The sequence below is a fragment of the Lepidochelys kempii genome, chromosome 18, assembly GCF_965140265.1.
Source record: "Lepidochelys kempii isolate rLepKem1 chromosome 18, rLepKem1.hap2, whole genome shotgun sequence".
Classification (NCBI taxonomy): Eukaryota; Metazoa; Chordata; order Testudines; family Cheloniidae; genus Lepidochelys; species Lepidochelys kempii.
In genome coordinates, this window is record NC_133273.1 from 10,018,301 (window position 1) to 10,252,116 (window position 233,816).

Here is a 233,816-nt window from a genome sequence, read left to right on the forward strand (position 1 = left end):
CAATGAAAGCGTACTGCGGTTACTGCCCTTCAGAGCTTAGGCAGAAACTGCACAGTTCAAGCTGGTGACGCAACTCAATGGTAAAATCACGAGAATCAAACTTTGTTCTTCTCTAGCACCTTTCACCCATGGAGCGCGAAACATGTGGCAAACTGTCTCAATCCCCACCGGGGATATGCTCAGGATCATTCCTCCCCTTTTACATATGGGGAAACTGAGGTAAGGAGTTTGCACAATGTCCTGTGCAACATCTGACAACCAGCCAGTAGCAGAGTCATGATGAATGAACCCCGGTTTCTGCCCTCTAGTGCCTCCGAATGAAAGGCTGGTTCACAGATCTGAGATGTACAGACACAGGTGAATCAAGCCCAACTGTACATGTAAAACTCCAAACATACCCGGCCACATTTAAAATAAAACAAAACCCCCCAACAATGCAAAACAAATTAAACCTTTTAATTTCCTAGTGAGAATACCAAACAGGGAGTTCCCAAGATACTCTTTCAATGCCCATCAAGTCACGTGGTTCCCTAAGACTCATAAGGTACAGCAGCATTTCTCTATGAAGGTGACAGTTGTTCCCCAAAGAATAAAGGCCAGTGCCTCAGCTGGTGTGTATCAATCACTGAACTGAGGGGCGCTATGCTGATTTACAGCAGCTGAGCATCTGCCCCGGGGTCCTTTCCTCCACACATGGGAGAACCAATCGGCAGGAGCTCTGAAGGCTTTGATCCAATAACGCTCCTATGCTGTATGCCCGTTTCCATGTGGTCCTGAAAGCAGCAGGTGAAGTGTTCTCTTTGGTGTTCTGTTCCACGTGCAGGGCTCCAGTGTAGGGCGACAGCACCTTGTTAAAGCATCTCTACGCAGCATCAATGACATGGTCAGTACATTGGTATGTCAGTCTCTGTGTTAGTTTGTGCACAAAAGCGCTGAGGGGAAGGAAGGAGTGGGGAGCTCACCACTGACACCACAGTCCCACCAGCCAGCCATGAGCCACTCCTAGGGCAGCAGCAGAAGCTAGAGGGAGAAGGGAGAGAGCCCAATGTCTTGGGTCAAACTCCCACGGAGTCATGCATTTTTCATGGGTAGCAGGGCAGGAAACAGAACCAACCCGAGAGGCTGCAGGAATGGCTGTGAGATTTCAGCCCCACCTGTCACAGCAATCAATATTCCCCTCTGGAAAGCAGACTGCTGCTCCCCCATTAGAGCAAAGCAGCCTGGCTGACCATGTGCCTTTCCATACCAGCTCTAAACACTAGCTGCTGGCGTTTCCCATTATGTAGCATGAAGTGATGGGAAAACAGGAGGAAGCAGTGACCATGGCATCCCACCCCCATCCGCTGAGAAGCTCATCGGGTTGTACAGTCATGTGAGAGAGCCTTTAATCCTAGCAGAACATCCTCCCACCATAACACACTCAAAAGGATCCCTGATTTGTTCCCCATCAAGACATACAACTCTGGGTTATCTGATGGGTCTAGTGCCTCTCTAATCCAATAACACAGCAGCTATGGATGTTATTACCTTTGCTAACAACCGGTTTGTCACATCCATTTTCTGGAGTGTCCTATAGCCCCACAAGTCCTGGGATTCCCCTGGGATGAATGTTCTGTAGTAACTGCCCCTACAACTGACCAATGGCACCAGAGCTGTTTTGAGGGGAGGGGCTTGGTAGATGCCTTTCTGCACTCGAGTGCTAGACAGAGCGTGTGCTGTGGCCATGATGCAGCGACCAATGGAAGAGCCAGTAATTCATCCTGAGGCAGGGACTCAGTCCAGACCTTGGTGTGTTGCCTGGTTTTTGAGGTCATTAGTGTCTGGGCAGGGAAGGAAGGTTCCTCCCAGGACGTGAGCAGCAGAATCAGGGCAGGGCAGAGGGTTGGTTGGTAAAGGTTTTTCCAGCCCGGCTGGGTTCTCGTCTCTGCTGGCATCCAAAGCGCCTGGAAATTCAGAATCCTCAGGGTGTGCAAGATCCGAGTTCCTGTCACTAGAGTGCAGTCCTTCACTGGGTACAGGCTGCCAGGACCAGTGATCATGGCTGATGGAATCATCATCTCCCAAGGTGCTTTCCTCTTCCTGACTCTCACCGTCTGCAGTCGGCTCCCTTCTCTCACCCTGACTGGAGAAAGGGCTGGGATTCCCCTTCTCTTCCAGACGACCCTCCTTGGTTTTAATGCCCACAGCCTTCAGGATAGTGTCCATTTGCTTCATGTAGTCCAGGTGGCCATTCACCTGCAAAGGACAACATAGTCCAGTGAGTATGAAAAGTCCCATTAATGCCCAACTATGCCAGAGCAGCAGAGCGCTGCACACTGGGGCCAGCAGCTGCAAGGAGATTCAGCCTCGGCCTTGAAAGACTGGGAGAACTATGTCTGAAAAATTCAGTTCCCCAAGACTATTGGTGATTAACCATTGCCCCAGCCACATGCAGATTTCCACTGGCTGCTCCACTCCTGCATCACTCCACCCTCTTCATCACCTTTGCTCCATGAGCAATATTTATAGTGCATGTTTAAAGCCTTGGACACCTCTAGATTTTAAGAAAAAGTCTTGCATGTTGTCAGGCTAAGGGGGGCGTGTTCTGTAGTGGTTAGAGTTCAAGGCTGGGAGTCAGGAGGTTTGGGTTCAGTTTCTGGCTCTGCAACTGATTTGCTGTGGGCAAGTCCCCACCTCTCTGTGCCTTAGCTTCTCCACCTGTAAAATGCAGATAATTGTTTCTACATCACAGGTGTGTAGTGAGAATTAAGAAGTATTAAGAGTTTTAAGGTTGTTGGATGGAACCTGCGATAACACGTTACTGAAACACTGTTCTAGCCTTAAGAATGTTCTGGGCGAAGCCTGTGTCTGGAGTATAAATCAGGCAGGGCTCTCTTACATTGCGATCATATGGAATTACAAGATAACTACCTTCTGAGAGGCATATTAGATTCCTCCCTAAATCAGTGCAAGCAAGAGAGAGAATAGTCAAATTTCCCTCTGTTTAATTATAATAATTATGTTTAAGTATAATCAGTTTAAAAGGAACAAGGGAACATTAAGGATCCTAACCCGCCAGTCTGATGGCAGCCAGCTGCCTTTTCAGTCCAAGGTGCAGCATCTGCTGGGTGAGGCTTTGAAGCAGTACAGCTAAGATCCTCAATAGAAAAGACTTGTCTTTAAATATCCTTTTCTATTCTACTCAGCCAAATGTGCGGATTCATCTGCCAGCAGAAGAGAAACCGACTGGAATTACTAGTGGGTTTCTCCATTGAGATGAAAACGCCATTAGCCTGAGTCATGACTGCGTTCATGGCCCACAGTTCCGCTGGCACTAGAGATTTTAGCAGAGACTAAAGGTGTGTGATTTTGAATCCTAGGGGTCCTTGGTGTCTACAGCCAATCCTCTCTCCAATAGCTGGCTCATAATGCATTGTGACAGAAGTTCCTTCCTTACCCCAGCTGGTAATCAGCAACACCCTGAAGCATGAACACTAACAGCCTTGTTATTTGAATAAATATGTCTAACACTTGATTTTCATTTTTCTAAGATATTTACCTCACTAGAATAATGTCTGACCACCTAAGTCTATACAGAGCTGCAGGGGGTGGCATAAAACCATTGGGGAATTTCCTTAGGATGGGGAGATTCCCAGCTGCACCCTTAGTATACTTTTAAGTGCTGCAAAGGAGAGTTCGTTAGAATCAAAGATCTGGTCCACTTATTGGCAAAGTGAATAGTCTCTGGATACTAAACCAGTCCAGAATTATTTCATGTGAAGTCAAACTCAGACCTAGCCATTTGTATAAAGCAGCTTTTGAGTGGTAACATTTGGATGCACTTAGAACTTGGAGCGAATTGAAGGATTTAATCAGCACATTAATAATTCACTATGCAACTTTAATCAGCCCAGATGGCTCAACAGGCTTGTTATATTTTCAACAGATTAGTACTTTCATTAAAATAACCACTGAAGGCCTAATGGATTGACTGTTCAGATGTGCACACTGTTCTCAGAAGAAGTAGGAATCCTTTATTCATCAGCATGGGGTTTAGGAGGCAGTGAAATAAAGGACGTTAGTGGAGAGGTGGATTAAGTGGAGAGGAACAGGTACTGGATTTACTGCAAAATAAAATAGTTAAAGTCTGCTGTTTGGCTCCATTTCCACCCTGAGATGTGCTCCCTTTAAAGACAGCTGTTACATTTCCTCTAGTTGGGCAACACTGCTCAGTGAGACAACTCTTGAAACCATTCTTACTACAGGGCTGATTCCATATGGTACAGAGCCCAGAGTCCAAGAGCACATGAATTCTTACTGTTCCCCACCTACAGAACTTCCCAAATCCACTTTGAGAATTGCCCCACAGAGACATTCATAGGGGAGATACAGGTAAACACTATTGGCTCAGATAACGTGGTGATGAGGGGACTCACTCAAACCACTCCAGAAACATAGCCTCAAAAGCATTTCCTGAAAACCCCTACACGGTGAGGGGATTGCATGGACATTATTCCAGGAACTCGCCCCTTAAAGCAATGCAGAGAGATCTCCAAAAGCCACTCTGATGGGACACCTAGCTAGACAGTAATACAGTTTCCTGTAATCACTGTAGCACGTGACTGCCTCACAAACGTCCATGAATGTATCTACCTTCACAACACTGTGTGATGTAAGGGAAGATTATTGTCTCCCTTCTAGAGGCACAAAAGAGATCCAAATCACTGTGAGAAGATCCTAAAAGAACGCCAAAGAAATGTTGCCCATCCATTCATAGTAACCACCCCAAAACCTTCTATGGAGACATTGAAAACCACTCCACCTGATCTACCTGTGCTGATCTGTCCAGCTATGGTATTTCTTTGGTGCCTCTCACTGTGTTAGCCAATCACTAGTTAGTTAGAGAGAATTTGTTCTCTGAAGAGAGCTTAAGGTCCAGATTTTCAGATGTCCTCAGCACACAGCAGCTCCCATTGAGAACAAGGGAGAATTCCTCTTCCCCCACTATTGAGAACAATGGGAGAAGCTGGGCACTGAACACTTTTGAACATTTAGCTCCTTCATTCAGGTGCCTAAACAAAAAAAAAAAAACAATCTAATGTAGATCTCCCAAGTACCATCACAAACAATAGTCCCAAGCATCCAACTCCCTCCTCCCCAATCCAATGAGAAAACCCTAGGCTAACTTAAAAGGACACTCTAGACAACCTCAAAATGAATCACAAGAGAGATTTCAAAGTCCTTTGAAGATACACCTGAATCTATTCCAAGGGATGTCCTAGAAAGCTCTGTGGGAGAACACACTGAAAGCACACCCTGAACACCTATCTTAGATGACACCGCAAGTGTCTGTTCAGAGACCTAGTTTGCTCTATCTCCTTTCCCATGCCATTCAGAGACCAGGCTCGGTGAGATACTAAAGACACCCAAACTGATCAAAAACCTTAAACCACTGCATTGAGATGCCCCCGAAATATTCTAAAGACCACTCTGCGATGTCATCATCAAACCACATGAGCACACAAATTGAGATGGTCTTTTGATAATTTCAAGGATAAACCTCTAAACCATATTGAGAAGAACCCCCAAAATCATTGAGGAGACACACCAAACAGGTCTCTTGGGGAACTGCCCATTTCCCTGTGAGGAGACATTATCAAAATGGGTCTATTGGCCATGCTTGCTAAAAATGAGTGACTAATGCAGGTGTCTCTAGTCCCAAGACAGGAAGAGTTTGATGGGGTTTGACTGCGAGACGAAAGAGATAATCAGAAGGAAACTGGAGGCATTTCCAGTTTTTTATCACATTTCCTGCCTTGATAACACTGATGATATCAGAGTTCAATCCCCAGTGCAGGGGAATGGATGAGAAATGATCTTGCCAAGTAAAGTCCATAAAAAGTAATTCTATCAACAATTGATGTGCCTCCAAAATGTATTGGATACAAAAGCATTTTTCTCTCTTATCTCTTCAAATCAGCAGGCTATTGCAAATTATTTTGCTTTCGAAATAAGGGACTAAATTCATTCCTGGTATAACTCCACTGAAGCTAAATAGTGTTTACTTCAGGTATTAATTTACCCCAGTATCTTTTTGTGATGCCAACATCAATAATACAAGAAAAGCCAACAGGCTAAAATGAATTATGTCTTGTGCACACTCATTTCTGGGCAAGACAGAATTTCACTGCTAACACTTTATTTTAGTAGTGTCCAATTCCCTGCCACCATCACCAGGAGATGAAATGGACCTGTTAAACCTGTGCAGGTACACTTTTGGAGGGCTGCTGAAATTAACCTGTTCTATTTTGAGGGTGGAGTGCTGACTTTGCATTTCTTGTCTAGAGCGACAGAGATGGGACCATAACGTTAGTTCTTGGACTAACATTCAATTCATGAGGTCTTGGCTCATTCTGACTCCCACTGACTTCAGTAAAGCTTGAGGAGAAGCAGCGAATGATCACGGACAGCCAGATCGTGCCATTAATGAACCTCCTACAGCTTCCTATGCCACTGTGAGGAGACCACAGCACACACAACACACTGTGGCCAACAAGCTCTGCCTGCACCCTGCTTCGTTAGCAGGGGAGGGTGCAGAGACTGTATCTGTCCTCAGCCATGCCTGATGCAGAGACACAATCTGGCCCTGGGTAAAGTCTTGTGGATTAGGCGCTACGTGAGAAACATGGATTGAAAGAAAAAGTGTGCAAGGATAAACCCGATATAGTACGAGAGTCCATGAGACAGGGAACAAGGGCCTGTTCAACAGCCCAGTGAAGTCAATGAATGGACTTACATTGACTTCAGTGGGATGTGGATTGGGGCCTTAAGGAAAAGAGGTAGTCCCAAGGGACACATGCCCCCATGAAGTCTTATATGTCTGGTCCTTCACTTGCTCCGGGTCTTCGGCAGCACTTTGGTGTCGGGTCCTTCACTCGCTCTGGTCTTCGGCGGCATTTTGGTGGCGGGGGGGTCATTCCGTGCCTCCGAAGACCGGAGCGAGTGAAGGACCTGACGCCGAAGACCTGGAGTGCCGCTGGGTGAGTACAAGAGGGTGGCGCCTTTTTTAAATCTCCGCTCCCCGTGTTTTCTCCACCTGGCTACGCCACAGTATGGAACTGGAGATGATTGACCAGGAGTCTGCAAAGCCAGATAAATACAAGTGATGTACAGAGCTTAATGGTAGGCAGGACTCTTCCCCAAAAGTGCACTACATACAGTAGAGCTGAGCAAAGAATCACCCGCAAAAACTGTTAGCAAAATGGAAGAAACCAGGGTTTCAGGGAAATTCCTCTGCCATCAGGACTAGAAAGTGCAGCTGTTCTACGTCCTTGACAGCCTGCTTTTGAAATGCAATCCCTCATTCTGAAATCTCGGCGGCTGGACCTCAGCCGTTGCACAAGGAGAGCCTTAAAAACAGGGAAGGAGGGGGAATCTAAAGGGAGCTTTTCAAAAAGTGTTATAAGGCTTTAATGGAAGACTAGAGAGTGTAAAATGAAAACACCTATTTGATTATTCTCCGTGGCCAGCTGCAGTCAGAACTGTAAAAAGAAATGCAATTAAAGAAGTGCTTTTCTAGCCAAAGTTATTACTTTATAGCATGTGGCAGGAAAATAAAAATCATGGGCCAGATTCGCCGGTACGCACTGGTGGCCTTACCCCGTTACAGCGGGTTTTACAGTCGCTTGCATCACCAGAGTGGCACAGCGCTGCTGGACTGGACCACTACTTCTGCCCTAGTAGCACAGAACAAGGGTGCAGAAAGATGCAGGTGTAGCTACCGACTTCTCCTCTGAACTACAGTACAATTTAAAGGAGTCACCATCACAAACATTTTGGAAATGTTTTAAAATTCAGACCCGTCCAAAAGTGCCAGAAATGTCCTTGTACATTCTCAGCTGTGCCTAATAAATTCAGGCTGAATTATTTCTGCTCTGTGTAACACGTGCCTGGTGTTATGGTGTCATAAAGACGCAGTTCAATTTGCAGGAGCTTTTAAAATAAAACAAAACGTTGTCCTATGCTTGAAACCAAACCACTGAAGGTCTCTGCCTGGAGACAAGTGATGGGCCTTCTGCCCTGGATGCTGTTGACTGAATTAATGACAGCAATTCCAGTGGAGAGGAGAGGGGGATACACAACAGTGTCTGAAAAGTGATGACAATGGAATCAATTTGTAGTTATCACATGGCCTTCTGTTAGTCATAAGCTGTTGCTGGTCCTACAGCTCTGCTCAATTGACTGGGCTGTTTGAGAAGCTCTGAGAAGGAACAGATAAAGCAACAGCACATGTATAAGGGAGGATCCTTGCCCAAGGATCAGCCTCTGAGAACAGGGAAGGGATAATTACAATTTTAAGCATTTTTGGCTATATGACTGCAAAACGTGACCTTCAACTGCATACAACCTGGAGGCAACACTTGAGAGGGTGTATGGCGCGGTGGACAGGGAGTGACCTAGGAGGCAGGCGACCTCAGCTCTAATTTTGGCTTTGTCATTGACTCACTATGGGTATGAACCAGATTTCAATACCCTTAGTCAGGCTGCATCTCATTCATTAGTAGTAGCAGCTAGAGACCCTGCCTGCATCCCTGCTGTGCTAGTCGCTGTACACTGTAACACAAAGCAAGAGAAAGTCAGTGTCTGGAAGAGTTTGCAGTCCAAACAGACAAGACAGAACATGAGAGAGGAACCGGAGATGGGAAGTGAATCACTCAGCAGACCAGTGTCAGAGCCAGGAACCCAATTGTTGTATTAATTCAGATGGAAGAGATGGGCCCAGAAACTCAAAAGTGTTAACATAACCCAATCGCTGTTCATCATTAAACTCTGTTAAACAAAGGTTGGGGTTTAGTACCATGGCAATACGCCATTCAACGTCCTTTTAACCTTTCTGTAAAGATACAGAAAAAGAAGGAAAAACAGTGAAAGCCTTTAAAATGTAAAGTATCAAGTACGATTTTCATTTAACAACATTTTTTGTTCCCTTTCCCTTCAGCTGGAGAGAGTTTTTAGAAGGAGTTTTTCCCCAGGCCCCCACCATCTGACCATCTTTTAGATGGTAATAACTGTTCTTTTTGGAGAAATGAGAAACGTTAGTTGTGATGGGCTGGAGATTTTGAAGTCCAACCTTGTTTCCTAAAAGACAAAACCAAACACAGAAGAAGGGAAAGAAAAGATTGAACATGCAACTTCTGTCTCTGGTGCTGACTCTCATTTGCAACCTCACTGCTGGAGAAACACAAGCATGGCACTTGGTCTTCTTAGCCACGCCAAGACTTGGCTAATGCATACCAGCATTGGGCTATTCAGGGCATTGCTTTCCACTGCCTCCATGGTCACAGGCTTACAGTAGTGCTGGCATTTGGGGGTTAGCTATAGCTGGTGGAAGTGGTGAGGCCATCTGGGCTTCCTTTCTTTGGGCCAGTCTGATCAGAACAGCGCTCACGATTAGGATGACAAAGGCCCAGCGGTGTCAAAGTGGATCCCCAGGCCATGGTGGGGGTGGCTTCTTCCTGTTCTCCCACCTCCCAGTGAGCAGTTGTTGTCAGACAGCTTCTTCTGTTAATCCCCCCAAGCCTTGTCTTTTTGAGAACTCCAAAGGCAGTGAAGGGCGGCATAGCCCATCCCCTCATTATTTTGTTCACCAATTAGGTCTAATTTCTGATATACCAATTCACTGATTTCTCACCCCACGCCTCTCTTGTTTACCCAGCCTGATCTTAACACAGTTCTTGAGTTACATCAGGAGGTCTTTTTGTTTGGACTAATCCAGTCTGTCTCTCTTTTGCACCTTTTCCCATTGACATTTGATATTCTAGGTTATTGTGACATTTTATAAACGTTCACTCATTTTTTATAGTCGAGCTCACAGCTAGGGTAAATCATCACAACACAACCCATGGCTCCCGAGTTCCATTCCTGTGCTGTATTTACGAGACCTTACTCACCAAGAAATCCCTCTGCTATCACTGTGATTTCTCATGAAGTAAGGTGCTATTAAATGCGAACAAGGGCACCAGAACCAACCCCTAGGGGGAACTTGTGCCCTTTGATCCCACTGGACCTCAGCTTCTCCATCTGCCCAACAGGGATAATGCTGCCAACACACCTCTGTAAGCGCCTTTTAGATCTAGGCATGAAAAGTGCTATACAAGCGGCATTATTATTTGAAAGGAAAGGGCAACGATTTCTTATCACCATATAATGCAGCAAATCTCCTCTCTGGTGCACAGCCTCCAGGTAAAAAGACCTTTCACTGTGTTGATCGTTGACACCTTTGACATTGTTAATCAAACTGAAGCTGACCTGCTCTATGCACGATGACCTGTATTATACCATGGTGGGTGAGACAAGGACACATGCATCTGTCTATACAAGAAAACTTTCTACAAATCTATTAGAAGCAAGAGGAAGACCAAGAACAGGGTAGGCCCGTTACTCAATGAGGAAGGAAAGACAAAAGAAAATGTGGAAATGGCAGATGAGCTAAATGACTTTTTTGTTTCAGTTTTCACCAAAAAGGCTAGTAGTGATTGGACGTCTAAAACAATGAACGCCAGAAAAAAGGAGGTAGGATCTGAAGCTAAAATAGGGAAAGAACAAGTTACAAATTATTTAGACAAGTTAGATGTCTTCACATCGGCAGGGCCTGGTGAAATACATGGTCTGAGGGCCAGACAGATATAACCTGGAAAGTGCAGCTCTGGGTTTTAGAGGTTTATTCTGACCCCAGTACACCTACTTTACACTGGTGCCTTCCCAGTGACTTCAGCAGAGTTACTTCTGAGTCACACTGGTATAAAATCAGAATGAGACCCAAGATTTTTATCCATTTTCTCATTCTTAACGTCATGTACAGAAAGAGGGTTTTTTGTCAGAAAGTGGGGTTTTGTAAAGAACGATTTTCCCCCTCAAAATTTCTATTTAGCCATATTAAATATTGAAAGTGTTTCTTTCATTTTCAAAGCGTTACTTTCTCTCTGAGTGTGTTACTTCCAGAGAGCATACTAAGGCCTGGTCTATGCTGGTGGGGGGGGGGGGAGAGATCCCCTTTCTTTCTGGCCAGCTCTAAGTGTGAAATTATGCCACTGTAGCTTCTTTAACCCCCTCCCTAAAGACACACACATCTGTCACAATGTGTGGACACAGAGGCTGGGTCCCTCCGTGGCTTGGTAGAAATACTGATGGGCAAATCTCAAACCCATGGGAGCTTGGGTGGCCTCCTGTGAGTATTACAAGCAGAAAGAATCTGAAGAAATGGAATTCTCAGTCATTCTAGCAACCTGCATTCCTAGATTGGGCTGGACCCGGTCTTGATTCTGGGTCACCCCTTGGGAAGAACCAGCACCCAACCAATTTGGGAGAAAAACTGATTCAGCACTCTTAGGCCATGATGCAATACCTACTGAATTCAATGGAAATCTTTCCAGTGACTTCAGTGGGCTGTGGATCTAACCCTGAGATCATAGAATCATAGAATATCAGGGTTGGAAGGGACCTCAGGAGGTCATCTAGTCCGACCCCCTGCTCAAAGCAGGACCAAGTCCCAATTTTTGCCCCGATCCCTAAATGGCCCCCTCAAGGATTGAACTCACAACTCTGGGTTTAGCAGGCTAATCTCAAACCACTGAGCTAACCCTCCCCCCATGGTGAGAGAGAGAAAGGTAGATTGATTAGTGCTTCTCACAGAAATGGCAGTAAGGAGGGATATGAAGTGACTTTTCAACTGTAAAGAAGCAGCAGAGGGACCCAATGGAAAAGTTACCAGGACTTGTGGCTTTAGACCAGAGGAACAGGCCACTAAATGGAAAGGGGGAGTGGGTCTGTCAGGACTGAAGTGTATGTTAGGGCATGAAGTGACTTTCTGGAAAAGTTGCAAGTGAATCTCTTCAGTTCAGCAGCTGGAGTGAATCTTCGATGAGCATTTAAAAAAATGTAGATCTGGTATCTACATTTTTCCAGAGCCCTCTCACTTAAAAATGACTAGTTTTAACAGTTCAAATGTTCAGGAGAAGAGAATTTATTCAAAAGCTCATGTACAGGAAAGTTATAGGGTTAAAGTTGAAGTTATTAACATTATCCCTTGCTATTGTTTCTCTCCCTGACACAAAAGCTGATGGAGTGAAAAACAGGGGGTCAAATTAATCTGTAGTGTGACTCATCTGAAGTCAAAGGAGCTACATCAAAGATAACTTGTGCCCAGCGGGTCTATCTTCTTTTCTGAATTGTGCTCTCCCAGGGATATATTTCTTATGCATTAAATAAACCACTCAATCCCTGTTTTTTTTCTCCATTTCAAAGCAGGTTGAAATGAAGATAAAAGTGGCCCTTTAATTACCATGACATTTCTGGAGTAGGTGGAGATGGAGGGGCACATAATCATTATGTGCAATCATCTTTCTGACCCAAGCCTTACTGAGAAAGTCATTCTTAGGTAAGAGATGCTAACTGATGGATATTGTACCCAGATGCAGCTCAGGTCAATTTCACATGGATGGAATCTGAAGCACTTCTCCATAGAAACAGATAGAAAGGGCAACGGGCAACCCCGCCCCCATGCCTCAGAGGTTTGTACTTCTCATTTTAGTGTCCTCTCTGGCTGCTAATTAGGGGTTGATTTTGCAGATGGGCTGAGGCCAGCCCATGCTTTTTAGCAAGTGTTGTTTGCACCTGCAATTTGATGCCTGCGAAATTAATGGTGGGTGTGACTATTCAGATTTGCACCTGCAGTTCATTCTGTGGCCCACATTGCCCCCGCAGAAGACAGACTGGACATTTAAAAATACGGCTGCTGTTGCCAAAAACAATATTCATACACAGTGAAATTATTTGTCCCAGCTTTCTGCAAATTCTTTCATGCAAGCTGTGGGCCTCAGTTTCTTTCACTTGCACCAGTTGTATATGGTTGTAACTCAGTTGACTTAATGGATTTCAGTTAGTGTAAGTGAGAGGCTGATCCAGCCCAGAGATTGCTAGCTTTAATTCTAGCCACCCACCTGACATGCAACAGTGGAAACCACACGGAGATCTCACTTTAAACTGTTTGAGTGGGAATGCCCAAGGAAGGAGTTGGGTAACATTTGTGGCTGAATGTTTGTGCTCAAGAAAGAGCAAAAGAGTGATATACACGCTGCCCTTCATTCTGGGATCTTCCCAGACCCTAACTTGAGAGAACAGTCTTGGCTATGAAATGAGAGCTAGGGAAGAATTTTTCTGTCATATAGAGTTTTCTCACAGCAGGCGTCGTGGCAAAGGGCTAGTACAAGAAACACAGACTATCTAAACGTATGCATCCATACAGCAGGCTAAATTTAACCCCAGTGTAAATGGGTGTAATTCCCCTGAAATCAAGAGCATCATACCTGCTTACATCACATCTGAGCTTGGCTCAGCAATAGGTTCTCTGAATGCAATTTTCAGACCTAAAAATTAACAGCATAGAACTCCTTAGTTTGCTTTGATTAATTTTTTCCAACACCAGATCAAATTCACTCTCATTCCAGGAAGAGTCAAATCTTAAAGGCAAGTTGAGTGTTAATCAAACGCTACAATGATTCGCTCAGACGACTTGCCACCCTGGCTGTTTGGAAACGCCACATCACTTTGACAGCATAGGACTGCCAAATGCCAGACATAGATCTGAATGTGTCAGTTATCAGCCACTCCAACCAGAGCATCTGAGACATCTCAAAAGGGACCTTCTTACTAGACTTGGTTGGAATCTGGAACTTCCATTCTTTGGGAAATTCTGACATTTCGGCGGGGGGGGAGGCGGAGAAAACAACATATGACTTCTGAATTGAAAGACAAAGCCAGACATTTCTCATAAATGAATATTCAAAAAAATGTAACTGACAGCGTTGTCTAGATACATGTCATTTCAAATATCAAATAGAACATATTGTATATATAGTATTAAATATAAATATATCAACACTCATATTTTAATAGACTGTAAAAGTTGAAACTAAATGAATCAAAATAATGATGTTGAAATGAAATGTTTCAACTTTTTTCCATCAAAAGTGTCAAAATCAACATTCTGATTTCAACAAAACTGCATTTTTTTTGATGGCAAATTGTTCTGCTGAAAAATTTTGAGCTCTACTTCTCATCTTACATATACTGAATCTAAAGTGGCAGTACAATGGAGAGGAGAAGAGACGAAAAAAGACTGGAGACAGAATATGACAAAGAAAAAAATTAGAGGGATTAAGGGTGGGAAGAAAGATGACAGAGAAGAGAAGATGCATTGATAAACTACGGAGGTGAATTGGGGTAGAGCTCCTACACAGGAATGGCAGAATTGGATTTTTTTATACAATTTCAACAGATAACATCAATGTTTTAATTTCTTAAAATTTTCACTGATTTACATTTTCACAGCTGTGGAAAATTATGGAGGGCTACCAGCCAATGGGCTGCTTTGTAGCTGTCTGTGTCAGTTCCAGGATATTAGAGAGACAAGGTGAGTGAGGTGGTAATTTTATTCGACCAACTTCTGTTGGTGAGGGAGAGAAGCTTTCAAGAGAGACAGAGCTCTTCTTCAGGTCTAAGCAGAGCTTTGTTTAGCTCAAAAGCTTGTCTCTCCCATCAACAGAAGTTGGTCCATTAAAAGACATTCTCTCAGTCAATGAGGGCGGGGGGAGGAGGGGGGGTCAGACAATAATTACTGAATAGCAGCGGATGTTGATATTCAAAAAGTTAAAGCTTTATCACCCTTAAAATACATCCTTAAATCAAATTCTAAGAAGTTCTCAGTCAGCATTTTTCTTACTTTGCCCACCTGCACATTCTGATGACTATTGGTAAAATACTTTTTTGGTTTGTGCGTGTAGTGAAATCGACTTTTATCCACCTTTACTGTCAAAAATCTAACCTTTCAAGCCTACTGAGACATTCTGAAAGCTATGGGGAGGGACAAAGAAAAAAGGAAGGAACGCCACGCATAAAAATTGATCAGAGGGCTCCAGAGAGTCTTTTGAGGGGGAAGATGTTTTCCCTGATGCCCTTCTTGCAGTGCGTGCACTCTATGTACCAGGCAATCAGGCTGAAGTGAAGAGCTGCTTGTACAAATTTTTCAAGTATATGCAGAGCTGTTGTTGGCTATTTTTGCTGAGACTCTTAGCTGGTACCAGGAGCTGAAATCAGGCTTTTTTCTTTAGCCTTTAAGCTGGTATCATAGCACTCCAAATTTTTCCAGCTATACCCAGGTCACATTAGGTGCCATTTATTTCCAAGATTGCTATAATCAAATACTTGGCTCTGAATGCCAACCCAAATCTGTGTTCTTTAAATTAGATGGTGCAAAGAGTGTTTAAAAGACTCAGCAAAGGAGAATACATGATACTGGAGCATGCCCCACAGGGGTGCTGATGGAAAAAGAACCCCAAGTGTGAGCTTGGAGGGTCGGATTGGAGTATCTGGCCAGAGTTCTCTGGGAAATAATTTGGGAGAGCAGAACTTACTGGCATCAAAGATGACAGTGACCCACAAGTGACCCAAAACATCAGGTCTTTGCTTAACCCTTTTATTGGGTTGACTTGGGTCTGTGACAAAGCTTCTAACTGGATCCCCTCTTTTCAAAAGAGACAGATTGAAAAAGAGTTAAACCCAGATTTTCAAACTGCGCAGCACCCACCAATTCCCACTGAGACAGAGATAGAGACTTCGAGGTCAACTTTGCAAAAGAGCTCAGCACACAATCTTTTGCAAATCTGGCTCTTATTTAGGTGGCTGGATGGGAACTGAGCTCTTCTGAAAACCTAGCCCTGACTGTGTGTGCTGAGCACTTGAACATTTGTCCCAGAGTTCTTTTGAAAGCCTGTCCCATGGGATTGTAAGGCAGGATTTCTCTGCAGCACACTTTCTGGGAGCCTTCTGTAACCCTTGAGCATCACGGTGTACTCCTGAGAGCATCCTGCGCCACTGAATTAAAAAGTCTGCACAAAAAATTAAAAATTCTGCGCACAATATTTTAAAATTCTGCAAAAATCTGCAAATTTTATTTGTCAAAGAAATGTGGAGGCTCCAGCATGGTAGAGGGGAGCACAGGCCACTGGCTGCACAGAGGTGGGAGATCACTGCACAGCTCCTACCCGGGACATAGACTCAGCAGTGCGGCTGCACCTAACCCTGACACCGCGCAAAGACTGGGCCTGCCCCAGAAAAATCCCAGGGCCCTGCCCCTCCTTGCTAGGTGCACCAGGTGTGTGCAGGCAGGCTCAGCAAGGCAGGATCCAAGTGTGGTTTAGTGTGGGAAGATCCAGATGTGTGTTGAGAGGGTTCTGTGTGGGGCAATCTGGGTGTGGGTGGCTCAGTGCGGGATCTGGGTGTCAGGGGGTGGATGCACAGGGGCTTGCTGGAGGGTTCTGGGTGCAATAGTAATGGGACTCTGAAGGGGGGTCCAGGTGAAGGTGTTTGGGGCTCAGTGGGGTGTGTGTGTGTGTGCGTGTGTCAGGGGGTGCTCGGAAGGGGGTCTGGGTGTGAGAGGCTCAGTGTGGAGGTCTAGATGCTGGAGAAATAGGGCTCAGTGGGCTGGGGATCCAGGTGCTGGTGGCTCTTTGGGGTAGTCCAGGTGCAGGGGGAGTGAGACTCGTCGGTGTAAGGGTTCTGGGTGTGGGGCGGTGAGGCTTGGTGGGAGGGTCTGAATACATGGGGGTTGGGCAGATGGGGGAGCAGCTTCCTGTACAGTGATCCCTCCCCCTGCAGCTGAGGAGTGATGGGTGCAGGAAGTGTGTGTGTGTGAGCCTGTGGAGCATCCTACAGCTGGGGGAGAAATCTGGGGATGGGTCTGACTCAGCCCCAGATGCCATGCAGGGGAAGAGGAAGTTCCATCCTCCCCAGTCCAACCAGGACTAGCAGCTGAGCCTGACGCAGGGAAGGAGCCACCAGCCGGGTCTTCTCCAGTTTTGCCTCCTGCCCCACAATGATTTACCTCTCCGCCGGCTGCCCTGGACACCTGAAACATACTGCTGGGGAGGGTTGCATGACCGCTCTTGTGTCTTCCCTTTGCTTCCCCCATCAGAAAGTCATTTTTCTGCAGGGAAGCAAAGACATATGTGGGGGACATAAATTCTGCGCATGCGCAGTGCCGCAGAATTCCCCGAGGAGCAACTCCAACACATTTAACAACAGATCAGTGGCAACAATCCTACTCAGCAACTCTGTCACCTGAAAGGAGCTACCTCAGAGAAAGCCTCCTTCTTGGTCACCATGGAGGGGACTGATCACCCCTCTCATCCCATTCTTGATCAAGGAACACATATGCTCCTTCTTTCATTCTGTTGCTTATTCAGGAGTGTACAGGATTTGGCATCTGAATATCATTGGCTTAGGGCTCTCCGAGTCAGATCTTCTGCTGGTATAAGTCAGAATTGTCCTACTGACTTCCACTGAAGCCATGCCAATTTAAAACAGCTGAGGATCTGGCCCCATGGTGGAGAGAATACGTGAGCTTTCTCAGATTGTGATGTCAACCCATCCTTCCCCCACAATCTCCTAGAAATGTCTGTCTCTAGCACAGGCACCAGTTAATGCTCTGTTGACTCTGAGATCCTGCTAACTTTCCATAATCAAATCATGACTCAAACTCAAAGATGCCAGGAAAGAAGAGGAAATTGATAACTTCAGATGGGTCTATTTGAAGCAGCCTCCTTCAATCTCTTCATCTGCAGCTGGACCACAATAACCAACTTCACAGCCACTGCCACTCCACCAGCATCCGAAATTCCGCTCAAGAGGAGATTCATTAATTCTACTGTCACATCTGAACACCTTTTCATGGGCTCTAGATTGCATTTCCCTTGACTCCCCATGTGTCAAGGAAAATTATAAGACAGAAATGATTGCAGATGGTGATAAGAGGAAAGCAGATGGTGGTTGCCAGTCTGCCAGTGGCTCTTAGAAAAAGTTACTGGAGTTCCAGAAGATATACCTTCCCCTGGCAGGGTCACACATAAAAACCCCCTTCAGAACCATCACACATTCAGAATCCAAACTGCCCCATTTCCACTCCCCTCTTTACAGTAAGGAGCACTTCCAGGAGGAAGCAGTGTTATTTCAGCAGAACGTTCATGACACCAGATTTATAGTGTACTTGCTGTTTCTATGACCCTCTCCATTTACAGGGGTTTCTAACTCAGCTGCTTTAAACTTGCACCACGCTAAAATTTGGAAAGCAGATGGTCAGCCTGGATTCCACATAGTTTTTCTATAAGTAGCTCAAACAGTCAAGATCTTGAACAGTCAAAGAATGAATAGCTAGCGGTTTAAAAAAAAATCACCATGCATTAAAAACAGCTTCATTTCACTTCTGAAATGTTGGTATTTCGTCCTTTGTGTGAATTGCTGCTTTTTGCTAAGGCTGGTAACTGTGCTGCTGTAATTATTAGATAATGAGCTTGCCTTTCTCTAGTGCCTGTCATCCAAATGAATCCCTTCATGTGTTACAAATTTCGTACTGTGCGTACACGTTGCCCTCCACTGATATGCAGCCGCCTCTGGGGTGACAGGCAGCATAGCTAAATCTGCACACACCACTTGTGATTACAGCTACATGGAATCATAGAGTTTAAGGCTGGAAGGGATCACTAGATCATCGACTCTGACCTCCTGGATATCACAGCCCACCAACACTGCCCAGCACCCGCACACTAAACCCAACAATCAAAATTAGACCAAAGTATTAGAGCCCACCGGTGACTAGACTGTTATGTGCCACAGGAGAGAGAACAGAAAGGATTAACATGCACTAGTGCGGGAGTCCTCACAATGGCAGGGACAGAATTAAGATGAACCCAGATAATCCTGGCAAGTAACCTGTACCCACATGCTGTGGACGAAGATGAAACCTGCCTGAGTGTCACTGCCAATCTGACCTGGGGGAAAATTCCTTCCCTACCCCACATGCGGCGATCAGTTAGACCCTGACCATGAGAGCAGGATCAGCCAGCCACGGACCTGAATGAGAGAATTGCTTGGTGCCCTTGGCCACCCCACCCGATGTCCCATTGCTAGCCATGGCCACCCCTGACTCTTCAGAGGAAGGCCATAAAAGAAACAAATCAGAATACATGGTGGGTGGTGGTAGTGGGGTAGTGAATCCCTTCCTGATCCCAGCTGGTGGCTGGCTGAAATGCTGAAGCCTGAGTTTTCAGGAACATAAGACAGAAACCAGAACTGAGCCCCAAGGCGGCTGAACCCTGCCCTCTACCATCATAAACAACCCTGTCATACAATCCCACTCATAAATTTGTCCAGCTCCCTCTTGAAACTAATTAAGTTGTTTGTCCCCACAACTCCCACGAGGAAGCTGTTCCAAAATCTCACCCCGCCCATGGTTAGAAACAGTCTTCTAATTTCCAGCCTGAATTTATCCATGGCCAGTTTATATCCATTTGTTCATGTGTCTACAGATCAGTCCTTCTACCTCCTTGTTTTCTTCATCCATAGAGCCCTGTGCAGATACAAAATTTGTATCTGCATTCACACCGCAAAAAAGGTCTGCGGATATCTGTAGCCGTGGATTTGGCTATCTGTGGATATAAAGTGGATGGATACCTGCGGATTTCCAGGACTCTATTCATCCCCCTGTTTTAGATGGTAAGCTCTCAGGGGTAGAGACGGTCACTTACTAGAGGTCTGTACAATGGCTAGCATGATAAGGCTCAATACAGTGGAGTCCTCTAAGCCCTACCACAATATAAACTATAAATACAACAACTCTACACAATGGTTTAGGAGAAGAATTGAGGAATTCCATACAGAGTTGAAATTCCTGGGGGAATTGTAAGCAGACAGAATATAATTATCCAAGCTGGAATTTGACCAGGAGACCGTAAGCATCAGGCCCTCAGTTTTACATCTCACTTGAAAGATGGCACCTTCCAGCAACGCAGCACCCATAGGATTACTCTGGGGACAGCAACAGTGACTCAGAGAGAGGAGTACCGCTGCTGTTAGTCATCAATGCCATTACTGACTGCACAGGGATTTCCCTCAGCTTTTATCCTGACTGGGCTTGATTCTGCTTGGCTTGTAAACTCCGATGAGATTACCATTTGAGGTAACAGGAATTCAGAGGCTAACAGGAAGTGCTAACTTTTCCACGATTTTTCCTTTATCTACATTATGAGCGTCAATAACACGTTACGGTACAACTGTAAAATCTCAAACATGACTGGAAACTATGTGATGGGTGAAATACCTTGTAAACACGGCGTGTTTTCTACTTCATTAACACTTTTAATTGGCTTTAAAATCTGAATTTTCTTCTCAGATGTTGGCATAAGAAAACACAGTAGAAAGGAAATGAAACCCAAACAGAAATACTTTGTTGCAATACAGTTAATGTAAACACAAGACAAAAATATCCAGGCAACATACAACGTGCTCTGTCCTTAAAAGCACCTTGCTGTGACTCTGATGGGGCCTGATGCTGCTGTCCTTATTCAGGGAAGACTCCCATTGATTTCGCTGGGAGTTTTGCCCAAATGGACTCATAGACTTTCTGGTCAGAAGGGACCATCATGATCACAGACTTCATGATCTGGACAATTGTTTGTAACATTAATAACTGTGTGACAATCTTAGTGATTCCTATATACTGCGAGCCCAGTCAGGGACGGAGTCTGAGCCTTTGGGATCTACTAGGAGGGTTTGTCTCAAATGCAATGTTCTCTAACATTTAAAACATCTCCAATGGGTAACAAAGACGCTGCAAACTGTTGTGCTGTAGGGAAGAGAACCTGTGGTCCTGTAGCATATCAATACTGTTCCTGGTTACTTAACCAAGAACCTCAGATGGGAAACTGCATACTTTGGATTGTGTTGGTTATTTAAAATATGACACTGCCCCGCCCCTGCTTTCTCTCTTTCAAAATAATTTCCGCAGCGTTTTGTGGCTGGTGCTAAGCTGACCACCCTGGGACAGACCGTGGGAAACAGCAGCGTAAGCTTCCCTTAAATTCCAAGCCACGCCCTGCCCCTAACCAATGTGCCTGGTTCATGACCTGCATGGATCACCTCTAAGGGGAAAAAGGGTAATTAAGTCCACATTCTCATTAAACCTTTGGCATATCCACTGAGGATGCCAGCAAATTTGATGGAGTTTTTTGCTACACAAAATCTTATCCTTGAGGAGCAGGACAAACCAATTCACTCACATAGTTCACTGAACAGCTGTAGTTAAGGCTAGTCTGTTGTCAGTGCACAATTTGGGCTCTGTATGTCTATTAGTTATTCTAATTTCTTAACAAATCTATGGAAGGGAACAAGGATGCTTAAGCTGTTGGATTCTCCTTTGACATGTGGCTGTGGATCTCTCTCTAGTCTAACAAGTTCTGATGAAAAACTGCTCCCCTTTCCAGATGGCATTGGACAGACTCAGAAGATGCTTGGAAGTCTACAAATGAACCAACAATTATCTAATAAGGCCCCTGTAACTCGGATAACTCAGGCTTAGTGCATTACAGTATTGGCAGCAAGATACTGATAATTAACATGCCACAGCACTTTCTACAAGAGCAAGGGCGTTAATACCAGTGTCCTACCAAATACCGAGTCCAGTATTTACTTTACACCTCCCTAAATTGTCCTGGCATTTTCAAATGGATGCAGTAGTATCTTTCACTTTCTGACCTACACTGCTGTGAAATGCTTGTTAAACAGCTTCTACCTCTCATCCAGAGGTGGCTGCAGGCTAGTCGCAGGTGAAGTGCTTGAGGATCCTGTAGGTTCAGGGCTCCTAGTTATTAGCTTGACTGCTGTTGTACTAAAAAGCCTCTAAGGAAATGTGGCTGTAAAGTATTTCTCTATTCTGCAGATTGTCAAAGGGATGAAAGAATAAGTGGTGTGACGACTGATGGTAAAGAAGCGCCGTCATTTCCAAGAGCTTAATCAGGTGGAAAATTAGCTAGAGTGAGTTGTTCAACAGATAAAAAAGCTCAGACAGGCGAACTCCCTGCAGGCTTGAATCGAAGCTGTGATGCTAACAACCTTTGTTTACCAGTTAGTTGAGAGGCTGGCTCATTTTGCTCCTTCAGGCCTGGTTATCTGATGGCTTCAGCAGCTGGCCTCTGCCCTGGTAACTCTGGGGCCTGCCCTGAAGCAGTCAGTTGCAAGTGGTGGGACGGAACAGGGAAGAGTGATGAGAGAGGGTGGTTTTCTATATAAAATAGTCCGAAGAGGGCACATCTGCAGTTGGTATGAGAGAGCCTGTGTCTCTGCTTGTCTGTCCATAGAAGCTCCAGATTTTGACCATCTAGCAAGCACAGCTCACAATGAGGAATTTCAGGGTGGAAAATTGGTAGCTGTGTGGGAGGAAAGGGCCACCTGGGGGAGGAGAAGGCAAAAGAGGCAGTTTGCCCTGAGCCCCGGTTTGAGAGGACCCCGAAAAAGAGTGGCATTGTGACCTGACATGCAGGGTGTCAGCACCACTCAGGTTGAGCTCAGATGACCCTCTATGGGCCAAACCTGAGCTACGCTGAAACCCTGCATGCCAGGTTGCAACGCCAAGAGCAGGGAGCCAGGCAGAGCCCCACGGGACAGGAGCCATTACTGCCGGGTGACTGAGGGTGGGCTTGCTCTCCAACTCCTCTACCAGGGGCCTCCCCCTTCCTTTTTGGAAGGGGGGCTGCTCAGTTTCAGATTGTGCTCCAGATGCCCAAAAAACTCCGTGCAGCCCTGAGAGTGAGTGACTGGGGGGGAGGGGAGATAGGGCTGTTTAGACCTATTCCTGTGAAATGTAACCACAAGTCTATTCTCTTTTGAGAACCTGTGAGAGCTGGCACTTCCCTGAAACAGAACTGAAGCTGGACTCAAAGTTGACATTACAGGGACTTAATGAAATTTTCCTGGTGATGTTTTTTGCCCTGGTCCCTCCCCCTCCCACAACATCACCAAAGAAGTGGTGGTTTTAGCTTCTTTTCCTTACTGCAGTGTGATAGAATCTCTACAAGTTCCTATCCAGGGAAATGTTTAGCTTCTGATTGAATCAAGTTCCCTTTCTTGCTTTTCTTCTTTGGATTGTATTCATTCCTGTCACACCTGCCTAAGGCAGCATGGCTCATCTGAAACAAGTCATTCCACCTGGGAGCAACGAGACCCAGGCAACCCACTTCCATGCTCAGTCCCCAGGGTCCTTAATAAACCTGAATTTCAGCATTAGAATTCATTCTTTGCTGCAAGTTTTGGGCCCACGACAAGAACACCGTTTAATGCATCTTTGAGGAAAAGCCTGAATCACACAAGTGCCAAATCAATAGATTGTTAGAACACTGCCTTTTTTGTCTGTTTGCTGCATCCAAAGAGCCCACACAGGTGGTGAACCAGGCTGCCCTGGAACTACTCGAGACCCAGTAACAAGGCATCACTTCTAAGAAAGGTTTTGGAGGGCAAGAGCAGGAATTCCATTTTAATCATCACTGTCACAGATCTGGCATTTCACTGCTCAGTTTCAGCAGAGAAAAGAGCAAGTTAAAAAAGGTTTGTAATTATCTCAAGGGGAAAAGCCACAGCTATGGTGATGTCTGGTGCAGCATATTCCAAACAGAGCTCTTTTATTCAGCCTTTTCTTACTTCTCCAATTTTAGAGGAACATCGGAGTGTAAAACAGGTCACAAAATCTCATCACTACATCTTATTGCAAAGAAGGGTAAATCAGTGCTTTTAAAATGGTCTTAAATGACAGAGTAATAATAATTAGCTGGTCTGACATGCTTTCAGTCTTCAAAGCACAGTAATCATTGATGAATCTTTATGACCTTCCTTTGATGGCAGCATTATTATATCCATTTTACAGATGGGGAAACTGAGGCACACAAAGGGGAAGTGACTTGCTCAAGGCTGCAGTGGGAATTAGTCCCAGTACTGGGATTAGAACTCGGGAGTAGCTGGCTCCCAGTGTGGTGCTCAGACAACACCTCTTTCTATTTTGTTATTACAATGGTAATTAAGGCTACGATTCCGTCATGGAGAACATAGATTTCATGATTTTAAGAGGTATCTGTGAGCTCCCCTTTCAGCCCCAGGCAGTGGGCTCGAGTTTTGGCTTCAGCCCCGGGTGGTGGGGCTCGGGCTTTGGCGTCAGCTCTGGGCGGCAGGGCTCAGAGACAGAGTGCCACCTCTATTCCCCGACTCACCTCAGTGGGTCACTCAGCCTGTGGGTCAGCATCAAAGCCTCTGCGATACACAATATATTGCCAAGACCATACCCTGATTTTGTACATTTTTACCATGACTGTTCTGTGAATTTTGCCTAATTTTACTGTGACAAAATTATATCCATAATGATATTTAACAAACAGCAGTAGAGTCCACTGGGTAGCACACTGGACTGGGACTCAGGAGACTTGGGTTTTATTACTGGTTCTGCCACTGACCTGCTATATAACCATAGGCAAGTCACATCACCGCTCCTTGCCTCAGTTTCTCCTCACACCCTTAGTTTTGTCTTGTCTATCAACCCTTTAAAACTCTTCAGGGTAGAGACCGTCTCTTTTCCTGTGTATGTACAGTGGTTAGCACAATGGGGTCCTGATCTCAATTGGGCATTCTATGTGCTACCTTAAGAGAAATTAATAATAATCATCAATATCATCTAGGAAGGTGACATCTGAATGATAAAGAGTAGGACTAGGAGAATTCAGCTGCCATTTGCATGCATGGGAAAGCAGGGAATTTCAAGGTCAATGCAAGTCCTAATTGTGGCTAAAGGTCTTTAAACTTTATATAACAGATATTTTACAACTGGCCCAAAGTGGAAATTGGGGTTTGCTTATGTGGGTATGTAAAGCAGAAATTAAACTCTGTAGCCCTGGATAATCTGTGATTCTTTTATTGGGGTAGTATATGGAGAGAGATATGCATAGCCCTTCTCCCACTTTTGACAATATGGCAGTACTAACTTCCTGCATCTTTCATGAAGTTCATCACTAGACCTACAGACACAGACCTTCAGATCTACTTTCATGCCTGTAAATTCATCTCAGATTTTGGTTACATTAAAATTGCCTAAAGAAACCTAAGCGAATGCCTGTAACTTCCAAGCCCACACGAAAAGCATTTTGCCTACATTCAGACTCTTAACAACATTTCTTCGATATTCAGATGCTAATGTAAAATGTAATCTCCAACATCCCACTTGAACAAACAGCAATCAGCCTAATATGTTACAACTCAATTACTTCCTCAGTTTCAGTTACTGTCAAATAAATCCGCTGAACCAATCAGTTTCATTGTAAGCGCTCGGGAAGCTTTATAACTTCATTTGCTGAGTGGGAGGACATTTTGTTAGTTTCCTCACTGACAGATTTAGAGAAATGAGGCCTTAAAAGTTTGGAGGAGAATGAAAGGAGAGGGCCCTGGCATGACAAATGGAAACTATAAAGCAGACCATATTAATCAAAACAGACACAGGCTAAATACCTTGGGCCCTGATTCTCATTTACATGAAGGCCCTTTATATATCCCTTATATCCCACGCACTTTGAGACTCCTTTACATTGTCACAGCTGCAAGAATCAGGCCCCTTGGACTCCAGCATCCCACTCCCCCACCAGACTGAAAGGAAAACTCTAACCATTGTGCACAGTTCTGAAGTTTGAAAGGACCCACAGGCCCTCACCATGGATAAACTGTGAGATGGCTTGAACGTGAAGGGTGCTAGAACGAATTTTGCAAGAAGCACCTTCCTGAAGTCCATACTTTGCTCCTTGATAACCTCCCCTCCTTCTCTGTCCCATGGCCTTGTGTCACCATAACTAGAAATCTGTTCTGAACCCATCCAATGTTGGAACCTGCAGAAGTTGCTGCTGGCACGACACAGGGGACTCCTGCCCTCACCAGATGCAGAGCTTGCCACTGCAAAGCACTCCCAGCCTCCTCCAGAATTCTGTCATTTATATTTTCACATAGTTTCTCTGCAGGATCCTGAGATGCTTTGCAAGAGGGCAGGACAGAAATGTGAAATGACCAACGGCCTGAAGGGCTCGGTTCAGAGCCTGCTCGACGTGCTAGAAAGCAGGCAACAAGGGAGCCCATCGTTATTCTACTCTAAAGCAACGAGAGCTTAATATAAAAGCACAACCAGCTTCTTTGATGCTTAATATATGATGATGATGAGGATCAACTGTACTTTCTTATGCTCTCAGGACCCATCACAGTGGGCTCTGCAATCACCTCAGTGGGCCAAGTCCCTGCAAACACAGGCAAACACTCTGATTTGCTGTGCTGCATTAACGTAAGTGTTTTATTATTTCATGGTTTCTCTCAAACTGGTCTATTTATTTTCAATTACCTAGAGCTAAAATTGACTACCAGGGCAACTGTGGGGAGATAATGCTACAGCAAGTTGCAATAAGCAACCTGTTCCACTGAAACAGGCACCCACGTCGTTTTAAGAAACATCTAACACCTTGGTTTTAAGCTGCGTTGTCTGCATAAAAGGAATTGAAATTGTGGCTCAGTGTTTTCTGCTAGGGTAGACTGAATGTCCAGCATTAGATCACTTGCATTGTACTGGGCTAGCATAGAATCATAGAATATCAGGGTTAGAAGGGACCTCAGGAGGTCATCTAGTCCAACCCCCTGCTCAAAGCAGGACCAAGTCCCAATTTTTGCCCCAGATCCCTAAATGGCCCCCTCAGGGATTGAACTCACAACCCTGGGTTTAGCAGGCCAATGCTCAAACCACTGAGCTATCCCTTCCCGCATGATGTGACCTGCTGCTATTTCCATACCCATGGACCTTTATGAGAATGAGATGTGGAGATACCAGTCAGCCACGTTTCAAACAAAGCAACCGTCTAACTGACAGTGGCACTGAACTTTTTTCATGGATCCGAGTCAGGAAATCTTCAAGGAATCCAGCTAGTCCAAGATACTAGTTCACTAGTAGAATCATAGATTCTACTACTAATGAGTAGATTCTAGTACTAATGAGGCTCTTTAATACTTGTTCGAACATCCACACCTGCAGAAAGGGTGTTTTGATTTTGTATCTTATAAGAAAGAGCTGGATTTATTGCACTCGATTAAGTAAAAAGAAAGTAGTAAAGTGCCTTGTTAGCACTACACTTCTAGTATTCTGTTGAGAACACCTCTATATACCTTTATGCTACCCTATTCCATTGCATTTGCAGTGCAAACAACCTTTGCTTTCATGCCATTTGTTAAAGCATTGGTTTCTGAAGCTTTTCTTTGCAGGCCCCATATAACTCACTGTTTTCCTGTCTCCCAGACTCTGTTTTTTTTCAAGACTGCTCCTCTTTTCCATGCTTTCCAGTAAGGTTAGGCAAGGCTGGTCTATCATGGAAGCGGCAGGCCATGACAGCAGTGTTGGGATTCTCTACTGGATACACGCAGTGTGTACACAGGTGCCTAACGGTGGAAGGGTGATGACCCGGCGCTTGGGCCACCCATTTAGCCTAAATGTGCATACGGCTTCTTCAGCGAAAGCAGGCAGGCCACTGGGAGTCAGTCCCAGCGGTGTCTGCCGCTTTGGAAGTTTAGTAAGTATAAAACGAACAGATAAGGGCTCTTCAGGGAAAAGCAAGAGACAGCAAGGGATTAAGGGTATGGCTACTCTAGAAACGGTACAATGGCACAGCTGCAGCATTGTGGTGCTGTAGTGTGGACACTTACTACAGCGACAGAAGGGGTGCTTCCATCATTGCAGTAAATCCGCCTCTCTGAGAGGGGGGTCACTAAGGCAATGGGAAAATTCTTTTGCCGACCTTGCGGGGTCTACACCAGGGCTTATATCACCTTAACTATGTCACACAGGGGTTTATATGCTTCTAAGAGCCTCTGTTAACCCAGTCCCTTCTAGGCTGTCCACACTTTGCTCTGGGACATCTCTACTTTATCTACACCTCATCAGTCCTGCATTTTTCCAGCAATGGGATCAGCAATGTTCAGTCAGTATGAATTAAATGAGTGGGTAACAGCTAAATAGTTGCAGGCTTGATGTGTTTGCGCATCATAAAATGTGAAACTGATCACGTGCTTAAGACATTTTCTGGGGTTCCAGAGCAATGCTACGAGAGTAATCTGTGCCAGTTTGCAGGTGGTGCTCAGAAGAGGTCACAGTTTGAGAAGTGACAGAGGAAGCAGTCTGGATTACACAGTGTCTGTTATTAGATTTGTTTTCACAGATCTGCCAAGCATCCCAAAAGGCCAGGGGAGAAAAACAGCTCAGTCATAGTAGACTGTGATCCCAAGATTACTGTGAATGTGTGTGAAGAAGCTGTGTTCTTCCTGATTATCTGAAGCATGTTGGAGAAGGGTCAAAGAAGAGCCATGAGAATGATTAAAGGGTTGAAAACATGTCTTACAGTGATAGACTCAAGGAGCCTAAATCTATTTAGCTTAACAAAGGGAAGGTTAAGGGGTGACTTGATCACAGTCTATACGTACCTACTGTGGGGAATACACATTGGATAATGGGCTTGTAAATCTAGCAGAAAAAAGTGTAACAAAATCCAGTGGCTGGAAATTGAAGCTAGACAAATTCAGACTGGAAATAAGGTGTACATTTCTAACAGTGAGGGTAATTAACCATTGGAACAATTTAGCCAGGGTGGTGGTGGACACTCCATCACTGGCTATTTTTTAAGTCAAGACTGCATGTTTTTCTAAAAGATCTGCTCTTGTTTAACAGGAATTAATTTAGGGAAGTCCTATGGCCTGTGTTATACAGGAGGTCAGACTAGATGATCGCTGTGATCCTTTCTGACCTTATAATCTATGAATCCACAGAGGAGGTCACCCGGAGGGAAGGGAAGGCATCTATGTCATTAGATTGCTTCGGGCAACCGAGCTGAATAGTGCTGAAGATATTACACCCCTAACAGCAGCTTAGCATTAACAACACTAAACAGCTCTGGGGAATCTAATTTATGCCTGATCTACAGGACAGAACTCAGAAACCTGCTCTGTTCCCTGGAAACTCAGCATCCAACTACTAAGCCACAACTGTGACCTAGCCCTAGAAATTCAAGGCCATCAAACCAGCCACAAATATCGCTGAGCTCTGTAACTCCAAGCTCAGATCCGGCCGTACTAACCCCAGCTATAGCACTGCAACCGTGAACCTGACAAGCCAGCTGGATGAACCGAGGCACAAGGCCAAATGACTTGCTCAAGACCATGAAAAGCTCCAGCTAGATGAGACCGCAGGTTCTTCCTGGCCCCTATTCATAGCGGTGCTCGAATTACGGGACACAAAGTAGGGGGGCCCTGCAACTTTGCAGATGTTCCCTTCTTGGGCTAGGCTGCTGTGCCTGGTCCCCAAGAGTACTAATAGTTTGCAAGCAGTCTCTGACCATATTGGAAACTAAATAGCAAAAACTTAGTTAATGCAGAGTTAAGGACGCCCGGTGATAGTTCGCATCCTTCCAGAATGTCAGGTTCAGCAAAACTCAAACTTCTGTGAACCAGGAAATACCAAGTTAAGATAACCTGCTGTTGGCAATAGCTCCTGGGAATTATCTGCAGGCACTCCAACTGCGTTCACTGTGTTAGTGTAGCTGTGCTGAATAGTGGACGAATAAGCTGGAGCAGCTTGGAAGAGCTGTGATTATGAGATGAAGAGATCTGGGGATCCGTTTGAGGAGCCTCATAGAGATGTGATTGTGATATTAGGAGATCAGGATCTGAATCTCCCGTGTGTGTCATCAAAGCAAAGAGATGCTTATGTATGCTGAGTCTGCATCATTTCATTACAGAATGGTGCAGGTTGTGTAAGTAACAGGGTACTGGCGTCTTCATGCCATGGGGACTGTTAGTAGTGAGGTGGGATATGAAAGCAGTTATGGGTTTAATGGTGGGTAGGGGAAAGCAGATATTTTGGTGGTAACCTGTGCGCAAGTGCGAAGGGGCTGTATGAGAATATGAAGTGGTTGTTCAATTTTACAAGTGTGGTATTCTGTTGGGGAGTAGGCTCAGGCCATGTCTACACTACAGTGCTGGGGAGCTGTGCCTCTGACGCACCATACCGTAGCCACTTCCTACATTGACGGAAGGGGTTTTTCCATTGATATCGTTAATCGGGCTCTCTGAGAGGTGGTAGATAGGTTGAGGGAAGACTTCTTCCATTGACATAGCCATGTCTACGTTTGGGGTTACGTCAACGTAACTATGGCACTCAGTTTTTAAGCGTAGATCAAGTTTCAGCAGGGGTGCTGGAACAACTTTTATAGTGGGGGTGCTGATGATGGAAACCGTGTATTTGGTGTTTGTTATTACGACTTCAAGCCAGGGGTTGCGGCAGCACTCCCGGCACCTCTAGTTTCAGCACCACTGGGCCTCAGTGTTTGAGTTTAGGGCAAGTGTAGATAGCACACCAGGCCACACTGTCTTTCTGAAAGTGATGCCACTCCTGTAGGATCTGATGGGATAAAAACACTATTTTCTCCCATGCAGGATGTTACAGAATTTTTTAAAAAAGCAACAATAGAAACAAAATAGTCCCTACAACATTAAATAACATTCAGGTTCTAGCTTCCATTAGGTGTCGGTCCAGACTTAAGGCTTATCTGACATGGAGTTTATGGTAAAGTCATGGGGCCGCGAGGTTTGTGCACATATAGAGGGAAGAATAGAGACTACACAAAGTCATTCACTCTTCTTAGGCCTGATCTATACTTAAAAATAATATTGACCTAGCTACGTCACGCAGGGTTGTGAAAAATATTGTGCTTTAAGTGTCCCTGGTGTAGACATGGCTAGGTGGACGGAAGATGAGCACAAGGCTATCACCGGTAAGGACGGAGTGAAATACTAAGGAAATGAAGAGGGCTACTCACTACAGATGAAAGATCCATATTAACCATCCTTCTATCATCCAGGATGACTGGCTGAAGGCCTGCAACCTTGAGCTGAGCAGAGGAGGTCCGGTAGACAAAACTCAGCAGCCAGTCTCCCCTACGAGGAAAATGAAACAGAAGTATTAATAAGCCTTGCTGGAAGACTGATAAAATGCATGAAGACATTCAGGGAACATAGGAAAAGATAGAGATGACAGGACCAGGCAGATACCCAGACCAGACTGGAATATCATGCTGGATAAAATAATTGGGGTATAACTGTAAAAATTTTAGGAGTAATCCTGACTCACATGAGTAGCCTCACTGAGTTCACCAGGACTTACTCCCATGAGTAGAGGCTTCCGGATCAAGTCCTTTAAAATTATTTCAGATTCACAGGGAGACAGTGCTTAACTCAGCTATTGGACAATCTCCTTGCAATACGTTAACACGTAGAAGTTTGCCACCTGTAGCATCTGTAAACGTGTACAGCACAGGCACTGTGGCTGCTGACATATGTGCAACTTATAAAGTAATTTAGGATCTTTCTGGATTAAAGGTGCTGTAAAAATATAAGGTTTTAATAGCAGAAGTGGCAAGATCGTGCTTCCATTATTGGGTGGTTGGGTAGAGATGGCATGGTTAGTCTAAAGATTACATAAAATGACTACACGCTGTACCCTATGGCACTTGGGAAAGGTGAAATTCTCCCCAGTGCAGAGAACTGGCACAAAGCCTGTACATCACTTACATCCAGCTGAGCTCGATGATGAAGGCTTAAGTGGGACTGCAGTGGTGTACAAAACCTTGTGCTGGCCTTCTGCACAGGTGAATTTTACTCTAAGAGCTACCACTTCCAGCTGTTCCTGTTCACTCACCACTGTCCTTGACTATCAGATGTGAATAAAGCCCACATGGAGCTATGTGAAATGTGTGCAACACTCCCGAGGCCACATGAAATTCACTTGGTTTTGTATTTGTTGCTAACTCATTACTCAGATCAGATTGTCTGAAAGGTCTAGCCATGCAAACATGGCTTGACTTATGGTATTCCAGGGAGATCGCAGGACATTGGTAGTTTGGATGATATGAAATCCAATGTAGCAATTTCAACTGGCTTTCACTTCGAGATGTTGGGTTCATTCAAACGTCAATGTTGAGAGGTGCGAACTTCTATGAACTGAAACTCAAGTAAATGGGCCTGATTCTGATCTCATACCCGTTTTACACCAATGTAAGTTCACAAACTTCCGTGAAGTTACTCCCGATCCACCACCCTCTGGCTCAATATTTATGCAAACACCAAGGCAGGGAACCACCACATCTCCAGACCCATGTGAATGTTTTATCAGGAAATAACGTATTTTCCTGATTCATGTTTCAGATTCTCTCACCAAAATCCTCCCTATAGCTCTCCAATTAGCATCTCACATCACCCTTCATGTGGACCTGGTGCTCCTCACCTACAGCATCCCATGGGATTTTAGAGATTAAATGTACTAGGATATTTATCTGGAACCTCATCGCCTGCTCACTCCTGTTTGTGTGTCACTGAGCTGTAATTTATTAACCCTCTGTTTGCTGAACAGTCGAAATATGGGCTGCCAAAGTAAAGAGACTAACTTGAATTATATACATGTAGCCCGTTTTATTTCAGTAGCTCAGTCAAGCTCTGAAACGATAACAAGATTCTCTCTCTTACATTACAGGAAATGAATATACTATGCTTTCTGCACTGAAATAAGTAGAGGTTGTCTTGCAGTTCTGGAATGATCTATAGTCAGTATAGCAAATTCAGTTATACACGTAAATTGCTAATCATTAATGGTTTCCTGGAGGAAAACAGAAACATCCCCCAGAAACTACTCTACAGGAGACAGCAGTTGCTTTTTTACTATGTTACAGGAAGAAATGCAGTAATTTGCATAAACAGCCTGCATCTCTGAAACCTCAGCAATACAAAATTAACAAAAGCAGCATCTCTCAGCTCAGCCATACGGATGGGAGTAATGAAGATTTCTTGTTTTAATCTCAAGTGCCTGTGATTTTAATTTCTCTCTTCTGATTGTTTTACGGTATGTAAAATAATAGAATATATTTGATATTAACACACACCTCTCTCTCTGCATATACTTATTTGTAGATACATTTGCATCATCGTTAAGGTTTTGACAATTAGGTGCTTTAACATATGTTAAAAACAAGTAATTCCATGAATTAACTCTCAGGCCTGGTTGACACCTAAACATTAGATCGACCTAAGCTATATTGCTCAAGGCCGTTGATCCAACCACCACTGTAGATGCAGCTAGGCTGATGGACAAATTCTTCTGTTGACCTAGCTACTGCCTCTCGAGAGGGTGGATTACGTACAATCGATGGAAAAACCCCTTGTTGACATAAGAAGCATCTACACTGCAGTGCTGCTGTAGTGTAGACATACCCCCTGTGAATTTAAGAGCTGGATTCTCATTTACACCTTGGCACCACTCTGACAGTTTTAAGGGTGGATGTAAGTTACATTTACACCTTGTCTGAGGCCCCTCTACACTGCCAGAGTGTCGTAAAGCAGACTGAAATATAAATGAAATACAGTCCCCAAATACTAAGTCCTTAATATGCATAGGCTTCCAGTCTAAGATTCACCATAAATAGTAAATAGCTAATCAAAGCCCAAGACAGAACAGCCTTATGTTGCCTCCTGAAGACTTTCAAATCCAAGTAATGGACGCAATGACTTCTAAAGAAAATGGTTCTCTACTGAGAGCTCCTTAATACTTCAATCTTTGGGTCTGTCAAAATGTTCAAAAGCAATAAATAAAAGATCCACTAACAGTGACCCAGCCATAATGAGACGTTGGGGTTGTGTATGTACAGACCTGCAATAGCCATTTATGATCCTGCCCGACACCACCTTTGTGAAAGCTTTCCAGTACTTGGCTTCTCCTTCCACTGGAGCTCCCAGCAGGACCACATCCTCGATGATCCCCTCACAATCTATAAAGATGGGAACAGCCCCCCACAAGACAAAGGGTGTTACTTGGATTTGGAAGGCAGCTCAGAAAATGCATCTATGTACGATACAGACAAGTGAGAATTGCCCTCCGAGGGATGAGAGTGTATTTAGTGTAGTTCACTTACGCTGGAGAAATACTTTATTTCTGTTGATTCATTTGTCAAGATAAAGTAAAAAGATCTCGGGTCTGATCTGCAGAGGCATGGAGAATCCACAGTTCCAACTGAAGCCAATGGGAGCCCAGCATCTATCAAAATCAGGGTCCTGGCAATTGTGAAAGGTGTCAGGCTGACAGCAATGGGGAGTGAAGTTCTCTTGTCACAGAGCAGGTATCGTACAAGCAGCAGTGTGGAAGATTCCTCTCACACTGCCAATCAATAGAGTCAGTATGAGATTGGTATTGTTTCACAATATATGGAATGAAGGGCCAAGTGAGACAACTGAAACAAATGTATAATTAAGTTCAATAAACCTGAAAGTTGCTAATGCATTCGTCCATTGAATGCACAACAACAGACTCAACACCAGGACAACAGAATTCCTAGTGGTAATTCCCAATCAACAGCTCTGAAGCAGTTTAGCTCTTATTACTCTCTGGGTACAATCTGCTCAAAAGGTGTGTGGAGTCTGATCAAAATTAACGCTCCTCTTTTATTCTTAGTGGACAAACTGCACCTAACGAATTCCAGTAGTAGCAAGCGATGGAATGAGAAAGATGGGCAGCACTTCTGTGCTTTTCAATAAAAATGTTTTTAAAAAAAATACGTGCTATGATACATTCACTATTACCAGGACAGAGCTCCACAAGGCAGTCTCAGTCTGGGGATGGGACACAAAGATTCTGGTTTTTAGTTCACTTTCCAGAGCCCCCCAGGTTAGAGAAAGTTGAAATCAACTCCTAATAAGCAAACTAAAATCCGAACGTGTGTGCATGAGCGCATATTAGGTCTACGGAAACAATAGATATAAATGTTTGATTACATAGTATGTATCAAAAAAGAAGGTGCAATTTTAACAATTGACTTTCTGTTTATGTAGAGTTGTGAAAAAGGGACAGTAAAGTGCCTTCCAATATAGTAATTGTTGATATGACTGGGAATTCCATCTTTCAGCTGGAGTCCCATATATATTATTATTATTAATTTGTATTGTGGTAGCATTTAGGAGCCCCCCTCATGGACCAGGACCCTACGGTGCTAGGTGCTGTACAAACACAGAACAAAAAGACAGTCCCTGCTCTGAAGAGCTTATTCTGCCAAAACCAGAATCTTGACCTTTGGAAAGCGCAGCTCAGCATACGTAGGTTTTGGTCATTTTCAGGAGAGTGTACCTGGTTTGTAGAATAGGGGATTGGGATTATGAGGTAATAAATGTGAAAGCAATTAAAAACCACGTGAAATCATGGCCAAGGAGATGCTGCCTGGATAGCTTTTTAATCAATGCCATTGATTTCCTTTCTCTAACAGCAGTAATAACCCGGTGCTCCCTGCAGTGAAGCATTATTGTACACCGTTTTACTATGATGTAAATTCCAACCCCCGATGACAATCTGAAATGCGTTCTGTTGGTTTTATTTCTTAATTATGAAGCAAATTTCACACAAATAATAATAAAAAAAGAACAGTGATTCGATTTTGTCAGCTTAACTTGATAGGCAATGAGACTACTGCTTTCACAGTAAACGGGTAATGAAAAAAACAGAGCCATGTGGACAGGGCAATAATTCTAGCCAGGATAATAAAGTCCATGTCTCTAGCGTAAGGTCAATTGAAAGAGCAAGAATAAGCAGCTCATATATCAGGTTCCTGAAGACCGGAGCTAACCATTGGAAGGTTTGGTTTCTTTCCCTCCCTTGCACTATTCAGTTCCTGTTTGAAATGAAGATGCTCAATCTTGGCTGTGTATGCATTTCTTTTGAATGATTGTGGAGGAAGAGGGACGCTTAAGAATATAGATCACTGATCTGCATAGTTACTACAATGCCAGTTAATTATACCTATCCCGTGGGCTACAAATTGTTTATACTGATAAGGAATAATAAAGCCCATGTGCACAGGGAAAAGAAAAATTAACGATTCTAGATAATAGGAGAAAAGAAAAGATTCTACCTCAGTCAACCCCCCTTGGGAATAATACATTTCACAGCCTCCTTCTGCCTCTGACTCATGAACATCATTAATTCTGGCAGGATGTGTAAAAAGAAAAAAAGGCTTTTATTCCACTTGGCCAACTTCTTAGTAGATAAGACACAACTCTGTATTGGGATGCGATAGGAGAGTAATGGGGCAAGGATTGGCAATTTCCATTGCCTTTAGCTACTAAAAAGGGTTTTTGCAATGAAAGCAGCTGTATTTGCTTGTCGTGAGGCAATAACTGCCAACTGACAGGCAAATCATCTTGGAAAAGGCCCATGCGATGCACTCTGAGCCTTGGGCTCCGACCAGTCTCTGGAAGCCGGGAGAGATATTGCCACGTTCCCCGGTCTGGAAGTGTTAAACACACAGGGAACTAGTGTGCCGTTCTCGTGAAATCCACCCCTCTGTAGAGGGGAAAGTTCAAGACATACGCATCACTTAGGTGATGCTTAAAACTTCAGAACAGTGGACATGAGCTCAGGCTCTGAAGCCCACCCCCTCCCTAGGCTTCAGAGCTTGAGCTCCAGCCTGAACCACAACTTCAACGCGCTGGCTACACAGCTATTTTTAGAGCACTGCCATGAGCCCCGCTAGCCTGAGTCTCTTGACTGGGGCCAGGAGGCTCACCCCTGTGGGCTGTGTAGATGTACCCATTGACTTAGGTGGGATTTAAGCTCTCCAGTGGGATTTAAGTCAAAAACATAAATAAGTGCTGTCCTGCACTGAGGTCTAGATGAGCCAAACAGTGTCAGCACTGGATGTCTGACAGGTGATTTGGTTTCTGATGACATCTTAGAAGCCAAGGTCGTGTCTGCTCTCTGGTGCCTTAACAATCCCACGCACTTAAAGGTTTTGCCTTGACAGGGGTTCGTCCAGGTATCTTTGGGCAGTATTTCCCCTCCTCACACTGTTGGGAATGCTGGTTGGCTGCACTGCAGTGTTGCTGTAACTTAGAGTTTGTGAAGCTCATTGGGCTCCTCAGGATGATATACATGTGAGGAATTATTTACAAGTATTACTACTATTTTAAAAACTACTCATTTAATGCGAGCTGACAAACCTGCCTAGCAAAGTAATGTAATTAGTAAGCTGAAACAAAACGTTTGAAACGGCCACTCAAAAATATCATTTATTTTTAACTTGAGTCCCCAGAGAATGCACAGGTACCATTTTCCATCCCGGAGCACCACAGGCTTGCCATACCGGACCAGACCAGCAGCTCACACAGTTAGCTTACCCCCATCTCTGATAGCAGCTAGCATCAGAGCTTTCAGAGAAAGGCACAAAAGCCCCGTGATGGACAATTATGCAATAACCTGCCCAATGAATGAACTTCCTCCTAAACCCAAGCCATCTTGGCTTATGTTCTGAAGTACTAGGGCTGAGATACATCATCAATTTTTACCCTCCCTAGTTTAACTATGGATATACTTATTAATCATCTAGGAACATAGAACCGCCATACAAGATCAGACCCGTGGTCTTTTTAGTCCAGTATCCTGTCACTGATAGTGGCCAGTACCAGATGTACGTGCATAATCCTTCTTTTACTCCCATGAAGCTTCTGACTTCAAATATCAACCTGGGCAGTTCCACAAATTAATTAAGCATTCTGCTGCTAAGTATTTCCTTTATCAGTTTTTAATTGTTTGTCTTTTTGTTTCATTGGATAGCCCTTGATCTTGTTTTAAGAGAAAGGGTTATTAGGATCTCTGGACTGACCTTCTCTCTATGTCATTTTAATATACTTCCACCATGCCGCATCTCATTTACCCCCATTGTATGGTTGTCACAATCTTTTTAATGTCTCCTGATATGGATGTCTTTTTTGTCTATGAATTTTCATCACTGTCCTCTGAAGCTCTTTACAACCCTTCACACACATTCTATTCTTATATTGTCATGAAACTGCCACTAAGACTGTATAAAAAAAGGCCCGCAAGATTGGGCCTTGTACTTATTATGTATGCATCTTCAGAGTCCAGACCCAGATGTCCCAGGTGGCTGCTCCATTCCTTCTGTGGCTTGCTTGGAACTGGAAGGATGCATTGGCAATCTGCACTAAACACGTTGCTTTTAATCCCACAAACAGCTCAGCTTTCATAATTCAATTAAAGGACTGAAAATCAATGTGCCGTGGGGGGGCTGCCTCAAGATGTATTTATGATGCTCAGATTTCTTTAGAATGGCAAATAACCAGACAGCCCCTAACGATTCCCTTTCACCTGTTACTTAGCTATAGTGCTGTGCAGTCTCATTGAGAGAGACTGCAGGGCTATTAACGGCTAATGAAAGCCTCAAAACATTACAGCCTCGACATTTTCAGGCACTGAGGAGAAAAGAGTAAATCTGGGGCCAGATTCAGAACTCAGTTCTACCAGGGTAAATTCAGAGTGATTCTAATCAAGTCACTAGGATACAGTCTGGTGCTACAAAGACTAGAATTTGGCCTCTTGTATTTCAGGGGTACCTCACTCTATGTGGCTGTGCACCCTAAACCAGAAACACAGTCCTGGCACGCAGCTGTAAACGGAAAGGAAGCTGACCTCCGCCTCTCATGCTGGTTTAATCTGCTCCACCTGCCAACACCTACTAATGAATGTTTGCCAGTGTAAAGCTCCTTACTTATTAGCTACATTCTGTGAGGGCAAATGTTAATTAATAAAATTGGCTAGGTAGGGGGAGGGATAAGCAGCGCACACACTACTGACTCAACTCCAACATGCAATTTACATCAACTGATCAGAATGACTTGATTCCTTTTCTAAATTAAGAATAGAATCTATTAATAAACAAAACCACAACTGGTAACAAATTGACAGATGGTTTTATGCTTGACTTTAGGGAAAAATTACCATGAAAATAGCTGACGACAGTGGCATTTCAATGACTTAAATGGGAGGGACGACTCATGGGATCAGATACAGTAGCTACAGAGAGCTTCCAATAAAGGTGAAGCATCTTCTGCCAAGTTCACAGCGAAGCGTGGGCCGCTCACAGACTGATCCACCAGACAAATGTCACAGAACGTTAAGAGTGTTGTTTGCAGATGGAGGCCCAAATTCTGCTCTCAGTTACACTGGTGTAAATATGAAGTAACTACTTAAGTCAGTGGAGTTACTCCAGGTTTACACCGGAGACAGCAGAATTCAATTCTGAACATATTTCAGAACTGTTTTGTAGGTTTCTATTTAGGCTGCACCTCAGGAAGTAAATACCCTCAGCCACATACTGGCTTGGAATGCACATAATCCAAGTGCTGTGGCCAGGTGGGGATCAATGGGGTAGAAACTATCCATGCTGACTCAGGTTTCCCTCCAAACCCACAGAGATGCTGCTCCACAGACTCTCTGCAGCCAGAGCTGGGGAGGAGTATCCCAGGGCAGGATGCAAGGCCTGGAGGTGTGGTTCATACATTTCAGCATGTCTACATCCTTCCATGGGTCCACAGCCCCCTCACAGGTTATTTCTGCTACGGACCGGAGTAGTCTGTATTGTGAGGTTGTCCTAGAGGTTGTCCATCAGGGTCAGGCTGTGAAGCATGAAGGCAATGCCACGTGGCTGTGCTGTCCTTCTGTGGCTATTCTAGAGGACTTTGATCTCCAGAGCTGTTGGCACGATAATTTCTACCAGCACTAAATTCATAAAAAAAGGTGATGGAAAAAATAAATAAGAGAGTTAAATGTTTGAACTCTACCTTTTTCTTGAGCCATCTCCTTCAGGCAGAAGTAAATGACCCTTGCGCCCAGACTGAAGCCAATCAAAGTGACAGGTCGTTTGCCCTAGGGAACAAAGAGGCACAGGCACAAATGAGGATGGTACAGCTGTCAAACATTCTGCTAGACCTGGAAAGAAAGGGCTGGCCAGTGGAGGTGCCTAGGCTCTGATGCAGCAAATCATATAAGCATGTGCTGAATTTTAAGTATGTGAGCTGTCCCATTGACTTCAATGATATTACTGATGTTCTTAAAGTTAAACACAGTTACATTTAACTTAAATTAAGTCCTTTGCTGGATAAGGGTCCAAATGCACTCTTCGTGCTTTATTAATATCAAGTTTCTCACACATTGTCTAAGGAAGCTCCTTTTCATTGAATGGCCCATTTGCTATTCATTGCACCTTACCCCCACTATTTTAATTTTAAAGAAGGCAAAACCCCATATAACAACATGGAAATGAGTAACATTTTCAAGGCAGAAAATCGAGTCCAACCCCAAACAATTAATTTCAGGGCTATTATTATTAATGGTATTAAAAATACCATTAGAGCAACTGCTGCCATGTTCCTAGCAAGGAGAGAAACTTGTTTCCACCTTACAAAAGCATTCTTTCGGGGCTCCCAACCACCAAGAAATGAAATGTAATGACATCTTTGGCAGAGATGAAGATGAAAATGCAGTGCCATGCCTTTCTGATGCCTGCGGGGTTAATAGACCTGGCAGATGAAATAGGCTCCCATGGCTTGTAACACTGCCAGCCAGTCAATTTCCATGAAAAGGTAAATAGTGGGGTGTATGCATATATAGCCACCATTAACAGATGTTTTACCAGCACTAGCCAAGAGGAGATATGGATGCGAGCAAGTTGGTTTAAACTTAATCCAGATAAACCAGAGCTAATGCTGGTTTGATGGGGAACTGTTTAGAGGATTCAACTCCTACTGAGCATGTGTTGGACATTTGTTAATGAGGTTCCCAACTTTGGTCTTGGGGATTTGTGGTGGTCTGTGTGACAGATATGGCAATTTCCTGCAATATCATTGGGAGACCTTATTTAATTAAATTTAAGTGTCTCTGGGGGTCCATTGTATGAAATGAATGGTGTATTATTGTGCGCCAGGATTCTATGTAACCTCTTGAGGTGGGAGATGTGACAGATGTGAGTCCTGGGGGTTCAAAGGACTATTGTGAACAATGTGCCAGGCAAGAATGGTCTTTTGGAACAGAAAATGTTATGGGGGTTTTCCTGGGGAATATCTATCTCGGGAGAACTGAATGCAAATTCCCCACCTCCGGTTATGCAAAACCCCAGCCTTTTGAAGCTATGCCTTGGGGAACGAGTCACTGTCTGCTGTTCATGCGATACATGAGGCCAAGATCAAAGGCCCAAGATGCATAAAGGAAAGACTGAACTGGTGGTTCTGGTTCTGAATCTGAGATCGCTATGAACTTGTAGTCATGGAAAAAACCCATTTCTGGGTTTTGAAGGACTGACACGAACCAGAACCGAGGTTGGAGATGGGATGAACTTTGGTAAGCTTTTTAACATGCATGTATGCATATACTGTTTTCATATGTTTTCTCTGCAATGCTTTCACCTTAAGAATAAATGTGGTTGCTTATAAAGAACTGTGTGGTAACTTGTAACTGTGAGACATTATGCTATTCATAGCTTCTGGAGAGAGAACCAAGTGCAGAAGCTGGCTTGTTTAGGCACTGTGGCTTGCAGGCAACTGTGTACAGGCAGGCAACTATGCAGTGTGGAAAAACCTGGTCAGAAAGCAGGGTCTCTACCAAGAGAGATAACATCTGGGAGCCTGTTTTCACTTTCAGGTGACATTGTAAATAAGAAGCAGGCAGCATTATTTCCCGTAAATGTAAACAAACTTGTTTGTCTTAGTGATTGGTTGAACAAGAAGTAGGACTGAGTAGACTTGTAGGTGCTGAAGTTTTACACTGTTTTGTTTTTGAGTGAAGTTATGTAAAAAAATTCTACATTTTTCATGATACAGAGATTGCACTACAGTACTTGTATGAGGTGAATTGACAAACACTATTTCTTTTATCTTTTTTACAGTGCAAATATTTGTAATAAAATATTACTATAAAGTGAGCACTGAACACTTTGCATTCTGTGTTGTAATTGAAAACAATACATTTGAAAATACAGAAAAAAATTCCAAAATATTTATAATAAATTTAAATCACTATTATTAACAGTGTAATTAAAACTGCAATTAAACTATTTTTAATCTCGTGATTAATTGCAATTAATTTAATTGTTTAACAACCCTAATTTAAATTTTAAAAACCAAACTGTTTTTGAAAGTCACAAAATGAAATAAAAATTTCAAATGGAAACTGAACGAAAATTTTTCATTTTCGTTTGCTCTGAAATTTCCCATTGGAAAATTGCGTCAAAAGCAACATCTTCCTGCAAAATAATTGATGAAGCCATATTTTTTGGCAGAAATTTTTTTTGTCAAATATTATTTCAAGCAGCATTAGCTGGAAGGGCGGATGGCTGCTACTCTTGGGGTCATCATGAAAATGTGATGTGGGCATCCTACTTCAATGAGCAAGATTTTATCTTAAATACCTTTAATAGGATTTTCTATTAAATCAAGCAGAGAGGGATTTTAACAGTCAGAAGTGCCTTCTCCTTGGGCTAAATGCACACCAGGTATAATAGGGTTCAGAAACATCCTGTTAACTAGTTTTAGGTTCTCCAGCACAGCACGATTTTGTGCTTTAACCATAACTAAAGCTAAAAGACAATGTCACATGCCCTTGGGAAAATCTTTACTTCAGACCAGGCCTTTATTATTACCTTTTGGGCACTGTGCTTTTATTAGAAATCAACTTTGTTGGCTCACACTCCTGTTTCACAGAGTTATTTATGACATTCCGGTGTCTGGCTATGTCGCCCATTACCTCTCGGCCCTGAATAGCTCATCTACAATAGATACTGGACTAGTGTAGCTGTAAGAAAAACACAGAGATCAGCCTGCACTCATAGCAAATAATGGTAGGACCTGGGCAGAAGTTTAATTTCAAGTTTGTTAGCTGGGGATGAAGAAGACGACTTGGCAGGAAGGCTGGTTATACTGAGCTGTTTCTTTCAGTGCCAATCCATCCCATGTGTCTGTTTGGCTCCTTTTTCCTTTCCTTCTTGTTTATTCTAGTCTTAGGCATTTCTGTTTCTTTCCCTCTCTGCTCCCCATTTTATTCCCCTCTTTTCCCTTGACTTTTATTCCAGCAGGGCCCAGCAGGAGCAGACAATCACTCAACATAATTGTGCCTTGGCCCCTTCAAAGTACTTTCCTAGAGGAGACAACATCCTTCTGAATCTGACTAATACCCTGCCACCCCCAGCCAGTTCTATGCCACTGCCTCAGTGCCATGAGGAAGCAGGGATCATTGTGCGAGAACTTTTTGCTTGGGTGCCTAATAGAAATGGGGGCTAGTGGAGGAGAATTCAGGCTAATGGGATTTGTGCCCAATTTAATTCCTCTTGGCAGAAGGTGGCTGCCTCTAGAATAAGACAGTTCTTTACTTCCCCTCTCCCCTCCACGGTTGGTTTTACGAATAATTATTTTAGAATGAAGCCTGGTGAATTTCCAGGCTTGTGACAGTTTGGGATTAGTAAGGAAGTAAGACTCAGCGCCTTCACTGGAATGACTCCAGATTTATATTAACATAGCTCAGAGCAGAATTTGGTCCTTAGTGCAGGTAAGGGCTATGCACTCTTTCCTCGCCCCACTCCGCTGATGCCTCCTACTTCTTGATGGGTATTTCAGCTGTCTGCCTTTTCTCTTTCTTTCTCCCCCTCCTCATCCTCTGCTTTCACTCCCCCATTGTCAAGATTGGGCCAAGTGGTATGGTAATTTTGTGCAGTGGACAAATCATACCAATTTGCACTCCTGACTTGGGTTAGACCTGAATCCAGGTCTCTGGCAGTGAAAAGTAGATTTGTTATTACCCTCGCGTGTCACTAAATGGGTGCTTGACAAAATATAGGTGCCATAGTATGTCTCATGTTAAACTTCCCCAGCAATGATTTTGTCTGTTGCCCTTCAGTACTGGACTCTGCCTGTAAGACCTGTTTGCAAGTGTAACCCGCACACCTCCTAAGCGTGGTGCTCTGTCCCATCTGCTGGCACTGATACCACTTAAGAAAGCAATTAATGAGCCTGCTCTACAGCCCTAGCGAACCAGCAGGTGGCTTTTAGCTCATGCAGTAGAGGGTCGCGCACTAAGCTCCAGAGGTCCCCGGTTTGATCCCACCCGCCGACGACCGGAGTCTATCGGCGTTACACAAGGATTGGTGTAGAAGCATTTCAAATGACTGCTCCAATCTCTTTTGCTATCAGAGCTCTCTATTAGACTGATTGCTGCCTGACCTCTTCTGCATTTAGCAAAGGTTTGGGTTAAATTAAACCAACATTTGCAGGCAGCCTCTCATCAACCCATGTTCTCCTCCATTCCCTGCACGCTGGTCTCCCTCGTGCCTCAATTTTCCATTCTTCAGCTTGTAATTCATTTTCTTTCCCATGGACAAATACCACCTGCTGTTCCACTAGCATGCTGTAAAACGTCAGACCCCTGGAGCTTCCCCAAGATATCAGTCCCTTCCAGCTGTAATAACTGGAGCCATTTTTTGCACCCTCAGCCAATTACCTGCTGTCGACTGAGCAATATCTGTGCCAGATGTTTGCCCACTTCAGCTGATCGATTCAGGCACACTCCCCAAGGGTTGTCAATGACATTGGCAACAGTAAGAAGTGAAGTCGGCCATGTCAGGGCTGTCACTATGCCTGAGAGGTACAAAGCAAACAGGAAAATCAAAGTTACACATCTGGGCAGGTCTGGGACAATTTCAAAAGTCAGACAGTTTGGTGGAGTAAAAAACACTGCATCTTTGCCACTGTCACCTTGTCTTTCCTAAGACTGATTTAAGGTGGGTTTTGCAAAATTAAAAAGACGACAGAATCTGTTAAATGTCACGTGCACAGGAAGATACACTGCATTCAGGTGTAATGCATGGGTGTACTGGGCTCAAGCAGAACAGGAGAAACCTAATGCACTCAGCTGTAAATTGGCCATGTACAACATGGGGAATACAGTGCATGAGGTTATAATGCATTGATGTCATCTGCATAGGAATGTTGGATATGATGTGTCCAGGTATAGTGCATGGATGGTGCGTGGACATACAGAACACAGGGAATACAGTGCATTCAAGTATAATGCAAAGATACAATGTGCACAAGCAGAGCATGTGCACTTAATGCTTTGTAATGTAGGGACAGATGTAACGGAAGCAGGCAGGCATCCCGTATGGATGCAGTTTGCACACGTGGAAGCTGTGGATGAAGCATGCAATGCAATGCAATATGGATAGTCTTTTGTGCCAGTTGTATCCCAAAACTCCTTACAGAGTAAAATCGCGTAGATAAGAGTTACAATAATAAATAGCAGAGGGAAAGAAACGCTGAGGCATACGGGTAAGGGAGGAAAGACTTTTTCAGCTGAGATTTGAAATGCCATGACAAACTGATGATGTGGAATGATCCAGGAAGTCTGTTCCACATGATAGGAGCTTCTAAAAGAGCAGGCTCTCACACTAACGATGGTGAGATTGTTTGAAAGAAATGAGGGTTGCTCTGGAATACTATGCCTTCAATCCTGTTTATGGATGGGCTTCACTTTGCCCACGGGGAGTATTTCCTTTGAAGTCAACAGGACAACTCCAGAGCATAAAATGAAGCAGGTGCATAAATCTCTGCAGGATTAGGGTCAACACATGCAAGGTTTGCAAGTGACACTGCTTCTTGGATAATCGACAAATGAATATGAAAGATTCATCTATTTGGGGGAAGGCCTCTTTGAACAAACACAAATGCTGAAACCAGCAGATTCAGCACCCAATCAGCCTCGGTATAACTCAGAGTCTTACCTGACAATACAGTGAACTTCAGTGCTTCCTGAGCCATCATGTTCACAAACCCATTGAGCAGTGAATCCAGAGCGTTGCCCAACTCCATCAGGTACTTGGATTCCCAGGCCAGACAGTACTGCTCACTGGACTGCAACATGCTGCTCCATGGAGCTGTGAAACTGCCTAAGAAAGGATGGGAACACAAAGGATTCAGTTTCACAGGAGGAAAAGCAACTGTTGACTGGCCACAGGAGTCACAAGGAGTGAATGATAATATCAATTTGCAGAATACTTTAATCCGCTTAATTATTCAGGGATCATATTTTGAAATGCGATTAATGATGGACACATCTTCATAAGTCCTTCATTTCAACTGGATTTCTTGTTGTTAAAGGATGGATTGACAAAACTGGAGACTGAGAGCTTTTGTTTATCAAAAGAACAGATCAGCTACCTCCAATATGGAGGGACCACCTCCAGGTTCAGTTTCCGTGGCCCATTCACACCTTGATTGCTGCGGAATCTGCCAAAAAGGGATCAATTAGTGCTAATTATGATGGGAGTTAAGGACCTTCCTCCCATCACCAAAGATAAGACTAAATCCTATAGTTCACACCGTGTCCTCATTTAGGCCAAATTTGGATTGACCTCAAAGGGCGGGCAGCCCAAGGTAGTTGAAGGAACATGGCAGGATTTTGTTCATAGTGTTTTCAAATGCATTTGTTAGTCATTTCTGATGAGAAGGTGATGAGTGGAGACAGTTTCCCTGAGATTCCGATGAGAACAGAGGGTGCTCACTATCTTGCAGCAGGGCTAAGGATCTTGTCAGATCCCTTCCTATGCTCTTAATAAATTTTGTTGCAATTTTGGGGCTCTTTTCCTTTTCCGCCACTTTGCGGTGAATGTCCTAAATGCTACGCTACGGTAAATTGTCCTCCTGGTACTTGGGTTTTGCAGGCTTAGACTGAAATAATGGATCTGTCTGAAAGTGAGAATGAAGACCATTTAGAGACCCAAACTGTGTGTTTACTACCCCTTTTTCTTTGGCTAAGTTTTTCTTAGACGCAAATCAAGAGCAGTAGCAATTCCTGTCAGCACAATATTTTGCTGCCAGCTGAGGGGGAAAGTGTGGGCTAAGTGGTCAGAAGGGGACACCAGCAACTCTAATATAAGCCAGCTAAATTGTAAAGAGGAATAGTATAATTTAGCCTCCTAAAATACTACGGTCACCTACTCCTTGTTCCATTACTGAACAATGCATAGCATACTGAGGCAGCCACAGAATAAGTACAGCATTAGCAGAAGCCATGCAAACTTCCACCACAATATCCTACCAACGTGCCTCAATCTTGACTAGAAGGGACCACACCTAGATGTGACAGAGGTACATTAGAACCTCAGAGTTACGAACACCAGAGTTACGAACTGACCAGTCAACCACACACCTCATTTGCACCTGGAAGTACGCAATCAGGAAGCAGCAGAGACGAAAAAGACAAAAAAAAAAGGCAAATATAGTACAGTGCTGTGTTATATGTAAACTACTAAAAAAATAAAGGGAAAGTTTTTAAACATTTTTTTGACAAGGTGAGGAAACTGTTTCTGTGCTTGTTTCATTTAAATTAAGATGGTTAAAAGCAGCATTTTTCTTCTGCATAGTAACATTTCACAGCTGTATTAAGTCAATATTCAGCTGCAAACCTTTGAACGAACCACCATAATGTTTTTTTCAGAATTACGAACAACCTCCATTTCTGAGGTGTTTGTAACTCTGAGATTCAGTCTTAATGGCCCATTCACTCCTTGGCTTCTCTGCTGAAACAGCCATCAAAGGGCAAATAGTGTAAACTGAAATTGTTCTGTCATGTGGACGACAGTGACTTGGAAAGAGACCACCCAAAAGCTGTTAGACTGCGGGAGACTGAGTAGTTTAAATCCAATCACCATATAAAGTGTATGATGAGGTACTTTTTATACCATAAACCAAACTAACTCCTTGCTGCTGTGACTAACCGTGACTGAAAGCCGGTACAATACGTGCCAGCTGGCTCTGCTACACTCCTATAGTATATGATTTTACTGAGCTTGACTGGGAGGCTGCTTTACTGTCACATAATTGGAAACAATGGAGTCTGGCCTCTTGTACATGAGGAGGGGGACAGAAAGCTGGACTGAGGATGGGTCAATGGTTAGGGAGATTCAGGAGACCACGGCTCACTACTGTGCTCTGCCACAGACTTCCTGCGTGAGCTCGGACGAGTCTCTTAGGGTCAGTATTTGAAAGTATTTGGATGCCCAAAGATGTAGTTAGGTGCCTATGTGCTTTTGAAAAATCACACTAAGCACCTCTCTGCATGTTTAGGCATCTAAACATCTTTAAAAATCTGGCCCTTAATCTCTCTGTGCCTCAGTTGCCCAACCCTACAGTGGGGACAAAAGCACTTCCCTACCTCACGGGGGGTTGTGAGGATAAATATATTAAAAGACTGTGAGGTTCTCAGGCTTGGTCTACACTTAAAACTTACATTGACATAGCTATAAAACACTCCAGGGTATGAAAAATCCATACCCCTCAGCGCTGTAGCTATGCTGACCAACCCCTGCAGTGTAGATGTGGCTAGGTTGGTGAATCGCTCGGGGAGGTGGAGAAACGGAAAAAAACCCTTCATTGCTGTAGTCTGAGTCTACACTTTGGCTCTGTAGCCATGCAGCTGTCGTGTCTGTAGTGTAGAGAGGGCCTCAGATACTACGGTGATGGGGATCATATAAATACCTAAGACAGACAGATAAAACCATTACAGGAGACAACTGAAGGGTTGTTTTATTTCTGCTGTTTTAAACAGTGTATCGTGTTTCTAGGTATGGAAACTCCCTCCCCAATTCAGATCCTCTGTAACTCTCATTTTAAGGGCAAAGTGAGACCGAGAATGATTAAATAATCTACCGAAAGACACACAGTGACTTCGTAACAGCCCCCTGATAACGCTCCAATCCCAGAAAATTCTGAAACCTTGTGTGGTATCAACAAGAGAACAACATGACGGGAAAGCAGAGGTTTTAAAACCCCAGATTCTGATGGGATAATGGATTTAACAAGCAATGGCCAACAGAAAATGTCCTTATTGTATTAATGATATAGAATATTTATTATTATATTCCTCAATGGAATGCACTGGCAACTGTTCAATAGGGTTTCTGAACATATTAACAGCAGATGGCTGACATATTTTATATGACAAGTTACAACTGTGACTGTATTTGAAATGACGATATAACATTACAAGTTTTCAGAGGTTGCAGGCTATTAGCTCACCCCTTCGGCACTGTATGCAACATGGTTTACTTGACTGAGCCTTCTTGCCAATAAACCTCTTTAGCTGGCAGAGACCGGGAGAGAAAAAGAAACTGCATTCTATTAATTGCCGGTGGATAAATGTGAAGCACAAAAAAAGCTCCAATAATTGGCTAAAGCACTTTGTGCCAGGTACTAGGCAACATCCCCACAAGTCAGATCATCTCTAGCAAACACACAAGCAGGATCTATTAATAGAAACACCTCCCCTTTTTCTATAACTATCTCTGCTAGCAGTTTGCTGTGCTTTACCCTCTCTTTTTTCTGGATGAGGCTACAATCTGCATTTTAAAGGGGGTCGGGAACCCTCAGACTGCTTAAATCTCACCTCTGCCAGTAAGGGCACATGAGAACAGCTGGAAAGACACCGTAGCCCAGATAAACTACATGCACTGTGGTTTACAACTGTAAGGCTGATGGTCCTAGGAAAAGAGCTGAGGTAACGACCCTCCCCTACATTAAACACTGCTCCCCTTTCAGAATAGTCAACACTTGATGAAGAAAACCTTTTAACTGGTAACTAAACTCTGTTCTACTGCAGTTGAGGGAAGGAGGGCAGGGGAAGCTTTACCTGATAGTTCATAGCTGGTGTGCACTATCATTCACAGAAGGCACCAATTTGGGTTAAACCAGAACACTTGCAATAAAGGCCTACCCAGAGAGGGAGACTTGTATTTAACCTTAAATCTCTAGCAAATTCTTCTCTTCTGTCATTCTGTCCTGTTTCAGGTTCCAAAGAACGTCAGCTGCTATGGTAGTTTTTGTGATGTCAACACAGCTCCAGAGAAACTGGACTGAGGCCTTCACAGTCACGCACATTGTGCCGAACACATAACTTACATCAGGCTACCCAAGAGCCATTACAACTTTCGGTTGCTACCAACATTGGATGGACTTGACGTGATGACCAGAGGTGAGACTCCACAAATTCTACTCCAAACCTCCAGTGCCATCCAACGTTCCTTTTTACATTTTGAACCTATTCACGCTAGCCTAAGCAGATAGGGATTTAAAGTTCCAATAAATCAGCTTGGTCCTGCTATATTTCACGATTCATATATAAACACTGCTTCCCATCTTTGACAATACAAATGTGGCTTTCCAAAATTGTGTCTAGGATTTCTTGTCTTGCTTTTACCATATTTGCCGGTACACAACCAGCCAGTGATGGCTATGGTGATATGAAGTTGTTTCCCTTCAGTTAAAGAGAGGAATTCGAACTCTTCGATGGCTCCCACTCGTTTCTTCATCTTGTAGCCTGCATGTATAGAAATCACAGAGTAATGGTAGGGGCTGCCAACAGCAGAAATTAATAACAAATTCTTAGCGCTTTGCTTGGGTGATCAGATGGGATGGCAGCAGGAGGCATTATCTGCTATAATTAATAACTGTCCTCTATTACACCATAGTTCTTAATGCTAAAACTGAGGTGGTTTCCATTTACTGTGGTTAGCTACAATCCCAAAGGCAACTTGTCTGCATGAGAGTGTCTGTCTGCATTGTCTAACCCAGTTGCCATTAACCGAGGGAAATCTACTGCATTGTCATCAGGGTGCGGCACAACATCTAACTCAGGCTCGAGAAGAGGGCCAGCCCAGGGCTATGAAGATCAGCAGCCACTGAAGAACCAGAGGTTGAGTTCTGCTGGTGTACAAGTAGATTGTTTAGTCCACAATTCCCTTTGCAGACCTCACACTCTAGAGCTCAGCCATTAGTACCTGACTTTGCATACATTATTCCGTGGCTTGGTGGTTCAGAATCTAAATCTGTTATCTTACCGGTAAGGCCAGCTCCCGCTGCTCCAAAGAGTGATGCCAAGATAGCAATTCCCGCCGTTGACCCTAAAGCTGCTGCCCCAGCACTCCCAATGATAGTTGCAGCTCCAGCAGCAACGAGAGGGGCAGCAAGACCTCCCGTCAAACCTAAAGGTGCGGCAAGTGAGAATTTCAGTGCACGATGATGGTGGAAGACAAACAGATTTTCATATCTTTGTGCTGTGTCAGCAGAAGGGATAACTTCCTATTGTGAGAATAGCTAACACACACCAGGAAGTGAGCTAACCCACCACATCCCATGGAAGGACCTGAACCAGAAGCTGGAAGGGATCACCCTCCTCTCAGAAATCCAGTATAGTCTTCCCCACACTGCTCCATCAACTAACCCAACCCTGATTTTCAGAGACCCTCCCCACTCGCTGAGTCTCCAGCCTGGATTGTTTTCTCACTATCACCAGTATAAAAGAGGATTAACTCCACGGAAGTCAAAGGAGAAACACTGGTGTAAGTGAAAGTAAATTCCAGCCATCTCTTATTAGAAAATCCTGGGCCAATCCCACATTATCCTAATTTTGGAGAGTCTAGAGAAGATGTTGCATCTGACTCTCTCTAACACCAGGGTAAACGAGGAGAAATAAGTTTAAAGAGCCAGATCCTCAGCTGGTATGAGTCTGTGTAGCTCCATCAAACCCAAGGGAGCTACATTGATTTACATGAGCTGAGGAACTGGCCATATGTTTGTATACATCTGAATCACCAAACAATTCTGCCTAATAGACCAGCTGAGAGATTGAGCTCAAGTTTGTCTGGAAAATCACCTTCGGAAGGCTGAAAAGTACATTTACTCCCATCTTCTGCATCGTGTAAATCCACAGTAACTCCCCAGAAGTCACTGGAGTCACATTACCTTACTGCTGGCCTGAGAAGAAAAATGAGGGTTGACTGCCCCTAGCCCCATAGGCTTTGTTTTTGCAAAGCCCATAAGAATCTTCCTGGCTTTTGGAGTTTCCCTTGTTTCTGATTTGAACTACTACTACTACCTGGAACGTGACAACACTGCAAGCGATGAACATGTTAAAATTAGAACTAGGACAAAGATGGAAGCACAGCTGCTGTTGCTCAATGAATCATTTCAGAACTCCCACTCCGCGCTTGCCACCATCTGTGTAACCCAGTCAGGTCCCAGAAACTGCAGGGCAGCCTCACCTATCACTGTTCCGCCCCCTATTGTTGCCAAGCCAATCATCAAGTATCTCCTCAATTTTCTCTTCCTTTCTTTCTTTCTTCTTGATGCTTCTGCAGTTCTGGGTGGGAATAAAAATCGTGAGAGCCTGACAGATAACACCACAACACCCAGATCCGTTTGGGTTCTCCTGATTCACAGCACAGAATTTCACTACTGGGAACAGTAAACACGGTCATGCAGGTGTGCATTACGGCAACACACTTAGACATATGACCACAAAAATAAAGCCACAGATTTAAACTGAAACAAGGTAACTAATAACAAACCCCAACACAGGTGACTCACCGGGAAAATCCATCCTAACACAGGACCGCAGCTTGTACAATGAAAAAAGCAAGCATTTTAACATCCACATATTGCTTATGTACACGTAACAGTGATCAAACAAGATCTCTTAAAGTTTGCAGAATACGCAACCTCTTTTTTATAGTACTGTGCAGATCACACCATTCAAAAATGTCGCACTGAGCAGGATGGGGCCCTACAGATGAAACATGAGGGTGGATGGCTTAGGGATTGCTATTATGGGCTAAAAGAAAAGGAGGACTTGTGGCACCTTAGAGACTAACCAATTTATTAGAGCATAAGCTTTCGTGAGCTACAGCTCACTTCCTCAGATGCATATCGTGGAAACTGCAGCATCTGAGGAAGTGAGCTGTAGCTCACGAAAGCTTATGCTCTAATAAATTGGTTAGTCTCTAAGGTGCCACAAGTCCTCCTTTTCTTTTTGCGGATACAGACTAACACGGCTGTTACTCTGAAACCTGTTATTATGGGCTAGAGAGCCTTTCACTTCTAGGTCTTAGGTTTGAATCCAGCCCAGTTCGGATCGATTATCATTTGTCAGGTGTTGAGCAGCCTCTATGAAATAAGTAGGGTGGTGCAGCTCCAGTTCTCAGTAGACAAGTACCCACAATGGAGATTGTACTACTTGGCACCCTTTGGCGGTCTCTGCAGAGACACCAAGGACTGAACTGTTCTCATCCCTAGAGAGGACCTCTCCAGTTTAAGACTTGAAGGACAAGACTTGAAGGACATTTCCAAGTTGGGGGGATGCACATTCTGTGCATAAACAGTCTCGAGGGCTGAGAATCCTTCACTATTCAGAAGCACTCATTGCACTCCTTAGGGTATGTCTACATGGTAAAAAAATCAAACAAACCCTGTGTCAGTGAGTCTCAGATCCCAGATCTACAGATGCGGGCTTGCGCTAAGGTGCGAAAAACAGTGGTATAGATGGTCAGGCTCAGTCTGGAGCTCAGGCTCTGAAGCCCAGGAAGCGGGGAGGGTTTCACAGCCCAAGCCCCAGCCTGAGCCCAAATGTCTACACCACTGTTTTTAGTGTGTACCATACGAGCTCTGCAAGCCCAAGCCTGTAAACCCCAGCTGTGTGATTCACTGACATGGGGCTGGGTTTGCCTTAAGTGTACAGTATGGGCCTGATGCTGATCCCACTTCAGTCAATAGTAAATCTCCCCTTAATGTTAATGATACTGATTCAGACTATTACTTTTGGACCAGGCCTGTTAGATGCCGAGCAGAAAAGAATTAGGATTCCAGCAAATGTTGTGGCTCAGTGAATAAAGTTTTAAAGGCTATGTCTGGTGGTGAGGCTGGAATTGGACTTAACACCCCTCCCCCAAATAAAAAAACCAAGCAGGCTCCACATTTGTAATCTCATTTCCCTCTCTTTCTAGATACTGGCTACAAGTCAATCCTATTTAATAGCTGTTTTTATGAAAGCTACACTTAAAAGAAAAAAGTGCTACTTGCCTGCTAGGCCCTTCGAGCAACAAATCAAATCAAAGTAGAAAACTAGAGTCGCTGCGGGAAGTAAGCTGGAGCGTTGCCTTCCTGATGCTGTTTTGTGGCGGCTGGAGACTCCCCACTGGCTAACGGATACTGAGGTGCCAGGTGCCCACTGGGGCCGATTGTAATATGAGGGATAGAAAACGATATTGAAGAACCAATGATTGTGGAAAACAAATCATTTCCTTTCTCTGTGCTGCGGAAAAGTTGTTAGTAGAGGACTTAGCTTTCTATTCTTAGATCTGTTAAACAATCAAAATTCAGGCAGCGAGTGACCTCACCATACCTTACTGGAGAGAGCGGTTCCAAAGTGTTTCAGGCAACCGTACCAGCGTAGCTAAGTAAGACCTAGGCTGAGTCAGCCAGTGCCCACTGGCTCCTGTTTAATTGGGCCCACTCTAACCAGCAATGAATCACAGGCTGCTCTGAAGTCTGGTCTTGCCAGTTACAGGTTAGATGGCATGCAGTTTCTGGTAAGCTTATTAGCATTGTTTTAAAGATGTTTTCTCTGTAATCTTTTCACCTTAAGAATAAATGTGTTTGCTGTGACAGGGTCAGGCCAGATGGCTACAGGAGAGTGATATAAGGTAGATATATAAACCCCAGATTAAGCAGATCCCTTTTCCCTGAGTAAGATAATGGCCTGTTCCAGAACAATCAGGAAGTTGCTGGAACCAATTAAGGTGGCTAATTAGGACACCTGGAGCCAATTAAGAAGCTACCAGAATCAATTAGGACAGGCAGGCTAATCAGGGCACCTGGTTTTTAAAAGGACCTCACTTCAGTTAGTGAGGTGTGTGTGAGGAGCTGGGAGCAAGAGGTGTGCAAGAAGCTGAGAGTGAGTAGGCGTACTGCTGGATGACTGAGAAGTACAAGCGTTATCAGACATCAGGAGGAAGGTCCAGTGGTGAGGACAAAGAAGATGTTGGGAAGAGGCCATGGGGAAGTAGTCCAGGGAGTTGTAGCTGTCACGCAGCTGTTAAAGGAGACATTATAGAGAGCTGCAATCCACAGGGCCCTGGGCTGGAAGCCGGAGTAGAGGGTGGGCCCGGGTTACCCCCATTCTCCCAACTCCCTCTTTGATATAAGAGGAGTTGATCTGGACTGTGGGTCGCACCAGAGCGGGAGGTCTCTGGCCTTTCCCCCGACCCATTAGGTGAGCCAGCAGAGGCTGCGGGGACTGTTCTCCTCCTTTTCCCCATGCTGGCCAGTGATGAGGTTAGCCGAGTGAATGGCAGGTTTGTGCCACTAACAAAAGGAGCCAAACTGAGGACTGCCGTAAACTTCTGAAGCGAGCAAATCCGCCAGAAAGCGCGGGACCCACCAATACAGGCTTGGAACTTTGCCACATTGCTTAGAAAGAGCTGTGTGGTAACTTATTATGCTGTTCGTAGCCTTCGTAGAGTACGCAAAGCATAGACGCTGGCCAGGTTAGGCACTCTGGCTTGCTTGGAATAATACAGTGTAGGCAAGGAACTGTGCAGCCAGGAAAAATCCCTGTCAGGAGGGAGGGAGATTCAGGTCTCCGCCCAAGGGAGGTGACAGCTGAGGAGTCAGGAGACTGGAGTAGGTGCCCTTGGTGGACCACAAGAGGGAAATACAGGTGCAGTTGCCTTGAACTGTGACATATGTTATTATGAAAATACAGTCATTATTGCCCTTTATTGTAGGCATTTAAGCTGCAATATAGTAAGACCATAAACCAGTCATGAAACATAAGGAATCAATATCAGTTTTGTTAGTCAGTGTCAATCGGTTCACACCACAGCCCTTATTTGTCAGTCTTTGAAGAAATACTGAATGTTAAATAGGATCATAGGAAGTGCCAAACTAGTCCGCTCAGAACTTTGGAGCGGAGCCGAGAGCTGGAGCGTGGAGCAGCTCCGGAGCAGTGGAGCTGCAGGGTTTTGCCTGGAGCTGGAGCACAGATCCAAAGCCCTGGCTCCACTGACCTATTTCTGACAGTGGCCAATACCAGCTTCTTAGGATGAAGTTATATGTACAGAGGACAATTATGGAATGGCCTGAAGATGAGGACGTTTCTTCCTAACCCTCTCATTGTTTGGCTTAAGCCCTGAAACATGAGAATTTATATCCCTTCCAAACTTGGAATTTTTTAAAAATCCCAGCTAACATAACTGTTGATACTTTCATTATCCATACAATTGTCTAATCCTTTTGGAATCCTGCTAAGCACTCTCTATGTTTGATAAAGAAAACTTTAGAGCAAGTCCCAAACTTTTGTACTGTGCAGTTTTGCTAAATACGACAGGCAGAGAATGAAACAGTGGGTGAAATCCTGGCACCATTGAAGTCAATGGCAAAACTCTCTCCAACATCAAAGGGGTGAAGGTTTCCTCAGTAAATATATATATCCTTTTTAAAACATTACTTATTTTTACCTCATTTTGCATATTATGCAACAGAAAACCTCTAGAAGCTGAGAACATCTGTGCTGCCACTAAGGGCTACATCTTTAACATCTTACAATTTCCCAATGTCTGCGTGAAAAAGTGCATGTGGCACGATTCCATAGGCAAATGGATCTTTTGACACTTTGTCTATTATATGTGCAGTTATTTAATTATCCAGTTAACCCTCCCCACTTGCAGGGCCCTAGAGCTCGGGCTCCAGCCCGAGCCTGAATGTCTACACAGCAATTAAACAGCCCCTTAGCCTGAACCCCATGAGTCCAAGTCAGCTGGCATAGGCCAGCTGCGGGTTTTTAATTGCAGTGTAGACAAACCCACAATGGTTAATGTTGTAGTAGTGCCTATGAGCCCCAGGCATGGGCCAGGAGCCACTGTACTAGGCACTGTAAAAAACCCAGAATAAAAAGACAGTCCTTGCCCCAAAGAGTTTACAAGTTACAGAAGTGTCTTAAGAGGCTAGCATTATCACGGAATGATAAGACTCCTCCTTTGCACTTTGACAGTGTTAGTCACCTGAGGATCTCTTCGCACTTTACAAAGGCAAGTAGATTTTACCCCCATTTTATAGATGGGGAAGTGACTTGTGTAAGGTCAGAGTCAGGAGAGGAGCGCAGATCTCCCCCCGCCAGGTCACGGCCCTGAACACAAGACATTTAATATACCATTATTTTTGCTAACTAGCATCGACATTTCCTGAGAATATTCCTGTGCCCTATTCCAAGGTAACATTTGCTTATATTCTCCTGCGGTAGTGTACCTTCTCCTACAGGACTGGAACCTTCACTGCCTAATGGAACTCCTTCAGTCTTAGTGGTTCTAGATGGTATTTGCTCCCGTGTGGATGAATGAACATGCTAAGATTCTACTGGGGACAGATTGGGAAGCTGCTCAAGAGTTATAGCTGCCCTTTTCAATGCAGGACCTTAAATGGTCCATCATCACAGGTGTTTGTATGATCTTCTGCTTGCAAGGCTTTTGTCGTTGTCTGAAATTATCCATGCCACGCTTTATCATCAGAGGATGGAAAAGAGTAGAATTGTTGGTGGTACCAGCAGATCTTCTACAAAGCAGAGAGGCACATCTCCCTCTTGTTTCCCTAACCAGAAATTGAAAGACATCAAGAGAACAGGAACACAGCTGGCCAGCTCTCATGCCTGGTAATGAGGGCTTGAGGTATCTGGGTTCAGGGATAGTTGGCGGCTAAATCCTGTCTATAAATACAATATCATAAAACTATCATCAGCAGAACTTTAACCTTCATTGCAGCCTGGTTACAGCAGGCACCCACTGCCTTTGAAAGCTCCTACATTACTGGTATTTCACACTGCCTTTACAGTGGCTTGTACTTTATGGTTCATAGTTGGGTTATAAGGCTGTTGTTTCCACACGAGTAATTACCTGCCTATGTTTGGTTATTCTATGCCCTCAGTGACTTCAGATTTGCAACTACTTCTCCTGTACCATAAACTGTTTCAGCCAGATTTTATAAGTAGAATTATAGCTCATTCTCCAGTGATCATAGAATCATAGAATATTAGGGTTGGAAGGGACCTCAGGAGGTCATCTAGTCCAACCCCCTGCTCAAAGCAGGACCGATCCCCGACTAAATCATCCCAGCCAGGGCTTTGTCAAGCCTGACCTTGATGATGAAAGGATGTAAGTAGATTTTATTACGCAACTGATATATAACTTGTCACACTTTTCAGTTTCTTGTAAGACAATATTTAGTGCTCCATGCAACAACACAGAAGTTCACATCTGTCATGTCAGATACGGATAACAGTGATTTAAATATTTGGAACACTGCTATGTAGATGCTGTGACAGAATCTACCCCTTTATCCATTCCCTACACATTACTGAAATAATGTTTGTTCAAGATATGTCTTGTAAGGTGTCATTTGAAGACTCAATTTGCTAGTCAATACTGTCCTGATAAAATGTGTATGGCAACATTGTATGTGAAGTTATAAGATTTCCCTGTATGCTGTTATTAACATATGCTCCAAACTGAGGTTGACAAGCAGGTCTGTCAAAAGAACGTGTGCTCTGCTTAATGTGCATTTAAGCAGTAAACAGAGTCATCAAGCAGGAAGGGAGACAATGGGAGTTCAAACAGGTAGGAAAACCAGCAAGGAACAGACTTACCTATAGATACTCTGTCTCCTGAATCTCAGCTAGAAATGTTTTCCAAGAGGGGTACTGACACCATAAAAAGGAGGAATAAATGTCCCAAGGCATCTGCTCCTCTCTTTCTGTCCATCATTTCATGGCATGAGAAGGGACAAAGGAACATTAAACAGGAGAAGAGGTCCTTGCCTAAGAAGTTTGGCCAGTAAGACTGGTGAGAAAAACTCTGCTTTGATTTAACATAGTTTGTTAAGTTAGGCATTAGCTCAGTTTTATCTTTATTTTTCTTGTAGCCATTTCTGACTTTTATGCCTCATTACTTGTATTCACTTAAAACCTCTCTTTGTAGTTAATAAACTTGTTTTTCTGTTTTATCTAATCCAGTGTGTTTAAACTGAAGTGTCTGAAGAACTACTTGAATTAATAAGCTGTCATATTATCACCTTCAAGAAACACTGGACTTAACGTACTTGTATTGTCCAGGAGAAGGCTGGGCAGTACAGGACATACATATCTGGGGGGAAATCTAAGACTAGGAGTGTTCTGGGGTCACCCTGCAGTTTAACCCAGGCTGGTAAGAGCCAAGGTGTGGCTGGCTGCAGCACGCACACAGACATAGCTGGGAGTGACCTGCTGAAGGCTGTTGGTGAACAGTCCAGACCGGAGGCTACAGCAGCAAAGCAGTGTAAAGCGCACCCCAGGTAAGAGGGCGGGTTGACACAGCTACTCGTTACTCTAAACTGTGCCCTGGGTATGTCACAGATGCCCATATACTGAAAATCTAATTGTGCATGCACTGGGCCACATGCGAAAGTTTCTGCATCAGAAGATACAGGAGCAAATCTTTTGTGTTACAAGTACAGGGTAAAAATGCATATGGAGAGGCTGCCAATGTCTTGGCTGGCAAGGGCTGTCCTAGGGAACCCCTTTAAAAGGCAGAAGCAGTGCAACCTCATGCTGGACTCCTTTTCCTAGGAAACTCTGTGAGGCTAGAGTGGGGTATGATTTTGTATTTTCCACCCCTCACCTAGCCCTACTCACCACCACCATAGGGCCATCTTCTCCCTGCTAAGTTCCAATGTTGCGAAGAGCCCTCTGTGGGCACTGACGTAGTGGTAGCTGAACTCATGTACAGGGAGTGGGCGGGAAGAGACACCCATGTTTGGATCTCTGGGGGCAATCTGACTCGATGACAGGATCAGTGAATGGCAGCGTAAGAGCACAACAGAAATAACCATCATTATCATCATCACAAGACCAGGGCAGAGTGCTTAAAATACCATCAAAACAACTAGGCAGATAGTGGGTCAAAGGCCAAAGCGACTGCACCAGGACAGAGAGGAGGAAACCTGACATGGGGAAAAAAAAGACAGGGGTGAAGGAAAGACTATAAATATGGGGCTGACTGTGGAGATACCAAAGCACACTTTGGGAAGAAGACGACTTTGGCTGTTGAAAAGCATGAGGAATGGGCTAAGACTGACGCCAGTCAGAAGTAAGTTCCATATTGTAAGGCCCACTGCAGCCAAGGCGTGCCCTCCTGCTAACTCAGGCTAGAAGGAATCCTTGAAAGACCGGTGGTATATGAGCTGAGGTTGACCGAAAAGGATCCTTTGGAATATATCCAAATGAAGAGATGCACTGAACAGCTTCTCATTTCGATGCATAGCAAAGCGATGTACTCCTCTTCCTGAGTGTTAGCAAATATATTTTCTATTTATCGAAAGTCCAGGTAGGACACTCTAAATGCCATTTTCCTCACCCTGTCCCTTGCCAATATTCCTCAGCCCAGACCTGGAGGGACCATCTTTAGGAATGAATGTTGTGCTCAGTTTCCACATTCGTTTATTTAGTCTCTGGGGCCTCTCTGTTGAGACTGCCAACGAGGGGACCAATGGTAGTAATAGTTTTTGTTATCTGGACACCAGATTGTTTCACATAGACTGCTAGCCAAAAAGCTTCAAATAGTAACAACGTCTGATTCTGACTGACCATAGCTGAATTTGAACCAATGACTAAGAGGTGAACTCGAGAGACTCCATATCCCAATTTCCAATCTCTTAAGCCATCCGCTCCCCCACAAATAATGCTTAAGGCTCCTCTTCTTTATGATCTGGTTGTTAGCACCTAAAGGAAAGTTTTCAAAGCAAAGCTTCTAACGTATATAATGAAATTCTGCACACAACACTGGCCTAAGAAGTCATGCACACGTGCAACATCCATTGGGTTAGGTTGTGGTTCCTCTAAGGATCAGACCCCAGGAACTGAGCTCCAGTCTGAACAAAATATAATGACCCATTGTTGTAATACCATCTCGAAGGGTAAAGAACTTTGCAAACTAATCAAAAAATGTCACCCTCACTACGTGCATTCTCACACACTCCTGCCTGAGACTGAGTCCATTTCTACCAGCCACAGTACAAAAAAAATCCATCAACAGTGACCCTTGCTCCTGGATTCCAGTAAAACCCCATCCTGCTCAGCCATTCACAACCTTTGAGATTATTTGTACTATGCATTTTTACAATAAAGTCATTAACGAGAAGTTCGTGAGACAAGCTGTTCAGAAAACCCACGGTGACATCTGAACAACACGGGGTCACCGAGACTGATTAATGCGTTTATTAGCACTTGATTAGATTAAGCTAATAAACTTGTTGTGTTTACGCAGACCTCCTGCAAGTGAATTAAAACACACCATTCACCACACTGCTGAGCCTCCACCGGCTCCCTCTGCACGACAACTAAAGTACTGTCCACTCTATCCCCAAGCCAGCACAATCCAAGGGCGCTATTGCTTTGGCAGTTTCATAATGAAGATTCTTATTATGAGGGTGAAATGAATTATCTTAAATATTAAGACCAAAGGACCAGATTTACAAAGGTATTTGGGCACCTAAAGATGCAGATAGGTGTCTAGCAAGATTTACAGAAGTGCCTAAACTGATTAGCGCCTAACTCCCATTGAAGTCAAATCTCACCAGGCACCTATTTGCATTTGTAGGCACCTAAACACCTTTCTAAACCCAGTCCCAGATCCTTAGCTGGTGTAAACCAGAGTGGCTCCATTGAAGTCACCAGCTGAGGAACTGAAGCTAAAAGTTTGTAGTAATATCATAGTGGCAGAGGCATTTCTGAAGAGATGGGGATTAGCCTGGGATTGAACAATGATAATAATACATAGCACTTACTTTGGGGCCTCATTCTTCCACCTTTACTTATACTCATTAGGACCTTACTAGTCAGTATTCCAGTTGAAATAACCAAAACTGTCTATTGACCAGGGTGCTACACACTTTAAGTAAGGATGGCAGAGAGGTAAGGACCCAATCCAGGGAGGCGCTGGGTGGCCTTCAGCATCTTGCAGGGTTTGTCCTCAGTGCCCATATTTTCAGAGCGCTGAGCATTCACAGCTCCAACTCATGTCAACCGGACCTGTGAACACCTCTGAAAAAAATCAACCCATAATTGACTAGCTTAGGGTCACAGGAGGGAGTGTCAGAGAAGGAACTAAAATGCAGGCAATTCACGGTGAGCTTAAATGCTGGGAGAAGAGCCTGTTGTAAACCCATAGCTGACGCAAAGCTCTATTACAAACACTCTTACTCTGACGCTTCCTCCTTCTGCTCCTTCAGGCTCTCAAGTAGGGACTCCTCCAAGACTTCCAGTTCCTCTAAAGGGATTCTCAGCAGCCAAGTGACATGGCAGATCAGCACCCTCGCTCGGGCATCATAATAGCCTTAAATAGATGGAAACACAGGGAATCGATCAATTTTAATCAGATCAGATCAAATAGCAAATGTTGCACTCTGCTCTGGGTGGTGACTGTTTATACAGTACTGAGATAGCATTGTCTATCCTTTCAGTTCATGCCAGCATATCCACGGATTTGGGAGAAATGAGGTTTCACCAATTAGAACATGGTAAAGCACAGGACTGTGAATTCATTAGCTCCATTGAAGTCAATGGACCTGGGCTGATTTACAAGAGCTGAGGATCAGGACCTACGTGCCCACCTAGGTCATGTTATCGTGAAGCATTCCTTACCCACAAAATTCCTCACTGTCAGCAGAGATTCACTATAACAGGCGAGTGCCTACGTGATAAAGAATCTCCATCACAGCAGGAGTTGTTTAGGACCTCTCGTCACCCTCTCACAGTAAGGGAGCACTGGCAATTGTGGAGAGGTGGGTCATAACTTCATTCCCAGGAGGGAGAGGCTGCTGCAAGACCAGTGCCAAAAACAATATGAAATAGACTTGTGGGGAAAATGAGGCAGCTCCCAACATCTAAGTGACAACGCAAGATTTATTACCTTGTCTAAATGTCCCTCCAGATATAAGCTTTAAATTCGGTGCTTCTCATTTGTTATAACAGGGAGACTGGAGTTTAATAATAAAAACAGATCCAGCTACAAGCTAGCTTTGGTATATGTACATTGCTGACAGCTGTTTGCACTTATTCTTCACTGCATGAGCTGAAGGAATGGACAATGCAATCTGACAGCATTCAGTGGTAAAAAGAGTTACTCTGGGGCTAGGAAGCAGGAGCCCTAAAGAAAAAGATATTTTAAGCAGATTAGATTTTAAACATTTTGTGCCAGATCTACTCCTTGTCCTGTGCACATCTCCACAGCATTGTTCTCCTGTTTTCATAACGTATTCTGGGTGCACTTGGCATGAAAGATGGCATTGCATTTTAAGGATGTGCGTGTGAAGATACCAGCTTGAAACATCTAGCAAGTCTGTGAGAGACCGGATATGGAGATAGGTTAACCACTATCTGTGAAGTGCTATCTGTTTAGATTAGGTATTTATCTAACCCCAATCACTATAGGATCTGAGAATGTATTTAATGTATTTATTCTCACAATATCCTTGTATGGCAAGGAAGAATTAGTAGCCCCATTTCACAGATGGGAACCCGAGACACAGAAAGACTAAAGGCTGGATAATGTTATGAATAGGGCCCTACTAAATTCACAGTCCATTCTGGTCAATTTCATGGTCATAAGATTTTAAAAATAGTAAATTTCATGATTTCAGCTATTTAAATCTGAAATTTCACAGCGCTGTAATTGTAGGGGTCCTGACCCAAAAAGGAGTTGGGGTGGGGGGTCACAAGATTATTTTAGGGGGGTTGTGGTACTGCTACCATTACTTCTGCACTGCTGCTTGCAGGGTGCTGCCTTCAGAGCTGGGCGCCTGGCCAACAGCCGCCACTCTCCAGCCGCCCAGCTCTGAAGGCAGCGCAGAAGTAAAAGTAGCAATACCACAATCCCCCCTACAATAACCCTGTGACCCCCTGCAACTCCCTTTTGGGTCAGGACCCTCAATTTGAGAAACTTTGGTCTCCCCCGTGAAACTGGTATAGTATAGGGTAAAAGCACACAAAAGACCAGATTTCGTGTGGGGAGATCAGATTTCACAGTCCGTGAAGCATTTTTCATGGCTGTGAATTTGGTAGTGCCCGAGTTATGAGCAATGACCGCGTCTGTAGTTACACTGGCTCAGCTGCCTGACCCGGGATTCACTGGGATGAGATACCTAACATTTTTGAGGATCTGGGCCTAAGTGACTTGCTGAGGTTACACAAGAAGTCTGTAGCAGAGCAGAGAATTGAACCCAAGTCTCAGGCTAGTGCCAGAATCATGGCGCCATCCTGCCTCTCTGCTAACTCACAGCTTGGTTTCTGCTTTTCCAGCACAGGGATAAATAAACTTGCGAGGCAAAGCCATGAAAATACTACTTTGTATTATTTCAGATGGATGTAGAAACCTTTATTGTAATAGCTGCCTAACGTTCCAGTTTTCCATTAAAAATAAACTGAGAAAGCCAATGAAAAAAAGCCACTTTCTCCTGAGGTGGATGAGGTTTAACAACAATAAATTAACTTCAGTCCTGTGCAAAGGTGAATTGAAAACACAGTTGCAAAGTGCAGCCATTGATCTGAAATGAAGACTTTGCTACAGTTAGGCATTCTTTATATCTTTCCAGTAATTTAATCCACCTCCTGGATTAAAACAAAACATTCGCTTGTGAAAGAAAACAAAAATATTATCATTTGTTCAAAATAGGCTTCACAGGAGATCAAGAATTTATTCCCTGAAAAGGTCACCAGTACTTGAAGTAACTTGCAGAACAAATAGTTTAGCTGGAGACTTTCAAAATGGCCTGATTGACTTTCAGTGGGAGTTGGGTACCTAAATTTCACAAGCCTCTTTGAAAAATAAATCATTTAAATTATTTAGCATCAGAACTTTTCTGACACAGGACACATTTGCATGTTAAAACATGATGGAAAGAGGCTTGTAGGTTAGAGTGAGATAAGGAGATCATCAAGCAGGACAGATTCATTAACTGTAGGTTACTATTAAACATTTATATTACAGAACAAAAATTGGTCTTCTTGAAGTTAAAGCAAGGAAACAGCGTGCTGCTGACATTAAAAGAATGGAAACAACATTATAATAGTTGAGATGGTATAGTCACCTTTGGAATAAGATTTTGTTATACAGTACGTGATGTCAATAAGTCTATATTATAAAAGCTCGTTAAAAACAAATTAGAACACTCACCATCCTTAAGAGAGAAGGACACAAGATCCTAAAACAAAATATGAAACAAGTTAAATTTTGATGGCATTTTACCCAAAAATCTTAAATAAAATAATGAATTAGACATACACTATAACTGAGTGATTGCAGCATATCCGTATATGAATATGAGAAGCCATGGTGGATCATTTCAGTAAAACAATATATATCGAAGCCAGATGCTTTAAACACAAAGGTATGCATACCCTGCTATATGTAATTGGGCAGAAACAGTCACCCGTAAATGGTAGAACAATTCAGTTATGTATAAAGGAACAGTGTGTAAATTTATCACAGATGATCATATCACCATCAGATTGCACCAACCAATTATACAGGGCTTGTGAATCTGGAGATGTGGGTTCCGTCTCTGCCACAGACATGTTGTGTGACTTTGGTCAACTTACTTAGGTCCAGATTTTCAACAGAGGTCTCCAAGTTTTGGGTGCCTAAATTGGAGCACATTAGGCCTGGTTTTCAGAAGTCCTGAGCTTCCACAGGTCTAGCTGAAGTCAATGGTAGCTAAGGGTGCTCAGCTTCTCTGAAAAACCAGGTCTCTCAGGGTAGGTTTACACAGCAGTTAAAAACACATGGCTGTTTAATTGTGGTGTAGACTTTTGGGCTTGGGCTCCAGAACTCGGGCTCCAGCCTGAGCCCGAACATCTACAACACAATCAAACAGTCCCTTAGCCTGAGCCCTGTGATCCTGAGTCAGTTGACACGGTCCAGTGGCGGCTGTTTAATTGCAGTGTAGACATACCCTCAGGCTGAGTACCAGAATTAATGGTCACTTTTAAAGATGTTTGAATTTAATTTATCTGGGCCTCAGTTTTCCCATCTGGAAAATGGACAGAGTAATAGAGGCCTTTCACATATAGGCTGTGAGGATTAATTATGAGCTTAGATGGAGGTGCTAACGAAGGACAAAGTGCTGTTGTTATTACTGTGTTCTTCTTTTGTTTCATCACTCACAATGTTTAAGGTTGTGTGCACACAACATACAGTACTGATTCAGTTGACATGCCTCTCTCTCGCCTACCAGGAAGACGTTGTGAAGAAAAGCCAGACGTGCATTTTTATAGGGAAAATCCTGGAATCTCTTTGGAAATGAGGAGCACAGCTGAAGAACCAGGATGCTGCCAGGGAGTTTATGATTATTAGTCCCACTGTGCCTAAGCATAATTTGCGTTCTAGAAACTCTTCCAACCCCCTTTCCACCCCCGAGTATAGGAAATCTGAAATGGTGAGTAAGCTGCTCTTAGCCAATTGCTAATGCAAGAGTAGGAAAATATAGATACTCCCAAACCCAATGTAACTCCCTGGACTCTAATATTATTCCCAGTTGGAGAAGGTTCTGCTGTATAATTCAGATGTGCAAATCAGTTACATGAATACAGATGGGGGAAGGAGCTTCTTGCAAATAGGGAGGGCTGAGGGATAAGAAGGGAGTGACGGGAGGTACTGAGATTTGGTGGAGGGGCAGGGCAGCTGGCTCTAGGCTGGGAAGGAGGATCCCCAGTGTTCATACCTGTTTTTGAGATGTACCAGACCCACAAGGTCCTGCTCCCTGCTCCCCAGCCTAATCCTGGACCCCAAAGTGGCCACTCTAACCCCTCTGGGTCATGCTCTCACCTCCCCCCTACCCCAGACACGCATGAGTTTATGCAGGAGTGGAGCCACCCCAGTGTTTCTCTGTTCTGCCACCCCTGCAGGAATAAACAGACTGGGGGAAAGTCTTTCACAGAAGAACAGGCAAACAAGTGTCAATTTACTTTAAAATCTTTACACATAATTTAAGTGAATGATGGACATTGTTCCCAGCCATCACTTCTAAGTGGATGTTACCTGCTGACCCAGAAAAGAGAAGGACTTGGGCAGCAAACCCTTGGGGTGATTGTTGCAAGAGAACAATTCTTGATAGGTTTGACCTAGATGGGAAGCACATTCAATTGGCAAAAGTGGCTTCAATGGGAGTTGTAGGAGGCTCAGCGTTTTTTAAACTAAGGCCACTTATTTAGGTGGCTAAATATAGAGCTTAACTCCCGGCACTCATTTTTGAAACGGTCGGCCTGTCAGTTTAGTGGATCGAAGCAGGTCTCAAAAGCTGAAAGGTGGGTGCAGATATTCCGACTGACTGAGTGACAAACTGAGGCTAATGCTTATATCAGATGCTATAGGTGTGCCCACCTGTTTCTATTTGTCTCAGACTTTGAACTACACTTGTGTGTGCTGTCAACTGGAACAAAACAAGTATTGATTAGTTTAACTCAAAAATAATAGTCTGTTCTTTCTCTCCCCTTCTCAGCAGAAGTTGTGTTAAGATGATCTACAAAAGAAAATGAAATTGGCTTTGTGCCCTTGTTTGCTTCTTTATCATGTATGAAGTTGGCATAAGGGGCTCTTTTAAACAGTCTTCCAACTGCTTGTTTTTTACATTTGAAATTCACATCCTGCTTCTTCTGTAAAACTCTATGGACCACTAAAGCAGTGGTTCTCAACCTTTTTAGACTACTGTACCCATTGCAGGAGTCTGATTTGTCTTGCGTGCCCGCAAATTTCATCTCACTTAAAAACTACTTGCTTACAATATCAGACATAAAAGTACAAAAGTGTCATAGCACACTATTATTGAAAAATTCCTTACTTTCTTATTTTTACCATATAATTATTAAATAGATCAATTGGAATATAAATATTGTACTTACATTTCAGTGTACAGTATATAGAGCAGTATAAACAAGTCATTGGCTGTATGAAATCTTCGTTTATACAGACTTCGCTAGTGCTTTTTATGTAGCTTGTTGTAAAACTAGGCAAATATCTAGATGAGTTGATGTACCCCCTTGGAAGATCTCTGCATACCCCCCGGGGTACATGTACCCCTGCTTGAGAGCCACTGAACTAGAGAACTAGTAGTTTTGTGACATCACAGAATCCAAACTTGTGAAAAACCCAATGGAGAAAGGGAAGTGATTTTTATTCAGACTCTTTGGATTTTGTATATTTTTGTTAATACTTATTTAACCCAAAAACCCAACAAACAGCAGGAAGAGAAGTTGTTTTGTTCAAGAGTCAACACTCTTTCCCCAACAACAGAGAGCTTCTAATCCACATTTCAGGGTCACCCAAGGGAGGTCCCTTGAAGAAAAACAGTGTAAACCAGATATTTTAGATATTTCTAAGTCAAGTCAAGCAGGAGTAACAAGCTTTCAGCTCTTCTTTACATACCAAAAAGAAATAAAAAAGGGCACAAGCTCAATTTTGCCCTTTCTTCAGGTCACTTTTAATAACTCTCTCTCTAAAAAGTTTACTAGCAACTTTAAGTTCCTTACAACAAAAAGATTATTTGAACACATTCCAAGAGAGAGTTTACTAGTTTTCATTGAAGGTTTATTTTTACCGAGCTGCTTTATGTGTGCAAAGTAATCTCCATTCATAGTATCACTACTGTCTTTCTTGCCAGAGCTAACTGTCCTTAAAAGATTCAGCATACCAACACTCAACTGTATTAGTCACCCAAAATGAACATAAATAATACCCATAATCCTCAAGATTTCACTCAATCGACAGATTCTGTTTAAAATACGCTGTGAAGATGGGGAAGAATGCTAACGACAGTGATAAAAATTGGCCTTTCTCCTCACAGATTCAAGGAATGGGGACAGACATCAGAGGGTTGGGAATTTAAGAGCAGAAGTGTAAGAAAATTACAACGGGGAGAAAAATACAGCATTCAGAACAGACAGCGGAAGATGGCCTTTAATCTGTAATATCCACAAGAATGTGTCTTTACAAATGTCAAGATATGACTTATGTTCAGTCCTCCCTGCCACTTTACAACAAAGAAAAGAAAATCTCAGCCCTGGGCAGACTGTGCCCAATGTGCAACAGAAGGTAAAAAGAAGTACTTCTGTACATCCCCATAGACTACTCAGCCACCTGCCTTCATGCATCATCCCTTTGGCATCATTGCACAACAATTATCAAGCAACAATCCTAAAAAAGCACACTCCATAGCACTAACAGGAACTTGTCACTGAATTCCAGAAATCTATGGTTATCAGAACTCAATCAAATAAATCACAAAAGTAAAGTGAAAAGAAAAGGAGTACTTGTAGCACCTTAGCGACTAAGGTGCCACTAGTACTCCTTTTCCTTTTGTGGATACAGACTAACACGGCTGCTACTCTGACAAGTGAAGTGAGTACATGCAGGATACAGAGTCAACAGGAAAGCACAGAATGGCTGGATAAAAGCAGTCAAAGGTCTGTCTCTTAGGTTGTTTACCTTCGAGTCACAAGAAAACGCTGATCTCAGTTTGAATATGTGGCGGTTCCCACCCACCAAAGTGTTTTGCCAGTTACGTCAGAAAAAGTCTTGGGGACATCAACATATAGTGACCTTTTCCCTATATAATTCCTCATGTGAGCTATTTCAAGAAGTTCAGCTGTTCTTCCAGTGAGAAATACAACTACTCTAAACCTCGTCTCAGAATCACCGAGAGAATCAGTTGCTAAGACTCCTATATTCTACTGTTCTCTTCGAACCAAAGACACAAAGCCCCTGGACATTCAAGAAGAGTCTCTGTTGTACACCCCCGAGCGATATAAGTTACGCTGACACTGGCTGTAGTGTGGACATAGCCTTAAAGTAGGTATGTACGTTTACTTTAAGACCCTTTACACTGCCTGAGCTGAGTAAAGGGGACTCACTGTAAATGAGAATCAGGCCCATCATGTCTCAGGCCAGGTCTACACTACAAACTTGCATCGGTATAACTATGTTGCAGAGGTGGATTAACTATGCCAATGGGAGAAGCTCTCCTGGCGGCAAAGTTGCATCTTCACTAACATGCAAGCACAGCTGCAGCTTTTTAAGCGTAGACCTGCCTTAAGTGTTCCACTGATTTCAGTCAAATGCAAATGGGGAGGAGGAGAACAGAGCAGCAGTAGAATGGGAGCAGTGAAAGGGTTAATAGTTCTCCCATTAGAAGGAAGGGCTTTATGCACTGGGTGGTGTACATCAAAGACTCTAGGCATCACTTATTCAGTGGAATCTAGCCAGGTCAGATGTCTAGGACTCACACACTATAGGAATGGATGGATGGATGAATGAATAGAAGAGTGGAAAGTCAGTCACTCTATCTCCCCGTCCCTTTTTTTTAAACAGAAGGTAACCTGATGTTTTAAATACATATAGAATTAGGATTTACTATGCCCAATACTACAGAAAGAGAATTTCAACAACAGACAGGCAGCTCTGACAAGGCCTTTATCTACAAGCCAAATGGAAGAGGGGAAGGGATGAACTTACTTGTGTAATGATGACTGGATTATTTGACAAGACAGGATCCTTCAGTAAAATCTGAGCAAAGGTTTCTGCGCCCTCGCCACCCAAACCACTGGTGAACGCAGTCATGGCAGGCAAGACGGCGTCTGACAGCTCCAGCCATTTCACCAAGTCTTCAATGAACTCCATCCTAAAGGAGCTGCATGACAACACAAGCAATACGAGTCAAACGTTCATCATTTCCTCTTTCCTAAGTCACCTTCATTTTAGATGCTAGGTAGGAGTTCAAACACTGATTAAAAGGCATTCAAGAACAGCCTCAGCCTTCAGCTTCTCCGCTTCAGTTTATTAAAGAAAGACGGTGAAAACAAAGAAAAAAAAATTTTAGGGGTATAAAAAACGTCCTGAGCTGTCAAGCGAGTGTTTTACGTTGCTATTTAAAGGTGACAGTGTGGTCTGTATATTACAGTGCAGGACTACAAGTTACACTAGCATTGTAATCCTGGCTCTTTTGTCACCTAGGACAAGTCACTTAACCTGTCTGTGCCCCTCTCTGTTTCAGGGGATCATAACACTTGGATTCTTCACAAAGGTGGTGCAAGATATAATGTAATGCGTGTAAAGCACTTTAGAGATCTTGACTGGTTTTTCTTGGCCTTTCACCAGGCCTTACTTTCAATTTCTAAAGATCTCTAGTTGTTCACACAAAAATCAAACCACCAATGAAAAGTCAGCAGAATATCTGAACATGATCAGCCTGTTGTGTAGGCAAGGAGGCAGTCTGGAGTGGACAGTACCATTACCCTTTGTAGGCCTGGGGCTTGGCATGAGCAGTGTTAAGAGACTCACTCTGCCGTGAAACACAAGGAAATTTTAGATGTAAAGGAAAGTAAATATGGTCGAGAAAATAACCAAGAACACCTCTAATATCAGTCTTAGGCCATATATCTCTCCTTACTGTTCCAATGCGCTATGGAAGCACAAACTTATATGAATAATACTGTTACATTTCAGAGGCTCTGACTCTAGGAATTACAGAGAAAATGCGTTTAAAACAGCTGAAAACATAAATCAAGCCCCTAATTTTCTTCCCTGCCAGAAATGAACATTGTCTAGGCATCAAATGTAGAAATGCTTCTGACTTGTGTAAGCTCTATACTGACGTTCTGGGAGATAAGGGTGTGTGTGAGATATATATATATATATGCTTGCAGGAAAGAAAGAATAGTTAACCTCTGTCTCTGTACCACCAGAATGCAATGCCCCCTGTCCTGACCCAGGATCTGACGACACAACTGAGGCAGCCTGATAGTCCAGGAGATTAAGGGAAAATTTGTTTCCATGTTTTATTCACAGTTGTACGGTATATTTGACACTGTAAGGAGAAAAGGTTAAATTCTCAAAAGTGCCAACGTGACTTGTGCCTTTGTCCCATTTTCAAAAGAGATTTAGGAGCCTAAGTCTCATTAAATGCCTTAGGGCTTGTCTATGTGGGGAAATGTACAGGCATAACTATAGTGCTGTAGTTCTACAGGTATACCGCCCCATGCTTATAATAAGAGTGTCCACACTACGTGTTACACCTATAATTACAGCAGTATAACCATAGTAGCATAGTTATGACAGTACATTTTCTAGTGCAGACAAGCCTTGAGATTTAAGAGCCCAAGTCACTTGGGCACTTCCAAAAATTCTACCCAAAATCTCTTTCATGGATGCCCAGCTGATGCACATTTTCTTCATTTTGAGAAGATCTATAGGCCTTTTGCAGGGTCCAGGTAAATGCAACCTCTTTGATCAGAAAAAATACAGGCCCCTGTTATCTTGGACATGACAAACTTCTGCATGCTTTCTTGTGAGCTTTCCCAAGTGAAAGCTTTTTTCTGTAAGCTCAGGCCCTTCCTAAATCAGGGATGTACCTTCAGAAACAAAGGATCTGATCCTGAGTGGAACCTCAATTCCCATAAACTTCAGCACCTCAAAGGATCTGGTCTAAACCCTCTGATTAAACCAGCCTGCCCCTATGGCATGCTTCAGAGTCCTCTTCCTTGACCTCTGGAAGGACAGCCTCATGCAGCCACTAGTGCCAGTTTGGCGCTCTTTTTCTATATAATCTAATCTATCCCACGCACTTGATTGGCTTGTTATCAGAATCTGCCTCAGCTACTGCACAAAATCTGCTTTGTGCACCATCCTACCTTTGCTCCTTTTCAGGAAACAAGCAAGCCAGAGATATCCCACAGAGAGCTGCGTATGCAAACCTTCCTGGTTCACCCAGCTGTTTGCCCACAAGCTCACATGGCTCCTTTGCATCCGTCTCTTCAGCCATCCTGAGTCGTCTCCAAGCCCACCTGCTCCACTTCTGTTCCTCAGCCATTCTCACCTGCCATTTCAAAATAACGAAAAAACAACGGTATTTGAAAGCAGTGAGGAAAGTGACTGATAGATTTTCCTTTCCAGTGATTGCACTTCCTGGCTCTGTCTTTCATTGAGTTTGCCAAGGACAGCCTTGTGTGTTTACCCAATGGTGTGATACTGTACAAAATACACTCCTGGTGGCTTCAGGCTTCACCTTGTCTTCACCTTCAACAATTATCAAGTGTTTCCACAATACAGTTAATTATTTACACTTACACAACAGATCAGAAATCCACTTCAAGCTGCAAAGGATTTGGGCTCACTGAATACTAATGAAGCATATGCCTCACACATGCAAACCACTAAATTAACATTAGTATAAAAGCACTGCCACTTATCACAATGACTAATTTATTGCAGTCTGGGAATTTATACACCCACGCCACCCCAAAACCAAATCACCCCTCTGTTCATTATGCTGGAAGCATTTTATTCAGGGAAGAAAGTTCAGCTCAGAAGCAGCCTAATTAAAGGGAAAACTTTTGCTTTCTAACGGACTTTCCTGTTGCGATTACTGGATTTTCTACATCCCATCCTGCTTCCTATACTATGCTCAAGGCTCCCTCTCCACTGCTCACTTTGCATCCTTTGTCCACAGCCAACTCAAGTCTGCTTGGTTCAACTTCCCAGTACATTTCCTCAAAATAGGACCTAAGTGCTGCACAGTCTTGTGCTGGCCCTCTGCACAGGGATAAATTTCCTCCTATATTCTCCTTGCTCCTCTTTCAAATCCCCCATCTATTACCCCCAATTCTCCCACCCACCTGTTCCACAATGCCTATGTTTGTTGATTATACAACCCCATTGTGTGCTATATATGTTAATCATAACATATCTATTTTTGCTTTTAAGATCCAATCCCGCACCCAATTAAGTTGATCGGGGTTCTGCTACCAATTTCATCAGCAGTGATTTCAGGATCAGCGTTTGTAAGATTTGTGGTAGCAGGAACTTTTGTTCTGTTTTGATATATGCAACTTTGCTACCGTAATGCTTTAGGCACATCTATGCTGCTAGAGAAAAGAGGCTAATAATTTTGGTAGTAACCAGAACAAAGGAAATCAGAGTGGTGAAGATTTTCAAGCATTTAGGGCATTTCACAATGGTAAAAGGGTGGGTTCATATAGGCAAATAGGCTTTTAAACCACCAAACAAGGCATTAGGGCCCTGATTTGGCAAGAAAGTTGTATTCCTGCCTGGGACTGCTCACATGGTTAAAGTTAGGCATGTGCTTAAATTGCTAGCCGGGTGCTACCTGCGGCTAGGTGTGCCCATCAAGGTGTGAAAAATGTTACCTCTAGGTGTGCATCACATTGTGTGTGCTGGGCAAGGCATGAAAGGCCTGATTCGAAGTTCACTGGAGTCAACGGAGAGACTCCCATTGACTTTATCAGGCATTAGGTGAGGATCTAAGTGGGCCAGAGCAAGCTTTAAGGCAGGCTGCTGTGGCTGGCATTAATCAGACCAGGAATTTCAGAGGGGGCAGATGTGCACAGACAGCATCCATATGACAATTTCTCATAAAGGAGTGCAGAACGGGACCGATCACAACGGGTGGGTTAGGAAGAAATTTTCCCCCAGGGCAGGGACTGTGGGGGTCATGTGCTAGGACCATATCGGTACATCTCACCTAATTGATTCTCTGCCACCGCAGGGACCTCAGGTAATGGTGCACCTCGGTTCATCCTATTCTCTGCCTGTGGCACACCACAGCTTAGTCTCTTGAGGGCTGTAGTACTTTGGTCTTATTCCAGATGTTGGGTTTAGAGTGTGGGTGGCTGGGTAGTATTAGAGGCCTGTGATAGACTGGTCTGACTAGATGATCTGATGGTCCCTTCGGACCTTAAACTCTCTGTTTAAAAATAATCATTCATCAATCAGTATCCCAAGGCAGCCTGGGTTTGTCTGCAAAGGGGGAAGAGGGCTCCTCCTGATTCAGAATTGCCTTGAAGTTATTTTAGAAATATGCAAGTTCAAGTCCTATCCTATGCAATTGCTACTGTTTAAATTCCATGAAAATCCATCGCTCTCTTAAGAGCTGGTAATCGGCATGACTCATGCACCCGTCTTTCTGGGAACAGAGGCCCCTCACATATGCATCTCCCGGTTCTGTGACTTGACCATGCAGGTCTGAGGTATCTCAGTGTGTTCCCATGAAAACAACACAACTCGGGAACCCAAAGTCCATGAAAGAACAAAATAATAAAACTGCCCTAATTCGCTGTATGAACCGAGAAGGGCAGGTGCTGAACCATGCTTCCCAAGGGATTGAGCGGACTCCTCAGCTCCATTGCTGGCCTTGGGTGAAGTTCCATCTTGGACATGTGACGTTTGGGTTGGCAACGAGTCAGCACTTGCTAGGTTAAGCTGTAACTCTAAAGAAGGGAGCTAGACCTTCCCTGCTCGCTAACAGTTTTCTATGACATCTCAAATGACAAAAGAGTCCCTATTTGTCTCACTGACTCACGTCCTTTTCCTCGTATGCTGCTGATGTATCAGTTCAGACAGCTTGTCGTCTGTACGACAGGCCACATGTTTGGCCATGTCTTTCAAATGTGGACATGTGACCTGCAGATCTCCACTGCACTCACGCCATTTAGTGCAAGGCTTAGCAAAATCTGCACACTTCATATCTTGTGGCTAATCACAAAGCTCTACTTTTGGGTAAAGAAATCTATTTTAGAGTCTGATCCCCCTAAAGTGTCATCCTGACTCCAACTTACTGAATAAATTGTTGCCATGAAATCTCGTATTTCAAGTGCCAGCAGTTCTTGCAAACCATAGCTTGGCACTTCTGTTATCAGCCCTACAGACTTGCAGATGTGAGCATATTATTATAACAGACACATGACTGAAAAAATCCACTTGCTCCCAGCGAGAGAGAAGATTTCCTTGGCCAGCAAAAGGACCCAAACTAGCAACTTCTGGAGAATTTAAAACAGATCTAACTGTCCTGAGCGGCTCTTAGGATACTATGATGCTTGGTATTGCAGGAAACCCTAAGAATGACAGATTCCAGGGGGAGGAGATAGCATCCAGGTGTCTCTGAAGAGACAAAATGCTCCTTCTCTCTACCAGCCACTAGAAGGGTGTGGGGAGTAACATTTATAGGGTACCTACCATTCATAGGCTGACACCAAAAATGGAACAGCTGAGCAGGGTCTAGAGCAGAGATGGGCAAACTATGGCCCATGGGCCACATCCGGCCCGCGGGACCCTCCTGCCCAGCCCCTGAGCTCCTGGCCCGGGAGGCTAGCTCCCAGCCCCTCCCTTGCTGTCCCCTCTCCCCCACAGCCTCAGCTCACTGCCGTCAGGGGGAGAGAAGCAGTGGGGGTCGGCTAGGGGGCGGGGGCCGAGCCACGCCTGGTTGTTTGTGGAGGCACAGCCTCCCCTAACCGGCCCTCCATATAATTTCGGAATCCCGATGTGGGCCTCAGGCCCGCCCCTGGCCTAGAGACAGCATCCTGGAAGAAATGCCATCTTCAGAAACTGGGATTGCCCAGTAGGTGTTTTCACCTTTACATTTAATTCCAGATATACTGTGTCTGCTAATTTTTTGACTGAATATACATTCCAGGGACATGAATGCTCCCATTCTGAACAAAGTTCCGTGTACTCCCTCAATTACTAGAAGTCATTCTCCCCTCCTTCACATGGGGAGCCCCTGTTAGTCCAGGAAGTTTCTGCACATTGTTTTCAATCTTTTTATGACCTACCTCATTCTTGACTCTAGTGTGTAGTACAGTCACCTGCACAATCTAATCTTTATTTCCTGCTAGTGTAACCAATACAACCAACTGTAGAAATGACACAACAATAGCTTCTTTGTCTGTAACCTTATTCCATAAAACTCAACAAACAGATCCTTAAAAAAAAAGTTGGGAGTTTCCGGAAAAGTTATTAAGGTTCTAAGAAGCCCTATTCTTTGTGTTCTCCCATCCACAAATCAGAGCTTTGAGGTGATATTATGGGCAATAACTTTCGAACTTGGGTCCCTACAGTTAGGTATCTAAGTATGTACAGGTATCTAGAAACAGCTGGATTTTCTGAAGTGCAGTGTCAGGAATAACAACATCTGGTTTAGTCAAATTCAACATATTGTCCTACCTGATAAACAGTCACATCCTGCTGCTATTGAAATCAACGGGTAGAGCCCTGCAAATCTGTAGATATCCGTAGACCATGTTTGCAGATCACAGATCGGATGTGGATACAAATTTTGTATCCACGCAGGGCTCTATCAATGGGAACTGCAGGAGCGCAACACCTCTGAAAATCAGGCCACTTAATTTGGTGCTAAGTTTGAAAATTTTGGCCTGGGTATTATGCCACTGACTCCAACAAGAGTAAATTGGTCCCATAGCCAGGCTCAGATCCTGAGGATTATATTCAGCTTGTTTCACTGAAGTAGGTGTCCCTGTTTCAAGCAAGGTAATCCAGCAGTCCAAAGCATTTCCATAATCTGAGCTGTCACTTGAAAGAAATTTTTATCACCAGCTTTTCACATAAAGTGCCCTTTGTTGTCTTGAACGGTGCTGTATTTTATATAATGACTTCAGCAATCTTATTTAAAAAGTAAAATAATAATCCTACATTAAAGATCCACAGCTGTAAAATACTTGAGTGTTCCCTACCGGTGGAAAAGCAAACATAGGCATACTAGCTTCACATTTGCGCCTATGCTAAAATATAGATACTTGGAACTGCCAACCAGCAGAATGGGTTAAATCCTTGGAACCCTCAAATGCACCTGAGTCATCTCATTGACACAGTGGGGTTGCATTGGTGCAAAGGAAGACACAAATTAACTTTTAGTTTCTGAGTCTCATTCCCCAAGGACAAAAAGAGCAGGAATGATTAGAAGGTAAGATGCAGGACTTCAGGTGCTGGAGGGATGGACTGTCTTGCATCACACAACAATACCTGAGTAGCATTGAGGGGCTCTGTATTATCTCTCACAGAGTTATTTGTTAAAAGCTGACAGCACGTTCAGAGCTGTATAGATCACGGAGGAAATTCCAACCAGTTTGCATATAAAGCTCAAGGCTTGCAACTGGGTTGGCCTGGGCAGACTTTCTGACCACGTGGAGACTCACTGAAATCAGTGTGGTCTATGTGGCAGGAAAGATCTGCCCATATGGATCCAATTGCAAGATTAGGATATAATAGACATACACTAAACAATATTAGACACACAGAGCGAAATGTGACCATATGATGGATTCAATGCAAAGCAGGAGAGCAGATTATTTAACATACAAAATTACAACCCGATAATATATTCTTCTTCATGACCATTAAATAATACTTCCAGATTGCCTAGCATTGGGCTTGATTCTGCAAAACCTTATTCATGTAAGTTATCTGTAATCACATGGGCCCCAATCCAGAAAAGCACTTTAGCATGCGTGAAAGCCTCTTTCTATTTAGGAAACTATTTAAGTACATTTGTAACTTTAAGATGGTGTAAACTTCAATGGTATTGAGCACTTTCTTAAATTGGGATGCTGTCCTGAAACGTGGCCATAAGAGAGCTCTGCTGATGTCAATAGAATGAGGGAGATTTTATTTAGGTTTCCCTGATCTAGTCTTTAGGAAGAAAGGCACTATAAGGTTAATGGATGTCTTTGATCAGAGAATAATTATGCCTTTTCCAATGATAAAACAAAAGCACTACTGTCGATTTCTATCGCTCGGCTATTATCCGGATATGTGGAAATGCAAAGACTGACACACTGTATAAGACCAACAGACCTTTTAGTCCTCTATCCTCTTTCCAGCAGTCCTGGATGCTTCAGAGGAAAGTGAAAAAACCTCAGAAATGGGCAATTATAGAATAAACTGCCATTAAGGGAAATGTCTTTGTAACCTCAGGCAGTTAGTGATTGGCTTTATCCTTTCAAGCATGCAGGTTGTATCCCTTATATTTTTTAATCCTATCTAATGTAACTCTGGATGTTTTTATAATTCACACAAATGCCTTATTATTCCTGTAAATGCCGTTTGGGCAAATTAATTAAAGGAACTTCAAATGGGTATTTTGGAAACTCTAATTTATACAGCTTTTAAAATAGCAATCACAAGAGTTATTTCAGATGCTGACAGAAAAATGCAATGCAACATTAAAAACACCTTATCCAGAGGAAGATTGTCATTTGCTATACCACCACCTAACTCTTATATTTCATCAGTAGATCTCAAAGTTCCTCACAACCTTTTTAATGTATTTGTTATCCTCACAACACCCCTACATGGTAGGGAAGTGTCATGATCTTCATCTGTAAACTGAGGTAGAGAGAGGCTAAGTGATTTGCCCAAGGTCTCACAGGAAGCCTGTGGCAGAACAGGGAATTGAACCTGGATCTCGCAAGTCAGTGCCTTAACCACTAGACCATCCTTCCTCTCTAAAAGCCAGTTAAGGCCATAATCTTGAAAACATTTATGAACATAATCAGCTTTATGCACGAGTTCTCTCATTAACTTCCACTGGATTACTCGTATAAGTAAAGTCACACATCGTTTATGTGCCTGCAGAATCTAGGTCCACCTACGCACAATCACACAACAAACATATTTACTTTTCAGAATGGATTATACATTGATATAAAACATACAAATATAATGTAGAATTCCACTGCAGAGCTGTATACTTAATGTAAACCACACAGTACTGGAATCAGGACAGTACCTGGAAAATCTCAGCTTTCTTTAAAAAAAAAAAAAAGTTTTTGCTAGCACTCATGGTTGCGGAGAAAAGCTTAAAAACACAAAGCAACCTAAAGACCTGACAGTGATTACGCCCCTCCACTGCCTTCCCCAACAAGTCACCTTCAAGGCTCTGTACAACTCAGCTCCTGTTGTCTCCGTTCACATCTCATTGTACTCCCCCTTCACTCTGCCCACACCTAAGAAGCCCTAAAGGTTCGAAAAACCAAGAGGCAAATAAAAACAATCCAAAGTATATTTTATTAAAAAACTCATAATTTTAAAGACAAACTCATGATTTTTGCAGCCTGACTCACAAAATCTTACCACTTGGGGTTGACAGTATTGGCATTATTTTATTGGGACCTAATCCAAAGCTCACTGATCTCTAGATCAGGCCTTTTTTTGCATTTGGAGTGCACAAAGGGCCAGCAAAAGGCCAATGAACACTTACATCTAATTTAAACCCTCAGAATAGGCATCAAGTGGAATTTACATGGTGCATAGACCTTACATAGATTTTAAGGTCAGAAAGGACCATTATGATCATCTAGTCTGACCTCATGCATAGCTCAGACCAGAGTACTTCACCCACTGAACTCTGTTTCAAGCCTATAACTGACTATTCAAGCTAGATCAAGTTTTTAGAAAGATGGCTAATCTTGATTTAAAAATTTCAATGATGGAAAATCTACTATACAGAATCATAGAACATCAGGGATGGAAGGGACCTCAGGAGGTCATCTAGTCCAACCCCCTGCTCAAAGCAGGACCGATCCCCAATTAAATCATCCCAGCCAGGGCTTTGTCAAGCCTGACCTTAAAAACTTCTAAGGAAGGAGATTCCACCACCTCCCTAGGTAACGCATCCCATGGTAAATTGTTCCAATAATTAATTACCCTCTCTGTTAAAGATGTATGCCTTATTCCAAGTCTGAATTTATCTATCTTCAGCTTTGTGCTGCTCCTCTGCGCAGGAGTGAATTTCACTTTCAGGGATCAACCAGAGAGGATAGGGGACCCATATGCGATCCTAAATTGGATATAAATTAATCCATGAATATGTGATAGTGTTTCCTGTGTGGTTCTGTGAGAGCTTTTTATTTGAGTAAAATAAGTGGAACTATTGTTTTCCATAAGATGTTAGAAAATAAAGAAAAATATTCAAAAACAAAACAAAACACACAGCACTTCCCTTGGGAGGAAATTGACATGAAGGAAACCTACTTTGCTGAGGGAGGTAAAAAGGAGTAGATGCCTGCCACAGGAGGCCAGGGAGGGAAGCACTAACAGATGAATAGAAAGGGAGAGCTTAAGTATGAGGCACGGGCAGAAGGAACGGAGAGTAGGATCAGATGGGAGCAGAGACCAAGCTCTGCACAGTTCTGCTCTAAGGTGTCAATGGGAAGGTAGCAAAGGGAGCCAGACAGAGTGACGGGCAGCGGCAGTGTTTCAGTAGACTCTAGGGGAGAAAGCACTTCTTAGTAAACCATGAAGATGGTTAAACGTCGAGCCGTACCGTGGGATATAGTAAAGCAGATGGTGGATCTCTGAGTGGGTACAGACATCAGCCCGGGAGGAATGCATCCGTGCAAATACAATTATTATGGCTAGAATCCGAAACACCCAGATGGACAAGACTGCTTAAACACAGGATTAGATCCAGAAACCAGATCCACCCAGGGCGTAGGAAGAAAAGGAGGACTTGTGGCACCTTAGAGACTAACCAATTTATTTGAGCATAAGCTTTGGTGAGCTACAGCTCACTTCATCGGATGCATGCAGTGGAAAATACAGTGAGGAGATTTACATACACACAGAACATGAAAAAATGGGTGTGTGCGTGTGACCTATTCTCACCCCCTGAACGGGTGCAAGGCTGGGGGTGAGAGTTGCCCTCTCCCGCCCCACCCCCACCCGCGGGGCTCAGGTTCGGACAGGGTTTCGCTGCCCCCCCCCGGCCCGCTGCCGCCCCCCGGCCCTCTCCAAAAACGTTTTACACTCCCCGTCCAGGCTCCTGCAGCTCTGCTCCCGACGGCGGCAGCTCCCCTGTCGCCCCCTGGGGTGACTATCGGGGGGGGGGCAGCAGAGTGCACGGCTCCCCAAAGGGCTCAGACGCGGGGGGCGGGCTCCAGCATCCCCACTCCTCCAAGGGGGTGAGTCGGGGCCGGGGGGGCAGCGAAACCCTGTCCGACCCTGAGCCCCGCGGGTGGGGGTGGGAGAGGGCAACTCCCCGCCCTGATCCGCTTCCCCCGGGAGGGGAGCCCCCAAGCTGGGACCCCAGTGCGGGGGGCTCCCCCTGGGCCCCGGTCTGGGGGGGACCCCTCAACACATGTCCAGGCAGAAACAACCCGTCCCTTGTCCTACCGTGCGTCTCCGCCCGCAAACCGTCAGGGAGGAAGGGGGGCGGCACCGTGCTAAGATGCCGTCGCCGCCCTGCTCTCCCGTCTCCTCAGGCGGGCCCGGTGCTCAATCCCACCCCGAGGCTCAGGGACGCCGAGAGGGCCCGAGTTACGCAGCTCGCGTAGGGGGAGCTATGGCCAAACGGCGAATGCGGCGGCTGCCTCACGTAGCCAGCGCGGGGGAGCGGAAGGGCTACGCAAAGTGCGTGACGGGAGAGGGGAGCGCCGGCTGGACTCTGAGCTGCCGCTCGGCCGTGTGGCCGGGCCGCCGTCGGGGCCGCTCGCTCCAGGCAGGGCCGGGCCCATTAAACACCGTCGTAGTAGCCTGAGATCACAACACAACGCTCCATCGCTGCAGAGCCTAGAACAGGGGGCTCCGAGCCGGACCCTCCGTTTCAGGTACATGCGGAGCCAGAAACCTCAGTGCCCCCCCCCCCCAGCGGTAACGTAGCGGGGCCAGGATCCTCCCGGCCAGCCTGGGCTGCTCTCCGGAAGCAGGCCAAACCTGGCCTTTGCTGAGCACATTTCACGCAGCTTCAGGTGTCCCCGGCCCTACGGGTCCTCTGTAGACTTGCGTGTCAAAGGCTGATCGCGCAAGCACAGTAGAAGGGTCCTAAATCACTTTCAGGAGCTCTGGAGCAGAACCACTGACAACGAGTGCCCCAGAGAAAGGTACTGGCCTGCCGCAACTTTGCCTTTTGGCTGCCCTACCAGAGCCATTGCCCCAGGGCTATGGGAAAGGCCAGGGTTGTTTTGCGAGAGTGGGGGGCAGCGGCAGAGAGATCGGGCGGAGGAAGCAGTGAAATGAAATCTGCTCTGGCATGTAAATAGAACAGATACAGTCCTAGGGCAGCAAAATATTATGAACAGTAAATTTAATAACAGTTTACTGTGAGAGAGATTTTGAGGCTACAAGGGGCATACGCTTTCTAATTTTAGATGAATAGATTTCAAGACCAGAAGGGACAATAGTGATCCTGCATAACACAGGTCAGTAGTAATTTCTAAAAAAGAAAAGGAGGACTTGTGGCACCTTAGAGACTAACCAATTTATTTGAGCCTGAGCTTTCGTGAGCTACAGCTCACTTCATCGGATGCATACTGTGGAAACTGCAGAAGACATTATATACACACAGAGACCATGAAACAATACCTCCTCCCACCCCACTATCCTGCTGGTAATAGCTTATCTAAAGTGATCATCAAGTTGGGCCATTTCCAGCACAAATCCAGGTTTTCTCACCCTCCGCCCCCCCCCCCCCCACCAACTCACTCTCCTGCTGGTAATAGCCCATCCAAAGAGACCACTCTCTTCACAATGTGTATGATAATCAAGGTGGGCCATTTCCTGCACAAATCCAGGTTCTCTCACCCCCTCCCCCCCCCTCCCAAAAACTACACACACAAACTCACTCTCCTGCTGGTAATAGCTTATCCAAAGTGACCACTCTCCCTACAATGTGCATGATAATCAAGGTGGGCCATTTCCAGCACAAATCCAGGTTTTCCTTTTCTTTTTGCGAATACAGACTAACACGGCTGTTACTCTGAAACCTAGTAATTTCTAGTAACCGAGTAATTTTTGCATCAAAACCGTAGCTTCGCTGAGCTAGAGCATCTCTTTTAAAAAGATATTCAGTCTTGATTTAAAGATTTCAAGTGATGGAGAATCTACTACATCCCTAGGTAAGTTGTTCTAATGAGTAATTGCCTTCACTTAAAAATATGCACGCAATTTTGAGTCTGAATATTTCTAGTTTCAGCTTTCAACCATTATATCTCATGGTGCATTTTTCTGCTAGATTAAAGAGCCAGCTACTTTCAGAAATCTCTTCCCCCTGTAGACTCTTGTAGATAGAACGGGCCAACTCAGGGGCTTTGGTTCACAAGACGTTTTGACATTTTTGCAATCTCTGTTTGTTCTTTACTCAGAATGAAAGTAAATGTATTGAAATTTCTCAGCAAACTGGAAATTCCCCCCTAAAATTTCATTTCAGAATGAGGGAAATGTGTTCCCAAAAGGAAATATGTGAAATTGACATTTCCACCACTGCTATTCAGCTGGAGCTCCCAGCCTTGAGTGGCTCTCTCTGCTGTAGACTGCATACCCTGTTTCAAGAAAAGTTTTGTTGAATCTGTAATAGAGTCGATGAATTAGTGTGCCTCAGTGAATTGGTAGTTTTGCTGGAAAATTTCTGATAAGCGGTACTTGATCATGATCAAATCATTCCTTAATCTTCATTTGGATAAATTAAATAGTTACAGCTTCTTAAGTCTTTCATTGCAGGGCATTTTTTCCAGACCACAAAAAATTCTTGTAGCTCTTGTCCGAACCCTTTATAATTTTTCAACCTTCTTTTTGGTGTGTGGACACGAGAACTGGACTCAGTATTCCAATAGTAGTCTTACTAATGCAATATTCACAGATTATCCCTCCTCCCCACTCCTACTTGGCATCATAGTGGGAGCTCATGTTCAGCTGGTTATCTACCATAATCCCCAAGTCTTTTTCAGTGTCACTGCATTCCAGGGTACAGTTCCCCATCATCTTTGATCCTAGATGTAAGATCTTGCATTTGGCTTTATTAAAACTCATGTTGTTCAATGAACCCACCCAACCAAGTGGTCTTGACTGGTCCTGGTTGGTCACTATTGCCCTACTTGGCCATATGCCAAAGGTATGTGTGATGCATCCCAAAGGTATAACTGCCTATTGACCAGAGTTCAGTACTAGAATCTGAGTATTCTCTTGACCTACTTCTTCCTGTGACACTGACTCATTTTGTGGTTTATGGAAGGCAATTTTAACTTCACTTCCTCAATTTCCTGCCGGTAAAGTCAGGGATGATCATATTTATTTGTCTATCTCATGGGTACGTTGTAAGGATTACTCAGGGTTTGTAAGCGCTGAATATGAAAAGTGCTATATAAATGCCCATGCCTCCTGGTATCTATCACCTTTCCCTTCCTTTTCAGAGGCTGGACACCACTACTAATCATTCTGCTTTTACCACACTTTTTTCAGTGTTCAATTATTTGCACTTTCTTCTCCATGTCAGCAGTCTTCTCAAGGACTGAAGAGACATCTAAGCTGAACTACCCCTTATCCCATAGATCTCTAGGCCCTTCAAGTCAGGCTTGAAGTATACTGACACAAGGCAGTGGGAGGGAAACCTATACTGCCTCTGCCTGTGATTATGTTCTGTGGATCCATAAAGAACAACATTCTCCAGGGTTGTCAGTCTCTTACTATCCAACCCTCTTTCTAACCTTCAAAGCATAAGAAAGGTTTCTATTTCTATTCCCACTAAATGGATTTTTAGCATCTATGGAAATAGTTAACACTCGGGACACAAATCTGCAGCTGTGTTTCTTAGTCTCAGTGGACACCACCATTCTTTTTGGGATTATTAATATTACAGTAGTGCCCAAATATAGCGGAAGACCCAGAGATCTTATGCTCATCAAAGAGTTTAAGCCAGAAGAAAGATTTCTGTCTTATCCCAGAGAAGACTAGTACTGCCAAGGCTGATGCCTTTCGAAGGGCATCATCTATTTTAGTCAGTTTGTCTCTCTAATCTGTCTGTCCATCAGTCAGACATTCGCAGCGAGAGTACTGCAGTTTCCCTTCATAGTGTTTTGACCTGAACAAATATTAATAGTTACCAGAGGCCTGATCCAAAGCCCACTGACATCAGTGGAAGTCTTCCCAAAAATATAACTGGTTAGTGAAAACTTTAGTTCCCCCAGTTTAATACTGACCATTGATTTTAGTTAGGTTATACGGTCTTTTCTTCATATCAACTCAATTACTGTTTGCACCGCACCAATAGAGGTAGCCCATAATCTCTCATCTTTAATTGCTGATTCTTATTTCACTACATTTCTTAGGTGCTTTATCAGCTCTAGTTCTCTTCAGGAAGAGAGCTCTGAAGTGTTCTGACAGCGAATTTATGTGTGAAACCTCCTGAGACACAGAAGTCAAAGAGCAATTAATGTTATTAAACTTTAATGGACACATTGCATACAGAAATACCACAAGGTGTGTTTTAGTGATTAACAAGTTCCTTCTCTTTGATCCCGGCATAAGGAACCACACATCTCAGAGTATGATGTCATACTCTAGGCCAGTGGTTCTCAAAGCTGGTCCGCCGCTTGTTTAGGGAAAGCCCCTGGCAGGCCAGACTGGTTTGTTTACCTGCCACGTCCGCAGGTTCGGCCGATTGCAGCTCCCACTGGCCACGGTTCGCCGCTCCAGGCCAATAGGGGCTGTGGGAAGCGGCGTAAGCCAAGGGACATGCTGGCTGCCCTTTCTGCAGCCCCCATTGGCCTGGAGTGGCGAACCGCGGCCAGTGGGAGCCACGATTGGCCGAACCTGTGGACACGGGAGGTAAACAAACTGGTCCGGCCCCCCAGGGGCTTTCCCTGAACAAGCAGCGTACCGGCTTTGAGAACCAGTGCTCTCGGCTTTATGTGAAGAGGACAAGAGGAGAGGTGGGGCAGGTATGAGACTGAACAGTGAGAAATTCATATTCAGGTTAGTGTTCTTTGTTCAAGTAAGTGGAACCATTTGCTTGGTAAAGAACACAGGAGAGTCTCCATTAAGGCTATTGAGAAATTCTACATACCAGAAACCCTACTTAAAAAACAGACTCAATGTGCCCACCGAGAGCATTGTCTTTATGGTTGTTTTTAACTTTATCCCAGGACTTTCTACCAAGAACAAATATACACAAGCTAAGAAGAGTATCTACAAACACACTGGCAGATGTTATACTGGTCTTCCCAGGAAGCCACCTGATAAGCATTTCATATAATAAACATTCTGCAGTACAAGTCAAAATGCAATACGCCAGAACAAACAAAACCCAAACAAGGAAAATCCTTATTAATTGTATCTCCCATATCAAAAATATTAAATACAAATGTTTCACTAGGTCAGATAATAAAATTAAGCAATATTGTGTGTTGTGGCTACTCCTTACTGGGATACTTTAAGGATGTGTTTTGAATTTATTCTAAGAACAGTGGTTGCTAAAGATCTACATTGTAATGACCAGCCATGGTTTCCCATTTGGCAACTTACAAAGAACTCCAGTCTGCTGTCTCTATAATACCCACCAGTCTTTTCAGGCAATGGCTATGACATCGCTCTCTTTCTTGTGGATTGAGGGAACTGAAATCCCCAAAGAGCTGCAATTGAAATTAGGGTTGCAGCAAAGCACCAAAGACATGATCAACCCCAACATAAGCACAAGACAGAGGACCCATTTAATCAGTCCAGTGTACACAAATGGGAGGACGACGATGATTAGGATCACCATAAGCAGCAAGAGCAACACAAGTCTTTGGACAGCTGTTTGACTGATACTGGGAATGTCCTGGTTTTCAAAGATAGTGGCACAGCTGGATTGAGTACCACCGGTGTCATGTAGCCATTCAGGAGAGACGTGTATCTCAGCATTTGGACAAGGGCTTTCCAAACAGCCTATGATATCTTCTTTATCAAGAAGGGTGCGGATAAGCCCTCCAAACACAACAGTGGGTTTTCTGCACAGAGGGCAGGTGATCATCCAGGTATTGTCCTCGTTCTGAAGGATGAGCTTGAGGCAGACTTCACAGAAGGCATGTTGGCAAGCCAGGAGCTTAGGACTCCTGTAGATGTTGTACCTGTTGAAGCAGATTAGGCAGTCCATATCTGCAATTAATGCTTTGGATGAACGTTGGTGGTCCATTTCTGAAACTAATACTTTACAGGAGTCTGGAGAGTCCATTACTGTTTCTGGAGGCTTAATTGAGTTTGGACAGTTCATTTCTGAAGCTGTTCGTTTAGCGGCATCTGGATTGTTCAGTTCTGTGGCTGATGGTGAAGAGGAGCCTGGACAATCCTTGTCTGCAGCTTCTTCCTTATTGGACCCCAGTCTGTCTGTGTCTGCAGCTTCTTTTGTGGACCCCAGTCTGTCCATCTCTGCAGCTGATGGTCCAGGAGAACTTGATTCATTTTCAATGTGTAGCTTGTCAATTGATCCCTCCATGGAGCGAGATCTTGGTGCAGTTTTGCTTTGCTCAGTTAAAGTGTTTGCTGATTCTGTGGCTCTCTTTATACAGTGTTTTATTCCTGTTACGTGTGTTTGAATAGTGACTCTCTGACAGTGACGTTTTTATAAGGCAGGAATCTGTGTTAATCAGTAACTTAACGGCTAAGATATTTTATAATGCCTGATAACATCACTAAGCAATTCGTCTCCAAGAAGCAGACCTTGTGGCATTAGTAAAATTGAAATGACAAACCAGTCCTGCTGTGGTGGTCAGACTATGGCAATAGAACAACTATAATCATAAAAGCAGTACTTGTTTTTTTTAAAAGCAATTTCAATGAGTTCTCAAATGCCACTTTGTTGGACTGAGACAGAGTTGGTCGAATTGTGTTATTAGCTTGATGGCATTATTAGTGATATTATGTAGTGCAGTCTTGTGGATAGTCCATGGGCCTGGAAGTCAGGAGAAGCAGGTTCTACTTCCACATCTTATACTGACTTGCTGGGTGGTCTTGGTTAGTTGCTTCAGTTCTCTATGCCTGAGTTTCTCCATGTATAAAACTGGGATAAAGAACATGTACTAGACATGCCTCCCAGAAACTCTTTGTCTAGATCCTCAGATGAAAGGTACTATAGAAATGAAAAGCATGACTATTCAGAATATGTTATCACCTTGAGTATATTTATAGAAAGCGAATACATGGAAAGATGAATGTTTGCCAAGCCCCCTTCTGTCCTCATCTAAACACTGAATTTGCATGACATTTGATTGTATCCTAACCCGTTGTGAGCTCTCTGGCAGGGACTACTCTTTTTTTGGCACTGCTCATCTAGTGTAAAGCCCTGGGTATGCCTATGACACAATACAAAGAATGAGATAGGAAAACACCAACAGCAGTGAGGCTCAATAATCAATCTAAATCAAAAGGGGTCACAGTATTGCCACCCTTACTTCTGTGCTGCGTGGCTGGAGAGCAGCAGCTGCTTGCCAGGCACCCAGCTCTGAAGGCAGCACCCCGCCAGCAGAAGCACAGAAGTAAGGGTGGCAATACCATACCATGCCACCCTTACGTCTGCACTGCTGCCTTCAGAACTGGACGGTCGGAGAGTGAAGGCTTCAGGTCAAGGGCCCAGCTCCGAAGGTAGCAGCACAGAAGTAAAGGTGGCAATACCGCGACCCCCCTACAATAACCTTGTGACACCCTCCCACCCCATTTTTGGGTCAGGACCCCTACAGTTACAACACCATGACATTTCAAATTTAAATATCTGAAATCATGAAATTTACAATTTTTAAAATCCTGTGACCATGAAACTGACCAAAATGGACTGTGAATTTGGTAGGGCCCTATTCATAGTCCCCTGAGCTGCTTCTACTGTTCAGGATACATTTCAGATGTTCTAACATCGGGATAGGGGAATGATCACACCTTTCCTCAGGCCTAACATGGTCCCCAGATCTTGGAAACAGATATGTTCTGAAAAAAGATTTTTTTTCGAGTGAAGAGAGTAAATAGCAGTGGTGTTGATTCCTCAATATGCCCCACCATTTATTTTCTGCCTTAGGCAGCAGCCTTAGTGTAAAATGGCTACCAGGAGCACGTAAGCACCTTCCATCTGCCAACCCGGAAATGCTGATCAAAAGTCAGTTTGTAAAGTCAGTTCAGATGCAGAGAGTCTTGACGTGTTGCCTGTCACCCAAAGTAATTATGAATAAAGCAGCAAGCTTCAGTGAATATAAAGTCACCTTCAGACTTTTAATGCAACATACAATGTAGAACACAGGAAAAAAGAGGAAAGAAAGATCTTTATAGACAGAGACATTAGAACTGATTCTCTTTTCCTATACACCAATTTTACACTGGTGTAACTCTACTGACTTCGATGGAGTTACTCCTGATTTTCAGCAGAGTAAGTGAGAAGAAAGTACAGCACAATTCTTTTCTTCTTTCTCCTAGGCTACTGGAGATACCATCATGATTTGTGGGATCCCAAACAATAATAATCTCACAAAGCCTCCAGAAGCATGGGACAGACCCCTTTGATCCTATTGGTGGAGAGCTGGGAGTGGTGAAACTAGGCCATGCGTTACTGAGGCTATGGTGAGACACCCCATGTATTGGATCCCAGACAGTCCCAGGTCTTGTTTGTTGTTATGGCTGGACCTTTAGGCTACCCTTAAAAGCCAAGGAATCTGTTACACTCACAAAGAAAAAGAGGGTAGTGATGATGGAGATCAGCATAGAAATAAAACCACACTCTATCAGACTCATTCAACTTGCTAGACAAGGCCTGAAAATCCACATAGACACAGTGTTGCAGGGCTTCTCCCTAGTTTCCAAACACTTGCTATCATGCCCTGTCTTCTTTAAAAAGGTTTAGTCTCTTAACACAGGCAAATAAAGTAACAGAAACCAGTTTTTTAACTCACTCCTTTTCACTCAGGCTTCAAGGTCACCCCTCGCAGGGGTTTCTGGTGCCCTTGTTCCTGGCAGCTTCCCACTTCTAGTATTTCCTGCCCTCTGGCAGTCCTTTATAGGCACAGGTGTAGCCCAGGCCCCTTTAACTGGCTGGATTTGGCTCATTTTCTCTGACACAGGGGAGCTAGGCCCAGTTTTACTCACAGGGACCAGTTACCCTGTGACACACAGTTACTAGTGGCAACCTTAGCTTGTCCCGTCAGTCCTGCTCTGGGGCAGGAATACATGGCTGAGCTTATGCAGCACATTTGTAATGCTCATTCCAAGGGAATTGACTCACTTTTTCTGCCTCAATGTCTTTTTTTACCATTCTGAGCGTTTCCTGGGGGTCCATCACACAATGTCACTTCAATCAACTTCGCAGACAAAGGGAACTAGAAATTAATCAGCTGTCAATTCATCTGGAATGCAGCAGTCCTGAAAATATCAGGCAAATCCTGCTAAGGTCATCATAGTTCTAATAAGAAAACAGGGCAATAAATAAAGTGCAGAGTCCAGGGGTGATAAATAAATTGAACATGAGTTATTGATGTAGGGACAGCACATGATTGCACTAGTAGTGTATGGCCAGATGTTCTTTGAACCAGCTGTCACAGACAAGGTGGGAAGCATATTTTATGGTCGGAGTGCAGTGGGAGTGCTGTTTGCTCTTAGCAGAGTGAAAGACGTCCTGATCACTCTATTTCACGATGGTAAACAGATAACAGATGAGGGGTCCCTCCTGCCTTTCATACTTCACATCACCCAGCCCATTATTTTGTCTTACCTGTGGCCAAAAGATCATGCTTTCAAGTACCATACCAGGAGTTGAACTCACCACTTACATCACACTATTGTACAATAATAGCCCTAGACCTTGCAATATCATGGATATCATGTAAATTGTATTGGGGCTATTTCTGCAGAATGCCATCATACTTTCCTGTAAAGTAATGCTTGCTGAGCTGGGTCAGTACCCAGGGCTGTAGGGAGCTAGAGTACAGGGTCAGAAGTTCTGTCGATTGGATGAGAATGGAGGCAATATTTTTTCAACCAAGCATAAAGAAATCAAGCTCCCCAAACCTGGCGGCCATTTATCTCTGAGATAGAGTGAGCAAAAAGGGGTTGAGAAAGGAATGGAGAGAAGCGGGAGAAGGGGACAGAGCTGTGTGAATAAATGATTGTTTGGTTCACAGCCAATTCTGAAAAATAAATACTATTGTTCAGTTCAAACCCAACCCATTCTTTGGTGGGGGTGTGTATGTAATTTTCACTGAATCAAATCAGTCAGAAAAATTTTGGTTTGGGCATTTTTAATAAAAGCAAAGGAAATGAGAAACCACATTCACAACAACCAGAGAAGAAGGAAAACAAGGTGGTGGGGTCCTTCTAAGGTTTCCCATGTCCCTGGCGAGTACCGTATTCCCTAGGCTAGAGGTTACCAGGAGCATCTCCATCTCCTGTGTTTTTGTGATTGATGCCAAATTCCCTTGTGAATCTAGCTCAAAAAAATGTTTAATTTGATAATGTTGACATGGTTCTTTTGACATTTCTGATTTTTTTTCTCATTTCAACACAAATTTGTGAAATGTTTTGGTTGACCGGAATCTGCGTTTTTCTGCAAAAGTTTTGTCTGAAAAATTTTGCCCACTTCTAGAAGAGAGTTGGGAGAGGAGAATGAAGGAGGGCTTTGTGGGCTTGATCCAAAGCCCAGTGAAGTCAATGGGAGTCCTCTTGACTTCAGTGAGCTCCAGATAAGGCCCCCGGAGACTGGCAAAGTGGAGCATTATCTGAGGGGTGGAAGCATGGTTAAAGGGACAGAAACAAAGGAGAGGAGTGGAAAGAGAAGGAGAGGGAATTAGACAAAGAAAGGAAAGGAAGCAAGAAAGAGAAGAGAGGAGCTGGAGAGCTTGATGTAAATGAATATTCATCAGGAACTAAATAGAATAAAAGAGTAAGAAGTTTCTCTCTGGCCTCCTAAGCAGGAGAATCTTCAGGATTGAGCTGTGGCTTGGCCTCCTCCTTTTGTCCTTGTGTTTTTATCATCTCCTTGACCTTTTCTACAGCATTCAAGGCTGCACAGCAGCCATCAATACTGCCTGGGGAACTCCACTGAGAATGTTACAGCATGATAAGGGAAATTGTCTATCAAAAATCATGCCTTTGTTGCCCACAGTTCGTAACAGGGATTGTAAAAGCTCTAGAGATGCATAAAAAGCCTCTGCTTTCATATACTGTACTCTGTTTGAATTTTGTGGTGCAGTTCAAGATGATCCATGGAGAGTTAGATGTCAAACTACAGAAGGCTTTCTTTATCAAACCCTCTTCCAGAATAGACAGCTAGTTTTCTAGCTGAGGAAGCTTCTTGTAGTTATAGCTTTCTAGGGAAACAGAGAAATCCACCCTCTGTGACCTTCAGGATTCTGGCAAGAGACACAATCATTGTTCTCATATTTCTGGCTAATTTTGGGAGGAAGTTTTAGAGCATGGGTAAGGCTTATAAGAATGATCTCTCAGGCAAGGATCATAATGGACAATGACCATGAGTTAATAAAATCCAGCCTCCCATCTTTCACTCAAAGGACTTTTGCTGCTGAACCTCCCCTCTTGAGCCTCCCTGAAGGGGGAACACTTGCATAGGTTTCTGTGGATCTGTGAGGAATAAGACATCTAAGGGTCCAGGCAGACAACAGCGACCCACATAGCACATTGGGGAGCAGCAAGGCTTCACAAATGGGCAGAATAATAGGGTGCTTGTCACTAGAGGTCTATGGTGTCAGCTGCTAGTATGGGGAGCAGATCTATGGAAGCTAAAGGTTGGTGAGATCACAAGAATGCAGGTTTGTTTGCTGGGAGGACATTGGCTCAGAGCAGGGCCCTCCAAAGTGTATGCGTGGGGTGGAAATTGATAACAAAACAAAAAACTCTTAGGGGGAGGCCTCATTAGTAGGACAGGAGGCTGCACTTTGTTGATATTCTGATAACTGGGCCTACACATTTATCCTAACTGTAAGCTCAACTAGTGAAAAATGGGTAAAGGGTCATGAATTGTCACAATGATTTGTTATAGAAAACTGTTTAAGAAAAGGTGGAAGCAGAAAGACTGAATTAATTTAAACAGAAAGGGTCAAATTATACCACTCAAGGACTGTGTTAAGATGATGACTGGTAAACAAGAGGCACAGAGGAGGATTGGAAATCAAGGAACCAAACTGGTGTGTTGGAAAATAGGTCTATTTGCTGGAAAAAATAAAGTGAGAATGGATTATTCCACCCATCACCTGTTTGGCCCTTTAAAAGAGACTCTGGGGGAGAACACAACAAGAACTCTTACCATCAGCATGGCTGTGGTGGAAAGATTGTTGCCGTGACACCAGACCTTGGATGGGGACACTTGATCTTCATCACTGCATCAGTGACGACCCCCACATGATACCTGTGAGATCCTTCTCTCTCTTGCCCTCCCTCAAGTGCTCCTTTCTGCCCTCCATTTTCCTACTGTCCTGTCTCTCTCTTTCTCTCAAGTTTTCACCTGATCTTGAAATCAACTGTAATGCATGGCACCAGCATTGTGAGATGAGATGGGCCATCCAGGTCTGCCCAGCCTGAGAAGGATCAGCGAATGAGAGGGACCTGACCAGACCAACAAGATGATGTCCCTGACCAGGGAGGTGAGTCGGAGTCCAAATTAAGAGCTGTCATGCCAACTGCCAGCCCAAAGCATCCATCCATGACTGATCAGCTGCTTTGTATCCTGAGAACATCACAAAAGCAATATTTTCCCCATCTTTACTATCCTATCGCTTCTCTCCCTTTTGTGTCTGTCTTTTTTGTCTAAAGCACAAAAGTGACTATTATTTTCAATTCAGAATTGAACAACAGAATTAATCCTTCCTCCTGCACCAAGAAGGACTGTTTGATAGAATAAGAGACTTTAACCAATATCCACTATTTCCAAAAAGGACTTGGATAGGTTTTGATTAAGTTTGTTTTGCACAATCAATTTCAGCATCAGTGCTCTTTACCTTGTGTTGATTCTTTTCCTTTTGTGTGTTTCAATCAATAAATTCATAGTGTTTGGTCTGAATTTTATACTATGTTTCCACTGTATTAAGCAGGTGGGGGTCTCTGTAGCTCAGACTCTGGACCTTGTTTAACACCTTTGGCTCATATATTATATCTAAATTAATACAACAGTGAGTATCTGCTTATTCACTAGGAAAGGGAAGAAGGATGCTTTCCTGCCATAGCTGTGCTTCCCCAGGCTCAGCTGTGCAGATAAAACAAAAAAAACTAACTAGAAAAAAATCATTAATACCAACTGGCTCATGGACACAGGAAAATGTTGAATTGGACTGTTAGGTTTCCAAGTCAGTGGCCTCATACTCTAGTATGCACTCTGGGTATTGCAACTAAATTGCACATGAGAGTTCCAGCTAGATTTTTTTAATGTTGACTGGGCAATGTATATCAAAATGAATGCCACCAAAATGATGCTAACTCTGTGTGCTTAATAAATACTCATGCCCTATAGGTACTGTGAAGTTTAGTTAATATTTGTAAAACATATAAGAAGGGATTTTCAAGGTACAATTTCATACTTAGCCAACTTGTGCACATGTTTTGGGAGTTGTTCAGGTGTAAAATAGCTACCTGAAAAAGCTGGTCCTAAAATGCGGTGTTCTATTGTTATTAACTAAAGCTGCTGCTGCTGCTGCATTAAGGGCCTGATTCACAGCCCATTGAAACAAGCTGCTCATTGAGCATGATGATGATAAACAGCATTTTACTGGTAGAAATGAAATTCTTAATGTGGGACTTTGTATTTACCTCCATACCAACTCCGCTAATCCACAACTCTCATCTCACACCCTGGATCTAACTCTTAACAGCCCTATGTTCCCAGCACCAGTATCATGGGATCACACCACAAACTGTGTTATTCTGCTGCCATCTCATGGACAGTTTGCATTCAAGTCTCTCTCTCACATGGATTTCATTAATCTGTTATTCTACCAAACTATGCTTTGTGGCAATATTTTAGGGATGAAGTAGAGGCTGATAGCCAGGTCTCCAAAGTGGTTCATGCTATATGATCATAGCTGCAAAAGGAGATCAGGAAGGGAAGAACTCCAACACCCACCTGAGAAAAGGTATCAAAGCAGGTAGCAACTATGGATATCTAGAGCAGCAAAGGGAGGTGCAGTGGACAAAGGCTTGCATCAAGAGCCCTTATCTACAGTCTGGCCAGGCAGATGGACTCCTGTGAAAAGAGGCCCAGTAGCGTCTAAGAGTGAAAGAAGCGAGTGGATTTGAAATTCTTTCCTTCAAGAAGATAAAGGATTAATGAATAATGATATTAAATTATTTTGATTTCCATTCCCCTTCCCACCCACCCCAATCAGGCTCAGCATCCCCCACCCCTTCCTCTCTGCACAATTTCTTCCTTCCACTCTTGTCACACCAATCAGGCTCAGTCTCCCCTTCTCCCCAGACCCAGGCTCACATTTCCCTTCCTCCTTTCCCAAGTTCAGCCCTCCTCTCCCACTTCTCTCCCCACATTCCCCCAGGCTCAGCTTCTGCGCCTCCTACCCCCAAGGCTCAGGCCCCCCTTGATCTCTGAGGCTTAGCATCCCTTTCCCTAGTTTCCCCCCTCCACTCCTCCGCACCAGGCTCAGCCTCTTCCTTTCCCCCAAACTCAGCCTCCTGTCCTCTCTCCCGGGTCAGCCTCCTGAAGATGGCGGACCCCATTGACCACGGTTGAGTAGGAGCCGCTCTGGCCCGTCTTGGGCACGCTCTATGGCCCTAGCGGTAGAAAGGCCGTCACGTGACAGAGGCGGGACGAAGCCGGCCAGGGAGGCGGGGTTCCGGCGCAGGCCGCACAGCAGCCGGTGTAGCGTTGGGGGCTTGGGGCAGCAGCCGGGTCATGTCCCGCAGGCAGGCGGCCAAGGCGCGGCCCGGCGGCGGGGGCAAGAAGGCGGAGACGGAGCGGAAGCGGGACGAGCGGGCGGCCCGCCGGGCGCTGGCCAAGGAGCGCAGGAACCGGGCCCCCCCGGAGGGCGGCGGCGGCGGCGCGGCCCAGGAGTTCGTTAGCTTCGGCAACCAGCTGCAGGCGCTGGGCCTCAAGCTGCGCGAGGTGCCGGGCGACGGGTGAGCGCGCGGAGGCGAGGCCACGCCCCCCTGCCGGGCCCCCTCGCGCACTACGCCCCCCCCCGTGCCCTCCGCTGCGCCACGCCCCCTGCCCGGGCACCCAGCTGTGCCCGCCTGCGCTGGGCACGCTGCCCTGGGGTGCAGCCCAGGCCGCCGGCTCCTGCTGTCCTGGGCACACGGCCCTTGACCCAGGTACCAGCCCCCTCACCCACCCCTGGCAGCCTGACCCCACCCTCCAGCTCCTCTGCACCACACGCGCTGGCTTCCCTGATCCAGGTTCACAGCACTCGCGCCGCCCATGTGCCTCAGCACGGACCTAGGTTTCAGAGGGGTCGCCCTGTTAGTCCGTATCAGCAAAAACAACGAGGAGACCGTGTGGCACCTTAGGGACTAACAGATTTATTTGGGCATAAGTTTGCATCTGATTAAGTTGGTTTTAGCCCACGACAGCTTATGCCCAAATAAATGTGTTAGTCTCTAAGGTGCCACAAGGACGCTGCCTTGTTTTAACATGAACCTAGTGGTTCCTGTACTCTCCAAAAACAATACTGAAAATTACTTGGACTTGCTTCAATTCTGCAGCTTTGTAGGAAGTGTTAATGCAGCACATATAGGGGCTGAGGACTAAGTGAGGGTGCGTGTAGGTTGCCTTGTAGAACTAGAGGTAGTAGTCTATCCACTTGATGACAAGAGGAGAGGACAGTATTGCAACTGTGAAACTGATAAGATTCTTGCCAGTTTTTTGAGTTTTTTTTTAGAAAGCTTTGAGCTGCAGCAGAGGCAAGGAATGGAGTTGATCGAAAGGGGAGAGACCCCCCAGAATCCAAGCTGAGGCAGAGGTACAAGTGTGGAGACACCTCAAAAATCAGAAGCACAGGGGTAGAGGTTGGGAGAGCGTGCGTTCCTTCTAGTGTCTACAGGAGTCCTTTGTCTGGGGAGGGCAGCCTATCAAATTTATCAAATTATTTTTATTGGCTAAAGGCAGATCTGGAAGATGGAGGCCCCTGAACCAGGGTCCCAGGACATCACAGTGTTGGGAATCTCAGTCCCATTTTCTGTTCCAGCAGCTGGACATTAGGCTCTCAATGGTGGACTGACCCTCATATTTTACATTGGCCTGTGCCTGTTAGGTGTGTCATTAACTTTTTAATCTCTGATATGTTCCCATCAGTCTTGTTACCTGTATTTTGAATAGCAGTTGAATGCTCTCTCACCTGATAAATAATCCAGTTTTTGTAACTTATACATATATATGCTAAAGACACAATGTCACTATATATACTTGATTGAGGAGGGCAGGTTGAATGACTCAACCCCTTGAAGAGATTATCATGTTAGAGAACATCCCAATTCTTTAAAATATACCTATAGTTAACCCTTCGGGTAGGGGGTGACTACTGCATTAAGGGATAACAGAATAGTTGACTGTGTGGAAAGTGTCGCTATTCAATAACTTGCTCTTTGTAGCATCCCATCCTTTGTCTTGGCTGGGATTTTTGAAGCGATTTAAAGGAATTAGGTGCCCAAATCCCCCTGATTTCAAGGACAGTTGTTGGCCCATGAGTCAGTGGTTTTCTATCTTGTTCTTAGCGGATAGGTGACTAATTCAGTAAAAGCAGTACACTCTTGCTGCTAGTAGGTAAACACTTACAGTTTCAGTAGAGATGCTGAGTGAACATGGAGGTTGTGCTCATCTCACTACAGGCATGACGTGCAGGGAAGCTTACTTTCCTGCTGCCATGACTGCACTGTTCCTATATGTAAATCACAGATTTCAGCATTAATCAGATACCTTTCACCAATGTTAAATACATGGCAAACAGACTATTCTGAAGTGTTGTCTTTCTACAGCAACTGTTTGTTCCGGGCCCTTGGTGACCAGCTTGAGGGGCACTCCAGAAACCACCTCAAATACCGCCAGGAAACAGTGGATTACATGATAAAGCAGAGGGAAGATTTTGAACCTTTTGTGGAGGATGATGTTCCCTTTGAGAGACATGGTATGGAAACTGTAGGATCCTGGCAGAAGGAGTTATTGTGTAATTAATCCCTTAGCTAAACCTCTCGCCCTTCCATTTTCCCAACCCAAAGCTACCTTAGAGTAGCTATTCATTCTTCAGATGCAATTTGTAGACACAAGAGTTTTCCACCAACAAGGCTTTAGGGGAGGGTGGGAGGCTAGCCAGGAAGGCGAGCTGCTAATTGGTCTTGGTATGTGGACAAATACGGGAGCAGTTTGGAGAGGCAAAGAAGCCTAAGGGTATATCTACACTGTAGCACTGAGGTATAATTCCCAGGTTGGGTAGATGTATGTGTGGCTGCAGTGGCCTGGGTGGTGGCTTAGGTTAGCTGCCCACATATGTACCTAGGATCTTGGACTGGGTTGTACTCAGGCAGCTAGCCCAAGCCGCTGCTTGTGCTTTCATCGCCACACTGCTATTTTTAAGGTGCTTGCTTGATCAGAGCTAGCACACCTATGTCTACCCGAGTTGGGAATTTCGCCATGCAGCTGCAATGTAGACCCACTGTAAGTGAGTTAGGTACCCAACTCCCATTGAATTTCAGTGAGTGAGTGCCCAACTCTTTGGGTTCCTTTGAAAATCTCACCCTAAACTGCTTGGTTTTAGTAGGACTTCAGATTAAGTGGAAGCCTTGCTGTATAACATTATATAATGCTAACTCTACGTAAGAGCAAAAACAGAGCCTTATTTAGACTTTGCTATACGAGCCTGGAGAAACCCTTAAGTAAGGGCTTGCCTACACTACTGCTTGGGGCCGATCTAAGATACACAACCTCAGCTATGTGAATAGCGTAGCTGAAGTCGACGTACTTAGATCTACGTACCACGGTGTCTTCGCAGCTGACGCTCTCCTGTCGACTGCACTTGTGCATCTCATTCTGGTGGAGTACCGGAGTCTATGGGAGAGTGCACAGTGGTTGATTTACCACGTCTAAATCGACCCCTGCTGGATCGAACGCTGCCCGCTGATCCAGCGAGTTGTGTAGACAGGCCCTAACACACAGGTGATACAGGAAACTGTTTTAGTGACTCGTTACATGGCATGCTTCTTTCTGAGTTACTGCTGAGCTGACAACCTCACATGTGTTAGGGAAGACTGTTGTGGTAGAAGCATTTTCTATGGTGATTAAAGACCCTCCTGATCTTTGTTATGGCCAAATTCCAACATAAATAATCACATTTGTCTGTCAGGCTTGTTGCTGAGGTGTGGTTCTCTTTCACCACCAGTGTTTCTGTAGATGTGAAATTCAAATCTCTAACCTTTTCTGCATCCATTTTGAATTTTTTTTTTTTTAGTTGCCAATTTGGCGAAGCCTGGTACATTTGCTGGCAATGATGCTATTGTGGCATTTGCAAGGAACAATCAAATGAATGTGGTTATTCATCAGCTCAATGCCCCTCTGTGGCAGGTAAGAATCAACGCTGAACTTTCTTACCTTGGCCTGGCTTCATGCTGACTAATACAGATGGTGTTAAATTTGCTGATGTCTGATGTTTCTTTTTCAAATTACTCTTGGCTGGGTTTTGGAATGATGCTGAGTGGCTCTTTGCTTCCCTCCTCCCTCCTGCAAAGTTTCTCCCAAAATGTAAGCAAGGAGGAGCGGGATAAGACACTCTAATTTTGGCTAATAAATAGCGATTGAACATCTGAAACTTAAGCATGTCAGGCCAGATCGTCTTGTGTAAACTGACATCTCCATTGAGTGAGACTTACATCACCTGAGGATTAGGCGTATGTGTAGAATGTGTTTTGATATTAGATTGAGTTAAGGTTGGGGAAGGTTCTTGGTGCTGACATGCTTTAGGAGTTAGAAAATAAGTGTGGTAAGGCTGTCATCCTAATGTAGGAGTTGGTGTGGCAGGGCCCTTTGATGCCTGTTGTGTGTGAAGCTCCATTAGTTGGTGTTTTGGAGAAGTGCAGACTGAGTTAGTGTTTTTGTGGGTGACATGGAGTGGATAGAACCATAAACTTCTTGCAGTAACTCTGCAGGACAAATTAGCACTGGCCAAAGCAGTATTGGTTTAGCTACATGGATGTAGAACTTCTGGGATGTGCAGAAATCAGTTGGGTTGATCCCCTGTGTGAATTCTCTATGTATTTCCTAAGATTTGTGTCCTACTGAACTGCTTTGAAAGCTACTGCTGCTTTACATTGCTGTTTTACTGAAATCAGTGAATTGTTAGGATCTACCATGTACTGTGTGTTTGCTAGTGGTATTTTGAATGACATTCAGGTAAATGTCACCAGCATAAGAACGTGGACTATGCAGGGACTGAGATGTTTGAGAGAGCTCTTTGTTAGCTTGCCTCAATCCTCTGTAATGCAACAGCAAGCATATCTGTTAAACAGTTCCCTTGGGAGGTTGGCAAAGTCTGAGATGACAGAAGAATGAGCTATCTGTATGGATTCTCATAGTGAATGAATCCATACTGAACCTTCCCCCTCTGTATTCAGAGGAGCAGCATGTGAGTGTGGATCTTCAGTCCTGGATCATTCATCTGTATGTCTGTGCTTTAGTGAGGTGGAGGTAAAGGAGTAGCCCTCCTTTACAAATAGTACAACAAAATGCATAGATTAGGTCTACTGCAGAGTCAGAGAAGTTATAAATTGGAAGGTCTAATTGGCATTTTAAATGCACTCCAGCATGCTGTAAAGTAAACTGTTGGATGGATTTCAGAAGTAGAAAGGTGCATTTAGAGAGTTTCGATGACAGTTAGGTAGCTAACCCACATATACTAAAGAAAAAGCATTCTACTATTATGCTAAATTAGCTAGTTACGAATCCAGCAAGAATAATGCTCAGCTGTGGTAGAACCTCAGAGTTATGAGCTGACCAGTCAACCATACCCCTCATTTGTAACCGGAAGTACACAGTCATGCAGCAGGAGAGACCACATAAAACAAACAAACACGGTACAGTGCTGTGTTAAATGTAAAATACTTAAAAAAAAAAAAAAAAAAAAAAAAAGCAGCATTGTTCTTCTGCATAATAAAGTCTTAAAGCTGTGTTAAGTCAATATTCAGTTGTAAACTTTTGAAAGAACCATAATGTTTTGTTCAGAGTTAGGAACAACCTCTGTTCCCGAGATGTTTGTAACTCTGAGGTTCTATTGTACTTGGCTTCTCAGAGCATGTAGAGGCAACCACTATGCAGGAGCTCATGGAGAGGTTACTCAGGTTATTGTTTTGAGCTGGTTGTGCAAGTTGATATGCTCACTCTTATCAGTACATCATGTATCACCTCAACAATTACTGCCTGAGTGTTCCCTCATTCAATGACCATTTTCAGTGCCCTCACTACAGGGGTTATGATGAGATTCCTTGTCTTGTGTGACTGAATGTAGTGCTGATGAAAGGTGCTAGTTGACAGCCCCAGTGATGGAAGTCCCCTACCACAGAACAAGTATATTGGGGCAGCTGTGTAGATCTCTCCCTACAACGGCCATTGTGCCTCAGAGAGATGTCTTTAGGGGAGTTTATTTTATATGCTTCACTTGAGCCCTTGGTCTCAGCAATAGAACAGATGGGGGTTGACTTGTAAGAGAGACATCTTAAGCACAAAGCAACCAACCTGAGAAAATCCTGGTAGAGAAAGTATTCAACGCGTCCCACTCTACTTATTTCTCAATCATTTTTGGTCTGCTCTAAAGCCTAGTGAAGTCACTGGACATCTTTCCATTGACACCGTTGGGGTTTGGATCAGCCCTCTTGATTTATTTGGAAAAAATGCTTTTTGAGATGCATATTACACATGGAGTTACAGGGTTTGCTTTGTGCCTAATGATGCCATTGCCATTCTCCTTTGGTTTAAGGTGCTCTCCCTAACAAGGTCTATTTCCAGTACAAATTAGCACCTTAACCGCCATAAACGTCTCCCCCTTACTCTCACAGATATTATGGAGCACACAGCAAGCAGCAATAACAATGGAAATGTTGGTTGCGCTGAGGTCTGACCTACTCAGCAAACAGCGCCAGTGAGCTTTTAAATGTCCAAATGCACATTCTACCACCATTCTGCACTTGCTCAGCCTATAGTTGAACTGCTCCTTACTACTGTCCAGGCTTCATGAGCCATGGGAGCAAGGGGTAGGCGTGACCGCACGGTGCTACCAGCTGGGAGAGCAGGCTGAGGCAGAAGCCTCCAGCTCACATGATATTCCAGGCAGGACTGAGTCTCCATGAGATGAAACTTAAAGAAGAGAATGACCTGGAGTATCTGGCTCCCATTCGGTGCTCTAAGAGGAGGATAGCCATGTCTGTCCAGGTGCCCCTGCTCGACCTCACCAAGGTCTGTACGTCTCCTGGGTGCTCCTGGCAATGTTGTCGGTCCTACTACACTGTCTGTCGCGAAGGCAAGGAGTTGCTGCTGTGTAGCAATGCAGTACCGTGTCTGCCAGCAGCACCCAGGGGACGTACAGTGAGCTGAGCAGGCTCCATGCTTGCTGTGGTATGGCGTCTGCATGGGTAACCCAGGAAAAAAGGCGTGAAACGATTGTCTGCCATTGCCCTCACAGAGGGAGGATGGGAGGGGGGCCTGACGACATGTACCCAAAACTACCCGCGATAATGTTTTTGCCCCATCAGGCATTGGGAGCTTAACCCAGAATTCCAATGGGTGGTGGAGACTGCGAGAACTGTGGGATAGCTACCCACAGTGCACTGCTCTGTAAGTTGATGCCAGCCGCTGTAGTGAGGATGCACTTCGCCGACTTAATGCGCTTAGTGTGGACATACGCAATTGACTGTATAATCTGTTTCTAAAAATCGACTTCTCTAAAATCGACATTTTTGTAGTGTAGACATACCCTTAGTTGCTTTCAGAAACATGGAGGAGCGAGCGTTCTTTGTGCTGCTTTGGGTATTGGTCATCTGATTTGGCAAGTAAGTAAAGGAGGAGCTGACTTATAAATATTTGGTTATGAAAATGGATTTAATTCTCTGCATTCCATTTCAGAGTTGGGATCTTAAACCTCTTATGTAAAAAAGTTTAAGTAACTTAAAATATCAGGGTGCCTTCCTATATTTAGAGCTTGAGTTATTCTAGCAGCTGTTACATCCCTAGAAGCAGCTAATTCCCAGGCTAGGTGTCTTTTCTACAGATATTGCTAAGCTTTGGCTGGCACAAATGAGAACTTTCGTTTTCTTTAATTTCTAGGCCTGCTGTAGTAGTAAAGAGCAAAAATTGACCAGCACTGCATTTCTAAAGTCGTAAGAATCAAGCAGCTGATATGGCTTCCTAGTACTAGAGCTTGCATATTATAGATATTATTTTAAGTACATCTGGACTACTGCCTAAATGTTCCTTAGTTAAAGGTCTTAGCTATCTAGGTAGTTTCCTAGGTCAATGTTTTGTATTGGTCTTGAGCACTGCTTGATTAAAAGAAAAAAAAAAAAATCAAATGCTCTTCAGAATGTAAAGTTGATTCAAATTCAAGGCCTCTTTGGGAATCTCTCCATGTTCCTCAGATTCGAGGCACGGATAAAAGCAACGCAAGGGAACTGCACATCGCCTATCGGTATGGCGAGCACTACGATAGCGTGCGGAGAATAAATGACAACTCTGAAGCCCCCACACATCTTCAAACAGAGGTCGGTGATGACAGAACAATCTCCTCTGGTCTGGTGTGGGCATCAAACTAGAGTCTGGGTCTCCGGGATCTGCCTGCTCGATTTGATTGACTGTGTCAGAAGTGATGGTCTTCGATGGTGTGTGCGCGTGCATGCGGCACCCTCTCATTGACGGTGTTGGCGTTGAGCATTGGGGTGTAAAAAATGTCCCCCAGTTGTTATAGCTGGTGATGTCCACTTAGCAGGCTGTTGGAGAAAGTTTCTACATTTACAGGACTAGGATGCTACTGAATTCTAGTCCTGGCTCTGATCAGTGCAGAGTGCCCAAATGTCCTTGAATCATGTAAACACGTGATGTGCGTGCACCTCCAATGTAAAAAACCGGGGGGGGAGATGAAGGTGAAACAGCCTTACCCTAGAGCCATCTCTGTCCCTCATTAACTATGGAGGGTTAGAGTGTGTTGTCCCGGAGTCACTGTGCATTCAGTTTTACAAGATGCACCTTCTAAGTGAGGGTAAGTACTTGAAGTCTGCTTGCTATACATAATCCTACAGCATCAGAAGCTTTTCACCGTATAATGCAAGACTCGGGCAACAGTGGAAATGACAATGGAAAATTATCCAGTTTGTGGGGTGTGTGTTTGTTTGTTTTTAATAAAGGACATTCCAGGCAAAGGCATTTAATTCTCTAGCCAAGTTCAGTGGTTAGCACTAGATTTCCTTTTGTCATGTCTTGAAATGACCGTATCTTCATATGCTAGGGGACCCTGATTTGACCCGTGCTGGTACTTTTCATGGTTTCCTTGTCATTGCAGATGCTGTGTAAAAATGAATCTAATAAGAGGGAGAAAATCAGGCCACAGAAGGCTGAATCTGAAGAGGAGTTAGAGGATGAAGTGGAAGATGCTGTACAAAAAGTCTGTAATGCAACTGGGTGTTCGGTCAGTATTTTGTCTAATCTTCATTTCTGAGTGATGCACTCAATGGAGGGCGCCTCTTATTACATCAAAGTTGACCTGCAAATGGGTCATGGGCTGGTGCTGCTGAGCAGTTTCAGCACCAGAGCTGCAAATCGCTGGTCAGGACTTTCAAGGGACACGCGTCATGCTACCCATATATTAGCTACAGGTGAAGTATTTCAGGAATGACCGGATTTTTTTTTTTTGGGTGTTCAGCTTGAGGCCCCTTGAAGGTGCCAGATTTTCAGAGAGTGCCGAGAACCCATTCGCTGAAATTCAGGCCCTTTAAGGTATTGTAAAGTGGGCACCCAAAATCCCTAGTCACTTTGGCCATCGTTGTTAAATAGCTGTAATTAGTAGCCATACTGTCCCTGTAGATTATTATCTGTATTGTAGTAGCTCCTAGGGGCAGACCAAGAATTGGGCTCCATAGTGCTGGGGTACATACAGACAGAACAGGGATTCTCCAGTACTCTGAAGTGCTTAGATCATGCGGGCTATACCTTAGCACATCAGCACTCGTCTGCTTGACTGTGCAGTCAGAGTTTTTGGATTCGGCTGCTGAGTTTAAATCAGATTTGTCACTTACTCTGCCCTACTGAAAACTAGAACGGTGTAAATTTATAAGAATTTCCCAACCAAGATTTGCTTTTAGCTAGAACATGTAGATAATTGTTTAACAGGTCTGAGGGGTTCAAATCTATCCCACATATTAATATCTCTATTTGCGGCTAGGATGTTGATTTAATCGTCCAGATTCTGGAAGTGAAGAACTATGATATTGACTCTGCAATATTTGGCATTCTCCAAGTGAATGAAGTGAAAAGAATCTGTAAGTAAATGGAGGATTTTTTAAATACTCTTGTGTTTCTGAGAAATGCTGGCAGGAGGGCACTGGAGACAAAGGTTTTCTCCTTATCCACATGACATGCGTAGCACTGGCAGTAGCAGTGCAAGCTTCTCCTCGCATGTCCCACCAGGGTGCCTCAGCCCCAGCTTGAAAGGATCACCTGTGAGGGGATAAGATTAAATTTCTACTCTGATCAATGCTTGGTGACTCAGCTGAGGCTTCCAGGGTGGGGCCATCTATGAAGCTGGTTTCAGTGACTATGCTAGAAACTTGAGTGAGCCCACCAACTGATTTCATCCAGGACACTGAGCAGCTAGTCCCAACCAACCTGCGCTGGGTTTGTGCTGATGACATAACAGTCATAAGGCTCCACTTCAGATTACTGATGCTATTCAGTCCCTCAGATAAATGGATTTTCAGTGTTTACTAATTGATCGCATTGATTCTAATCTATTCTAAACCTGCTATTGCACTCAGGCCTCTGGTGTCCCTCCACCTGAGACTTTTAGGTATATTTGAGGATATTTTCACCACAAAGTTAATAAAAGCATGCTACTAAAAGGCAACAAGGATCAAGTACATTCTTGTGTGTATATATATATGGTCCTCTTTTGAACCATGCAACGGGTGTGAAATTTGAGGGTTCCCAAAAAAAAAAAGTGTGGGCTCCATAAATTGGTTACCATGAGCAGCCCCATAACTAGCTAAGTGGTTTAAGCAGTATATGCCACTTTCTTAAATTAAAGCCTTGCAGAAAGCCCACTGGGAACCCAGTGACATTCTGTAACCAAGAGATGGATTGTATAGTGTCTGAGTGAAATCTATTCCCTTGATAGATTCTGAAGAGGAATGTGAGACCCAGGCCAAAGGTCAGAAGTCACAGAGCTCAGCCTTGTGGAAGGAGAATGGAAGTGGCACCAGAATATTTGGAAATCAGGGGTTGCATCAGGATGGAACAAAAAACAACAAGACACAGGCTAGTCCAGATGAAGAGAATCAAACCAACAAAAAACATTTCCCAAAGGTATCTATTTGGAGGGCTGGGAGCAGGTCAGCTGCAGGTTCAGTGGAACTGTGACATTCTGGTGAACTTGATTAAGGTTTAATCCTGGAAACATTTTGCCCATGTATACAAACTTACTGTATCGCTGCAAGAAATGCACTCCCTGAACTTGCTAGCTGTACTGCTGGGATCTGATCTGTGTCAGGCCATGCTCTTCTGACGAAGGGGAACAAGAATGTTACACTAACATGTGGCCTCTTGTTTCTCAAATGAGAAGATGCTAAAGTCCTGGGAGAGTGCCTATGTGTGTACATTCAGGCCTCTGGTTTGTAGCCTTGTGCTTTAATACCATCCTGTTTTCCTCCCTGTGCTATAGAACAGCATATTCCTCTGTCTTGAGTAGGGCGTATGGGTAGGATCCTACCAAATTCACAGCCATGAAAAACGCATCACGGACCATGAAATCTGGTCTCCCTCCATGAAATCCGATCTTGTGTGCTTTTACCCTATACTATGCAGATTGCATGGGGGAGACCAGTGTTTCTCAAATCGGGGGTCCTGACCCAAAGGGGAGTTGCAGGTGGGGGGTGTCACAAGGTTATTTTAGGGGAGGTGCAATATTGCCACCCTTCTGCACTGCCTTCGGAGCTGGGCAGCCAGAGAGCGGCGGCTGCTGGCCGGGAACCCGGCTCTGAAGGCAGAGCCATTGCCAGCAGCAGCACAGAGTAAGGGTGGCCTGGTCTGATGTTGCCACCCTGACTTCTGCACTGCTGCCTGCAGAGCTGGGCGGCTGGAGAGCGGCGGCTGCTGGCTCAGGGCCCAGCTCTGCAGGCGGCAGCGCAGAAGTCAGGGTCGTAATACCACAACCCCCTCTACAATAGCCTTGTGACCTCCCCCACAACTCCTTTTTGGGTCAGGACCCCTACAACTACAACACTGTGACATTTCAGATGTAAATAGCTGAAATCATGACATTTATGATTTTAAAAATCCTATGTCTGTGAAATTGACCAAAATGGACTATGAATTTGGTAGGGCCCTACCTATGGGTGTTTGAAAGTGTATTTATTGTTGGACTCTTCCCTTTTAAGGTATCCAATAAACAAAGGAAGGAGCAGCAGCGGCTAGAGAAGAAGAGGAGGCAGGAAGAAAGGCACCGGCAGAAAGTCCTGGCCAACAGGAGTAACAATGCAGACAACAACAGGAGTGAGACGGACTCGGATACGCAAGTCACCCTGGTGAAGACCCTTGCAGCTCTGAACATATGACTGATAGTATTGTGGGTTCTTTGATGGAATATGTGAATGGCAAATAAGACTGATAGAAAGGGCACTGAGCTTTCAGACAAAACCATCTTCAAAGCAGATTCCCCAACACCCTTCTATTTTTAAACAATGTTTCCGTGGGGTTCTCTTTGGTTCTCCAGCTGTGGGAAGAACAACTCTTCAGTAACACTAAAGAGCATCAGCCAAGCTTGTGAGAGCTGGGCAATCAAGGTTAAGCAAAGTGAAAATGCCGACACTTGTTTTTACTATTCCTGAAACGGAGTCTATTCAACCTTGATCCATCACCCAACACACCTTGTGTGAATTTTGCTTGGAGATCTCACAATATTACTTAAGTTAACTCTGACTACATTTTACAAAGCTCAAGCATGGAAGAGCTGTTATTTTAAATTACTGTGCAGGAACATTTTAACTGCTCCCAACTCAGGAACTTTTCTTTCTCTATTTAAATTAAAATAGATTAGGACAAAATTCCCAAATCCCTTTCAAAGCTAAATCAGCCAAATGCTATACCAGACATGTTAGATATCTTTCCCTCTCCACTTGTAACTTGATAGCAAGTTATAGTCCAGATAGAGCTGCTCTTGCTTTTTTTGCACTAAGCCAGATGCTAAATGCTGCTAACTATTAGAGGAGATGGGAAAATGCAGGGAGATGGGGATGGTTGGGTCTATGCTTGTGTTTTTTGCACAGAGAGGGTGAACTCTTAAGTCTGGAGATGCTCTGATCTGCTGGCAACTGAGTTCCCCTTCTGACAATGCTGCTCCAATAATAGCAGGGGGATGCCAATGTATTCCCTACGTTGCCGAGTGGATTCACCCAATCTGGTGAGGTTTAAGAAGATAATCTTTTACCATAAGCAGGTGTAAGATTGCTATTGTATAGTAACAAAGATGTGCTGGTGTTTGGACCATCCTCGACCTTGCTCCTGAGCATTCAGCACTAGAGTCCAAAATAGGGCCAAACTCCATAGTTCTTAATTTGATGGGTTGGAGCATTGGACATCACTTAAGTGTTTGGACCTGCATCAAGAGTTAAGTTTAAAAAGTGAAGGATGGGGGGGGAAGCCCCTTACTCAGAATAAAGTCTAAGCAGAATGTTTGAGTTTGAAAAGTGATCCTAGATGTCTTAATCATCCTACATGTATAGACGTGAAAGATACACATGTCCTTTTAGCTTAATTGGCAAATCTCTTAAGTGGTTCTTCGTTTCCTCTTACTGTATATTAGTAACATTTGAAGCACTAGAAGAAATGGTGCTCTATTTGGCATGCCAGCAATATTAAAGGTTGCAGTAGAAAAGTAAAACTGTGAACTCTGACCTTAGAGTTTAAAAAGCCACTTGGTGGTAGTAAATATAATGAAAAGTAGCCCTTCTGCTTAGAGAGATGTGACGCTGCATCTAACCGGTCAGGAGGTACATTACTGGCAGATCAGTCCAAGTTTTGGAAGTCATTGTTCCAACTAGGCTACAGACTCCAGAAGTGATTACTAACACCTAGCAACTTTGCACTTTGCTGCTCTGATTGCTAGTGAGGTTGGGGGGGAGCTAAAAAGTGAATCTGACAAAGGGCATGTCACTTAACCAGCAGCAAATAAAAGGTATTTACAGCAGTGGGGAAAATGCTTTAGCAAGGTTGTATCTACAGGTCACTAAGAGGTTGCCTCCTTGCTTAGCCCCACTATGTTTTGATATAGGGAGGAGAGCCTGCTTCTGTAAGTGACTAGACAAATGTCTGAGCTGAAGTGACAATGCTGGTTCGTCAGCTGTATAACTAGGATTTGGATTCTTGATATTCTTTGTGAATCATGTAGCTTTTTCTTGAGTCAGAGCTGATTAGAGGATTGTTTGTCCATCCGATTCTGGATGAGGAGTAGGGAGGAAGTGGTTCGGAAAGAAAATATAGCTTCTACCATAAGCACAGAAGCTTCCTCCATCATTGACCCTGCAATTCCAACCTTGTTCTTGAAGAGATTCACTGGGCTGGCTTTTTCATGCAGTGCTATCAGATCTTTAGTGGGAGGGGAAGAGTGATCATACATTCAGATACTTAACTATGGTACCTGAAACGGAATATGCAATAGAAAATGCTTTCATTTGTAAGTGTAAATGAATTAAACAAGCTGCACTGGGCTGATTGTCTTGTTAAAGCACTCAACTTCACTCCAGCAAGCTGTGCCAAGAAATCCAGCCTGTAGTAGTTGAGGGTCCCAAACTCTCCTGCCCTCTGTGGTACAGACTCTCTGGTCTGGCTGATGGAAATTCTCCTCCCTTTAAAATCTAGAACATCTCTGACAGAGGGAGTTCCCTGTACTTTGTTCCTCCAGGAACTTCCTTTTGTGCCTGTTGGCTAAACGAGATTTGGCAGTTGTCCTCTAAGTGGCAGGCTGTGAATAGCCTTTACAGGGAGAAGATCATCAGGAAAATGAGCAGAGAATGAGTCCAATTCATTCCCTTACAGCTTTTATTGTCGAGCTCTTTGGTATGGAGCTAACTGTGCTACATGGCATTGGGTGTCTTTGCAGTGGGGTGATGAGCTCAGCAATTTTTTCCCTTGCCATTTTACATTAGGGTCAGTTCCCACCCATGTAGCAGACACTTTCTCCATCCCAAGAAGCCTGCAGCTTGAGAATCCTCTGGTTTTATCAAGGTGGCTACTTAGTACAAAACTCATTGGGCTTAATGCTAGAATGGGACTTAAATAGCTCAGGATAGGCAGTGGTATATGGAGACTTCAAACTCTAGATCTCTCTGGATGCAGATACAGCTTTACCAATGGTAGTTTAGTGGCTTAGGTGAAATGAATACGTTTGAGTCCTGCTAGAAAGATGCTATCATCATGGGCACTTTGAGGCCTGAGACTGAATGAATATTGATTCCTTTGAAGTCTGAGAGGTGCTCCTTCAAGAGAAGTTTAGCAAACGTTGTCAGAAGCTTTTACTGCCGCTGCTCCTTGTGATATACCTATTTGAATAGAGGGTTAGCTCAGCAGGTGGAAACTTGCATAACTCCACTGACTTTAATGGAGTTAAATTGGTAATGTAAACCAAGCCTATGTCTGTATAACTGTTGCTAGTTATACTGACCTAACCCCCACTGTAGACCATGCTATGGGCTTCTCCCATCAACATAGCTACTGCCTCTTGGGGAAGTGGAGTACCTATGCCAATGGGGAAACTCTCCTATCTTCATTATGCACTACAGCACTAAGTGTAGACAAGCAATTATTGCCAAACTATGCCGGTTGAGCATGTGGTCAATTGTTCTTTAATGCTACCAGTCCAATACCTTCCTCCAGTAAACGTAAAGAGAAAATACCCCCATAGCAGTTAAATGGCATTGAAAGTAAACACTTGGCTGGAGGTTGCACATGGTAACAAAAGCAGGCTTGGGTCTGAGTAAGTGGCAGGGAGGCTTCCCCTATCTTTAACTGTGCACTAATTCTAGTTCCTTTCTGGTGATACCTTAACCCTCCCTGGAGGGCATTCAATCCATCTGTTGACTTACCAATGGTCTTACCTCATCTGCAGTGCCTGACTATTAGAAGAGTCACATGACCTGTAGCATTTGCATCCATAGTAATGCTCCAGATGTCCCTAATTTCCCTTGGATTCTGTTGAAACTGAGTAGGGATCTTCTCTTCTCTCCCTTCCTACTTCAGAGTGCTCTGTGGGGCTCCTGCCCTGTCAAACCAAATGTCTGTCTCTTTTAATTTAATACTTGGTGCAATAGAAGCTGCAAAGACGTGCCATGAACTAGGAGAATGGATTTTTGTATATTGCTCGTACAGATTAAAGGCAACATTTTCAGATTACTAAAAACTGGCTTACTTCGTTTTGTTGAGTAAGAATGTACTAGCCAACACACCCAAGCAATCTGGTTCTTATCTGGTCCCCATTACTGTAGTGTGGGAGTGTTTCAGTGTTCAATGTATTTATCCTCAACACCCAGTGTGGTAGGGCAATGGAATCTCCATTTTATAGAGGAGGAACAGCGGCCCAGACATGCTAAGTGACCCACCCAATGTGAGGCAAGCATGAACTGTGCAGCATCAACTCTATTCAGAGCTGGTTAGCTCCATTTTGCCACCCCTTTACACAATGGTATTGTGCTGTGAAGAGGGCCAAATTAACAACCCTTCAGCAGAAAAGCTAAAGCAGGGCACTGATTGTGTACACTTTCCCATAGTGACTTAGTTCTAGGGTTACCACCTTTGTGGCTTAAACTACCCACTAAAATCTAGGTGGTTTGAAAATTCTAAGCATTTCTAGGTGCTAACCTTAAACCAAGTTACTCTTACACTGTAGATCCAGGAAATTATCTGTGGTAAACATCCAAGATCTTCCTACATCCGCACCAGACCTGCTCAAAGACTACCACTAACGATCATGGTTTACAAGCCAATCCATGAGTTACGTTACTTCATTCAGTGAAGACACCACTAACCAATTACAAGTGATTGTAGGCAGGCCTGCCTTAAGACAGCTAGCTGAAGCTCAAAATGACTCTTCCCTGATATTAATAATTTTGAAGGTGCATAAGAAGCAGGGAAGTGCACCAGGCAAGACCCAGCTCCTCTGAGCAGTAGTGAGATTGATGGACCCTGAGTTATCCCCAATTTCCAAGATGATGTGTATGGGGAAGTGGTTTATGCCCTGTAGATGAGTCCCAGCTGCTAAAAGTATTGTCACCTTGAAATCTGGGCATAGAATATCAGGGTTGGAAGGGACCTCAGGAGGTCATCTAGTCCAACCCCCTGCTCAAAGCAGGACCCATCCCCAATTAAATCATCCCAGCCAGGGCTTTGTCAAGCCTGAACCTTAAAAACGTCTAAGGAAGGAGATTCTACCACCTCCCTAGGTAATGCATTCCAGTGTTTCACCACCCTCCTAGTGAAGAAGTTTTTCCTAATATCCAACCTAAACCTCCCCCACTGCAACTTGAGACCATTACTCCTTGTCCTGTCCTCTTCTACCACTGAGAATAGTCTAGAACCATCCTCTCTGGAACCACCTCTCAGGTAGTTGAAAGCAGCTATCAAATCCCCTCTCATTCTTCTCTTCTGCAGACTAAACAATCCCAGTTCCCTCAGCCTCTCCTCATAAGTCATGTGTTCCAGACCCCTAATCATTTTTGTTGCCCTTCGCTGGACTCTCTCCAATTTATCCACATCCTTCTTGTAGTGTGGGGCCCAAAACTGGACACACTACTCCAGATGAGGCCTCACCAATGTCGAATAGAGGGGAACGATCACGTCCCTCGATCTGCTGGCTATGCCCCTACTTGTACATCCCAAAATGCCATTGGCCTTCTTGGCAACAAGGGCACACTGCTGACTCATACCCAGCTTCTTGTCCACTGTCACCCCTAGGTCCTTTTCCGCAGAACTGCTGCCTAGCCATTCGGTCCCTAGTCTGTAGCTGTGCATTGGGTTCTTCCATCCTAAGTGCAGGACCCTGCACTTATCCTTATTGAACCTCATCCGATTCAAAGGAGTTTAATGGAGTGTGCTTGACCTGATTTCTGTAGTACTCTGGTGGGTTTTTTTAAATCGTGAGCCTTTTTAAAATGTGTTTTGTCTGTTGCTGTGCCAAAACCTACAACCAGGTGAAGCTGCCTGGATACAAAGCACTGCCAAACATACAGGGAAATGATAAACCACCTCTTTCTAATCTGTCTTTTCAACTCATTTGTTACTATAAGCAGCTAAAAACTTTACCTTGGTGGAGGTAAGGGGACTCTAGTATATACTTAGCTGCAGCATGTGTGTAATCCCATCTCTTTTAAGTACTCTGCTGAATCTGGGCCATAAATCCAGCTTGTTTGACTTGCTTTCATTTATCTGTTCATTTATCCTCTCTTGTTTTGCTGTGCTGGTGCCTAAACTAAAAGAAGTGGAGCCTTCCATCACGTATGCAACACTAGAAGGCAGTTCAGGATGAATCTGCTCTAGCAATTGAGCCATCTAATCTTTCTCTGTGACAATTGTTTGCAATTCCCATTAAGATGAAATTTAAGTACTCACTATAATGGGAGGAGCCCCTGTCCCTAAATTACAAGGGAAAGCGAAAGCCCTTCAGTGGCTCTAGAAGAGTCTGGAGTGTTCATTAGAAGGAGAAGTGAACAAATGGTTTAAGGGTAAGTCAACATGTTCAATTGAAGGGTAAGTTTGAGGGGAAGGTCGGTCGGAGATATATTAGTAGGTGGGAAGGTCTCTTTATGCTAACTAGAGGGGAGAGAGGACTGTACTTGCTTGGCTGGTGCACTTGCAGCTTCATGTTTATTTAAGTCCTCAGCATGGATATTGGCAAAGTCTGGTCTGCTCTGTACGACTGTGGCCAGGCTTAACAACATTATTAGCCTCTAGTGCACACGGCTCCTCCACTCACGTTTACTGTAACCACCCCAAATGCACCTCCGTACCACTTGTTGGCCTTCCTGTGCGCAACTCGGAGCATGTGGCCCTAGCCTATGTTCTCTTACTGATGCAGTGCTGGTGTAGAGGAGAGGTGCTTGCAAAGGCCGTGTGTGTCCTCCCAGTGCCACCCCTTGTTGTGCCTGATCGCTGCTGGTGCCAGAATGCTGTCAAGCTGCCCACAGCACAGAATCAGGTAGGCCTACAATCAGCTAGGCTTGTTCCCAGCCCCCCAACCAGTGGTAAAGAACACAGCAATCATGCAAGATACAACCCTGTGGAAACAACAGATTGGAATAGGTGTTCAGAGCAGGGATCTGCCTGGGAAGGGCCCAGAGGGCTGTTATCCTGCTAGGCAACACCAGAGGAGCCGTAAGATTAGGCACAAAACAAGAATAGAACTATCAGCAATAATATTAACTACCTCTGCCCCCCATACACACCTGATAGAACAACTTCTCAAACTCAGCTGCAATTATTTAATACGACTAGGAGAAGGGCAGTAAGTACAAGCCACTCCCTTCCATAAGGCCCTTTCCCCTTGACCTCAGGGCAGTCGCTTCCTACCAGGTCTATTGAGCAGCTTCCTTTTGGCAGTCTGAGCTGCCCCTTGCCGTCTGTAGGGGTGGAGTAACCACGCTGCCACAGTTCTTATCTCCTGTTCAGATTTTAACATGTTCTGGATCTCGGAACGGTTCAGTAATACAAATAGCTCCTCGCTACTGCACTTGGCGGATCAAAGGAATCCCGCATAGCTACAGACAAGATGCCACGTCCAAATCCCTTTGAAGCATCACTCCTTTCCTGGAGTGGGTTCTACGCCAGCCACACTTACTGCTTCTACTCAGCTGGATGCTCCAGATCTGGCTCCAGATCTCCCACCCAGCTGCAGCGTGGTCCCTGCAGTTCAGCATGATACACTCAGTGCGGAGATTGCATCAGGGGAACTCATGAGGCAAAAAATGGTGACCATATTCAGCAGGGATAGTATGCCAATGTTTGGAGGCCTGGGTACAAGACCCCTGTAGCTGCTATTTGTATTACAATAGTGGCTGGATGTCCTACTGAGATCAGGGTCCCATTGTACAGCTCCTAACACAAACATAGTGAGAGATCATTCCTGTTCAGAAGAGCTCACAGTCTGAACAGACAAGGCAAAGAATAGGTGGGAGGGGAAATGGAGGCCCCAGATCATCCCAGGTTATTTAGGTTCTCAACTTCAGTGGAAGTTAGGAACCTAAATACCTGTGAGCATTGGGGCAGGAGAGCTAGAATGATTTGGCAGCAGATCCAGGTACAGAACTCAGATCTCTTTACACCCCAGTTCAGCACCCTACCCACTGGACCGCACTGTCTCTGGTCTTGGAACCTATCCGGATGTCCAGTCTGATTCACAATCACTGGGAATTCAGATTTCATGTTTGCTCCAATTTAACTAATATTTAAGCATGAACCTTGTGTCGTCATCTACACCAGTGCAAAGTAGGTATAAAATGCAACCAAATGGAATTAGCGGCTTTTAATGCCCACTTCACGCTGGTGTAAATGACATGAAGACATGCAGGGCAATGGAGAATCCAGTCCCATACGTCTTTTCACCTCTCTTCATAAGACAGTCCCTCCAACCCCTTCATGACTCTTAATTCCCTTCAGTCTTTCTATGTCTCTAGGTGCTCAGAAGTGAATGCAGTTTTCTAGGCGGTGTTTAATCAGGGTCATTCAGAGAGGGCTCCTCACTGGTACAATACTAATCATGAGAATCCAAGAAAACAAAAAACAAAAACTCTTTCCTTGCAAGAATGCATCCCTTGGTGGTATTGTTTGGCAAGGAAGCGTACTCTACTCAGGACAAGAAAGAATGGAAGTTAATCACTTAAGTGGATGTCACTCCCTGATTCTAAATGTTTGATAGTATCTTAATGCTTACTTGGGGTCAGAGTGAGCTTACGCTTTTGATGACAGATTTCCAGTGTACACTAGAACCTCACTACTCCCTGCTGCACTCCTTACACAGCTCGTAATTCACCTTCCCAAAACAGTGGTCTCTCCTTGCCTCTCAAAGATTCAACAGCAGCGTGTTGCTATTGAATCTCATTCCCCACTACATTTCTAACACACTAACTCTGCTGCGTTCAGGTACCGAGGCCTAGATCCTCAAAGGTATGAGGCTCCCAACTTTCACTGAAATGAATTGAAGTAAGGAGCTTAGATATCTTTGAAGATCTGGGCCCATGTTACTAAGACCTTGTTGTTTCAGTACGTACCACGTTACGTTCACCAGGACGTTATGAAGTATCAGCGAGACTACTTGTGTGCAAAGTTACTGACATGTGCATGTATTTGCAGGACTGGGCCTTCAATCAATAATATGGCCATGAAACTCAACAAAAAAAAGCCCGGTTTAGGGATTTGAACATACCCCTAACATGCAGTGTTAGGATCCCAAATGTTATAGCAATTGTACTAAGGCAGGAAGATCTGAAAGCGGCATTGATTCAGTTTTGCTGTCTGTCCTGAGTAAAATGTACAAAAGTCACACACAACTTAAAGGGGTGAGAATTAATCTGCATGACACCCGCCCTGGGTCAGCCCCCCCAAAAGAAAGGAGTACAGTATAAAACCCTAGATAGAGTTACCCAAATGAATGTGACTGTTCCCCATTATGAATTCAGTGATTTTACTGCAAAGCTCCCCATGCTTAAGAAACCGCAGAGGTGATTTCTCAAGTGTCCCATTCATCCATCCGTGCTCCTGCTCTTACAAGCTTTGTTAGCTGCAGCAAGAACTGTAACATACCCCTTGCTAATAAAAATGTTTGTAATTCAGCTGTTCTGTCAGATCACTAACTCACGACCAAACAGCATTTTCACAACCTATTTCCACATTTTACATTCCAGCTCAACGGTGTTAACCGGGGGCCTAAGAGGTTAGGCAACATGTCAAAATAAATAATGCAATTATTCTATATGTCTTTCCATAGAGGAGCCATGAACAACTGCGAGCTGATGTTATCCAGCCAATCCTTTGATTATTTAAAGGAGTCCCTCAGGGAAGTTGAAGAGAAAGTAAGTTTCTAGTTCTCATGGTTGTAGAGAAAAGCCTGTGGAAACATGAACCCTAAAAGCTGAAAAACCACAAGGGCAACAAAAAGGCCCCCCATTTTATTATTTTTAAAATCTCTTGATTGTGATGTTTATCTCATGATTGTGGGGGCCTGACTCCCTATATCCGAGTGCTTGGGAATAATGCTGGTGATGCTGGATGGGTCTGTCTGGACCCTGAAGAAGGGTGCTTTTAAAATTGAGTTAGTTCAATGGAGTTAGCCTTGTGGGGCAGCCACACAGCCAGCTGACACAGTTGTAAAGGTGTTAAATTGTGTCCACATGGGTGCGAAAGGAGATTTCCAATCATGTTAAGGTAACTCCGTTAAGCTAACTCAATTTTAAAGAGCACTTTTTTCTTTTGTGGGGACGGGGCCAAGGAGGTTGTTGTAACTGAGCTACCGGAATGTCATTTAAGTCTTTGCACAAAATATTTTCGAACATGAAATCAACACGTCGAAGGGTTGACTCACCTCTGGCGTGCCTCCTTGTGGCTGGGTGTGGAGGAGGAGACTCTTCCTCTCCGGCACCCTCTGCTGACAGTTGTTTCTGGATCTGTGGTGGCCTGCCTCTTTTTGCGACTCAGCACTCTAGCCAGGGCCCGTTTTAGTTCCACGCCCCTTTCAGGGTACTCCACTCAAGTTCCAGTTTCTTCAACCCCTTTCCTGGGGTTAACGAAGACCCACAGGGTCCTCGCCTGGGATCTTCTACGTAGATCGCTCAAAGAAAGCTCAAGTACTTCTAGTCCCACTCAACTAACTCCCAGGACTTAATCAACCCCTGTTTCGGGCTCACCATGGGGAAAAAACGCTCATTTTTTGGACTCCCTCGGTCTGTCAACACTGTACTAAACTCTCTTTCAGGCCTACCACCGTGAAACTCACCATCTCCTGTTGCCCTGTCTCTAGGGGCCTTCCCTGACACCCTCAGCTTCTCAGGCTTCCTTTCCCAGTCCCATGCCCTCCTTCCTCAAAGCTTCTTGCTGGGCCTCAGCCTAATGCCTGCAAAGTTCTTTCTTGCTCTTATTTCAGAGCATGGCCTCCCAGACTGCCTCCAGGCTCAGCCATCTCTAGTTCTGGCTCCAGGCCTCCCAGGCTTCTCTCGACCTTTAGCCCATGAGAGGAAACTACCAGCTGGTCTCCTGCCTGGACTTCTTTTCTCCCTGCGCTCCTTCTTTTATAAAGACCCCACTCTCCACCAGCTGGGTTTGATCACCGGTTTTGCCTAACACCCCTCCAGGTGCTGCCCAAGGGCCTAATTGGGCTCAGGCTTTTGTTAGCCCAGGCGAAACTACTGTGGGGTTGATGCATCCAATCACACTCCAGCACATAGTTAATCTCCCCAGCACCGCTTTAGGCCCGTTCATTTTGGGCCCAATCCAAAGCCCAGGGAAGCCTGATTTAGATGCCCTTTGGCTCAGGACCTCGAGGCAGAGTCCAGTATTCCAGTTCTGCAGCTTTTCCCACTTTTACAGTTGCAAACCCATATAGCCACCCGCTCTGTCTCTGGATAATCTTTCTCCAGCTGGTCTTAAATAAGAGTTGGCGCTAAAACCAAGCCTCCCTGCAGCTGCCCGGCAGAGCTGACTGGTTAACGTCTCCATTGGAGAAGGGGGACAGAGAGAGCTCAGCTTGGTATAACAAGACACAAGAGGACGATAGCTATGATAAGGTTTATTTCAAATATTCCATCAGCAGTTAAATCATACAAAATGGCCCAAGCTTGTAGGCAGAGCTGCTGGAATTTCACACTGATTCTTAGAAGCTGAAAACACTGGTTGCCCTTTAGAAGCTGTCTTTTATTTTTACTAGTAGGGGCAGGTATTGCTTGTACCTAAGGGCCTGGTCCAAAATCCATTGAAGTCAATGGAAAGGCTCCCGTTGACTTCCCTGCTGTGTTGCTCAGAACCCTGCCGAGGAATGCTGCTAGAACTTGTAATATCTTGCCGAAAAAGGAACAGCACCTAGCGCTGGAAAGAAGTGGGGCTGGCACTGCAGAGCACTGAGACTCGTGCAGCTATGGGCCTAGCATGGGAGAGAGGGTCCCTTGCAGAGCATTTGTGAGAAATAGAGATATTTTCCATGGTAGATACAGCCCGTCTTTTGGAAACAAACGGTCGCAGCCTCGTTACATTCACAGATCAGCTTCTGGCAGAGGGTTTTCTCACCTGAAAAATAAACCAGCAGGGACTCATGAGAACAGTACAGTAGAGCTCAGGGCAATTACCTTGAATCAACTGCTGTAGCATATGCAGATCCTCTCAGCGCATGCCTGAGTACTGCAGCCAAGCCACTGCATGTGTGGGAAAGTCACTTGGGGCCAATCCAAAGCCCATTGTAGTCCATGGGAACCTTTCTATGGACTGCAGTGGGTTTTGGCTCGGCCCCTTGCCTACCAGTCCTACTGCTGCTTTACAGAGGTTTCTGTGATAACAACCTAGATGGTGCATAGAGCCTCTTCCCAAACAGGAAGCTCACGAATCCATAACTAGGTGCAGGGGGCCTGCGGTGAACGTTTCTCTCTGGTTTATGTTTATTTGGAAAATGCCGCTGTTGAGAAGATTGGAACGATACGAGCCGGTCTCGAGCACCCCACTTTGTGCTGGCTGCAAAGCAGCTGGGCACACGCCATGTTGAGGAACGTGCTCAGTTCCTTTCTTGCACAGAGGATGAAATTCACCCTGGTGCAGAAGGCTGGCACATATCCTACGCATCAGCTAAGTCTCATGCAAGACCTTAAAATAGCTTAAGCAGTACCTAGCCCTCATACTGGAGCCCTGCACAGAGGGGAATTTCACCCCAGCACACTTGGAGCACAAGGTTGGCATTTAGATTCTGCTCCCTGTCCCGGATTCCTATGCACCCAGTGACGACTGAATTTCCTGGGTGAGTGCCTCCTGGCAATAGACAATAGCCAGAAATCATGCGGCATGTGACACAGCTAGGGAGAGTGCAGACTCCCTGTTTGCCAACTTCTCCAAATTGCTCTAGAAAATATATTCCCTTTGGTGCAGCAGGGCCCTGGGACTGTACTCAGCTCAGGGTGAAATTCACCCCAGGGCATGGGGTCATCAAAACGCCTTTGCTCCTCTTCAGTTTTTAAAATAAGGCATAAGCGGGGCTGAAATCGTGTGGAGGCCCTTGTCCTGACCCCTCTCTGTGGGGTGAGTTTCACCCATAGGGAAGCTTGTCTTGCTTAACCAGTCACCTGAATAATAATCGCAACCAGGATTTGTACAGCCTGCTCCCTATTTCAAGCACATTCCACTTGTTAACCAGTTAAATAGCATTTTCCAGCCTGCTAGTCTACAGGAGGAGTGGGGCCCAGAGACCGCCTGTCTCTACGGAGAGCAAACCCATTCCATTCATGCCTTGGTCTCTACATTCTCACTTACCGCAGCCTATGTTGCCCCACGAGTAAGAATAGAATTCCAATTTGGGATCACAGCCACGTACCAACAACTTCTTCTAGCAGCATAACAGCACCTGGTGTGAACAGAGTCAGCATTAGTCCAGCGCTGGGGGGATGGCAGGAAAAACATGATTAGTTGTTATTTGAATTACAGTAGCACACCGGGTCCCTGAATGAGATCAGAGCGCCTGGGGAGGGAGTAGAAACACAGCAAGACCAAAGCTTGCCCCAAAGGGCTCACAATCTACAGTACATCTTCCTAGCAGAATATCGTAGCTGTTTTCATTCAGGGCCCCCAGGGAAAGTGGAGTGAAACACATGCCCTTACCATTCCCCTTCTGCAGAGCTACAACAAAGGGGATGATTAAATGCAGCTCATTGTTTGCCTCCCAACAATGCAGCATTTGCTTTGATCGATTTCCTGTTTCTCTGCTGTAACTAAGGTCTCCTGGCTGAGTCATTGCTCAGTGTTCTCAGGAGAGATTTGATCTCTAGTTGGAGGCCTATGCATTGTTAGGCATGCTGGCCTGATCAGTGCAGACAGCAGATCAGGTAGTGTTGCAAGAGCTCATGGGCATGCTGGAGTGGGGGGCCTCCTTGAGCAATCCGCATCACCTTGAGCATCCGCAACTGTAGTTGTGAAAAAGCCCAATAGAGACTTGAGGATGTGCGTTGACTACAGGTGCCTTAACTCACAGACAGTTCAAACTAGCTAGCAGCTTCCTCTCAGATCAGATACACTCAAATGAATAAAATGTCAGGAGTAAAATACGTGAGTAGTTTTGATTTGGCATCTGGATACCATTAGATTAAAGTGGCAGCTGAGGACTGAGAACAAACTGCCTTTGTGACATGCTTTGGGTTGTTTCAATTCTTCAGAACGCCCTTCGGACTCATGAATGCACCAGGGGCATTTCAGAGGCTGGTGACTGGCCTTATCCAAGCTTTGAGAGCTGAAGACATCCTCCCATACTTAGATGACTTCATTTGGTCCCACAAAACATGGGTGGGACATCTGGTAGGCGTGGGATGGGTCTTAGAGCTTCTTACGGAGCCAGGGTTTAAATTTGTACTAAACAAGTATCAGTTAGTGAGGAGTCACATCACCTTGCTTGGGCATAGTCAGCGGAGACCAACAAGACTGGGCTACGAAGACACCTTTTGTTGTCTTTGCATATAACACCTGCTGGCATTCAACTATCCATTACTCGCCTTATGAGATTATTTTTGGACTCCACAAACCTATGCTTCCCTCAGACTTGATATTCACCTACATAGCTCAGAGACAAGGTGGAGTCTTATATCAATGACAGCATTCCTGAAGGTGGACGAACAAGTGAGCCAGAAGCAGGTTTTGGAGCCAATCACCCCTTGTGGTTCCTTGATTCCCTTGAAATGCCCCTTTTCTCTGAGTTCCTAGCATGCCACTGGGCTTTGAAGGTAAATGCCAGTAGTTAAACAATGCACACTGACAGAATAGTTACTCCTCAGGGTGGAGGGGTCAGCCCACTCTGACTGATTGCTACTGAACTAAATCATCATCATCATCATCATGATCTTTTGTGGGTATCTACCAAGCATCTTAAAGCTCTTCATAATAGTGGACATGCAGTTACCTCATTTTACCTGTGGACAGATTGAAGGACTGAAAGGTTAAGTGACACAATTCCTTGGTAATAGAACCCAGCTCTCCTCATTCCCAGTCCTGTGCTCTGACCACTTGTCCAGGTTGCTGCCCTCAGTAACAAATCAAGGGCCATGCTGATGATTCCAGTTCTGGAGGGGAGGAGGGCAGCATGGGCACTGAACAATGGTAGCACTTCCCAGTGCCCTTACCAGTCGATCTCCTTTATTGACTCTAGGGATACTCCCTGTCCACAGTAGCATCCCTAACCACGGTAATACAGAATGGTGTTTTGCCCAGTCGCCCACCAAGTCTCGTCTTCAAGTGGAGTCAGGTTACTGCATGCCGAGGAAAGGACTGTAACCAAAGAGCTGGGGATAATTAAACTGTGTCTAAAGGGACATCGGGGAAACACACCCCCTGCCTCTCATGTTAGTTCTACTGCATCCCACTCCTGGCTCTCTGATCATTCTGTAGGCAGGGCCTGAATTACCTAACGAGCGTGGGGAGCTCTATCCCCTCAGAACGCAGGGCTGTAATCAGGAATCTCACCCACAGCTCCCCCATACCCCTCCTATGGACTGCTGGGTCCTTGCATCATCGACTCAGGGTAGTACCCACTCGCCCCCTCCTTTCCACACCAGCTAGTCCAGCAACGCCGTGTCCTCCGCAGAATGCAGGGAGTGCCAGAGATGAGAACCATTTCCTAACCTGGTGCAGATAAAGTTAATTGTGCCTAAAACTGGTGCCCCGGTTGTGTTGCACTCTGTACGTACACAGCATCTTCCCTGGACAGCTCCCAAGCTCAGGAGACAGGACAGACACAGGGGGAACCAGAGGCACAGACGGTCCGTGGCAGAGTCAGCCATAGAACCCAGTTCTCTGGGGTTCCAGCCCAGGGCCCCGTCCACTAGACCAGCCGTGTGCATACTTTCCCAGCCACGCCCGCCCCTTACCATTCGTGGCACTCGCCCACCCGATACTTGTAATCTGACGTAAACCCTTACTTCTGTGCTGCTGCTGGAGAGCGGCAGCTGCCGGCCGGGGCGTTCTTGTTATTTGCAGGGCGGGAGGACTATGGTTTTTCAATCTCACTCCTGTCCCGCCATGCAATACCCAATCTATTTTTATCCCACTCCTGCTATTATGGCAGCAGGTCCTGCAGCACGCACAGGATCCAGTTTCTTTGCACCCCCCCCCCCACGAACCTCTTGCACCCCCCATCCCCCTCCAGTTTGCACACCATTTCACTAGATTACTTTCTCTCAAGCAAACCATTAGGCTTTTTATGACAGCAGCTTCTAGGCAATGTCAGAGTTTACAGGAATATCAGGAGAGTTAAAACCATGCCCCAGGCTTGGGTATTTACTTACAGCACAGGAAAAGTAAAGTGATGCTAGGCAAATGCTTCATTTCAATTGGGAGAGGTTAGAGAAGAAAATAACCGTCCAGCCAGGGAAAGCGGTAAACATTAAAGAGAGCCTAGCATGCAGTGCCAAGTACTAACCGTACCTTTATTGCTGTTGGTTACATGGCCATTCCATAGCTCCACTCCTCCTTATTAAACTAAAGAAAGAAAGGAGGTACAAATATTTACAATTCTCACCAATATGTATTTGTTAGGCAGCAGTGTGTCTGGGATTCCCGGACACTGTTGCCATAGGGGTTTGGGCCCAGATCCACAAAGGTAGTTTGGCACCTAACTCGCATAGAAGCCCTTTGAGGAGTTGAGCCTTCGTGTTTTTGCCGTGGGTCTAATGGGGCGTGAGAGCTGCATTGTGAAATGCAAAACTACCCCACAGTCAAAGTTTTCCCCACATTTTGAGTCTCAACAATGGGCCTGTTTTTTCACAGAACGTTTTGCAAAATAGGTTTCATTGTCTTTCTAGGGTGTGTGTGTGACTTTGTGACTAAAAATAAGTTCCCATGGATCCGATTTTCAAACCTCAGTGCCTGAGTTTTGCATGCAAAATATTCCTGTGCCAAAGCATAAGGCAGCATGCCAAAGCATGCACTGAGGTACCCAAAATAGGCATTAATGCCTCCAGCATGCGTCCTTATGAACACAAACACAGGAACCTTTCGCATTTCCCAGCCCCCTGTTCTGTACATGCAATTCCACCTTTGCAGGAGTATGTGTCGCTTTGCTGTAGCTAGAGATACTGCTGATGGGAAGGCAGAAAGGACACAGGAGCTTTTGTTCCCAGAACGTTTTTCTGCTGGTTTGGGGGAAATATTCAGCAGTATCTTCTCTTTGTACCTGCCCTAGGTAAAAACTGAGTCATGCTTTGTGTGTGGCCTCACCCATCCTTGCCTGAGGCACTTCCACAGAAGAGGGCTGATGCCAGGTATAGAAATCAGTCAGCCCTATGCTTTCCACTCCAGAGGTCTCTTGGCTCCAGTGGTTCCTGACAATGCTTGCAACTGAGGGTAAGAGTGGGCCAGGTCATGGCCCGGCGGGCTGCTTTGTGATTAGTATTGCACTAGTCTTCACAGCAACACCCAACCAGAGCAGTGCCCCATTGTGCTGCACAAACCCTGCTCTAAAAAAAACCTTTGGGGGGGGAATTGGTTCAACAGACTGTCCTGTGCTGCAGAATAAGGTGTTCTGCTCACTTTTATTTAGAAGCAAAGGAAAGGGAACAGCATGGTAACTAAAGTGAAGGAAATGAATCTGTAACCAGAATATTAAACAATGGGGAGCTTATGCCAGCAATCCTAGGAGAATCCCAGTTCAACCAAATGGTCCGTAGTCACCATGTTTAGTACTGTAGTATTATATATATCCCAGTAGCACTTCTGGGACAAACTGAGATCAAAGCCCTATCATGCTAGGTGCTGTACAAACACATAGGAAGAGACAGTCCCTTACACTCTACAGACACAGGCAAAGAAAGGACTATTATCCTCATGTTACAGAGGGGCAAACTGAGGCATAGAGCAATTATAGCCCAGATTCATAAAGGTACTTAGGCACCTAAGTCCCATGGGTTCCAATGGGAGTTAGGTGCCTAAGTGCCTTTTAAAATCTGCACTTGGCCAAGGTCACACAGGAAGTCAGTGCCAGAGCCAGGAATTGAACCCAACCCAGTATCTCAACCATCCTTCTTATATTGGCGACCAGCCATCTGACGTGGTTCTCTTCCGGTCTGGTCTGCTCTAGTGACCCACTTTAAGGTAGAGCTGCTGGACTATTTAAAAGCAGTTCCCTGGAATTTCTCTTGTCCTCTGTAGCAAAGCACTCAGAGGTCACAGTCCATTCTACAGTCCCGCTCCTGGCTCACTGGTCCTGGGGAAACAGCATGTGCAAACTCTTGTCAGCTGGGCAGTCAGTAAAATAATGGGCTGGGGACAGGGTGGCCCCTAGCACCTGGGTGTGAATCCTGTGCACTTGCTGTCTCGGTAGCGAACGTAGCGGCTGTTGAACGTCTTCAGGTTCCTTTCCAGGCAGAGAGTCGTGCTCTTGTCACAGTCACAGACCTGTTCTTCGCACCAGCTCCCCAAAGCTGCCAAGACAGAGAGAGAGACGCGCACGGTTTTCATGGGACAATCGCAGCGACGAGGAGGACGGGGACTAATTCTCAGGGCCTGACTTCCCACTGGCCCTGTGGAGTCACTTACACTCGGGCAGTGTGAGTGCAAAGTGGGTATGAAGCACTGCTACAGGCATCCTCACTCACACTGGTGGTAGGTTACATTGGATTGGATGAGATCTTAAAAAGTGAGCTCCTCACACCCCCTTACAGTCAACTGCATGGACCCCAATTTACCTCCATCAGCTGGATGAGGGGCCAAAGTCACTGGGTCAGAAGCTGAACCAGGGCTTTCAAAGAATCAAGGTGTTGCAACTCCAATACTTATGGGCCATTAATGCACTTCTTTGGTCCATGACACAAGGAGAGACAGCCAGGGTCCTTCCACGGACCCTGGTGCTACCCTCCCCTTCGAACCCTTCTCTTCTGGATCAATGATAAGGCCAAGGAGGAGGCCGAGCGAGAAAGGCAAAGAGCCAAACCAGTGTGCTGATTAGAGAGTAGAAGCAAAGCACATCCCAACCTGACCACGGAGAGAGAACTCACCACACAGGATGTCTCCGTCTTTGTAGGTGTAACTATATCGCTGTCTGTTCCCATAACATCCATTAGCTTTTAGCCTTTCGTAACAGCAGTGATGAGCTCGGCAGCACCTCCGGGGAGAAGGAAGAGCAGAGGCACACGTCAAAGGTCTGCTTACAATGAAAGAGTCTATCATCCAGTATAGACGATCTTGTCTATGCAAGCATTTTTCACTAGGAGGGTGAAGCACTGGAATGGGTTACCTAGGGAGGTGGTTGAATCTCCTTCCCGAGAGGTTTTTAAGGTCAGGATTGACAAAGCCCTGGCTGGGATGATTTAGTTGGGGATTGGTCCTGCTTTGAGCAGGGAGTTGGACTAGATGACCTCCTGAGGCCCCTTCCAACCCTGATATTCTATGGCCATTGCCTAAGCATTTGTTGGATTTACTGTACATATCCAGGACATTCCCACTAATGCATGTATTTGTTCATGTCTGAATCAGGGCCATATCTAACCATAACTAAGGATCAGAAATGCTGTGGTAGAAATTGAGCTTTCTGCAGAAGGCAGTGAGCATCTTAAGAGACTTTCCATCCAGTTGATCTCCTGCAAAGGACCCTTGATAGTAAACTCTGCTGCACTTTATAGGGATATTTAAGCATTTGACCAGTCCCATGGGAATTACAGTGCTGCTTGAGGAATGATATATTTAAAAAAAAAAAATCTAGTGGCAATTTACCAATCTGTCGCATCCTTCGGTTCCCCTCTGCCATCAGACCCGCAGTAGCAGCCGTACCCATAATAACTGAGGATGGCACTTTTTCTCGTGGCTTGATTAATCATCTTTCGAAACTCCAGAAGACTCCCCTGTGCCCCAGACAGACCTGCAAACCAGCAAGAGCACTAGGAAGGCTGGTTTCCTCTAAAGGAAAGATCACTCCCCCATCTCCTGTTGTTAATGCACATGGGGAGCACGCTGCATTGATGAAAGAACATGGAGCTGAATCCTTGGGGTTAGCATGTGGCTTTAATGCCACAGCCCTGTGGTAGGGGGCGCTGTGGTGGTGCACTGCTCTACACGGGGCACCAGACAGCTTGTGCCCTCTACTGGTGTGTTCCTTGCGAAGGGGATGCACAACGCTCATTCCAGCCTTTAGACCGGCATAGACGCTTCCCACAGTTGTACTGCTCTTGCTCTGGGGACCGGCACAGGAGGACGCAGGGCCAGGACACCAACTCCTCCCTGCCCCCTTTCTCCAGCTCATTCTCCTGTGGGAGAGAAGGAATGCACAGCCCTTCCCCGGAGCACAGGGACTTGTATTGCAAGAGGCCCCTGTGCAGCAATGCTAGGGGCAAGGGGAACACCTTACCTGCTCCCCTGCGGTTACACAGCTGTGTGGGGCCATGCACAAGCTGGGGCCTGAGGCTTTAATATGCCTCACTTGGGTAAAGCTCTCAGTGACCTCAGTGCGGGCCTCGCCCAGTTAAGGGCTGAGTAAACCCGACATCCAGACCCCATGCTGCGGCCGGGTGCACAAAGCACTGAGCCCCACTTGCACTGCCCTGAGGCTGGGGATTCTGCTCTGAGGGGGGCCTGCTGGATACAGAGCAGAGGCAATCGCATAATTAGCGTCGACTAGGGAGTCACTAGTTTGCTGTACTCACTGCAGGCGATCAGCAAGATGACTGCAAAGAGATTCCTCATCTTTGTGCAGGACCTGGGAGAGGAAACACCCGGATCTTTCACTCAGGCAAACGACTCAGTAGTATCGATCTCTGGATCTGCTCCAGTCAGCAGGCAGGCTTCGGATAGCTGGCTGCTGCTGAGAGGATAGAGGGGCAAGTCCGAACTTCTGAAGCACGAACCCACTCATCGCAATGAGTCAAAGCCCTGTACAGGATTGCTACTGTTTGTAGTGATCTAGCTCAATCCGTGTATCTACCTGAGCTGGAAATTATACCTCCAGCTGCAATGTAGACATGCTTTAGTGAACCCCGAGGTCCCAAAGCCAGTCTCAGCTGCAGTGAAGGGTGGGAAGTCTGTCCCCAGTACAGAGAACTATGGTTACCAGTTAGAAGGAATAACCCACAATGACACACAAGCAGAAGCTGCAACTTGTCAGAATGGGCATCAGCTGCTTGATCCCATAATGCAAGAAAAAGATCAGTAAATAATATCTATCTCACCAATCACCATAATACCTAACCACTTCCCAGGTAAATGAATTAGTGTAGCAAGGTCCCTACTAGAGGGCAGTCTCTTTTGTAAAGCACTCACCTCCTCTGGGCTTGGGAAAAGCTTGGCAGCTGGAGTAACACCTGATGTGTGCTAGCCACTGGTTGCCCTTATATTCTCCACTCTGTCCCTCCCACTGCTACCCCAGCTAGGTGGATCTTGTTCTCCAAGGTCCATTATCCAGGATGATCCAGATGAGTGGTGAGGTCTGTAATAGAAGGCGTCGCCCATTTCCCTCTTTCCTCTGGGTCTGAAGGACTCTTCCATTGTATTTAAGCCAGGATGAGCGATCATGCTGAAGACCCCCAGTAGAGAGTCCAGTCTCTGTCTGGTGATTTCACATTGCTCCTTTCTGAACACTTCCACTGTGCTAGGAACTCACAGGCTGGAGTTTCACACCTGTTTGGCAGAGTCTCTGCATTCTGATGCCAGTTTGGCAAGAAACTATTCCCTCCCGCCCCCACCCCGAACAATGAAGAATGATCACGGCCCCACTGAAGTTACCGGGAGTTTTGCCATTGACGTCAGTGGGGTCAAGATTTCACCCCGTGTCTTTAAGAGTGAGATCATGCTGGATTGTCCGAGGGAACAACACCTGAAAAGGACCAGAATCATGGCTACCCAATGGAAGTTTGGCCTGCGTGAGGACTGCAGGTTTATGTTTAACCACAGCTAAATGGTGGTGGTGGTGCTACAACCATAGGCCAAGATGTGAAGGGGATTAACACAGCAAAAATACCCTCCCACTGCAGTTTGTACAGCACCAAGCGCAGGACGGTCCTGGGCCTAGCACCTCCGAGGTATTTAGGTTCCTAACTCTCATTGATTTCAGTGGGAGGTAGGTGTTGAAATACTTTAAGGCGCCGAGCCTCAATCCATGACTAGTGCTCTTAGGTGTTACAATAATCCAGAACTAACTACTCATACGAGATTCTTCACATTGACATGGAGTTATTGTCAACCTTTTCATGCCCAAATTCGGAAAGGGTTTTCATCATCCGTTCCCACGGCTATTCCAACTGCTGATTTGTTCTGCTGAGTGCGCTAAATCAAGGGGCACACAGCAATGGAGCCCCACAGGCCGGGGTGGAAATTCCTATCTTAATTGACAATAGGCAGCCCAGGTGCACAGACAGTAAAGAGCATGCAGACAACCTGTGGTCAGAGGAATTGAGACAGTCACAATAGTTCAAGTCAGTATGTAGGTGCCAACAGCTGTAAGATCCAGAACAACCACCTGTCTCCTGTCCCTTATGTCCTGATTTATCTCCATTACACTTCAGGGGAGCTGTGAGGGATTAGCAGCGCCTTCATATTGAGTTCCACAGGTCGCTCAGCTCCAGCGAGTCTCAACAATGCTTGTAACTTGAGGCTAAGGATGGATTTCAAGCTGGGGTTGTTGTAGTAACTGGATGGAAATAATCTACTTTTAATGCACTTTGGGACAAATTCACCTGCTAAAATCCCATTGATGGCAGTGAGACCTGGATCTGGGTTCATGGACTGGGCAGAACTGTCTGGCTGAAGGTTCCTGGAGGAGTGGAGGTTGTAGATGATTTGAGCTGTTTGGATCAGATCCAGATTTTTCTGCATCAGCTATCGAGCAGATATCATTTAAAAAAAACAACAAAACACTGCTTAACCTTTAGTCCTGCACTATATGTACTGTGTGTGTGAGCTGCATTGTCTACTATATAATATAAGTTCCGTGAAACAGATATGACGTCGGCCTTTACGTCTGTGCACTGCGGAGCACGCTGGTGGCTTTCAATAATTAAATGATAATAAGGGCATAAGCATGTGTCACCCTCCTGCAGGATATGTTGCCGGGGGAGAACCCAGTCACTCCTATCCTTTCTGTCCCACTGGGCTCTTTGCTTCAGTGCTTGAGAACAATGCTTGGGTTTGAAGGTAAAACTAGATGAGGTCCAAGTGTTCGCACTTTCATTGCACCAAGAGGGGGAGCACTTCTCTTGCCTCCACCAGGCACGCTGAACATGGAAACTATGGAGGAAGGGCCTCCAAGGAAGAGAACCTGGTTAAGGTGAAATGACAGAGTGCCCAGGACTTCTCTTGTGATGGTTAAAGGGTAAAAAGAGAGTGGTGCCTTTTGGAATGGGATGTGATCATTTGAGAGCATCCCCTTAGCAGCCTCTTCCCAACATGGGTCCTATGGTGCCCCTGGTGTTATCTAAAGCTGTCCTTCCAGCATGAACACCCAGGTGGGGACAGGACAGGCAGTCATACCAGCTACTCTCCCTGTGGGTGAAGCCTTCCTGAGATCCAGGAAGGGTGCAATGTACACCTCTCTTGTGCCAGAACTCACTGAACTCCTTTAAGACAGGAGGGTGATGGAACCCAGGGAAAACTAGACAATCATTTCCAGCCAATCGACCATGGGAAGTGTACCTACCTGCATCCCCCTTACAGGGCTGGTTGCTGGGAGATGGGGGCAGCGTTATGGTTTGCAGTTGAACCTCCGGTGAAAAGGGAGACCCCTGTTCAAATCCTCTCTCCCCTGCTGGTGGAGAGGGAGAGACATTGAACCTGGGTCTCCCCCATCCCAAGTAAGAGCATTAACCACGGGACAGAGGCACCAACATCTCCTTCTGCAACCAGATTTTGAGCGGGCCTCAAGCTGGTAGGTGACCTCTGAGCTTGCCTACTAGATTGGGCCCTGCATGCAACTTAGGTGGAGAAATGCCTGTTTTCCAGGTATGAATGGCTCTGACGCTTAGGTGGAAGATAGATGCCTGGATGCCTAGGGGGGTTAGGCACCCAAATGCCTCTGTGGATTGGGGCCTTAGCCTCTTTGTGTCTGCTTCTCATCTGTGAAATAGGGAAAGTGGCTTTAAGCTCACAAGGGGTATTGTGAGGATGAATCCATTAAAGACGATGAGGCGCTCAGATACTATGATGCTGGGCCCAGAGATGTACCTAAACTAAGCCGGCAGCATGGAGCTCTGTTCATATTGACTTGCAGGTTCTGGGCTTTAGCCAGTAGCCGTGGTGTGATTTTTTTCACCTTAAACAAAGAGAAGTGATAGAAATGGGTCTAAACCAAAGACCTAGATCTGACCCACCCCAGCTGTGGGATCTGAATCAGAACGCTACAGCAAACCCCATTACCTAAAGTGGACTGAACCACACTCCTGGATCACGAATTTTGGGAGTGAAATTTGACTCAGGATCTGAACATTGTGGCTCAGAACCATCAGGGGACTTATGAATATTTTAACTTGCAACCACGCTAAAGGGGTAGCTCCTTCCAGCTTTCTCACTCATGCCAAAGGGTGAATCGTTCGGTTCGGTCGAACGCCCCTGAGTCACAACCCGGAGAAGAACATGGTTATACTCTTCCGTTTTATTCAGAAGCAGCCCAAAGCAAATCTGCACTGAAGCAAGAGCAAAGGAAATGGACTTTTCTCTATGTTCATTTATGCACTTAGGTCCTGATCCAAAGACTATTGAAGAGAATGGAGAGACTCCTCCTAGCACCCATCATAACTTAACCATGGCAGAGGACATGTGCCAGTTCTCTCTAGTATTTTTTATCAAAAACGGGACACGTGTTGCTTTCTCCCTCTAAAGAATTTCTCTTCTGACCCTGTGTATCGTGAAGCAGTTAAGGCAGATCGGGTCTCTTATTTTATTTTACTTTATTGTTAGTTAAGAGCAGTTCCTTGGATTCTGCCTCACAGTAGCCTAGGGAGGGAGCTGTCAAGAACCACTGGATAGGAAGCAATTCCCAATCCAAGGTCAAGCACTTGATTGCTTAACAGTGAGGAAATGCTGAATGCATGACATTGTAACCACAGCATTGTGACCACGGAGCAACTCCAGCATCACCTCACAGCAGGGTGGTAAAGTAACCGGGCAGGGAGGGGTACCTCCCAAGCCAGTTGTTCACACAAAATCAGCTCCAAGCAGTTAGCATTGTACAACCCAGGAGAAAAGACAAACGACGGGCCATTCAGGCTAACGGGAAAACATTAAGACATCCCTGTCTAGAATTTCCATACCTAAATAACCATGAGGCACCGTGCCAGGAGAAAGAAAGGGGAAAAAAACTGGGGGGGAAATGCCTTTTAAAGAGGAGGCTTGAAACTGCAGTTTTCATCCAGAAACTGAGGGCCAACCTCTAACGGGAAGCCCTCCGTGAAATGCTGGATCCCCTCTATAAAAGGAGGCGCACTGGGAGACCATTCGGAGGCAATAGGTAACTTAGATTAGAAAAGTTTCAGAGTAACAGCCGTGTTAGTCTGTATTCACAAAAAGAAAAGGAGTACTTGTGGCACCTTAGAGACTAACCAATTTATTTGAGCATTAGATTAGAAAAGGGACTTAGACTCAGACTACCAGAGTTGGAAGGGACCTCAGGAGATCATCTAGTCCAACCCCCTGCTCAAAGCAGGGCCAATCCCCAATTTTTTTTTGCCCCAGATCCCTAAATGGCCCCCTCAAGGATTGAACTCACAACCCTGGGTTTAGCAGGCCAATGCTCAAACCACTGAGCTATCCCTCCCCACCTTAATCTGCTCTAGAAGTGCAACACCTGAAGTTGTGTCTGCAGATTTATTTTCTGTGTAATGTTTGGTGTTGCTTTTCATCACGAGCTCATCTTCAAAGCTGTGATTTTTTTTCTATTAAATAAACTTTTTGTTTTCATTTTGTACCCCAAGCAGGTCTCTGGGGGTGCAAACTATGTGGAGCATAGGCACCAAAATGAGCTTGAGAGGGCTGTTGTGGCACCTTCGGGGGTGATGAACCAGAAGGGAAGGGTCCAACCAAGCGTCTGGTAGTTACAGAACTCGGGGGGGGGGGGATGGATTTGGGGAGAGTTGGGGTAGTAAGGGCTGTTGGAGTCACTGTGCAAGGAGTAACTAGGTGAGTGGAAGCCAGGGTGAGACCCTTTACGCTTGTCAGCTGGCTATTGGTGTCAGGGCTCTGAGCCCTAGCCGCACGGCATTCAGGCACCCAAGTTACAAGGCAGGTGGTGACAGAACCTCTAACTGGTGTGGGGGATCCCCAAAACACCACATCCCAATCCTAAACAGCAGCAAAGGAGAGCGTGGCATGGAGCTGGACTGGGGGTGCATGCAACAGAAGATGTAGACACCTTCATAGCCCACCCTGTCCTTGGCTAGCTGCAAACAAGGATGCTCCCCCCGCTGCTCTAACAAGGGTCTGTAATGGATGGTCAGGAGGCTGGAAGCATGCCCCCCCCTTGGGCAATACCCCCTATATGAGCACCTGGCAAGGGAATGCCACCGGATCCGCAACACTAGCTCTATGCCACCAGAGGAGTCTCTAACTGTGTGGCAATCCTCACCTAGCTGGCTGCACCAGCAACGCAAGGCACCACAGAATCCGACCCTCAGGTTCTACTCTCACCCTAGTGCTATCCCGGGACAACTGCCCTGACTTCAATGGAGTTACATGGCATCTCCTCCAGTGTTAACGAGATCAGAATCAGGCCCAGGATAATTAGCACGTGTTAGAGGGTTTGCAAAATTACGGCACTTACTGCAGGAGAACAGCACAGCCAATGCCAAGAGAAGCCTCATCTTCCTCTAGTCAGGACCTGGAAGAAAAAACAAATCCACCCTGATCGTCTGTTCAAGGGGTTTTCTCGCAGGCTTTAGAAAACAGGCTACTCCATATGGCCCAGTGGAATGCTTTGTGAGGCATACGGCCCAATGCTGGAACGCTTTGTCCGGCAAACTCCCACAGCTGAATGGGCCTTTTAGTGGAGTAAGGGACTTGTTGTTAACAAGAGAAAGAGAAGCAAGTATAAGCAGGGTCTGAATGAACTCTCCCCTGACAGCTAGCTGGGAGGGGGAGACACATCAGGAGCAAACTGTATTTACATGAACACACCTACTCTGCTTAGCTATCTAGCAGATAGAATGGTGTTGCTCAAAGTGATCAACTTTGGCTGGTGTTGGGTCACAAATCACTTTAGTGCTGAATGCAGGGGTAGTGAAATGCTGTTATCAATGTCATTGTCTTTATTCTATGAATAAAGGGGAGCAGAACTGTGCTTAACCTATACCAAATGAGGGGGTCACCCTTAGCTGAAAGGACCTTATTAAGCCAGGGGCTCCAATGCCAGACCCCTGTAAAAGTAAGAGGGGAGGGGACAGGTGTCCCAGCCAGAAGGTGTGGACTCTCCCTAAGGGTCCCCGGCCTGGTTTAACCTGTTTCTCTCCACTGTTGTTCAAAGATAGCGCTAAACAGGCTCGATTAGAAGCCTTTGTTATTTTAAGTAGCAAAAGAGTCCTGTGGCACCTTGTAGACTAACAGACTCCAACAAAGTGGGTATTCACCCATGAAAGCTTATGCTCCAATATGTCTGTTAGTCTATAAGGTGTCACAGGACTCTTTGCCGATTTTACAGATCCAGACTAACACAGCTACCCCTCTGATACTTTTGTTATTTTAAGTACTTTAATGAGAACTGAAATCACTTGTGGTGGGACAGTGTTTCTGCTGAAAATAACAGACTGACATGCAGACCTCACAGCAGAGAGACAGGTGGCCGCAGAAGGTAACTGACAGTCGGCGAGCAGGAGTGGCCAGTGGAGAGGAACCATTGCTGGCAGGGCGGCCAACCAGAGCAAGTGCTCAGATGGCGGAAGAAGCAAGGTGCATTCTTCCCCAGGTGGGAGGTGAACTCACACAGCTGTACCTCTGAACCCTGGGTCCTCACTGCCAAAGGACAACATCTGTGAGTGGGGTGTGATGAGGGAGCAGCGGGGGGCACGGAAAAGGAACTCTTGGTTGTAGAACTCAAGAACATGAGGCAGAAGACTCTGCCCCACGCACTCTGGGGTGGGCGTCCTGTTCACAGTTTTATGATTATGAATCCTGTTTGTGGCATTTTCCCTAATTAATGTCAGGCGACTTCCCTCCTTTCATTAAAAGTTTCTTTTCTACACTCAGACTCTGTGTTTGCAGGAGGGGAAGGATTGCCTCTCAGAGGCACCCCGGGGCGGTGTGTAATTTTCCCAGGTTACTGGGTCAGGGCTCAAGCCAGTTCTGTGTTGTATTGTTGAAGAGGAACCCCTAGATATTGAACTCAGCCCTGGCAGAAGGGTTACACAGGTTTTACCAATGGTTCCACTGCTGGGCACGAGACCCCTTGTTAACACGGGTGGAGGCCCTTTGAAAACAGATACTATATAAAATACACAAGGACTAAGCAACTGTAATTAGCCAGGTTTCAGAGTAACAGCCGTGTTAGTCTGTATTCGCAAAAAGAAAAGGAGTACTTGTGGCACCTTAGAGACTAACCAATTTATTTGAGCATGAGCTTTCGTGAGCTACAGCTCACGAAAGCTCATGCTCAAATAAATTGGTTAGTCTCTAAGGTGCCACAAGTACTCCTTTTCTTTTTGTAATTAGCCAGTTACCCATACTGCGTTTCTCATGAATTTGCATGGTTAAAGTGTGGTCTCAGGAACTGTTGTAAGTTTATACATTAATCCAAAGAGAGCGTACAGTGAAATCAGTACTTACTGAGAGTAAAATATACATGGTCATATGATAGAGGTCACATGGCCTTTATAGAGTTCAAATGAATGAATTTAATACAGGGGGCCATATCCTTAGCTGGTGTATATCAGTGCAACTCCACTGAAGTCAATGGAGCAATGCTGATTGAGGATCTGGCTCCGGGTGTTAAAATATAACAACAAGACATCAAACCACAATAAATCTAGGATGAAACTTGTTAGTGACACACAACTACACATAATGGACCAAGGCCCAGATCCTCACCCCATTGAAATCAGTGGCAAAATTTCCCTCGAGTTCAACAGAATCAAGACATGCCATAGGTGCTGGAACTCGGGGTGCGGTCACACCCTGTGGCTTGAAGTGGTTTCCATCATATAGAGGGTTTACAGTTTGGTTCAATGGCTCTCAGCATCCCCACTATACAAATTGTTCCAGCCCCCCTGCATGGCACCATATAACTAAGTTATTTACAAACTTTGTAACTCACACATTTAACTTAGACTACGCAAATGGCCACTTGGCTGAAAAGAAATGTCCGTATAAAAGTTCTTGTTACTTGTCAAATGGAGGTACTGTAGGTGAACTCTCCAGGTCATCAGTGGCCTGTTTTAATGTGAGGTAGTATTCACAGATTTTAACACAAGAAGGGACCACTAGGATAATCTAGTTTGACCTCCTTCCCACTGAAGACCAGTGGACCTCAGCCAGTAGTATTATAAGACTTGTTCTACTAACACTGCTGTCTTTAAAATACTATTAACTCTGCCTTTTATCTATGATAAGTCTTAGTTTGTTACCTGTACAGACAGTCCTCAGCAGCCAGCCTATGGATCCAGGGTATTGCTCCAAGACTTGTTGGCTATGGGGAAGCAGACTGATGATTAGGCTTATTTATTCCATTCTAATGGGGCGGGGGGTCCATGTTTGGCCATACTCTCTGGACTGTAATTTGATTGGTCAACATTGGTTTTTTGAAAATGGGACCAATCAGAGTAAGAGGTAGTGCTGCCTTTGCACATTCCAATCAGAGAAAACAGGGTCTTGCATTGACAATTCCACAGTTGTAATTGCACACGGTTACTGTCGTTTTAGTACCAGAGCTGATAGATGTCTCAAGACTCTTACACTTAAAGCCTAAGTTCTGCTTTCAAAATTTCAAGGGTTTAGGTAACTGATGTCCACCTACCCCAAACTCCCTTGTTTTGCCATACATGGCTCTGTGGGCTTTAAAAAGATTTCAGGGTGAAGTAACCTCTTTGATTAACTTTGCACAACCCCAAGTTCCTTCTCAGGTTGAAGTTTCCCGGTCAACAGCTTTATTGCCTTTCAGTAACATCCATTTGAAGTTCTCTGGTCTTAAAGGATCTCTCCTCATCCTCTGACCTGTTTCATGAGGGTCTTTAGTTCCAGAACATCTCTATATGATGCTGTGTTAAACAGCTCACCTTAGCTCTTCCCAACAATAACATTTCACTGCTCTGGTTAAATCACATCTCTCAGAAGGGAATCTCTTCTTTCACAAATTCCCCAGCAGTTCTTTTGCTTCACCCTATATTTCCCTAAAACTCTTTGTTTTGACCCCTCCAGCCTTGGTCTCCCATACTGATTTCACATCCTCCCTCCCCGCCTCCCACCGCTACTCCATCAACCTGTTTTTCTGTTGGCCTAATATGCAAATGGAGTTTCCTTTGTGTTGGTTTTATAGTGCTTAATCTGCATAAGAGACAGGGCAGATAGGGGACTCCGTATCTCATTGTCTGGCGAAACTCCAGGACACAGATTCGAAACAGGATTCTAAACAGATTTTTGGTACATACATTCAACTTCTTGCATGACACCTATACATACACTGAACGCTGCTGCTGAGGACCAGCATGACAAACTTTTAGTTGATCCCTTACATGACATTCTTCATAGATAAATACTATGACAGCAACGTGTCAGGTGTAGTAAGTTTGTCAGGCCTGCTGACACAGAGTAGTGAACCACAGTGGCACAGAGAGAAATATAGAGGGAAGCAGAAAGAAGGGGCCCTGGCATAGCCATCCATGAGAAGACAGCGTGGGAAGGAGTCCACTGGCTGGGGAATACACTGCGTGTAGGAGATGGGAGTTCCTATTCCCTCTCCCCCAGTCCCGTAATGCACGTTTGCCGTCGCTCACCATCCATCTCCATGCTCCTCTCTCCACGCGTGGTGGCCTTTGCATTCAGTGTGCAATGGGGTGTGCTGTATCTATCTGAGCCAATAAATGCAGGTGTTAATTTGCTCCTGCTCAGTTAGCCTGAAGCACGGATGGAGCTGCCGCGCCTGTGTGAGTGAGAGTCTGGCCCTTCTGAAAATGCAAGATGAGTGGCCATGGCCTTGACTAGACCCCCCACCTCCCAAGGTCCGTCAGGCCTTTTGTGGTCACTGACAACCTCTTTTGCACTAAAGGATCCCATCCCAAACCTTTCTATCCACCTGAACTGCCAATTACTCCCATGCAGGCATCTGAAAAATACTGGCCATAATCCGTGCCTCAGTTTCCCCTTCTTTAATTGGGGATAATGCTACTGAAAGGTGTTTTGAGATCTCGGTCTGGAAAGAGCTAGAGCAGTGCCAAGTTCTTTAATACCTAATTAAATGAATAGTTACTGCAGTGCAAGAGGTAATTTCTACCAGTTCCCCCGGTCTTCTCTCCTGGGACAGTGGATGACTGTGGGTCTTCTCTCCTGAGTCAGTGGATGACTCAGTGCCAGTCTCACTGGGGTGTAGGCCACAGATCCCAGGAGCCTGATTCTCCTTTCGCTTACTGCCGTTTGATAGCAGGGTAACTGCACCAGCACTGACCCCCCCAACAGCCCTGCAGTTTGTGGCCACTGAATCTAACCACCAGAATTCTCCTCTTTTCCAATGATCTGGCAGAAAACCCAGTCTCTCCTCAGGTGAGTTGTTATGCTACTCTTCCATCTCACATGCTTTTTAATACTAAGCAACCTTCCCCCACCTCACCTAACCCACATACTCTAAATCTTTCAAGACCTGGCTAATACAAAGCTGCCTGGTGGGGCACATATGCCTCTCTGGAGAAGTTTGTGAATTGTATTGAAACGAGGCATGAAACCACATGGCATCAGAGCAGCTGAGATTGGAAGTTTCAACTAGGAGGATGACACTGTCCAGCATTGCAAAAGGTGAACATATATGTAAATAAAGAAAGCAACTAACTAAGGGACCTAATTTTACTGTTTTTACTGCAGTGGGATAAATTCTCCTACCATTTACATGTATGTAAATACAAAATACTTCATCTCATTTACTCCAGATTTACCCTGGTGTAACAGAGGACAATTTGTATCTCCACTGACTTCCAGGGAGTTACTCCTGATTTATAACATAATTAAACCAGAGCAGAATCAGGCTCATTAAGTCCCTAATTCATGACATGGTTGAAGGTGGATCATGCTGGCTATTCACAAACAGTTCTTGAGATTTCTACTCTGTCAAAAGCAGTAACGAAGTTGTGAAATCATTCCATTCACCAATCCAGGTCAGGCACATGACGGCTTTGTTTTTTTATTTCAATTTAAAAAAAAAATACAACAAAAAATATTGCTACATATAAATGGGATCAAAGTTATAAAATGATCCAAGCACAAACATTACGAAAATACATTAAGCAGTCCATGCAAAATTTTATATCTATAAATGTGTATATGTAATAAACAGACATTATAATAAAACAATCACATTTTGTTGCTTTTACCTTGTGCAAATAAAGAGTATATTGATATGGCAGGTAAAGAATCTGTGCAACTTTTTAACATGTGGGCTTCTCATCCGCACAGTGCCTCTTTCTATAGAAGCGATAACCCTTCTTGTAGCTGCTTAAGTGTTTCTTCAAGCAGAGCACAAAGTCACCGTCACACTGGCAGCTCTCTCTTTTGCACTGGCTCCCCATGCCTGCCGACAAACAGTAACAGGATGGGTGTTTGAGAGGAGAAGAAGAGAGGCTACCAACGGTGATGGGGCCATATAAGAGTATGTCTACACTGTAATCCCAGTATGTGACATACCCAAACAAGCTTTAATCTAGCTATTGGGATCCTGAAGAAGTGAAACCATAGCAGTGTCATTTCAGCATGGGCCAACCCAAGAACCCTAATGACTTGCAGGGCAGCCTGTACTGAAGCGGACACTGCTGTGACTTCACTGTTATCACTACCAGAGCTAGCGAGATAACTGTTAGCTCAGGTATGTCTACATGAGCTGCAATCTCACCCTGTGATTGCAGTGTAGTCATACCCCAAGATAGCACATGCTGACACCTAGGAGCTGGTCTACAATGTGAAACGCCATCGTGTTATAACTTGGCCCTGTGGCAGGATGGTAATGGATGCAGCGATGGCAAAGTACTCACCATAGACAGGGACCATCGGCTTTAACCTCATGTCAATTACCTTGATTCCACAGGGGTGCACTCTAACGTAATGGAATTTCCCAGTTAGACAAGTCCCTAGGGAGTAGAACCTCAGCCCAGCATCCAGCTTCCTAGTTTAGTAGATTGAGTCGCATGCACAGGGATGTGACTGATAAAGCAGCAAACTATCATGACACGCAGACGTAGCTCCACTTCCAGAACACAGGCAAGACAGCTGTGTTCAAACCTTCAACCAGCCGGTTTCCTCCACATTGTGAAAACCAAGTTCTGTCTCTAAATTGCCTGGCCTCTGGTTGTTACCCATTTTATTATTGTGTGTTTGTATTATGGTAACAGGACTCTCCTTTGATCCCATATTCTGTTCTGGGGGTTAAGAAAGTGCCTAGCCCCACAGCCTACTTGCCCATTCCACATAAAGGAAGCCCATTAGAATGTCAGTGTTCTCTCAAACTCAACCTGTATGGCAAAGAAAACCCATGGCAGCAAGCCTTGGAGCCTGGATCTACAGCCTTGGGCTTGTGAGGCTTGTACTATGCACTAAAAGTAGCCGTGTAGATATTCAGGCTCAGGCTGGAGCTTGGTCCCTGAAGCCTGGAATTGGGGTGGGTTTCAGAACCCAAGCCCAAACACTTATTTTTAGCATTGTAGCACGGGCCCAAGTCTGTAGCCTTGGGCTCTGAGGCTCGCTGCAGCAGGCTTTATAACGCAGCGCAGACACACCCAAAGGGAGTAGCATCTCTTGTAGTCAGTAATCCCTTGTGCAAGTTCCCATCTCTGATAGTGATTCAGTAAAATTACTGAGTCAGATTCAGGTGAGTGTGTAAGTTACATGTTAGTAAGTGGGCATGAATCTAAACGAGTGTCAGGGAATTCCAGATGGCATAACACACATTGAAAGGCCTTGAAGATCTAAATTACACTAGCTTATGCTTCTTATAGAAGAAGCGGGGCATGATTCACTGCTGCATCACTCCAATTAGACTCTGCTCTGAATTCGTCCCATTGATTTCTCCTCTCTCCACCCTTTTCGTAGTGGGAAGCAAATGAATTTTCTATTGGTTTTCCCCCTCTTCTGCCTCTTTCCTGTTGTTGGGATTCTGAGCTTGGGGTCTGGCTGGGCTTTCACTCTCAACCTTGCCCACTGGTTTTGAGAACTCCTAGCTGAGAGCAGAGGCTAAGATGACACATCTCCTTGTAATCAGTGCAGCCTATGGTCAGGGGGGAAAAAATCGCTATTCAGGATAGCTTATAAGCATGTTTAGGTGTTTGCTTGATTCGGGGCCTGCATCCCCAGGTTCAGCCAGCCAGCGACTCTGGTTCTCTTGTCCTGTTCCTTATGTATAAGAACAAAAGCTCTGGTGGACTGGGCTCGGGATACAAATTTTAAAAGTCAAGTAGCAAAGCAATTTTCTGATTTAGGAGAAGAAACAAAACCGAATCCCCATCTTTCTGTCCAGGAGCCAACTCACCGCAGTAGATCTTTCCATTCAGGTAGACGTAGCTGTACGAATTAAATTTGGCATTACAGCCATGATCATTGAGCCTCTCATAGCAGCAGTCATGCAAGTAACAGCACCTTGGGGAGAAGGAAGAACTCAGCAAAGAGACACGTACACATAGGTTTAAAACACGAGCAAAAAAAAAAATACCCATTGACACTTTTCCAGTGCACGTAAAAGAGAGACATGTTTTGACACTATGGGCCAGACTGTCTTCTTACACTGGTGTAAATCAGGAGTAATACTACTGAAGTTAAAAGGTTTAGACTCTCAGTTTGTTTCCCATCTATATATGTTACACGTTGGGTGGAGGGGCACGGGTTATTACACGAAGCACCCTGGAGAAAGCACAGATATCAAGTTTCCTTTCTTTATTGTTCTTCAGACAGGCCACTGAGCAGATTTCAAGCTTCTTCTCTGATCTCCTACACAGGATGCTCTTGCGTTAGGAAGGTCTGGCAGGAACAGCCAGTGGTCAGCTCAAGGGACTCTGACCTCAGCATGTAAAATAACTTTCACAGAGACAAGGGGGCAGTCATAGCCTGATTTCCCCTAAAGCTCATGGCCTTTTCTTAATTCTTTATTCCATGGTGGGGGATGAAAACGGTGCCCCATGCTCTGCTCTCCCTAAATCCACCGAGGGTGGAAGCCCCATTGCTTGAGATATTTAAAACTACACGGGATGGTGTGCAAATAAATGTAAAAGAGGGAACAGCTATGCACGGGGCCTTAGAGTGTACCTATGTGATCTAATAGGCCTTTTCCATCGGTACACTTCTTAGGGGCTTTATTGTGCCATTCATCCTTAAACATAAATATCTGAAACCAATGAGGAGCGCCTCTTAAAAAACCCAGTGGCATGGTATGGTTCTGATTTCTTATTTCTTTGATCCCAGAGGGGAAATAATGCTCTTGCATTTAAGCCCAAAGGAAGGTGGTAGCCTTCCTCCTAACTCCAACACATTGGAGCACCCCATTCTAGGAAATATGGGCAGGTAGATTCAGCTATCTTCCTTGGTAGCTGGTGGAAGAACCTCTCTTTATAGGGTGACCAGACAGCAAATGTGAAAAATCAGGACAGGGGGTGGAGGGTAATAGGAGCCTTTATAAGAAAAAGACCCCAAAATCAGGACTGTCCCTATAAAATCAGGACATCTGGTCACCCTCTCTCTTTATGAATCCTGACTCCTTAACTCAAATCCACCTTTCTTTTGAAAAAGGATTGGGTGTTTACTGACATACTTCCAGCAACTTCAAGAGAGCCATGCCAGTTTACACAAGCTGAGTATCTGGCTAATTGGCCTTACTTGATGGAGAGCATCTTGGGTAAATACAGACTTGGGGTAAAATTTTCAGATGTGCTTAAGTGACTCAGGAGCCTATGTTCTATTTTCAAAAGTGAGTTCGGCCCCGAGGGCCAGATTTTCTAAAGTATTTAGGTGCCTAAAGAAGGAGATAGGCACTTCTGAAAATCCCACTAGATACGCATGTGCTTAAATCCTATTGATTTCAATGGAAGTTAGGGACCAAGGCGCTTTTGAAAATTCCACTAGGTGTGCATCTGCAGGAACATAAATGCCTTTGAAAATCTGGCCTTTAGGCCCTTTTGCAAGTGTTATCCCAACTGATGTTCCTGGCAGGCTTTTTAAGACAGCAACTTACTGATCAGTGCCATCCTTTGGCGTCCCTTTACCGCCCAATCCGCAGTGGCAGCCGTAGTTGTAATAATTCCAAAAGGCAGATTTCGTAGTGACTTGCTTAATCATCTTTTGAAGCTCCCAGAAACTCCCTTGTGTCATAACTGCACCTGGAAAACAGCCAAAGGGTATCCAGCACTGGGAGAGGAGGTATTCCCAAAAAGAAATGACACTTATTCCTGTGCCTTTATTAAGCTGCTGTGTGAGATCATCAGGTAGGGTGACCGGATGCCCCAATTTTATAGGACAGTCCCGATGTTCGGGGCTTTGTCTTATAAAGGTGCCTATTACCCCCTACCCCTATCCCAATTTTTCTGGTCCCCAGTGCATCAGTCCTGATTCTCCTCACATCTAAAACTGGTTTTAGATTCATATTACACAACTGGGCCCCACCCCATCTCTTCCAGTGTAAATGTGGAGGCGCTCCATTGTCTTCAATGGTCTGTACTGCACAAACCGTTTCAGCATCGTGGGAAAGTCTGGACTGGCAGAGCGGCCGCAATCCACATGCTTGGGTCTCAGTTGGAGACTAATCAGATGGTCAGTGGGCTCCTGACACTATAACTCAAATTCCATTCTCTACTTTACAGCTACTCGCGATCATCCCAGAGACTAGCGCAGCATTAGGATAGTTCTGCAGAGGCAGGCAGACCCCTGGGCCCTGGGAGTAGTATGTTGGTAACAACTGTGTCACAAGCAGGGCGGGCTCCCAGCACCAGCGTTCCAGGTAGGTGCTTGGGGCAGCAGTTAGAACGGGGGTGGCGGCAATTCGGCAGCAGCTCATCGGTCCCACCAGTGGCAATTCGGCGGCAGCTTCTCCCTTTTGCCATCTACTGTGGCAGCTTTTTTCCCCCACCGCTTGGGGTGGCAAAAACCGTAGCGCCGGCCCTGGTAATCAGAACAGGACACGTGCAGAAGAGCCTTGCAGGAACAATTCAGATCCTCAGGCTTGTCCTGGAAATCCTAGCTGCATAAGGTCTTGCATATCATGCCATTGAGTCAGTAGAAGGCAAAAAGCACGTTAGTTGGCAGGGGGCACATCTAGGAACACCCATGGAAGGGATGGACCCTGTGTTGGGGAAGATACTGATGGTAGCACGGCTACTCACATGGCAGTACCATGAATAAGGGGGTGTGGTGCATGGGAAGGTGCAGCGAACGTTCTCAGGCCTCTCCTATGTACAGATGCTCTCTGAGTGGTTAGGCAGCTACTGGCGGGGCCATATTACAGCTGGTTTTAAGAAGTGGGGGTGGGGGAATCAAATGTCCTCCCTTTTCATTTTTAAAAAAAAATTGGACTTTTGGCGTTTTCCCAAACTTCAGAATGGTTCCGGCTTTTAAAACATTCCAACCAGTGCTATAGGTGGTTTAAAAACACCCCTCCCCCACCACGGGTGACAATAATGCAGAAGTTTCACTACTATTTTCCCCAATTTGGCCTCAAATTTAAAAATTTGAAATGTTTCGGCCAACTCTGCTTTCTCGCTCATCCTCCTGACGTGCAGGTTTTTGCTGACACAGAGTTAATCCTGCTCACGGCAGCCCCAACTTGTGATCTATTTTCTGCAGTAACTTATATTAGGGAGCCCTAGGACTTTTGCACTGACTTCTCCCACAACTGGTTGAGGCCACACCCCCATTTACGGACTTTGTAGGTCTCTTGTGGATCTTCTCCATGGACCCAGTTGAGTGTTCCCTTGCTTGACATGGCAGCCAGACTCACGGATTTTAGCTTGTGGTCAAATTCTCCCTGCATTTACACGGGTGCCACCCAATTGATTTTAAATGGCCTTGTACTGATGCAATGGGAAAGAGAAGTAGATCCAGATGTGCAGAATTTGGAGACTGGTTTTGTAGCAAGTTTTCAGCCCACGGGCCAAGCCACTATTCCCCTCCTCTCCCTCCCCCCAAAATTAATTGGAAAAAGTTAGCGAATTAGTGGGCCTGGTTATGAATTAGTGATTCATTGGTTTAATGCTGCTATAATCCTATTGACATCAGTAGATTTACACCTGTAAGTGAGATCAGTGAATGTATTCCACTTACCATAAGCAAGTAGCATAGCAAATACTAAGAGATTCTTCATCTTCATGCAGAGCCTGGAAGAAGAAACCCAAAACACCCTGATTTTCCATTCAGGCAAAGAACTCAAGGACACATATTAACATCCAGGTATGGGCAGCCTGCATAGGTCATTGCCTAGAAAGCAGCTGAGAAGAGAACAGAAGCAAAGGGTTTCAACTGTTTGAATTACTGGAGCATGAGACCCCTGGTCACAAAGAGCAGAGATTATACTGGGAAGTGGAGATTTAGCTTCAAAGCATAAATGAGGATGGGTGAAATCCAACCATATGGAGCAGGACCCCCGGGGTATGCCTACGTTGCAGCTGGGAGTGATCCTTCCAGCCTGCGTAGACAGGCTTGTGCCAGCATGCTAACAAGATCAGTGCGGATGTTGCATTTTGGGCTCAGGCCCACCCAGCCACCTGGCCCTGAGCTCGGGTGGTTATCCCAAGTCTCCACCAGAGCCTCATCATCCACACTGCGAGTTTTAAGCGTGCGAACTTGAGTCCTGCTCGTGCGAGTCTACCTGTGCCGGTGGCAGGCTTGGCCCTAGTGACAGTGTAGACACATTGCAGGAAGCCAATACATCACTGAAGTCCTCCCTGGTCTTAAGCGGTGCATGGACATCTTGTAGGCTCTCTGCACGGGGCTGAATTTCATCCAGTGATTCTAATATTGTGAAGACTTTCTATATTCTCCCCGTTCCGGTCACTGTGCATGGTTGTATTGGCCGGTAGGAAGCCAACACCGGAGCAAAGAGACTGATGCCCCTTTAGGATGCTGACACAATTCACCCTGCTTCACGCACACTGGGACTAGTGACTCCAGTGGGATTTCACTTGCGGCATGAGCGAGGACATTCATTTACTTCCCTCGGTGGAGGGATCCTATTTACTGCCGGTGCCTTTTCTCTTCCTTTCTCCCGCATGCAGCTTTTGTTTCATCCTGGGGCACAAAACACTTCACAGATCCAAGGACTAGGAGAGCGAAGGCTCAATCAGTCACAGGCTGCAAATGTTCACAACAGACCCTGCCAGCGTAAAAGCATTGTCAGCTCCTCTACAGACGAAAGATCCCCAGCCACACCGTATTGGTTTGTGGATTGAATGGGAGAAATTGAAAAGGAACAGGGAGGGCAGGAAAGCAAGGGACAGAGGGCACTGAAAGAAAAGGCAGGTGTGGGTCACTATCATCTGGATCTCATTCACTAAATCAATTCCTTGCCCTGCAGGAGCCTGGGCCATTGGTGCATTTCAGTCCCTCCTGCTATCTGCCTGTGACACATAATAGTTTAGTCTCCTAAGAGCTGTTTTACTTTTGTCCAGTTCTAGTTGTTGGGCGTGGTGTGGGGGAAGCTGGGTGGGGTTTAGTGGCCTCTGCTGCACATGACCTGGTAGTTCTCTTCTGGCCTGAAGCTCTATGAGAGAAGTCGCTGCCATCCCACAATGACCTGGCACCTTGTACCCAGCTTTGCTTAAAGAACAGTGTGGCACCGTGCCAGATGGCTTGCTACAGTTCAGAAACCCTTACCTGCAAACAAGAGGCTAGGAACTACTGCTCAGGAACAATAGGGGATCATCAGGGACATCTCTCTCTTCTGCTCTGCCTTTGCGCAGGAAAAGGGCAATGTTCATACCTCACTTTCGCACCTTCTCCACTCTGTTGTTTACAGCCAGGACCAGGGCTGTAACCACGGAAGGGGGGAAGCCAGTGTGCAAAGCCAGGGGGGCAGAAAAATGGGGCAGCATGCATCCCCCCACAGATTTCTGCCTTCCATTTAGCACAGAGGTTTTTGAACTGTGGGGCACATCCTCCTAAGAGAGGGTGCACCCGATGATCTGAAAACCATCGCCTTCTGCCAGGAGCTGGTGGATTGGAAGCTGGTAGGAGCTTCCCGGCTCACTCGGGCTCCTGGTTCTCCACACTATGGGAACCGGGCTGCTGTCTGTCTGTCTGTCTGGCAGTCCTCCCTGCCCTGCTCCCCAAGCCGGGCTGCCTCTGCACAGCTCTGAGCTGTGCCCTGATGCGCTCTTGCCTCTCCCCTGAAGGAGCCCGGCACCAGCCAGCGAGGATCCCTGGAGCCGGCTTCTGCCCTCGGAGCCCAGCTGCCAGGAGAGACTCCCTGAGGTGTTCACTCACCACTGCCCTGATGCTCCTGGCTCTGCCGCTGCTCCTCAGCCCAGAGGAGACGTGGGACTTAGTTACGTGCCCCCTGACAACCTGGTAGTAATGCTCACTGTGGATCCCAAGGGGAGTTTCCAGGTACACACTCAGCAAGTGCATTCACTGGAATGGGAGCCCTGCTAACCAATTAATCCCACACTTTTGTCCATTTCCACATGCTGGATACATCAGATCAGATGCATTCCTAGTGTAATCCCCACTGAACTTCAGCAGGGCTGCATCAGGGATGGATCTGGCTCTGTGCCAATCTCCAACACAGCCTCTTGGACGTTTTAATTGTTGGACACAGTAACAATTAAAATATCGGTGATCGGTCTCTACTCACTGTTTCTGGGCTTGGGAAAGTCTCTGTAGCTCAGGGTGACTCCTGATCTCGGATAGTGACAGATTTACCTTATATAGACGGTCTGTCCCTCCCTTTTGGGAACTCAGTGACCACATCTATGCTGACCTCATTATCTAATATTGAAGCTTCAAAAAACTTCTGTTGTGTGGCTTCTCTGTCCAACAAGGTTTCTAGTCTTCTCCATTTCAAGGCACAAAGGGTGTTTCCCATGCAGGGCTAGGTCACTGCGGAGGCCGTGCTGCAAACAGATTGTAGATAATGAGTAATCAGACATCATGGATGATCACATACATAATTCTGAGTTCATCTAAAGCCTAAACCAACACCAACTGATGTCAGAGTCTGGCCATTGGCTTGAAAGGCAGTTGTACCAGACCCCTGAAGGGTAGATAACAAATAACCATCTTGCTAGTAACGTTAGACTCCTCTTGCTGCCCCAGTTCCCTTACCCATCCCTAAATCATGTGACACTTGTGCAGTGTGATACAGTGTTTTCAGAAAGGAGAGTGGTATAATTCCTTCCTGATTCTTGTTTTTATCAGTTTATGCCCTGAAGCATGAAGTTAGATTTCTCTCTTATCCCCTTGGCTTGCTAGAGGTAGTGACCATGCAATCATCTAGCGTACCTGTATATTTCACAGCCAACATCTGTTGACTTTGACAGAAGGTTGTTAAGCTGTTCCCCACTGCATTGGCAATCTGATGGATAAACAGTAAGACACGGAAGAGTCTAAAGACCCTCCGAGGCATGAACAGGCCAGGTATTTTAAGTGAGTACAAGTAATGAGGCATAAAGGTCAAAACTGGTTAGAAGAAAAATAAAGATAAAGTGCTCACTAATATCTACCTAAGAAGCTATCTTAGTTGCAAAGCAAACTGTTTCATGACATACTCCAGCAAATCGCCGACCAACCTCTTAGGTCAGGAACCCTCCCCCAGAGTCTAACACCCGTTTCCCTTTGTCTTCTCAGGTGCAGAGGATGATGTGGGCAGGAGGAGACAGACAGACAGAGGGGCCTTGGGTGTTTCTCCCTCCTTTCCAAAGTTTCAGTTTCCTTTTTGAAAACCATTTCTAGCTCAGACCCAGGAGACAACAAGCCTATGGGAAAGGAAATTCCCTGCTGGCTTTTTTTCACCCATTTGAACTTCCTTTGTTTTCCTTCTCTGCTGGATGACTACATTTACTGCTTAAATGCAAATTTAGGCAAGCCCACATTCCTTCCTTTGTCTAGGACAGACCCGTCTGCTGCCTGGGCAGGGCTGTGGGCTTTGGAACATGTGTTCATAACATCACACCGCGGAATCTTATAACTTCATATACAATGTGGCCAGTGCCAGGCATATTTTGCTGGTCATTGTCATCTGGTAAATTAGGAGTTTTCAAATGATACCTCCTGAGGCATAGGTTGTACACAGGTGAGTATGACTGTGTGTAGGGTGTGAATACAGAGGTGGAGTCTGTCACAGTAGCCTCTCTCGTGTTCTCCCTAGGATCTGCAGCCTGAAATTTGAGCTTCAGAAGAATTCACTTTGTGCAGCAACTAGTAACAAGCCCCCCTCCATCTGTGTCCACTGCGGAAACCTTCTCAGCTTTCTCCCTCTCTCGCCAAAGCATCTAGTCCTCCATCTGCTGCTAACAAACACCTCAATATCACGTTCCCTTCCTGATGGAAATGATGAGGCACCCCAATCAGTGGAGAAACCCTTCTTTCTCTATATACTTATTATTCATCATCCCTAGCAACTCGAAGCCCCAGTTGAGATCAGTGCCCAGCACCAGGCCTGCCGACAGAAGTTCCAGGCCCCAGGGCAGAACAGTCAACAGGCCCCCTAGAAAGCATGGAACAGGCCCAGAGGAGGTAGTTAGCCTCTTCTATACCAGGATGAGGGCTTGTCCCTTCACACAGGCCCACTGCCAGCTGCTGGGTTAAACTCTCAATGGCTGGTGGCAGAGCATCCTCCTTTGGGGCCTGGGCTTCTGGCACTCTGACAGGGTTTTGGTGGTATACTGAGAAAACAAGTTCCTTATGTTGCTGGAGACAGCTATATTTAATCCCCATCTCAAGGTCACAGATATAAATCAGGAGTGACTCCACCTAAATCCATTGAGTTACACTGATATGAATGAGATCAGAATTAGGCCCATTGTGGCAGATTCTCCACCCTTCCTGAGCTCCACTTGTATGAAGTGTAGAAAGGGGGTTCCAGGCAGCTGGTACAGCTGTCTGACCCTCAGCCACCTAGCCTTAGCACAAGCTAGAGCTGCACAGGAGCAGTTCTAATTTATAGCAGAAAATGGCGTGTAACAGAGCTAAACTCTTCCATGCCGCCTCTGCTCCCTTTTCCACCCACCCCACTCCCATAACATGCACCCCTCCTGCCCTTTCACCCGTGTGAGCGGGATACCTCTACAGGAGACAGCAGAGCCACCTCCGGCAGAGAGTTCTCCACTGGCCACGTCTGGTGGCTTTAAAGCCACTTTATGCCACTTACACGGAGCAAAGTGGCCTTAGTGGACTGGAGAATCTGGCCCAGTGAGTTTAATTTATAGTGACATTGCACCAACATGGCCAGTTGGCAATCAGAAGGAAATGCCAGAAAATGATTTTTGTTTGAGTGAGTTGAACACCAGGAAGGGGGCTGCGATAGGGCACATGCAAGAAAAGTACCTAAGTATCCAGCGAACGTTTTCAGCAGGGAGATGCAAACGCACTGGATGACTGACATAGTTCACCTTCAGCGCCATGGGAGCCAGCCTAAAAATAAGGTGAATGCGTTATTTCAATACTAGTGCACCTGTTAAAAGGACAGCAACTCTGCACCACCCGAACGTTGGGAACTTTGGATCTGATTCAACAAATCTCTACTCTTGTTTAACGTCGTTAGCCCTCCTTTCCCTTCCATCCTGTATGAGTGCATCACTGTATCAAGTGAGCTGTAGCTCACGAAAGCTTATGCTCAAATAAATTGGTTAGTCTCTAAGGTGCCACAAGTCCTCCTTTTCTTTTTGCGAATACAGACTAACGCGGCTGTTACTCTGAAACCTTTAGATTCTCTGATCATCAGCCCAAATCTCCACTATTTTGGAGAGGGATAGTCTCCCATTTGCTACTACATTAGGAGTCTGGATTGTCCTCTTGCTTGCATCGATTTTACAGGTCTGAAACTCCATTGACTTTGACGGATTTACTCATTTTCAATGCCAACAGCAGTAAGAGAAGAATCAGGCCCTACATCGCACCATATGCTGCTTCTCCCAATCGTTCAGTATGTGGCAGGACTGAGTGAACTGACACCGTCTTACAATGGCAAATGCTTTTCTAAACTAGTTCATAATCTAATCAAATCACCAGGTTTAAATGAAACACGTCCACGGCTGCTTTATCTAAAAGAAAACATACCTTTGTAAATAAGGGGGCGTTTTGCTCAGTACAGTACAAATTAGCAAGTGGGTCACTGGTGCCCAGCAAGCAGCCGGCTGTGCTGCTGGACGCAGTCTTCCAGCATGGCCAGGGCTCCCACATGCCCGCCCGCTGCCTTCGCCACTGCCAGTACCACCCCGCGTGCACCTAGGAGCCCTGCAGCCTGCCCCGGCAATTTAAAAGGGACCGGGCCCCTGGGCAATTGCCCCCTTGGTCCCCCTCTGTTGGCGGTCCTGCCTAGCAAAAAGGCCTAAACAGACAGTAATGGACAGTCCTTGCCCCCAAAAGCTTATAGTCTAAACCCGCAGGGATTAAGTGAGGCTTATATAGGTCACTTGCTTTGTGGTGATGCTATGCATTCACCTCCCGTGACTAAATACTTGTTTTTATGTATCCCTGTACAGGTAAGAGCTGCTCTCTGTAGACCTTTAGGCTGAAATCTTTACTCATCAGACACAGGAACTATCAGCGGAAGCCTTCTGCTCAGATAAGTCACACACAGCTGTAGTCTTGGATAACGGGACTCAAACGGCTGAGCAGGCAAAGGCGTGTGATTTGTGGTATTGTCTGGCCAGGAAAAGACTTCCCATTCTCTGTGTGGTTCCAGCCAGGCAGGGCGGTTCCCAGATTTACCGAAATCGTTGCTAGAACTCCGTAGCAGGTATGCTGGGCTTCAGGAGTTCCCCTTGCCCTAATCAGAAGTGCAGACTTCCCTTTTACTGTACTGGACGGGAAACTAAAGGCAGACAAAATTAAATAGTGGAAAGCACCCTACGCCCTAGAGCAATGTAGTTATACTGATGAAAGTTTGTGGTGTGGACATGGCCACAGTATGAATCCCAGAATATCAGGGTTGGAAGGGACTTCAGGAGGTCATCTAGTCCAACCCCCTGCTCAAAGCAGGACCAATCCCCAACTAAATCATCCCAGCCAGGGCTTTGTCAAGCCTGACCTTAAAAACCTCTCAGGAAGGAGATTCCACCACCTCCCAAGGCAACGCATTCCAGTGTTTCACCACCCTCCTAGTGAAAAAGTTTTTCCTACTATCCAACCTAAACCTCCCCCACTGCAACTTGAGACCATTACTCCTTGTTCTGTCATCTGCTACCACTGAGAACAGTCTAGATCCATCCTCTTTGGAACCCCCTTTCAGGTAGTTGAAAACAGCTATCAAATCCCACCTCATTCTTTTCTTCCGTAGACTAAACAATCCCTGTTCCCCCAGTTTCTCCTTATAAGTCATGTGTTCCCATCCCCTAACCATTTTTGTTGCCCTCCGCTGGACGTTTTCCAATTTTTCCACATCCTTCTTGTAGTGTGGGGCCCAAAACTGGACACAGTACCCAGATGAGGCCTCACCAATGTCCAATAGAAGGGAACGATCACGTTCCTCGATCTGCTGGCAATGCCCCTACTTATACATCCCAAAATGCCATTGGCCTTCTTGGCAACAAGGGCACACTGTTGACTCATATCCAGCTTCTCGTCCACTATAACTCCTAGGTCTTTTTTCTGCTGAGCCATTCGGTCCCTAGTCTGTAGCGGTGCATGGGATTCTTCCGTCCTAAGTGCAGGACTCTGCACTTGTCCTTGTTGAATCTCATCAGATTTCTTTTGGCCCAATCCTCTAATTTCTCTAGGGCCCTCTGTATCCTATCCCTACCCTCCAGCATATCTACCTCTCCCTCCAGTTTAGTGTCATCTGCAAACTTGCTGAGGGTGCAATCCACACCATCCTCCATATCATTTATGAAGATACTGAACAAAACCGGCCTGAGGACCGACCCTTGGGGCACTCCACTTGATACCGGCTGCCAACTGGACATGGAGCCATTCATCACTACCGTTGAGCCTGACAATCTAGCCAACTTTCTATCCACCCTATAGTCCATTCATCCAGCCCATTCTTCTTTAACTTGCTGGCAAGAATACTGTGGGAGACTGTGTCAAAAGCTCTGCTAAAGTCAAGGAACAACACGTCCACTGCTTTCCTCTCATCCACAGAGCCAGTTATCTCGTCATAGAAGGCAATTAGATTAGTCAGGCATGACTTGCCCTTGGTGAATCCATGCTGACTGTTCCTGATCACTTTCCTCTCCTTTAAGTGCTTCAGAATTGATTCCTTGAGGACCTGCTCCATGATTTTTCCAGGGACTGAGGTGAGGCTGACTGGCCTGTAGTTCCCAGGATCCTCCTCCTTCCCTTTTTTAAAGATGGGCACTACATTAGCCTTTTTCCAGTCGTCCGGGACTTCCCCAGATCGCCATGAGTTTTCAAAGATAATGGCTAATGGCTCTGCAATCCCATCCGCCAACTGCTTTAGCCCTCTTGGATGCAGCGCATCTGGCCCCATGGACTTGTGCTCGTCCAGCTTTTCTAAATAGTGCCGGACCACTTCTTTCTCCACAGAGGGCTGGTCACCTCCTCCCCATGCTGTGCTGCCCAGTGCAGCAGTCTGGGAGCTGACCTTGTTCGTGAAGACAGAGGCAAAAAAAGCATTGAGTACATTAACTTTTTCCACATCCTCTGTCACTAGGTTGCCTCCCTCATTCAGTAAGGGGCCCACACTTTCCTTGACTTTCTTCTTGTTGCTAACATATCTGAAGAAACCCTTCTTGTTACTCTTAACATCTCTTGCTAGCTGCAACTCCAGGTGTGATTTGGCCTTCCTGATTTCACTCCTGCATGCCCAAGCAATATTTATATACTCTTCCCTGGTCATTTGTCCAGTCTTCCACTTCTTGTAAGCTTCTTTTTTGTGTTTAAGATCAGCAAGGATTTCACTGTGAAGCCAAGCTGGTCGCCTGCCATATTTACTATTCTTTCTACACATCGGGATGGTTTGTCCCTGTAACCTCAATAAGGATTCTTTAAAATACAGCCAGCTCTCCTGGACTCCTTTCCCCCTCATGTTATTCTCCCAGGGGATCCTGCCCATCAGTTCCCTGAGGGAGTCAAAGTCTGCTTTTCTGAAGTCCAGGGTCTGTATTCTGCTGCTCTCTGTTCTTCCCTGTGTCAGGATCCTGAACTCTACCATATCGTGGTCACTGCCTCCCAGGTTCCCACCCACTTTTGCTTCCCCTACTAATTCTTCCCGGTTTGTGAGCAGCAGGTCAAGAAAAGCTCTGCCCCTAGTTGGTTCCTCCAGCACTTGCAGCAGGAAATTGTCCCCTACACTTTCCAAAAACTTCCTGGATTGTCTGTGCACCGCTGTATTGTTCTCCCAGCAGATATCAGGGTGATTGAAGTCTCCCATGAGAACTAGGGCCTGTGATCTAGTAACTTCCGTGAGTTGCCGGAAGAAAGCGTCGTCCACCTCATCCCCCTGGTCCAGTGGTCTATAGCAGACTCCCACCACGACATCACCCTTGTTGCTCACACTTCTAAACTTAATCCAGAGACTTTCAGGTTTTTCTGCAGTTTCATATCGGAGCTCTGAGCAGTCAGACTGCTCCCTTACATACAGTGCAACTCCCCCACCTTTTCTGCACTGCCTGTCCTTCCTGAACAGTTTATATCCATCCATGACAGTACTCCAGTCATGTGAGTTATCCCACCAAGTCTCTGTTATTCCAATCACATCATAATTCCTTGACTGTGCCAGGACTTCCAGTTCTCCCTGCTTGTTTCCCAGGCTTCTTGCATTTGTGTATAGGCACTTGAGATAACTTGCTGATCGTCCCTCTTTCTCAGTATGAGGCAGGAGCCCTCCCCTCTCGCGTGCTCCTGCTCCCTCCTGGTATCCCACTTCCCCACTTACCTCAGGGCTTTGGTCTCCTTCCTCCGGTGAACTTAGTTAAAAGCCCTCCTCACTAGGTTAGCCAGCCTGCTTGCGAAGATGCTCTTCCTTCTCTTCGTTAGATGGAGCCCGTCTCTGCCTAGCACTCCTCCTTGGAACACCATCCCATGGTCAAAGAATCCAAAGCCTTCTCACCGACACCACCTGCGTAGCCATTTGTTGACTTCCACGATTCGACGGTCTCTACCCAGGCCTTTTCCTTCCATGGGGAGGATGGACGAGAAAACCACTTGCACCTCAAACTCCTTTATCCTTCTTCCCAGAGCCACGTAGTCTGCAGTGATCCGCTCAAGGTCATTCTTGGCAGTATCACGGGTGCCCATGTGGAGAAGCAGGAAGGGGTAGTGGTCCGAGGGCTTGATGAGTCTCGGCAGTCTCTCCATCACATCGTGAATCCTACCTCCTGAGGTTTTATGCCCCCCACCCATACCTCTAGGGGTGGCAGAGGGTGGAGCCAGAGTACACAGCACCCTGGTCTATCCCAGCTAGCTCAGGGATCCCTTGGGTCCTGTGGGCTAGATCTCTGTTGGGTGAAATTCACCCCATGCAGATTCCATGAATGCCAGGGCAGGTTTTTTTTAAAGCTGGTATTGCTAGGACTCTCTTTCTCCCCAAGGGAGATCACCTGAAGGCTTTCAGCTGTACCATTATTAATGTGTTTATTGTCATATCAGGCTTTGACACAGCTGAACACTCCTGAGCAGCCAATCAAGCCTGCCAGGAGAAAATCTTCCCCTCAGTGCTTTCACAGCAGGGATCCCACACAATGACACTCTTTTTCCAAGAGTTACTTATCTGCAGAAGCCTCGGGGTATCAGTCACCTACTACAGTACAGGCCCAACAAAGAAAATAACAGAACGCCACTAGCCGTCACCTTCAGCCCCCAACTAAAACCCCTCCAATGCATTATCAAGGATCTACAACCTATCCTGAAGGACGACCCAACACTCTCACAAATCTTGGGAGACAGGCCAGTCCTTGCCTACAGACAGCCCCCCAACCTGAAGCGAATACTCACCAGCAACCACATACCATACAACAGAACCACTAACCCAGGAACCTATCCTTGCAACAAAGCCCGTTGCCAACTCTGCCCACATATCTATTCAGGGGACACCATCATAGGGCCTAATCACATCAGCCACACTATCAGAGGCTCGTTCTCCTGCACATCTACCAATGTGATATATGCCATCATGTGCCAGCAATGCCCCTCTGCCATGTACATTGGGCAAACTGGACAGTCTCTACGTAAAAGAATAAATGGACACAAATCAGATGTCAAGAATTATAACATTCATAAACCAGTCGGAGAACACTTCAATCTCTCCGGTCACTCGATTTCTGATCTCAAAGTGACTATCCTTCAACAAAAAAACTTCGAAAACAGACTCCAACGAGAGACTGCTGAATTGGAATTCATTTGCAAATTGGATACAATTAACTTAGGCTTGAATAGAGACTGGGAATGGTTGATTCATTATAAAAAGTAACTTATTTCCCCTTGTTTATTCCTCCCCCCCCCCCCCCACTGTTCCCCAGACGTTCTTGTTAAACCCTGGATTTGTGCTGGAAATGGCCCACCTTGATTATCATACACATTGTAAGGAGAGTGCTCACTTTAGATGAGCTATTACCAACAGGAGAGTGGCTTGGGTGGGGGAGGAAGAAAACCTGGATTTGTGCTGGAAATGGCCCACCTTGTTTATCATACACATTGTAAGGAGAGTGATCAGTTTAGATAAGCTATTACCAGCAGGAGAGTGGGGTGGGGAGAGAGAAAACCTTTTGTAGTGATAAACGCCCATTTTTTCATGGTCTGTGTGTATAAAAACATCTGTATTTTCCACAGTATGCATCCGATGAAGTGAGCTGTAGCTCACGAAAGCTTATGCTCAAATAAATTGGTTAGTCTCTAAGGTGCCACTCGTCCTTTTCTTTTTGCGAATCCCCACTGAATGACTTTGCACAGAGAGGCTGTTTCAGAGAGCCATGGGTCCCAGCAGAGGGGGCTTCTTCCTGCTCCTTGCAAGACCGGTTTCAGAAAGTCAGTGGTTTTAAAGACACAGCTTTTCATCTTACACATGGGCCCAGCTTCTGTGCTGCACTGAGCTTTCAGTTGCTTTTCAGGCTTTTTTCATGCCAGGCTAGCAGGGAAGTGGTTACAGCTTCCTCTAAGGGCAAATCTGCACTGCCTTGAGCCCTGGAGTAGGCTAGGCCAGTGGCTCTTAACCTTTCCAGACTATTGTACCCCTTACAGGAGTCTGATTTGTCCTGTGTACCCCCAAGTTTCACTCCACTTAAAAACAACTTGCTTACAAAATCAGACATAAAAATACAAAAGTGTCACAGCGCTGTCACTGAAAAATTGCTGACTTTCTCATTTTTACCATATAATTAAAACAAATCAATTGGAATATAAACATTGCACTTACATTTCAGTGTATAGTAATATAGAGCAGTATAAACAAGTCATTGTCTGTTTTAAATTTTAATTTGGACTGACTTCACGAGTGCTATTTATGTAGCCTGTTGTAAAACTAGGCAAATAGCTAGATGAGCTGTTGTTATGCTGGCAGACCTCTACGTACCCCTGATTGAGAATCACTGGGCTAGAGCAGCTGGGGCCAATTTCAAGAAAGCCCTAGTTGCACACCAACAAAACGAGCCAAGCCTATTGGAGAATGCTACGCAGATCCCCGGCTGTGTTCCATAGGCCCTGATGCTGTGTGCTTCAGTGTAACATCTCAAATCTACTCCTTTCCCAACATCTCCACTGTTCAGCCTGCCACACCCTTGATACCATAAACGCAGCTTCCTTTATTTCAAATTTACCCTGGTGTAATGGCCTCGTAAAAAACTAATGTTTTGCAAGTGCAGGCCTGAAATGTTAAGTACATTGGGGGCCAGAGCCTCAGCTGGTTTAAATTGGCGGAGCTCCACTGAAGCTTTATTCTTCCCATCCCTCCTCTCCCTTTCCTCTGGGCACACAGTCAGGAAGCCCTGGAGCCTGAAGGATTTCCTGTGGCCCATTTGTGGAAAAGCCAAATCCTGCAGGCGACTCATCCACAGAGTGCCAACTTGATCTTAGTCAAGCAAAAACTAGCATCTCACTCAGAGACATGAATAAATAGGGTCCCATGATTACATGTGTATCTTGATGGCCATTTCTGACACCATCCCTTGGCCATTGCCCTGCAGTTGAAGGAGAATTCCCTGCAGCATGCCAAAGCACCTGGAGAGCATGTTCGTTGAAGGTCAACCTTTAATTGAACCAGATTTCGAACTAGAAGTGCCTGAAATTCATACAGCTGGCTAATGGCCTCTAAACTCACTTTCCATTTCTACTTCTTTATGTTCTCTCTTTGGCTCACATGCCTATGCAGGTTACGATTATACCAGCAGATACATGTAGATTCATAGATTTTAAAGGTCAGAAGCAACCGTTATAACCTTACCTCCTGCATTACACAGGCCACAGAACCTCACTCAGTACCTCCTGCATTGAGCCCAATCACTTGGGGTCAAGCATGTTTTAGAAAGACGTGCTAGGTCCCAATCCAACTTCCAATAAAGTCAAAGGAGAGACTCCCAATAGGAGCTGGATTGGACACTTTGCTATAGAACCAGGAGTGCTTTGCCCAGCCTCAAGCAGAAGGATTCCATCATCTCCCGGGGTTGGGACTTTCCCACAGTGAAGGTTTAGGTTCTCCCGTGTTGGCTTTCTCCTGCTGTTCACTCCAAAGCAGCATTATTCCCGTTTCTCTGCGAAATTCCAGCCCTGGACATGTGAATGTAGACTTTTCCTGAATTAAACACCCTGAGCCTGGGTTTATCTGAGGACACAGAACAAAAGACAGTGCTTCTGAAGACTTGCGTTACTCACAGGAGAATGATTCACAGGATGGATTAGATATCAGGAAATGGACTAAAATAACAAAATTCTCTGACCCAGGCTCACATTCTCAGCCCTCATTTTTGTTTTACATCAGGCCAACTGGACATTAGAACTATACGAATATGTCTACACAGCAAAGAAAAACCTGCCACCGGTCCATGCCAGCCGACTTGGGTTTGCAGGGCTCGGACTGGAGGCCTGTTTCATTGCTGTTTAGACTTCCAGGCAAAGCAGACTTGACTGAATAATCTATAGCTGCTGCCAGGTATCATTCCTAAATCCCTAGTGGTTTATATTCTCTCATTCTGCCTTGAGTCTTTCAAGTAGCTTATGAACACCTTTCTAATAATTCCCCACTTCCTGGACATTTTTACTAAACAACATAACTTTTGTTACCTTAAGACATTTGAATTATTCCTCAGAAAGCTTTTCCATTTCTTTATCCAAGCCCTTACATACCCATAAAAGGCAACTGATTGCTTCTTCGATTGCTTACAGAGCTCACCTAGGCCTTTTGTGTGTCTACTTATTCTAAAAAGATTTTTGTTTAAGCAGCAAACTGTCAGTTCTCTAAACAAAGTCACTTCACTTTTCCCTATCAGGCCCAGAAGTATGTTGCTATCGTCAACTCTAGGGCACAATTAAAAAAGAAAAAGAAACACTTCCCCCCCCCCCACCCCTTCTTCCTCTTCCTTTTTGGGAATCCAAAGTTTGTCATCATTCCTCTTTTAGATTTTTCTATATTAGGCTTTTGAATTCCTGTTTACTCACGATATTTCTATGTCAATGTCTTCATTTCTTACAACATTTTAGCTGCTTTGTCCATCATTTTGTTCCCTGATATCCCAGTATGCACTGGGGTCCAAGTTAATGCTACATATATCCCCAGCTGTACTAACTCTGTTCTAAGAAATATAATTTCATTGATTAAATCACTTCTGCATACTAACAGGTTTCAGAGTAGCAGCCGTGTTAGTCTGTATTCACAAAAAGAAGAGGAGTACTTGTGGCACCTTAGAGACTAACCAATTTATTTGAGCATAAGCTTTCGTGAGCTACAGCTCACTTCATCGGATGCATCCGATGAAGTGAGCTGTAGTTCACGAAAGCTTATCCGATGAAGTGAGCTGTAGCTCACGAAAGCTTATGCTCAAATAAATTGGTTAGTCTCTAAGGTGCCACTTGTCCTCCTTTTCTTTCTGCATACTAAGACACCCTTTTTTATTGCCACAGGGCCTGAGACTGAGGTTGGTTTGTTTTTTTAAAATGACCACTGCTATTGGGTGTACATCCCAGATCCAATTTAATGCCTGCATTATTGCAGCTAGTTAGGCTGCCATAACAGCTATAAAATCTGATATTATTTTAGATGATCTAATTCCCAGTGTTGGTGTATAAAATGTGTCACTTCCGTTTTCTCTCTTTTGGATCCATCTCTCTGTATTTGACAAAACCGACTCCACTTGTCATCTATATACTGGCACACTTCAGTTTTAATTTCTACAGTCTTTTTTTTTTTTTATCCCTTAGGTTTATAAAATAAATCTGTATCCACCTTTGGGCATGCAGCTTTCCATCCCTAACTGATGTTCCCATGACTAAAAGTTTTGACTTCATTTAGCCTTTCCCTATCTTTCAACTTCTGCATGCATATTAACTCTAATGACAAGTGAAGTTCTAACATTGCGTGCTATAATTCACCTATCAAATTCCCAACAATATATTTGTTTGGCACTTTCATCATTGTAATTCCCATTAACTTTGGCCCAGAAAGTTAGGTCCAGTAGTTTCATTCATAATATAACTTGCATTTCCCTAGAAGTCATCTGTAGTGCATTGATAGGTATTGCAATAAATACACACACACAATTTATAGTGCCTGGGCTTGTATTAAATCTAATTTAAGTTCTGATTTTGACGCTGACCTAAAAGCTTGGCAGCCACAAAAACTAATTCCCCCTGCTGATACTCACACCTTCTTGTCAACTGTTTGAAATGGGCCACCTTGATTACACTGGCCTCATTAGCACTACAAAAGTGATTTCCACCCCTTCTTGTCAACTGTTGAGAATAGCCCACTTCCACCTTAATTGAATTGGCTCGTTAGCACTGACCCCTCACTTGGTAAGGCAACTCCCATCTTTTCATGTGCTGTGTATTTATACCTCCCTACTGTATTTTCCACTCCATGCATCTGATGAAGTGGGTTTTAGCCGATGAAAGCTTATGTCCAAATAAATGTGTTCGTCTCTAAGGTGCCACAAGGACTCCACGTTGTTTTTGCTGATACAGTCTAACACGGCTGCTCCTCTGAAACCTTGATCTGACCATTGCTGATTGCATACAGAGCCTTATTTTCTTATTCCACCCCCCCCCCCCCCCGGTAGCCCCAGCAAGACTTTTAAGCAGGTTAATCCTTCCTGTACATTTATCTTTAACTTAGTCTATATGATCTTCCTCAACTAATTTAGAATCAAATGTCCCCTAGGAATTCAAACCTTTTAACGAGGTCTATTTGTTCTCCATACAGATGCAGTTTACATTCCTTTGTAACTTTCCTTTTGGTAAAGACCGATCCTTTGGCTTTAGCAATGGAGAGCCTGAAGTCCCATGCAGTCAGAGGTTTCTTATAACACTGCTGATTCTCTTTTCTGTCACTTCAATATTCCCACTCCGAACTGACAGAGCACAGTCATCTGCAAATAGAGCAACACCTACCTCACTACTTATTTGTTTGGGGAGATCGTTTGTCATAGTATTAAATAAGGCCAGGCTGATAATTGTTGCCTGTGTACAGTTTTTAACATTATATATATTTGACATAACTTTCCCACCGCCAACCAGCATGGTCCCACCCATTCTTCCTCTTATCCCGAGTGCATCTACTTTATAGAACAAGCCTTCCCCCCAACAGCATATCAGACATCGTCTCAATAGCTAGAAAGACCGCTATCACAAAACCTTTGTGCCTCATACTCGTTTGTATTTCAGTTTCTAATTTAACAACATGATCCAGATTTCCTGCTTTTATAGCAACCGCCCAGCTCCTCTCCCAATTGGGGCTAGCCAACCCCTCCAGGTGCAGTCAGGTGGGTTAATTGGAGTCTCAGACCCACATTAACCCTTTTCAAGCCAGGTAGTATATACCCCATCACACTATCTATGGTGAGAATTGCATTTGGGTTACGCCTGGAATTAATTTGGCCCAATAGCTTCACTCACAAAATCTAATTGGCAGGGAAAAAGATTACTATGAGGGCATTGTGTAATAATGACTCTGAAACTAGTTCCCAATGCTGCAGAGAAGACAGCTCAGAGCTCTGTTTTGTTGGTGTGAAGAGAGATTATGCTGAAAACCCAAATGCTGTAAAGTTCTTTAATGCCATAGAAGATCCTGTTAAAAGAATGATGGAAAGACCACAAGGCCTTTTGGATGTTCAACCCCTGGATGGTTTAACAGGGCTGGATTATGCAACCCGCTCTTATGCCAGGCCTCAGTACAACTCCCACTGAAATGGCTGGAAAGATCATCATGGACTTCAATGGGGGCTGGATCAGGTGTTTGAGTCCTTATTCACGTGAGGAAATGCTCAACACCATGAGTAAGGGCTGCACATCTAGCCCTTTGATAGCCATGGCACACAGCTACAAAATCAGAGATTGACCCAGTTAGGGGAGGCTGAGACATTTCCTAATTCTCTCCCCTCACACAAGCTATTTAAAAAAAAAACAACCCTTTCTATCCCACCTTCTCCAGTCCAGTTACACCAGGACTATGGCAGCAATGCTGATGGCTCTGGTACCTTTAACGTGAACTGCAAAGCTAAATCAATTGGTTGTCCCTTTATTGCTCCTTTAGGCCCTGATCATGCAAGTGCTTAACTTTATGAGCTGTTTCATTAATTTCAATGGGACGCCTCATTTTAGTAGTAAAGCACATATAAGTGTTTGCAGAACTGGAGCCTTAAGATACCTATAGGCAGCCCCAAAAAGTTTATCCAGGGGTAGTTGGTTTTTTACACAAGAAATAGCAGGTGATTACTTATTTTTCCCTGGAGGACTATGCCAATCTGGTGAGGATCTGAAATATGGCATCACAGCTGGAAGCTGACACCTGACTTTGCAGCCCTCTCAACCCCAATTTGAGTGGGGAGGAGAAACTTAATCCTAGGTTGACTCTAGATACAACGTCCCATTTCAGGGCCTCCAGTGATCCCCAAGGTCCTCCAGCTAAATCAGGCCCTGGAATTTCTGATGAAATAGGAAAAAAAAGAAAAGAAAAAAAACAGAAGAAATTCTCTGACCCTCCACAGTTGCTAGAGGAGAAGAAAAAAGCAAAGACAAAATAGTCTTTTTTTTTTTTTTTTGACTTGCTATTTCAGCCTTCAAGAGACTCACTACCGCTGCAGAACACCAAGTATTCATGCATCCTGGTGACATTTATGGCGAAATAAGCCATTCCGCCCCCACAAGGAGAAGGAGGAAGCTATGGAGTGGGGAATCTGTGGGAGAATGAGCAGGCTGACTCAGAAGCAGGTTGAGTAGACGGGGTTCTTTTGTAGAATATCAGGGCTGGAAGGGACCTCAGGAGGTCATCTAGTCCAACCCCCTGCTCAAAGCAGGACCAATCTCCAATTTTTGCCCCAGATCCCTAAATGGCCCCCTCAAGGATTGAACTCACAATCCTGGGTTTAGCAGGCCAATGCTCAAAACCACTGAGCTATCCCTCCCCCAGTGCTTGTTCCCCTCGACCCAATTGCCAAGGAAGCACTGAATTAGTTACAGCACACTCCTTTTATTTAAGTTAGTATGTACCTGCCCGTTTACAGCGCGACGCATATTATACAAACTTTTACCTTGAAAAATACATTTCTTTGCAGTAATTGTAGCCAGAAATTCCTGTAATCAGCAGTGCACAGGGGAGGGAGGAAGGAACGTAACCTTCGGACCTGATCCAAAGGACGTAACCAAAACGTGATCCCCTGACCTGCTGTGGCAAGATGAGCAAAACTGCCCAGCTGCTCTTTCACTTTAATGCACCGTTGTTTTATACCTCTGAAAAGTGAGCTTTAACAAACCAGGAAAAAGGGTGGCTGGCGAGAAGCCCTGAGATGGGATCATCCTCCCTTCATGTGACTGGGGAATTACCTTATTTGAGAAATCATCCAGAGAATGCCGATATGGTCTGAGTGATCTACCAGCCAAGCACAAGGCACATCTCAGCCATAGCTCCTGGCTCCCTCAAAGGGAAGTTCCCCACCTCTTAGCAGCAGCTGCCCCATAACTCCAGCCTCTGTAGCTGCCACAGTTGTCCTCTTGGGCTCTTCTGCCTGATTTCTCCAGCCAGGAGGCATTTGCCAGCAGGTAAGATCTCTTGCTGTAAACTTGGCATTCCCAGATGGTATTTTTGCTCTCTCTCTCCTTTTTTAAAAAAATATGTAAAACCATTAGAAAGGCAGATTTCTCCAGCTTTGCTCCATACATGAATTCTTTGGCATCCTGCTCAGAAGACCTTTTATTATTCATTGGTATTTGACTTCTAACTGCAAAGTGCCAATCAAAGTCCTGGATCCGATAAATACATTCACCAATGTATTTATATTGGGGCAACAGAACGGACCAAGAAAAACAGCTAATTACGGCCAGCATCAAGATTAAACAAACCCACCCAAACAACTTTACCCTTGAAATCAAGTCCCGATTGGAGTCTTTCCATTGACTTGAATGGGCTTTGGATCAGGTCCTAAATGCCTGAGAAAACATGGAACGAAATGCTGGCTGCACAGATGTTAATGAAGCAACAGTCCATCTGTAGGCTCTGCAGCGTGTCCAGGTTTGCAAGCCTCTACTCATGTTAGAGCAAACCATCGTGTGTGTGTGTGAGTGTGTCTCTCTCTCCCACACACACACGGTGCGGGTGGCTATTGGAATGATGGGGTTCAGAATGGAACAGGAACAAGAGGTTTTGGAATGGTGAGGGAAATAATGGAGACAAGGAAAGCTGGAATGAAGTGGGAACAACAGCTGGAGACATGGATAGAGAATTATAGGCACGACTGTAATAAGGGAATGAGGCATGCGGGGTGTCATGACGAGGGAGTACTGGAAAGGAGGGGAAATCGAGCCCTGCAGCGCTTAGGAATGGAGATGGGACTGGGAGCTGGAATGTTTACTGTGACACTTCATCATTGAGGTAATGGATGGCATGGGAGATCCAGCTTCATTGCCACCCTGAGCTGTTGTTTTGGGGTTACGGGGTAAGAACACAGGCGTTCTCGTACTGGATCAGACTGTGTTGGCCTAGTGTTAGGCTGTCGCCCTCCCAATAAAAGGTGATTCTCCCCCTCAAAGGATTATTATGGCCAGTTGTGCTATGTTGTACATTGCTATATTATCCTGAGCCCTGACAGAGACCACTGTACACCCTAAAACATGATCGTTACCCTTAGCTTTCTTAGTTGCAGGTGTTAACTATGGTCATAAAGTTACCCAGACCTTTTAAAAATCCATTCTCAGCAGATCTCCAGGAGCAGCAAGTTCCACACGTAGACCTTTTGCTGTGCGAACACTCCAAGCGTCACAGTCACAGTGAATTCCAAGGGGGGGTGGGGGGGAGAACTAATGAACTCCAAGGATGCTCTGAATTATCCCAGTTACACCCAGCTGATGCATCAGCTAAGGATCCACTTACGTCAGGCAGCTTTCTGGCTGAGGCAGGGGCTATGGGAGATTCATCCCTAAGGCATCAGGTCTGTATAAAGGAAAGGACAACACCACTGGGTAACTAGAAGCACACGCATGCTCCATTTGTTACGGGGTGCGTTTGAGGCCTTGGTCTGGAATTATTCCAGGAACTCATGCAGTCCCTTTGGTTTGCAGCCAGTGGGTTGTTCTGGAGCTGCCATTGAACGTTTGGCTGTAGCTATGACATGACTATAGCTGAGTGAATAACTGATTTCCCCCCCACCCCATTTGGGCTAATGAATGGGGACGGGAGAAGTCATTTTGGGTCAAATAAAAAAATATTTTGTTTGACCCAAAACAAGGGTTTTGTTTTTTTTTTGTAAAAACACAAAAATATTTAGTCAATACAGCTACATTTCCAAAAATTCTAGCCCCCCTTTTCCCTCAATTTTTTGTTCAATCAAAACTTCTCTAAATTTGCAAACAGTTTGTGACCCCTAATGGTATTTTTATTTTTATTTTATCTTTTTTAAAATAAGCTCCTCATCTGAAACATTTCGCTTGGCTCCAGACATGATCCCAGAATCTATTTCTTCCTCAGGTTCTGCACAGACATGTGGAAACTCTTCCCAATGGCAATACTGGCAGCCAGCAGTGAGTACTGGAAACCCCACACCCCCAGCCCCTGAGGGCAGGCCAAGTGGCATCCATCAGCAAAGTGACCGCCATCTTGCCAAGCAGCTACAGAGCGGCTCAAGCCATATTTTGGAGGCCCCAAAGTTCAGTCCTGGGTTGGGCCCATGAGTGAACTCTAGCTCTGCAGTAGGCTTTCAAACCTGCTCACAATTCAGGGCTGTTCAGAACAAAGGTTCTGGCCCATCTTTATAAAGAATTGCATAAGAAACAACACTGCTGAACCCCTCCACTGGGGTTAAGGGTCAGTTCCACCTTGCAGGACGTGGTCTAACATTACGCTTTCCTCCACCCCCTCTGCACTGGTGCCCATCACTATAGATTCTCCTTTCTGCTAGGAGACGGTCACATCCTCATCAGATGCCTTGGAACTCCGTCGGGGCGGATGGGGGACTAGCTTGTTTGTACTGCGTACAGCAGAGGGCATCGCAGCCCCTCAAAACAAGCCCATCTGTTCACAGCTCAGACCCCATATACCTGGGGGCATCAGTTTGAGTCACAGCTGCTGTTAGCTTCTAAGCTGCCCCTGACTGTCTGGTCGAGATCATGAGACTATTTCAGTGACAGGCAGAAAACAGTGCCAGGGCAGATGAGCTACTTATATAGCCCCTATTACCCTGGCATCCAAGTGCCTCCCAGCACCCACGTGAGGAAGGAAAGAGCTATGGCCACCCTAATACAGAAAGGGAACTGATGCAGAGAGATTAAGGCCTGAATGCATGAGAGGCATTAGATACCTGGGAGAAATCACTGCGATACACAAAGCCTGAGTTAGATACCTACGCTCCTCTGCAATAGCGGGGAGAGATGGGTGCCTGTGACCCCGAACCACAAACCCAGCATGATCGGCAGGGAGCTGCCTAAGGTAGGCGATGGGCAGTGCCGACCAGGGTGTGTGTGCTAAGCCCCACCCCACTCACAGGGATAAGGGCATTCCCCCAGGATGTGGGCGACCCAGGCCCCCTGTTCCATTGACCCTAGTTATCCACAGTGCAACAGATTCAACAGGAGAGATTGAGGGATTTCCTCACATCAGAATACGCCATAGTCCAATGGTTAGAGAACTCCCTGTTCAAATCCCTTCTCCCCTTCAGGTGGAGGGGGACTTGAACACAGGTTTCCCACATCCAAGGTGAGCACCCTAATCACTGGGCTAAAAGTTCAAGGCATAGTGTTGTCATCCTGCGCCCTGCCCCCTCCCCTATTCTGTATGAACTTGCCTGAGGGGCCTGATCTGTGAAGAGACCTCTGAGCATCCCTACCGGATGAGGCCCCATGTGCAAATCAGGTGGCTGAATGCCCCTGGTTTGTGAATCACTCTGGGGCTTAGGTGGGAGATAAACATCTGGACCCCCCCGCCCCCCCTGGAGAAGCAGCAGTGCACATGCTCAGAGACAAAACACAGGCGCTGAGGGAACTTGTACTGCAAAAATAAGAAAACCTCCAAACCAAGGGGCGAGAGGGGGAGGGAGGAAAAAAAAAAAAAAAGAAGAAAGAACAGATAGACATTTAGGCACCTACAGGATTTCAGCAGGACTTTTGTGCATCACATGGTCGTGGAACCGGGGTTTGGGCGCCTAACTCCTTTTGCACATTCAGCCCTAAGTGACTTGCTCAAGGTCACACACTGAATCTGTAGCAGAACAGGAATTGAACCTATATCTCCTGAGTCCCTGGCAGTAGTTTGACCGGTAGACTACCCTTCCTCCCTGTGCTAGGTTATAGCTAACATGAAAGCAGAAGCAGTACAAGCCTCCCCTTAGTCACTAAATACTTAGTGATTTTGACCTCCCTCTGTACGTCAGGTGAGGGACCAGGGAAATGATTCTCCTTGAAGGCAAAACATCTCCTTGGAAAAGTCCTGAAAAGCGCTTTCTGCTCTTTCACAGTTTTGACCATGATCCACAGCAGCCTCCTCAATTTCAAATTCATGATCCGGAGAATTACTAGGAAAAGTGCCTTAATTTCCTATAATGGGTATGGATGCCACTGTGGACTCGGTGGGAGAGGGCAGCCTCTGGATAAGACAGACTGGTAAGTTTTGGTTCAGGTCAGTGCTGCTGGTATCAATACTAATTTTTGCAATGCACTGATTTAGTTAGCTGGGCACCTAAATCCTAGGGTTGTAACTGCACTAAGCTCTTTAGCATCTGGGGCAGAGCGCCTCAACTCTCCAGAGTATATGAGAATGGAAACTCCTTTGTAGTCAAGGCACGCTGGGGTGATTCATCCCCAGAATCTTAAAAGGGCCAGTAGAACCCTGTGATTAGTGGTAGTATTTATTTGTATTATACCACACTGGGGTCCTGGTTTCGGATAGGCTCCTTCGTGCTAGGTGCTGTACATACACAGAACAAAGACAGGCTCTGCCCCAGGGAGTTTTCAATCTAATGGATTTTTTTGGTTCAGTCTCCCTCTCCCCCCCAAAAAAACCCAACCCCCCCCCCCAATCATTTCAATCAACCCCCCACCCCAGCTCCTGAACAAACTTTAACGTTTTGGCAGATCAGAAAGTTGTTTTAGGTTGAACTAAATGTTTTGTTTAGATTTGATTTTTGGCTTGTTAGGGTTTTTTTAAATTAAAATTGAAGGACATTTTAAAACAGCTATGAATCAAAAAAATCAGAACAGTCCATTTTGAAGTTTTTTCAATTTTTTCCTAAATAGTTTTGAAGGCTCCACCCTCAACCAAAACTATTCAGCAAATTCAACACCAATTCACAAAATGTTCCAGTCAACCCACATCTGCATTTTTTGCTGAAAAAAAGATTTTGTTCAAAAAGTTTCACCCAGCTTTGGACAGGAGCTGGATTTGAGACACAGAGCTAAGACCGTCACTTGGGATAAACATCTGGGCTGCTAGGGGCTTTTCCCAACCAAGACCAAACTCTGTTCCTTGGGAGGCTTGCTCACACTCTCCCCTCTAGTAGTGGTGATGTTGGCCATTACTTCACCTGGTCAGATTCTCCACCCCACTCCTGTGTTTCCGTCTCCCTGAAGGTGCTGTCATGCCCATGACTGCTGCTATAAGGAGTTAACCAACCAGAGCTGTCACCCATTTTTCGATCATTATCGATACTCCATCATCCACAAAGATGTTATGTGCTGTGAGTAGCATTTTCTGCATGGCTAAAATGGCCACGGATACCGTGGTGATCTACCTGAGACCTTGTTCTCTTGCTTTAACCTTTTACAATGACATTGGAACAAAGGTGGTTTTTTTTTTTTGTTTTTTTGTAGGAGTGGTGGGTGAAATTCTGTGGCCTGCGTTGTGCAGGAGATCAGACTAGATGATCATAATGGTCCCTTCTGACCTAAATATCTATGAATCTATGAATCTAGGTGTCCTAAAGAGAAACAGTCAGTCAGAGGGGCTTTTGGGAAGAAGTAAAGCACTTACAGGATAGCTAGAGGTTGGGGAGGGAGGAAGTGGAAGTACTTCTGGTCCTTCTGGTTCCTCCCCACAACCTCCAAGGCAATTAGGGGGGCATCTTACAGAGCAAGTGGACAGGACAACCGTTAAGGACCTCTGAGCTGTGACTGACCGAATGCCAGTTCCAGGGCAGGCAGCTGTGGTGGATCGCAGGGCCTTTACGTTCCAGTGCTGCAGTGCCAGAGCCACTGGGCCTCATTGGTCACTGTATTTACACCTGTGAAGATGGGTGTAAAATGTTGCCAGTCTGATTTTCCAGCATTTTATACCCACAATGCCCAAGTGGACGTGACTGACTGCAATGGTCAGAGCCGCCATCTTGGCCAACACACTGGGAACTGAGCCGGGGACCTCCGGAGTGAAATGCATGAGCTGCTACAGCTCTGTAGCTGGGGCAGTCACACCACATAGCCTCTGGGGATTGGTACGGAGCAGGGGCCTGTAGCTCACACTCGCCAGCGGGCTACACGAGGCAGGGGAGAATCGGCTGCACTCTGCTGGTTTGGAAAGGCACCTAAGCTGGCGATGGGGCCGTGAATCCAGCGCTGATGGCACCCCTGCTATTGGCATGGCAGCAGCTGGGAACTCTGCAGTGTTGCAACATTCCCGGCAGCGTTACAGCAACAGGGCTGCCTCGTTCCTCTTTCGCTAAACCTCATCCATGCATCTGGAGCGCTGAAGGTCAGGGAAGGAACAAGCTGCTCAGCGCTTGGCCTCTGAGTGGGTCCCTGGCCTTTTAGTTACCGCACAAGGGTTCTGGAGTGAGAAATGCTTTTGTTCCTGCAGGGAACACAAATAATGCCACCTGTGCAAAGCGAGCATGTGAATGTGACCGGCCAGCGGTCCTGTGTTTCAGAAAGGAAGCAAGCAGCTATCACAAAGGATACCGCTATTACTTCAATTTCTTCTGCAAAGGATCTACCCCCCGTTGCTAAATAAAGTTTTACTCGCCATCTGGCTACACAACAGATTGCAAAGCACAGATGTTTCCTCTTTCCAAAGTACTCCTAGCCCCTTCCTCAAAGAGACCATCAACCTACCAAGTGAACCAATCTCTTCCCTGGGGACAGCTAAAGCAATAGAAGGTGCTGGCTTGTACGTACCCTGTCTGTGGAGGGATCAGTAGCGAGGGACATGAAGTTGCTCAGGTAGGATATTAGCGAGCTGTACAGTTTGTCGCCATTCACCCAGTTAAACCCTATGAGGAACAGTACCAAGAGGACTAACTCTGCTGGTGCTGTACCTCTTGGGCTCTCAAAAAGGGAGAGACAGACTGACAGACACACCCGCCACCAAGCTAAGTTTAAATTGTAGGCCAGATCCTCAACTGCAGTAAATCAGCATTTACTCCTCCTTCCTACCATGCACAGACACAAAGCCTAAAATCACAGGCTAGTCCTTACGTTGCATTAGCACCTACACCAGATTAGCACAAAGGGGAGGTAAGTGCTCTGCTTCAGGGGTGGACAAACTTTTTGGCCCAAGGGCCACATCTAGGAATAGAAATTGTATGGCGGGCCATGAATACTCACAAAATTGGGGTTGGGGTGTGGGAGGAGGGGAGGGCTCTGGTTGGGGATGCAGGATCCAGGGTGGGGCCAGAAATGTGGAGTTCAGGGTGTGGGAGGGGACTCCGGGCTGGGGCAGGGTGTGGGCTCCGTCTGGGGGTGCAGGCTCTGGAGTGGGGCTGGGGGATGAGGGGCTCGGGGTGCAGGAGGGTGCTTTGGGCTGGGACCGAGGGGTTCAGAGGGCAGGAAAGGGATCAGAGCTGTGGCAGGGGTTTGGGGCATGGGGGTGGGTGAGGGCTCCAGCTGGGGTTGCGGGCTGGGGATGAGAGGTTTGGGGTGCAGGAGGGTGCTCAAGGCTGGGAATGAGGGGTTTGGAGGGTGGGAGGGGGATCAGGGGGTTGGGGGGGAGGCTAAGGGGCACAGGCTTCAGGAAGTGCTTACCTCAAGTGCCTCCCAGAAGCAGTGGCATGTCCCTTCTCCGGCTCCCACGCAGAGGTGCAGATGTCCCACCCACAGGCACTGCCCCTTCAGGTCCCATTGGCCACGGTTCCCGGCCAATGGGAGATGTCGGGGCGGCACTTCGGGCAGGGGCAGCATGCAGAGTGGAGCCTCTTGGCTTCCCCTACGCGTAGGAGCTGGAGGGGGGCCATGCCGCTGCTTCCAGGATCTGTGTGGAGAGGCCCCCAACCATGCTCCCCAGCTGGAGCGCCGGAACAGGGCTAGCCCCAGACTGCCCTTCCCAGCAGGAGCTCAAGGGCTGGATTAAAATGGCTAGTGGGCCAGATCCGGCCTGCAGGACATAGTTTACCCAACCTTGCTCTACTTGTTATTTGTGTACACGTGCAGAACTCAAAAAAAGGCTGATGGATGCTTGAAATTGACCGCTCAGTGGAGAACAAGCATGGAAAGTACCAGGCCCTTAAAGGGGTTTCAGAAATTCACCTCCAGTGAGAGTTCAAGCATGGAAATTTCAGCCCTAAAGGAAGGTATCTGAGGAAGCTCTGAGCGACTGATAAATGAGGTAGAGGGAGGCTACAATGGAAGGTGGATTTTGACCTTATCCTACTATCATAAGGTACCGGTGGCATGGAATAGAGATTAGCGTCTTGAGTTTGGGATGACTACAGAAGCCAGCAGAACAGCTGCAAAAAGCAGGTCATCCAGGGACCCATAGACACTGAAAACACATTCTTCAGTTTTTAACAGATTTTCTCTCTGTGCACAATTGGCTGTTTATCCGAACCTCCTCCCACCCCAGTCTCTTCACCTGAGCCTCATTCCACACCTCCCTTTTCTCCCCAGCTTCACCCTACTCTCCTGGTTCCTAACTTTCCAGTTAACAATCCCCTCCCAACGAAAGCTCACCACCAGAAAGGAAAAAAACAAACAAACAAAAAAAACCACCCCACCCCACCACCTTGGAGCTAACATGACACGTGCCACCACCGCATGGCTTCCCTGCTGTAAGCTATTGCCCTCACTGACACAGCAGCTCCAGGCCTCAGGAGAGGGCATGGCCAGGTCCTTGGTTATAGCACTCCCTACTGATTGCTGTTTTAATTCTACTCCAGTCAGTATCTTTCATGTCCCAGCCCTCCCGCCAGGTCCCCTTTCAGCACAGTCCCCTTCTGTGGTAACTAAAAGAAGTTCAAACAAAAACCCAGAGACCTAGTGACCATCTAGCAGGCCTTCAGCCCCCCTTTGTAGCCTTTCCCATAGCTTATGTCCTCTCCCATGGGGTGGGGGGCAGGGCAGGGGAGTGTAGGAGAATGCTTTCCTCTGGGTTCTTATCCAGGATTCTTCTGAGAAGCAGCTAGGGTCTATTTCTTATGAATCCTCACCAGCTCCCTGGACTATGTCCCACCTTCACCTGCTTGCAGGCGTCTGTCATGGAGCTGTATTCACCAGCCCCCTCTCCCTGCAGTATCATCTCTCTACACAGTTTGTCTCAGTCTGTGCTAAGAAACTTTCTCTGGGTAACTCCTAGCTTCTCTGGCAGCTACCTAGACCCCCTTCTCCTTTCAGGGCCTGTCACAGGGTATAAGCTCCCTACTAGGGCCTCACCCGTTGGCCCCTGCAGGCCTTCCCTTATAGGCCCACCCAGTCTGGTTCTCCCCAGCTGGGTCTAATCCTTAATTAGCTGTTTCTCTTCCAGGTGCCACTGAATAGGCTAGTTGCACCCCCAGACTCCATTGTAACCCTTTATTTGCCAGTGTGGGGCATATGCCCCATCACACCTACCCTGGATCTACCTTGTCTATTTAGAGCCTAGATCCACAAAGGTAATGGAAGTTAGGAGCCTACATAATGTCAATGAAAATCATTGGAAGTTTGTTGATCCATTCTTGGTTGGTCCCTATGACTGATAATAATACATTACTTATACTCATTGCACTCTGTTTTCTTGTAATAATTAAACTCTTTGTAATTTTTAAACAGTTACAAGCATATCCAATTAACCACGGCCATTATACCTGTGGATTGCTGCATACCCAATATGGAGGGGCAATGCTTTGACTGCCTAATGGTGAACAGAGCGTGCTCAGTAGCCATGAATGTGCTTTCCTGCTGCCTGGCTCTGCAAGAATAACTTGTAAGATGAGAGGAAGACTAGTCCACACACTGGTTAGGACCCTAGCTCAAGCCCTGGATTCAATTCCCTGCTCTGCCACAGACCTCCTGTGCAAGCTTGGACCTGTCACTTAGGGCTGGGTGTTTAGGTGCCTAACTCCCATTGATTTTAATAGGAGGTGCCTAAATACCTTTAAAAATCTGGCCCTTAGTCTTTCTGTGCCTCAGCTCCCATCTGTAAAACAGGGATAATCGTACAGGGATGTTGTCAGGATAAATATATTGAAGAGTGTGAGATACTCTTATGTTACAGTTGTGGAGACCACATAAGTACATAGATAGGGACCTGGCAGACTTAAAACAGCTGGGCTAACATGGAAGAGTCTGTCACAGTTTACAGTGGCTATTCAATAGTGCTGAATTGTAAGGCCAGGCGATTCCAATGATGTGCTCCAGGTTCTTTTTTAGATGATCAGCATGTTTCCTTATCATCCATCAGTGCCAGTGTGGGAGTCTTCACCCCAGCAGTGTGACTGTGGGCCCATGTCCATTTCTGTACCTCCTGGCAGGATGACTATCTGTGTGTGGGAGTGCCTACTGGCAGGGTCCTGGCCGAATTCCCTTTGGAAAGATACATATGGCCTAGCTATCCCCCCATCAAGTTTAAAATAAAGTCTTCTGCCCAGAACTGCCATGCAATGTTTGTGTGGGTTTTAAATAGCTGCTGTGTTCCACCCCAGAGATAGATGCATCAGCCCTGTGGCTTACTCTTATCATTACTTTTTGTAGAGTAAATAAGCCCCCCATGCATCCTGAGTGCTCCAATTCCTGTGTCTGGGCCTCCACATTATCCCCTCACTCTTGATTCCCCCCTCTTCTCAGGCCATAATAAAGCGGGCGAGGAGGCTGTTGTATTTTACCATTGACAAAAATCCCTGGAAACACTGCAGATCCTTTCCGGTGCAATTTATTCCATTCTTTTTACTGTGACATGAAGCCAAGATGCTACAGAAATGCCAGAAAGAGAAAAAAGCAAAAGTTGGCACCTCCCAAGGTGGCTCTGGGGTCTAGAAGATTGCTAACAAAGTGATCTCCTTGTACACACACCTATGATCTCACACTAGTGGATGTGCTACCCTCGCCGTCTGAATATTGATACATGATCCCTGGGTAAGACTTTGGGACGCAGCTGAGAGGATGACTCCAAAGGCTCAGGGTTCTGCATCAGGCATTTCTTGTTTGATTTCTCCCTTAAAAATGAGCACAGCCAATCAACAACTGCAAACCTCCAGGGCGGGGCAGCCCTGCTTAACAGCTGGCTTTGCTTCCATTGCAAGGCCTGTTTGAATAGACCCAGTAGGATATATTGTAAGTAACCAGGATCCTCTGGAAGCAGAGGGCTGTGCTCCTGTGGCATAAACAGGCCTCTCTCCTGCACTGGCTCTGGTTACTGCCTAGAGGGGACACATAGATAATGACCTTTAGAGACTTTTCCAATATTGCCATTGTTATCTTTGCTAATGTACAATTTTGTGATCAGTACTGGGCTTCCAGCTACAGGCTGGCAAATATTCCCAATGAGAGTTCAGACCTAGGGATAGGGGATGCCCCCTTATCTCAGCAGCCCCAAATATACCTTATGATGGACATCTAGAGGGCCACAAAGGCATCTCAGTAAGAAGGCGCTCCAGTCCCTGTAGGGTGACCTAGGAACTTGTAACTGTTCCTCTCTGACCACTGGCATATCACACAGTGAGTGGCCTGGAACTGTGAATGGAAAACACCTACAGCCTTGTACAAGGGGGCAGAAGGTTCTGCTAAATGAGATTGATAAATGTGGAGCAAATCTGACATCTAGTGGATTATTTGCATGACACAGTACTATTTCAGAGTAACAGCCGTGTTAGTCTGTATTCGCAAAAAGAAAAGGAGTACTTGGGGCACTTTAGAGACTAACCAATTTATCTGAGCATAAGCTTTCGTGAGCTACAGCTCACTTCATCAGATGCATCCGACGAAGTGAGCTGTAGCTCACGAAAGCTTATGCTCAAATAAATTGGTTAGTCTCTAAGGTGCCACAAGTACTCCTTTTCTTTTGACAGTACTATTTGCAGATGGAAGGCAGACATTCTGATCTACTCTTATCTAGGTAGCTCTCTGTCATATAGAGTTGGAACTATCATGTAAGATGTCACTTTACTAAGCAGCATATGTCTTTCTTCTTTTTGAATAAATTCCCATCGACAGCCCATTGCTGCCTTTGCTCGTCTTTTGCATACATCATTTATGTCCCATGTAAAGATATTTCTCCTCCACTCCCCGACTGCCCCCATGTGCAGTTCCTGGCTTCTTGTGTTTAGGATTGTTATTCAAGAGAAGATGTGCTGCATCCACCTCTGCTCTAATTTTAACTGTATGAGATAGTGAATAGCTAGGGGAGTTAGTTGGTCAGGACTCCTGGGGTCTGATTCTCCAATAGCCTGCACCTTGAATCCTTATTCACCCCAGAGTAGAGTAAGTGCAATGACTGCTCAAGGCTCAGGGCAATGGAGAATCTGACCCCTGGTTCTGCCACTGACTTGCTCTGTGACCTTGGCCAAGTCACTTGGCTGTCAAGTCTGTACTTCGATAAATCCAGCTGTATTAATGATCACGTATTAGTATTAGCTACATACACACTTCTGTAGTGCATGGAGGGGGAAGAGTTGCCATGACACTGAATTCGTTAATGTTCGGAAAGGAATTTGAGATCTTTAGATCAGGAGGACAAAGTATTATCACTAATCTCTTTTCTAATTAATACAAGCTTTTGCCTCCAAATTATATATTCAGAGCGTCCTTATCACCCTGATTCCCTTTTCTGTGTCGTCACTATTCTCCCTGTACTATTTTATGGATAATTTATGTAGGTTTTGGATTTCAGTGTGGGTACCTCTGCTAGGCTGAAGCTCATCACTGTGCTGATACAAGGGCTAAGACAGGGCTCAGAGGGGGAGGTGCCCTGTGCCTTGCCAATTTCAAGGCTGCTGAGGCCAGTTTGACCCCTGGCACTAAGATGAACCCCAGCGGCAATGGCCCCTATGAGCCAGAATCACTAGGGCATAAGAACCCCATGTCCTATTTCCCCTCCCACCCTGAATGCCCCCTGCACAAGTGTCCCCTGTGGGTGTGCAGGGGGGCCAGTAGCACCTGCAGGGGCCCAGAGGGTATTCACTGGAGGACAGCATTTCTTGGCACGTTGACTAAAACAAGGTAAGCACACATCAATGGTCAGTATCACTGACACACTGGAAATTGACAACCTTTCCTCCCACTTCCACTGAAACATGCCTGAGGAAACAGCTGATCTTTGCAAATACCTGAAAGGTCATGAAACGCAGACTCTGCCGCATAAAGGGGATGGGTGCATGGGTGGATGAGTTCCAGGGTCACCACGAACACCGTACTGCCAGCCTGCTGACATGCAAATCTATGCCCCGTCAGCTCAAGCATCCCAGCTGATCTTGACCCTCAAGCACAAGGGGCCCCAAATAACACACAGCTCTCCTTGCGGAGTCTAACAGTGCACAAAGCCATCTACCAAAGGGAATACAGGAATCAATTTTGACCTCATTGTGGGTTTGCACCAATGTGAGAGGAGAATGAGACCACAGATTAGTCTTATATTCACAAAGTGAAGAGAAGTAGGGTTGAAGTGGAGTCTTTACCCAAGCACTTTGATTTGTAGCTACACTACAAGATTTGACAGTGTCAGCCTCTGTAATGTGCAGCATGGTGGACATGCTGAAGGTTTTTACGTTGCTGTTTCACTGCGTACATTCCTTATCTCTAGCTCTGCTGGTTACTTAGGCAGCCACCACAGGGTGGAATTTCTTGCTTGCCACTCAGCACAGCAGGTGGGGTTTCAGTTGAAGGCCTTGTGTATGAGCCACCAAAAAGATAACATAGCTATACACGTTTGATCACTCAGAGCTGGAATTCTTAGAAAGATTAAAAGAAAAACAATGGAGTATTCAGGAGGTTACATTCTAGAAAAGTTTAACAAGCACACTTCTGTACCTGCTTTAATGAGCTGATTTAGTTAGTGGGTGGAGATGATGCTGAAGGCTGAGAGGAGATATTCTTACTATGTATTTGTACAAACAGTATTGAAAATTTCAGAGTAGCAGCCGTGTTAGTCTGTATTTGCAAAATAGTCTCTAAGGTGCCACAAGTACTCCTTTTCTTTTTTTAGTATTGAAAATAACAGTCAATGGGCCAACTACATTCTGCAAATCTGCAGTAGTCAATGGAGTTATCATAGGGATGAATCTGGTCCTTTGTATGCTATTTTCCACTATTATTATTATGTTATTCCCCCACAATCATGTGTGTGTGTGAGTATGTATTACCACATATATGTTTCAGTCTGCCTATCACTTAATATTGCATAGAACTTATCTATCTAGACCAAGCTACTTACAGTATGTGACCAAGCTTACAAAGAAGAGAAAAAACAGCTTTCTATGTGGGGATACTTCTGTAAAAACATCCCAGCATGCAATACAGCCAAATACAAGCTATCAAGAGAGGGATATTATCTTAAACTTGGGAAGGAATTTATATTCTTGAGCTTACTACACAGTTTTTGGGCAAAGGGGTGACCCTCTGGCATTACTGCATGCTGGGATGTTTTTGTTGTAGCATCACCACAGAGAGCTGTCATTTCTTTCTACCCTTGGTCACTTGCTGTTTGTAGCTACATTAGACCAGCCCTTTGAACAATTTTCACTATTTTGGCTTTTCCAGGCCCCCTCTAACATTAATCCAAAGATAAAATGGAGACAGATTTCAGAGAAACAAAGAAACTGCAATGCAATTTGTCTATTTGCAGCAGAAAAGTACTCACTGAAGATTTTTCCATCGCTGATGCTGAACTTCTATTTAGTCAGTACAGGCTTAAATTTCTTTTCTCTTGGTTTGCCTTAACAGCAGTCAGGGATATAGCAGCACCTTGAGGGAGAAACATACAAAAATCAGGCCTGTGTCACAAAGTTTCAAAATTTTCTCTACACTGTATTATATATGAGAATTGGGATATTTTACTCTTTTCATCTCACACCTTCTCCCTCAACACTAAACTGGAGTAAAAAGATATGCAAGCCTTATAGGGAAAAGGTCACCACCAGATAAGGCAAAATTAATGCCCAAGACAACCACAATTCACATGCCCTACCACCCAAACCCCACTATACCCAAATACAGTTATAGACTCGTCATCTGCACAATAAACCCTCTTTCAGTGCCAGCATACAAGTACCCATGATGCACACATCCAGTCCCTCCGTTACATTTAGACACTTTGCCCTCTTACCCCCCACCTTTTTGGGTAGACTTTTAAAGTGACAGCACGCCTCCCAATACAGTATCTTAAATTTCCTAAGGTCAGAGTTAAGCTTGCACCCTTGAATGTGATTGTGAAGAACAGAGGCTTCAGACAGTGGCCAGTACCAGATATTTCAGAGGAAGGTGCAAAAAACCCATACGGGACAATTACAAAATAACCTGCCCGTAGGGGAAATTTCTTCCTGACCCCAGACAGATAGTAGCTGGCTCTTACCCTGAAAAGTGTTTTCTGTAGGTAGACAGAATTATGCTGCTCCTTTCAGTAACATCTAGTGCAGTTTCCTTTCCACCTAATCCACAGTAACATCTATAACAGGGCACATTTCCCAGTAGCGGCTTTAATCATTCTGTTAAACTCCAAAGCACTCCCATGTGCCATGCCAACATCTGTAAAAGAACAAAGGGAAACATTAAATTCACTGGAAGGGAGGGAAATGTCCCCTCTATAGGACTAGGACCAATGTTCAAAACGATTAAGCAGAAGAGATATAGGCAAATTGCAAAGCTTAACAAAAATAGTTTAAAATCCCAGAGCAATAGCAAAATGTATGTTTAATCTGGGAAATTATCTACAAATACAAGCTCAAATGGAATATTTGTAAATCAGTTTCCTATTTACTTACCTGCTAGGATCTGCGTTCAGGATTCTACATTGGCACTGGTGTTTCAGATGTTGATGGCATATAAAATAACAGCTCTTTGATCTTGTGATATTAGCAACTGTTGCAGTGAAAACACAGAACCCTAGACATAGGAACTGGCAGTGAAATGGAATTTACTGCTTTCCCTTTAAAATTAACTGTACCAATCTTTAGGTTCTTCATAAAGCTTTTAGCAAAAGCTTTGCAGTCCTTTGAGAAAGGCATAACGCAGAGATCTGTGCACAGGATGGAGACCCAGGAACTCAGATCCTGACTCCTCCAGCGACCTTGGCAAGTCACATGGGGCCAGATTTAAAGAGGTGTTAAGCACCCACAGCTCCCATGGAATTTAAAAGGTGACAGAGGATGTTGAAAAAGCTAATGTACTCAATGTTTTTTTTTGCCTCTGTCTTTGTTAGGATATAGATACTCAGGCCTGTCTGTAACGGCGTGTACTCTAAGAATTTAGGTGTATTCTTATCACTTGGCTAATTATAGAGGTATAAAAGAAAGAATCAAAATCACTGTCTGCCAGTGTAAGGTCCTTCTCTTACTGTGACAGTCTGAGGCCCTGTGCTTAGGCTAAGGCCGTTGGCTAAGCAGCAGAGGCAGCCATAAGCTGGGAAGCGACGGGTCACATCCTCACATTCCAAACTAGTCACATTGAAATAAGGTGCTATTGGGCTGTTAGGAATACAATCCTGTCCTGATAATGCCTATCACCTCCAGAGAAAGGGAAGTGCCTAGAAGATGTAAAAGGAAACTTAGTCTGATAGCATCCTGTCTGGCAAGAACTCACTTATCAATAGCTGGGATGTGAAATCCTAATTTCTGTGTTTGTTCTATCACTGTAGTCCCCATTTCCCCATTGTTTGTCTGTATAATCTCTGTCTTGTTCTGTGATTGTTTCTGTCTGCTGTATAATTAATTTTGCTGGGTGTAAACTAATTAAGGTGTTAGGATATAATTGGTTACATAATCATGTTACAATATGTTAGGATTGGTTAGTTAAAATGATTGGTTAAGGTATAGCTAAGCTGAACTCAAGTTTTGTCTGTAGTCAATCAGGAAGTGAGTGAGTGGGTGGGGATGGGAAAGGGAACAGGGGTGGGAAAATTGGAATCATGTTTAGCTAAAGGGGGAAATGGGAACAGGGACACAGGAAAGCCTCTGTGGTGTCAGAGCTGGGAAGGGGGACACCAAGGAAGGAAACTAGAGTCATGCTTGCTCCAATAAACATTGAATTGTTTGCACCTTTGGACTTCAGGTATTGTTGCTCTCTGTTCATGAGAGAAGGACCAGGGAAGTAAGTGGGTGAACGAATAAGTCCCCTAACAGTCTTCACGAACAAGGTCAGCTCCCAGACTACTGCACTGGGCAGCACAGTATGGGGAGGAGGTGACTAGCCCTCTGTGGAGAAAGAAGTGGTTCAGGGCTATTTAGAAAACCTGGACGAGCACAAGTCCATGGGGCTGGATGCGTTGCATCCGAGGGTCTAAAGGAGTTGGCAGATGTGACTGCAGAGCCATTGGCCATTATGTTTGAAAACTCATGGTGATCGGGGGAGGTCCCGGATGACTGGAAAAAGAATAATGTAGTGCCCATCTTTAAAAAAGGGAAGGAGAAGGATCTGGGGAACTACAAGGCAGTCAGCCTCACTTCAGTCCCTGAAAAAATCCTGGAAAAATCAGGTCCTCAAGGAATCAATTTTAAAACACTTAGAGGAGAGGAAAGTGATCAGGAACAGTCAGCATGGATTCACCAAGGGCAAGTCATGCCTGACTAACCTAACTGCTTTCTATGATGAGATAACTGTGGATGAGGGGAAAGCAGTGGACGTGTTATTCCTTGACTTTAGCAAAGCTTTTGACATGGTCTCCCACAGTATTCTTGCCAGCAAGTATGGGCTGGATGAATGGACTACAAGGTGGATAGAAAGCTGGCTAGATCATCAGGCTCAACGGGTAGTGATCAATGGCTCCATGTCTAGTTGGCAGCCGGTATCAAGTGGAGTGCCCCAAGGGTCGGTTTTGTTCAATATCTTCATTAATGATCTGGAGGATGGCATGGACTGCACCCTCAGCAAGTTTGCAGATGATACTAAACTGGGAGGAGTGGTAGATAAGCTGGAGGGTAGGGATAGGATACAGACGGACCTAGACAAATTAGAGGATTGGGCCAAAAGAAATCTGATGAGGTTCAACAAGGACAAGTGTACCAAGTGCACTTAGGACGGAAGAATCCCATGCACTGCTACAGACTAGGGACCGAGTGGCTAGGCAGCAGTTCTGCAGAAAAGGACCTAGGGGCTACAGTGGACGAGAAGATGGATATGAGTTCACAGTTTGCCGTTGTTGACAAGAAGGCTAATGGCATTTTGGGCTGCTTTCCCTTTAGGAAAGTAGGAGCACTGCCAGCAGATCAAGGGACATGATCATTCTCCTCTATTCGGCACTGGTGAGGCCTCATCTGGAGTTCTGTGTCCAGTTTTGGGCCTCATACTACAAGTGTTGGATCATATTAAAGAAGTTCTGTATTAAAATCACAAATGAGTTTGATTCCCCAGAGTTTAAATTCCAGGGTATTACTAATTAAGAGGTCTCTTGGTTTTTGGTACTGTTTCTCTCCCTCTATGTGTGAAACTTGCAAGCTGCTAATTGTGTTAGTACATACTAAGACGGAGTCTGTTCTCAAAGCAATTCACAGAGAGAGAGACTCAAAGCAATACTCTAACAACAGAAACAGCACCCAGAGACTCCCTGCCCTTTTGTTGTATTAACAATTGTGATTAAAATAGAGATAGAGGATGTATATGGATGGATGCTTGGTGTGGATAATAACTGAATGATCAGGGAGGTGCCAGCCTAAGAATCCAGGTTTCAGAGTAACAGCCGTGTTAGTCTGTATTCGCAAAAAGAAAAGGAGTACTTGTGGCACCTTAGAGACTAACCAATTTATTAGTTTATTATTATTATTTATTAGCTTATGCTCTAATAAATTGGTTAGTCTCTAAGGTGCCACAAGTACTCCTTTTCTTCTTCCTAAGAATCCAGTGTCCATTGGCTGAAGAAGGCGTCAAGTGGAAATAACCAGAGGGCCCCCGGAGGGCAGACTGGAATCCACCCAACAGCCTCAAGAATGGGAGAACCAAAGAACAAGATAACATTTTGGAGTCGTCAGGAATGTGCTATCTGCTGATTGATTCAGCAACAGCATGATGAAGCAATTCCCATAGACTGCCATAGGAAGAAATTCCTATAAAAATAGACTCTAAAAAGTGAGAACTTTGGGGTCTGATTCTGCAAACCAACTTCTAGGAGCATCAGATGAGCATCTGACAAGGCCCTGCTCCCTCCTCATGTCCAGGCCACCTGGCCAGTGGCTTGGCATGAGCAACTCTAAGGCTGGTAACTATGATAACAGCCTTGCAGAACCTGTGTGTGTGTGTGTTTGTATGAATGAATGTGTGAATAAACATGAGATTGAATGGAATGTTATAACTAACTGCTTACTATGATTCTTTCTGTATTCACAATAAATGTGGTATTTTGCCTTTTCCTCTTTAATAAGATCCTGCTGGTTTTTATTTTATTGGTATAACACAAGAAGGATGTGAAAAAATTTGGAAAGAGTCCAGCAGAGGGCAACAAAAATGATTAGGGGGCTGATTTATGAGAAGAGGCTGAGGGAACTGGGATTATTTAGTCTGCAGAAGAGAAGAGCGAGGGGGGATTTGATAGCTGCTTTCAACTATCTGAAAGGGGGTTCCAAAGAGGATGGATCTAGACTGTTCTCAGTGGTAGCAGATGACAGAACAAGGAGTAATGGTCTCAAGTTGCAGTGGGGGAGGTTTAGGTTGGATATTAGGAAAAACTTTTTCACTAGGAGGGTGGTGAAGCACTGGAATGTGTTACCTAGGGAGGTGGTGGAATCTCCTTCCTGAGAGGTTTTTAAGGTCAGGCTTGACAAAGCCCTGGCTGGGATGATTTAGTTGGGGTTGGTCCTGCTTTGAGCAGGGGGTTGGACTAGATGACCTCCTGAGGTCCCTTCCAACCCTGATATTCTATGATTCAGCACTTGTTTAAATTAAGCCCTTAACCTTTGCTTCGGTATCCTCATCCATAAAAATGGCAGTAATAACACCTACTTCCCAAGGTATAGAGAAGACTATAGCACTAAGTATTAAGAAGAATAATGATTAGTTCATCTTAAGAAGAAAACCCAATATGAATTTTGAAGCCCGGGGACTACAGGTATCTGGGAGCTCATAAATTACCTCAATGTACGTTCCAGTTTGAAAGACTTTCTTATATTCACAGCAGGCAACAAAGACAGCAAATATCAACAGGCTATTCATCTCTATGATGGACCTGAAAATAGAGAGCAAACAAAATCAAACCTTCTCTTCAAAGGTGTATCTGCGCTGAATCATTAGCCCAGAGTTTAAATAATATTTGGGGCAGTTTATTATTCCATTGACAACAGATGAAAGATCCTTTTAACACAGCAAGCAAACAGTGGTGTTAAACGTAAACATCTGTGTGCCGGAGATGTCAAAGTGAAGATGCCTGCCGAAGGATGATCAGTAAATTTGAATATGACAAGCATTCTGAGATGCTTTGATCCGACACATTATTGTAATCTGTTTGTTGTTAAGCAGTATTTCCTCATTTATGTTTAGTGTGCCAATACGCCTTGAACTTCTGACACTGGTTGGGTAGATGTCCCAGTTTATCCGTGTTTCTTTTCTCTTTAGTTATTTATGACCTATTTGTTGCTCCTTACTAGGAGACCCAGTCGTCTGTTAATTCAGAGATGTATGTTTGTTAATGGGTAAAGCATTTGGTTAACATGAAACATTTACAAAGGAAAAAGAAAATACAGAGATATCAAAATGTCAATAATATCGAACAGGTGCTTCTTTGTGCAGTGCAGCTGTAAAACATATTGAGTCAGGTATCATTTGTATAGTCTGAGCAATGGAAAAAAGACACACAGACAAGTACCTCCAGGTCTCAAAACTGAAGGTGTGTTGCCGTTTTTAAAAGGGGGTTTTTAAAGGGTTGAGCTTGATTTTTTTTCAAACTCAATAGAATTACACCAGTCTAAAACTGGTATGAATGAGAGGAGAATTAAGCCCTAATCCTGAGGTCCTTACTCTGATACCCTTCCTTGCATCAGGTAGTAGATTACACTGTGGATAATCCCAATGAACTCTATGGGACTACTTGTGTAAATAATAGATTATTCAAGATAACTAAGGGTGGCAGAACTAACCCCTTGATATTTACACAGACCTCACTCAGGTAAAGCTCCCATTGACTTCAGTGGGAGTTTGTCTTAGTAAATCCTCCACAGAGTGAAAACTGAACACCATATCCTGAGCTGGTGTAAATGGAGCTGAGGACCTGGTCCTAAGGGAGGACTTCAGGTTTGGGCCCCAGATGAATAGGTATGTGTTCTCAATTGTTTTTAATGTAAATGAAAAGATTTAATTTTGGATTGTAAACTTTTCCCCTGTAGCATTGGAAACCTAAACAAATAGCATCGTGGTAATGCCGTGGGGTTCTATTCTTTCCCCACAGGATACAAGGAATGAGGGTTACTCATAGCAAGCCACAGGAGAACATGGTCCCATAAAATAAACCTTTAATGTGAAATCTTTGTACATGAATAAGAAAGTAACAAATGGCCAAATTCAACCCTGCTGTAAAACTTCACTGACTTCAGTTTGGCTCTTGTGTGTGAATTCTTGATAGTAAAACATATGATTTCATAACTGAAGCCAAAACACTATAATTTGTCTTTACACTGCTGTATGTTCTTCATTTGTTTGTTTGAATATTTTGCTTCTTTTTCCCCTTGGAGTATCCTTGATCTGTCCTATTGTCACTGTTAAGGAGGGAGTGATCTCTATAAACAGTCACTTAAAACTATTTTTTTAAACAGATTTAACTTTTTCACTAAAGTCTGAGATAAGCCTTCTGCATTTAATATTACTTTGTAATTACTAGATGACCTATCTATATCAGGGTTGGAAGGGACCCCTGAAGGTCATCTAGTCCTAGACGGAGGGGCCAAGTGGCTCTGTGGACTGCCTACACCTGCAGGTGCCGCCCCCGCAGCTCCCATTGGCTTCAGTTCCCAGCCAATGGGAGCTGTGGAACTAATGCTCAGGGCGGGGGCAGCGTGCAGAGCCCCAGTGGCTGCTTCCCTGCCTAGGAGCCGGACACGCCGGCCGCTTCCAGGAGCCGCGGGGAGCCAGGGAACCTGCCTTACCCCACTGTGCCACCGACCAGACTTTTAGCGGTCTGGTCACCAGCGCTGACCAGAGCTGCCAGGGCCCCTTTTCGGCTGGCTGAAAACCGGACGCCTGGCAACCCTAGGTTGCGCCCCCAGTGCGCTAGGTGCTGTACACACCTGGACCACGGCCACAGAGGCAGTGCTAGCCCAGAGAGGCCCTAAGCAGGAATATTCCCCCCTCCCCATAATACTAAGGGAAGAGGGCTGAGAGCCGGCAAGGTGCACGGAGCATCCTCACGGATTTCCTGGGGGGCAGCGTGCCCCGGAGGGGCCGAGCCCCTGCCGCCCCCGCACTGCGCTGTGTTGTGTTGGGACACCACGGGGCGTTACCATGGTGACGTGAGGCCTGGGAAGGACCCTCCCAGCCCGGCAGGGGCCCCCCCGGCTGAGCCCAGCCCAGGACCCTGGTCACGCCAGAGCGGGATAGCGGCCCTGGCGGCGGACACCGTTGTGGGGGGGGAGGGGGTACGCTCTAGCCAGCCTTCCCTGTGCTCTCTTTGGTTCGGGCGGGGAGGGGTCTCCTTTGTTCCGGTCACTGCCGGAAGTGGGTGACGGGCGGGGCCGGTTGCCGTGGCAACGCGGGGCTGTTTACCGGCGGGGCTGGGCGCGGGCCGCCGGATGGAGCGGCGCGGAGGTGAGAGACGGGGACCAGCCGGGCGGCCCCGTGTGCCCCCGCGGGCCCTTCCCCGGGGGCCCCTCCTCGCCTGGGGGGGGCCGAGACTCTTTGCTCCTGGGATGCCCCCTCCCCCCCCCAGCAGGGACTCCCCCGTCCCTTTCGGGAGCCCCTCGCCCGACCAAGCACCCCCCGGGCTCCTTCCCGCCCCGTCCCGCTCTCCGCCCCGGGCCCCGGCTTGCTGGGGGTGGGGACCCTCGGGACAGACACTTCTTGGACTCCGCCCCCCCCCCCCGGGGCGCACAGAGTCCCCCCCCCCCCGAAACTCGAGCTCCTGAGGGCGGCAGGTGTGGCCTAGTAGCTCGAGCCCTGGACTGGGAGTCTGGGGAGACCTGGTCCCGGCTCCGCCCCTGGCCTGCTGGGTAACCTCGGGCAAGTCCCTTCCCCTCAGTTTCCCCCCTGACCCTCCTCTGCGAAACGTTGCGTCCCAGCTGGTTGGGAGCTTCCCAGCCGATGGAAAGTGCGAGCCAAGAGCCGGGGGCGCGGGGGGCGTTATCTGAAAAATGGATTTCCAGAGGCGCCGAGCCGCTCCGGATGGGAGCTCAGCGTGGCTGAAAAAAATCACATCCAGTGCGACTGAAGTGAGGCACCCAAAACCTGAAGGCCTCAGAATTGGTGGCCACTTTTGAAAGCTTGGGCCTCTTAGTACCACACCCAAAGTGCATCCTTTAGAGTCCTAAATGCTGACCAGTGGGCGTCCTGTCTTGTAACTGTAGCATGAGGACGAAGCAGATCAGCTGCAGGTTTGAGTACTCCCGCACGCAAATGACAATGCAGCTTCTGTTCACCAGTCAAGGGGATTTGTGTATTTATTGTTGATTTAACTAACTGTGTAAACATATACAAAATGCATGTAGCCCTTGGGCTACTGGCTAGTTGCCAGTGCTGCCCTCACCAAATTAGGGCTCCCCTGGACTAAGCTTTAGATGCCACCACAATTGCACAAAGTCAAGAAAGGTCGAGTCAAGTGAGTATTGGATTGCTTGCTCGGTAATTATACCCATTTGTTCAAAAGAACTCCCTGTCCTCTCCATTTTCTATGCCCTTTGGGAAAGCAGTAACTACTGTCTTGGGTCTTCAGCTGCTTAAAATCTTATTAATACAGTGCACAGCTCTATTAATATGGGCCTCTGATTGAGAAACCCAGGTTTAAAATGTGTCTTGTTTAAAGACCGGTGTGACAATTTTAAATGTGAAACATTTACTTTAAAATGAAATGATGCTGTCCAGCACTCAGAAGATGCAAACAGAATTTCTTAGAGAATTATTCATAATTTTGCTCACTGTCAGGATATTTCTAGACAGCTGGTAACTCTGATTTGCCATGTTCAAGAATCCTTCTTTGAAGGGGTGTAAGACCATGGCTTTTATTTCTTCATATTTGCTAAACTCAGGGTTGTGAGTTCAATCCTTGAGGGGGCCATTTAGGGATCTGGGGAAGGGGGTTGGACTAGATGATCTCCTGAGGTCCCTTCCAACTCTGATATTCTATGATTCTGGGATATTGATTTTGCTGCCTTCTAGTTTATTTGAAGATATTTCAAACCAAATAACACTCCTGCCCTTTTAATATACTCCTAGGAAGTTATTATTGGTGACTTAGATTTTGTGTCCAGATTATTACGGTCAGTCAGCTTGGCTGTACATTTATTGTGTTGTAAGTAAATAGATCACTTATTCAAGTGGCTGAGTGATGATTATTGTACCTTAGAACAGCTTAATAGTGAAAGCATGTCAAGGCACACCTGTACATTGAGACTGTACTTTGTCTTTGCTAGACATTGTTTAATTTACTGATCATTTCCATTTCACTGAAACAATAGAGGAAGGCGAAGAAACAAGGTGTTAAATAACGCATCACTGGCAAAAGGCCTATGAGCATCTGGTTTTCCAACTCTTGTTAATTTGATGAATACGGTGGAACATGAATGTTGGCATCCCCCTTGGAGTAACAGACGGTTTATGCACTTGAGAAGAGGCGTTGGATTATGAAGGTGGGTTAGATGGCGGGGGTGGGGAGGGCAGCTTTCCCTGCAGAGGAGTGTAAATCCAAATAAACCTGCCATTGCTAAAGACTGGTCATTCCCAATATTTTGTTTGGTTTTGGGGTAGCCAGCGTGTGACAGTGGTCTCAAGGTGCCATTATAGCATCCAGGGATTGCCAGGTCATGTGGAAAACTTGCCCCTTTTCCCTTGGCCAAAACACCCTTACCAAGCAAGCGGGTGGTGTAGGCATCATTATCCTAACTCTAAGCCACTGAACAATCCTCCTATTCAGGGGTGATCCTGCTGTGGCTCTAAGGCTGCTTTGAATTGTTGGAGCAAAGTGGTCTCATTGCAGCTGAGGATCAGAGCCACTGAGTAGAATTCTACTCCATCTTTATTTTAAGGAGATGAGCTTCAAGGTCTTTTGATTGGTCACTTACAACAGGCTTCAGTGGATTGAATCAGCCATAGTCGCTCAAAAGACTTAAATAAGAGACTTCAACATTTTTTAAAAGCCAAAGTGCAGTCAGTCTTACCTAAAAGTCCACACTGGGAACTTAATTGACACCACAGAAACAGCAATGATTTCATATCTGCTCCTCCACATACACTCGTTTGCCACATTCAATAAGTGAATAACAGAATAAAAAATGTTTTTCACTAAAACCTTTGTACGAACTGACACGTGCACAACTGGCTACACTACAGAGTTATCCTGGGATTGGGTTGGCGCACGCAGGTTAGTCTAGCCTGGGTGTGAGCATTCCCACATCAAAGCCCTGCCCTCAGAAAACCGGGGGAGCGGAGATTAAAAAAAGGTGCCACCCGCTAGTACTCACCCGAGGGCACTCCAGGTCTTCGGCGGTGGGTCAGGCGGCGCTCCGGGTCTTCAGCAGCATTTCGGCATCGGGTCCTTTACTCACTCTGGTCTTCGGTGGCACTGAAGGACAATCCTCCCACCACTGCAATGCTGCCAAAGACTGGAGTGAGTGCCGCCGAAGACACTACTGTCCGTCCTCTGCATCTGTACTCCCTCGTGTGTCTGGGGGCAGAGCCCATGGTTCTTTGAGATGCTCTAGGATCCTTTCACGGTTTTGTCAGTTGTGGGAGATCTTGCCTGTCCTCCAGGGAGTAGAGAAGGGGAATTGTGGGAAGGACATAAAGGATTACACAAATCGCATCCTTACTGCAAAATAGGCAAGTTCCAGCCAGAGCTAAAGCACTACTTGAGCTACAACTCATACCCCGACCATGCAAGCAAGTATGGGTTCAAAGTGCAAAATAGGCACATGCTTGATGGTTTTGTGTATGGATGGTATTGGCGTTTGGGAGCACGGGTTAAAGCTACAGTGTAGACATACCCTTAGAGAGGAAGGACTGTGGATAAAACACTGGTCTGAGACTCAAGAGTTCCTGGCTCTACCACAGGCTTGTGTGATCTTGGTTAAGGATAATAATACTTCCTCTCACCCACCCTTAGTGTCTCTTATCTGTTTGTCTGGGGCAGTTACTGTCTCATAGTGCATGGTGCCTAGCACAAGTGGGCCCCAACCCCAGCTGGTGACTCTAGACGTAACTGCAAGATAAATAATAAATACCCCATTCCATCTATTAAAATAAAGGCTTCTCCTACTTTAAATCCTTGAAGACCAGTAAGAACACTTAGCACTTGATATACAGTGCTGTGCAAACATTAATATACAGCGTATACTATGTAAACAGATTTAAAACCTCTCTTTTGTTATCTGCCTTTAATATTTGAACTTCCCAAGAATCATGGTTCTGATTCCAGCGGGACTGACTCATCCATTTATCATTCTGATCTCAGTGAATGGAGTACCATGCTTCATGGGGACCTTTCTCATGAGACCTGAAAAAACCCCACCAAGGTTTTATCTGCTCTGCTCTATTATTAAAAATCCCATGGCACTTTTCACTGCTCTGGCGTCCTTTATCAGCATTTCCCTTCCTCTGTTATGCAGCTGACCACAGCCCTTCATCCCAGATGTGGCTGCATCATATTGTGAGTACATAGCTTGTAAGGCACTTTGGGATCCTTCCAGATAAAACCCATTTTTGTTTGTTCCTACAAGGAACCTTGATCTGTTACAAAGCCAGCATCTGGGAATGCATGCCACAAACTTGATACTTGACACAGCAACAGTGCTGTTCTGTAATCTCCCTACACACAGTGAATCAACACATGCCAGGATACCCTACTATTGTGTTAAACACAGTGCAGCATAAAAACAGGGGTACTCTAGTGAAGTAAAATGCGTAGAGATTTGACTGATTCCTGTAACTTTTTTCTTCTCTCTGTCACCCCTTCTACAGGTGTCTTGAGAAGCAATGGCCACAGTAGCACCTCTGAACATAGCACCATCTGAATGCAACACCACTTCGGGCACTGCAGAAGCTTTCATTTGGAGGTCAAACACCATCAATATGCATGTTACCCGGCCGAAATCTGCCAAGGGACGTACAAGATCAAGCTTGAATTACTCCCATAGTGTGGAGGCCTATTCTTATAGAGTGCCATCCTCTCCTCAGCCAGCAGCTCCCTATGAAGCAGCAAGCAATCAAAGAGCATCATCTACCAAACCATCTTACCAGCCTGGGCAGGTGTCTCCTGATGAAATCCCAGAGCTCCTCCAACAAGTACCCTTGAGGACCTCCTCTTCCCTAAATAAGTACAGAGTGCTCCCGTCCATCAGCAGGAAGGGCTTGGGGAAGAGTGTTGTGGAAACAGTGATCGAACAGACCAACAAACTGAAAATGAGTAGTAGACAGGAGGAGGAGCAACCATCCAAAGCTCTTCCTGGAGAGGAAAAATCCACTGGTATAATGACAGAGAATGAAGGGGCTAGAGGGGAATACTCAAAAGTCCAACCTCCCATTTCTGAGAAGAAGCCGTTAAGGAAAACAAGAGAAGAAAGCTCTTCCTCATCAGTTTTAAACTTGGAGGAGCCACTGAAGAAAGAACCAAGACTGCTGCTTGCCGTTAGGTCTCCTTCTGGTCAAAGATTTGAACATCACTTCAGGCCTACAGACAGCCTTCAGACGGTCCTTGCTGTGGCAGAACAAAAGCACACAACCAAATACAAACACTGTCGTGTTGAAACGATGGAAGTGCCTAGGAGGAGCTTTCCTGACCTTACAAGGTCCCTGCAAGAGTGCGGGATCCCACACAAGTCAGTGTTGTGCATTCTCCAGGAAGTGCAAGATGGAGATCTCTAAATGTACAGTGATGTTACACAACTTCCATCACCCCTTAGCATGTAACTCTATTGGATGCCATGGACTTCCCTTTGATGAGTGGTCTAAGAACTGAACCAGCCTGATCTGTTTCAGTGGTCTACTTCTTAGTCCCACTGTCTTCCGAGTGCTTCCCTTGAAGTAGACTTGTATATAAATGGAGTGTGCTGAAATACTTAATTATTTTAAAGTGTATGTACACACCACCTTAAGAGTATCTATTTTTTCCATGTGTACAATCACAATTCACTTTAAGAGTAGGCATCAGCTTCTGGGCTTTGTAGTATTTCTAAATGGTTTTAAAAAGAGTTTCTATTCCTCTGGGAAGACCCACTTTTCTGATGCCCTCTCTTCTGGTGGTGGGAGGCCTGTCTCGTCTTCTCTGGTTTTGCTCCAGGAACGCACCACCTCCCCAAATTAAGTCTGAGTCAGGATAATACATGGAGCTGGGAAGACACAAGCAGCACTATTTTGATTCCTTAAAGCTATAGGAATGGCCTTCATAATAAAGTAGCTTGTTGGCTGCAAGAACAGCTACAATGGTCAATACACAGAAAATGGTCTCAAAGCAGTAACTCAAAGAGTTGGTGAGAGTAAATATGTTGCTGGGATGTGTTAAAAGTACAAGGTCAATGGTAAAGTACATTCAAGAATCAAACCATTCCTGTATAATCTCAGTGTTTTGAGTACGCCTACTTTGTCTTCTCATAAAAGGAAAGTCATGGTTAAGGTGGTCTGATTCCTCTATGGATACAAGGAGGACTTTTTTTTTTTAAACTCATTAGCTTTCTTTCTTCAGTGAGTGCGTAAGATTGTGATGCACACCTGTAAATCAAGAAATCCAGAGCTAAGGGTGGATTGTCTGCTGTAACTTTGAATTTCAGTGCTGTTTGCTACTGCAATTTAACGTTTTTAAATTGAACTGCATTAAGCTGAGCAATTACCTGTTGCTTTTGTGTTTTGGCTAAATACATAAAGGAAGTGTTCTGCTGGGGCTGTTATCTACCGAATAGACTGTGCCTCAAACTATTGGGACTCTTCTAGAGCTATTTATTTTCTATAGTTCAGAAAAAATCAACCTGTTCAAGTAGAACGGCTTGGCCTTGTGGTTTTGTATTAACGCAGCTGCTGTGCATGTGCTAAAAAGCCTCATTTTTTAGTGGAAAATGTTCCTGTCCAGGTGCAGTCGCTGAGTTTGAACACCCAGTGTAATAAAAGAATGGATCAGGCTACCTGACCGGCCACCTTGCCAAATAATAGGCTCCTTTTGAGTATTACAGGTGAAACAAAGGCAGTGTTTTTGCCTCTCTGTAATGGCCAAAGCAACCTTTTGTAAAGGATGGTTGAATATTTGCTCTTTACTGTGATCACATATGCTGAATTTCAGTCAAAAGCAAATATTCATAGGCCAGCAATTAAGCCCCATAGAACAAGACAGCTGCTGAAATACTAGCACTACCTGATGCTGCAAGTGGTGACACTGGTCTGTTGACTACTCCGGGTCTGTTGAAACAGCAGCATTTAGAGGACTACACTAAGCTAGAAGCATTCTCAACTGCCTTTGGGGGTATAACTGTATCAGAGGTTTCTAATGAGGATTACAACTAAGCGAGCTGGGAACATGGTAAAAAGAATGTTTCACTATGAAAATTGCCAAGAGCAATGGGAAGAACAAACTAACTGTATGATTAATTTTTTACATGGAAGAATACAGCCTATTCTTCTGCTCTGAACTTAGCATTGGCTGTTTGTGAGAGATGGCTGGTTCAAGTGGCAGAATGGAGTGTAGTGTTGTTGGCCAGCACACCGCAGCATAGAAGAGCCTGCTAATGCTAAAGAATGCAAACCACCTCCATAAGCAAAGTGTTCAGTTCTTTTTGAATAAATCTGTGCTATTAATTGGTGGCTTCCTACCCCCTTTTTAAATATTTAGTTGTGAAATGTGACCAAAGCTCTGTAAGATGTTACCACAGTCATTGCTTCCTCCTCTACAGGGAGTCCAGATGGTTTTCAAACCTTTTCCACTGTAATGCACCTGTTCAAGTCACATCTTGGCTAGGATAAAGGGAATATCAGGATAGTGTCCTGAAGAACTTGGCTATGAAAAAATCAGTGAGCAACTTCACTGGAAACTATAGCTTGTTGCAGGCATTGTTTCAGTAACTACTGCAGATTTTATGCATTGATATCTCTTCCCCCACAGATCAGCTAGGCTAAGGGAAGTGGTGGAAAAATCAGATTTAAAGCTATAAAACAAATACTGGGTCAAGTACAGTCAATTTACTGTTTGAGATGTGTGTATGATGTTACATTTAAACAATGTTAAATAAACTGTTTTAAGTGTGAAGCTAAGACCAGCAAAGATTTCCTGAGTGCAACTTGGATTTGAAATCAATGGTTTGCATGAACTAGAGGTTTCACTTTACCACATTTCCTCATACTTTTAACAGCATGTTCAATTAGTCTGTTAACACATGTGGACGAGAGTAATAATCAGCCTTTCTAGAGAAACAAGTCAGGCTTCCACAATTCTACTCCTACATCACTGCACTCAAGCAGTCCTGCAAAAGCTTAATCCGATTTTTCCTCTGTCTTCCAGCAGGAAAGAGTTGTTAACCTGTGTTGTAGGCAGGCAGTGAACTGTTTTAGAATTCAAATTAATAGACAGGACTATATATTTCATTGGTAAAGACTATGTAAGCAGGGAGGGCTAAGCTGAAAGACAGGCCAGGCCAGAGAGCTGATAAAGGACAACTAGTGGAGAAAATAAGTGAAGAGAAGGGGATGATCAGGATGATTGGCTGGAAAGATCTAGCAGCAGTATTTTGAGTGGCTCCCCAAAAACAAAGAGGTAGGTGCCTTAATGGCCATGGATGATTTAAATTTAGCACCTACCTCATTCAAGTTTTATCCTTTAGTGCTTAGGTACCACTAAGGTCTTTGCCAGGAAAAATCCTGGCATCAAGAAAGACATTAGGGAAGAATAGAATTAATCTGATCTCATTAGTTATCCAATATAGTTTAATGATAAATGGCTGGTGGGATGCTGCCATAGCTTGACACTAAAAGCATCTGGGAAATACAGCAGCTCAGTTACACTAATCTCATATTTCACAGTGGAATTCACCTGGGAGTATTCCAATAGGAAGCACTGCCAGAACTCCATCTCCATTAAGTCCTCTACACAAGACATTAGAGAGCAAACAGGGATGCCAGAGTCAAAGACTAACCGAGGCACAGTTCAGTACGTGTTCTTTATTCCAATTAAAAGTACATTACAAACAGCACACAGGACCAGCAGCAGCGTTCATGACAGTTCAACCCAATGCACTGCTGTCACAAGGTCATTCAGCTGTACTATTAAAGTAGGTGATTGAAACAAGTCTTCCACTCTACACACAAGCACTCACTCACCTGCCACTTTAAATAGGTTTTCAACAGAATAAAAATAGATACACCCCAGAATACAAAAAGTTTAATTTTAACAGGTTTTTCACTAAAGACTATACAAATTGATAAAAGGGTGCACAATTTCCTAAAATTTTAGGTACATTTTAAATGAGCCTTTTTTTTACTTGGTAAAAGGATCAACATTCCTGTCTTTGAACAGAATATGATGGCCAAAATTGCAAAGAAAATTTATAGTTCAATTTACAATTTATACATTTGTTTTGAAGTGATTCCTGCACTGAGTAGCAGTCCGATGGCTGCTCACACACGTCCACTTTTCCCAAAAGAACGGTGCACCACAAAGTTAACATTTAGGAGCCTACTTCTCCTGGAATCGGGGGGAAACAAAAACCCACAAACTTCCATTTGTGCATGGTAAGTGGTCCCAACTCAACTAAAAGCCCAAACTTAGAAGTTCTAAATAAAACCTTCACTGGCAAGGGTCACCTTTGGGGCAAGGTGTGTAGGGACTGATGACCTGTCTGCTTTATGATACAAGCACAATGAAAGTGGAGTGCTTCCCATCAGTATTTTGGCTGAGCAATTTAACTCAAGATTGTGGTACTGAAACATGCTGTAACAGGCAAATTTGGTGTTCTATTTAAGGGTATTTTTGGTCAATACAAGCTATTAGAATTTTTTTTACCAGATAAATATTCTTGTTTCCATTATTGATTGGTAGAGTCCGACAGCTCCGTATGAGACTTCATGTGGAACTGCCCCGACAACAGCAGCATTTTAAAACTGGCACCACCTGCGTAAAGGTAACTATAACCCCGACTCCCCTATCAAGAGACACTACCATTTGTCGGAGTGAATTTATTTGGGATATTGATTAGTACAGTCCTCTTTATACTGCTGATCCCTCCCACCCACATGAACCACGATTTGGTTTGGCAAGGTTAAATGCATCATATGACTTCTACAGTAGTTAATTAACACTTTCAACCACTGCACTGCTTTATGAATAGTGGCCATTCTAAAAACAAACTAAAACCAAAATACTGCCCAGCAAAAGCAACACTGCACCACTGTCTGAGAATATGAGCTAGTGGAGAGATCTTCTGGACAATCTACTTAAGGAAAAGCAAGGCAAATCCATCAGGAAGCTAGAAATGAACCTTTAGAGCACAAGGCAGCACCAGAAAAAGAAGTTCTATTTCATGTAAGTTTAGTTTTTAGCCAAAACCATCTGCCTTGGTTTTTAAGTCAATGTCCATATACTTGGCTGTTGAGTTTTGTTTTACTGATCACATATGTTAAAAAATAACATCCCAATTAACCAAATAAAGCATTTGTTTTCTTCCTTTTCGATATTTACGTATTGGCCACTTTTTGGCAAATCTATTTCTTAGAATTTAAAACATTTCCATTTTAAGGCTAAACTAAGAAATGTTAAAAGCTTCTGTAAACATTTCCTCTTCTTCCGCAGAGCGACAATTTTAAGTCCAACTGCAATTTTTAAAGTGAGGTAATTTCTGTGTATTTATATCTTAAGAGTCCTTTTCATGACTGGCCAAAAGGTGTGCCAATCTGAACGCTGAGCCAATTGTAGTGGGAGAGCTACCACAGGAGGGCCTACATCAGTTCCAGCAGCTGCGTTTCAGTTGGCTATTTTCTCAATTTCATCCAAGTCGTCAGTATCCAGTTTTTCTATCTTTTTGTCTGCAAGAGAAGATTAGAAGGGAATTGGAATGCATGCACTCTATACAATGCGAGAACAGAAGATGAGACAAGGTCCCACTTTACTGCGTTAAATCGCACTTCTGTTCTTGTCACAAGATGAATCCATGACAGACACAATAGAATTAAGTTTTATAAATCAAGTCTCAACAATATAGTGTGACGAAGTGGGAATTTTGGAAACATGATTCTTATGCATGCCTCAGTTTCCCCTCTGTGCTTCGCATTGCTATGCGTAGAATGTAAAGGGTTAAAAAGCTGCTCTTGGGACAGAGCGAGGGACATGAGGTGTCGTGTCACATAACTATCTGGAGTGGTATGAAGACTCGGTCGTCTAAAGAATGGGCTGAAATGGATCCAAATCAGTGGAGGATCCAGAAAGGCAATGGGAAACCCAACAGCCAAGAGGTTCACACCCAGGAACCAACAGAGGAAGGAGATTTTCAACCACCTCTCAGCAGGGAACCTGAGCAAAAGCCCCAGCTGGAGAATAAAGGCATCAGGTAGCAGCGTTAAGAGCTGGCCTTTGGAGAGACACACACACCTGGAACTAAGGACAGGAGGGACAAAGATGGGGAGAGCACGCCAAGATAGCTCCTCAGCAGCATGGCTCAAGGGAGCCCTTACCCTACACTGGCCATTCTGAACTTTTTCTAAATCTTTGCCTCTCTATTCTGACCCAAGGACTTCCAGAATCTGTACACCAGGAGTTGTTACCTTGTTTTGGAAAAACTGTCTGGGCTTAAGGCAAATACAGAGCATTACGCCCTGAAGGAATACGGTACAAACCTCCTGCAGAAGTCTGGCTTGGCTGGATTCACTGCAGGGAGCTAGAGAGGGTTTGCTAGTGCCCAAAGGCCCAGTGTCGAAGTGTTAGGCCTTGTCTATACTACCACGGTAAGTTGACTTAAGTTACGCTACTTCAGTTACATGAATAACGTAACTGGAGTCAACGGGGCTTAGGCTGTCTTACCACGATGTCTACACCACGCTCTCCTATCGACTTCTCTTACTCTTCTCGGAGTGGTGGATTACCGGAGTCGACCGGAGAGCGCTCTTCCATCAATTTAGCAGATCTTCACTAGACCTGCTAAACTGACACCCGCTGCACTGATTGCAGCAGCACCAATCTACCGGTAAGTGTAGACAAGCCCTTAGAGGCCACTGGCCTCCCCCAGTGGAACCGTGTGGGTACCTAGGGCTTGGTCCACTAAAGCAGTCACTTCCAAGGGACTGGCTACAGGCTGAGGCACACACCACACCACACCTCTGGATCTGGAACTTCTAGATCACTGGAAGAAAAGGAGTACTTGTGGCACCTTAGAGACTAACCAATTTATTAGAGCATAAGCTTTCGTGAGCTACAGCTCACTTCCTCAGATGCATATCGTGGAAACTGCAGCAGGCTTTATATATACACAGAGAATATGAAACAATACCTCCTCCCACCCCACTGTCCTGCTGGTAATAGCTTATCTAAAGTGATCATCAGGTGGGCCATTTCCAGCACAAATCCAGGTTCTCTCACCCTCCACCCCCACACACAAATTCACTCTCCTGCTGGTGATAGCCCATCCAAAGTGACAACTCTTTACACAATGTGCATGACAATCAAGTTGGGCTATTTCCTGCACAAATCCAGGTTTTCTTACATCCCCCCCACCCCCATAAATTCACTCTCCTGCTGGTAAAACCCCTTCAAAACTGACCACTCTCCAAGTTTAAATCCAAGTTAAACCAGAACATCTGGGGGGGGGGGGGTAGGGAAAAACAAGAGGAAACAGGCTACCTTGCATAATGACTTAGCCACTCCCAGGCTCTATTTAAGCCTAAATTAATAGTATCCAATTTGCAAATGAATTCCAATTCAGCAGTTTCTCGCTGGAGTCTGGATTTGAAGTTTATTTGTTTTAAGATAGCGACCTTCATGTCTGTGATTGCGTGACCAGAGAGATTGAAGTGTTCTCCGACTGGTTTATGAATGTTATAATTCTTGACATCTGATTTGTGTCCATTTATTCTTTTACGTAGAGACTGTCCAGTTTGACCAATGTACATGGCAGAGGGGCATTGCTGGCACATGATGGCATATATCACATTGGTGGATGTGCAGGTGAACGAGCCTCTGATAGTGTGGATGGGCTATCACCAGCAGGAGAGTGAATTTGTGTGGGGGGGTGGAGGGTGAGAAAACCTGGATTTGTGCTGGAAATGGCCCACCTGATGATCACTTTAGATAAGCTATTACCAGCAGGACAGTGGGGTGGGAGGAGGTATTGGTTCATATTCTCTCTGTATATATAAAGTCTGCTGCAGTTTCCACGATATGCATCTGATGAAGTGAGCTGTAGCTCACGAAAGCTTATGCTCTAATAAATTGGTTAGTCTCTAAGGTGCCACAAGTACTCCTTTTCTTTTTGCGAATACAGACTAACACGGCTGTTACTCTGAAACTAGATCACTGGGTCACTCAAATTTCAGACTGGAAGCAATTTCTTGGGGGGGTGGGGGTGGAAGAGGAGGAGGAATGTCTATCGTAAGCAGAGGGGCATTCAAACAACATTATGGTTTGTGGAATATCATTTTTAGTAATGATGCCAACTAGCCAATGAGAACTGGATTGACATGGCAGAACACAAGCAAGATCTCCCAGGCACGTCTGTCATGCATCACTTTGGAAGTTTACTGTCTTATGACAGATGTAGAAGTTATTCATATGTACCAAAATGGGCTATCAGACCTGCCCTTTAAACAGTACTCACTGTTCTACTCTAAAATAAAGACAATTACATCAGAAGTTCTGCCCATTCAAATGTATACAAACAACTGGCTATTCCCCTAGTTTTCTCAATGTTATTTTTGAAACAAGGTGCTACATGAAGGGCAGTGGTACCCTTGACAGACTGTATGAAGCAAAGCAAAACTCTGTTAAGCCTAATCAAAAACCAAGACCACAGGCGCCTGGGAAATCTGAATCAGAGTCAGGGTTGTCAAACACAGACGCTCAAAATTCTATAGAAATAATGCTATACCTACGCAAAAGAAAGGAAGCTTAAGGGGACTTACTGAAATGTTCCTGAATTCTGTTCAGAATATTCATGCTGTGCTTGCTGTCTACCATGTTAACAGCCAGTCCCCGCTTGCCAAAACGACCTGTACGCCCAATCCGATGTAGATAAGTCTCATTATCTGGGTTGCCATCTTTATCCACAGGAAGGTCAAAGTTGATAACAACAGAGACCTGCTCTACATCAATCCCTGAGGAGGAAAGCATTAGAGATATCACAACTCTCCCTTTTGCCCATTTTAAGCCAGAGCACCTTTCGTCCAGGATTGTTTCAGTGTTTTGATCCCAGAATCTAGGGCTTACCTAGAGCCATTAGTTTCAACACCTTTCACAGAAATGTACTATTACGCCGCCAAGCTTCGTGGAAAGTTAAGCTACCTGCCATGATGAAGCCTGCAGCGATGTCAAGAGCGAGCACTCAGCAAAAATTATAGGGGTAACTGGAAACGTATAGAGGAACTTTTAAGATATCACAGTGAGAGGATGCTATCAAATGGAGGATGAATAATACACTTAAACTGAACACCTTTGCATTACCTAATGGTTTCATACCAGAACTACACCTTGAGGTTTATGGGTGCCTAGAGAGGCTAATAAAATTGCAGTAACTTCTAAAATATAGTCAATTGCCCCTCCTATTTCTCAACAGCCAGGCTAGGAGAGCCATTCAACTTATTTCGTTTAAATGTTCAGCAGTGTCCAGAATGCCCCTTGTAGCTGTAACTTGCAGCACAGACTGTTACTGGAGTTTATTCCTTTGCCTGACCTCTAGTGAAAATGAAGTTGTTGAGAAAATTCAGGGCACACATTTGTTTGCCCACAAGCCAAGGCAGGGCAGGGTAGAGCCATAGGATGCCTCAGTGAGCCCAAAGGACAGAAAGAAATGAGACTCTGGTGGAAAGGAAGATTCTTCACCCTACTTCAGGTCACCTTTAAGGAAATCCTGCGTTAAGCCATTCCAGGAGAGACTGACCTAACCCAACTCACACACGTCAAGGACCATCCAGAAGTTTTTGGGGGACAGCTCATCTGTCAGTCTCTCCTGAAATGGCTTTGTGAGGGACTCTTTTGTACAAATCTAGCACACAGATTACAAATTCTTCTCTAGGAGGTACAGCAATATTTTGTATTCTGTCACCAGACTGCATAGTTCCGTCTCAAGTACAAGTACCCGCTTTGCTTCCCCGAGATGCGGTGACAATGTATTCTACCTCTGGCACAGACATTTGTGGTCACCAGCACTTTCTCTTTGCCCTCTCTGAAACGCTCGATCACTGCAGCTCTTTGTTCCACCATCATCTCTCCACTTAGCAGTGCCACCTGGTGACCTTCTTTTGACAGCTCTCCTGCCAGCCAGCCCGCTGTTTTACGAGTCTGAAATGTAAAGCAAGAGCAATTAAGATCTTTCTGGGAAGACAATTTTTGAACTTCAAACAGGAACAGGCCTCTCTTAACAGAAGGGAACGCTCAGGGCTCTAACTCTGCTTGTTCCAGGAACAAAGAACAAAAAACATTCCAATTTCTGTTTGAAAGCCTAACATTACAATAAAGCTTAGAGACATGTTTTCTATTTCCTTTTATATAGGACAGCTCTTTGTGTGTAGTCAGAAGGCTCCACTGCTTGTCTGGGTCTCTCAGCAACAAGGAAAAGACTTAATAGGAAACTTAGTGTAAGACCACATGCCTTGCACCAAGAAGACTGGGACAAGTGTAGTATGTGGTACCATGAACTATTCATTTTGGAAATTGGCTAGATTTCAGGTTGAAAACATCCCTTCAAGACCATCCAGTGAGAATCTCTGCAGAAGGGTTGAGTCAAGCAGCTATAAAAATTAACTGGCATCTTGAATTTTAAAGTCCTATGTCAAACACTGCATTTCAAAACTGCAGGAAATGGCTCTTCACTCTAGTGGACACTTGGGTACAGAACACGTGCCTTAACAAACCAGTCTTCTTCCTATCTAGGGCTAAGCTTTGCTACTTGATCACCACTGGCCTCAATTAAAATTTGCAATTACAGCAGCTTCCATACAAAAATCTCAGAGTGCCACAACACACCTGTGATGTATCATCACCATTTTACAGAGAGGGAAGCTGAGGTCCAGCAGGGTCACAAGCCAGGGGCAGACCTTTTACCTATAAGACTTATTTTTCCACCCCATCGAAGCCTTTTTGCTTTTATTTTTATCGTTTTGTTGTACACTTTGTTTTGAGACATATTTTACTGGTTTACAGAACCCCAAATGCTTTGATTTTGGAAGACCGCTCGAAAAATAAAAGTGAGCCACATAGCCACACAATGGCTAGAACCATGCAAGCAACAAACATGTTTAAGACCAGCTGGGGCTAGATGGCTCCAGCATGGTTGCCATGACACTCATGGGGCAGAGTTTGGCTATCACAATTTTAAGAAACTCCCTGTCCACAGGAGTAAGCGAAACTACACTAGGAACATTGTTTTTAATAACTGTTGTTAATAGGGTTCCAGCCTCAGCAGACATAGGACCAACAGGCAATTAGTATTAGAGAGAACCTGAGAAGGCCTATTCTTCCAGCCACCCTCCTGCATTTTTCCATTTCCAAGACAAGATGAGGAATGGCTTGTTCCTCATTTGTGCTCCTAGAATGATCATGCCCTCAATCATCTTGCAAGGAGTCTGTGTCACTAGGATTCTTGGCATTTGCAGACACTATTTCAGAATGGGGCTGTTTTTAACGAGAGCTCCCTTCTGTTTAGGGCGTGGCAAAGGTCACTCCATTCTCCAGAACTACTCACATGACAGAAGATCATGGCCTGGGCGATGGTGATGGCTCCATATATATTACAGAGAGCATGGAACTTCTCATCTCGATTATTACATAGAACATAGTATTGCTTAATGGTGTCCAGTGTCTCCTCCTCTCGCTTCAGTTTGATGATGTTGGGGTCGGGAACAACTTTTTGGGCAAATTTCCATACAGAATCTTCAAAGGTGGCAGAAAATAGGAGCATCTGACAATCTCTGGGGAGCATTCTGCAAGGCAAGGCAAGGCAAAACAAGTTAGGGCTTCCCTATTAGAAACCATCAGCCAACTGGAACCTATGGTAGCCCAGCAACAAAGCATGGCTCACAGTCACTTACAAGCCTTTGGAATCAGCCTTTTAAGTCTGTTAGGCTTTCTGAACATTAGCCTATGTATATCTAATCACATCCCAACTCAATTTGCCAGTGGCATCTAGGTAAATTTGGACATTTTAAGCAATGAATCCTCCTCAGGGGATAAGGAGGGCAGTTCTCGTTCCTTGAAATAATTAAATGTCTGTCTTCAATTAAATTCTAGCTTTATGAACTGCCTGGATTAGAGTTAAGTGTTTTTCTATTGTAGCCTGTGGCCTTAGTGGTTAAATCACCAGCAAATAATCACGTCCTGCCATTTGGAAGAGAGCCCTTCCTGCAACCATGAAGAGGAAATGGGACATTAAATAGGCCAATGAGAGAAACCAACTGGCTGTGGTGGAGGTGGACTAGAATCTTTCCCTTTCCTCAGACTGCCCAGATGACAACATAGGGATGGTCCTTACCTCTGAATGCGGATGCTCTGATCTTGATGGCCCTGAGTTGCTATCATCACGTCAGCCTCATCCAGGACAAACACTTTAATCTTCTTGGGGTCTATGAATTTCAGTTTGGAGCACCAGTCCAGGACAGTACCAGGAGTGCCAATTACAATCTGCTCAGAGATCTTCTGACCTCTCTCCACTGTTAGTAGACAAAAAGAAAGGCTTTCATGAAACTTGTGTGCACAATGCTTCCATGAGAAGGTGAAAGCTGTATCATTGTGTATGTTACTCCACACCCTACTCTCTTGCTCAGTGTTCTTCTCCTACTCTGGAGACTGCTATTAAAAAAATATATATATATATATACAGTCCCATTAGTGCCAGAGCAACAGATGTCAATACATCCTCTTTAGGGCAGTTTTGCAGCATCCAACCTTGCTTTCCCAGTCTTACCCTCCTCTTAGTAAGGGAGGTAATCTGTCAGGACACTAACCCTTCTGAAGTGCACAAGATCCACAACTTCTCCCCAACTTCATGAATTTAGCAGTTTATAGAGTGCCTACATCTCAAACAAGCAGCATCTATAATTATCTGCTATGCAGACTGCACCAGCAACCCACAATATGAAAGATCCACTTTGACAAAACAGATCAGCCACCAATAAAGCTCAACAGCCATTACCACTTCACACATAGTTACACAGTTCAGTTATTTTCTGAGCAGATGGAGGAAGAAACTCAAGTAAAAAACCCAGAGCATGAACTGTCCAACTCCCACTCCATGCCCAGTTTACGGCTTCCAAGAGCGAAGTCCCATTACACCAGCTCATGTTCTATACAGCACTCAGACCTGACAGGCCAACTGTGCTAAGAGTATCTGATGTCAAACCCAGTGTAATCATTTGCAAATGTTAAGAGAAAGTAATGCATTAAATTCCCATAACCACACCTCACTAGAAAAAGGGGTAAGTCTCCCTGGTTAGATCTAGAAAAAAGGGGGTGTATTTCCCCTCACACTCACATTTATTGCCTCGGACAGCATATGCAAGTCTTAGCTCCGGATGAAACTTTCCCATCTGTTCAATTACTTTTCCTGTTTGAAGTGCCAGCTCATATGTTGGGGAAAGGCACAAACACTGGAAGGAAAGCAGATAAGAGTATATTAGATTGCCACATAGTAGATTGTCACTGTGAAATACATTTAGTTATGAAACTTCACTTCTGTGCAAATAGATGACCAATATTTTAGAATAAAACATTTACTGTTTTAGGTAAATTTCATTAACACTCATCAGTTGAACAGTGGTTTTTAGTAATTCTCCCAATTAAAGGAAGTTAGTTTGGATGTGTAGCGTCATGTACCAGTTAGTTTTGTACGGCTTTGTATTGCCCACATAAGCATGTAAACAGAACACCCTGCTAAGAACGTTGGTGCTCAGTACTATGGCCAAACAAAGTGCCATATTATCAAAGACAGATATGTTTTTATAAGGGACATTTCTGATGAATATAGCTCGAAGTGAACATAACACAGCATCCTTAGCAAGGAAGCTCTTGCCTTGGTAAAACTGCTGAGTCCATTTCTGCAGAACAGCTAACCGACATAAATCCTAGGCTGCTGCCTACTCCCTGAAAGTGGGAACTCTACTCTGCATGGCTTCGGAGCTGTGGTTAGAAACATCATCTAGCTTCCTAAACTGAATTTTCTCAACTCCTGTGCAAAAAGCCCCGTTACCTTTGTGTTAAGGTGCTGGACTGGGTATCAATGTAAACTGGACAAGGCAAGAAACAAACCATTCAACACCCCATCTACTCTCCACTTCTCAGGGCTTCTCAACCACAGGTGGTTCGTCAGTACAGAGCCTCTCCCTTCCAGTCCAGACCCTGCTCCCGCCCCCACATCCCACCATGTTCCCCATCCCAACACAGCTGCTCACTGTAACTCCAGTTTGGCTGTTACAGATACAGAAAGAGGAGGCAGAGAAGCAGGGAGGACAGGAACTGGGCTGGTCAGGGGAGCTGGGAGAACCCAGTACCTCTGCACAAAAGAATCAGCATTTTCAACTCTGCTGCCTCTGCTCCCCAGTGCTCAGACTCCACAGCACACTTGGAAGTTGAAGCTGTGTAGCTGCCACCAGTGTCATATCAAAGGAATATAGCTTCTCTCCACTAGATGGCACTGTAGTACAACTAAAAACCAGCACAACCATTAGATTCCAGAAGCCACTACCTGTGGATACTTGTTCCCGGGTTCAACTCGACTGAGCATGGCCAAGACGAAGGCAGCTGTCTTACCAGTACCAGACTGGGACTGTGCAATCAGGTTCTGTGGGCTGGAGCAACACATAAGGGGACATTTTAAACACTTTGGCACAAGTTTAAATATAATCCATTATTTATATGACCAGCTAATACGAGATACGCAGTTGAGAGATTTGGCAACATGGCTTACATTAACTGAATGGCAGCCACAGATAAGGGATTTTAATACGTTCTGGATTAATTTGGCCCTGCATCTTGGCCACATCCAAACTGAAGTCACCATCTAGTTTCATAAGGGCAGGATTACACAAGGAGGAAGACACGAGTGAATTTTCTGCAGGGCGCTTTCAGCTTGGCACAAGCAGCTTCTATGGGCTATGGAGATTTGAAGGGAAAGGTGCTGTGATGTTTTCCATATTGCTCATCTCCCCCTAGTGTTAGTTGCACTACTCCATGCTCTTCACCAAAAGGGCACTGAGACCCCATCCATGGCATTTTGACTGCTCTGACCTGTCCAGGAGTTATGCAGGGCTGTTGCAGAACAGCCTTATCTCCCCTATATGGACAAGAGGATCAGCTGTACTGCTGCCAGGAAGAACAGCATTGTCTTCAGTGTGGCCGAGTATGCAGTGCAAGCCCTAGGAAAAGGGTGCTTATGGGGACCTATGGAAGTTTGCTGGGTAGCCAGGCAGCATTCTAAAGAATTTCAGCAGTACAGTCCCATGGAAAGGGAGCCCCTTGAGACACACCAGTGGTCGTATGCGCTGTGCTGAACGCCACTTCAAGTAGGCCGTCCCCTAGCCAGAGGTGTTTACAGTTTAACAGTAATGGTACACAGGGCTCTCCCACCCTCCCCACTTCCCAGTGGAAGTGGAAAGCAAGGATACGTACGGTTCAGCAAGCATCATGGGCAGAGCATTCTCCTGTATTTTCGACGGTCGGTTGAAGCCCATGGCATAGACACCCTGCAGGAGCTGGGGTTTCCTGGAAAGAGAAAGAGTAAAATGTTTCTAAACTAGTAAAAAACAGCATTAGAAGCAGGAACTATAGTCAATGGGGGATTTTTTGATTGCAAGTGAAATGCAGGAGCCTGAAAAGCAAACCCTAACAGCCAGTAGGCCTGGGGCAATGCCTCTATTACTACATTTACCAATAGTAAACTACTGTGGCAAGCCATTTCTTCTCCACATTGCTAACAAAGTGGTTCCTCTGTGACCCAATCACTATTAGCTTGTGCACACCCTAAAAAAGAGAGAAATACTGTAGAACCCCATTTATCTGGTCTAATTGGGACGAGGGCCAGTTCAGATAATCAAAACTCTGGATAAATCAGAGAATGGGAAAAGGTGATGCTGCAGCACCATCTAGCAGCCACAGGAGAGATCGCCTGCTTCTGGCCCACTTGGAGTCCTGGTTGTTTGGTAACTGCAGAGAGCCACTGAAGGGAGGGTCAGATAAACAGGGTTCCCCATCCACAGCACAGCTTTGTACACATGAAACTCTGGACAGCAATCCTCTGAGAGGAACAGAAGCACTAGATCAAATGTTAGCATCTAAACAGATTGGGAAGCGAAGAGACACTATTTCAAGACTAAAGAAAAGGAGTACTTGTGGCACCTTAGAGACTAACCAATTTATTTGAGCATAAGCTTTCATAAGCTCACTTCATCGGATGCTCAAATAAATTGGTTAGTCTCTAAGGTGCCACAAGTACTCCTTTTCTTTTTGCGAATACAGACTAACACGGCTGCTACTCTGAAATATTTCAAGACTATGTGCCTCCTTGTTTTATCAATGAATAAGCTAGTTACTTTTAAGAGCAAAATACAGTACTTAGTAGCTTATCAAAGGATCATTTAGATATTGTGATTAACATCTGTGAACCCAATATTTATTTGAACCAAGAAGATACAATAAGACCCTATTTTTTACCTTAAGGAACATTAAACACTGGAAGGAGTCATTTGGCTACAATATGCACTCCTGGGTTCTAAATTAACGACCACTCAAGAAAGAGCTCTAAGCATCAATGCAGACAGCTCAATTAAAATCTTTGCTCAGTATGTAGCAGTGATCAAGAAAGGCAAACGTGTCAGGATGTACAAAGAATAGAACAGAAAATAATACTAGAAGTGTGATCGTGTCTGGCTATAAAACGGCAGTGCACCCACATCTGGAACACTGTGCAGGCCTGGTCACCTGGTGTCTAAGATAGCCAAAATAGGGAGTGTTCGGAGACATACACAAAAAGGATTAGAGGACTGAAGAAATTTCTTTATGAGGAGAGATTAAATAGACGGGGACATTAAGATTAGAGGAGACCTGAGGGCCTGGGCACAGTGAATGAAAGGGCTAGAGAAGGTAAGTCTGGTGCTTTTATTGACCCTCTCAATACAAGAGCAAGGAAACACAGTCAATAAAAAGACAAGAAATTTAACCCACTGATAAAAGACAACATTTTTTACAACACAGTTAACATGTGGAACTCTGTCACAAGGTATCATTGAGACTAAGACCTTAATGAATTCAACATGTATATAAATCAGAACATTGTATTCATTATATAGCATGAAAACAATTTTATAAAGGATATAAACCTTCATGATTTGGGACTTAAGCCAGCTGCTAAGGGTACGTCTACCCTGCAAAAGATGACCATGGCAGCAAGTCTCAGAGCTTGGGTCAACTGACTCATCTGACAGGACTTGCACTACAGGGCTAAAAATAGTAGTGAAACCCAGCCAGGGAGGTGGGTGTCTCAGAGCCCCAGCCCAAGGGCCTACCATTGCTATTTTTAGCTCCATAGTGTAAACCCCACAAGCCCAAGTCGGTTGACCTGGGCTCAGACACTCGCTGCCACAGATCTTTTTTTTTGCAGTGTAGACATACCCGAACTAATGGAGTTGGGAAGGAACTTCCCCTATGAGCAGGCTGTGTCCGTTTGTGGGCTAATTGCACCCCTGGCCCCTCCTGGTCTCCTCGAGTGCACCCCTCGCAGTTTCAGGACGTCAGCAGTTACCTTCCCTGAGATGGAGTCATGTCATTCTCCTGCTCTCAGCCCGAGCCCTGGGCTGCCGTCTCCTGCGTATCAGCTGTGATAACCACAGCAAAGTTTGACTTATGTTCAGTATCTGCAGTTTTCTGTTCGCTCTGGGAGCAATGACAGTGGCAACCAGTGATCACACATCTTCCATGCAGCAAAGCACTTAGAACAAAAGCACTTAATGGAAAACGGATCGTAAAACCAAACCAGACTAAACTTGCCTTCCCATTCCCTGGGAGCAGCGAAGGCCTCATTTGCTTTCAGGCGCTCCTGCAGGACCAGTCTGTTCTCATCAGGAACAGCACCTGACAAATGACCCACTGCCCCTTCCTCTCCAGAGAGGAGTTTAACTGTTTACTGTCTTTACAAGCTCTAGTTCCCAGCCTGGCAAAACAGCTGTGTCACTTTGGACTGGTGCCTGGAAGTATGCCATTGTCTTGTAATTGGCTCCCAAGATAAGCAACATCTGACCGAACACTTGGGGTGGCACTGTTTTGCCTTTCTGTTTGTTCTTCTCCTAGCCCCCTATTATGCTAGTGCATTCACACAGGAAGTCTTATAACCCAATATACAATAACTTCCCCTCACTGACCAGGTCTCTCAGTGTTCATAAATTACATAGCAACTCCACTTCAGTCACACTGATTATTCCACAACTGTCCATCATGGGGTTCCTAGCACCTTCCTCTAAAGCAGTGTGGTTCTCAACACTGCAGTGGCCCATCACCCATGTGACATTCTCAGGGCCATACAGATAGTATATATATTGTGTGGATGCAGCCCACATAACACAGAGAGTTGCATATGCAGCCCACAATGGTAAATAGGTTGAGAACCGCTGGCTGTGTAGGCACACCTACCAGATACTGAACTAGACAGACTACTGTTCCAATCCAATATGGCAATTCCCTTGTCGCCGTGAAGCCCTATCAGCAGCATCTTAACACCACAGTTATCAGCCCTGCCAGACTCACTAGTCCAAAAGGAGGTACCAGAACAGGAAGACGTTTGACATGATTGCAAAGGCCATTTAACATTAAAGATTTTGTATTTTTGATGTTCAACCTCTAAGAATGAGAGTAAATACTGATTGATGTGAGAAAGAGGCAAGTTATGGCAAGCCTAGCTCAGCAGGATTCAGGCTATTGATTTGTACACAGCTATACGATGGCACTCAATTTTAAGTGCAGTGGTGACACCCACAGTGTTCAATTGCCAAAGTTACTATCTGCTTCTATTAACAAGGCACTTATAATTGTTAAAGAAAGCTTTCAAGTCAGAGCAGACACTTGTGTATCTAAGGAGACTCAAGAGCAATCTAAAATTAAAGTTAAAATTAAAGTTACGATATTTGTATTTGTAAACTCTTAACCGATGACCTGTTTAACTGCTTCTTGTAGGTGTTACTGTTGCTTAGCAGCAATTTCCGAAAAGTAAATAGCAGTTTTCCTGCCCACACTTTTCCTGCTTGTTAAACCACTCTACTTGATTCAACATCCTTTTTAAGAAGCACGTATTATTTTCAGTCTGTGGCTCAAATAAAAGCTCTTTGAATATGCAACCTTGTGTTAGTTCAAAAGCAAGGATCTACAAAGCCCAATTCTCTGCAACAGTTGCCAAGGATACAACTAGTTGCAGAACCAAGACTCAATTAGTCCGAGTGCTCCCATCATTAACTTTCTTTGATTGTTAGATCAATTCTCATCTTTCAAAAGCCAGACAGGCAAGGTATATGATCTAAGGAGCCTGTTTGCAGTCATTCAGCTACAAAGCGGTAGCTTAGAAAGGCGAAGCTGTAATGTTTCAAGGTGAAAAGTCTGTCAGGGTGGTTTCCTTTTGGAACCCATTTCCAAAAAAAGGACAAAAACAAGATCACCAATGCAATTAAGAATAGAACCTCAAGAGTAGAACTTCCTAGCCCAGTTTTAAAAGTTTATCATTATACACCATATCTTCAGTTGATGCACAAAGAGCTCCATGAACAACTAGGGCAGGTATTTAATGGGAAGATGGAGGCAGGAAGAACAGTAAAGATATCAGACTATTGTTTTGGGACTGATGTCACTGGCAGAGGAAGAATGGGTTGGCTTCCTCCTGTGCTCTTCATGGGCATTTGTATCTTCGCAAGGACTTTTAAAGGTGAATTGTAATAAATAAGTCTGAGCTCTTTACCTCTCCTTCTGATACACAAAACCAGAACTGCTTCAGTTTTCAGGAAGTGTTCTGGTTGCTTTTTAATATAGACATTATACGGAATACACGGTCTGATCTTCGGCACTTGTGGGGGGAGGAGGGGGAAGAGAGGAATGGAGACTTTTATACAAAATGTTTTTGCTTTTTCATTTACTGTTAGTGACCAGATCAGTCATGGAGCTCATCTAAATATCCCTTCCCATCCTTCCCCCATCAGTTCAGCACATGCTGTTAAAGGCAAGCTCTACTGTGCAATCTAAGACAACAAACCTTGCCATTCTGCAACTCATACAAGTTTGTATAAGATTTAAGGGGGGGGGAGGAGGAGGAATCTTCCAAACCATTAGACTGTCAGCACAGAGAACACTTGCAAGGAGTTGGGATGAAGGCTAAAGCAGAGCATGAAGAAGCTGCTCAAAATAAGCCAAATTTCAGGCACAAAAGACCTGTAAGACAAGCAATTCTTCCTGTTGCTTGTGTTTAAACTAAGGAAAATGCATAATAAATATGCTAATTTACTAACTGTCTAAAAACTAATTTGCAGTTATCTGAAATGGAAACCCATGCACTTCTCAGATACAAGGGATACCCCTTCCCAGAATGAAAACCTCTAACAGGCCATCAACAGAGCAAGACTGCTTTTGCCTCAGCAGCTGGAATTTGAAGTCTGTCTGCTCATGCATTACCTCCTGTTGTCGGCCACTTAAGCGCCGCTAAAGCGGGGTGGCCACCTGAGCCTGAAAAGGAGCCAGAATTTGCCAATACGTCAGCAGCCCACCGTTAGTTCCCCCCAGCTCCCAGCGCCTCCTGCCCACCGGCAGCCGATCAGCGCCTCCCCATCCCTCCACACACCTCCCAATCAGCTGTTTCGTGGCGTGCAGGAGGCTGGGGGGGGAGGGAAGAAGCAAAGGCACTCCAGGCTCAGGGGAGGGGGCGGGAATGGGTGGTGTGGGGGCAGAGCCTGTGGCAAAGCCAGGGGTTGAGCAGCGAGCACCCCTTGGCACACTGGAAAGTTGGCGTCTCTAGCACCAGCCCCGGAGTCGGTGCCTGTACAAGGAGCCGCATATTAACTTCTGAAGAGCCGCATGTGGCTCCGGAGCCCCAGATTGGCCACCCCGGAGCTAATGCAATAATGATCAGGTATTATTTGTTCAAGTAAATCTGTCCTGTTCACAATGGAATCAGAACTGTACTAGCTACAACTATGTTGGCCCAATAGTACATTGCAAAACAAACCCAAAGTCATTTCTCCTCTGAAGGCTTTTTCCATTGATCTCCAAGCTAAACATTTAATTAGGAACCTGTTAGGTTCTAGAGTAGCAGCCGTGTTAGTCTGTATTCGCAAAAAGAAAAGGAGTACTTGTGGCACCTTAGAGACTAACCAATTTATTTGAGCATGAGCTTTCGTGAGCTACAGCTCACTTCATCAGAGGCACTTCACGAAAGCTCAATTAAATTTGTTAGTCTCTAAGGTGCCACAAGTACTCCTTTTCTTTTTGTTAAGTTCTAATTAGCTACCAAATCAAGAGCTGTAAAGCAGACTGCTGGTGGGGAGGAGTGCTAATGAAATAGTGACTAAGAGCAGAAGCTAGACATTTAAGTGGTTGTTCCAGATTCTTGGTAAAGTTGAAACAGGTCTTCCTCAGTGAAAGTTGGGACCATTTTATTCCACATGTATGATTCCAAATGGAGACATCTCCCATTTTGGAGTCTGTCAGAGGGGGAGTTTCCAGCTATAGCTGCTTGATGTTTACCCTTTTATTCCAGGGTTGCAGAATTCCAAAACCTTATTTGAGTCCCCTTACAAGAACCTTGAAGAGGCAAATAGTAAAAGAAAGCCACCCCAAGCATGGGTAAGGGGATAATGATTCTTACTTAGGAAGCTTGTCCATTTGTGAACTGTGGCTTATTTTAAAAGGCAGTTTTAATATCAAAAGGGATGTGTATCTACAAAATACATTGATTGTATGATTTCATAAAACATCTTAGAGTAACTGATTTTTAAAAAAAATCTTAATTTACTACATATGCTGTTTATTTTTTGCATCTCTCAGCTCAGACAACAAAACTCCAACTAGTGAGTTTCACCTTTGTTCCTTGTCAGTTTCATTTTCATCTTACCATGCACTAGCATGATGCAGGAATGTTTGGATTGTAAATACTACAGGAGAATATTTATTTAAAACACAAAAAAATAATCAAAAAGAAAAGGAGTACTTGTGGCACCTTAGAGACTAACCAATTTATTTGAGCATGAGCTTTCGTGAGCTACAGCTCACTTCATCAGAACTCACGAAAGCTCATGCTCAAATAAATTGGTTAGTCTCTAAGGTGCCACAAGTACTCCTTTTCTTTTTGCGAATACAGACTAACACGGCTGTTCCTCTGAAAAAAATAATCAGTTTAGAAGAATAAGCTTTCAAAAAGACTTACATAGAGACAAGATTTATCTGACAACATGAAGATTCTATGGGCAGGGAAAGATTTCAGAGATCTTCTAATTTTAGGCTTTTAGCCATTTTTGCTGTATTTCTTCAATATCTAAGTTTAAATATAATTTAAGTTTCTGGCCCATTCTGCTGCAAAGTCTTCACAAATTGAGGTCTTTCTGCCACAAACCCTTCATGAAGAGTCTCCATTCAATACTAGCAAAGGTATGGACTCATCCCTCCTCCACTCTATTTAACTGAGGTGTTTGAGAGCCATTTCTATATGCAATCTAAAAGTCAGGCCGGCTGCAGTGGATAACACTGTCTTGACCCTGTTCTCCAGCCCTCTTTTCCCAGGCTAGGATTTCTGTATTTGTGTTCTCTAAGGAAACTTCCTTGGCACACTTAAGGTTCTCTTCCCTCTTCAGCCCTGGAATTTTCCCCTGTGGTTTCCCAGAACCTTCTTCCGAAGCAACTTGTGATGGAGGATGGCACATCGCTGATGTTGAAAGTGCTAGCAAAATGCAGATGGGGTGCTGTGGAGTCATACAGCCTGCATTTCACCATAGACTTGCCGATAATGGGAGACCTTTGCAATATCCAGTCTTATTTGTAATAGTACAAAATAGGTCAGTTTTCAAATACTATAACTCTTGTCCAAAGTAGAAATGCTGTAAACAATCTATTTTCAACAGCAGGAGTCTAGAATCTGGTAGAAAAGTGTTGAATAGACCACTGTACATACTTTGCTGAAGTCACAGGAACATGGCCATACAGAATGCAGATCTCAGTTTGGCTTCTTCTACTTTGTTGCCTGAGACAGCTACAAATCTTTCCTGAGCTCATTTCTGCTCAAGTGTAGACACCATAAGGGATTGTAGGTGCCACTGTAGACACTGTAAGGGATTACAAGAGTGACCACACAATACACTGCAACACGTGCAATGCTCAGCACTGGAAAACTGGCATTTCCCTGACAATGTCCTGGCTGCGCCTAGAGGTCACACCTAGAAATTTAGTCACCAGAAGACTAGAACTTTTCAGAAGAGTCAGTCATCTTTGATTTAATGTTTTTATATTTAATGTATTTAAAGTTTAATGTGGCATGACGAATTTGGCTGAATGACTGGAGTTATGGCTTTTGTTGCTGTAACACTTCTCTGGGTACCTAACACCTGTAAATATCCTAAATCTTTCATAGCGTCACACTTGGGTGAATCCAAGATATTCAGCACCAACAGGAAGAGTTCTGCATCACGGCACTGCAAGAGACTATAATTAGCAGAAGAACAAGGACTTACAGTCTCAGCTCCTCAAAAGACTTCACAGAGTAGAGAGGTGATGTAGGATCCCTCTGCAGCACCTCCACTTGGTTTGTTGTGTCCACCAGATTACTGCGAATCAGCTTGTTTAACAAGGATTGGGCAGCTCTGTCCTCTGTGGGGAAGGAAGCAAAAAACAAAGCGTTGTTTATATTTACAGAAGAGCAGGAGGCTCAAGGAACCAGCCATTCAGCTAAGAAGTTTTGGCTGAGCTATGGCAGTTACAGTATAAACTGTCACTCCCACTATGATGTTGCACAATTAAGAGATATTGTAAGAAGACTAATTAAAAAAAAACCACCAAAACCAAAGCTGCATTATTAAAAGAGGGGATTCTACTCAATGACCAACCGTCACTGAGTTAAACAGGAAATACCTCAAACTAGCAGAGGGAGTCTTTACATGTGGGAGAGATGGATTAATGCAGAGGCCCATGGGGAGGGGTGCCACAGGCTAAGGACCACCTGAGCAACTATACAGAAGTCTGCTTTTCTAAGATATCTCTACCTGGATAGTGAAACCTCTAACTGACAGGTGGTACAGGAGTACTGATCACCTTCAATATTGCTTTGGTGAGTCTCAAGCGTGGACAGGTGATTCTCTACTAAGCGTTTTAACACGAATGGCACGTTCTCAGTGTTAAGAGTGCCCAGTCTAGTATCTCTGCCTCTAGCGAGCATAGCCATTGCATCCTTGAGTTTCCCCATAGAAGATAAACCTACTTTGGACAAGTTAAGTTGTCTCTACAAAGGAGCCAGAATACCCACCCCCTTGCTAACTGACTATGAACAGTCTGTTTAATAAGAAAAAAGCAATATATTCCAGAAGCCCCAAAGGCTAAGGAGCGCTGGTTGTGAAGGCAATTCAGATAGTGTTATCAAACAAACTGCTCCTGTATCTCACTACTGCAGACAGATACAGACATCACCATATAACAATCCCGAGTCAATAGGGAGTAATGTATTTTCACACCTCTTGCACAGAGGCCCCTCATCGGAATGAGCTCCTTTGGGCAGATGCCAAGACTGTCCATCCTCTGAAATGAAGTAGACTAGCTTTAAAGAGGTTCAGAATGAACTGTTTTCCCACTGTCCCTTGTCAGAGTGCTTCTCAGCTGTGCTTACCTTTTTCCTCATCTTCCGTCTTCTCTGCATTGTTCTCCGTCTTGACAACAGCACCTACATTTGGAGAGACAGCGCGGTTACTGCAGCAATCTCAAATGGAATGGAGCCAAACAAGCTCACATATCTCAGGCTCATCTAAAGAGGCAATGTTACTGCTACAGCTAGGTAAAAAACAAAGCTGTAAACCAAATCAGTAATAGGAGCAGTTTTGCTCCAGCTACAAAAGGAAAGACTAAGCCAGGTTATAACATGAGAATGTCGGCAGTGTAGTTTGCTCCCAGCTTGGTCAAACATGCCATAACATTTGAATTAAATAGCAACCTGAATCCATCAGTTTTGGTCACTATAGTAATCCCTGAACCACTTTAATACTAAAAGGCGCTGAACAGTGAAAGTACAGTTTAAAAAGCTAACCATAAAAAAATAAGCACTCAAGCCAGACATTTAGTTAAGGCTAGTAGTTCCTTATGCTTTTGGAAGGTGAATGCTAAATTGGATTTCCCACCTTTCAAAAGCCATAAAGTCCAGACCAAACACCCATGAAATAATGTTCTTTTCTAACCCAGCATTAGTTGCTATAAACTCACCATTGGAGTCTGGCTTCATTTTCTCCTCCTTCAGGTGCAAGTTGCTCAACTGTAAGTGTGGAAAAACAAGGAAATTTCAGTTGTTACGCTCAGGAAGCCTTCATTTGGCAAGAAAGCCCACAGTGGAACCTTCCTCAAGGTTGACAATTTCAGACTCGCTGTCAGTAAAAGTGTAACATGGGCTGTGGTAAAATTTTTAAACTCTAAACATAGTAGGAAGTGAAACAATCCACCCTCAAATTTGCAGGAGTGGGGAGGCTTACAGAATATCCAATGCAAGGACAGACAGACAATGATATGAGAGCTGCTACGCTTTATTTTTCAATCAGAGAAGTCAGAGCCAAAAGAGTCACCAGAACCTTTACTAAGATGTTGCTGTTTTCTGTTCATGCATCACCCATCTGAAATTTGGGCTTCAAGATAGTAATTTCAGCTGACAGCAGGCACAGAACCACTGACAGAAAATGGTTAACTTAGTATTACAAATTAGAGACCACCATCTAATGTAGCTGAAGGGTTGTTTATTTCATCAGGAATAGAGAACACTGTGGGGACAGGATCAGACAACCCTTCAGTCTGAGGAGAGTGTTCTGTAATCATCTACCACTGGTTTGGAGAACAGCCACCTTCCCAAAGAATTATACTTTGTAAGTTTGTAGCAGAGTAAAATTCTGAAGAGTACAAATCTTCATGTCTTGTCATCAAAAAGTTTGTATTCCCTAGAGCGAAAGAAACTTTAAATACTCTGTAACATATTAACCAGCTGTATGTCCTTGAAGAGACCCAATTGTATCACAGGAGCAACAAAAGGAACACGTCAAATTCAGAATTGCAATTTCTAGCAAAAGAATTGGGCACTGACATGGAAACCTGGGTTTGAGTCTCTCTTGCTTGTTTTTGGGCTGGTAGAGGCTGAGTATTGCAGAGTCAGTGTGCTCAGCACTCTGGTAGATTAAGTAGTAATTGCTAACTAAATGACACCCACAAAGCTGTGCTCAGTTAACAGGATTGTGGTTGAGACCCAGATATTAAAAATGAAAAAATGGTGAACCCTGCAATTTTGATGAGTCATTGGAGATTTACTGATTGCCATATGTGGATAATAGGTAAACACAACAATGGCATCCTCTGCAAGCAAGCGTATGCACTCATGGTGTGTTTGGATTCAACCACCAAGTAACCCCAAGAATAAATAATTGGTGCTCCATTATCCCGGAACTATAAAAATCAGCATGTGCCTCATGCTTCTACGCACACTAAATACATCCGAGTTGCTATCTCAACCCTGCCTCAGACCCCAAAGAAATACACTCCCTGGATGTAGACATAACAGGAACAGCCATTGTGCTGTCTTCTGACTCCTAATATAACAGGAAAATGCATATATTCGTGTGGCTTGACTGTCACATCGAGAACTCCAGTTGTGTCAATCATCTCTCTTTTGCCCTCTCTTGGGAGAGGCAAATTGAGGAGAGTATCACATGGAGGGCACACGCTCATGTTAATCCAAGCTAGCAACTGCCTAGCAGCCTAACAAAAGCCAGTGTTTACCCACAGATCAAGGGGCCTCACCTAAAGTAAATCAATCTGAAATATTTTAAATTTCTGTTCATTTAGCACTTAAGGGACTACGCTTATACACAGCTGCTAGAAAAACTTCTGCATGGTTTTACTAATGCATTCCTGTAAAACTCATAAAAACCTGCCTACCCATCTTTAATGGTGATAATAAAAACGTAAGTATTCACCCTAAAATAAAGGGTGGGTTAGAACTTTGCAATGGTGAGCTAATATAACTTGATCATGACCTCCCAAATCACTGCTATCCTAACTTCCACCAAGAGAAGACTGTCCAATGAAAGATATCACTTCACTCATCCTGTCTCTCATATTCTGGGACCTACAGGACTGCAAGAACAATGCACATTCTAACCACAGGTTTCAGAGTAGCAGCCGGTTAGTCTGTATTTGCAAAAAGAAAAGGATTACTTGTGGCACCTTAGAGACTAACCAATTTATTTGAGCATAAGCTTTCGTGAGCTACAGCTCACTTCATCGGATGCATAAGGTAGAAAATGCAGTGAGGATGTTTTGTACACACACACCATGAAAAAATGGGTGTTTATCACTTCAAAAAGTTCTCTCCCCCTCCACCCCACTCTCCTGCTGGTAATAGCTTATCTAAAGTGATCACTCTCCTTACAGTGTGTATGATAATCAAGGTGGGCCATTTAACCACAAAAAGAAAAGGAGTACTTGTGGCACCTTAGTCACGATGAAGTGAGCTGTAGCTCACGAAAGCTTATGCTCAAATAAATTGGTTAGTCACTAGGGTGCCACAAGTACTCCTCTTCTTTTTGTGAATACAGACTAACACGGCTGATACTCTGAAACCTGTCATTTAACCACAGGCATCTCAAATAGAAGGTGCCATTTGTTCATTGTTGATGGGATGGGGTGGGGGGACTGAAACTGGGAAGCCATTATCGCTTTATAGCTATATCACTTTACGTCTTCACAGGACCCAACGTTAATTTTCACTTGTGAGCAGCGTGAGACTTCCACTTCAAGCCTCCAGTAGGGTGAAATAAATTCAGTCGCACCCCTGCCCTTCCCAGCCTGCCGGCCCAGGCTGAAAAGGCCACACTTTCCTTCGTGGGGCTCATAGTTCGGACTCTACCGAAACTGGAGGAACCACCTCGGCCGGGGACGTGGCTGCAGCCCGGCTGGAACGGGCAGCAGAGGCGGGGTTTTACCCTCTAGCGGGACCGGAGCCTGGGGCACCGGCCAGCGGCCCGCAGAGCGGAACCGGGCTGCCAGCGGGTCTCGCAGCCCGAGCCTGGCGCAGAGGCCTTTTCACTTCGCCGCCCACGGCAACCCCGGCGCCAGGGCCCGGCTCCCACCTGGGGCCCCCCGACTACGGCTCCGACTTCCAAAGGGCGCCGCGCCCCCGGGTAACGTTTTTCGAGGGGCCGGCAAACCGAACAGAGGCTGAAAGCGGCTGGTCTGGAGCGTCTGGCCGCTCCCCCGGGCCCCGGCCCCGCTGAGCCGGGGGCAGAGCCAGGCCAGAGCCCCGCTCTCCCGCCTCGGCGGAGGGGGGCTGGGGCCGACGCCGCGGTGCGAGGCGGCGCCGGCTCCCCGCGCCGGGTTCAGCCGAGCCCCGGGCTCCCGACGGGCCGGGCCGGGCCTGTCCCCCGCCCCGGCGGAGACCCCCCCGCTCCGCTCCGCTCCCCGAGGGGCCTCGGCCTCCCCCCAGCCCTTGCCTCCGCTCATCCCGGCCCCGTTTCCGCCCCCGGACTCACCGACTCGGCGGCCGCTTCCTGCTCGTCCACCGCCAGAGCCCAGGAGTCGGTGGCCATGGTCCGGGGTGATGGCGGCCGGGGCGGAAGCTCGGCGGGCTCGCGGGACTCGGGACCAGTAGCCGCAATGGCGCCGCCGAGGGGAAGGAGGCATGCGCGGGGGGCGCTTTGTATCCGGCCGGCGGGAAACTCAGGCCGCGGCCCTTCCGTTCCGGGCGCGCCACGTTCCCACCCGGCCCGGGCAGGGACTGTCAGGGACCTGGCTTCCGTCCGCGGCGGGGCCGCTCGTTCTCGCCTTCCTCCCCAGCCCCCCCATCCGTCATGATCCCCTCCCTCGTCTCCTCTCCCTCAGCCCCGCATAGTGTCCCTCCCTCTTCTCCCCAGCCCCCTCTTATCTCCTCTATAACCTCCCCCAAACCCCTCTCCCCTACCCCATCCTCTCCCTCTTCTCCCCTAGCCCCCCTCATAACCTCCCCCAGCCCCCCACCCTCATTCTCTCCCTCTTCTCCCCAGCCCCCTCTTATCTCCTCTATAACCTCCCCCAAACCCCTCTCCCCTACCCCATCCTCTCCCTCTTCTCCCCTAGCCCCCCTCATAACCTCCCCCAACCCCCCACCCTCATTCTCTCCCTCTTCTCCCCAGCCCCCTCTTATCTCCTCTATAACCTCCCCCAAACCCCTCTCCCCTACCCTCGTCCTCTCCCTCTTCTCCCCAGCCCTCTCTAATCTCCTCTATACCCTCCCCCAAAAGCCTCTCTCCAGCCCCCTCTTATCTCCTCTATAACCTCCCCCACACCCCTCTCCCCACACCCCATCCTCTCCCTCTTCTCCCCAGCCCCCTATAATCTCCTCTATAACCTCCCCCAAACCCCTCTCCCCTACCCTCGTCCTCTCCCTCTTCTCCCCAGCCCCCCTCTTATCTGCTCTATAACCTCCCCAACCCCTCTCCCCCACCCCCATCGTCTCCCTCTTCTTCCCAGCCCCCCCATCCGTCATGATCCCCTCCCTCGTCTCCTCTCCCTCAGCCCCACATAGTATCGTCCCCTCCTCCCTCCCTCCTCTCCCCCAGCCCCCCTCTATAACCTCCCCCAAACCCGTCTCCCCCACCCCATCCTCTCCCTCTTCTCCCCAGCCCCCCTCTTATCTCCTCTATAACCTCCCCAACCCCTCTTCTCCCCAGCCCCCCTCTTATCTCCTCTATAACCTCCCCCACACCCCTCTCCCCATCCTCTCCCTCTTCTCAGCCCCCCTTCTTATCTCCTCTATAACCTCCCCCCAAACCCCTCTCCCCCATCCTCATCCTCTCCCTCTTCTGCGCCCTCAACCCTAGCCTCCCTCTTATCTCCTCTATAACCTCCCTGTCCCCCCCCTCCCTCTTCTCCCCCAAGCCCTTTTCACTGTCTCCCTCCTCTTCCCCAACCCCCCTCATTATCTCTTCTGTAACCTACCCCTCCTCTCCCCCAGTCCTCATCCCTCTTCTCCCACCCTCATCCCCACAACCCTTCTCACTGTCTCCCTCCTTTCCCCAACTTCCTCTTATCTACCCCTCTCCCACAACCCTCTTCCCCATCTCTCCTCTCTAACCTTCCTCTCACCTCCCCTGACCCCTCTCACTCTCTCCCTCCTTTGCCTCTCCTCACCCCCCTCCACCCCAAGTCTTTCTTCCTCTTCCCCTCCTATCCTCCTTTCTTTTTCCTACTTTTTTTGTGGGGTGTTGGCCGTGGAAGGCGCTGTACACTGATGGGACCATCAGCCAGGGCTAATTGTGCTAGTGGTTTGTGATGATGACTGTCAATCAGGAGTTGGACTGACACCCAGCAAACTCATTGCATATAGGCTCCTGAAAACTTGCCATCCACTAACTTTTGGTGTTTAGCCAGCTGGGGCAAAGGTTGAAGTTGAACCAGTGACCTAGCAGTGAGGGCCTGTTACTAATACCCTAGCCACCTTCTCCCTCTTTCAATAGAAAAGATGGTCCTGTCTGAATGGGGAACACATCCACAATGAACAAGACCTGTTTCCTTTAAATTGTGTTCATTGTCCTTAAGTGCACAAGATGTCATCAATGATTTTATGCTCCTCGCTGCTTTTGTATTAGTCATTACCTTTAATTTTAGCCACCAGTGCCTTAACAAAAATAAACTAAAAATAATTATTTTATGTAATGAAAGCACCCTGCAACACCCCAGGGTGTTCGGAGAATGGCACCATTAAAAAAATAATGGCAAAATATGGAATCTAATAATTAAAATAAAATCATACAAACTGAAGTGTGTGGTATCACTCAAAACAACTTAAACCCCTTGGCAATTACTAGCTGTGCATGCCACTAAACATCAATACAGGAACACATTTAGGAGGGGCTGGAGAAATGAGGAACAACCAACATGTACTGGAAACAAAAGATGACCAAAAAGAATGATTAAAAAAAAAGTGTGAAGCCACATAGTGAAACCTGCAGATGCAATAGGCACAGCTGTTTCATGTGACTTCTTCAACATCTCAAACTTTCCACTTTTGTTTTGCTTGACCAATGTTAGCTCACTGAGGTCTGTGTGTTTGCTGAATCCAGGTTTTGTTATTACACTGTCATCTAGCCAGGTCAGTGTTGTCACCCTTAGGCATTCACCCTTAGGCATGCAGGCATTCAGAAATCCTGCATCAAGCTGCTAAAGTCATGAGATTGGCTTAAGAATAATAAGATTTTAAATATAAAAGGTCTGGGTTTTAATAGTTTTAGGGTCTTTTTATTTACCTGCAGGTTTTTGAGCCTTTAGGGATCCTATTTTTAAGCTTCTCTCTGTAACCATGAGGACTAGACACATACAGTTTTAATTAAAATGGTGATTCCCATATAATTATATGACTCCAGGAGCTGGGGCTTTAAAAAATACCAAATATCTTGAGATCTGTGATCAAGATACTAACATTGCCAGGTGGTAAATCAAGGTACAGGTGAAGAAAAAAGAAGCGATAGAAAACTACCAACCCCCTCCTCCCCGCCCCCTCAAACAGGAACCCTCTAGCGAATCACAGGTTTGGGAGTGCCCCAATTGCTGTCCCCTGGCACATGTTAGCAACCTTCCACCCTAATTCTGTAGCGAGCTATCCATGTGATCAGGGTCTTAAGATGTGTTTGCAGCATGTAAATACTGCTGTTGTAAGCATGTCAGGACGATATATCTGAGTTTATACAATGCTCATCTCCATAGTGTCTGAATACCTAAAACAGAAAAGGACATTGTACAGATATGAAAAGACACAATGTGTCAGAAGCTTCCAGCCTCCCAAACTGTACATAGGCTTGTAAAACTGAATGACAAAGGCACAGTCTGACAGAGGATGCAAAGGGGGGGGGGTTTGAACATATATAATGTGACATTACAGTTCTTGTACTGTTGACCATCTGTGCAGTGAAGCTGAAATTCACCCCTGTGCAGAGAGCTATAAGTGGTGTGTGGCTTTGAGCAGGCTCGCTGCAGAGGAGTTAATTTCCCCCAAGGTGTGGAAGATCCCTGGTTATAGAGGCTTTGGAGATGGAAAGGTACTTACCGGCCTTGTAAGGCGTGGTGAGACAATCACACCCTTGTGGTATCTTGTGTACCAGTCCATGACTAGGGCCAAATGGTGCTGCCACTTGGCCCTATAGGGTAACTGTTGGGAACATCCAACTGACAGCTTTTGGAACGTTCAAGGTTGTCCTCGGCCTAGGAAGACGGTAACTGGCTGCAGTTGAAGATAACCAGGCAGCTCAGCCAATCAGATGCAAGAGTGAGGTACAACGCACTGTAGGAGAGCGGGAAGAAAAAGTCAGCTATTTCTTCCCAGTTGTTGTTACCACGGTGAACATTACAGCGCTGCCCAAGGACTGGGCATGGTTCCATGTCCTCCTTATGTCTGTAGTGGGAGGATGAAGGCAGGGCATCGTGGCTTGTGCTGGTTCTCTGTGCTGGGCTGAACTGGATTCCCAGTGTGGAGTGGAAAAGGGGAAATAACAGAAGCATGAGGGAAATGCCTCAGGGAAAGTAAGTGACCCCCTCAGAGGCTCTTGCGGTTTGGGGGCGATGTGACTCCTTCTGCTTTTTAAAGTCAAAGGGTTCTCTGGTGGCCTGCACTGTCTGTCTGCTCTGCTGGTGGGTTAGCCTCATCATGGGACTTATTTGGAGTCTTTCTCTGCTGGGTCCAGTTTCTCCAGTTTTCTTGAAATGGTCCTTTCCAGGCTGACCTGTTTGAAAATGAGGCATGTCAACATCCTGGATTTTGCTTTTGAGTCAAGCATATTGAGGAATTTCCTCACTGTAGACTGAGGCACGCATTTTCTGTTACCTTCACTTGCCTTTTTCCCTAGGTGCCTCTCCCTCTCTGGTCTGACTAGCCCACTTTGCATTCATCTACAGTGCTTCACTTTTCTGTACCAAGGGGAAAGTTCAAGCAAGCCAGAGGCAGGTACGGTTGCCAACTTTCTAACAGCAGAAAACTGAACACCCTTGCCCTGCCCCCTGCCCCACCCCTTCTCACTCCATCCGCTCTCCCTCTGTCTTTCGCTCTCCCTCACCCTTGCTCATTTATTCATTTTCACCGGGCTAAGGCAGGGGGTTGGGGTGTGGGAAGGGGTGAGAAGCTCCGGCTGGGGGTGCGGGTTCTGGGGTGGGGCCAGAAATGAGAGGTTCAGGATGCGGGACAGGGCTCCAGGCAAGGGTACAGGTTCTGGGGTGGAGCCGGGGATGAGGGGTTTGGGATGCAAGAGGGGGCTCTGGGTTGGGGCAGGGGGTTAGGGTGCAGGAGGAGGTTTGGGGTGCTGGCTCCGGGTGGCGCTGATCTCAGGTGGCTCCCAGGAAGCGGCAGCATGTCCCTTGGGCTGCTAGGCAGAGGGATGGCCAGGGGGCTCCATGCACTGCCTCTGCAGCTCCCATTGGTCACAGTTCCCGGCCAGTGGGAACTGCGAAGCTGACACTCAGGGCGGCGCCTGCAGGTGGGGGCAGTGTGCAGAGCCCCCCTGGCTGCCCCTCCACCTAGGAGCCAGAGAGACATGCCACCGCTTCTCGGGAGCTGTGCGAAGCTGGGCATGTAGCCTGCCTGCCCTTCTGTCGCTGCAGCCAACTGGAATTTTAGTGGCTTGGTCAGCCATGCTGACCGGGGCCGCCAGGGTCCCTTTTCGACTGGGTGTTCCAGTCGAAAACCGGACTCCTGGCAACCCTAGAGGCCGGTAATTTTTGGTAACAGACGGTCACCTTTGTAATTCATCCCTGCTAGAAATATGCCTAACACTGAGTGTGGCCACATTTAGAATGCATTGTAAGAAAAACTGCTTTGTGTACTCTGAAATCCCCTTGCATCTAACTCCTTGGCAAGGCTATTTCCATCTCTGTCCCTTAATGTTGCAATGCAGTGGCAGATTGTAATGTATTTGCTCCCTGTCTTAGGATAAATGTTAGCTGCTCCTAATCCAACCTGTGTAAAATACATCTTGGTGCTGGGTACTAAATGCATGTGATCATAATAGGCTGTAAATTGACAGCCTTCCTTACAAGTCTGGGGAATTGTCAGCCATGACCAAATCACTCTTTAGCCCTTGCTTCCAAGCTCCATTTATTGTCCATACATCCAACCAACCAACCAACCAACTCACTAAAGGAAAATAAAACTTTCAGCTGGGGCTTTCTACATAGCCATGACTCCCAGGGCTTTCTACCTGGAATCTCCCTTTTCCAAAAACTACTGCAGGAGACTGTTCCTTCCTGCATCTTCTCTCTGCAATCCCCCAGTCCTTTCCTGCAGCTCTTTACAGGGCTGGTTTATCGATCCCTTTCCTAATAGTTCCTAATATTCCGTGAGGTTTTTTGACTGCCACTGCACATTGAGTGCATGTTTTTAGGGAACTATCCCTGATGACTCCCAGATCTCTTTCTTGAGTGGTAACAGCTAATTTAGACCACATCATTTTGTATGTATAGTTGGGGTATTTTTGCCAAAGTGTATTACTTTGCACATATCAACATTGAATTCCATCCACTATTTTATTACCCAGTCACCCAGTTTTGTAAGATCCTTTTGTAACTCTTATGAGTCAGCTTTGGACCTAACTATCTTGAGTAATTTTGTATCGGCTACAAATTTTGCCACCTCACTGTTCAGCCCTTTTTCTGGATCATTTATGTATATGTTGAACAGCACAAGTCCCCATATAGATCCTTGGAGGTCTCCACTATTTACCTCTCTCCATTGTGAAAACTGACCATTTATTTCTGTGTTTCCTGTCTTTTAACCAGTTACTGATCCGTGAGAGGACCTTCCCTCTTATCTCAGGACTGTTTAGTTTGATTAAGAGCCTTTGGTGAGAAACCATGTCAAAGGCTTTCTGAAAGTCCAAGTACACTATATTGAATGGATTGCACTTGTCCACATGCTTGTTGACTCTGTCAAAGCATTCTAATAGATTGGTGAGGCATGATTTCCCTTTACAAAAGCTGTGTTGACTCTTCCCCAAATATCATGTTAATTTATGGGTCTGATAATTCTGTTCTTTTCAACCAATTTCCCTGGTACTGAAGTAAGACATACTGGCCTGGAATTGCCAGAATTGCCTCTGGATCATTTTTTTAAAATAGGCATTACATTAGCTACCCTCCAGTCATCTGGTACAGAGGCTGATTTCAGTGATAGGTTGCATACTACAGTTAGTAGTTCTACAATTTCATATCTGAGTTTCTTTAGAATGCTTGGGTGAATACCCTCTGGTCCTAGTGGTTTATTACTGTTTAATTTATCAATTTGTTCCAAAACCTTCTCTATTGACATGTTAATCTGGCACAGTTCCTCAGATTTGTAACCTAAAAAGAATGGCTCCAGTATGTGAATCTCCCCCATATCCTCTGCAGTGAAGACTGATGCAAAGAATTCATTTAGCTTCTCCAAAACAGCCTTGTCTTCCTCAAGTGCTCCTTTAGTGACTTGATTGTCTAGTGGCCCACTGACTGTTTGGCAGGCTTCCAGCTTCTGATGTACTGAAAAGTATTTTTGCTGTTAGTTTTTGTGTCCTTAGCTACTTGCTCTTCAAATTCTCTCTTGGCCTGCTTTATTATACTTTTACACTTGACTTGTCAGAGATTATAAGCCTTTCTATTTTCCTCAGTAGGATTTGACTTCCAATTTTTAAAGGATGTCTTTTTGTCTCAAACAGCCTCTTTTACTCTGCTGTTTAGCCATGATGGCATTTTTTTGGTCCTCTTACTGTTTTTTTTTCTTTTTCTTTGGGTATACATTTAGTTTGAGCCTCTGTTATGGTGTCTTTAAATAGTCTCCATGCAGTTTGCAGGCATTTCAACCTTGTGATTGTTCCTTTTAATTTCTGTTTAACTAGCTTCCTCATTTTTGTGTAGTTCCCCTTTTTGAAGTTAAATGCTACTGTGGTGGGTTCTTTTGTATTTCCCCCCTAAAAGGATGTTACATTATTTAATGTAATTACATTATGCTCCCTATTACCGAGCGGTTCAGCTGTGTTCATCTCTTGGGTCAGATCCTGTGTTGTACTTAGAACGACATCAAGAATTGCCTCTCCCCTTGTGGATTCCAGGACAAGCTGCTCCGAGAAGCAGTCATTAATGTGTCTAGAAAACTTCTCTCTGACTTTCTTCCTGAGGTGCAATAGACCCAGTCAATAGGAGGATAGTTGAAGCCCCCTGTTATTAATTATTAATTATTATTATTATTGTGTTTTCTGCCATTGTAGCTTCTGTAATCTCCCTGAGCATTTCACAACCCACCACCATCCTGGTCAGGTGGTTGGTAGTATACTCTTACTGCTATACATTTATTGTTCAGACATGGAATTTCTATCGATAGAGATTTGATGTTCCAGTTTGATCCATTTAAGATTTTTACTTTATTTGACTCTATGCTTTCTTTCACATATAGTGCCACTCTCCTACCAGTCACTGTTATTCCTGTATATTTTGTCTCCTGGTATTACTGAGTCCCACTAATTATCCTCATTCCACCAAATTTCCATGATGCCCATTATATCAATATCCTCATTTCACGCCAGGCACTCTGGTTCACCCATCTTAGTATTTAGACTTCTCTCATTCTTCCTTCGTTGTAACTAGGTAGTAGGAACACCTATTTCTGGGGGGGTCAGGACCCCTCAGAGGGTCATGAGGTTATTACATGGGGGGTCGCGAGCTGTCAGCCTCCACCCCAAACCCCACTTTGCCTCCAGCATTTATAATGGTGTTAAATATGTAAAAAGGGTTTAATTTAAAAGGGAGGTCGCACACAAGAGGCTTGCTATGTGAAAGGGGTCACCAATACAAAAGTTTGAGAACCACTGACCTATTTGCATCAGTAGTGCCTAATCCTGAGAGGTGCTGAACTTGGACAGTGCCCATTGATGTCAACAGGCATTTGATGGCATTCAGCACTTATCAAGATCAGATCTGGTCCCTACTCTTTTACATTTCAGCTTTCCTTTCATTCCCTCCATTTGTCACTTTCCCCTTCTCTGCCTGTTGGAGAATCGCTCTCCCTAGCTCTGTCAATTACCCTCCCAGTCTCTCTCTGCAAGGCAACATTTGCCACCTGGAATGAGGAGAGATCTGTGACCACTGAGTGCATTGTATTCTAACCAACTCTCCCTCACCTAATTAAGTTTCCTTTTTTAAGCAAACCACCCCCCTGTGTCTCCCGGGCTTCTGAATCTCTGCCCAGTTGCACAAGTGAACTTGGGGGGCTTTCGAATTTATTTGTCGATGTGACTTCATGGCCCTTTCCATGGCAACACATCGCAATGCCTGAGAGGATGCTAAAGAGCGGCGCACAAGGAGATTTTCAATTGGAACCGAACCGTTTATAGGGTAAATGAGAAAGCAGCCAAAGAAGAGGCCAAAAATAATAATAGTAACAAATTAAAAATGAAAAAAGAAGAAAGGAAACGTTAGAACGGTAGGAAATCACAGATCAGATCTTACCTCTGTAATCAGAAAGTTTCTGGTGTTGCATGGACCCTTTGCAACCTCCTCTGCCTTTCACATGCAAAATCTCATCTCGCATTGTATTTTCTCCTCTGCCATTTGGATATTAATCCTGCTCCATCTCCTAGACCTTTCCAAGTTGCTTTAAAGGTGGAGGGCAGAAACTCTTAGAAATATAAAAGGTGGTTGGGATGTATTAGTAGCACCATCTCCCTATGAGGTAGGCAAAGGTTGTTACCCTCATTTGACAAGTGGGGAAACTGAGGCATGAGACGTGAAGTGACTTACCGGAGGTCATGTGGTGTTCATGGCAGAGCTGGGACCAGACCCCAGGAGCCCTGATCCCCAATACTCTGCAAGAGCTAGAGCTACTGGCTGAGATTTTCAACTTTCCACAGGGGCTTCAAATGCATGGTACCTGTTCGTTTCAGTGGGAATTGTATATCTAAATGCCCTAGACAGCTTATGGTCTGTGCTCTCTCCTGCCATCTCAAAATGTTATGTAATTGTTGGGACGCACTGATCAGCTCATTGCTTTTGAATGAATGCCTGTGACGCAGCAGGGAGGGGGGAGTGTTGACCTGGGAATGTGACAGGGGAGTTTCACTGGGGATGGGAGACCTGAGAGCCTGTCACCTGAGCCAGGAGGGGGAGGTGGAGGTAACATCTCTGCCCGGGAATGTGGACAAAGGCTGCAGGAGAGAGCCTGCTGGAGGGGGGGTGTGTGTGTTTGGTGCTGGGTAGTGGAACACAGGGAATCCCAGGGCTGGGGTCTAAGCTCCCTGCTCCCCCAGAAGGACTTGACTGAGGGGTCCTGGTTGTACCCACAAGCTCTGTTTTAGACTGTGTTCCTGTTGTCCAATAAAGCTTCTGTTTTACTGGCTGGCTGAGAGTCACAGTGAATCCCAGGAAGAGGGGTGCAGGCCCCAGACTCCCACACACTCCGCGACAATGCCCAAACAACATCTCTTCCCAAAAGAGTAGCATAGAGGGAAAATTCACAAGTACAGCCTCTGGAGTCCATTGGCATTGCAGCAGCTATCTGATGCCCTGTCATATCTTTGAACTGCTGCATCTCACAGCAGAGCCAGTGCCCTCGAGACTATGGGCACATCCTACTCTGGCAATCCCTTGACAATAACCTTCCCCCTAGGGCTTCTGCCACTTCGTTCCTACCTGAAACTTACAAGTGCATGGAAATGTGTAATAAAAATAATTTATCCATATATAGGCAAAAAAGTTAGCTGAAACTTTTCTGACTGGCCAAAGGCTCTCTCCTGGGTATGTCAACACTGCAAGTGAAGATGTGATTGTAGCCCAGGGAGGCGTACCTGTGCTAGCTTTAATTCAGCTAGCAGGGTAACAATAGCAGTGTAGATGCATGGGCTCCGCTGAAGCTAGCCACCCAAGTAGAAGCCCCCTAGGGAATCTGGATATGTATTTGGGTGGCTAGCCTGTGCTGAAGCCCATCTATTGTTACCCATGCTAGCTATGGTACAATCACACCTTCGTTTGCAGTGTAGACACACTCACTGATACAGACTGCTTACCTTCCCTTGTGCTGACATGCTTCCCCCTGGCCCAAGTCAGGTTTGCAGCTGGTGGCGGAGGTCTGGGTATCGTGGAAGTGAAAAAATTGGTAATGTGGCTCATTGCATTCAGGGGGTCCCTAAATATGGGACAGTTAGGTGACCCCCCAAATACAGGACACAAGGTGAAATTCACCCCGGGGTCTTATACACCAATTCAGTGCCATATAAGCCCTCAACATGGAGATTAAGAGGGGCTGGCTCTTTGCACAGGGGTGAATTTCATCCTCAGCGCACAGCTCAGGCCCACAACGTGGGCTGAAGAGAATCACTGCTGCAGACAGCTGAACCTGCGGCAGGACTGTTAGCTCCTTTGCCATAAGTAACACTGTCCATAAGCCCCAGTCATGATTCTGCAAATTCCTGATGTCGATAGTTACAGCAATAAAAGTACAGCGTCACCATATTTGCGAAAGAGATGAACGTCACTTTGAGTCTAAAGTGAGAGAGAATGGGAGAGATCCCTCCTAACGAGGGAAGGTCAAGGAAGAGGAGTCCCAGAGGTGACTGGTGGTGGGTTCAGTTGGGTTTGCAAATAGTTTTGTAAAAATGGTCTCTTCCTTTTTTGGCAGGTATTTTCTTTTACAGTGAATTTACGTTTGTGAAAGGTACCAGACTGGCAGCCTGTTAGCCGATGGCCAAGGATGTTTTGTGAGGTGCCAGCTATGCCCGTTTTATACCATCCGTGACTTTAACCGCTAGAACACACTGTCCCTTCGCGGCGGGCAGCCCGGGCTAGGCTGACGGATGCCCCAAGGTCCTTAAACACCCGTGACTTTAACTGCTAGAGCTCAGAGCTCCTTTGCAGTGAGCAGTCAACACTGACTGACAGGTACCCCAATGGCAGCACTAAGAGCCTCTCCACACCCGTGACTTTAACTGCTAGAGCTCAGAGCTCCTTCGCAGTGGACAGTCAGGATTGACTGACGGGCGCCCCAAGAGTTTGCCCTGTGGAGGCAGCACAACTCAACGCTAGGCTCTTAGTACTCTCACCTAATGGCCAGGCTTTATAGCCAAAACGGCTGAGGTTCTTTAATTGTGTTGGCTGCTTTACAGTAAACCAGAGAAACAAGTCAGGCTTATGCACAAATGGTTACCAAAATTTATTAAACTAGATTCTAATCATGTGGTTACAAAATTGCTAGTGCCTACTTATTTAAATGTAGAGATGTTACACACACAAACAAGTTACAAAACTGAAGCCACAATCCCAAAGAAAGAAAACAAAGTATAGAGCTCTATTTCAAAATATGTGCACACTAAAGATAGGAGATCAGGTGTGGGTGCTTCTTACCCTCCTTGCATCTCTCGATTCCAGCGGTGCCAAGCCAGGATCGGTCACTCAATTCCGCGGAAAGACGAATAAGGGACAAGGCTTAGGGACCCTCTTAGCTGCAGAAGCCTTGGGAGGCTGTCACTAAAAGCCCCCAAAAATCATGGTGCTGTAGGTCCCATACTTATACCTCTGTACTCCTTTATTCTCTTTCTCCTTTCTTATGCCAAATTGGGGCTGGTCTGTCTGGGTGATGCCAGCTCTCGCAAGAGTAGTTTACACTTGCAAGGGAGAGAAACGATAAGTTTAGACTACGGGACATTCCTTTTATTAGGGTAAATATTTTCCCACCTAGGATGTTGGGGTGTGTGCATCACGCTATTTAGTAGGGGCTAAGAGCCATGTCTGTCACAGGGCCTCTGTCTGCTGTGAGCCTAATCGTTGCATATGTTCCCAGAGGCACATTGGAGCAGCACACCTGTGCTTCTCACAGCTTCAAAGGCTGTGCTGGAATTGATGTTAAGTGCCCTGTTGTTTTGGCTCCCTTGTGTTCCCAGCAATGCTGGTCTGAGAGGGGGGACTGGCTGTCTGGCTACACAGCCCTGGACACCTATCTTTGGACCTGACTCAGCAAGGTGCTTAAAGTATATGCCCCTCTAAACATCCCCAACTAATACCAAATCATTGACTTCAATGCTTAAGTAGCTTGCTGAATCCTGAATCCTTCATGCATGGAACAAGCACACCATTGGAAACTGCAGAACACCAGTTCACCAACGGACTACCTCTAGGGGGGAGAAGACAGGTAGGTCTCCACTTGTACACTCAGTAGTTAGCCTCTCTGCAGAGACTGTCAACAAGAGTGACAGTTAGTGGTTATTTTTGGCATTTATGCTGTTATGTCTGTTAGAAAATGAACTGAGACTTATTCCACAAGGACAATTGGGGCAAAGATGGTTGTCTTGCTATTTTGTGCAGTGCCTATCACAATGGGAGCCTGATCTCCTCATTTGCAGATGTGTCAAATCTGGGGGAGAAGGGAAGCAAAGGTTACCAAGTTGCTGCCCCTGACCAC

At 45.2% G+C, this 233,816-nt stretch overlaps 7 protein-coding genes across 13 annotated transcripts; 3 read left to right on the forward strand and 4 right to left on the reverse strand.

The window, feature by feature from the left end:
• Positions 1-441: 441 nt before the first annotated feature.
• TMCO4 (transmembrane and coiled-coil domains 4) lies at positions 442-81,871 on the reverse strand. Of its 3 annotated transcripts, XM_073316322.1 has the most exons (15): positions 81,717-81,871; positions 80,250-80,382; positions 72,425-72,609; positions 70,251-70,425; positions 64,920-64,947; positions 61,949-62,081; positions 51,933-52,030; positions 50,730-50,873; positions 50,090-50,209; positions 45,618-45,782; positions 44,339-44,475; positions 39,637-39,721; positions 33,668-33,785; positions 30,789-30,906; positions 442-2,235 (listed from the first exon to the last, which is right to left on the reverse strand). In XM_073316322.1, the coding sequence occupies exons 3-15, from the start codon at positions 72,601-72,603 to the stop codon at positions 1,774-1,776; spliced, it is 1,962 nt and encodes a 653-aa protein (XP_073172423.1). In that variant the 5' UTR covers positions 72,604-72,609; positions 80,250-80,382; positions 81,717-81,871; the 3' UTR covers positions 442-1,773. The 3 variants fall into 3 exon arrangements, with proteins under 3 accessions (XP_073172423.1, XP_073172422.1, XP_073172425.1); XM_073316321.1 differs by lacking the exon at positions 80,250-80,382; XM_073316324.1 differs by lacking the exons at positions 80,250-80,382; positions 81,717-81,871 and having other exon boundaries at positions 72,525-72,606.
• A 14,226-nt stretch (positions 81,872-96,097) lies between these two features.
• Positions 96,098-111,907, forward strand: OTUD3 (OTU deubiquitinase 3). Of its 2 annotated transcripts, XM_073317061.1 has the most exons (8): positions 96,098-96,398; positions 98,250-98,398; positions 99,716-99,828; positions 103,887-104,009; positions 104,804-104,929; positions 105,683-105,779; positions 106,634-106,821; positions 107,892-111,907. In XM_073317061.1, the coding sequence occupies exons 1-8, from the start codon at positions 96,175-96,177 to the stop codon at positions 108,066-108,068; spliced, it is 1,197 nt and encodes a 398-aa protein (XP_073173162.1). In that variant the 5' UTR covers positions 96,098-96,174; the 3' UTR covers positions 108,069-111,907. The 2 variants fall into 2 exon arrangements, with proteins under 2 accessions (XP_073173162.1, XP_073173163.1); XM_073317062.1 differs by lacking the exon at positions 103,887-104,009.
• A 14,093-nt stretch (positions 111,908-126,000) lies between these two features.
• LOC140900264 (basic phospholipase A2 homolog Gln49-PLA2-like) lies at positions 126,001-127,658 on the reverse strand. Its single transcript, XM_073317229.1, is given in 3 exon segments — positions 126,001-126,143; positions 126,717-126,823; positions 127,432-127,658. Coding segments are annotated over 3 exon segments (477 nt in total).
• Positions 127,659-140,203: 12,545 nt separating this feature from the next.
• Positions 140,204-148,513, reverse strand: LOC140900265 (basic phospholipase A2 Sms-N6-like). The gene is made up of 5 exons (XM_073317230.1): positions 148,250-148,513; positions 146,113-146,165; positions 144,032-144,176; positions 142,340-142,446; positions 140,204-140,392 (listed from the first exon to the last, which is right to left on the reverse strand). Exons 1-5 carry the CDS (start codon positions 148,411-148,413, stop codon positions 140,250-140,252), a joined length of 612 nt encoding a protein of 203 aa, XP_073173331.1. The 5' UTR covers positions 148,414-148,513; the 3' UTR covers positions 140,204-140,249.
• A 20,541-nt stretch (positions 148,514-169,054) lies between these two features.
• Positions 169,055-171,525, forward strand: LOC140900213 (group IIF secretory phospholipase A2-like). The gene is made up of 3 exons (XM_073317070.1): positions 169,055-169,191; positions 170,158-170,264; positions 171,377-171,525. The coding sequence occupies exons 1-3, from the start codon at positions 169,055-169,057 to the stop codon at positions 171,523-171,525; spliced, it is 393 nt and encodes a 130-aa protein (XP_073173171.1).
• A 16,026-nt stretch (positions 171,526-187,551) lies between these two features.
• Positions 187,552-195,259, forward strand: UBXN10 (UBX domain protein 10). 3 transcript variants are annotated; one of them, XM_073316212.1, is made up of 3 exons: positions 187,552-187,632; positions 189,495-189,665; positions 191,992-195,259. In XM_073316212.1, exon 3 carries the CDS (start codon positions 192,007-192,009, stop codon positions 192,892-192,894), a length of 888 nt encoding a protein of 295 aa, XP_073172313.1. In that variant the 5' UTR covers positions 187,552-187,632; positions 189,495-189,665; positions 191,992-192,006; the 3' UTR covers positions 192,895-195,259. The 3 variants fall into 3 exon arrangements, with proteins under 3 accessions (XP_073172313.1, XP_073172316.1, XP_073172314.1); XM_073316213.1 differs by lacking the exon at positions 187,552-187,632 and adding an exon at positions 187,641-188,638; XM_073316215.1 differs by lacking the exon at positions 189,495-189,665 and having other exon boundaries at positions 187,556-187,632.
• Positions 195,260-196,152: 893 nt separating this feature from the next.
• LOC140899930 (ATP-dependent RNA helicase DDX19B) lies at positions 196,153-221,092 on the reverse strand. Of its 2 annotated transcripts, XM_073316210.1 has the most exons (12): positions 220,915-221,092; positions 217,613-217,661; positions 217,026-217,079; positions 215,881-216,016; positions 207,806-207,898; positions 206,883-206,985; positions 205,674-205,788; positions 204,675-204,852; positions 203,889-204,126; positions 202,324-202,486; positions 201,112-201,303; positions 196,153-198,027 (listed from the first exon to the last, which is right to left on the reverse strand). In XM_073316210.1, exons 1-12 carry the CDS (start codon positions 220,969-220,971, stop codon positions 197,966-197,968), a joined length of 1,440 nt encoding a protein of 479 aa, XP_073172311.1. In that variant the 5' UTR covers positions 220,972-221,092; the 3' UTR covers positions 196,153-197,965. The 2 variants fall into 2 exon arrangements, with proteins under 2 accessions (XP_073172311.1, XP_073172312.1); XM_073316211.1 differs by lacking the exons at positions 217,026-217,079; positions 217,613-217,661; positions 220,915-221,092 and adding an exon at positions 216,874-216,894.
• Between the last annotated feature and the right edge of the window lie 12,724 nt (positions 221,093-233,816).

Bases quoted from the DNA above. Each gene is read 5' to 3' on its own strand.
- TMCO4 (XM_073316321.1), bottom strand. From the start codon at position 72,603: ATGGCTGAGGAACAGAAGTGGAGCAGGTGGGCTTGGAGACGACTCAGG. The intron at 45,783-50,089 runs GTAAAAGCAAGA...ATCCTTTCTTAG, and splicing joins GTTGTGTACCGGCAAATATG to GCAGTTTCACAGCTCCATGG. The intron at 2,236-30,788 runs GTGAGTAGCCCT...TGTCCTTTGCAG, and splicing joins ATATGGATCTTTCATCTGTA to GTGAATGGCCACCTGGACTA.
- OTUD3 (XM_073317061.1), top strand. From the start codon at position 96,175: ATGTCCCGCAGGCAGGCGGCCAAGGCGCGGCCCGGCGGCGGGGGCAAG. The intron at 104,010-104,803 runs GTCGGTGATGAC...TTGTCATTGCAG, and splicing joins CCACACATCTTCAAACAGAG to ATGCTGTGTAAAAATGAATC. The intron at 104,930-105,682 runs GTCAGTATTTTG...ATTTGCGGCTAG, and splicing joins GTAATGCAACTGGGTGTTCG to GATGTTGATTTAATCGTCCA.
- LOC140900265 (XM_073317230.1), bottom strand. From the start codon at position 148,413: ATGCACTTGCTGAGTGTGTACCTGGAAACTCCCCTTGGGATCCACAGT. The intron at 142,447-144,031 runs GTAAGTTGCTGT...CTTCTCCCCAAG, and splicing joins CCAAAGGATGGCACTGATCA to GTGCTGTTACTTGCATGACT. The intron at 140,393-142,339 runs GTGAGTTGGCTC...GTTTGTCGGCAG, and splicing joins GAATGGAAAGATCTACTGCG to GCATGGGGAGCCAGTGCAAA.
- LOC140900213 (XM_073317070.1), top strand. From the start codon at position 169,055: ATGATCCACAGCAGCCTCCTCAATTTCAAATTCATGATCCGGAGAATT. The intron at 169,192-170,157 runs GTAAGTTTTGGT...GTCTCCCTGAAG, and splicing joins CCTCTGGATAAGACAGACTG to GTGCTGTCATGCCCATGACT. The intron at 170,265-171,376 runs GTGAGTAGCATT...TTGTTCCTGCAG, and splicing joins CCACAAAGATGTTATGTGCT to GGAACACAAATAATGCCACC.
- UBXN10 (XM_073316212.1), top strand. From the start codon at position 192,007: ATGGCCACAGTAGCACCTCTGAACATAGCACCATCTGAATGCAACACC.
- LOC140899930 (XM_073316210.1), bottom strand. From the start codon at position 220,971: ATGGCCACCGACTCCTGGGCTCTGGCGGTGGACGAGCAGGAAGCGGCC. The intron at 217,662-220,914 runs GTGAGTCCGGGG...CCACACTTACAG, and splicing joins AGGAAGCGGCCGCCGAGTCG to TTGAGCAACTTGCACCTGAA. The intron at 204,127-204,674 runs GTAAGGACCATC...CTTGCCTTGCAG, and splicing joins CAGAGCATCCGCATTCAGAG to AATGCTCCCCAGAGATTGTC.